This window comes from Papilio machaon, chromosome 15, assembly GCF_912999745.1.
Source record: "Papilio machaon chromosome 15, ilPapMach1.1, whole genome shotgun sequence".
Classification (NCBI taxonomy): domain Eukaryota; kingdom Metazoa; phylum Arthropoda; class Insecta; order Lepidoptera; family Papilionidae; genus Papilio; species Papilio machaon.
In genome coordinates, this window is record NC_060000.1 from 7995001 (window position 1) to 8215472 (window position 220472).

Consider the following 220472-nt stretch of genomic DNA (forward strand, 5'->3'; position numbering starts at 1 on the left):
TTTTTCGTTAGTTGACTATATTGCCAGAGTGGCCACACAAAGCAACATGGACTCGCTTCAAACGCCGGCGGCTTACTGGCTACTACAAAGTGAACGGGCCTCTCGCTCGGATCCGAGGGAGAGGCGCCGCTACTAATAGCTCTGCCCACTCGGATCCGAGTGGTCAGCAGTGAATGTATTAATAAAGAAATATATTTGTCGTTTATCAACACGAGTGGTTTTGGAACATTAATTTGTAAATAGTGTAATTTTGTTTCCTGAAAATAAATTAAAAAAAAAAACGTATTTTAACTTATTGCAGCACAGTAAAAATACATATATTGAAGGCTAAAGGACACCGATATCCAATGCCTTAATAAATTAAAAACGAATACAAACTGTTCTTACCAAAAAAAAATTTTGTAAATATGTTTTTTTATTATTATTTACACTTCTGTTTCCGCTTCCGTTTCCGTTTCCGTTTCTGCTAAAATTTATTTTTGACATCTGTTTCCGTTTCTGGTTCCGGTAAGACACTTCCGTTGCATCACTAATCTCAACATCATGCTACAGCAGAATATTCAACAAGTTGTATAATAGATGGCGCTACTATATACCAAACTGTAAAAATGTTTATCTCACTCATTTTAAGTTTGCTGAAAGTACCTATAGAGGGCAGTGTCGCAACTTGTGCTAAAATGTTTTAAAAAAAATAATAATTCAGCTCAGTGGCTTTGCCTTTGTTGTCACCCACTGACTACTATCGGCTTGTGCATTTAATTAAAGTAAAATTTGGATTGGGAATATGTCTTAATGACTAAGAAATTAAAGAAATAACTGCTCAAAACAATTTATTTATATTTACATGAATTATACCTAATAAAATAAATAACTTAAGATGTACTAAACAAATGTAAGTTTCTTAATGATGTAATGAGAGATAAGATTCATGAGAATTTCTCTTTGGATAAATTTTATCACTACAGTTTTAGCTAATTAACAATTTAAGATAAAATAATAACTAGTGCTCTTGTTAACATGGAAAATAATATTAACTGTTTTAGTTAGTTGTTGTTATAAAATTTTACAGTGACCTTTCAATTATAGTGAAAAACAAAAATCATATTATAACTAAATTATATAGTTTAATGTTTTAGCAAAGAAAATGATCATATTAATATATTAGAAACAATAAAGAAACACATTGTGATCACTTGTGGTACTATTTCAGTTTGTAACACAAAACATTCCGAACAAGTTAAATCAAACTGCATCTAAATGTTGAATCCCATTTTCCTCATACAGGCTTTATGTTCTTCTATTAACGGCCCACAGTTTTCTTCACCATTCTCAATTATGCTGAAAATAGAAGGAATAGTTTTATTCAAGCACATTTTGTTTTGCTAATTCAAGAGTTGACTTGACTTGTTGGCTAACCTTTATAGTTAAAAACATCATGCTTTGCAACATAATAAGAGAGAAATTTAGTCTCGCTTTTTAAGGCAAATTACGGTTGCTATTGAAATTTCATCTTAGAGTTGTAGTTAAACAGTGTATTTGTAATACATAGTGTTGCTTACAAAGACAGTAACATATTTTTGAGATTGTATTTTATACATTATTAAAATGTTAAGTTAGATATTGCGCAATACATCTTAAAAAAACATAACCTTACCAAGCATCTCGCGCTCTCTTCGTTTCGGGGCACGCACAGCATGGTTTTAATTTGGGCTTTTCTGCGTTAGATGGTGCCGCTGCATCTACTGCTTTCGCTTCCACCGCCTTTGCACTTGCGTTTCCCATTATATTGTTTAAATATTAAAGGAAAAACCAATTACAATTTTTCTTTGAAACTGTCAGTTTACATTTGACATTATACCAGACATGTGACACTGACACTGACAAATGCGTTGTAACAGAGTATATTTACTACCTTCGATGTAATATTTTGCGAAAAACAAGTTTCCGAACGAAACAAAGTTAACAAATGGTAAACAAAATGAAAAATAATTTTTACTTCTATAATTCAAAACAATTGTTTGGTAATCGATCTAGTTATTTTTTGATCTGTCTAGGGCACCTAAAGTGCCAAAGTGACCGAATCACATTCATTTCTTTTTTTTTTTCCTTGTAAAATGGTTTGTGCTTGTTTTTAAGTTGTTTTCATACTGCATTTAATAAAAGGAAGGGTGGAAGTGAAAGGAAGTATTGAAAAGAAAATATTTTTTGCGTTTTCTGCACACTTTAATCATACAAACGAAAGTTATAAAAATCATGCAAATGTTATCTTGATCCTTAAAAACTAAAAACTTATGAAATGCATAGGACCTTCAACTCATCCTTGTGATCGTATGCTCAAATACATAGTTTATATTCCATAATCACTGAGAAGCGATATTCTTAACATCTCATAATCAAAATTTAAAAACCGTTCAAAATATAAATCGTGTTCATGATTAAAAAAAATATATATTTAAAAGTTAAATTACTGATTGATGACATCGTAAATGAATTGATACATAATTGTATGGTGCTTTCTGTAGCTGTGATATTAAAATAGAACTGCATCAATTACGTATCAATCACTTACTGACGAATGTAGAACATATTAAAAACGCAGGTGTAAACGACACAACATTCATTTTAAATTAGTATGTTAATATGGTTAAAAATCAAAATGCATATACTAGTAAAAAGAAAAAAAAATGTAAACACGTAATGCACACAGACAGACACATAAAAGGATCATTGTATATGTAAAAAAATGTTTTTTGATTAAAATATTAATGGGGTTCGGTTGAATTGCCTGAGCCGGCGTAGGCGTGTTGCGCCTGCGCACACTCTCCGCTGATTTAATCAAGATGATTTGATTCTAGTCTTAGTTCAATACAAAGTCAAAAATTTATCTCATATGCCGTCCGAATGTCTACAATATTTTGATGAAATGCCGATCATTGGTCACTTTACAATGTCCACGTCTCTTTAAATATCATATTATATCAAATATGAAATCAAAAGTGATGTTCACATTGTTATGAAATAGATAAAAGTTGTAAAAATATAGCGACAAAACTTCAATACGGCTCAATAATCAAATATTAAAAATCGCTAAGGAATCTAATCGCAATAATCAGTAAAAACGGCATCTCCATAATATGCTGGGATACAACCAAAATATAACATATATATTATAATCAAAAAATAAAACATGCTCTAAAATTTATCGAAAATAAAATTAAAAACTTAAAATGAAGAAGAAGGCTCTCAGCCAGTTTTACTTCAACAATTCTACAAGTCTACGTTGAGGATCAAATCGTCGCAACGCTTTCAGCTATCACAAACATTTAAAATACCTAAACTAAAATTATAAAATCTCATAAGAATAAACAAACTTACGACAAAACTGTGACAATGGCGGCCGAGGAGCATTCCATACTCTATAATATTAATACCAAAATAATAATCAGGAAGCGCGCCATTGTCTCACAAATTAAAACCGTAAACAATTTGATCTATTTTATTAAAAAAAAAGGCCAAGATGATCCACTTCTCATACAATTATTAAAGTGCATTTTCAATAAACATTTGTATCAGTCTTTATTAAGAATCATCTCAACATTGGAGATCGCGACGCAACAGGTAACAATTCGTGTCCATTGCAAGTCAGACTTTACTCTCGTTAATTATACGTATTACAATTACACTATCAATTAATACTTGACTTTACAATCGTTGCATTAAAATTGCGTATCAATACATTACATAGGTACATAAATAACGGTCAAGATCATTCTGGAACATTTCCAAAGTTGATTTATAAAAACAGCCAATCAAAAGTTGCGATTTGTTAGAAAGAAATATTTAATTTCATGCCATTTATATGGCAACATTGGATGCGTTTTATAATTTTAAGTCATGGCGTGTGAGTTGATTTTATATTTTGCATCGAAATATATGTTCAATGAATGTTGACCGTTAGCAAGCGATGGTGAAGTTACCACTTGTCTTGTAGCGGCTGCAGGTCGTACTGCGGCGAGTGTACCAGCGCTCGCTCACCACTACCACCACCACCACCACCAGGAGTCGCCCCGCCCTTGAACGTCGCCGCTTGCTTTTGCAGCTCTGACAAAGTTTATAACATCAAATTGAAAAAAAGGGTGCTCTGGTTGAGTAGCACCACATCACTGTATAACTAAATGGTAGAAATCTTGTCTCACCAGCGATGGTCAGCAGCATCTTCCTGCGGGCGCCGAAGGCGGTGACTCCGATCTCGACGAGGTCGGCCTCATTGAGCGATGCGAACGTCGACATGTCCAGCTCGTGCTTCTTGAACAGATCTACGAATGCAATGAATCATAAATTGTATGGAGATAGAAGGTGAAGTTTGTGCAGCTTGTGAGGTCGGCACTGACCTATGTATTTATAAAGTCCGATGTCTCGGAGCAAGTCGTACAGCTGCTGGTAGCGGCACTGCTTGGGTGGTGCGGGCTGCGGGGAGGGCTCGCGAGGTGCTGCAGGCTGCGCGCTCTTCGGAGGGGTCATAATCTCCGCGATGTTGGGCCTCACCAGCTCGGATCTGTTCCAACCCTTCTCAGGCTGATCGTGTACAATAAGGAAAAATATTTATTACGGTGAATGTCTAAAAATATGTAAGCTGGATCATAGCTTTACATTTTCCCCGTGTTAACTTGGAGTATAAAACTACCTTATATTGCCATATGACATGTCCAGTGTAATTTCTCATCAGTTTCAAAGTTTAAATTCAACAAATGTTACCGTAGTGTTGTTTTCGCCGTTGGCGTTGTTGGTGAGGAGTCCGGGCGAGGTCTTGCTGAAGTAGTTGCCGGCCCAGTGTCCAGTCGGCACGCGGTACCCGCCGCCCACTGACTCGCGCATCGCCTGCACACAAACAGTGTGACACAGTCGGGTACATTTATGTGAGAGGTGAAGAACACAGAGAGCATGTCCCACCTTCTCAGCCTCTGCGCGCTTGGCCTGGTAGTCCATGAGGGGGGAGAGCCTGGCCAGCGTCTGCAGCGTCTTCTTCTCGCAGCCCACCGCCCGCCGCGCAGACAGCGGCATGCCAGAGATCAGACTCGCCAGCTCTGCACATACATACAGACACCGTGATCTAGTACCAACTGATACACTACGCTCATATCCTGATGGTACGAGTGAGAGGAGATACCGTTGTGATTGCGGTCGTTGTCTGCGGCGTTTGAGGGCGCGGAGGTGGCGGAGGCGGCGGAGGGCGCAGGGCTGTGGGCGCTGATGGGGGACACCGAGGGCGACGCCACGTTGCTCGCCTCCCCTCCTGCACATACGAAAGTTATTCACAGTTCTGTTTGATATCAGCAATGGTGTCTTGTGGGCGAGTGCAGACCTGATGTGTTATTGACGTCGAGGGAGACGGAGCTGCCGGTGAAGTTGCTCTGGTAGCCGCTGCTCGCCTGCGAGCTGCAGTTCAGCAACTGGTTCAGGGTTATCTGTCAACAACCAGCATGCATTAGTGCTACAAATATACTACGAAGGGTTAAGAATAGGTTAGATCACAGTTCTAGCCTTTAATTTTTTTGAAAACAACACATTAAGAATAGATGTGATGTACTCACTGGCCTGGCGTCCGGCATCTGGTGGTAGGGCTGCAGCATCTGCTGCTGCATGCCGCTCATGTCAGCGCCCGCGCACATTGCTGCAGACAAGTGATACCATTGAAAACTTGAAAACCATATACAAGTGATATAGAGATAGAGAGACTCACAGTTCCAGGAGTTGGGCGAGTTCTTGTAGAGGAGGGGCGAGTTGTTGTGCTGCACAGACTGCACAGACTGCACAGACTGCACGGGCGGCAGGTGCAGCTGCGCGCGGTGCTGCGGAGACACCAGCCAGGGCGGCAGCGCGGGCGGGCTGACGGGCGACAGCGCGCCGCCCAGGGCGCCCATGGGGCTGGCCAGGCCCAGCTCCAGCTGCAGGCCGTAGGGGGAGCACGGGGAGGCGCCCACGGAGAAGGGGTTGTACACCCCGAAGTTGGGGATGGCGCCCGTCGGCATCGGGATGTTGTAAGACTCGGGGATCTCCGCCGTGATGACCGGCTCCTTGCCGCCCAGCAGCTCGCGTCGCGCCTCGTAGATGTCGTCTGGAACACATTCAATACAAATACATTAAACTTACTCCCTATTTTGCAGAAGCGGGTGACGTAAGTTCGCAGCGAGAAGTAAAGGTATGGAGTACGAACTGGCGCAGCGCTCGATGCCCTTGATGATGACGGAGGCGATGCCCTGCTTGGGTTTGTGGCGCACGCTGATGAACACGTTGTGCTTCTGCATGAGCTGGCCGACAGCCTCCTCGTCCAGCCGCGCCCCGCCCTCCGCCGGCATGTCGAAGATCACCACCAGCGGCAGACTGCCCTGCACACGCGACCGACATCACAAGCTGACATTGTAGTTGAATGACTTGACAGGAAGACGGTGTGTACGAGTTAATGTATATGTGATACCACAAGCTGCTGGCGCGCGGCGTAGACGTCCTTCATGTGCCCGGTGATGGTGACGCAGCTCTTGCGCAGCGCGGGGATGTTGGGGTCTGCGGCGTCGGGGAACATTATCTGAGTGCCGGTGCCGCGCATGATCAGCTTCAGCTGCTCCGCGCCGCGCCCCACCACCGCGCCGTGGTGCGCCGGGGAGATCTCCAGGCTCATGTGCACCTGCGTCTGGCTCTGACACACCACACACTTCAGTCACTTGCCCCCAAACTTGTACCAGGAATATATAAGTTGACATAGGCGGGTACTCACGGCGAGGGGCCCGCACATGTAGTTCATGAGAAGGCCGGTGGCCTCCATGGTGGCCTGCACCTCCCATTGCACCCCTTTCACCACCATCATATTGGCGTGCAGCTTGGACCGGTTGCGCACCATCACCTGTATCCGTATTCATGCGTACAAATTGTAAATTGCAGAGAGTATCCATTAAGTACTTAAAAAAATAATTAATAATTTGCTTTCGACTTATACCTTTTTCAATTATCTCAGGCTTACCAAAAGACTTTACTCGGTAGCCTTACATGACCTGTACATGAATCAAAATCAAAAAATCTATTAATTTCAGTAAGACGGGAAGTATTAGGACCTGAACGTTGTACTGTTCCTGCAGCTGCTGCACGTAGGGCGAGGTGACGTCGGGCAGCGGCTGAGCGGCGCCGGCGATGGGCAGCTCGAAGCTGAAGACGAGCGGAGTGAGGGCGCGCACGCGGGCGCGGGCTCGCTCCACGCGCTCCATGTCGCCGGCTATCGACACCTGGTTGCTCTTCTCAGTCGCGCTGGTGCGGTTCGAGTCCGGGAAGTGGATGTGGCAGCCCGTGTCCTCCATCACGCGCTTTATTGTCAGTCCGCCCTGCACAGGCACACGTTGCTCGAACAGTCGTTTGTGAAATTAAGACGACTCATTAGAACGGATTCTTTGTCCGACCGTACGTACGACAGACATATAAGTCTCGAAGTACAGTATTATTTCCATTGACTTTATGGTAACTTGCCGAATACCGACATTCTCACACCCGGAGTTTATCACCTTCGGAAATATACCATCGGCGAGCATCGAGCAGTCGACGCCCGCTGCCCGCATTGTGTATATGCTAAACTTACTGTTATCGTAAACTACTAAGATCAATTAAAATTAATTTAAACTAAAAAAAATGAAGGTACTTGTACGTATAAAATATGACCAAGTGATGTTTAACGTATTAAAAATGTGACATACGAGAGACACTTGTTTATTTGAGTACTAAAACTATTATCTCTGTTTATTACTTTGTGTACAATTGCTCATAAATTTAGCCTTGATCTAAAAAAAATATTATACACTCTCATTGGTACAATTGAGAAAAGTTTTGAGAAAGGACGAAAATAATTAATGAGCTTTTATAAAAAGTATATATAATGTTAAGTAAATAATGTTTACCTTGCCAATGATATGCGAGTGGTCCGTGTAGCTAACGTCAATCTTCATTGTGACCCGGTTGCTCTGGAACAAAATTAAATTATGAATACAAATATTATTTATGACCGTGACAATACTCTACTATTATATAAAAGAAAAAAACCCTTTTCTTAATAATTGCTTTAATAAAGACGCAATCGCTGCGATCTTTGCATATCGGAATGAAAGTGGTACTTCTTCAGTTTAAACGGGATATTAGCGTTACCTTCCTTTAGTTTTCGAAAATTACCTGGCCTGGCACATAACCGAGTCACTGACTACAATACCAACGCATCTGCACAAGCTTGCTGTGAGCTTGCAGCACCATGCTACAGGTATTCTTCGGCGACCAAAATGAGTGTTATGCATATATGCAGCCGCAAGTAAACAATATTCTGAGTAAAATAATTATGTTTTATTCCATTACGTTTTATATAATTGTCTACTCACCCTGGTGTCCAATACTTGCATAATCTTCTCCCGGGCACGTTTCACATCATCAGCTCTTCCGGCAATACGTACATGAGGATCTAATCGCACAGTTTAAAATAATATCTAATGAAATTTAAAAAAAACATAAAAGTAATCTTCTATATTTTATAAAACTAAAACACAATTTTAAATTAAAAAAATAACGTACCGGAATGTAATAAAAAATCCCTAAACCTTTTACATCTAATTTCAAAAATCTTTTGATATAATAATTCATCGCATTGTTCGTTAACAATCATATTGATTTTATTTAATAACTGCATAAACTAATACTTAAGGTAAAAATGACAACACGCATTATGAAAAAAATTTAAAATGAATTGCGACGCCCGCCAGGTTGGCGCCAGCTGTGGCGTGCCGGCTTCGTCGCTCGCTCTATTCGGTGCAGCCCGCCAAAAAATTTAAAATTAAAAAAGGACAAAAACGTTGTTCGTTCGAAAATTTGAAATGACGTTTTATCAATATTTCGGAAATAAGAATAAATTATTTGGTAACTGGTGGTTATCTAAATGTTTTTAATTTAATAATTTTTAAACGGTTTTTATTTAATTTTAATGTGTTTAAAAATATTAACAAGAATAATTTTATTTTTGCACAGAAATGTGATAGTGGCATTTAAGCAAGTTACATTATAAAAAACATTGGATGATTGATAATTTTATTGATTAGAAATAAACTTCGTATTTATTTACATTTAAATGTCATAAAAGTACGAATATAAGAATTTTATTCATATTTTTTCTCTTCAGTATAATTTCAATATTGAATTGTCAACCTACTGTAACTACTAAATACTGATTTGTTGTCAATATTTTAACCCTTTATAACTTTAGACAAAATATTAAAAGAGGATATGGATGGGATACCTTTCTTTGATCGTGCTCCAATTTTTAATCGAGCCGGCCAATTTATTAGAGTGTTTGTTTCGCTCATTATCTGAAACATTAAAATAAATCGTATTTAAGTAGAAAGCTGTCTTGATTAGTTAATAAAACACCTGTTATAGGATAAAATTAGCAAAATTGGATTATACTTACCCGATGAAAAAAAGCTTGAGCTGTTTGTGACTCCTCCAAATTATCTAAAATAAAATAAAAAAATATTAGAAAATAATCTAATACTATCAGTTATTTATTTTATGGTGTAGGATATAATTTAAAATAAGGTAAATATAAGTACCTGCCAGCATTCCTTCCAGTCTACGCCTGTCGACGCGAAATTTTTCTTGATAGACATCTTCTATGTTGCTAATACCGAGTATCACTGCCAATTTTTGTACATCTTCTGCTGATGCGACGGAATTGCTTGTACCACTTTCTGAAACCTATTTTGGCAATACATTGTAAGATTTGTTAGATTGACAAGTTACTTAGGTGTACTAGGCAGCAGTAAAAATGCAGCTTCCTATGTCTGACCTCGTGGGTGCATGTAACCTATCCCAGTTTAGTTTGGTCAGGATTGAAATAATAGTACGTTAAAACAGCTTTAGAAAACACAACTAAGAACTGTTTTAGATAACCCGAGGATGCACAAAAACTATCAATGAATCATATATCAAAAATGGCGGCAAAGCATGATAAACTGTGTAAGTCGTGATGTTGGTTCTAGACGTGTACATGATGAATAACAATTACTTACCTCGCTCATTGCATCTTTGTCCGCATTACTTTTAAAATCAGATAAATGTGTTTTAACGGATAAAAAGTTCGTTGTCGCCATTTTAATTATTTAAATAATTATGTTATATTTTATACACTACGAACAGTTAACAATTAATGAATTTGTCTAATAAGATTCATAATTTTCTTAATTATTTTAAAAAATGTATTAGTTAGGTATTGAAAGTTGATACCCGGTACGTATTGTTACGTATTGCTTGGTCACAGTGAAATTAAATTTTGACAATACAATTTGCTCATAGCTCTGAAGATGAAGGTAGTATTAAATTTTATTACATTACAATGAAATTACTGTTGCAAACCGCGCAAATTAAATCATATAACAGAGTTAAATTCTTTTTCCTATAACAATGAATACAGACACAAATTTATTATTAGTCATTAATTATTTTAATTTGTACAGTAATACAAAATGTTTTTTATTTTATTTCAACAGAAAAAGGGTACTTTTTGTAAGCCAATGAAATCTCAGTATTATATCAAATGTTGCCAAGTAGTACGGATTTGAATTATAATTACAATACGCTAATCTATTTATTATTAATATTAAACTCTACAACAGAAAGATTTTTTGTGACAACATTTTAATCTGTGACAATCTATAACAAAAAAAATAATGTATCGTCGCTGTTTGAATAAAAGTACTTAGGTATTTTGAGCGCTCACCTCAATCTTCAACCACATGAGGTCGCGCTCATCGCTTCAGTCGGGTTTCTGCGCTTGCCGGTGTAGGGTGTGTGCGTTCTTCTCGGCTCGAGAACTTTCGTGTCATATTAGTTTTAAAAAAAGTAAATTTATTAATTTTTATTTTAATTAATAATTTTAATATTTAAATTATCACAAAGTTAGTGTCAATTCCATCGCCAGTGTGTTAGTCATTTAGTGTATTATTTATTACTTTAAGTTTCATACATAAGGTAAGGAATGTAAAGTATTTCATTACAAAAACTTACAAGCATATTATTCACGGAAATCCAATTAGGTACTTTCCGTATTTAAAAAAAAATTACTAAAGGAAACTGTGATTCATCAATGAGCTTGATTTCTAACTTGTAAGAATCAATGATGAATTAGGTTATTGGGGAAAGAATATAATTTTTCTAGTCAATAAAACTGGATTGTAAGTAAATAATGTTATAAAATAGTACCTATATTAAACAATTAATATATGCTATTGCCTAAGTTTTTATGTTTTTTGTATTAAAGTTAATCGGTCGGTTATATCGAAGTATGTAGCATTTTCAGTACATTATGTAATTTAATTTACCACTGTAATTGACGGAGTTAGGTGTTTAGACTTAGGAAGTTAAATTAAAGTAGCACTAGTTACATTAATGAATGTAATCGTTCTCAGTCAAAAGTCGGGCCAAGCCAACAAACAATTTACAATAGATGTGCATTCGTTAACATTAGCATAACGCACGTCACTCGATTACGTTTTGTTTTTAATTATACAATATTGTACTGGCGACTAAGAACAGATATAATTTTAAGAAGTAAAAATTTCTTAGGTTAGGTTTCTATAAGTAGGAACATCAGTGGAACGCGGAGCACGAATTCGCGGGACAGCAATTTATTACAGTTTATTTCTTTGCCATAACGTAACTAATCGTTTAAACCGATTGGCTGTAAAATCGTACAAGCTTGATACCATTTTTTGTGAATATGTGTACATATTATTGGTAGAATTATTATTTATCCAACTGTATAATTTATTTTAAAATTGAATCGAAATTCAAATCTGTGCGTCGATACGCTAGGGTTCGTCAACCCTACGAGGTCACAGTTGTGGTTATGAATTTTGTTAAAAATATACAAATTATGGCAAAATAACTCACTAGAATTAAAGCTAAAATAATGCTAAAACTTGAATTTACAATGATTGGATAAGATATATCTTAGCAAGTATTTTGTTAAGGTTTATTATATCTATCATAAATCATTTCCTTCATTAAGTTCGTAACTCCTAAAACGAAGTAGGTAAGATTTCTAAGGTGGGTGTAATTTCTTACTAGCGATTTGGTAATTTTTCAATAGCGGGCCCGATGTTTGCACAGGCATGGACAAGACAACAGACTTGCCGTATATCTAATAAAATCGATGTTATAACATTGTTTGACGCATTCTATAACCTTGAGGCGACCCACCGAAATAGATTTCGCGAGCTGCGAATTTATTGCGTATCTCATTCGTATGAAAGCTGTGATATGCAAAGAAATTATTTAGCGTGCTTTCAAAAACTGCTGGAAGCATCTGAGTGGAACGCATCGCTAACAGACAAGTCGACGCGCGGTAATTAGGATCCTGTCTAATCTGTCGCCCTTTGTCATCCGACATCTTCATTTTCAAGCTTCATAAATTCAATCATTTCCTAATGTTAACTTTACATAATTTTTTGTATATTTTTGTATATATTAATTGCGTTAGTTTTAGTGAAGTATGATTTGTACTTCAGTTATAGAGTTTACTGCTAGACTGTACTTTCTCTTTGTACGTGGACAAGACAGGTGGTCTTTCGTGATCTTTTGACAGGTGAAGATTTAAATTTCAACAAAGGTCAGAAAAGTGTTAATTAAAATTTCATTAACAATGTAGAGCGTTATTAATAAGGTCTAGTTTTTTTCTTGCATTGAACGTATTCGCTTCACTAGCCAGTGAGTTTGCGCGTGAAGGTTCCGTTATTTGGCGCCGGCGTCGCGTCTCCTCTCGTCTGTCAGATTAACGGTCTACTTAAATTCGCGATGGCCGCCATATCGCCATGCTGCGCTGCGTCGCCATCCATCGACATCGATAAGTAACGATTGACCGCGATACATCAACAGGTAGACTAGTTGCCGGCCTACATTAGTGTAGAAATAATTTTTATTCATCTCTAATTAGGATCAGTCGATCATAGTTTGCGATTCTGATCATATTCTACCAAATATAAAATTACAATAATTACTTATTTTAACTTGATCTTAGACAACATACTCATAGTACTTTTTTTTTCTTTTCAGATTTATAAAAGCATTCCAAAGTCATGGCTAAAACTGAGAAGTCATTTGCAAGAAACTTTACAGGTGAGTGTCAAATGTAATTTTACGCCGAACCACCACAAATGTGTTTCAAATAATGATGTCATTAATGTATCACATAAGCCACATGCGATCCGGCAACCATCTGTTGCCAAGTCGAGCCTATAAAGTTATTGTAAGTTGGCAACATGGTGCGCGTTGTGACGTCACCTGGCCGTTAGCCAACATGCAAATATCTTCGTCTAATCAAACTTCCGGTGCCATGTTTTTTTAATTCGTATTTCTTACGGTTTAATTTGATATCAATTGAAGCAGATACTGAAGTTTACTATTATATACATATAAAACTTATTTTATCATATTATAATGCTTTATGCATTAATTCATTTTTTAAATTTACAATATTTTTTTATTCTTTTTTGCAAAAATGCATCTACTTATTAGATGGTACAGTAATCAAAATATTAACATTTAGCTGTCTTCTGCCATAGAAATTATACCATTAATTATATTTTGTCCTAAATTGTGTCAAGCTTTATTGAATAACGTGACAATTATCCTGCATGGAAATATTACTAATATCTCGTAAGGTGACTGTTGAAGCGTTCCTCTTCAAACATTCACTGTATTTCTAATAATCAGTACTTAATGGTAGATTATCTTTTTAACTCCACATTTTACACACCGTAGGTATCGACACACTCCACCGTAGGTATCGAAATTAATTTTCTATAAAATGTTTCGCGGAAACGATTTCCTCTTCATGGATTAGTATTGATAACAGTAGCAGAATGTGGTGGAAAGGTCACTCCATTGTTTTCATCACATAACATCGTCTTCTTCCGCAGACCGCCGCGGGCTCGGATTCACATCAACAAACGTCTTCTGCTATTGTAGCATTAAAGTTCATGGTCACTTGAACGTTTGTTTGAAATAAAAAATCTAACATCAATACGTCAAAAAGTTTTTAAAATTGAACAGTGACCTCTTTCTTATTTAAAACAAATAATAATTCTAAACTTCGATCGCCATAATTAACGATGTTATAGTTTAAAATGAACCACGACAGATCTGTCACTTTGAATTGAAACTGTTGTCGTCCACTTTTTGGCACGGTTAGTCAATCATGTAATTAATTAACATTTAAACGTTTAAACCACGCCTAATTCGTGCTTTTAATCCATGCAAATAATAAAGTTGGAGTTTCTGTATGTATAATAGAAAAAAAATTCGCGAACATGATGTATTTGCGTTACTTTTAAAGGAATAACAATTTTAAATAATTTTGTCAGTCTGTGCGCAAGTCCTCGTTTTTTCCGGTTGGTCTAAGAAATGGTTGGACTAATTTTTACGGGACTTTTACTGCATTTTTAACTAAAAAGTGACACCACTAAAAAAGACTACCACTTAGTTTGCCACTTGATCTTAAAAAAAATTTAAATCTTTCTTCATCCAAATGGACGTTTGATAATGACTACTAAGTGGATTGGTGTACTAAGCTATGTAAACAGATGGCTTCTCACGACCGGAGCGCAACAGTTCACATTATTTAAGTTATTGCGCTCGCTAGTAGAGAAAGTGCGATAGAAATCACCGCCTCTTATCTACGAGCTGCGTTTAGATATTCTAAGGGTGTAGTAAACGTGCCTATCGACGCTAGAGTGCCTATACTTTTACAGGATAAAGTTGGAAGCAGTTTTTCTAATTTTTTGTGGCAAAATCGTTTTTGTAAATCTTTCAGTAATAACAATTGCAACAAATAAAACAACAAACAATGCAACGTTCAGTTTCTTCAATTAAAAAAAGGTTTTTTAAACTTTCTTTTAATTGCACACTGATTTTTTGCAGGTGATTTTCCTTACCGCAAAATCACAAAAATTAAATATAAAATGCTTAATAAACTTTGCGGAAATGGAAAACGTTCAACGTTTAATTCTATCGTCAGTTTTTAGCAATAAATGGTCACTCTAGTCAAGAGTTTTAATTGTGGAATAATGCATCATGGCGGGCGCCGCGTATTTTTTGCGCAAGAAATTAACTTGAGTGAACTTGGCACCCGACATTCCTTGCCCAGCAAATGTCGCTCCAAGAATTCCTTTAATTGCTATTAAATAAATTTACTTGTAAACTGTCATTTATATAAAGCTTCTGGTTTGTATAACTTTTCTATAGACTATTTCTAAAATAATTCAAATAACGAGATCATTGACCTTATCCAATATTTCCCTGACAATGTTTGGCTTTTTTAAGCACATCTGTTCAATGTTGGAGGACATCTGTCTGCTTCGGCCCAACCATGTCGCACCTAGCAGACAGAGTCCGCAACATAGTGCTAAAGACTCAAAAACCCTATAAAAAAGCACATCTGTTAGTCAACATGTTAATTAAAATGGTCGTAATCCCATAGAAATTTCAAACAGGTTAAGTGTAGTTAAACACTTGTTTTAGTAAATTCCTGAGGTTTCCGATAATCAGCGGTGGTTGTGTCGTAATGTGGTCGAACGAGAATAGGCCCTTCATCAAACTGGCAAACAATACGTCGTTCAGTTAACTGTTAAGTTCCAACGTCGCGGTTAAAGTGCATGCTAACTGGCGGCTGTCCGGCGAGCTGTTAAACGTCTAACGGTAACCTGCCCTATACGACTGTCGAATGACTGCTGCTTAAGTAAATAAATGGACTAATCAATGTGTTTACTTATGATGCAAGATTAGCTGCAGGCGTAAACATGTTTCTGTCAACATTCTCTTATTTAAAATTAGTAAACTGAGTAAACATTTTACTAATTTTTTTTAAGCTTATGTTTGTAATACCTTCTACAGCCATTACGGCTTGACTTCTTCCTAACTCTCTAAGACAATTCTCACCAGTTTACTTTTTTATTCATCACTCTTACACAAATCTGTTATCATTGTTTTTAGTTCAAGTTCTTGTAGTACACTGTTTGTTACCCAAAATATACTCGACTAAAAGCCTATCATTACATAAATATTTATCCTCTCTGATCATCGATAACCATTATTTACTCGTAGTAAGTATCCAACGCGGAAGAACCGTTGCAGCTATTGATCGCAATATAAACACCATTAAGATACATTATATACTTAACACTTATAAATAAACAAGTACAAACGTTTATATGCCAGAGAGATAATCTATGGTTTTTTGCAAAATGGACATAAATAAAATATTTATTTTATATTTTCATCTACAGACAACATTAATCTTCTATGTCTTCAACTGTTATCTTAACATATATTATTTTTATATACGTTTCATTTCACGCTAGTATCCGCTTTTGTATTGTGACAAATGTCTTCACATTAGTTACGAGTTATTTACAAAATTAATGTGGCCATTGTTTAATTGCGGACACGTGACGTTAGAAAAATGCTGCAAATTGCTTTTTATCTAAATACTTGGTTTCGAAATAGATGTAATGTGCATATCTTTGAATAGAAACGTTGTAAAAAATATTTAATGTATATAGGAACGTAATGAATTGAAAATGGATTCTGTTATAAAGTATCGGAACAACTAAAAATTTGTCGTTGCAAAACCATCTCATCCAAAGTAACTTTTATTGAAAGAACAATGGCAGCCGCCTATACATCAAAATAGTTGAGGCTAAATGATAGCGTCTAAGCATGAAAAATATCTTAAAACGATAAGAATTAGTTGCGGAGCAAATACCTGAAAGAATTTCGGCCCGAGGAAGCCGCAAAAAATAGATATTTTGATTTTAGTTTTTCGTTTTTTAAGGTTACGTCATAATGACAGCTTGAGAAAATTCGCAATGAAGGTTGTTATTTAAGTAAATATCTAGTACGTGATTTTATTTTGTATATTAAATCAGAACTGTATCGTTATAAATCAGGCAGATGGTGGTTACGAGTAGTTATGTGGCTGATTTCGAAAAATATAAGAGTACCACTAGCTGTCACGCGGCATGTTGGTACTCTTTGCTACAAGCGCCACACGAACTCAACCGACACAAGGCGGTTTATTTGTGACGTGCGTGACATTTTAAATGTTGCCATAACCATAAAAGCGAATAGTTACAACATAGTGCGTTTTGCATTCCTTTAAAAATGCCTGAAGCCCAAAGAACTATCTTTTTTCACTAAGTTTACACCTAATATAAATAATAAGTATCTATTTGAAAGCAAGTATTGGAATATCATACATAATAATAATTTCTAATTCGTACACTTTGCTAAATATAATTCCGAAAATACGGCATCCTTTAAATGGTGGGAACACTTTAATGGGTGATAATCCAATTAGTCAATATACATTCTTTAAATTATTATAATGTTTCTGTGGCTTCAATAAAAATAGAATTATTTACGTAAATTATTAAAAAAATATGTAAATTAATTGTATCTATATGACATTTCTAGACGCTAATTTTGTTTTCAACTATTTTTCTGCCATTGTTCTTTACTTTAAACAAATTTTCGTCAATACAATGACGATACGTCAGCTTAGGTCTAAAATAACTTCGTGGGTTGCCAGCACTTTGCACTTGTCAAATGTTTATGTGCCCCAATGTGCCATAAATCAATGTCGTTTTCGTTTATACCTAATAAGTTAACAAATCGATATCATAGTTACAACACTGCACAAAAATGTCCGGGATTAGAAACGGGATCAAGGTCTATAAATTTAAATGATAAACAATTTCTGATCGTAAAGCACAAACATAAACTTCTAGAACTTCAATTCTGAGAGATGGTCACACTACTGCATACAGAATCCTCCTGTTTATACAAGAGTTACAAGTATGTGGTGTTAAGATAAGACGGTATTACGAGACACACAAATTGGATTACAGTAATCATAAATGTCGCATTCTTTGCGTTTTAACAGTAAGATTCCACTGACGCACTATCAGTATGAAAAAATATTGTTATCTCATTTTTTTCAAGGGTAATGACAGGGATGACAATGTTTTTGTACAGTTATTTTGATAGTGGGAACTTGCGATAACTTTATCAAATGTAATTCATCTTGTCTGACGTCGCATGTCTAGCCTGCCGTGACGGAATACTTCGCGAGATGACTTTAAATTTAAACTTGTACAAAATCTACAAAATCTGTATGTATTAAATTAATACTGTAGTATGTATTGGTTTTAAGAAATAGTGGATAATCTAATTTATTTAAGTTTTTTTTTTACGTTTTTTTTTATTAAGAAAATTTTACATATTAGTGTAAATATTTGTGTCAGACTTTGATAGTGTTACTTAAATGAATGCCAGTTGATTCACTGCGCAAATTCGCAAACAATTTACAATGTTACTTGCTATCACCAGCCTCGAGGGCTTAATTCTTAAGGAAATTGTCATAACTCCAACTGTATAATTTGTGAACGCAATTTATTTGGGCACTAAGGCCATAGCTATAAAAATTTTAACAGCCTCGTTATTTTTTATATTCTGTAGGTGAATTAACGCATTCTTGTAATGTAACAGTTTTTATTACTTATTATTTTATTTTGTTGCTAATGACTTGCCAGAAGATTACTGTCAATTCCATGTTAAAGATATTCTAGTACGAAACAGTAGGACAATTCGTCTTGAGTTGAACTACTGTTTCTAAGTCAATGTCACAGTGGAACAATTCACCTGCACAAACTTCCGTGTGCAGACCTTGACCGCACCCGCTCCGTTATACGCCGGATATTGTCGGATTTTATTGTATACGGGAAATTAATATGAGAACGCGGTTACACACTTCTATAGATATATATTGTTCATTTAAAATTCACATCAATACATTTTAATAATCATCCATTAAAGAATTAACGAAATACACATATAACGACAATGTAGCGGTTATTTATGTAGCCAAGTAATTGACAAATTTATTTTTAACATCTCAATTAATCGACATTTAATGAATATCTTGGCCAATCGCCAATAACTAATTCCGATTCAATTTCGGATATTCCTGAACGTCTTATGCATAATGCATTACTACTCGAGTAATGCAATGATGACTTTTATTGTAATGTTACAAGGCTCAAGGTACATTGATTGCAATACGCAAAGGAATTTACTGGTACTACAACGGATATGAGATTTCTCTCATACATTGAAGGCGATGCGAACGGTTTCGTTGCTTCTGTGTTCGATGCTCAGTACGCATTTCCACAACCGGCGTTGATTCACGACACGTCTCGTAATTTGTCGGTCGCGTCTTGAATTTTCATCGCGCGTTCTTTGGTTTTCTTTCGTAAAATCTGTGTTGGATTTTTTATATTTTCTGTCACGTGTAGTCTTGATTTAATTGTAATTTCGAAATTATTTCTGTAGGTGGTCTGATAGTTAAGTATTCCGGAACATTGTAACTAATGTAAATTTCGCAACAGTAAACTGTTTTCGTCACTCCTCGTAAACGTGGTTTTAACAATCAATTATTTGTGAGAGAATACTCATGTACTTAATAGTTCTGGTAATTTAATTTGAAACTTGATAAATGATACCAATCTTACTAATATTATAAATGGAAGAGTTTAGGTGGATAAATATTTGTAAGAAGGTATCTCCGGGATGGCTTAATGGATCTTGATGAAATTTGGCACAGATGTAGAACATAGGGTCGAAGAACATATAGGCTTCTTACTAAGTTTTTCGACACGGAGTCGCAGGCGACAGCTATTATTTATATATTAAACATCTTAGTGTAATCTTTAACAAATTTGCAGACAATCAAAGTAATCTCGAAGCAAGGTTAGTTGTCGGATGTGATGATGCCGGCTTGATAAGTAATGCGGCTAATGACCAGTTAAACGTTTATTGTGGCATATTGTCTTAGATTATGTCGTAGTCGCAGAGAGATAACACGACGAGAGCATTGAGCATTGCGGAAATATATTGTTAAGACAGAGGACATTGCGGTACATGACAAAATGACACAACGAAATCATGAAGGTTTAAAGATTAGATTGGGAGAAAACAATCTCGTTTTACTGAAATGTTAAGTAAAATTATTTTATTTTAGTGAGAACACAATTATCTATGTAAAGTGTTTAGGAAGTCCGTTTGGATCAATTGCAATAATAATGGATGAAAGCGAGTTTCATTGCAGAGAATCAGATGCACGAGGATATAAAATATAATTCTATTTCAGAGTTTTGCGCGTTGTTATTGTAGTTGATGCCAAGTTTTTTCAGCGGTGCTGCGCGGCGTGCGCGATCTCCCAAACTATTCTACGAGTATCTGTGAATTAAACTTTCCTCTGTCCTTGGCAGTGCAAGTTTTAAGATTATTTTGTATTTAATTCATTATGTATTATAAATCTTTGCATTTTATAACGCAATTTTATAAAAGATTAGTTGTCGCCTGCGAGTCAGTCCGCGCGGAATTAAAAAAAATCACATCGCGATCCAAACATTCACATTTATAATATTATAGTCAAGATATAAAATTATTCGTTTAAAATGCATTAACAATCTGTTCCATTTAACTGTAACCGACCAGTTTGTAATTTATTCATACAAATTAAAATAAATAACCATTGTGTTTACCAAGTATTATGAATAAACTTTTTCAACATCGTATTCTAAAACCGGCAATGTAGCTTGATATAGTGTATACTAATTTGGCAATCAGCTGTGAACAAAACAACGTGGGAGTGCTGCTATATCCCAGCGTCCTCGTGACATATACAAATCTGTTGATACTCTTGCTCTCCGCAAACCTGTCTCTTGCGTAACGAAAGTCCGTGACTTTATGATAATTTCACGTGTTTTACGCGAAAACGAACCACAACCTTGACTTGTTAAGATATCGTAAACATATAGCTAAGGTGTCGATGAATCAATGCATATTTTAACAAATACCGGTTTTTAATACATTAAAATTGGATTACTTGATTTTTTTTGAATAAATAAATATCTACGCTATAACGAAAATAGACTTTATTAATATTCATAACAGTATAAATTATACCAAACAAAAATGCACCATTATCATAGCTTCAATATTTCAACTAAAAGATTAACCGTTGGTTTCTGAGACCAATATCTCTGTATCAAACATATCGTCATCCTTGTCATTAATCATTGAAAAAGTTGAGACAATATGTTTTAAACGGGGATTTTGATCTTAGAAACTCACGACTAAAAAAATATGTTATAGATAAAAGAAAAGCAGTTGTATTTGTTAATAAAACGTCAAATAAATTGTTATTCGAACAGCAGAGATTTTTTTGATTTAAATAAATCGTTGCAATTATTGTTATGTACCATTGTTATATCGTTAGTACACGGTAACGAGCAAGCCACAACTTGAAATCGCTAAAATAGCGACATCAAAGCTGAAATTAAACGCCTGCAGTAAGTTAGAAGGTTGCAGATATGTTGCCTATCTTTAAGGAACAGGGGAGAATATATACGCAAAAGTATATCCTATCCCCTCCAAAATTCACTTCCCCTTCCCATCATATAAATTGCCAAATTCCGATATCTGACTATAATGATGTTGCAGGATGTCTAACATGCGTGCAAGTGCTGAACATAATGGTGCTGCTTGGCTTTATGCTGAACTACGCGTTGCGCGTCAACTTGACCATCGCCATCGTCGAGATGATCTACGACGAGGCAGACAACCACACCGCCGTCGCCCACCTCACCAACCTCACCGACCACGTCAATGTTACTCAGGTACGTTACAAACACGTCACATCTATAATAGAAGACATTTATTGTAACTATAGCACTGTTGTGAATTCTAGAAATTCAATTGTTAATCGACCAATGTGCATTACATAATAGAAAATTGCGATAATCGTTGAAGTATTGATTAGTAACACAATGTGTCACCAATCTTTTCTTGATATGCTTCCGCATTATATGTAACAAATATACCAATAACTTGTATTTTGAATTGTCATTTGTACATATTTTATGTGAGTTATTAAAAAGTTATTTTTTAACTTAACAGAACAAGTTTCTCAATCATATAATTTTCGTTTAATAATGAAATCCCCATTTCGATAACAAAGATTATAGCAAACGGAGATTCCAATAAATTGATTACATATTACTAATAGTGGTGAGATTCCATCGGAGGGGGCGAGAGGTCAGCCATGTCGATAGCTGATGATAGTTTGGTACAAACTGCAAAGTGCACAGATTGCAATCGTCCGCCGGTGTCTTACACGTGAACGTCAGTAGTCAGTCAGTTGCCAGTGAAATCTGGATTTGGAAAGTTAAATGTAGATCGATGCGGTAGCCTTGTTTATACGTAAAGATTTCTGGAAACTATAGAACATCTGAGAATTATTCTAATCGATTAATTCTTGTTGCGTACTGTTTATTACTCACTACGTATAAATAATTAAAATGTTTTATAAACTTTCGGTTAATTCCCAAGATTAATTGGTTTTTTTTTACAAAGTAAGTTATGATTACATTTATTGACAACAATTTGATCTATGAAATGTAGAATTGTAAGTCGTAGTCTCCTTTCGACCGATTCTCTGCGTATCAATTAACTACATGTTTGAAATAATTGTTCATATGATGATTAATCTGCGCAGTCGGTGGTCAATTAAGACATATTTCTGCGACGTATTTTGTTACACAAATAGCTCGTATCAATTCTTAACGTACCGCTTCTTATCTGTATGATGTAATCGACAATCATTATATGACTTGAATCACTGGTGCTTTTATATATGCGTCGAAAGTTCTCGTGGGCTAAATCTGTTAAAAATATTACTAGTAATAGACCGGGAGGACATTTTTACTTAAAAACTTTAACTTTGGTAAAATGTTGTGCAGCATCCGGAGCATATAGAGCAGACACGCTACCACTGGGATACGAAGCAGAAGAACCACCTCCTGGGCTGCTTTTTCTGGGGCTACGTCCTCACAGAGCTCCCGGGCGGCCGTCTCGCCGAAATCATCGGTGCCAGGTAATCTACCTTCCCTTAACTTATATATATAAAAAACATGATGACGTAGAATTAAGTCGGAAACCTTTGTTTAACTATCTGCACTCCAAAGTTTTACAAAAGGTACTTACCAAAGTTATACTGTAGCCTTACTTAAAATTTAATTATGATTGATGTGTAACCATGCACCAACTAAAAGTCAATTAGTCAATTACGCTTATTTGTTATGGATTGGGGAAGGCAAGATGGCGTCGCCGCAGAAGCTTCCAGAGTCACGCTATTGCATGGATGGGTCGGGGCGAGTCAACGAGCGTGCTGGTCCTTGTGCCTGTAACCAGCTACAATTGACCATCTGCTCTTATGTCATGCTTCAATTTAGATTTTTTGGTGCTATTTACGAAGTTTAAATGACACAATGTGCGTTGTATGTCTTTCGTAATTTATTTTTTACGTGAATCAAAAAAGTTAAGGAATCAAATATTTTTATAAAAACGAATCATTACTTTTGACTAATAACAGAGTACAATGTAATGTTACAATAGATCTCGGGTTAAACCCCGTCAAATTATCATCGTGTTATTCGCTAATAATAATACTTTACGTAGGTATTAACTCGGCTGGAGGTACAAAGCTGGAATTGCGTTATTATTACTTATCTGTTGGCAACTAGTGTGGGCGATGAGAGCAACTGGTTGCTGACTAATATCTGACTAGCTTTGAATCTAGGACGATGCCATCGGGTTCTAAAATACTGGACACGTGGTCGTCGTTTTTTATTATAATTAATTGTAAAGTTTCCTTAATTGAATAGATACGTTATCTCTGTAGCTAACGACAATATAGATGATTGATGATGACTCTGTCTGTCAATGTACGTCCTCGAAAAGTACACACGGTTTTTTAACAGCTTTTAACAGCTTTTAACAGCTTTTAACAGTAAAGTATTATTTATACATGAATATTATTGATGATACATAAATATGAACAAATGCTTAGACATTGACATATTTGCAAAACATTGTGATATAAAGTTGTTATCGACATGGCGACGGCACAGTAATGGCGTGAGTGCTATCATTCGTGAAATGCCGCGCGCCATTTTTTATGTTCTCCGATGCGGGAGCTGATTACCGATACAGATTCCTGACGTACCACTGCCAGCTGCTCGCTCTACATTGTCAACTGAGCTGGAACACTTATTTTAAATTAAAAGCACACCGTTGTTGTACAGAAATAGTAAAATAGAAATTGACTCCAAACAACCACCTGTATTTTTAAATCAAAAGTTTGGTTAGTACCTATTCGAACACTGCAAGTATGTTAGGTTGCCTCTTGTCAATTTCCATAAAAAGACTAACGATAAACGATATGTGTAGGTTCTGGAATACCAAGGAAAGTCTATACTTTAATTAACTAGTTCTAATAAGTATCATTAATTCATGCGTTTCTGCGAACAGGCGAGTGTTTGGATACAGCACACTGCTCGCCAGCGTCCTCACGCTGCTGTCCCCGGCTGCGGCGGCGGCGGGCTTCGGTTGGATCGTGGCGCTGCGGGTGGCCCTGGGCTTCCTGCTCGGCGTCACCTGGCCCGCCATACTACCCATGGCCTCCAAGTGGATCCCGCCCATGGATAGATCTAAATTCATGTCCAATATGATGGGTGAGTAATATACCTACTTTGTAGTAAGCGTAATCTATTTGTAGCGTTCGACATATAATATCGTCATGTCGTCATTACAATGTCGCCAGCGTAGTCTCATTTTTATTAGCTTCATACTTTAGTGACTGACGACCGCGAAACAATTCCATCATCCATTAGACCCAATAAATAAACAATCATGACGTTAGACAGATAATTTAGCGGATAAACAAGACTCAATACGATGATGAGGACGGGTGTTATCTCTCAGTGCGATTGTGGGTGCGACGTGGAGTGGGCTCGTTCGGCTTATTTTTACAATGCTCGTTTTGCCGAACGCCGCGCATCCGATGCAAGATGGCGTCGGAGGCGCGCGCGGGCGCGGCTGCTGACGTCACGGCGATCGCGAACCCTCATTGGCCCGCCTCGCACGACTACGCGCGCTAACCTTGCGCAACGGTTGCCATGCGCGCGCGCCGGCTACCGAGAAACGTGGTTTATTATTTGTTAGTCACCGAATCTGTTACTCGATCGTGGAGTCCAGCTAATGAAATCCATTAATTTATTTACCTTTAGATTTACACGAGCTAAACTTACTGCGCACAATACTCAACTCAATGATTAAATACTTGCATGCTTTTATATCCTAGCGTGATTATTATGGAAAAAGATAAATGTGAATGAAGATATTTCATATTTACAATGAAAGCAGATAGTCACGCTTTTATTAAATATTATAACAACTCAATACCATATTCAGATTCGTATTGGTATTTCAAATATCTTTTCGATTATCAGCTGTTCGATGAAGTCCCTAAACACAATAATCACTGGTATTGTACCTTCCTTACCTAGCCTGATAACTTTAATCAGATCGGTCTCATTTTTAGTTGAGTGTCAATAGTTATTTTGGTTCGGCGGGGAGGACTCTATGGCTCGCCCACGCACAGGGCCGCTATTCCCAAGCTGCTCTTTATTCATATTAATAGGCCACGGTTATTTGAATTTATCACTGCTGATGTTTAAACGAGACGCATTACAGTTAAATATAAATGAGATATATATATTAACTAAATGCTTACATGTTTATTTGTCCCTTCAGTCTAAATTTTTCACCTAGTTATAGCTAGATTCTTGGATTATTAAATTTAATCGACTATTTAGCTTTTTTTTGACAATTACGATGAATTCTTTCTCGTTAATTTCTAAGATTATATTTAAATGGTTTATAATTATAAACTTAAACTTAATTAAGTTTGAGAATATAAGGTATGTCAGATAAGGGGACTTTATGTCGTGCCGTGAAAACATATGCATACATACGTTAGTGTGAAGGACGTATTTAGTACAAAAGTGACGCATGCTTCACTCAAACACATACTGCTCCTAATCCTAACCGTAGAATTCCACTGCCGCCGTGACACTCGTTTTATTACGTATTGTTATCTTTGTTCCTGTCACATGCTGTTAAGCTTATAATTAATTTTTGTTACAATACTGGAATTTTATAGTTTTTACATTCATTATAAATAATTTGCAATTTAAAATTATAATTTATTCAGCTTAATTCAATTAACACTGAAATTATAAAATTATGAATCCCATTCATAATTCTATTTACAAGGTTATACTTATTATGTACTTCGTAAAAGGCGCTTGACAAACTGTCAGATTATATTAATAGAAAATAGATTTATCAAACAATAAAAAACACATTTTAATATTACGTACACATACTTGTTAGCAAAAAGTTAGATGTTTATAAATGATCAATAGATTTCTCAGTCCACAGTCACGTTGCCGTTAATAATTGAACATCGTGCTGATGTCATTATTACAGGTAACATTACACAACACAAAGTAAAAACGTTACGTAACGAACATATTAACCAAACTACTACAACGATAAATAAGCAAAGAGATAAACTTTTATAAAATTATAAATGAAACATATACGGAAATAGACTTCTAGAATTTATAGTAAGGTTCTAGTTTTAGTATTATTCCAGACAGTTTATTCAGATATTAAATAGTCGTATGTGACGGGGAAAAGTCTCTTTACCTAGGATCCTTACATCACCACAAAGTATCTTAATTTATTTTTATTTTTTATACTTAAATTATAAAATGTCCTAGAAAAATATTAGCCTTGAAAATTGTCTTGAAATTTCCAAAATATACAGTTGAATATACGGTTGATTCATTCACGTTGGGATTTTTACAGAAACAAATTAATTCAACCGCGAGAAAACAGCCAGCGAATATATAATCGTTCATTTTAAATTGACGTCTAAACTGCAACTACTGCCACGAACAAGTTTTTTTTTTAAATAAAAATCTCGGAATCGCGACGATACCTTTTCACTAAAGATAAAAATAATAAAATAAAGTGTGACCAGATTAGTTCTAAAGGTAATACCAATAATGGAATAAGAAACAGATTACAAATCTAGATAGGCTGGGCTGGATTTACACAGTATCCTTGATCAGGTTTACTAAGACTAAGTCTAACAACATAAGTGGTATATTGTTTTAATTTTTATTAAAATTGAATAATTGTTATTATGTCTTATCTCTAATATTTAAGTACTGAAAGGAATTGATATTTATCTTGTACAAAGTACGACGTAGTAAAAAGTGATACATCAATGAATTATACCAACAAATTGCTTCCTGCATAAAAACAACGTGAGCGTGTTTTGATATCTTATCATTTGAAAAGCAAATATTTTTTTTAAATTAAATAGTTAGAGTTTTCGAACTAAATTTAGTTTTAAACGGAGGTAGGGAATGCTATAATTTTGCTATAGATTTCAAGGTTACAATATTGTCGCAAGATATAATCACTGTTGTCATTCGATGAACTGTTAAGTCTGGCTCAATTTAATTATAAAAACTTATTCGCTTCTGTGTAATCTGTGCATATTTGTGTCAGCAATAAACCTCATTGTGAATACAACGTCGAGTACGCTAGAGAACAGAGCCTAGCTTTGTATTTTGTTATAACGTCTGCCTGTTAGTACGTCAGCTAGACCTAGACGGAACAGGGGCGCGGCCGACGGTTCTAGTACTTTATACGTGTATAGGTTGTTATTTTGAAGTAGGTGCATAACAAGGAAAATACATTGTAATAATGATGTATAAATTACAGGTAAAATAATTCTGAACAAACAAAGCGGATTTAGTTGAAAGGAATTTTAAGGGTCTGTGGTTTGTTGAATTAATGAGACCTACTAATGTAGTTTGTTTTTATACTTTATCAATTAAGAATCTTCCTATCAACACGTGTTTTCTATTACGCAAGTCATTAATATGTTTAGTGTTACTTTTGTGTCGTGACTCGTGACGAGTCTGCAACACCCACTTTGACACTTCCTTGTTTGATAATGATAAAAAGAATATCACGCGTTGTTAGCGCAAAAAGTAATTAAATTTAATACGAGTGAGTATGACGAAAAAATACCATAGTCGTTTATTTCATAACAAAAACAATAGTTACAGTCGCTATATGCTGTTTTAAAAATATATATTTTGCGACTAAATCAGCTACTAAATCCACATGATAAGTGCAGTAATAATATATTCCATAGTGAAAATAGTGAAAAAAATTCTTTCATAGGAATTTCACGGCATATTGATTTTTCACGGCACTTTGCTTGTTTCTACACTTTAATATAAGAATTAAATTTAATTTATCGTCTATTAGTTAGTCCCATGCACCGCAGTGGGAAATTTATGTACTTTCACTTTCGTCAGCGTAGCGGCTGTCGGTTGTCGGCAACCGGCACGCCGGCGGCGACAGAACTTCGCGCAGGAATTTGACGCCGCGGGAGAATCACTTGAATATCAAGTCTCACCTCTAATATATTCTATTACAACACACATAGTATGTTTAACGTAATCGTGCCAAATGGAACTCCGTAATCTCTGCCTATCCTCTGAGTTACAGGTGTGAGCGTTTATAGGTTTGTATGAAAATTTAAAAAAAAATTGTTATGAATAGCATGCTGCTGGATATCCTGTGTTTACACGGCACAGGTCACAGAGCTGTGAATGTGACACCGGTCTTGTCAACAACTATGTTAGTTAGGAGAACCTGGCCTAATGAATTTGAACAACTTAGATAATAACTATGTTTTATGTTACATGTTAACCATAGTAATAAAAATTATTCTTTGTTGTATTTGCTGCATATTACAAATACATTAAATGTCTGCTTGTCATCCGATATTTGACAAAATAGTTACTATCTTTGCCATTTAATTAGACTATCCTTTTTCTTCAATAATCACAACAAATGACATTTAAGATACTCGTATTATTGAAGGTATTAGGAAGGAAAATCGGCATTCATCGATTAATGTATGAGTGTTAGCAGGATACCTCAACCTTAATGTGACTTTTGCCCTTCTCCTTGCGTCGTCGACCATCTAGGTCTAGGCATTTTCGAGGAAAACGTATGCATGTCATTAAGATTTAATTCGCAAATGTTGCCCTGACCTCCATTGATGGCCTCTGCCCGCCCGGGGTTTTCCGATCGCGACCAGTTCCTTGATTTCTATCATTTGACTGTAATTTTAATACGTTTTTTTCTTCTCATGTATTACCGACAAGGCAAGATTAGTTACCTCTTTAAATAATTTTGTTGTAAAAAATGGATACAGATGATTTTACGATAATTTTATGGTCAATCTCATTTATTAAACTTCATATATTTAACATAATATAAACAAGGCATAATTAAGGCAATTAAATGAGTAATATATTGTTGCAGCATCATCCCTGGGCGCTGCCATCACGATGCCGGTGTGCGGATTCCTCATCGCACACTTTGGCTGGGAGTCTGCTTTCTACTTCACCGGTGAGTAACTCCTAATAACTTTAACCATTGATGTGCTACTTGACAAAATACCACTTTTTTTTAATCAGCTAAAATTATCTCGCAAAAGTCTTTATGTATGACGTAGCATCTGCTAAATGATCTTCTGTCTCATTAAACAATAAAACTTCGCTTACTTGATAAGTGTCATTGAAAGTTTGCATTCCATACGTTCCATACGTCCATCTTGGCAAGTTAATGTTGAAGTGGTGCATTTTTGCGGGCGGCAGGTATAATCGGCGTCATGTGGTCGGTGGCGTGGTTCGCTGTGGTATACGACTCTCCAGCGCAGCATCCTCGCATCTCCGACGCTGAGCGCAACTACCTGCTCAAAGCCCTGCCCCAAGATAACAACACTAAGGGGGTGAGTCAACAATAACATTGATATTGACCTGAAATCCTGACAACAACAACATATTTTATTAAAGCCCATAATTTCATGTGACAATAATTATTACACACAGGAAGTAGCCAGTTGTAGTTTAATTTAATTCCACGAAAGACTGGAGCATGACTTTAAGGTTATTTTATATATTTTATAGTAGATAATAAAATAGTAAAATTGATATAAGAATTTTTAGAATTGGCGGACATAAAACCGCTTTCAGTGTCCCACTGCAGAGTAGACCGGTAAAGGTTTCTCCATTGAAACTGACGTCGTAAAGTTAACTGTGGAGTGGGCGTGGGCGTGGGCGTGGGCGCCAAGGATAAGCCTGTATTAGGAGCCGCTTGCCATTGAACGATGTTAACTTTCTCTGCGAACCAATGAAATGTTTTAAATTAACACATATTGTATATATTTATGGTATAATACAAACGTACTTTCACTAAAATATAGATTATTTCTACTATTGCAAATCATCCAGGCCTTCTTTAGATTTATTGACTTTCTCCATTATATTCATGTTATTTTTCATTATATCTATTATAAATAATTAATGTTTACATCAAGAAGGGCAGTAAATGCAACTCCCTAACGTGGAGATGTCTTCTACACTAACCCAGTGAAAGGGACAGCTACGATGCAATTTGTCCCTCTTACGTCACTACACGTGTCTACAGATCTAAGCTCGGCCGATGTTGACCGTTTAGCCTACATTGACACGTTACCCAATGCTCGTTTGTCAACGATGTTAGCATTACTTCTTAGTGCTCTCTTGTTATTTTATTGTGAAAAATCTGCCGAACCATTCTCTTTTCAAAGCGACTAATTAACCTCCTGTAACTTTATTGTTATTTAAATCAGAAGTGTAGTAAGTATGTGTGGTTGTGCGCAGCACATGCCCGCCCCGTGGCGCGCCATGCTGCGCTCGGCGCCGGTGTGGGCCATCATCATCACACACGGCGCCTCCGTGTTCGGGTACTTCACCGTCGTCAACCAGCTGCCCTCCTACATCGAGAGCATCTTGCACTTCAACATTAAACACGTAAGCATTCACTTTGTACTGAGAAGTTTTTGTGTTATTCTAGATTCTAGATTGTAACCTATATCTGTTCCAAATTTCATCCAGATCCGTTCAACTGTTGTTATATAAAATCTCCATACAATATATACATGTTTTCGCATTTAAAATGTTACTAAAATGATCAGATATTGTCGAGTATCAGAATTTGATAAGTAAAATGCAATCATGTATATTATTGTTATTGATACGATCATCTCTTTCAAATTATAATCTCTTATCGTAACAATGATTGATTTGAATCCAATCATTATTTTTAGATTTCTTCAAGTGATTATTTTTATATCTCAACTTGTCAATCACATTGTTCCTATCATTCTATATCTCCAATAAAAACATTTCTGCTTATATTGACATGTGATGAGATGGAAATCAAACTGAAATATGTAAATTTTTAAAACAATTTTTGCCTATTATCAAGTCTCGATCGGTTGATAACATAACTTATATAGCGTTTATAGCGAAATGTTGAATTAGTTCGTGATGAAAGGAAGTGTAGTTCATAACATCTTGCACTAGATATCTTTGTCATGGGAACGTCATTTTTGATGTATTGTGATGATAGGAAGGTATTTCTTTTTTATATCTATCATCGTTATAGGACCAAAAGAAAAAACCCATTATCTAGCGCATAATTAAAACATATCGTAATACATTAAACCGTTATTACCACACTTATTGGAGAACTGAAGTCAGTTTTCTATTCATTGAAAGTAATAAAACGCTACCGTAGTATTTGTATTGGAACTGTTTAAATATTCATCGTTTAAAAGATTGGGTAGTCTCCTGCATACTAATTCCTTATGATAAGTATAATCACTTTGACAATTCGTTGGTGGAAAATTATAGATTACTAGCTGTCACCCGCGACTCCGTCCGCGCGCAGTTAAAAAGAATATTAAATGGGGGGGGGGTATGAAAAATAGATGTTGGCCAATTCTCAGACCTACTGAATATGCTCACAAAATTTCATGAGAATCGGTCAAGCCGTTTCGGAGGAGTACGGGAACGAAAACTGTGACACGAGAATTTTATATATTAGATAAAAATGTGACGCAATCAAGTGTCACATGGGGGTGTGATCAGTTATGCATCTGTTCGAGCCGCTTTACACGGTGAATTATGGTGTTTTTATAACTGATTAAACTTTTGTAATCTCCATACAAGCAAGATCACAAGTATGGGAAAAAATACACAGCAGTAATTAAATTTCAATTCAAAATTATTAAAAAAAATAAAGCCGTATTATTTGTAAATAGCTATGCTATTAAAAATATAAAGAGCGTCTGTTGTAGGGATTCCATAATTTTTAGGCGAATAGTCGGACAAGACTATAAAACCTGTTTTTTTACTAATAAATTGTAGCTACCGTACTACTTTCAGTTATATGAGCAATGCATAGTAAATCTATGTCAGTAATTTTTATTTATCTATACTTAACTCAAACTGGGTTCAAATAACGGGCGATCAAACAAATCTCATTGTTTTTCGATCAATCAATTGTTAAATTAATTGTACCAATTGTAGACGTGCCTTATCTTAAATTGATAACTTCAAAGTATGTATTTTAAAAGAACAATTAGTTTTATTCAAGTGATATGACTAAGACATTCCCACATAAACATATGTTTTTACACGTGGCAGTTAGTGTTCCGCGCAGCCGATACATTGTAGGTGCATTGATGTTACACGTGTAACATTGTTGTTGTTATTAAATTGACTTTTTCCGTTAAAATAACTCCTAGACAAAATAACTGTGACTCATCTTACTTTGAATATGTTCACGATTTTTTTATTTAGAATACACGTTTATGTCATTAATTAACGGTAACGATATTTATTACACGTGAGCAGCTCATTTTGTTAACAAGTTTAGCTGGTTTCTTAACTTGACTAGACTCTTTATTTATTCAAACAACACTAATCAAAGTTAAGAACCACATTATTATGTAATATTGAATGAATATTTCTCGTTTTCAATGGGATTACACCGTTATTATTATTTACATAAATGTTCCGAATACCGATTTGAACTGGTTCATGAAATGATTTGAATTCGTTTTTAGACATGTTGTGTTTATTTGACATTTAGTATCACACTCAATTTTACCTCAAAGTATTTAATCTGGGAGTTTATTACCTGATAAAAGAACTCTTATGTCAAGCATAATTCACTAAAGTACTGTAAAGGAAATAATTTATTTTTTCTATTAAAATAAAATCATTATTTTTGATCCAAACTGCTTTCTAAAGCAATCAAGTGTAGTGGTTTATATTCTTTTTTTATGCGATTTAATTTAAAAAAAAACGGGTTGTTCTGTGGCATTACATTTAAGACTGTCTGTCGTTGTGTTTTTGATATAATTTCGCTTGACTTCTCCACGAGTTGCAAAGGACAAACAAGCATCACGCAAAGCTCCTGGGCGATTGCATCAGCCGACCAGTGGACAGCCTCAGATAATTTACATATAGATAACATAAATTCCACACCGCAAATATTGCAGTAAAATGGAAACCAATTCCAGGTTCTTAGCTTTAGTGAAATCTATGAAAACTTCTACATTTCAAAGCCTATAAATATATTTTTAAGATACAGTAGTAAGAATCAAGTATCAAGATTACAGCTGGGTACTTAATCAATTAAGCAGAACTTGGCAACAGAAGGACCAAAAAACATCTAAAAAATTTTACATAAATAAAATGAGTAAAATTCAACAGTAGGTACATTATCTGGTAATCGATTTCATTATAAGTTTACGCGACCAAAACTATACTAATAGTTTGCATAATAGCCAAAGGTTCAACACTTTGTCTTATTATTTAAATTACAATTTAAAATGTTCTGCTATGAATGTCATTTGTTGCGGTTTTCATAATGAAACAATAGGATAACTTAATAAAAAAAAGTCGGGACTGTCCTAAACATATATTACGCATGGTGTCTGTAGTTGGAGTTTCGTACTTTTTAAGGCGCTGCAGTTTGGTCACGTGTTTTTGTCTAGTACTTGTACTCGTAAGTTATGCTTTTGCTCAATGTTCATTATATTGTTTAATGAAGATTTTTTTTGTTACAAATAAGAAATATCTACCAAATTTTTGGATCTAAAGAATTACCTTTCGAGTCAAATAACTAGTACATAGTTAATAATATTTGTTTAATTTATAAAAAAAATTATTAAGAAATTTCATTTTACGATCTTTATTAAAACTGTATGTATTGTTTACATGAATAATTGTGAAAGATTTGAATATTTTATATACAACAAAAAAGTAAAAAAGTTGAATGTTCGCTACAATATAAAACCTGTTTCTATTCAGAAGAATCGTACTGACCTTTATTAATTATGTTGTAAAAACAAAACATCAAATACTAGTCGTGTTTTAGTTAACAATAGTTATGCAACTGTTGACAAGTTTATGGAAGAAGATTTAAAAAATAACGCAGCTAAAGTTCTTCTCTTCTGGTTTAAGACTAAACCTTATATACTATATAGGCTATACTTTGAAAATAACTTGATTCTAACTTGTAAAGTTCTTTCTTGTATGTTGCGGTTGTATAAAATGTATAGAGCTGTAATCTCTTACTTAGAAAGTCAGAATAACATGAACTTCCTACTTAGTATTTTTTTTTATTGTTAATTGTAAGAGTTAAACAAAATTTAAGTTTATAATTTGTTTTGGTATTAGTATTTATTAGCAAGAAAGCAACGTATCTGCAATTACAAATATCTATGAGCAGTGTTTGCTTCACTATTTGTGCGAATTCAGGCGGCCGCTTGCTTGGTGGACACAGTATGATATAAAAAAAAGAAAAACCAATTTTGCCTATTGCGGTGATTTTCGTAAAAGTGGAAAAAACTTGTTTCGTTTATCTTAATATATGTATGTTTAATTATAACCGTAGCAAAAAAGAAAAACACTGCTAAGCCTTAAACAAGACTTCTAAATATAACTATGAACCTAGTACTAGAGCTTGGGCTTATAGTACATTTGCCCGCACCGCAAGTCTAATGATAGTTTTTCACGAAGGTACCACAGTGTGGTAGAGCAGTACTGCTATTGTTTAATCTTTAATGCATTGTGAATTCAAACAATGGCAGTACTGTCATTATCCTATTATTCTGGCCCACTGCCGTCGTCGCCGTCGTGTGAAACTATGTATTTAGTATAAGCGTAACTGGACATTCCGGAGCTCGGCGCCCGTCGCCTTACTAATTATAGAATTCAATAAAAACCTACGCTAACCGCAACCTCTTTACGATAGAATAACTCGAGGAAAAATATGCAGTTAGTATTTTAGTTTAAAAATAGCAACATCCTGTATAAGGTCTATGACACTACGTACTGGGACGTTAATTGCATCTTTTAAAGTATATAGTTAAGTCTTAAAATAAAGTGTACTAAGGGAAAATGTTAATCTGTTAATCTTTAACTTATTATAAATGATGTCGGACTTGGGGTGTCGTAAATGGTCCTAATTCACTTGGCAAGATTGTGCTTTTACCATTACCATTTTAATTAATTCTAGACGTATTCTTACTATATTTGTTAGGTACTCGTCTAGGTATTATAAAGTATGTCGAACATATCACATGTAATTACAATAAAATGCAGCAACAACAATTTTCCAATACAGTGCTCTACATCACATCCTCTTTCGCAAACAAATTGTTGTCCTAACAAGAGACGAGCTTCAATAGTCCATAGTTTATGTTACGTTATATACTCGTATGTCACTTAGTGGATTGTCGCATCCTGTTTATGCATATTGGACATTTCCTTCACTTGTGACAAGTCAGAGAAAGAGTTGAGTGGTTGAGCTGGTATTCATTGTACGCATCAGAATGCATGACTGATGTGATTCTTCATTACTACTAGTATATGCTGATTTAACTGTTGGTTTCTGAGATCAAAATCTCCGTTTAAAACAGACTTTAGAGATATCTATTATTATAACTTATTAAAATTAATTTGTTGAAATTGCAAAAAGAAATAGCAGTTATTATTTGTAAATAAAAAAATAAATAATATCAATAACTTCAGGAAACAAAAGTTTTTCATGGTTTGCAGAATATAAAACGGTGAACAATTAGATGTAAAAAGATATTGCTTCTATTTTTAATATTCACAGTTAGATCAACTGAGGTAACCTTGCATTAACATGCAGCAAATTGTTAATCTAATCGTTAAATTAGACAATGTCCCTTTGCCCTACATGGCTTTATGACAAAGGAAAATGACTAGTGTGCATATTTATTACTAAATAAGAGATCAGATATTCGTAATATGGCCAGGTCATTGTCAAATAGATGGATAAATACATCTGACATCAGCAAAGGATGAGTCCTCGTATTACATTTTCTTAGTGAAAAAAAATCTCCTTTGCCTTAGTTAAAAAAAGCCTATTTTTATATAAAAAAAATTGTGATAAAATGATCACAATTTTTTAACGATAGAAAATAATCCTTACGAAAGAAACAGAGATGAAAATAATTAATTAAACAAATAGTTTATTTAAAGAGTATTTGTTACCAATCAAATGTTATAAGTAACATTGAGATGTTGGAAAGGTCGTGTCTATTATTTATAATTCTGGAGAAACGCCAAGTCCATTAGACACGACGCAGGAAGCTCACTGGAACTAAAGTAAATATAAATACAATTTCAAGTTTTCTTGTTAATTATACGTTGATTACATAAATTTTAGCCGTCTGAACAAACTACGAAGCGATAAAATTAAAAGCAATATGTAAAGTAAGTAAATTTTACATTTGGTAGAAGGCAAAGGATGTACTCGCGTCAAATTACATACGTTTATTTGCTAAATATGTTATCGTTTCGCTCGTAACCAAATGTTTTTCGACAATTTAGTTGAAATCGTGTCACAACAGACTAGATTGTTGACATGACATGTTTGGATTTCCTCTTTTGGATAGTGTCTAACATCGTTTCGACATTATTTGCTCCTTCAGTTTCTATATAGAAATGCAAATCCGTTTATACAAGTGATATAATTACACACATACGACACAAAATATATAAAATTCGCTATTTTAAATTTAAAAATAAAAATATGACCTGTTTCCGTTAATATGATATTATGTATGCGACCGTATGCAATGTCGGGGTAGTGACATGCTGTATGTTTCAACACGAGATTAATCAACTTGCCTAAATTTGTACGCGTATCCTTTTCATCCACAAGTGTGAACCACACTTGTAACACGGAGACGACTGGCTTGGGGTGATTCATGATGCTAAACTGTACCGTTGCAGTGAATGTCCTTTGCCAACAAGTACACTGCCTACAAAAAGTACTCATTAAAATTATTAATATAACTGGCCATTGAACAAGAAAGTGCTGCTGCGTTTTTAGTGCAAAAAATTGCTGTAAGCGTAGTTGATATAAATAACTGAACTATAAGAAATAATATAACCATTTTGCTACAATAATACGCAGTTTATCTTACGGAATAAGGAAGCGGCCGGCGGCGTCGCACGCTTTGCGGACATGTCTAATGTTACTGCTAATAATTGTAATTATAGACATTTCCTTATCCGCCTGTAACTACAATTTGCAATGTAGGGGTGACCAACTTTATTTGACCTAAGATCTACTTTTACCGACAAAACCCTGAGACACCGAAACAAGAGTTTACTACCATCCTATGTATAGCGTAAACAAATGTAGACGAAATTACTGTAGGCACTTTTGTAACGCAGCGTACGATAGGGTCTCGATTAGTGATGCAACGGAAGTGTCTTGGCGGAACCAGAAACGGAAACAGATGTCAAAAATAAATTTTAGCAGAAACGGAAACGGAAACGGATGCGGAAACAGAAGTGTAAATAATATGAAAAAAAAACATATTTACAACAAATATTTACATATTAGTGAACTAAACCATTGCCATCCCTAGCGCTCAAGTGCAAAAAATGTGTTTTTTTATTGAAATAATTATAATAACATTATTAATTTATCTATATGTTCAAATATTCCCAGATACTAAATAAAAATTTACCATAAAAAGTTTTGGCTCCCAGCTGTTACTTTTTTTATTTTGTAAACAGTCAATGTGTTAAGTATCAAATACACCAAATCTAGATTAGAAAAAGATATAATTATTAGGCGTCGGTGGCTCGTGGCACTTGACTTGCAATCTGCAGGTCCTGGGTTCGAATCCCGCCATGTACCAATGTGTTTTTCGATTTTCGATTTACATATGTACATATATCCCACTTTCTTACGCTGAAGGAAAACATCGTGATGCTGCACATGTCTGAGAAAAAATTCAATGATATGTGTGAAGTCAACCAGCTCTGGGCCTGTATGGTTGACTATGGCCTAGTCTCTATAGGTAGGCTCTGAGCCCCTCAGTGGGGATGTATAGTGTGCTGATGATAATAATAATGATGATGATATATTACATGGTTATCACTTATTCAAAAGTACATTTAATAACTCTTAACTATGAAATAGTCACATTTTGCCAGTTGTCAAATTTTATATGGACAACAACTAGACAGTTTACTCCAGCAAGAGAAACTGATTGTTTCAAACAGCAGCATAAAATATTACGCGCTTAAATTCACGAAAAAGTACGTAAACAAACAAATGGGACAAGTGCCGAAAGGCCGCGCACGGACTGCGCATTTGGATCTCTCAGCCGTCGTAAAGTTCCGTTTTATCTCCGTTATAAAAGTTGCGGAAACAGAAGCAGAAACGGATGTTGAAAAGCGTGCGGAACTTCCGCACTTGCGGAAACGGAAACAGACATCCGTTGCATCACTAGTCTCGATACTGAGAAGCACAAGCATTCATTTTGCGTGTTCGTTCGTGTAGCCGCCTGTGTAATGACGTGGCGGCAACAGAGCGAGCCCTCGGCGCCAGCCGCAACTCCTGCCACTGACTCACGCTTCACTGCACTCCCCCTTCCCCCCACACGAGGCTGAACGTTATGCGATTATACAGGATAATAGGGGTGTATCTGTAGACAAAAAAAAACTGAGATTGAAGATGGTTTAGCAGCAATTTAATTTTATGAGCCTCTAGCCGTGAGCCATAACGAATAACTCATCACCTTAAATATTTCTGTCTTTAAACATCGTTGTGTAAAAAGTATAGAATATCTTGCAATACTGATTATTTTATTGTAAAAGTGTAGCATATTGAATGATTTGTATTCATGTCACGTAAGAGAACGTTTTATGAGGTCAAGTTAATGACATGTATCGCCAAACAGACCGTCCACGTCCTGATTATTTGCAGTCATTTGTTGTTCAAGTAATGTGTGCACCAAATGTACTCATTTATTTACTTTACGACTATAGTATTTTATAGTATTGGTCGAGAGATTTTGTTCACTACTTCAACCATTACATTTTTGTATTAACAAACCTCAAAATTACGCCAGATAACTTTAAGTCTGCATAAAAAACTTATTGGTTAACATGAAATTAAAGTTGCCACACTTTTGTTTACTATTACTACAAATTGATTTCTCAAGAAATATCGTCCGTTATATTATTCTTTTGGATTAAATATTTAAGAGATCCGGCATTGTATTGGTGATTCGTAGTTTTTTTGTGAAGCCGCTGTGGGGCGTTATCTGTTCAGGAATTCCGCTCAATTAAATATGCTTACAGCGCCGTCTAGATAAGCCTTTGTCATCTTACGTCGAGACGTGAATTTTAAACACTTTTGTACTTCTTATCAATTTAATTCCTATGCAATAGTTTACTGTATTACTTTTTGAACCGGAAAATTGTAACGTATGAATGACTTCTATTATTTGTATTAATTCTTGAATGAATGTATTATTAGATTTGTGTTGTTTTTAATTGTTTGCAGAACGGTCTGCTGTCGTCTCTGCCGTACCTGGGCAAGTACTTGTGCGCGCTGGCGTCCTCTGTGCTGGCGGACTCGCTGCGCCGCTCCGGCCGCCTCTCCACCACGGCCGCAAGGAAACTCTTCACCGGCTTCGCGGTCGGCCTGCCTGGTAACTTATACCTTATCATCTTAGTGATTGATATTGTACACTGGTGGTTAAAAGTATTTTTTTTGTGTAATAATAGTACAAGTTAGATTTATTTTCAAGAAGAATAACACTCTCAGTCTGCTTGATGTTACATTTATCTTTGTTAATATTGAATGTAATGTGTTGTGCAGGTGTGATGATGATAGTGCAAGCGTTCCTGGGTCACGACCGCGTGTGGTCCATCGCCATCTTCACGCTGGCGCTGACCATCAACGGCGCGGTGACCGCCGGTTACCTCGGCAACGGGCTCGACATCGCGCCCAACTTCAGCGGTAAGCACCACCACCAGCAGCACCACTTCTTGGGGAATTTCTGCATTGCTAATGATGTGCTCTTCTTTGTAGGTACCATCTTCGGCATGGCCAACACGCTGTCCTCCTTCGGCGGCTGGCTCTCCACATTCATGGTCGGGGAACTCACACATGAAAATGTAAGTCAATCTCATAGTTAGTTCAGAGTCCCTTAATTGCTCGTGTTTTCAACCGTTTACCTATTTTTCTCACTTATGATATAATGAATTGTTACAGAACACGTACGAGCAATGGCAGATAGTGTTCTACATCCTGGCGGGCACTTATCTGCTGGGTGCGCTCTGCTTCGTCACCCTGGGCTCTGGGGAACTGCAGCCCTGGAACTCCCCCGCACCCGCCTCCGCCGCTACCAAACAGGAGGAGGAGCTCCTCAACGAGCCTCTCCAGCCCCCTCAGCAACTCCACAACAAGGTGTGAACTTGCTGGTGAACGTTATACCTCTTGTTGTTCAAACATTGCTTAGTTAAATTGACTTTAGTGAACTTATCACAATTTTCCGTTAACAAAATGTTAGGTTCGTTCCTATTTATTGTTTTGTAAATGAATATTTGTAGCTTTATACATCATACATCAGGGTTCTTTCCTCATGAAAAGAAAGAAGAAGAAAGTTTTAACATGCATTCTGACAATTACACGGCCATATTGAAAAATGTCAAACTGTTTAACAATGTTATTGTATGTTACAAAACTTTCGTACTTTAGTATTATTTTATGGTTTGAATTTTGAAACAAGTTACATTTCTCTTTTGTCATACAATTTGTGAATTCAACTCCTATTTCTTTTTTTCATTTGAAACCTACACGAATTATTTGTATGTATGAATCAATTCATACAATTATACATACGATCTATTAAAAATATACATTCAATAGTTTTAAATTAATTAAAAAATTGTAAATTTATATTTTTTACACATTTAAATTGTAATATTCGAACTGATTTATTTTTGAATCAGTATTTTATGTAATGTTTACAGAATTTACTAAAATTGTCCTAAAAGGACTATAAAGTAATACTTAGTTTTAGAAAAAGAAAATGTGAAAAAACTAAAAAAAAAGGCTGTAAAATGTGATGTAAGAAAGTAACGTGCCGGCTCGCGCAATGGACACTGATTGTAGCCAGCGATATCGTGAGCTTGGGCCACGATCTTGACGTGAAAAACAAACAAATACATTGACTTTTAACATATTTCCACTAAGCGTTTAAGGCTGTCGATTTATATAGAAATCGCAGTCGCGTCAGTGGAAATTTAATTTAAAATTCAATTGTGGTGTTAGAAAAAGTGCCTTTAACTTAAATAATGCTTTTTAAATGTAAAATATTAAAGGATACGTGATATTGTTGATAATAATCGATTAATTATAACATTTACAAAAAAAAAACTGTCGATTCCAAAAAAATATTACAATTTTCACGTCAATGTTCAAAGAAACCCGACTCAGTTGTTGAAATGATTTTAGTTTGTAAGTGACAAGAGTGGCAGCAGTCGATGTCTCACTGTATGACACCGCGCAGGGTCTAATAAAAAGTTATAAATTAAAAATCTTTATACCTTTTGTGAAACTAAAAAAACTATAGTTTGATATGAGTCGCGGGGGACCAAGTTACAGAGATCGTCTGCCGCCAACTCTCAGTATAATTGATAAGTATTTCTCCATAGATATCTATTATTTATTTTACATACGTCACGTGTTTAGGAAAATTCACAGCCATTCTAATTAACACCAGTGAACGTTGCGGTTGTCCGCCTCCGAACTGATATTTAGCGATAAAATCATTTCCGGACAGTCGTATCACTTGACCATAGACAAGTCTCGTAACTTTACCGTAAGACATAGATAATAAGATTGCGCCATTTCACACTTAGCTTTACTACAACACAATGCATTGTTTTGTTGTGCATTTTGACAGCTGTGATATAAAGAGGTTTGTCTATGGCGAAGCTTAGCTACTCTTTGCCTCGGAACATGCCGTCTCTGTTTGTACTATATGTAATAGAACGAGACGGCTAATGTTTTCGAAAGTTCCCATCATTTTCGCGCTCTTATTTAACACGTTTCGAATTTAAAAATGGCTACCAGAAGTTCCTAAGTGACGTTAGGTATTTCGTAACAGGTATTGTATAAGTTTATATATGAATTTAATAAGCGTCTGTGGAACTTCGAAGTATTTATCTGTTTAGTTAAGTGTACTTTTGTTCGATATTTATTCACGTAAAAGTAACGATACTTTATTATTTACTTATAAGAACTTGTATTATATTATATTTGTATGGATTTTAATGGTTTATGTCCTAAAATTTAAATAAAAAAAAAAATAACAAATATTTACTTACTCATTATGAGAAATATGCACAAATAAATAAAATCTGTAACAATACAAAATAAACGAGCCTTCAGTGTGCAAGTTTTAAAACTCCGTAATAAATTCTCCGAATAGAAGCTTAGAATTTTAGTAAAATTATTCAAATTAATTCTTGTTTGTTTATCAGATTATAATACGATATTTTTTTTAATACAATTTTAACAACATAATATATGTACTTGTTTACACTCGAATATTGAAATGATAGTGACAAGTATGTGTGACCAGTTTTTAGGCATTTTTTAGAACGATGATGTGCATTGTTTTGTGTGTATGTGAGAGCAGGCCATGTGTATGTATGTATGTATGTATGTATGTGCTCCATGTTCTTGTAAACACATCATAAATTAATACGATTTGTTATATTGTCTTTGTGACTGTACTTTGTGAACATTATTATTATTATACATGATTTGTAAAATAAAGTTTTCAAAAATTTTTACGTCCTTTTATTTTGAGTTTGGTAGATAAAAACTAAATAGATATATATATTTGTTGTTTTATTTAAATAAAATAAAGTAAACAGTAGTAAAAATATTGCACTGCCCGGGAATCGAACCCGGGTCGCAAGAATGGGAATCTTGCATGATACCACTACACCAGCAGTGCTTGATCAAGTTAGCTTAACTTAATATCAAATGTTACAGTGATACAATATATCTTTATATATAACTTACTTCCATCCATACTAAAGTAATATTGGAGATTCATTTTTAATGTACGACTTGAACGACGTACAATCCAAAGATTTACTTAATATATATGGTAAAAGTTCGATGAGATATGTTTATGTTAAGCATCATTCACTTAACGTAAGTTTCTGAGACCAAAGTCCCCATTTAAAACATATTATCTGTTTTGTCAAAGATCGGGAAGACGATATGTTTTGTACAGAGATTACGGTCTTGGAAACCAACGGTTTATAAATCTCGAGATTTAGGTACTTTAAATCCATGGTAAATTTACTTTAAAATAATTTTATTTATATTTGTTGAAAAATACTATTTTTGGATCTCAATTAAAAACATTTATTTACATTTACCGTATATTAAAGGAAAGCTTACAATTCAAAATTCTAAATACACAAAGATCACATAACTTTTCGCACTTTTACCAAAGCTAATTGATGTAAGGTTACTCTTAGGACTTGCCGGAGTTAATGTTTTTAATGAGTTATTAAGAAAAAAAATTAATACAACATCATAATAAATTATCAAATACATCAGCAAATTTCATCGTAAAGCTTCGGTCGTGAATACGAACATTCAGGTCAATAGCTTTTGAAGCAACGATCAGAGCTTTGTCATATATTTGCATAGATTCGTAATAATTTAAATATAACATTGCTTCATGCTTCATCTGTGCAATCTGTCGCGATGCCAACAAGATAAAACTAACAAAATGCAAATCATTTTTAGAAGTTTAAAGCAAAGAAACGACTCGTATAATAAATATATGTATTGTTTTAGGCACCTCATGTTGGTTTGTTCATCCCGTTATTATCTAAGTGCAGGGTTTCAGGCGCGCGGACATCACGACGAGCAAATATGCCAACACATAGCGAAAATATTGTTAAATTATAAAAAATTTAATAAAGCTATAGAATGTAGATGAAGTAAAAAATAAATCGAAAAAAAATTAACTTTAACGAAAGGAGTTCTGTGGAGACTGTCCGCGCGCACGTCTAATTGGATGCAATTCCTTTAGGAACTAGTGGTCGTGCGACATTATTTATACAATCTGTGTTACGTAAAGGCATCATATATCAAATCAGTTGATACATACATAGTCATACATCACGGTGTATGTAACAACTGGTTTCAAGTGCGTGTTGCATTGCGCTTGATAACTTACTCTACTTAAGTTTTAAGTTGCTGCATCAGACGGCGGCGGCGGTGAAGCGGTACTTTATATCAATTTCTTATATACTTTCTCTATATACTTACTAATGTATTTGAATGTAAAATAATTAATATAAAATGTTATCTGGTGTATTGGTAAACTGTCAAATTTTATTATATTTAAGATTTATTTAATGTAAATCCACCATTTTTAAAGATAATATTCTTTCTGATCGTGATTTCTGTATTTAAATAATTAACTTGTTATTTATTAATATCACTCTCGTAGGACTGTAGCCATTTGTGCAGAATATCAAGTTGTTATCATTGCTCATGTTGGCTGAAATTAATTTGATAGAGCGAGAGAGACGGAACACAAGGAGCAGGTCTGTCGTCTCGCTCTGACTCATGTGTCCAGAAAATGGCCACTGCATTAAATATATTGTAAAGTGAAGTGATCGTACGACTGAGACGCATCTCAACACGTCAATAAGTTCTTTGAACACAATATTTAATTATATAAAACTAATCAAATCAATTATTTACATCACATCACATCAAAATTGACAAAATTATACACAAATTGACAAACAATCGGAGGTAGAATGATCACAAGTATATTTATGAACTAAATTCAATAATATTAAGTAAATCTGTGCAACAAATGTGTTGTGTTATTTTGTTAAATTAAATGACTAGTTTGTGTGAATTTTCCCAACTTTCGAAAGTTCCGGAAAACATTTCAAGTATGTTGCTCACATTTTTAAAATTCAGTTATGAAAAACACATTGGCTCTTTTATACGTAAAATACATACCGAGAAAATGAATATCATCAAGTAAAGGGATAAAGTAAAACCGTGTCGCGGAGAATCGCAGTGCGCTGTGTGACAGTCTGTCTGTGTGTCCGCTGCGGTACTACGGGATGCGCACCGACTGCAGCACCTTGCTCGCCTGACAACACAACCACACCGCTGCTTACAACACTTTCCTCTGTCGCACGACTTGCACATCGCACATCGCACATCGCACATCGCACATCGCACACAGTACGTACCTCGTACTCGGCCTCGGTGGCGATGAGCCCGGTGACGGCCAGCAGCTGGTACTGCTTGGCGCGCAGGGCGCAGGCCCCGCGCCGCAGCAGCCGCAGCGCCGCGCCGCCCGCCGCGCCGCCCGCCGCCCCGCCCGCCGCCCCGCCGCACACCACCGCGCGCACCTGCACCACACTTCCTATGTAGCCTTTCATACGAATGTCCGACTAGAAGGACCGATTATACTTCTCGTAATAAAACTTGCTATCCTCTGTCGCTACTCACTTGAGCGGGAGAGTGAGACGGATCTAAGACTAGTAAGGTCGCTTTGCCGTCTTTGTGCTTCTCGTATCCTATTATTGTTCTAGAGTGACCTGGAACAAGCGGACGATACATTGTAACGTCGTGAAGTACGAGTGAGTCTGTCGCCAGCTGCAGAGGTCTCGTGACGCACCCTGGTGCTGCAGGTACAGCGGCGGCTTGAAGGCGTCGGGGTCCTCGCTGAAGTAGCGCAGCACCCAGGCGAAGAGCGCGGGGTGGCTGCCGTCGGCGCCCGTCGGCTTGTGGAAGTCGATCAGCTGACACCTGCACACAACCACCACTGGTCTCCGTCACGCCGCCTCATGCGATGCACCTCGCCGTACGAGTCTCGACACTTACTTTATCCTCAGCGAGGAGAGCACGGTGACGACCTCGCAGGCGCCGATCCACTTGCGCGTGTTGTGCAGCTTGCAGCCCAGCTGCTCGGAGCCCTGCGGAGGTAGCGGATGTCAGTGTGGGGCTCCGATGGGGCTCCGGTGCGGCCGGGCCGGTGTCGGCGCGGCGAGTGTACCTGCGTGTCGAAGCCGAGCTGCCAGGCGCGCTCCACCAGCAGCTGCAGGCGCGGGATGGAGGGCGCGCAGTCGCAGCCCCGCGCGCCGCCGCCCGCCCCCGCCCCCGCCCCCGCCAGCAGCCGCGCGTACTGCGCCTGCCGCGCCAGCGACGACAGCAGCATCTGCATGTTCCTGGGCCAGCAAAGTGAGGAAAATGTGTCGCGACACCTTTGGGACACATGGAGACGCAAACAATCGAAGGCCCGGCTCGTTACCTGTAGCCGCAACCCCAGCCGCGGTCGCCGTAGGTGCTGGCGTAGTGGTCCACCGCGCTGCACAGGTACGTCTTGGCGATGCTGGGATTCTGTGCGTTCAGCTGAGCTATCCTCTCCAAAATACCTGGAACATCAACGATACAGGTATGAGACGATAGAAAGAATGGAAAAGAATAATAAAAGATTTGTGTAAGACCGTTGGTCCTGGAGGAGCCGGTGTCGCGGCCGGTGGCGGCGGCGCGGCGCAGGCTCACGCTGCGCTCGTAGTACCCGGCCACGGACAGCGCGCCGCTGTACACCGCGCGCCGCAAGCTGCTCGCCGCACGGGCCGAGTACGCCTCCTCGCCCTCCGCCTCGCACTCCTCCATGCCGTACTGCGCCTGCACATACCAATTATATCAAAATTATTCCTGCCTTTTAGAGAACTTATTCCACATAACTATTTATAAAAGATAAATTAAGATATGTGTTTTAAAAAGATAAATAAAGATTTCTACCCGTAACAGTTGAAATTCATGTTCTTCTCTGTTCTTCTGAGCTTCCCTTTCTGCAGCCGTCATAGTGGAGATTGCAGCATCCTCACCTTTTTCAAAATGCTCTTCAATGTGCTGAATCTGAAAGATTATGAAAGTTTATTTCAATACAATTTTTTTATCTCAGTGTGTAGATAACTCATTTCAATTGTCATGGAATTTACAAAACTATGAAAATTTGCGTTATATAGAAAATAAAGAAACTAACCAGCTCATGTTCAGATAGGGGCAGGGGCTGACAGCAGACGGGGCAGTTGCTAACGGGACTCTCCTCCATCATCACCACATCCTCACATGACGCATTGTCAAGCTGCTCCTACAATACACATTATATCACAAAAGAAGACATAAACAGTGTATTTTATATTAATTTCATCTCTTGTTATATCACTTACAGATTTTTGTGGGCTCAGTATATCTCTATGTTCCACATTAACATGTACTTCCACCTCTGATCCGCTGGCAAACTCCTTTTCACATATTGGACATTGAAATGAGGAAGAGTGTGGCCCTGGGGACATGGCCATCGCGCTCAGAGCTAGAGTGGGGTTGTCCAGTGTTATGGTGGCATTGTTCATCCCCAAAGTTATGTTCTCAGTTATGTTTGCATTAATGTTGGCATTTGAGAGCAGAGAGGGTGACGTCAGATCGAAGTGAGCTCTGTTTATATGTTCCTCAAGTTTCTTTGGACACGTCGATTTGAAATCACATAACAAGCACTGTAATAATGTAATGAACAGTATATTCAGTCAATTTAGTTTGATGTGACAAGTTTAGCAGATTATGACGATCGAATGCATAAAACTTACTTTAATATTGGCCTATTTCAATGAAAAAGCAACAATTATATCTGTCATCCTGTAAATACTAGATGTATAGACTATTTATGTCTTAATACTTACTTCTATTTTCGTTTTTTATGTACGAATACGATATATAGCGATTTCAAATTAATAAGAAAATATATATTAAACAACAAGTACAAGAATTTTGAATTTTGAAAGTCGACCGAAGTTGGTTAGGGACGGGATTTGTCAATGTCAGGCTTGTCTCCTGTCAAACTCCAAAAATACGTTCAAAAACAAGCGATAGTATTTAGTCAGTCAAAATTTTAGGAATGTCTTTTATTGAAAATCCTAAATAATTATAAACTTCTAGCCACTAAACTAATGTTTTGAAAGCAAACACTTGTATGGTCAGTTGTGCGAATAATAAACTTGTACCTGAACCGTAGGACTTGGTGTTGGTGGTATCTTTTTAGGCGTATTAGCTTTGAGCTTCAATGCCAGTTGTGATCTAAGCGGTGATCCTTGACCAGCGCTCGCCATTGACAACTAGAAAAAATAGTTTGACTTCAGAAATGTTGTACATATGAAAGAAAAGTTTTTAAAACTTACCAAATCCAAGAATATAATTCTAGGGAAAAAGTGTTCATACCTTATTTTTATTCGGCGACCCTTCATAATTGTCTATGTTATGACTAGGACTGTTATGCATACCTGTAACGACAAAGTTAAGTAATAGAAAGAACCAAAAACATCTTTATATTTAAAGTCATTTAAGTCATCGGAAAATATTAAGTCATCAAGTGTAAATTACATTAACCTTTAAATGTTATTTAATAAAAGTCAGTAGATATGTACAACTGAAACGAACCCTTCTTGTCGTGACCATTCATAATTTCGCCGTCGCTAGAATTCTCTCTACTGTGATTTTTTTTTGGTATCACCCCATTACTAATGTTAATGGTCTTCATTCCATTACATAGATTAATATTGTTGGGCGAGCGCGAGCAGCTATCGTCGTCTTTCTCGCTCCTGTGGTAGTTCTCCTTGTCGTAGTAGCCGTTGTGGTAGTTGCTGTTCTTTGCGATGGCGCCGTTGTGACAGGGGGCGGCGGACATTTCGGGGCTGTGCCACCCGTTGATGGAGCCCGGCGTGTTGTAGCTGCAGCTATCAGTTGTCGTCATTTTAGAATCTTCATCGAAACTAAAAAAAGATTAATATCTTTCAGAGGAAACATCTCGTCTTTGTAAGATGTTTAGGACAAGTAATGATAATCTATCAGGGGAACGGGCGTTGTAATACTGCTTTATAGTAAAATAGGTTTAGTAATCGTTGCCGATTGTTAACGTCCACATAGATGGTTGAAAATTAAAAATAAGAACTAGTTAAGGACAATGGAATTAAAAGGCTTTGCCAGAGCTAGCTACTTTATAAACGTCTCTCGCTCACCTAGGACTTTGATCATCAATGAAAGCCATGAGTTCCCTCTCGGGCGTGAGGTAGTGCAGATGCACGCGCTGTACGTGGGCCACGAGCTGTGCCTGGGGCACGGAGCAGCCGCAGAAGGGGCAGTCGGGCCGGCCCGCCACGTGCGCCTCCAGCGTGTGCGCCCGCATGCCCTCGTCCGTCAGCCCCTCGGCGCCGCACAGCTCGCACGTGTAAGGGAACGGACTGCTCGACATCCTGATACACAATACTACAAAAAAATTATTTTATCTATAACTACTAATTTTTTATCTGTAAATAAAATTATTTCGGATCTTTTCTTTTCTTTTAAAGTGTTATACTTTATTTTATGCCAGCTATAAATAAACTTATAAACGCAAGTATTTAATAATTTTAATTACGTAATAAAATAAATATAAAACAACAGTAAGTTACAAGTAACGCGGTTGCAGTAAAAACATATAATAACTTAATGAGTAGGATAGAAACGATTCACAACAAATTAGGCTAAAGTGTCAAATCGATAAATTTACCGCAGTTTTGTTTTCAAGGAAAACGTGACATGATCTATGTTATTCTAGAAACTAAATTTATTATTACAGAATTGCTTCTCTGTAGTAAGTATATGAGAGAATTCTAATGGAATTATAATATTATCTTAAGTTATTTAAATACTTCCTAATGAAAAATATGGTTTATAATATGTAAAAGATGTACTCACTTTCCTGTGTTTTATTGTCAATGTTCCGAGGATATTTGATGAATTTGTTTAGCAACACTATCTATACGGTTTGGTACTTGTGTTATAAGTAACTAATAATATCATTTTCTAACATTTAATTTAACTTAAACAGCTAAAGATCACAACTCGAACACGAATCGCCATTCATGAAATATACAGGCAATGTAAAAGAAAAAAAAATTCACGCATGCGGGAAGTTCACTTGAGGTCATGCCCCCTAGCGGATTTTGTAGGACACAAGGAAGTTAGTAAAGCTTGCTAGTAGTACGAAATATCAGATAAATTACGTTTAAAGAAACATTATGTAACATGTTAACATTGTGTTAATTTTAACTAAAAATACATATAATCATATCTTCTGTTTAAATAATCGTAATTAATTAAAAATGTAATCTATTTTACACTAAAATTAAAGGCAATTTTATTCTGTGAAAATAAACATATTTTAGCGAAAGGCAAGTAAGTTTTTTAAAAGTATGTACATTTTGAAGTAAACATTGTGCCATCTATGGAACACTGAGGAAAAGTTGATCGCGGTAACTTTCCTCATTTTCCCTGGCGAAGTTAAGAAACAATAGAGCGCGCTGGTTGTTCAAGTTGCAAATTCTTGACGGTTTGTTCATAACATCTAAACATTCATACAAAAACATAATATTTCTTTTATTACAGTTTCAAGTAGAATAAAGTGTCGATAATTTCATTTGAAATATTTTATGGACTATAGAACAAGTTTTAAACAAAGTATGATTTAAAAATAAGTCTCTTACTCTACGTCGTAGATTGTACAACAAACGGTAGCAGAAAAATAATTTTCAAAATATTGAATCCCTTTTCTTACATCCTCCGAACACGGAAAGGTTTTGTAGGTATGAAAATAAAAATATTTTTAATATTAAACGTCACATTATCTGTAAGAAATGTTTTCATTTGAGAACAATGGCTCCTCCGCTGCGTTATATATGTACATACGAGTATGTATGTCAGGCAGTGGTGTGCCATGGCACTGGCAATGATATTAGATATTAAGACATAGACAAATGACAGGCGGCAACAAGCTGACGGGAAGTGAGTGTGTTACGACTACATTCTGACAGACTATTTGATGATATTATACTTTTAAAATATTACGGTCTGTTATTATTTAATTCTTTTATTTTACATGTCTACAATTTGCTGGGTTTCGAATACATAAGTATTCATATTTCCTTCTTTAACTTGTATTATTTCTTTCATGTGAATTCGTATTTCATTAGTCGTATATGGCGGTAACAATATTGTGTTTTTAAACAGTTTTGTGTAATATTAGAAACAAGGTCAAGTCACGGACAAGGTTACAACAGGACGAAGAAGTTGACTAAAATAAATTGCCCATTTGATACGTGTTGTCGGAGCTATCCTTGAATATTGCAAACCGAGTCATAGCCTAAGCCGCTTGCCTCAAACTGTTCCCTAAGGACTAGTTAACCTGAAGTCACCTCGTGATTTCGTCTCGTGTACTCTGCAAAAATAACATCGTCTCTGGATTTCAGATTGAAATTGTTATTACTTTGTTTCTTTTTGGACTAAGATTTTGTAGCCCAGCGATTAGAGTAACAAGCTGTTCGCTCTGGTCTTAGACTGAATTACAGACGAGATAAAAGATTACATTTTGCGATTATGGTATATCTGTCTTAAGTAACTTATTTTCTCTTTTATTTTATTTTATAATTTGCTAAATGTATCGACAAGTTGTGATTTTGTAATTCCTTTTCGCTGGTCGTTAATAAATGGTTAGTGCGACCGCGAGCACGTATCGTGTCACGTTCTCTCACTAAATTGTCCCGCAAAACGTGATTTAATGGAACCATCGGCCATTGACCATTGCGCAGCGCACTGCGTACTGCACACAAACACTAAATCTTCATTCTCAGTTTTAATATGCAACAGATTCTTGTAATTGTAGTATTGAACTCTATAAATGTAAAGAGTATTAGTAAGAGAAGGAAAAGTTATATATATTTTTGTGTTTTGGTATTTATGTCTATGTAATTGGACGGATTACTATGTACGTTAGCCGATCTGTCTTCTTTTTATGTTCAATAATATAAATAAACAACTAGGTATTTAAATTATAAAAGGTTCTCAAGCTTTGTAGTAAATGTTTGAAAAATGTTTTTATTATGTGTAAGTAAAAATTGTTCCAAAGTTATTTATCGTTGTGAAAATACAGCGCGGCGGCTTTTGTCCTAATTTCCCGCGCTTTTCCAGCTGTCATGAGCGCTAATATACGAGTGTTGCCACTCGGCTTCAGAAACGACGCCGTCGAATATCATTTTATATTTTTTGCTTATTTCAAAAGAACCTTGTATTTTTTAAATATATAATGAGCATTTTTTAAACATTTTAATAAATATCATACAAACATATTGTTGTCTCTGTTTTATCAAACATAATGACAGGGATAACGATATTTATTTTGGTTTCAAAAACCCACGGTACATGTTCTACGGCAATTTTGAACTTTGAGTAACTTTATATATTCTAAAGACATGTGTTGAGTCGTACTTAGTTTAGAACAACTTATGTTTTTATATCTTACGTTATTTACCCAGACAATGTTTAGTATCGTATCTGTGGATGTCGTTTGCCTTTATGTAGCACATGCATATGCAAGACGAGAGATGCACAGCTTCGTTATAGGCTCGCTGGCTTTTAATCAAGGCCGACACACAGCCTGCCATGTGGTGGTGAATGCACTAATGACTTATGTGCCTCATACACGGATGCCAGGTAGCAGATGTGATCTAAGCCTTTCATACAAGCATTTGTGTTCTGAGGTGGTATGGTTGTATTGCACGGCAGGACGTGTTATACGATACGCTCGACGTGTTTGTGATTAGCCTCGTCTGCTACATCTCCTGTGACTGAACACTAGTTTAGGGATTTGGTTTATTTTATCATCACTTAAAATGTACTTATTATTGAGTGTACAAAAATGTTATTTAGTCAGCAAAGCGTATTTTAATAGTGAACTATGTACAATGCATTATGTCATAGAATAAATTATTGAAATGTAAAATGATGTTACAGTAATAAAATGTAAACAAAGTTGTATATTTAATGTTAGGAGCACATTTTATTGGTAATGTTAATACAAAGGTACATTTTGGGCGGCAGTACAGGATGGCACTGTCACATTTACAAGCTGTCATGACAGGTGGAAAAATTTAAATAAGGCAGAGTGAGATGGGTCGGGTCCTATCCCCCTGACCCGGCCCTGTCTGTCCCTCCTCTGCCGCACCGCGCCGAGACACATAAATTACTTTGTAAAAACATTCGCAAGGTATTTTTTTCTACACGTGTTTTAGGAAAATATTACTTTATTTAGTTTTATAATATACATAACATTAGGAAAATTCTCTTCCATTGTGTAGGTACTATTTAAGTCGAATTCTTTCAACAATGCAATTTTCTAACCTTAAATTTATTTAAAAAAATCAAGTGCTTCGTTTAAAATCGCTCTGAATTCGCAGAAAACTTTTGTAGAAAACTCATTAGGTGTATTGATGTAGGTGAATAGAATCGATAATGTACATTCGGTTGTTCAATGGCAAACACGGTAGACGATCAAAGGAAGTGTTGTAAAGCGGCTCCTCACTGTTTGCCTTTGATTAAATTACACCGCGCTGTGCCGAGCCGGTGTTGCTCTCTATAAGTCCATGATTAAATTCAATTCAGTATTTTAACCACAACCCCAAATCCCAGCTGAGACGATATTAACCTACATTGACAAATCACAAAGACTTATCCTTACATAATTATTAAAAACTCCCATGTATATTAAGTTTCTTGGAAATTCATTATAATGTGTGAATTTCTAAAAAGAAAGAAGAATAATCACTAGGATCTTCTTACTTACCGCTCAAGTTAGCCCACATTTATTGCCGGATAGACTTCTTGTCTTGTTTTAGTTCATGGTCATTATTAACATCGCCAGATTAAGACATACGAGTACCTAACATTCAGCCGGGCAGTAACTACATTATAGTGTTAGTATATGAAGACGTTTTGTTTGTTATACCTACACTCATGTCCAAGTGTAATCGTTTCTCACACAAATGATAGCATAACATGTCGACAGCAGATATTTCCTAGTTGTGTATGCTTTGCTACTATAGCTCGTGTGAGGGTGACGTGCAAACACCTCGACTCTGCCTCGTGCTAGTGCGGTGTAGACTGGCAGGCGGACAACATGGCCGTCGCGTGTTGTTCACTGACTTATATGCTAATCCATGTATTGCAAGCTACGGACAATCAACATATTCGTAAACATGAAAGCTTGAAGCTCGTACGTAGCACAGATTTAAACATATATGTTTTTCTTGATATCGATTTTAAATACTTTGTTAAATAACCATTAAACTTCATTATCAAGTTCTGTTTGCATAAAGTTCTTTGTATATATGTCCATCCAGCCTTTTTTTCTAAAAATCTAGCGAAGAGATGAGATCGTGTTTCAACAGCTTACCCTGTTCGAGAAGAATGTGTCACATTGACGTTGTCAGATTAAAACGATCCGTCAGAGTGTGTGAGGGGTGGAGGTAATTCTGGGCGACCCCTTCATGTGGGGGCGAGGCGTGAGTAATATGGTCGAGGGACTGACAAACAGCTGCCAGATGGAACTTTTGCTAATATCATATGCAGGCGCTGGGGCTGTTTTATAATGTCTTAAGATGGTTAGAGAATCACGAAGCTCGCACACACGAAACATACAACGTTTGGCTAGTTTGAACCGATATTTCTCACTTATTTAATGACTTTTTTTTCTAATATTTGCTCTTAAATGATATAAACTCAAAACCCGTACTGAGAGGACAGAGTAACTATGTGATAAAACCACTTGTATGTAAAGTTGCTTCTACTATTCACATTTAAGAACTAATTAATCTTAAAAATGACAAGTCCCAAGGCTTTGTAAACACTACAACCTAATGAAGTTCTATTTTATTAATATTTCACTTTTAGATTATGTTTTCCTGAAAGTCATTTAAACTTACTTTCACAAACTGTGGGCTCGTTAAGTCCTGCTCGTTTGAGTAACGTGATCTGTGACTGGTATTGGCCAAATTTGGCACTCGCTCACACTCAAATCCAATTATAAGCCGTGCCAACTTGTCAAGTTGACACTTATGTAGTACTCGTAGCTCACTAGCCACCTAATGAGTACAAACATTAGTATCGACGTCATTCATACTTAGAATATCAAATTATGCTCCAATTTTGACAAATTATTGCAGAAAACATTTTTGATACTTATTTTACTCTTTAGACATAAAAATCTAATGGTTTAGTTTTACTACCTATATACTTAATGAGAATTTGTGACATTTGTATGGCCGTTATTTCTATTAGGAAATAAATGTGTATTTTTTATAGTTTAATTTCGACGTAACATTGCACTGAAACAAATGTAAAGCTATAAAACAAGCTGTTTTATGAGACATGTAATTGTTTAAATACATTCAACAAAGGCTAATTACATACACGACGTGCGCGGGACTACGTGTCCGCCGCGTGATTAAATGTAAAGCTCTGTATTAACGTGAGCCTTGTGTGAGATACAGCGGGATCACGTGTCATGTCATGACCCTTATGACATGAAAAGTGACAGGACGTAGCCTGCTGTTACCGACTCCTCGTAACAACAGAATACAAACCTAAGTGACATATAATTGAGTAATTCTTCATGTTTTTTTAGAAGTCAAATGCTGAAATCGGAGCGGGCGCCAGCTTATGTTTTTAAATAACGGCACAGCTCACATTGTTATATCCGAATAAATATAATATTAATAATTTGAAAGTATAAATAGATGTTTGTCAAGCGTATGGCGTGTGTTTGCAGTCCTGTCGCTTATATTACTTATATAATAAATGCGAATGTTTAGATGGTTAGATGGTTGTTTGTTTGAAGGTATCTCCAGAACGGCTTAACGGAACTTGATGAAATATGGCGCAGATGTAGACCATAGTCTGGAAGAACACGAAGGCTATTCACTAAGTTTTTTTAATTTCACGCGGACGGAGTCGCGGGTGACAGCTAGTTTATTATAAATGTTATTACGATGTACTAGTATTATTTATCTGTGGTTGTACCTACCTAATAAAATTTTTTGTCAAAAAAACAATTTAAAATCATTGAAAGTTGATAAAACGTAATTGATACTAGAATTGTACAAGTTACAATACTTACTCGTTGTATTACACTTTATAAAATATGTTTTTTACATCGTTCCATCACTCGTTTCTAGAAATAATTTTTAATACCAAACTAAATGTACTTAAGTTAAGTATAACGAGGTTTACCGTGTTCGGGGGATGTTTGCGTGATGCAGATTTTCACGCTTGGTGCCTTACAACAAAGGGATTTTCATAAGTCGCAGAGTATGCGTCGGAAATGTGAGCCGGTGTCTGTGGGCCAGGGGGCAGTAGAGGGTAGGGCAGGGGGGGGGGACGCAGTGTGCATCCACTCACTTGGGATATAACGACTGCAAAACACGACCCAACAACTATGCACTAATTAATTCACATTGGTATGGTATGTACCTATATTAAAAATTGCATAATTTGAAAAAGGCATATGTAGATTTCTATATTTGCAATTTACTTTAAGGCGAAGAGGTTTCGCTTAAATGTGGACAACATTAAAAAATAATAGTAGTGTATTTAACGTTGGTTTTAAATTATATGTTAACAACAGAGGTACAGTACGGAGGTATGGTTACATTAACAGAGGTGATCAGGCTTTGATGCTGAGCTGACAGTCCTGGTACCGGCGCAGCCAGCGACGGCCGTTGTGCGTTTTGTTGAGTGGCACGGTGCAGCCGTAGCCCCCGTTGCCGTTCACCATCATATAGTCAAAGCAGTCCGTCACGCCGTCACCGTTGCAGTCCTGCAAAGTTAACAATCAATAATTACACTATTTGTTAATGAAAAAAAAAAACTACTAACTGTTCTGCTGCGACACTCAAAAGAAGAATATAAACCAAATGACCCTCAATCGTCAAAATCGGTAGACTCGTTTAGACTGCAGAAGGTCTCTATGGAATTGATTTTCTCTTTATAATCCTACCTTTCCATATTTTTGCAGATATCCTTCGATAATTTGCTTGGCGCAGTTGTAACTTCTAGCGCAGTCCTCCCACGCTGGCGGGAAAAAAATTCTTGTTTAATTATACTTGAAATCTAAATTTTTCACATTTAATTAATCAGTAGAAAGAAAAAACACGTCCAGGTTGCATTTGTATGTTATCTTATTACTCAAAGACTAAAATAAAATAGAATGGAAAAATTCAATTTGAATGTTGTGTCACCGAATGAAATGGAGACACATTCGTGGGCAACTTTGCAACTGACCATGGTTCCTCTCGGGATCGTCCTCAGGCAGCGTTACTTTGCCGGCATCAATCCAGTAGACGCGCGAGATATTAAATGGTCCACAGTAGCCGCCGGTGCAGCCGTGCGCGGTGTTACACTCCGTCGATACGTAGCACAGGCAGCGGTAGCATGTCTCCGACAGATTCGAGATGAACACTCCTACCGACCAAGATACTTTGATAGTTTATACACTCCTGGTAAATTGACTTTTCTAGGCTTATATTCAAACTCGTGTTCTAAGTTCTCTCGGAGCACGTGTCAGTAGACGTTATGTAACTCAAAAGTAAACTCAAACACTTTATCTTTGCAGCACGAACTTCAACCGATTGCAAAACTCACTTAGAATATTATTAACTTTGATTAAGAGATAAGCTTTTGAATTAAAATATCATCGAGTCATCGTTGTCACATAGTGCACTGGACTGGGGTGTACAGAAACCTCAAAATGTCTTAGAATCATTCGGATGTATGTACATATGATTTGGAATAAGAGTTATTCTAACTGTATCACATTAATTTTTATTTTAAACTACGGGCGCTTAAATTGCGAGCAAAGCCATGGTTTCTTCAATAAAAAAACACCAAGCGCCAATAGCCTTATGTTTAGGGATACGGACCATGTGATCTCGGATGAGATTCCCACTATTCTACTATTGTCATGACACGACTCTAAACAAGTTTCGAGTTTATTTGGAGTGGTTTTAAGAAAATATTAAGTAATAGAAGAAAAAAATATGCTATAAATTTGCTATAAAAAAAATAATAAAAAATCTTGAACAAGTAGTACCTGAGGAAGCTGTCCAGAGCAGAAGGACCGACAGCACGCACGCCGATGTTACAAGACTTGGTGTTGCCATCATCGTTTCTAAGTTCGTCTTTTTATATGTTCTGCAACAAACGGTATTTATATTTTATATACTTATTTATGAAAAATACTTTATGATGATTGAAATGATGTTTTAGTTTATCAGGTATACAAAATCTACTTCAATCAATAGCATACTGGACATCGGGTCATGTTTTGATTGAAAAAAATCTAGAACTTCAGCTGTGGTAGACTCCAGCTGGCACGAATGGTCAGACTCGACCAGTAAAATACCACAATTTTTATGTTTGTACTATGTTGTTAAGTCACTGGATTAGATTTGATGTAATATTAATTTAACTTAACATGTTCTGAGTAATCCACAGAAGCTTCATATTTCTAAACAAATAATATAAAAGTATGTTTAGGTTAATTAAAACTCCTTGCCTGCAAATAAACTTGTATTATCACAACTTATTGTTTGCAGAATTTTTTGTAGAATTTTTAAAGGACAATGTATTTTGTGAACACTAAAAAACAAAGTAGTTTGGACCAGTTTGTCTCTTTATTGCGAAGCCGCGTCTTGCCTTGATATTTAAAGTACTAATTACATCGAAGCTTATTGCTTACTACATATTTAACTTACTACGAAAAATAATTAAGTTTAGACTAACTATATAACATATAATATAACATAATATAAACAAATCAGCTGATTATTAAGGCAGATACTTTTGTTTCTATAATTGATACATTATGTGCTGATTTGCTTTTGTTCACAAGTATATAACAGGCCTTCATGTAGCTATCTATATACAATTAACTTTAGTAATAATTATATAGGTCCTTTTAGATTTCTTTTCTTTGTTCTTACTATCTTACTCTACCTACTTAAAAAAGTAAAATTACATTATATTTAATTTTTATTTTTTATACAGTTTAAACGGCGTTAATTTTGGCTGGAATTTTAAATTTTGGATATAAATTTGCAAGAATTTTGTATTAAACACTTACACAAATACGTTATTTATCACGAATCTATTCACAAAATCACAGGTTAATAGTGTTTCAGGTTTGTAATAGGATCGCGGTGTCAAACTATATCTGTTATGAGTGTTGTTTAATTCTATTTAAAAACTATTTCAATGAAAGAAGGACACAGCCGCGTGCTGGCTGGTTTGCGCGATCGTTGGCGACTGCCGACATATTGTGAATTATCTCATGATCAGGTTTTTTGCAGCATGAATGTACTTTGTTATACGTATATATAATTATAAGATTCATTACTGAGTGTAATTTCCTCGTATATTTGTGCATTGAAGCATGCGTTAAGCCAAACTAGATTACTGAGCTTACTATGTCGGGCTTGAACCAGTTATGTTAGCATTTATCTGTTACGATATTATTGTGTACGGATGACTTATTTGAACACTGAACCTTTGTATTGTTAAGGAGTTATACATAAAATTGTTTAAGGACAATGATGGACTTTTTTATGAACAACGTATCGGTGAAATGTTAAGTTACTAATTTCTTCTTAATTTACATCAAAACGTCAACGGCAGTCATAAATAAAGTGGTAATGTTCGCAATAAATCCAGCGAGCGACCATTACACCGCCACTCTAATATTCACGGACCTTACAGTGGGGTCCGTTATTACGATAATCTCGCTATATAAATGTCATTTCTCGCTACACAGACCTTAAGACCTTTCCAAAGAATTTAGATTTATATCGCAAAGTTTTCACTTAAAGTCTGTTATTGGAATAGTTACGAGATCTCAGGCGGCATTGGAACAGATAACTTAGTAAATGAGCTCCATGACGAGCAGGACCCGAAACTAGAGCTGATATTTAGTTAAATTTAATGGATCTGGTGCGGCGAGGACGTTATATTACAATGAAGGTTTTTCCCTTATCATTGGATCTTATGAAAAATTATAGAATGACAACTGAATGGAAATCGTTATCATCACCTTCCTAGCTTTATCCCATTCACGTGATGTCTGCGCATAACGTTTAATTTTTTTTTTAGTATGAAATAGGATTTTTACCATAGTTAACACATCTAAGAATAAAATAAAATTATTGTGCTAAATCCCAAATCTGGAAGAGTAACAGTTTCTTAATAAAATGTATGAAAACAGTAAACTTTGTGCTATAGTCTGGAGCTCTCTTGCATCACAATGACAACGGAATATGAAAAAATTTACTTACACAAGTTGCTTTGTAACAAATATGCATACTTTATAAACAAATTAAATAATGCAAATATGTTTTTTGTCGAATTTGACCTTTAATTTGACATTAAGCGTGCCAGACTCTGACCTTGCCTAGCAATTGAAGTTGGTCCTATAAAAATAAAACAAAAAACTTGCTTGTTAACATTTGTTAAAAAAATTTAAGTATACAACATACATATTATATATATATCAATTAATTGAAAGCATTGTCAAAGACGTAAGTAAAATATTATGTCTAAGAAATACTAGGTACCTCATTGTTCGTAATTCTGACATGAGATTGAATGGCTATGTGGGTCATAAAGCGCTTTGTAAGGCACACCTTACAAACTAGCATACATTAATAACTGGACGTTATTCTTTAGAGCTGAACCACACAAAAGTTTTCTTCATCTTCAAGTCTTCAGTTGTGATAAACTAGTACACTGTTTCGATTACTACCCCGCATATAATTATTCATTTGTAATTTGTTTAGCTGGATAGAATTTGATGAATGCGAGGTATTTAATGAAAAAGAGGAGAATACTTTTGATTGATCGTTGTATATAATATTCAGTTAGGAGAGCGTTGGACTGAAGATCTAAAGGTCCCTGGTTCAATCAAAATGTGTTTTTTTATATAAATGGTTAGAAGTGTATTATTAAAAAAGGTCATAAGTCTCGCCGCAAGATACTCGTCAGACGAAACGGATTCTTATGTTAATTTCTTGATTTCTTATATTGCTTTTTATGATTATGAGAGTTATTGTTATTTGTTATTATCATTATCTACATGAGGTTAATTTCTATGTTCAGTATTCGATAGTAAATATAAATACTTAGTTAAAATGTTATAAGATTTTACCAAATTAACGGCTAACTAACTGAAAAACGTCCGTAAGTACTTTATTCCCATTTATTTAAAACCATAACTGATATTTTTAAAATCAAACCTGCAATTAAAAATGTTGAATGCTCTCTACCAATTACATTGCTAGTGATAAGATAGTACAACAAACAACAATAATAAAGTTTGCCGGCGTATCTCTCTCTACATATCACTGAAAATATCCCATATGTGTGTATAAAGAATCAGGAGGGCAATAACTGTTGCGTTTACTAACAGTTATCTTGTTTGTTGCATGAACAACGCGGTTGTTGCCGTAATGACTCTGGAAACGATTTAAAAATACACTGTTTTCCTATTGATGAACTCTATTTATATTGTACAACACTTTGTCAGAGCAGAATTAAATTAAGTTGCTCGCGCTTACCTAAGCTGCCGTCCAGTAAAAGTGCTGTCGAAATCGGTCCAGTCGTTTCTGAGATTACTCGGAACAAACAAGGATTTGTGGTCAGACAGACGTAATATCAAAAATTCGTTTTTCATTATATGTAGAGCAAATACATCGTGTACTATAAATATGTTTCTTTTCGATGTAACATACAGACATTCCAATTTTTACATATTTTTGCTTCGTCCATATATTTACAAGAACTGGTCCATTTCATAAAAATTATAACACTATTAAAAATTATAACAGTGGTAGATCCCGCATCAACAATACTTGTTGGGTGCACGAATGAGTCGGGTCCCACCCTTTTCTTGTAACGAAAGCGTGGGAAGGGAAAGTGGATTTGACGGAGGAGAGGACTCATAGGAAGAGAATATATCCTCTCTCTGTGTGTCCCCTTCTCTGTCGATTAAAGGTAGGCAACGCATCTGCAATTGCGAGCATCATGGGCAGCGACCGCTTCGCTATTCAGGCGGACTCAGGTGACCGCTTGCTCGTTTGCCACCTTATGGTATAAAAACGAGGTAAAAAATAACTTTGTTTTGTATAGTTGGAGTAAGTTGGCACAGCCGAAATAGCTCAGTTGGGAGAGCGTTAGACTGAAGATCTAAAGGTCCCCGGTTCGATCCCGGGTTTCGGCAATTTATTTATATTATTGTATATTTTATATAATTTTTGGATTTGAAAAAATATGAAAGATGTTCTTCTTTCGTTTTAAATAATAATATAATAATAATATTAATGTTTATTTGATTCATATTACAAAGATCCACATTATTTATACTAGGGTTAGTAAAGGCTTAAAAATATATCCGTATCTCTATTCTATATTTGTATGTTGAATAATTTTATTTCAATGTGTGTGACAATATCAATAAAAAAGTCATATTTTGTGAACTTGATGTATAAGCGTTGCTGATAACAAAACAATGCTTTTTAAAATGTCTGTCCACAAACCCGCTATTGTTCCGGGTAATCTTCGAAGCGGCTGGAGCGATGTTGACGGAACTTTTACTTGAAGGTATGCGGACGTAGGTTGGGCCAATTTTTTTAATTCTACGCTGACAAAGTTGCGATCTATAACTACGTTAAAATAAGTCTGTTAAATAAAGTTACTATAAAAAATATTTTCTTTTAAAAGTAAATTTTAGCTTTTCTAATGAATGTTCAAAAATATTGCCGAAACCCGGGATCGAACCAGGGACCTTTAGATCTTCAGTCTAACGCTCTCCCAACTGAGCTATTTCGGCTGCATGATTAAAAGCAAAATTCTTTTAGAATTGCGGTTGACTCAATTTTCATGTGTATGCGCTTTTTCAAATTATTCGTAGCTCTTCGATATATCGGATTTTGATATACAAATACAGCCGTGTTTTGTCGTTGTCTTCTTCAACATTCAAAAATATATGAGTCCATAGAGTTTCGTCTCGATATTATTGACAATGCTGTTTTGTTCGTTTAAATAATAAAATATTACGCCTCATTGTTTGATTGTAATATTAGCAGCATTAAATAAACAGAAGATAACAGTAGGCACTACATTAAGGCGCGTGTCCCGGCGCCGCAGCGCGAGCTTACCACCGAGCAGCGCCCGTGTTCACACCACGTTCACATTGTTGCCCAACAATGCAGATACTTATAATGTTTACTTAATCAACTGAAGAGTTTATTTATAGTAAGTTAACGGGATTTTAATGTTTTTATGCTATTTCAGATATTAATTTTAATCTAAATTAATAAACGTTTTACATCTTAGAATATTTCAGTCGTTTCGTTTTATATCAGTGAATACTGATTAGATTTCCCAGTGTCGTTTTATGCAAAAGCAATTTGTGTTCAACATCAACAATAATACAAAAGAAGAGCATTAGTAGAAGGTATGGAAACAAACAGCGTATTTCTATCGATACAATGAAAGAAAATGCCTACATTTAAATATCTTGGTGGGAACAAACGAGGCAATGTTGGCATTATTTCCAAATATATTGTATCCCGTATCCAATTTACTGAGCAGCAAATTCGGGGAACATTTGCAAGTGATGCGAGCGATAAGTAACATAAAGGAAGGAGATCACAAACCACTTGTTGGAGCTGTGAGCTTCGCGCCACGCAGACACCTCGCATGCATTACCACTTTACATATCTACATTATTAAGTATAATTTACGTTCATATCTTTGCTATTTATTTTGTGCATTGGATTGTAATTTTTTATACTAATATAATATGTAGGTTTTTGTCGTATCTTTTCCTACCTACCATTCTCTTTATTATTTAATCTCTCATTTTCGTAAAATTTCTGATACGCAATACATAATTTGTCCAAACTTCATTAATTCAATGTAGTTAAAAGTTTCTTGCTTTCATCGCAGCTCGGTCATGTTATTGATTCCGTCTGTTTGGAATAGATAAAGTTTATCGGCAGCTAATGGCCCGTACTTTTTGCGATGAGTGTTTGACCGTAAAATAACGTTAAAGCTTCTTTTCACGGCAAATTAACTTTCGTGATACGATCACTATTTATGAGGCTAAGGAACTTTACAACAGAACCACATAAAACTCACGATGTACTTACTATCTCATTGGTATATTATTTCGTGACATTTTTACGTAGATATGTAAATATGTAGGACGTGCCGCTGATATTTTGCGAATTTGCATTTAAAGTGGGGTAAAAACGACTTTCTGATTCGGTACGCAGGCACTTAGCCTGTCAGAAATTCGACGCCATTTATTTTCAACAAGACTTATATAGGATAATTATCGGAAACGTTATTTCAAAGGTTAGTACCGTAGTAGTAGTAGTTATTATTGTAGTTTCTCCGCACAAGTAAAAGACGAAGAAACCGTAAGAGTTAAGAACGATGTTTAAATAGCTGGTAAACAGTTAACAATTACCAATAAAACGTTGATAAGTGCAATACAATGTTTTGTGCGGATCTAATACAGTTTTAATAAAGGTTACACCGTATGTTCCCCGGCTGCTACTCGTATTGTTCTCGTATTAGAGCACTTACATTTCGTAAAGCTACGCCGCGCCTTAACTCTAATAAAAACTTACTGATCTCTACTTAATGCGCGATTTATTTGAAGATACCAAAAGATAACGTATTGACGTAACGTGCTAAAGTTGAGGTATTTTGCCAGACAGATATTTTGCAAAAATAGGACCATTTTAGTAGGTACAACTATTTTCAAGATTCGTTTACGTATCAATGATTAAACAATTTAATTTTTAAATTCTATTAAAAGGAAAAAAGGATTATGAAAACGTAAATTAACCTCTCCGTAAAACTCATTACCTCGTTTAACTACACCGCAGCTATATTTTAGCGCTAGCAATTACCTCTCGTGATCATACAACGAGGGGGTATATTACATAATTACGTTCAAACGGATATAAAAGCTGCAACTGCGCAAACACAATTGAGTTTTTACTAAAACTTCTGGTAACTGTGAGATTTTATATCTAATATTTTAAGACGAAAACTACAAGAGAATCTCCTGTTTAGTTGCAAATGACAAGCAAAATAGCAACGGAGAGTATAGAAATTAAATTGTCGTCAGTGTAAAAATTGGCATTTTTCAGTTAAGCTGTCGCTGCAATAGAAATACTAACGAGATCCCGCGGGAGTGACCGGAGCGCTTGAAGCGCCCGAGCGCCGCAATGGTGAGCAGTACATTTTTTTAAATGTGATGATGAACTTAAATCACTTTGTTTATTTACTACCTTTTGTAGGAAACAATGATATTTAGTAAAACGAAATACTATAGTTTGTTTCGTAATCTTATAATTTTACTACTTAACTGAGTATAATACGTTAGTTTTAATTACCTTCATACTCTGCGATGCAAAAAAGAAACATTTTGTAAGATATTACAACAGTTAATGCCGAAACCCGGGATCGAACCAGGGACCTTTAGATCTTCAGTCTAACGCTCTCCCAACTGAGCTATTTCGGCTGTGATCAACTTACAACTCTACAGAACCTTTTTGTGATATACTTAGTGTTTAAAAAGAAGACGACATTTTTAAATTTACAGTCGAACTCAGAATAACGAGATTCCAAGGGACCACGATATTTTTCTCGCTTATAGTGGTTTCTCTCTAACCCGAGTTTCTCGCTTCTTGAGTTCGTCTGTCAGAACCGGACACTGACTCTCACTTACAGAAGGTTCTTCACTTATCCACGTTCGACTGTAGTTGGCAATACCATAAAGAGTGAACAAATTGTACGGTTAGTGTTGTTATTTTCATTAATATCGATGTGAATTAAGCATTTGCTATACTTTACGATGCACGCAAATATAGCCGAAATAGCTCAGTTGGGAGAGCGTTAGACTGAAGATCTAAAGGTCCCTGGTTCGATCCCGGGTTTCGGCAATTTCATATATTCTTGTATATTGTCATTTACTTTTTTATGTGTTCTTCCATCGTAAACTCATTAACCATTTGATTCGTATTTATAATGAATTTAAATAATGTTTAATAAGTACTCGAGATAAGTGTTGTAAAACAAAATTTACTGTGACAAAGTGCTACTAAAATTTATAAATACAGCCGCAGGATATCCTGTAACATTAGTTAGTTTTGTTTTCACAGTAATTGTTTAGCTTATCCTTATTTAATATAACATATGCCTCGAAGAAAACATTGTTTACAGGAACATATTCACAAAAGGAAAAATTGTATTGAAGGTTCAATAATCCCTCACGTCGTCAATTTTGTCCCCTTTCGTTCAGTTGCCATGGCGACGACCTCATGGCCGACTTACTTAAATCTCAATTTCAGTAGATATGTTGCATCGGCTTAAAAAAGTATTGGCATATATGTTAAAGAAACAGCGAAAAAAGCTATGTCGCTTTTACAAAATGTTACAAATTAAAAAATACTAAAAAGACTTCTCGTACCGGGAATCGAACCCGAGCCTCCTGGCTGAGAGCCAGGTATCCTAGCCACTAGAGCATAACTACCATATTAACAGAGTTTTGTCCATTGGTTACTTTTGAATCCCATAAACTAATAATCTAGCGGTCTTGTTGCATTCTGTTAGTCTGACTTGGGGCTCTTTTTTGTTTATCTTCTGTCTATCTAATTGTCTATGTCCACGAGGCATTATACATATCCTTGCGTCGTGAATATCGCCTTTTTCGCGCTTCGTACACATTACATCAGAGTAACGCATAAAACCTTTCGTGTCGAATAGATGAGGCCATGTACTAGTGATGTAACGAATATTCGCATTCGCATTCGCATTCGCCAATATTCGCATATTTTTCGATATTCGCATTCGCATTCCTATTCGCAAAAAACGATGCGAATATTTAGCGAATGTATTTAACAAACAAAAAGGAAATTATTATATGGTTGCATATGAAATGATAACACAACTGATAAGATTTATATATTTTTATTTAACCATACTTGAATTAAAAAAAAATATTATGGAACAGTCTTGGTAAGCAACTAAATTAGAAACACTTTCTCTTTTGTTCTTGTTAGTCTAATTAAAATATTAACAAAATCACAACTTAACTCCACCACAGAAAAAATAATGAATGTCCATGCCTTACATATATTTTGAAAAAAATCTAATTCTAAATTCAAGTATCTTTTGTGAAAACAGAACTTCAGAGATCCAATCAAATCTAAGTATAATATTAATTTATAACCTTTTTGGCTTTAATTATATATTTTTCCATCCCACTATATATTTTCTAAGAATTAAATATGATAATGAAATATAAACTTAAAAAATCAAATAATGAATACTTGACTATTTGTAAATAAGCTTTTTACAAAAACAAAAAATATTTATTTCTATTTAAAATTGGGTTAAATTTGGGAAATGCAATAACACCAAACTAACCTCAAATCAAAACAATACTTTTCGAATGAACTTTCTGTGACTAACTTCGTTCATTCAACCTGTATCGGCTCGGCTATGTTCAATTTAAACATGGCCGACACGAAATGTCAAACATTTTGCGCGCGCTTTATTTGAAATTTAACATTCGCATTCGCATTCGCATTCGCGAATATTGAAGATGAATATTCGCATTCGCATTCGCATTCGCGAATGTGAAAAATCCAACATTCGTTACATCACTACCATGTACTCAGGAGCTTATGTAAAGTGTGTAGGGATTTCTTTCTAATATTTTCCCGTCGAAAAGTAATTACCAGACGCAGCTGTCGCTTTGATAAAATTACATTTTATTGTCAATTTGGTCGCGAGCCCGGAGCCCGGGAGCCCGCGAGCCCGGAGCCCGCGACGATGTTTTATAATGAGGGCCGTCCCGCGGGACCTCGGCCCCAATAATAAGGAGCTTACAACTTAAACCCGAAAATTATTATTTCCACTGACTTTCATATTTATATCTATACAATGTTGCATTTATTACGATTCACGTTTATTTTCAAATTAGGACCCAGAGTTCATTTCTAAAACGACTTTTAATATTCGCCTTAATTTCTTTTGCTCTGTGTTCGTTTTTGTTCTTTGAGCATTGTTTATTTTTGTACTTTATGGCAAATTGTATTATGATACCAAATAAAATCAAGGATTCCTAAAAAAAATTACAATAATCTATTTAAAATATATTCGAATCCATGCCGAGGGAATTCGCAACACATTTTTGGCACAGCATCATAATAAGAGGTTAATAATTTCAACGGCCTTACAATGCCCGTACCGATGCAATACATCTCCCTAAATTACGTAATGCTTTCATTTTATTGAGGATTAAGGTGGATAAATTACTTGGCCAGTAATACATTTTAATGGGACCCGAGAATAAATTACACCTTTTCTTTATTGACCTCGACAAATTTAGAATTTAATATTAAATTCCATACATATTTTATGGGGACATCTATTGTGTAAATGAAAAAAAAAAATTATTTTTATATAAAATAAGACACAGCAAAAAAAATATGTTCATGGTGTCTCAATGGCGGGAAACGTTTTGCGATGAAAACAGACGCCATTTCCTCAGCAAAATGGTCGCCGGAACGGACACTTTTAGCTTTGATTACAACGTGTTTTAATGTTTTTGTCGCTTTAAAACCGTGCATTTCATAGCTTTTAGAGATATTACACGTTGTATGGTGGAATTAAATACTTTTGTCGTAAACTTTTGTGGTCTTTAACAAATACAAAACAAAGGAATAATTATATTTCTTTAGTGTCTGTCTATTATTATTGAGCCCATAATTACTGACAGTTAAACATTAATGTAATCTAAGCAAGACTGCCAAATAAAAGATCATTTATTTTATTATTTTTTCATATACCACCAGTCTTTATATAATGTAATAAATAACAAACATCAGAACAGGCTTGATGAGAGTCCGCGCGCCGGCGAACCCGTCGCGGACAAAAAACAATTTTTTAGAAAGCTGTTAGTGCCGACCATTTGTTTCAGTCTGTCCGCTTTACTGCCTCATTTCGTTTTTACGCGCATTGCTCCCATTGTCCTCAATGTATGATACCCAGTAATGAAATAACTGAACACCACCAATCTCTAAAAATCTTCAACGTCCATTTCGATAGCGGAATAAGTGATTTTATATTACAACACTCTGAATATTATGTACCGATTTACCTTTAGGTAGACAAAAATTAACTTGATATTTAATATCCAGGCTGGCAACAATAAATTGACCTTTACGGCCTTTTGTCCTCGTGATATTAAAATCCTGGAATGTTGGAAGGTAACACAAGAGATTTTTATTTATTTAGTTATAAACTTACTATTATTATGGAGTAATACTCCGCTTAGTCTAAAGTTTTTATGTGGCTTCTCCACTATAACCTCCCATGCATTGATACCTTCTACTGCAAGTTTTGCGATCGTAACAATAAGAAGTTAAGTCGACATCATTGATTTCAATGCAAAAAAAGTCGCGAATTGACTAAAAGAATTTAAAAAAAAACAATTGTCCCAGACTACCAATAGCTATGCAAGTTTCGTAATTTAAAAGTAACAGAAAATTATCAACAGAGGGCGTGACGTCACGTCAAGAGAATTAGACGTGTAGGTGAAAAAAAGCAAAGTATAGTGATAAGCTTAGCAAGAGCTGGCGCATGCATGTGACGTACACATGATAAATGATAGTTATTAATTACACGGACACTAAGCCTCCCGTATTAGTGATATATTGCATCAGCGTACAGCCTCCGTCTCCACCCCTTGTCACCGGGGCAGGCTGAGCTTGTAGCATAACAGGTTACCTATAACGTGTTTATCAACAAGGACACTTTGGCTGCAACACGTTTGTTATTATAAATGCGAATGTTTGGATAGATGGATGTTTGTTTGAAGGTATCTCCGGAACGGGTCAACGGATCTTGATGAAATTTGGCACAGATTTAGATCGTAATTTGCAAGAACACATAGGATACTTATTATTAAGTTTTTTAATTCCGGGCGGACGGAGTCGTGGGCGACAGCTAGTACTTATATAAATCGAAAATTGTTGCAAATGATGTGAAAAAAACTAAGATCATACGATTTAAAAACATTTCTAGAATATTATTAATTTAGTGAGAATTATCAGAAGAGGAAGCACTAATAAAGTACTTAATAATGTCCTTGTTACCGAATAAGCAAGATAAAATAATAACTTGGAAATGCAAGTAAGTACTAACTTATCCTGTAAAGAATTAAGTTGGAATGCAAAGTAAAGTAGACCAAGACCGAAGTTGCATAGTTAGAGTTACGAAAACTTCTGAATGTCTACGAATAGCGAATATTTTAAATTATACGTTCAAAACAACGATAAGTCTCTGCAGTTTGTTATTCCCGCATCATATAGAAATGCCAAACTTAATTTTATTTTGCTAACTTCGTGGCTAAGCGAAATCGAATGTTGTATATAAAAGTGTAGTCATGTCTTAAAAATGATTAAGTTAACTAAATAATCGTTGGTTTCTGAGACCAAAATACCTGTATATACCATATCGCTGTCTCTTTTTTTGTCAAAGATAATGAGAGGGATTATAGTCTCAGAAACCAACGGTAACTGAGACACTAAAGCACGCGTAGCAGCTATGTAGCACGTAGGTTACGGTTACGTGCATCTAACTAAATCGTTGTTTTTGTCTATTGAATGTTATCCAAACCAATCTAAAGTTCACTTTACTTCTATTTCATATTACTCAGTAATATTTCTGGTGTTTAGTATTGCTCCTTCCGTGTTCTTTTTTTTAACAATATAGCAGAATTCTTTTTTTGGTAAAATAATTTTCATCGTGACCATATTTCTTAAAAAAAACATATTCGTAATAATATTTTTTCGTACTACATGAAAGGATTAAATTGCGTATTGTAGTTAAAGGCAGCTACATACATGTATATCCAGGAACCTGCGGCCGCGACTCCAAATACCTTCCTGACATTCAGACTTGTACACAAATATTATTCGTTTGGTTGTAAACTTTTTTAAGCCTATGTTTAGACTTTTAATGTAAGGGTAATTAAGTAACTGTGTATATTGATAAATTGTCGGTGATTATTAAGTACAGACAATGCAGTTTGTTTGCTTCTTTGTAAATAAAAAACTAGTTAAATGTATCCGTCGCCATATTTATCTGGTATCGTAACCTGTCACAGTTTGTGCCAAAACTTTTACATAAATAACAATAAAAATCATGAGATACCACTGATCCCCCATCACACCCCCCAACATCGGGTAACGGGACACGCAGTTTCCATCAAATTTATACCAAAATAAATCGAGTTCAGATTAAAATTTGATAAATGAGCGACACGAGGCAGAACTCGCACGATATTACATCCGCTCGATATCAATTAAAATATGTAACATAGTTACAATACAATTAAAAAAATTAAATAATCGTACGCGTAAACTGTTATAAAATGTAACACTGTCATAATTACTAAAATGATTATTTGATCAGTTTTATAGCAATTATTTTTACATAAATGAAGTTTTACCAATAGAAAAGCTTTCGAATGCATCGATTCTAAAGAATTTTTGGAATTAAAACTTGTCAATTGAAATGGCGCGGGTCGCGTGGTGTGGGGTGCGAGGTGCGGGTTGCGGGACGCGTGGCGATTACAGCGTTCTCTTCTTTGCATTTGGAGAAAACTTCAATTGCACAGTAATAATGTTTTAAATTATCATCAGCTTACTATACGTCCCCACCGAGGGGCTCGGAGCCTACCCCAAGTTAGGGGTGAATAGGCCATAGTCAACCACGCTGGTCCAGTGCGGGTTGACTTCACACATATCATTGAATTTCTTCTCAGATAGGTGCGGGCAGCATCACGATGTTTTCCTTCAACGTAAGAACGTCGAATAAATGTAGGTACATAACAATGTTTTAAATGATGTCATTTAATTACTCTCATGTTTCTTGAACAAGATACTTCTAATACAACAACAACATTTTATACAACACTTACATTTAGTGTGTCACGAAAACAAAAAGTTTTTTTTAAAAGGTAAAATACTTTATCTTTTTGCTTGCTTTTTCTGGATAGATAATATTGTACAGTATTCGTATAAAAAGTATAATTACTAGTTTGAATGAGATGTTTCCTTTGACGAAAGCAATTTAAATGTGTTCTTTTGTAGGAGCAACTAATTATACTGCAAGTGCAGTTGTACTGGATTTTTTTCACAAAAAATATTAGAAAAAATAAAATAAAAGTTTATGTATACATTTCTGTACACATTCAGATAACTAGCATTATTTTGATTCATAAAATGTATTTTTTGCTTTTATTATTTTTTTAATAAATAATTATCAAATAAATAATAATAAAATGTCTGGTATGTATGTATGTATGCGTGTTGTAATTTCGGAATAATAAGTAATGGAATTTTTGGAAGGCTCTATTCATTTTTATTGGAATACTAAACAGACTTTATGGTGCGAGGGTCAACGTGGTTGCATACTGTCACGTCCCAAACAGCGCTAAATGTGACGTCTGAAAACTGAACTGCGAACAGTATTCTTCAATAAAACAACAAACATTAACAAAATCCATTCAAAATTTTACAAAAAAAAACATCTGAATTGTTTCTATGACACAGTATGTAGGTTAAAAAAAAATGTAGAAAATTAAATATAAATGATTATGCCTAGTTGATGTTACTAACTAATATCTTACTAATATTTTAAATGAAATGTTTAGATGCATGGATGGATGTTTGTTTGAAGGATCTTCTGAACGGTTGAACGGATTTTGATGAAATTTGGCACAGATGTAGAACATAGTTTGGAAGAACACATAGGCTACTTATAAAGTTTTTTTTAATACCGCGCGGAAAGAGTCGCGGTCGACAGATAGTCCTGATGTAAGTCACAGCTCCAATATTAATGAAATGTCTCAACAAACACGACGTTAATTATAGGAATAAGTTGAGTGCTGCCATTTGCAGTTTGTGACACATTTGACGGTAGTAGATCAAAGCGCGCTGCCCGATCGATATATCACGCCATCTGACGGAACTTTGATACAACTCATCTATATTTGTTATTTATTGTCTGTTCTTTGACTGTTACAGTAACTTGCATAATTATTAAAAATAAATTGTAAAGAAAATAGTAGTATACAAGAGTCCTATGTAAAATGTGAACCATTGTGAACATATGGTAGTCATCATTATTTCTGAACTGTTGATGAGTCGAGATGATGAGCACACAAAATCAAAGGCCGCCACGAAATACTGAAAATAAAAACATTAAACTTATGAAAAGTGCTATTAATCTTTTAGTTTCAAACCAATTCGAGTTTCATAACCATTTTTTAAACGCTCTTTTCAAAGCCATAGTTCTTAAAATAATTAATATCTACTTAATTAAATGAATAATAACATTTAATATATTTTAGATATTTATATGATAAAGTTGAAAGAGTTTTACTGGAATTTATATATAATTTGAAAAGAGAGGGATTAATTAAGATTGTCAGAAATAATTATGAAATGCTTTGATAAAATTAATTCAATTAGAATTGTGTCTGAGAGATTACAACCCTTTGTCTCGGAACTTATCAATCTTAATGTAGCATATTTAATTGTAAGTTTTGTTAACAAACCGACTTCTCAACTATTAGCTAAGTTTTTACTATGTTGTAGTGGTATGTCATAAGTACATATATCTCAAATATAATTCATTAAAAGTAACTTGATAACCAGTTACATAACAGTATTCCCTTTAAAATAAGTTGAAGTTGATTTTTTCGTTCATTAAGTTACAATCAAGTACAAATTAAAGTTGTGAGCGCAAGCACTGCTGGTGTAGTGGTATCATGCAAGATTCCCATTCTTGCGACCCGGGTTCGATTCCCGGGCAGTGCAATCTCTTTTTTTAACTGTATCTATTTCATCAACTTTTTTAAGTGATGTCATAAAGTTTAAAATAGTTTTAAAAAAACATCTTATACTTTACTTGACATAGACCAAATTTATAAATATACATATATAAATTGTAGCAAATAATAGCATATAATATAAGCTAGGTATATAATATAAATGTTAACTTTAACTGCCTTTTCATTGCTACTCCATATAATAAAAGGAAACCTTTTACATTATAGTTTCAAGTACCCAATTTATTTAGAGAAAGATTTTCTGCTACATTCTCTACGACTTGAACTGTGACGCCAAATTTATGGCGGAACGTTTTAAGACATTAGCTAATCTTTATATAAACTACTAGACGTAAGAAAACTTTCTCATAAAATGTATTCAGTAAAATAAACGTGAAAAGCGAAACAACTTTATGTACATTCAAGCAAAATGGAGGCAATTTATAAATACTTTTATTTGTTTCATAAAAACTTTGAAGGAATATTTTTAAGTATTCCGTCAGAAGAGTCATTCGCATCATGTTGCACAACAATAATCACAACTCTACAACTTTCATGATATAAAAATACAACCTTTTAATACAACTGATAGATAGATCAAAGATATTTCTAAGAAATTAGCTACAATTAAGAACTTACAATATAAAATAATATCTGAATAATCAAATCATTGTCTAGAATTTCTGAAAGTTACTCAAGATTATATTGAACAAAATTATAATTTATCATTGAATTCCTAAATAAGGTTCTCGTTAGTTTTGAGGTTTCATTCTAAAGGGAATCCCTTTAAAGCAAATTAATTATGTCTCAAGAACACGGATCAATTTCCAAACTCAAGTGAATCATTCAATTTGATATCGATAATGTTTCAAAGGGCGTCTAATCTAAAGTTGTATTGGTGAGGGAGGTGAGGGGCTATCTGCTACTGAAACTTAAGCCCCTTGTTAAAGTTCAGTGTTCCATCAATTCGGCAACGGCCAGAGAACTGCGCCGTTCATGAGGAAACAGTAGTATCGCTTTTGAACTAACCTACGCTGCGGTTAGTCTTCTGTAATGTATTTTGCCAGTAAAGAATTTTCAGTGCCGCAAAGTAAATATCTATATCAAAGTGTTCATTTACTTGAAATGTGTGAAAGACAGCTCCTTTGTTTATATTTAGTAGAAGATATCAACACTAAATACTGTTATTTGGTTGTCTTCTGTCTGTCTGTCTTCGTCTTCATTAATTGAACACAATTAATGAAGACGAAGACAGAAGACAACCTTTCTTTATCTAATTAACATAAATAGTGTACAATCGTTTCTGTTTTATTGCTGGATTAATTTATTTGTAAAAGCGGTCGAAATGTAATCCAGATGAAGTAATAGTCCAATAAATAACTTGAGATCTCTAGAACTGCGCTTTGCTCTGAGTATAAATAGTAATAAATTTGGTTTTGCAGAAGACATTTTGGACAATATTAAGGCGGGTCAAAACAACTCTGCTATAAATTTAAGTTTAAAGCCGTTCGGGCCATTTAAGTGTAGCGGTCTTAAAATTTATAAAAGAAAATGTTTATTTGCCCCCAGATGTGTTAATAAAAATTTCCTCCAAAGGCAATTAAACTGGTATACCTAAGAATGTAATTAAGTAATTTTATATTAATTATTTGGACGATTTTTATGATTGAAATATTAATAAAAGTAATATTTCATAGTTGGCAGGGACTTCTTCAAGTAACTGCTTAGAGCTATTTTCAATGGACACTATTTTTGTCGCTTTTATTCGAAAACTAAATTCAATGGACGGTTTCCGCGGTGAAGCAGGTTGTCAGCGAGCAGTTTCAATTTAAAGCGGCAATTTCTTATTTAGAGCTTATAAAGTCAAAACATCTTTTGAACATTCGACATTAGAAATAAAAACAGTGAAGCTGAAATTCATTAAAATGGGGAGAGAGCTGGGGTTGCATCGGGGGTGGAGGTCGCTTCCTCTTTCATGACCAAGCTGGGACGCGGTTGTTTACCCTCTTTTCAGTCGGAGAACTTTAAACTACTGCTGCCTTTTGATATAAGAAATTAATAGTTCGAGAGAGATATTGGATACGGATAAGTTTCGATGAGATATTCAAAAGTTTTACGCGGTACGTAAGGTAGCGAGTTTTTATTTAAAAGTAGTAAAGGTACTTAGTAACATTTGTATTTGATTTGTATAACAAATATTAAACTTCCTTATCAGTGTCGAGGGCTTTTAATTGTATTCCCTGTAAAAGACCCGCTCGTTACATCAACTTAACTTTAGCCGAAATTACATCGCCGAGAAAGTGGTTGTCATGGGAACACTTAAAACATTCCTGTTTACTTTCTAACCGGAGATAGAAAAAACATTCCATGTGAACCTGCTAACGTTTGTCAAATTAAACAAAAACTTCTTGTCTCGCATAAAAACAACCGAGGGATTCTTTCAAAAGATAAGAGCGGACTATTAACGTGTCTACTTTACACGCGGCTCGTCTGTTAGCTGGTGGCTGGGCTCAAGTCCCGGGAGACAAAAACAGGTAGGCGGCTAGCGGACCGACCTGTCTGTCTGTACAAACAAGTCGAGACATGATCCAAATACCATCATATAATACATGTTATAAACTGTTATTGTAGATATGTCATTAGTCCGGTGATTCATGAAATTAATCGAAAATGCCGCGTTTAACTGAGCGGTGTTATAAATAGGTACATACCTACTTAGTTACTGGGCAATTCTCATAACATGAACTCGTTATGTGTTTGTTTTTCTTAATTCTCTTGTAACTTGTGAGGACAATTAACTAATTAAAAGTAACAAAACATTAACGGACTTACACATAACAGAGGATATTTTTAGCAAAGGATTCTTTTTGTTGATATTACTTAATTTTTTTTTTTACATTATAGATAAACTCTCCAAATTAAAGAAAGAGTTTTTCATAATTTCATTCATTTATTGTTACTTAGATGCCACTTTGCTATGATGTGGCATTTTGTGTTGCGTTTCTCATAAGTTCCGGCACTGCAATAACGCGGAACTATTATAAATAACGTAAGTAACAGGGAAATGTCCCGTTTGTTACGAGATAACTCGCAATCCGCTTTGTGTTGTGATACAATAATAATACAATCAATTTCTCATTCCCACGGGACGGCGCAAGAGTCGTGACATTTTTTCTACTCCTCAACACAACAATTTATATGTCGTCTTTGTTTAACGACCACAAATTAGTGAGACAAAAACGTCAACTGCATTCCTCGGATGCACTATTGTTGGAGTCGGCACTTTTATCTCCCAACTGAATGTAGGAATTTCACGGTTCAATCATCTTAAACGGCGAAACATTCCCGTCCCGTTCGCTCTTGAGTGTACGGTCGCCGGCTGTCCCGCTCGTACGCAAGTCCTAGACGAGGCGTTGATATCGACGCAGCCTTATCACTGGCCGATGGCCGGACGACTATTACCGTTATTGCGTGAGTGATAAAGATATATTTAGTGTGTGTTCTTCTCGTTTGCGTACCTGAATGGTCGTAGCGTAGAATTCGAGAATGAAGTAGCTCGCATTCACCATCACCACTCGCCCTCGCACTCGCCTCTCTCGAGCGAGTCAGTATCGTGCCGGAGCTCGAGAAGTGTAGACGTTTTGTTCGAGTGATCCGCGCGCCAACGGCTGCGTGTTCCGATTTCGGAATATTTCGGTGTTAAAATTACACATTTTGTTTTTTCTCGTGCAAGTTATAAATATGTGTTTGTGATTAATATTTGTGGCCGGTTCATTGCCTCCCCGGGGACGTGAGGCGATCACTTCGAGGTTTGTACTATTATTTTAATAATTAGCTACGAAGAACGGACACGAGTGATTTCCTTTCGCTATGCAATGCAACTTAAACCTGTTTTTCGTCCGGTCCGGCGTGGGAAGGAATTCGGATCGCAATAATGCAAAGAATGCTGTGAGCGTGCGGCGTCCTGCCTTCTGCCTCCTGCCGCCTGGCGAGACTAGCCCGCGTGCCCGGCTCCGGCCGTTGCCTCGGTCGCACTCGCAGCGCTGGATCTAGGGCTCGCACAACAAAAGCCGGTTGTTGCCGGTCTACTTTCTTTTATGTTCCGTCCGCCGATCCGTATTCCGTATTAACTACAGAAGAAACATCGCTATTCTTTTTCCTAAATGTAATAGAGGTACCTACCTACCCACCCACGCAATATCTCTTTTTAACAAAACTAGCGGCGTCTATCTAGACCACAACATTAAATTATGTTCAATTTAAAGTTTACGTAAAGAGGCATCATGTCTTGTAAAGTTATGAAGGCGTTCCCAGAAGCCGCTTTGCGAATGTTATCTCGAAAGCCGACGCCGAAGTTATCACCCTTTGTTTTTCATCGAGGTCATTGAACTTAACTAATAACCTTACACATTATTAAATTATTTAATTTTCTTGGAGTGACAAATTATATTTTTGAGAACATTCCTTGACTTGAGATTTTTGTTGAAATTTAGTTATAAAGTTGGGGCAAATTTAAAACCAAAATACAAAAACCAAACAATTTTTTCTGAAGTGCGTACATTTTTTCAACATTGATTCACAAATCTCTTTATTGATTTCTCAAAAGAGATGTGCCTACCTGTTTCCGATCCTTAAGTACCTATTGCCCGGTTCCGTTGAAAAGATCCTCTGTGAAGCCACTCATAATCATTACACGGCGATTCTTTAACCTGTCACCTGTCACCTGTCACGTAGGTTAACACTTATCACAGTGCTCACTGACCTCATACCTGTCACATTAATCTTCGTTACGTGTTAAATGTACCGCACACTGCACATGTGACAAGTTATGAAAATAATATGAAGAAATCCTCTAATATCGTACATAAATATGAAATTTAGTAAGTACTATTGGTTTTATAGAGCTTGGAAGATCTGGTCTGAATCATTAGAATAAGACAATGTAGACACAATAAGATATTAGCTATTTGGAACTTTTAGTAATATCTTAAATTGTTTGAGGACTTTCTTAATGTAAGTTTATACTTAACTTGTGTATTAATATGAAATTATTTGTATACAAACATAGTCAAGTAACTTTTGAATAATGAGTTTTGTTTGTGTAATGTTTTGAATTTGAATCTGTTCAGTTGTTTCTGCAATTACAATTTTAACATAGAAAATATGTTTATTATAATTTAAAGATGTTTAAAAAAACAATTTGGAACATCGTTTATTTTTATCGTAGTTACAAAAGGGCTTTTAGCTTATTTTGTATTCGCTCGTTTGTATATTTAGTTTTCATCAGAAGGCTACATCCTGTATACATTAGTAGACGCATCGCTGTAGCAAAGCCGAGCGTACTTTTTACAGTTCGTTCACATCTCATTGTTTATACGATGAATATTTCTGAACTATTTGTGCCGTTTATTGGGTGCTCACCGAGTTATATCTTAAGGTGATTAGTTTGTAAATTATAATAGAAACAATGAAAAACATTATCCAGTACCTGGTACCTGGGAATGGTCTCTTTGGTGAGAATATACAGGATGCTGGCAATGGTAATAAAATAACACTGAAGGCAAGCCTCTCATGCGTCAATTTCATTAATATTTTTCGCGTGTATTTGGAACGCAAGGAACATAGTAGGAACTTAGTTAACTCACAATGTTGTACGGAGTAACATATCTACAATATCATCATAAATATTGTGGAGATCAAAGTTAAAATAAAAAAATTAATATACAATTTCTAGCTTTCTTCGAATAAACGATAAATTTTCCACGTACTTTTTATTTTCGCTACTTCAAAAGAAACCATACGTGTTTATTTCGTATTTATTTTTTTATGTTCTTCATATTTAAATCGACTTACAACATGAGTACTTACAGATAGGGTATTTAAAAGACTTTTTTCTGGTTAAAACTTTTGCCATCAAGAAATGGTTCTGCTTATTCTACAAAGGTTATCTGTGTAGGTTATGTGAGTAGTTAATTTTTCAAAATATAAGTTAAAAATGTTTTACACGTGCAAAAGGTAACGAGTAATAAATAGTACCGTTATTTGTGTCCCGCACCGCGTGTGGGTAACGAGCAGAGACAGTACACAACGCGTGCGCGTGCACGTCATTTTACTGTGAAATATATCGCCTCTTCTCCGCTATTACAGATAATAAATCCTGACAACACTTTTATAATTTTGTAAAAAAAAATTAACGAGCGTTTAAAATTTTCGTACAGTTTTATTTTAATCTCGCTACTATTAGCTCTAAATCTGGAATACAATATCTATCTTAAACCTGCACAAATTTAGCTGAGTTAATGCATTTACCAATAACAGTTGTCTTAAAAAAACAAAAACAATCTTGTGACTAAAAAATTCATTGTCAAATTTTGCATTCCGTGCCAGTAATATCTACGAAGAGTCCACATAATTTGTCCAATTAGGTAATTTCCTCGAACTGAAGTCACTTTACGACCGGCAGCCGTGAGCAGGAAGGAGAAGGTCGCAAGGCGAGGCTTAAGTTTTTAATGAGATAAGCGGTGTTATGGTCTAAGTGAAAAAATGTTGAAAAATTACCTTTATATTTATAAGTCATTGTAAATATGGTAAATGTGGTACACATCATGTAGAACACATAGGCTACTTATAAAGTAATTTTTAATGCCGTGCGGACGGAGTCGCGGGCTACAGCTAGTATTTTAAAAACTAATAGTTGGTAGGAGACGTGGTGGAATCTTAGGCAATATCGGATGTTTATTTATTACCAAAATTCCGCAATATATAGTAACAGTGAAGTTTGCCTTATGAGACAGTACGCTACTAAGTTGTGGAGGCGGGGGACATTAGTTTGAAGTTGTTGTGCGACATGTTGCCGCAGTTGTTGTAGACATCGGCCCTGACAATTCCAATACTACTGCTGTCACACTTTCTTACATTACTTTTTGTCACGCCACTTTAGCGGCAGCTGCGCCTTATTGCTCCAAACATTACCGTGAAATTAAATAATATCAAGGTGAATAAAGTATGGAACAAATAGATGAGAGAAGATGTTTGTAAGCTTTAAATGTAAAACGTCTCAATAGGTAACTGAGTGAGTTATGTGTTCGCATTACGAGCTGCTATATTTCGAAGTAATTTAGATAAGATAAGTCGCCGCCGCGCGCCGAAGTCTACGAGCTACGTTCCAAGCAAATATTTGTTCTGCGACTGCGAAACTTATCGTTTGATAAAGTTTTAATTGATAAACAGCATTAACAACTCCTCAAATCGTATCTCTCCTCTACCTTTACATTTAAGTGTGCCATTCAAATAAATTTTATCTACCTGGATGATGGAAATTTTAATGCAAAATATTTTAAACTTTATATTTATTAATTAAAAATTTAAATGACTTGATTGTAAAAGAAACCGTGTCTATATTTTACAACATTACGTAATTGTAAATATATTTTTCATAATCATTCATATTAGAGTTAAAAATGACTTCACGCAGATGCAGTCCATAATCTTAATAATCGTAATAATCTGTGCTAATGACGTAACAGTGAGTCAGAATGACGTTTGTACTATATTTGTACTATGTATGATATGCTCGATCCTTATCAGAACTTCGCAAAGGAATATTTAAAAAGACAAATATATTGTTCATCGCGAAATAAACTGAAACGTATTTCGTTGTATACGTGGAGCTCTATTCCTATTGGGATAAGCGCATGCATTTCTTCGGAGCAAATATTTGCTCGGCCGCTATCGGCGTCGTATCGCCAACCAAATGTTGGCTCACAGCGCTAATGTATGCTCTTGCACAGTGCGATGGAATGCTGAGCATGCTCAATGTTTACTCAACCAGCTACCTACTACGATTTGAGCTCTCGTCGGAGAAAGATTGACTTTTATAACTTATCTAACGTAAATATATTGTACCAGAATGAAAGCACGAGTTAAAATCATAATTAATCTTGAGATAACTACATATATTATCTGTATCTATGTTGGTCAATGAAAAAAGATTAAATAACTTACATTTGTTTGCAAATTCCATTTTTATTCAAAATACTGTCAAAGGTATTTGAACTTTATCGTATGCAATGTTTTTAGAACTCCGATGATTTAAACGAAACTCAATTTATCTCAATCTACTTAATCTCAACTCAAAATTGACTTGAGTTGTAGCGAGTTCCCTCGAGGACAAACAAAACGCACAACGTGAGACACGCTGCACCGCACCGTAAGGAGGATAGAATAAACACGCCGCCGTGTGTAGTACAGAGTGTTTGCTGGGGGGTGAGCCCACTGCGCCGAGAGCTGCACAGCGACCATACAGCCTGATTGATTTATGACCGCCCAGTACAAAGTTGCTGCTCGGACTACTTTCATTTTGAAATCTTAAAATACACAACAATACGTTTAGTTAATTTATTAGTTTGTATTTTGAATCGTTTTATTGTGCTACGTTTTCATTGAACATTTAAATGAGATATGTATACTCTAACTCTTGACAATGTCTCTCTTTTCACAATCTCTTGACAATTTATTACGAACAAATTACAAAAAGTAAGCAGTATACTTAGCCGTCAAATAATGTTGTATGCTCAAATATATACACATATTCCCATGAATGATTTTATTGGTACAACAATGTTCTTGTTCAATTTAATTGTTCATTGCCTACATTAACTAGGCCGAGGGCAGTGTGACAAGTCCGAAAGACGAATAAATTTAAATCGGGACTGACATCATTTAGTTGGCCTTCGCGACAAATAAAATGTAAGGAGCAGTTGTTGGTGATGTTTTGCTAGGGATTTGTATGGCGCCCAGCGACCGGCGACTGTTTGAACTTAGAAGAGAATTGTGGCGTTTCGCAATTGATTTAATTGTTTTACACACTTCAGACACAGACTTGCTCGACCTCAGCCTAAATTTAAAACTTCAAAATAAAATGAAAAAACGAGTAAATGACTCATTCAGTACCGTGACTAACCAGCAGCATAATACAATCGGTATATTCTGCAATAGTAACAGTTGATATAAAATCTGGTTTCGCCTCAGGTACAGTAGAAGTAACAGTCCGCACAGACTGGTTGTACCTCCAGGGAGCGCTGTCGTGTCGTCACACAACCTCAGTGACTAACCACTGAAATTAAAATGCAGCGAATAAAATATGATATATGTCGTTTCAAATATTTTAAATTATTCTTTAAATTAGAGGAAACTAATTAAGGGTCAATATTTTATTAAATTAAAAACGTTGTTTTACAAAATTAACTTTATTTAAGCGAATTAATGTTGCGATAATTATATCGAATACTAATAAGCTTAAACGTACTTAATTCTCCTTACAACAACAAAAAAAAACTTGTTTGATACTCGCGTCCGTTTCTCAGGCAACTTTATAAGGCGCAAGTGCGGTGATAGATACGAAGCAGTAATTAAAAATAAAACTAAGGCGAGGTACCTGTATTACTTAATATACATTTAAGGAGACTCCCATAAATGTATAAAACTGGGCTAGTTAAGGATCATTATAATTAAAATAAGTCTCAGGACCCTAATAGAGAACACGAGGTCCTTTTTTAGGCAAAATGATTTCCTCAAAACGTGGGAAAGATCCTGTATGATATACTGCTTTGTGTAAGTGTCTAAATCTACCTGTATAATAGATTGTAAATATTATAAATATCTAAATTAACAATGAAACAAACTAATATACTTAATATAATGAGTTCATATTCATTCGCTTGTACAAATGTACAAGCGCCGGCCGCCGGTGAGAGCAGACATTCAGTTGCGGGATTAATAATTTAATTTATCCCACATCAAACGTATTATGTACACAATGTCTATGCTATTGTGGCTTTTAATTCATTTATATTTGATGTTGAGTTAGCAATGCTGGTATGTTATTTAATTTCCCAATTGATAAATAATAATAATAACAAATTTTTAAAAATATCAATAGCAAAATAAGAAGCCATTGCCAAATAGAAAGTAGAAAAGGAAAATTCATGTGTATTTAGAAATGTTATTTACTCAGATATTTACATATTAGACCATGTAAGAGGTATGCAATTGACCATACAATGTACAAGGTGCAGTATTCGACCGCTATCAATGCAAACACATCAATGTACCTCCTCCCCTCACGCCGCGCCGTCCCGTTGCTCGGTATCCGCTTTAATTATCGTAATGAATGCCTATTGCATTGCCCATCGAAGTGTTACTGTGAAGATATCGTTCATATTGATGGAACATGCGGCATACAAACTGTTTTTCTACTAACTAATTAAGCGATGTGGAAGAAATTAGACACAATTATCTTAAATTAGATGTAACTTAAAATTGCGCTATCAAATCAACTGAAGTTGAATTATTCATTTAGACAACATGAACCGCCATTCATATTAAAATAGGTAACTATGAACTTCACATATAAACATTTATCTTGACTTAGTGATCGCGAACCTCGCTCCGACTTCACTCAGATCCCGAGATTAACTCAACTACGCAACATACGCGGTCTATTTATAATAACTGCTTAGTATAGTCAGGATGTTATATTTCTTATATATGTCTATATTTAACCATAGCCTTTTAGTCAAGTTTACTTCGAGAATTTAAATGATTTCTGGTAAGAAATATTGATCTATTTAATATAAATACCTTAAATTACATACAGTTACTGTTATAAGACAGAAAGCAATAACATTAATAAAATATTTGATATAATACAGAGAGAAAACAGTTGAGTTATTTTCTCGAATATTCGATGTTGACAATGTAATAGTTGTAACTGCGTTGTACAATTACTATGAGGTGTTTCCAATGTGTAACAATGTGTAACAATGTGTAACAATGTGTAACAATGTGATACGCGGAGTGTTTGTGATGTTTACTGTTACAACAATGATTAGTGCTAGCAAAAATAATCACAGTACAGCTAGTTCTTAGTACACAAGATAAAACGGTAATTGCAACGCTTCTACGTTTTACTGCTTATCTTATTAATTTATATATTTATATTTTATATAACAATGTTAATTATTTTCTACTTCAATGACTTTATACTCGTGTGAGTATATTTCAATATCAAGGTCTCAGTACACATGGTTTTATTGAAACAAGTTTTGTTTGAACAAACAAGTTTATAATTTCTCGCGCAACCACAACTTGTAGAACCACTGCCACAGATTTATTCAGGATTGGTTAGTGACACTTTTTTTTGATAAAGTAGCCTTAACATTGTGCAAAAGTTTAAATAAAATTGGTACGATGTATTAATATTATAAATAACCAATGCAAAACTCACACAAAGTATAGACTTGGTTCGCTTGACATAAAGATTATGTAACCGTCCTCATAATGACAGCCACAAACATACATTGAAGCTATTCCGGACGTGTGCGGCTCTAAAAACTATATGACATACAGCATTTACTACGCCGCTCACATATACATAGCTGCACGTTGTGCGCGTACACTCACGTACAAAATATCTTACTTATCTTCTATTACGTATTATTTCATTATATGCGTTTATAAATGTGACTATTTGAAATATACAAAGAAAATATAAAAGTGTTCACGAAAGATAAAATTTCTTAAATTTTGAAAATTGTGTTGCATTTAGTATATGTGAATGAACCAGATTAAAATACACATGACAGAATTTCCCTTCTATATTTTTATATTTTTTGACTTTTTAGGCAAGGTTTGCGGATTAAAAAACATCACTAAATTTATTTAACTCTATACATTTTTAGACTTATTTGCTTATTTACAAAAGTTGAATTCCTTTGGTACGCGAGTGTACGCAGGCTACACAGTACACTTGCTATCTGGTGGTAGCGACATAGTAAAGCATACAAATTGTTAGTTAAAGTGTGTGCGAGCGCCGACATAGCACTCATTGTACTTCGATCAAACGATACCGGAAATGTTCCCAGTACTTTAGTATTGTTATTTTGTTGTTATCGATGATAGTTCGTAACACAGCTAAATATAAAATGTTATTTATACCTTTATCTTAACTATGTACTTGTTTATATAAAACTAGCAGTTGCCCGCGTCTTCGTCTTCGTGGGATTAAATAAAATCTAGTAACAAATGTAGCCTCCGGGGATAGTGTAGCTTCTCAACAATAAAACGATTTTTCAAATCGATTTAGTAGTTTCGGATCCTATTCAATGTAAGCAAAAATCAAATCTTTCCTTTTTATAATAAAAAAAACATAAGATTTTCGATGCTTATACTTACTGTTTCACTTAGTCGTTAAATATCTGGGGTCATTCACAACTCTGAGTGAGCAGTTAGTCTCTTCGTTTGACAGTTTAAGAAAGGTGCAGGGTTCAAAAGAAAGCGTTGACATTATCAACTGCGCAAATCTTTATGTCTTTACATTTTGTTGACATTTAACATAGAATGCAGCTGCCGACGACACGACGCGACGGTTGGTTTCCAACACAACATTACCTTCCCCCTCACTTTTGAAGCCAAGAATGCATGTCGACCGCTTTTTGTGAAATGTTAAATGTAAAAAATAATTTACGTATTTAACGGTCGTCGTTGTACGTTGTAATTGTAAAGTATTTAAAACTTTTTTAATTATACAATTGCCACTTAACCGTATAGAAAATGTATGTCCAACGCCAAGTTATCTAAAATATCGCTGTGATAAGATGGGCGACAATTTTTGTATTGAGAAGTTATTCAATATCAAAGTTAAATTTTTAAACTGTAGTTTGTCGATATTAAACAATTTTGGATTCAAGCAAAAGGGAAATTAATGAGCCGGCGAAGAGATTGCGAAGTGAAGCTATGCCGAGTGGTGCCGAGTGGTGCCGAGTGGTGCCGAGTGGGCTGCGATGCTTCGGCTGCCAATTAACTAAATTAACAGTCCAATGTTTAAGACAACGGCGCCTGTTCATGACTTTGCCAACAAAATTATTCCGCTTTAGCCTGTTTGAACTCGCTTTAGGTAACATTACTTATTCGAGCATTTCATTTAAGTTTATCGCTTCAATAAAAGAAAAATGTTTAACAATATACATAACTATAGATTTTTATTTATTCTCTTCCTCCTGAATTACTGATATCATATTGTTTTTATGCGTAGTTCAGATTTGAATAATTTTTATATTTTCGTAACTTTAAACTAATTTGTGAACTCTAAGGTCGAATGCAGAGAGTAGCTTTAAACTGAATACAATTCAATAGCTTTTTCACGTAACTATTGAAAATCTACAGCAAAACATATACATATATATACGAACAAGTAGTGATACAGCAGCGCACAGCGAGCGGTCGCTCGGCAAAGTTTCTAGCTAGTTGTATTTTGTTTTTGTATCGGAAACACACTAACGAAGGCTGTTGCGAGTCTCTCTAGCATTTCAAAAGTTTTTTTTTTACTTTTTCGCTGTGGTTATCTCTGCGCCTCAACGTTTGTACGTCAGAGGTCGCTATTGCCGTTTTATTGTTATGTTTTACTATATTTATAAAACTTATTTATTTATTTACATTTTACTATACTATTTACTAGAAAGTACACATATAATGAAGATTTAACTAATTATTCAGTCTCAAATTATTTGAATAAGTCTCAGCTTAGACAACACCTCGCTGAGGACAAACTAGTTACAAACGTATCTCTTTTGTAGTCCTTACACAGCTCATACATTTTATCTACAAATTTATTTGTGTAATGAAACAACATTACAAGTTCATATTTAGATGGCAATTAAATTACGAATAAATCTTCTTGGGACATGTGGTGGACATCTTTAGAGGTTATTTCAGGGTGATTGTGGGCGAGTATTATGTACATATGCAGGTAATATTAACATATTGACAAGGGCAGTTTCTGTAAATCTTATCTGTTTTTTTTTACCTTAAATAATATAATAAAAAATTCAAATGTATACAAACAAACACTTGAGAGCTTTTTGTTTTACATATTTTACAAGATCTTAAATTAGTTTTAGGTATCCTGGCTTTTAGCGTCATTCGACTGTACGATAACGGGTCGAGAGTCTTAGCGAAACAAAGGAAAACTGGAAAATGCTTTAAATATCTAATAGAGTCTGCTTTCTGCGATGAGGAGGGCTGAAGTGGCCACGCTGCATGCTGCTAACTGCACGCTGTATGCTGCACGTTGCATGTACCTTGCAACTTATTCCATGTTTATTTACTTAACGTAGATGACTTTGCCTGTTGCAAACACGACACCAAAAATTAAGCTTGTATGCCGCTTCAGGTTTGCTGCAATTTAAGTGAACACGCGATCGCCCGGTGGTAGGAGGTGCCTGATTAATAATTCATTATCGTCGGTTCGAATCCCTCGTGAAATATATTTTGACGGAATATTTTCTACCTCGGTGGTGTAAAGAGACTTGTATTTTTTGAATACAGTGTGTTAGACCGCTAGTCGGTTCACCCAAATATTCGTGTTTAAAGTATAAAGACTATATTCGTAATTTCTCGACCCCGATGACCTTCTCAATATAATTATCACGTACTTATCGCTTTAGTTGCTCCAGTCTCTGGATGTTCCAAAGAAAAAGCAATTTAACTTAAGCAATAAAAGTTACATGTAATGTTTGTCCGTCGGAAAATTTTCACTTGAGACAGCGCAGACGACCTTGTGCTGGTGATAGACAATTACTTGTTTTCAGAAACAATTATATTAACTTGCTCTTTAATTGTACGATATATATATTCTTCAGTAATTTCTTAGACGTTAATAAAAAAAAAAGAATACGAAACTCACGATAAATATGTGTACATTCATTAAATAAGTGTGTGTTTTTTATGTTCTATGTCATTAATATTATTCTGCGCTGGTGTTTACCTTGGCTTTACCCTGGGGCACCGTTTGTTTTTGTCAACTTGGGTGTCACCAGTTGTTGTGTGTCTTGTTGTGTATCAGTTATTTGGTGTCATCAGAATTAGCATAAATTTTATGTATAATAATTTATTATATTTGGCGAAAGGCAGGCGGCCGGCCGTAAAAAAATTTGCTAAAACTTGAAGGTTTGTAAAACCTTGTGTGTCGACACTACGTGAGTGAGAAAAGGCCAGGGAAATTATGATGAATAATTTGTCATACGGATTTAAAAATATGATATAACGAAATCCGATACTTGTAACGTTATATTGTTATTTGGAGATTGTACAAGTGCACTTAAACGTGTAGGTGACAAAGTGCGTGTACATTGTTACTGTCACAGGCTACAGTTTACAAGACGCGATATTTATTTCATAATACCTCTGCCACTTCTGATGCATCGTTCCAGCACAGCCTCGCGCAGGCAACGACGCGCGGTCAACGTGGGGGCGCGGAGGCGGTTGTTTATTGCCGATACCCCGCACACCTACGCTGTATGCTGTTGTTTGTGAAGCAACCTTCGTGTTGCTTTGTTACCATCTGTTAATATCTTTTGTATTCTAGTAAAATTGTTCTGTAAAAACGTGTATAAAAATACATATTGCTATTCCATTTTTGTAATAGGAAACATCTTCTTCATCTGTATCGTAAGTTATTATCTAAAAAGCTATCTTTTTAATTTGTTAAATCAATCTTCAAGATGGCGGACACAGTACAAATGAATTCTCAGTCAATTATGTCTTTGTTAGTAATTGAATTTTAAATGACAAAGCGCTTGTAACTTAGCCGTAACTTAGCGCTCAATTAGTTGCAAAGTGAAATTTCTCGTCAGACTCTGAAACTTTTACATCTAACAGACTATTCTTTGTTTCCGGCGAACTTTCTTGCTTCAATAAAAGCTCATAGTGCTTTCATAGTTAAATGCTCGTTAGAACTAAGCGTCGTTAACATTGAACACATTTCAACCATCTCGTTTCTAGTTCTTTTTGGAAGTGGTTGTTTTTTTTAGAAACCTTTCCCGTTTTTAAAACGAGTCGAGTTGATGTCACGGGTAGATTCACTAATTACTATTCATGAAATGTTTTAACTTTTCTTAGTATTTACAAGAACTTAGGGTACATTTCTAGATATTAATAGATGTACGTAAATGCTACAGAATCTGTAATAGACACAGATTACCCAATTAATGGCTAATATACTAATTAATGTCATATCTACTTGATCTGATCTAACTCATAATATGTTCTGGTCTTTTTAATTTTTTTATAGTTGAATTACAAAGCAAAAACTTATGATTATTCATTAGCAGCAATAATTTACGCAAAAGTAACTCGGTAAAAAGCACCAACTCAGTCCGCCTATTTAGGCGTGCTTACCTTATTTGTATCAGTAAATGCTCAGTTCAGCAAAAACTGATATTAGGTATAACGCTGTAACTGTCGGGATAGTCATTACTTCATTAGTTCTATGCGACTTAAATTGATAATTTAGTATAGTTTGTGACAAATGGATTAAATAAGAGAGCGCACAAATTGGATCACATATTAATGACGTCATCCGTGGTACCATGTTTATTTAAACAAAAACGAGGGTCTACTAATTCAGTTTGTAATGATCACCGCAAATGAGGCATGTGCGTATGTTTAAATACACCATTACTGGAAACGACTTCTGTAATTTTATATAATCACAATAATTAAAGTTGTCTGTCTGTGAGAATAAAACTCGCTGAATAATAATTACACCTCTTAAAGATAATGTACATTTTTGACAATGCTCGTGACTTTGAAATTACCTTGCAAGTTTTTTGTTCAAAGATTTTTGTTGTCATACTGTTGTGACTATTTTGCTTATAGGAACTGGTTGGAGTACAAAAGTGTCTTTTCACTATTTTAAACCAATCTCTAACGACTTCGAGAGTGGCAAATTTGGGTTTAAAAAATCCTGAACATCACCTGTTTTAAAGAACACCATAAAATACGACACGTATTAACATTGAATTATGTTCTCCTGTAACAATAATACGTGAACAAAAGAATTATTGATATTTTTATGTTGTGGGAAGTAATATTGTATGTACTGAGATACAATAGATTTATTATATTTATATTTTACATGTCTCTTTTATTCAGTGTCATTGTTTGTATGTGTAAATTCCATTTTAAGTTGATGTCATCGTTCACGTCAATAAATAAAATTTCGTAATATTAAATACATTGAAAAATGAAGACCATTATAACTTAGTAAGTCTAATTTAAAAGAATTTCTAACTTGATATATTAAATGAGGCCGAAGACTAAAGCCGTTGCTCAAAGTTTTATATTAAAATTCAATTTGTTTACTTTCAGGGGTGAACCAACAAAGTATGTTTAACTTTTTACTTATTAGCAGAAGTATAACAATTCCAAGTCAAAAGTTAAAAATGATTTAATGTATGTAGAGGAGAGGTTCACTTCCTCCAATTTACGTCCGGAACATTTGTAAGAAGATAAATGTCCCAAAGAAAAGTGATCGTAGTAAAAGTTTATTCGACTTTCGAGAAATGTATTATTGTTAGCACATGAAATATAACGCAAATTACGAATCTTGTGAAAGATATCAATTTCACATGTTATAGACATTAATCGAAGTAATAAAAAATGTTTTGTTTTTAAAATGATATATTTCTTTTTCTTTTAGGTGTTGCGCTTGATAATTTTGAAGACAGCAGCAAATTCTGAAAACTAAATACAGGTATGTTGTCTAAACTAAACTATTTATATTTTGACGAGTTCTAACAGTAAATTTTATTTTTTCTTAAGACTTTTGATTTCTTGAAAAATACAGAATTATTTGTTTGGAGAAAAACTAACAACAATCAAGAGTCCCCGCGTGGTAACAACTGCTTTGAGAGTGTATCCCGGTCTAAAGTTGTACAGCCAATTAAAAGTTAGGTGGCGTTGCGAGCGCCAGTGCTGCCCTCCCCGCTTCACACACAGGCGTGCGGACGTTGTCGGTACTACAAACTCTGCTCAAGTTATCATAATTCCCCGCTAGAGGTTATGTAGAACTTTTGGGATTTTATATAACCTTATTTACAATATTAGAAAGACTAGGATCAATTGTTATTTATATTTTAACTTATATTAATAGGTGCTTAGACGTGTGAATTGCAAAGTTTTGTAATTTAAAATACTTTTTAGCCGACTTCAAAAAGAAGGAGGTTATCAATTCGACTGTATTTTTTTTTTTTTTTTTTTTATGTGTGTTACCGCGAAACTCCGCCCCTGGTGGTCCGATTTTGATGAAAAATATTTTAATCGAAAGGAAGTGCTTGCAGGTGGGTCCCATTTTTTTGTTTTTTTTTTAAATAACTAGAAGACTAGTAGATTTTGAATATAGCTTCAAAATTTGTTGCGAACATTAGGGACATTTTTGCTTTCAGCGCTTACGTAGGCTAAACTATAAGACCTACATAAAAATGATGTATGGCGAATTGTAGCTCTTTAAATGTGCTAAATAAAAGTCCGCGATAGCATATATCTATCTTTTATAGTTTTCTCACAATAACCATTTTTTTCTTCAAAAACATCAATTAAATTCATGCCCTATTTCCGACGCTATTATTCGAGTTCAGTATTAACCCTTATGTAAATAAACATGTTCATTATCAAGAGAATTTAATGTAGATTATATTTGCAATTGAAACTATATCATTCTGTCTAATAGTTTAGGAGATATCGTAAGAATAAAATTACGCGGAAACGAAAAATGCTACACGAAAAGCACAATTTTGCTTTCTGGGCTTACGTAGGTCAAACTATATGACTTACATAAAAATGATGTATGGAGTAATTATAGATCCTTAAATTTGCTAAATAAAAAAGTCTTCGGTGGCATATATCTATCATCTATGGATGTCTCACAAAAACCATGTTATTGTGAACAAACTTCGATTAAAATGCACACGGAAAACAGCGTCGTAAGCTTACGGCGCTATTATATTATATTCGATATGAATCCTTATCCAAATAAATATGTTTGATGGCTAGAGTATTAAATGCAGATTACATTAGCCTTTAAACTATGTAATTCTGATCAATAGTTTGGGAGATATTAAATAATTAAAAACTACGCGCATTCGAAAAATGCTAGTGCGGCGCGCGGCTGGACAAAATTAAAGGCACGCTACGATGTATTAGTTCGGTAATTTTCAATTTGTATACCGATTTTGATAATTATTTCATTGTTTAAAGGATAAGTGGTTATCTGCTGCATTCTAAATTAGTTTTTGAATTGAAGTACACACATATCAAGTAGGAAAGTCCTTTTCTTTATTTGTCTTATTTATGTCTTTATATGTATTAAGGAAATTTGTAATTGAACTTCAAATTCACTAAAAATTATGAAATAAAACAAAAATTTTAAGAAAAAAAAATAGCCGACTTCAAAAAAAAACAATCTCAAACAAAATGCACTCAAAAGTAACCTAAAAAAACAATTTCAAACAAAATGTATTCAAAAGTAACATAAAAAAACAATTTCAAACAAAATGCACTCAAAAGTAACCTAAAAAAACCAATTTCAAACAAAATGCACTCAAAAGTAACATAAAAAAACAATTTCAAACAAAATGCACTAAAAAGAAACAAAATAATGTCATGAAAACTCTCTAAACTCTAGTAGTTAGAAGTAGGGGCTCAGTTTTCCGCAACTCCACGATAAGCGCGTATTTTGCGTGTCTCTAAACTCTAAAGAAAGTTCTCTTCTTTCTTGTAACATGTCTATATTGTATAATTATTGTTATTTTGGAGTCGGTTTCGGCCTAAGTAGGGACATAAACGTAAGTATGTCTAATACATCTCAAATATAAAATGTCACCTATTTACTTCGGCCGACACCGACTGCGAAATAACAATAATTATACAATATAGACATGTTACAAGAAAGAAGAGAACTTTCTTTAGAGTTTAGAGACACGCAAAATACGCGCTTATCGTGGAGTTGCGGAAAACTGAGCCCCTACTTCTAACTACTAGAGTTTAGAGAGTTTTCATGACATTATTTTGTTTCTTTTTAGTGCATTTTGTTTGAAATTGTTTTTTTATGTTACTTTTGAGTGCATTTTGTTTGAAATTGGTTTTTTTAGGTTACTTTTGAGTGCATTTTGTTTGAAATTGTTTTTTTATGTTACTTTTGAATACATTTTGTTTGAAATTGTTTTTTTAGGTTACTTTTGAGTGCATTTTGTTTGAGATTGTTTTTTTTTGAAGTCGGCTATTTTTTTTTCTTAAAATTTTTGTTTTATTTCATAATTTTTAGTGAATTTGAAGTTCAATTACAAATTTCCTTAATACATATAAAGACATAAATAAGACAAATAAAGAAAAGGACTTTCCTACTTGATATGTGTGTACTTCAATTCAAAAACTAATTTAGAATGCAGCAGATAACCACTTATCCTTTAAACAATGAAATAATTATCAAAATCGGTATACAAATTGAAAATTACCGAACTAATACATCGTAGCGTGCCTTTAATTTTGTCCAGCCGCGCGCCGCACTAGCATTTTTCGAATGCGCGTAGTTTTTATTGAATAAATTTTCAATAGTTTGTGCACCGATAACTACAAAATATGAACCATGGTGACCACGTTCTATAGTCATTTATTTGGGTCTGCGAATTATATTCCAGGGCATGGAAAGTTAAGCCCAGTTAATATAATTCCATTAATATAAAATCAATAAAAATAATTCCATCGACTAAATTTCTTGGAAAAGCGGACCAACGTTCAATTAAGTTATAAACAAACGCAATTAAAATATCTAATTGAATTAATAAACATCAGAACCGTGAACCGAACGAGTTCATTCCGAGCTTCCCTTTCTTAGTAATTTCATTAAAATATTGAAAAACAATAATTTTCATTTTAGCTTTACAGCAGTTCGATATCACCTCAATTTCATTTCTGTTTATAATAAAGTTTTCAATTCAATAACTTTTATTTCTTTAAAATTACTACTTTATTTAATTTTTTTTTCTACAATCATATATCGTTATTGATAAGTAATTTGTGTGATGTTTAGTTGTATGATGTATGTTTCTATATATTTATGCAGCGATTTGATGATGAAATAACCTTTATCGTAGCAGAAGTAAGTTAAGTTGTCTGAGGTCAGCATTACCATAGAGCGCGCTGCAGACGGCAGGAGGCAACCTCCTTTGTGCATAACACAAAAGAAGCTGAAAATCTTCGACATTTTTAATTCAGTCGCCGCTCGCTTCAGAATTGGATTTCTGATTGCTAAATGCTTTCACAACCCTCTGTTCTGTTCTGTTTCAACTTTAATTTTACTTTAATATAAATAAATTAGAGAATTTATAACTATAACGCTGAACAAAACTATCTCTACTATCTTATTTTATGGCTCTAGTTAAATTAATTTCACCGTCAAACTTGAACATAAAGGTACATATACAAGTAGACGATCACAATGTAAGACCTTAACACAGCTAGATTAGATCATAACTAGTTCATAAATTCTCTGTTCAGTTTTGTATTAATATTTTTCTATTTGTAAGAAATCCCATCCCTATTGTAAGTGATACTGATACAATTTTCTCAGTAACATAATGCCTTTGCCTATTTGTTTTGTAGGACGAGGTGTCATTGTATATGACACTGTTGGTGTCAAGGTGTCATGTTACATTTGCCCAGTGCCAGCATCGCGCGTCTAATTAATGTTATGTTATGTGTATATATTATATTCAAGGTGTATCAGTACAAAGCTTCAGAGATACTGAAACCTATTGTACTAAAATAAGTAACTGGATAGTACAGTATTTATGTTACTCGTGTTATAAATGCGAATGTTTGGATGGATGGATGAATGCTTTTAGAAGGTATCTCCATAACGGATCTCGATGAAATTTGGCATAGATGTTTAACACAGTCTAGAAGAATACATAGGCTTAGAAGGTTATTTTTATATCCGCGCGGACGGATTCGCGGTCAAAAACTAGTTTAATCATAAAAATGCCAATAGTCAGGCATGTTGTATCTGCGACATAAAAATAAATACCGTTGTTTTAAAAATAAAACTACAAGCTATGTATGGCCTGCATGCCTGGAATATTTGTTATATGCAAGCAATATGAAGTAAACAGAAGAAAGGCAGTAGCGCACGCCAGGGATCGCTCGGATGCGACCGTGCGCCGGGAAGTCGGGAAATGGGTCGGCGAAGAGAAAGCCGCAAGTCGGAAGTAGTTGACAAACGGCGAGATCGATCCTCGCAAATATACTATTTTCTACTGATATTACTTGTTTTGACGGTGTCTTTTGTTTTGTCGTTTCTCTTTTAATTTTTAAATATGTTCTTGATATGAATATCAACTTCAATTTCATTTTTAAAAGTTTCTTTGGAGGAATTTCTATGTATAAATTAATGGTGTCTGATGTCTGATATGATATCGAGGTCGTTAGCGCATCATTTACAAAATAAACCACAATTATTTCAGAAACAACAACAGAAAATATCCACGTTCAATTTATCTCATATAACGTAAGTACGCTTCAGTAAAACTTTTTCATTTGTTTACCTCTACAACTTTTAGATGTGGCAATTGATTAACTTTGTCTCAGAACAAAACACCGCCGCCGCCGCCGCCGCCGCCGCCGCCGCCGCCGCCGCCGCCGCCGCCGGTGACATCTGTTGATTTATTGCATTAATATCTGTTCTGTATGTTTATTTAATGTAAACGTCAACATAAATATATCATACCTGAGACATATTTACATAACTATTTATATGATGATATAAATAACGTTGTTTTACTACAATACTAGTTTTCGCCCGTAACTCCGTCCGCGCGGAATTAAAAAAAATAGTTTTAAGTAGCCTTTGTGTTCTTCAAGGTTATGTTCTATATCTATGCAGAATTTCATCAAGATCCGTTTAGACGTTCCGGAGATACCTTCCAACAAACATCCATCCATCTAAACATTCGTATTTACATTATTAGTTAGTTAGCTGATATATCTTTCAATAAAAAAGTTATGTTTTTAATTTGCTAATACATAGATATTTCTTAATAGGTAAATGAACCTCGTCTCGCGCCATTTGCATCTGAGATCCACACGAGCGAATTAATTTAGTTTCATTAGTTAGAAAGGCTTTCGATGTTGTTTGCGGAAGTGCGCCTCTATTCGGTAAGCACTTGTTGTTATTGCCTCGTGTAGGTACATATTTTGTGCATCAGTTATATATATCGTAAGGAAATGAACTACACGGATGAAATTATCTTCAAAGAAATAAACATAGGCACTCGTATCCCAGACATATGGGGTTCAAATTGTAAGTTGTATTGACCAAAAAGTAGAACCAGAAACCATTATTGTTTTTCTGTATGTTCACGGTGATTTAGTAAGTCAGATCACATTTAGACATTTTAACTTCAAAGGCTTTCGCTTTCTAATTATATAAGTGGAGTTTTTTTTTACATAATGTAAAATAAATGTACATTGAGTGACTTTAGTAATATAATGTTGATATAACGAGGCCGGCAGACGCATTAGCATACCAAATGCGCTCAAATTGTGCGTAAAACGTTATTACGGGGACGTAACACGACATGATTGCACAGAGGCGCGCGGATCTCGGCTTTTTCTATTGTATGCATATAATATTTTGGTAAGTATTATGTTTATGTATAATAACAAGAGCGTCGTTGGCGCAGAAGTTAAGCGCTTGACCAGACCGGACTGTAATCTAAAACTTCCAGGTTTGATCCCCGCCGTGTACCAATGTGTTATTCAATTTTCAAATTTTATATGTTACATTAATTAATCCGACGTTCTTACGGAGTTGGAAAACAATACAACTAATCTGCGAAGAAATTCAAAGATATGTGTGAAGTCGCACTCGGTCAGCGTGGTTGACTCGTCACCCCTAACTTAGGGTAGGCTCCGATCCCCTCAGTGAGGACAAGTAAGAGCTTATGACGATTTATACTGTAATACGTGCATAATATGCATGTTGTTACTGTGACATATTTCCAATACTTTTATTGTATACTAAATAATTGCGAAAGTTCGTATGTGTATGATTAAAAATGCCAGAAATATGTGTGGAATCTAAAATGACGCTTACGAATACATCACTATAGAATAAGAGATATGGTTCTTTACCGTCACAGTTCCACTGTTGCAGGTTTTGTCCACTCTTTTAATATTGTTGCAGAACGTCCTTCGCAATTAACTAGTAGATTTGTATCAATTCTCTGGGGCAATATATTGTAGGGTAGACGGAAGGGGGCGGGGGCGGGCAGCGAATGAAGCGATTTATACACGCAATTTGTACATATTGCTACTTCTACCAAAGATTCCAAATTAAAACTTTACTTTTTATTAAAAGTATTTCTCATCCCAGACGAGATTATAAAAAGTTCGCTTTTCCTTTTCAAAATATTTCTACAAAAAAAAACATGGAACATATTTAAAGGTTTACACGATACAGTATTCTGGTCATGTTTATCGGATGTGATATTGCAGATAAATACCTTCATAAAGCTATCAATACGTCGCTTAGCTTATATTAGAGGCCTCCAATACGTTTACACCGAGACAAAGGAAAACAAAAGTAGGTCGTGTGACAGCGCCCCGCCGCCCCCGCTACCGCCACCGCCGCGCCCAACACCGGTAACTGTGGACGACCTAACAATATGGCAACAAGTGTATGAAAAATATTACACCAAAGCCATATTTACACATATAAGTTAGAAAAAATAAAACCTTTGTTCGTCACAAAAACTTTAAAAACTTTATGATGTATATTCTGGTTAAACTAAATTCACTCCACTTTCTATACCTTCAATCAACATATATGAAGTTTAGTTATGCAAAACTACTGCTTACTAGCGTCTAGACCAAATCCAAATTAGATTTTATTTCTTTTCGTTTTATTTTATAAAACGTGCAGCAAAAAAATCTTCTCGTACACAATGATAGAAAAAGAAAATCGTAAGTTAATAGAAGAAAGAAATATTTCGTTTGATGTGCTCCGCCGAACTTGAATACGATGATTTAATGTCACTTAGGGGACTGTCACTTTCCTTGGCGCTGTCTCGTCCCCCGCACTCCGTACCCTTCACTCCGCACCACCTACCCTTCCCCAGCCGACGACGTATCTATCAACTAACTTTCTTTGTATGGAAACTTTTTTCTTTCGTTTGTTATAAATAAGTCTCTATTTATCAAAATGTTCGTAAATCCGGTAAAACGACTTCTTTACACATCTGAAGTACTTAATATGTTTATCTTTATAAAAAAATGCAACAATATTATTTCGATTACACGTGACGTAGACTAACTTTATTGATATAACGTGACGAGGCATATGAAGTGTGTACTTAGATCTTTTGTGACAAAACTTTTATATTTTTCCTTGTTGAATGTCATCAGCGAAGCCGCACGTCACAAGTCACGTCCTAGGCATTTAACCTTTCCACGAGGAACATTTTTGGTGACTTCGTTTTAAAACTTCATATTTAAACAGCAAAGTGCTCAGAAAATTTTCCGGGAACGTGTAAAATACAAGTTGTTTCAGAAACTTACCAAGTTTCGAACTTCGAATTACTAATAGGTAATTTTCGGTAGCCGCTTTGCGTAGAATTTTGTAACGAAGGAATTTGTGAAGTGTACATTCACAAATTCCTTCGCTCATACTGAAGTTTTACTAGAATAAAATATCTATAAACTTACTAAAACTTTAATTTTGGGAATGACTAATTTTAAACGATTGGATTCATTATAGTTTCCGACTTACTGGAAAACAAATTCAGTTATAGTTTTCATACTTCGGAGCTATTGTATGAGAATTAAATGCTGAATTATGCGGAGCTATTATATGCTGAGAAGTATTATATTATCTGTGCACATACGAAGTTTATTTTAACAGGATCTCGTATTGGATCCTATTTACTTGTACTAAAAATAAATTCTCATTGTTTGGACATCAAGACACATTGCCCTCATCTCATAAATTGAACGTATTCTTGAACGTATCTATTGAACATAACATTTAATTTGTTAAAAAGAATTGAATATGTACAAAAAATTAATCTTATAAAAAGTACAGAGCAGCAATACTTTTATTATTTGTTCTGTAAGTAAAAGCTTCGACAAGTAAAATTCAATACATGTAAAATAAACAATCTCAGAAAATTGGCTTTATCTTCGGCGCTCAGGCGAAATTCATAGATCTGGTCGTTGCTTGAGAAATTGCTTCTCGAGCGAAATGTATCGACAGAGGGCGCTTGCGTCGGCGTCGCGACGACCTCGCTCAGGACATCATCCATCAAGTTTTTACGTAAAGGTAAAAATATATTTTGGTACATGTTGTTGTTAGATTACGTTTTATAAACTTATATATAACAAGAATTCTTCCATTCGTTTAAAGACATTGTTTATTTCGTTGGTGTAACTAGAATAAAAAAACTGATGGATGGATGTTTGTTCAAAGGTATCTCCAGTACGACTGAACGGATCTGGATGAAATTTGACATGGATATAGAACATAGTTTGGAAAAACACATAGCCTACTAATACATTTTTTTTAATTCCGCGCAGACGGAGTTGCAGGCGATAGCTATTAATGACATAATCTAAACCATTATCGGTAAGATAAATAGTAGTTTTTGCTTTATAAAGGTCGGACGAGTAAATAATTTTGTGTTCTTTAAATAAAATCATTGTACTCGTATATACCGCAGTTACCAAAGCGAAATAAGAAAATAAGAATTCTCGCGCCCACACCGAACATATATACGTTCTATATTTCTTGTAGTCGATCAGAATATATCTACCTTCATATACCTACTAGCTGTCGCCCGTGACTCCATCCACGCAGCATTAAAAAAAACTTAATAAGTAGCCTATGTGTTCTTTCAGACTATGTTCTACATCTGTGCCAAATTACATCAAGATCGGTTCAGCCGTTCCGAAGATACCTTCAAACAAACATCCATCCATCAATCCATCCATCCAAACATTTGCATTTATAATATTAGTTAGAGTAAGATTGTAGATACAGTGTGTCATAATTTATAACATATCGATCTGATTGGTAATTACGTCTGTCATATTTATGTCACACAAATCAAAGCTGCACCCTTATTTGCACAGCAGTACAATGACAGAACTGTGCTTTACTGTCGTTAACTTACACTCAATGTATCCCACGCTGTATGCTATAGAGAGACCGATTGTTGTCCGACTGTGCGGCTATAACTTTCTCCGTAAGTATGGCGCAGTTTGGTGCGGATGTGAAACAGGAATTGTACCGTAAGACGAGCTCTGGATAAAAAGCGATGGTTTTTACTCTACATTCTCTACAACACTAATTGCATACCGTTGAAGTACTTACTCTATGTATTTATGTTCCAGTTTGTACTAGGTATTTCCGCTTTGTTATGTGTTTGCGAGTCATTGATGTGATCACAATATACATAGATGACACAGCAGAAAATATCTGGATTTTTTTATATCATAAGAAAATATCTGGTTAGTATTTCTATTTCACAAATGAATTATAGGTACTGATAAGAGTTTAGTTCTTACCACCGGCACCAACTGCCGCTGGATTGAAGTGAGGCCAATTCACGACAGTTTTCTTGGAATGTTTTAAATATTAGGTGTTTATCATTATAAGATCTATCTAATTTTACTTACAATAATTGTATCAATGAATATTTGAATAAATAATAAGTAAAAGTACAGCGTGGATATGTTATCTAGTGAACGAGGCTGCGGCTGCGGAGGTAATGAGTCGTGACACAATGCAAACATGATTAGTGCTCTATGTATGCAGCAAATTGGTTAGCACACAATTATGTATGCTTAACGACCCTGCAGTTAGCTAATGACAAACGCAAAACTATTAAGATAAGATATATTTAATATTATAAGCATATTGTTTGTGCTCTGTTCACACTACCTACGTAATATCTTACAATGTACTCGTATTGTTCTAAATTCAACTCACAACTTACAAAATAAATCTGCAGTTTTCAACAGCGACAACTTCTTGACAATCATACTGTAGGGAATACTTTATACTTTATTAAATGAGATCTGCAAATTTATAATATTTTTTTTATTTAATTTCACCGAAACGGCGGCCATTATATGCCTAAGATAAATTTGCATCAATTAGATCGTTAGTAATTGGAACAGCAATTACAGACGCAGCGAGAAATCTAAATTGTCAAATAGGAGGGGGGGGGGGGTCTCGCAGCTTTAAATGCTTATTGATGTAATTATAGGACCAACTTAACGATACTAGAGCTTTATGCGACATTTTTCGAATACGAACAACTTCATTATGGAAATTAAATCGTCGAGCTTTTTTTTATTGGTACGGGCTTATCACGTACCAATATTAGAATTAACTAATGTTCTCTACCTTCCTCGTAATCATATAAAATTTGAATTAAACGGAACTTAAGCAACAAATCAATAAGTAATTGGACAGTATAGGGATAAGGTAAGCTTTATGAATCGGAAGGCATGACATTAAAGTGATAGCGACTGCTCTCTTTTACTACAGCTTTTATTGGCACTTTATCGTGCGATGTCGTCGCCGGCAATAGTTCCGACAGTTAAATGAATTGCTGACACTAATAACAATTCCCTCAAATGTTACACAATATCACTGTAAACTACCGAACTGTGAGTACTATTAAAATATTGCAAGAAGGCCATTCCTAACAGAAACAATATTAACAATGAGAAAAATATAAAAAGCTAAAAGTAGTCTGGTGATTTACAAAGGCGTGTCGATCTTCGTCTAACTTTATGCTTTCATTCCTTTTATTTTTACTCAAGATATTAACATATTTTTCTCGCCGAGTTGGAAAGGGTTTTTCCATTATAATTCAGGTTAAGTAGCGCGGTTAACTCTTATTTCAAAAAATAATAACTTCCCTCGTAATGTAGGAGCACACTTTATACCTCTAATTTTATAAAAAAATGAATGAAATATATTACAAAAGAAAATGCTTAGAATATTGCGGTATTTCTTTTTTGTTTTATAAGAGAAATAGCTTTCGTGTAGTAATTATGAATTTATACTTAAATGTGCTTATTAACGATTTATTCCCTAATTGTCTTTGTATGAGTAAGTCCTAAGTGTTGATTTTTTACTGACTGTATTTGAAGTAAAAAAAAAATATACCGAAAAATATTCAACTTGCATATTAACAATATATTTCTATCGCTGTTAATGCTATTTTAAAAATGGATAAAGGAATTACAATTTTCTTCAAGAATATGTAAACGTTAAAATGCAATGCAACGTCTTTGCATCAGTAATGAGGCTAAGTGAAATCCGTAGTTACAGGAAGCCAACTTGTGCGGTGTGCGACCACTTACTGCAACTACCTCAAGCGCTATGCAATTTGTTGAATAAAAATACTTTGCAAACTTATTATTACTAGCTAGTACATGCAAACAATGTCTACTTACTATTTATGGTGTGAATTTAGTAGAATCGATTCATTACTTTATCTTTTCAGCTTCTATATTGTCGTTGAAGTATCATGTCATGGCAAAAGATATCTTAACGAGCTGCTGCCTTCACATTCTTTTCATTGATATTGCATTGGCTTGTTGACACGGATAGATCTCTTGAGCGGAAAAGTCCCTCCCCTCCCTCGGCATTTGGCCAATTAGTGTTGTGGCGGCCTCGAATTCAAGAGTGCAAAAGCACTTATTTACACTCTAACTTTTATACAAAAATGTTTGACACCCCTGGCGCCAAATCTTGCTTCCGCGAAAGCTCAGCCGTCAGGTACATAAGCTCTAGTTACCGGAGCCCGCGCTCAGATAGTGATCCGTGATAAAGACAAAATGATTTATTTCCTCCGCACGAAGCTCTCACGGAACCCGCACGGAGCCAGCGCTTCGCTGTCAGGCGACGCTGAGCTTTGTTCAGAAAAATACGTATTTAAATGAACTAGTACACCGGTATTCACTTGCGCTATGCGCTTCTTTATAGTCTACATTCTTTATCTTTTAAATCTACAAGACCCCATTTTAAATGGTAGACATTTTCTTTTTAATATTGTTGCATTCATTTTATTGTGGTGGGTTATAGGATATATACAAAGGAAAAACAAATATAAATTAAATTAAATACAATAGTGTTTGTATGTAAATATATTATCTGGCTAACTATTCAAACTAAAGCATTTAACAAATAATACAAAGAAGATGCTCAGTTGTAATACTGTATCTAACAAAAGGCGAAGTTTATCAGATCTCGTGTTTAATTAAAGAGTTTAAGTCTGTGAGCGGTCGCGGGATCCTGCTTCGCGCTCGCAGCGCAATCCGGCGAAAATGTTCTCTTCAAATATTATCAACGCTAAGACTTCACATCGCTTGATGAAAATATTAAACTTATAATACATTACTATTAATTACAAACGTAATAAGTAGCAGTATAGACAATGAATTCTCCCAATTTATGAGAATGTGCTACACTGCAAGCGATGCGATGGTACCCAGTGGCTGCTGCGATAATGTCTCATGTCACACATTGTAATCGCTGCGCTCCAGATTGTTCTACAGACATGTAAAGAATGCGAGCGCATCGTCAAAGTTTGTGAATAGACTGTTTTAAAAAATGAGCGCATTTAATATATGTCACGTATGATACGTCACAGTAAAACGTGCATATCTACTTCAATATATTTTTCATGGCCCAAACAGATAATTTATTATATTATAAAACATACCTTAATACTAAGGTCCCAATTCGCTTTGTTGTCTTAAGAAAAGTTTTTTATTCAAATAGAAAGCGGGTACAAAGGAGTCGGTGTCGAGGCTTCTGACCTAACGAAGATGCAGCTGTAACTGCGAACGCTGTGAACTGCTTCGAAAAGGAACTTTTACGAGGGCCCTACTGCTGCCACTATTCCGCCACACTAGGACCTCTTTTTCTCACGGTTGCAATTAGAGTATTCAAAATACCACTTATTTTCATTACTTATAACTTTCTGTAGCTGTGCGTCATTATATTAAGGTAGCTAAGAGCTATTTTAATTTGAAAATTAACAAGTTCTTAACAGACTAATTTTATTAGCGAACCATTGAAATAGGAAAAGCGACCTCCGCCGCGCGCAACTCGAGAACCCTGGGACGAGCTCGCATCTCTACACGCCGCATTAAGCACTCGTTTAACTGATAACTTAGCAAGTAATTAATGACCGCTAGGTATCGCTCATACGACGCTCTGTCATACAAAATAAAGCTACAACACATTTTCCTACCCTTTTGAAACTTTTTAAGACTTAAAACGTAGAAAATAATTGCTGCATTATCAATAATCACAACAAAATAAAGGCTAATTAGTCTTAACTATAACGTATCTCCCAACGCCTTGGAACATTCTTTATATCTTCAGATGCATTCAACCGAACACATGAACGTAACTTCGAAGTCGTCTCGTTGTCGCAACATTGCACAGCGCCGCCAACACACAAAATTTATGAATCGGAAGTCGGATGTAAGCGGCATTGTTTCTCGCTTAGCTTCATTTTATTATCACTTTTATTGTAGCTATACATCATATACATCTCCTCGAGCCTATCGCGGCTTCACTGAACTGACTTAGCTTTTACGATACACACTTACGTATATGCGCCAAACCTTTATTTAGTTACGTACTGAGGCTTTGTTTAACGAGCCTGTTCGACATTTCGCTCCCGAGGGATATCGAGTTATTGTTCCCATGAAAATATATTAAACATAAAAGTGTATCAGATTATATAAAGTACACAATTTTGTATAATTGTGTTGTTCTTCATAAAGATTACGTTAACTTTAATGCAATTAAATCTATTATAGCTTTTAATTTCCAATAATCGTTATATTAAAATGTGGTAATTTTCTACGCTTTTCATGTTACTCTACAAATTCATCAATGGAAACATATAAATTTCTGTACAAAGATATTTCAATGATTCGGAACTCACAGACATTGTGCGATATCTCCGCCTCAAGGATTGTGGTCATTGCAATAGTTGTAACACTCAGCTCAGTGTTACTCGTATACGTGTTACATTCTGTGAGCTGGCGCTACTTACAATGTTCCAAGTCTTACTGAACTGTAATTCTGTTCCTTACATATATATATGGATCTGTTTTAATTTTATATAACACATGCTTCGTATCGTATTTAATTGGTATTAAGCTGTAATATTACTGATATCAAACTATGATGATATATTATTAAATTAAAAAAAAAAGTCAATATGAAAAAACCAATGCAACAACATATTTTGCATGTTAATACACTGTCAGAAAAATTATCACTCGCATGTATAAACATACATTTCATTGAAGTCAAAATCATATTTGAAAACATAAAAGTCGAGAGAATATAAACATTCAGTTCATCTTCCATTATTAATATTACTCTATAAGATATCAGACAACATTATAAGTAAATTGATTCTCTCAGAGCGTAGACTGGATTATGTACAATGTGGGAGTTGAGAGAAAAATGAAAATAAAATATGTTTTTATATGACAACACATTTTGATACAATTCTTTGTCATTGAAACTTGAAACTAGTGAAGGTAAGCATTCGATAAGATATATGTATTGTAATAATGAAGGCTGTATTAACTTAATTCCGTTATATTACATAGAGATAGTAGATTTAGGTAAAAAGATTAAGAACATAATAATTTGCTTTGCTTATAACAAAAATACTATTTTTATCTGTCTGCAAGCCCGAGTTTGTTCAGGGTTTTTTTTTTTAAATTCTACAATGAAGAGGTCGCGGACATAATAATAACGAGTCGGTGGATTCAATAAACATCGAAATCTCGCAAGTAAACAAGTAATATAAGTCTCTATATTAAATCAGTGTCCAGACACGATGCTTTGACAAACATCTTTATTTTATTAAACAAGAAGCCGACAAACTGCTTAACTTGTGACCAGCCTATAAAACGAACCCTCTTCTATTTACTGCGTGTCCCTAAACAAAAATTTCATAAAACACAAAGTTGAATCTGCCAATACTTTTATGTTAAAATTTAACTAATATTCTACCAACATTCAAAATGCTTTTATCAACTAGAAGCTTTTCCTAATGATTAATTGTCATCCCATTATATTCCGGTGATTACTTTTTAATTATGTAGAAGGAATGTCTAATTCAATCGCTGAATATTGGATTTTGTTTCTTCTTCTAGTCTCAGAAGGTACTGTCTCTCAGCGAGTGTTACGTGAATAATTATTATTTGTCATTGACCTGATGCGAGCTGATGATTCACCCTTTAAACGGTACTGAAGCTAAGCTATCAGGCTATTGACGCTCAAGCATTTAGAGGTAACAAGGTACAGCTTTAGAGAGATAAAAATCAAAACGACATGCAATGCGATTGAAGCTCGGTCTTTGTGAGCTTTTAGCTGGAAGCCTGAGCTGATTCGATCGTCGCATTTTATCGACGTCGCGGCTGGAATGCATAATACATACGATTTGACATGTTCAGAGATCCCATTGCTTGCCTTTGAGAACGCTTATCCAGTGTACAAAATTTGCTAAATATAAATTTTGTTAGAAAGAGGACAATTTTCAAACGGTATCGTATAATTCAACATAATCCACTCGGTCGTACTATATTGTATTGAAGACATGGTTTTTATTTTAATGGTATTTTGACAATTAAATTATTTAAACTTTAGTGCGATACATTTAAAAAATAATTAAGAATGGCTTAACTCACGTTTAAGTAGAAATAATTTTGTTTACGTACATCATTGCTCGAATAATAAGCAGTTCACGTTAGGTCAAAGTTTATGAGTTTTGAAGTTGATACACGTAAAGAAAACGTGAAAGCATAAAGCTATTGACGTGTTATGTACGAGTGTGGCTCAACTGCAAAATATCGGTTCACATGTCGTGGAGCAAATTGTGTTCCGTTGGAACACTTCCAACGCTTTATATAACCAATAAATATTACATATATGGTCAATAGTTGAGATACGAGTACATTACACTAAATATTTATCTATAAGAGATTGTACTAAAATTTGTTTGACATGAAATTAACGTTATTTATCGAAAGGGCTGCATTTTATGAAATATATAAAGAACTATTGTTAATTCAAAGAAGGTATTAACATCCGTGAAAATTGCCAAAGTTCATTTTAAGTCAGTTCATCACGTCGTCATTGGAGAGAGACTCGCTGCGCCGCTAGCGCCGCCCCGAGGACCAAGGTACATACAACGTGTCACAGAGACGTGGTTTTATTAACTATCACGTTAACTCTTATAAACTTTATATCTTACGGTAAAAAAAAAACTATAGAGTTGATATTTATTAAAAATAATCACTGAGTGTTGTTAGTGAAAAAAAAAATGTAACGGCTACAATGGTACGAAAAGAGATGGTATTGTTTCAGCCCACATTTTATATCAAATTACGTAGCGAAGCACTAAGTATGTAATGATAATTAATATTATTAAATTAATTGACGGCTGATAAATATCACCCTGTTATATACACTCTAATGGGAAAATGAGATGCAGATATTTCTCCTGAGAATTGAATCTCAATGCACGTTGCTTATAATTGGATAGCAATCCAAGATACGATAACCATAAAAGTATCTGATTCTTATTTCAATTACAGCTTTTCATCTCTTGATTTATGCGGGGGTATTAAAAAGTTGGTCCATACAATTCGGTTTCTTTACAAAACAGCGGAGCTCTCGAGACCAAAATTTTGGCAATAAATCTCACACGGAATTACTTTGCGCGATGAAAATAGGCTCCGTTAAATATTTCGCGAGCATTATTATTCGTGTTCAACGGCGATCTGCCGACAGGAGAAGAGACGAGGAGTAGCCGAGGCGCAGTAAACTTTGTGACTTGTTTCAATTGCGTTGGATAAATGTTCCGTCGGAAAATTGTATGACCGTCATCAGTAGTATTCATTGTTAGAATACACAGAGGATAATAATATTATACCCTTGGAGTTATTATGAATTATTACTGAAAATGTAGTAAATTGCGGAACTGTTTGTTGCGACTTCATTGTATCATTTGCAAATCACAATACTTATATTAACTGTTTGCTATTTTAATACGAAGAACAAAGAGTAAAATTGCTACAGCGTGTATTTCGTTTCATATATTGTATAACTATTTAATCTGTGTGCATTATAATTGCCTCTACAATATGTTTGTACAATCAAACAAATTCGCTTGCAATTTATTCAATACTGAACCCAATTTTCGCTTGATTTCGTTTTAAATTAATTAAAAAAAAATTGAATGCCGTTTACATACAACAGAAAAATTAATAGCTTAACAGTATATTAATGCTGCCTAAAATCATTTGTATAGCTTTTATTTAGTATTATTCGAAAACGTTCAAAGTTCACTCAACAATGGATACCTTGCTTGCCACCGTTTTCCTAGCAAATGTAAATCAGTGCACAGTTTGTATTTCCATCTATGAAGCATTATTGAGAACAATAACTTACTATAACGAGTGATATACATTTGCAAATAAAACTCTAGTTCACATATAAATGTAAATTAGAACATTTGAATGTAATTTCAATTTCCCTTTGTTCCAGGTACATATCTCCGTGATGGTGCAGTGAACTGCAGGCGTTTGTATTGTTTAGCAATACACATTATAATATTCTCAACCAAATAATTCTTGATCCAGTTGTTGTTTCAATTTGAATATTTATTGAGAAGTTAATCAAGCAACTTATCTTTTAAAGTGCAAAAGTTTCACGCATCGCAAGAACTACAGTTGTAAGTTCAAATCTGCCATTTTGTATATTTTGTTTGTTATGGACTTGTCGGTCCTGCTTATTTAAGGGAATACTTATATAAATTAAATGAAAAACTAAAATATTTTAAGAGAGTTACTTCGATTAATAGAATCCACTTTCCATGTTAGTGACGTCGCTCGCCGCTCCCCGCTTTTGTAAGTCAAGAGTAGGAACGTTGTTAGTTAAGACTTTGTTAAACTTTGATTGAAAATAAAGTTTTGTTTGTACAGTAACTGTTTCTGATAATAGCGCTACCATTCGACTATTGAATTAACGCCTAATGAAGTTAAGTGGAAACATTCTGTGAGGGCGGCGGCGGCGGCGGCGGGGCGTACGGGTCAGTAGCAGTTTAGGGCAAGTTCGTCTGCAAGTTTGAAATTATATCGAGTATCGGGGTCGGCGGCGGAGAGCGGCTATCGGATGCCCCGCGGCTTGCAATTTAGTTATACCTAAACATTAACCGAATTTGTTGTGGTTATTATTGTTTAGCTTAATAAGATGTTATTATGTGTATTACGTCACTTTTTATTATTTCTTAGGTTAAAACTTTTGCCCGCATGCATCATCAAATTCACATCAAAATCTGTCCAGTCATTACAACAGAAATTTAAAAAATAACGCAAATACGTATTGTTTGCAAAATATGATTTCCTTTTTCGATATTACATACAGACACTCCGTATTTAGTAATGAAATAGATTAATTGAGACATAATTTTAACATTATTAAATGTGGATTAGGAATTTACTTGTACTAGCTATAAATGTTATTACTATATAATGATTCTTTGTTGTATACAATAAGAAGAGATATTTCACGTAATTTGATCTTGACTCACTCAACTTTTATTAATAGCCATATTATTTCAATCTTGAATAGAAGCAATGAAAGTAATTGAACAGTGGCTCGTATCTCAAGTCCCATTCGCTCGCTCATTCGGACAAAAAGGTTCAGAGGAAATTGCTATTTGTGAGGTATGCATTGTAACTACTGCTCTGTCGATCATCAATTATAGGACGTTACTCCAATCACTTTCTCCGCTGACAAAATGTGTACTTATTGCCAACGTCATAAGGTTCTCAATGGTGTGTACTTCTTGCCGTATCAATGATGGTTCGGTCCGCAGCTATATACGGCTTAAGGACCGTGAAAGCATTATGGCGGCTGTAATTGCTTGTAGACATCGGCTTGCGATACTTACTCTGTGAGGCTCCCTTACACGTCGCTCAGTAGGTTGCTGCGTATCTCTATGTTACAGAAATAAATAAAATAAATTACATTAAACCGAGCTTCATACAGAGACGAGTATTAAGATGTTACCATTTTTTATTTATCTCGTTATCAATATCTGTTTTAAAACTGATCCATACACAGAAAGTGTATCTGTCTATGCCAAAAATAATTTTATTTCGATTACTTTATAAGCTATAAATACATTGAATATCTCCGCGTCTCTTTCGGAAACACTTCAAGTAATATTTTCCACGATCAAATGTCACCGATGATGGGAAAAAACACTCGAAACACTTCAAATGGAAATGATAAAAAAAGGTCTTCTGAGTACATACAAGAAGTTTAAATATTTGCCTGCTGAGAAAGTTATAGAAACCTGCATACATAATAAACATATACTAAGTATAAAGGTCCATTTACACGGTGCAAGTTTCTTGTCTGTTGCGAACAATTAAATTGAAGTTATAAATAACTACATACATGTGGTTACATTTGTAAAAAGTAGTTTATGTGTGAAATTTATTGTATTCAATTATTACTTTGTTACGTACAAGAAAGCAGTGTCGTTTAAATAGGCATTAACAATAAAACCAAAAACGAAAAAAATTAATACGACAACTTTTATAAATACATTAGCGAAGATTGAACGGAACACGAAAATTATTTCATTACATAATTTTACAAAGTTTTAAAATGAATGGTTTAGAACATTGTAATTGTCGTTGCAATTTATTAAATAAACAACAATTAACAACATCAAGTTGTGCTGAAACATTAAATAGTTGCAGTTGAAATGCCGCGCCAATAAATTTGTGGCGAAACGGAAAAGTTGTAGGTAATATGAACGAGTAGCGCACCACACAACAAATGAAATGGCGACGGCTGCAAAAGTTTGCGCTTTAAATGTAGTTTATGGTCATAGCTGAGTTGAATTAAAACACTAAATAGTCAAATAAATTACGTGGACATATTAATTTAGCTTTGTGTTGTCTACAATATAACTTTAAATTAATTACTCTGCATATAGTTAATAACCACATGAGTATTGAGGTATTTGTATGGTGAAGTGTGTGATGCTAACTTTATCCTAATTCGAGCTTTGTTATTGAACAGCCATCAAATTAAGCTTCGCTAACAAAGTTGAGTAAACATTGTGAGGCCGCGCCGAGACACGTCAAGTTTCAGATACTTACAAAGTGCCTCAACATCCCGAACATTGAATATCTTTTATTCAATTCTTGATGGAAATTTAATAGCGACCGAAACTTTTCTTATTAATTATAATAACAAAAATCGAATGATCTTTTAATCCGTTTAAAATACTTTTAAGGTAAATCTTATCCTTACTAATCTATCTATCTATCTATATATATATAAAAGAAAGTCTTGTTAGTTACACTATTTATAACTCAAGAACGGCTGAATCGATTTGACTGAAAATTGGTGGGCAGGTAGCTTAGAACCAGGAAACGGACATTTTCTATTTTTTTATTCCGCGCGGACGGAGTCGCGGGTAAAAGCTAGTTCATAATAAAGGTGCAAATGTGTGATTATTGTGGATTCTATTCTTTCATTAATCTGATTTTTTTCTTCAAAAAAAATTCAAGAAAATATAGTCATTGGCATTAATCATGTCATATTACTTCTTGTATTAGTAATATTGTGAGCGTCCTCTTTACATAAAATATGATACATACTGAGCAGCGATCGATACATTAGACCAGGTCGCATTACGATGCGACCTGGTCTAATGTATCGATCGCTGCTCAGTATGTGTACGCACAAACAATATGTACAACTTTAATGTGCCCCTCCGTAAGTTCAGACATATACATATATAGTCAGATGGCTCGTGAATATTCAAGGCGATAGAAAAAGTAATGCTGAAATAAAATGTTTGCTATTAAAAATTATAAAAAAAAGCTGAAATTTAACGCGTAAAACATTCACAAGTTATACGCTAATGTAATTAAACTTAAAATGATAACGTTTATGTTGTTTAAGTAATATGAAGTGCTTTTGTTCATATTTCACACAAATGAATACGTCCGCTCCACAAATAACAGCCTGAGCGTGAATTTTAATGACTGAAGTGCTGACGGTATTTGTTAAGCTTCTTAGGTAATATTTGAAAACTCAACAACTCTCCAAATACACACAAGTTTAATGTTTCTTAATAGCAGCCTCTGTACGATGTAAAATTTTGCCAAGTATTTGTGCTTTAATATAGTGTTGTACAGCTCGTTTATGTATTTTAAAATCGCCTCTTATATAAAGTAATTATAGTAATACTTTCGGTATTAATTGATCTTTGATACTGTCTGCACAGAGAAGTGAACATCAATACGCTTCATGTTAAATCCTTCAAGGTACCCTTGGAACATCTGACGGCTTCGATAATGTCATAGGTTACCAGTTCAGTGAACATTAGCGTCCAGATCTGCGTCCATTCGCCGCTCGCTTTTTGTCCCACGGCTCTCGTGTTCGGTGCTCTGTTCTTATCCGATCACAACATAATCTGTGCACTAGCCGCAAGAAAGATGGAGCACTTCCTCTGACTAAAGTTGCACCGACACAAAACTGAAAGCGCATTAGTTAGCGTTCAGTCGAGTGAACTTTACAATGATCTTAATACTTGATACATAATTCAGATGAGATTATTATGTAGGATGTAGTTAGAGAAACGTTTAACTTAATTTTATGACAAATAAACAAAGTGTCACTTGTTATTATATTAATATTAGATACATACAAACAAACATGCTCAGTGAAAGTACACTCCAGCTTTTTGTAAAAACTCTACAGCCGTACATAAGTAACCTTTTTTATTCTATAAATTAAGAAATTATAACTGAATCTAAATTCTGTTGAATCGTACCCACGTGTACTTTTTAATTTCTCTGTACGTCCTGTTGTAATATCGCCTCCGCTACCTTGAGCCTCGCGCTACATTCAACATTATAAAATTCGCATAAACTATTACAAGATTTTCCAGAGATTGATATATAAGAATGAAATATATTTGAAGACTAGACCTGTTCATCTAAGGTGTGTGTTGAGGCGAAGCAAAATTTTCAAAATACGAGTCCCTTTATACTAGCCGACCTCAAACTACATACGAGTATATGCATCACAGCAGACACATAAAATAAACTAAAATAAAATAATAAAAAAAAAAAAACAAAATTATATACTTTTGTATCTTTAAAAAGAAAGCTTACTTAAAGAGAGCTTTTAAAACGTTTAAAACTATTCTAGAGTAAGTCAGCGACATCTATTGAATAACTTTATAATATAATTTGCAGAAGAGTCCGCGACAAAGCCGCACCAATTTGTCCGTAAGATAGAATTTTTAAATAAATTCAGCGAGCGTCCTTTTTATTTCTCTTTAGGGACAGTATAAAAATTTAGTTCTAAAGTAATAAAGTCTTTTTTTTGTAAAGTGGAATAGAAATAGCGAAAAGGTTAACTCTAAGAGGTGACTTTGCTATTCATTTACTAAAAATTGTGAATTATTTATTGATATAACGACATTAAGATTATTTTTAACAAGGATATCCGAAAAACAAATTAAAACGAAATTATCAAACTTATTTTATTAGTGATTCAAATGCTTCAAATTTTGTTTTAATCTTATAAAAAAAGTTATAAAATAAACTGTTTTTTTAGAGTGAAAAAAATCGAATTTGTGATAGTATTTTCCAGTGGGTTCACTCCACGGGTCCTTTAACTCCTCCAACAGGCAAACACATGAAAATTGGAATTACCATAAAATCCTCTTTACGTCAATTTGAATTTAAATTCCGACAGTGTATTACAGAAACGGTCCATGTTTATGGGTGTTGGGGACATTTTGCGAGTACAACCTTTTGCAAATTTTGTTAAAAATCCTTTACAATAAGCGGGATCGTGTTTATTTGGGTGAGATTAGCAGAGCATGGTGCTGGGGCACACGGCACACGTGTGTTCCTGTGTGTTAACAACCTTCATTACTGACTTATTGGAACTGGGCTAATCCATGAGAACAATAAAATACGCAGATTATTTGTAATTTCATCGCACACGCTCCTAAATATTATAATATTAGTTCCATTAGCTTTATTTGAACAAAAATATTCACATAGAACAGTAACAATGCTTTACATTTAGAGTAGTTTTTATTTAATAGAATTGCGTTAAGCACTGAGTTCAGATTTCTGAACGTCAAACACTTACATTAGTAATGTTCTGATAAAAAATCAATGAAACGAACATTGTTTGTATTCGTAACTCGGCCGCTACAAGTTCTGTGACCCGTCCCCGGATCATTTAACTCGAACCCATTCGTTTTCAAAACTTGATCAGAAACTTTTTTAATATTGAAGTTTACTGGCAGCCCCCCCCCCTCCCACGTCCCACATACCCATATATAATAACAATACATCACAAATTAGCCGAAGTAATAGTCACATATTCAGTTTTTTTTTTCATTTACTGGGCTGAGATACAAAGTAACATCATACAAAACATATTATTACCCTGCCGAGCCGAGGTTTCCATCGGCGGCGTGTTACAGCTCTAATCTGCCCGCAGTACCTCCTGCGTGCCTCCTGCCTCCCCTCCCCCCTCCGCGACCCCTACACTCATATCAAACGTGAACGCCGTGCGACTACAAAGTGATCACAGTTTTATATTTTTTCAGATTAGATTCACACATTTATAGGAACTATTCCATTACTTAAGTGTTCCCATTCCCGGCGCTCGCCTTCCGCACTTTACAAGTACAGGATTACCTAAAGAAAACGTTTAGCTATAATAATTGGCAAACGCTTGCGTCTTCGGAACTTTAATTACAATATAAATAAGTAATATAAACACGATCGGTAAATTAAATATCGACAAATTAGTCTAAATTTAATGAACGTATAAAACAGGACAAATGATTAACATAAAACAATAACTAAATTATGTATACTTATTTACAAAAAATAAAGCTACAAAAACTTTACATCCTACGTCGTCCTATATCCGATGACAAAAATTTCTTTTCAAAATTGTACGTTGCAAAAAATTTAAAAGTTCAAGTTGAATCCGAAGCCGAGCCGCAGCCGCCGCTGGCCGTCGAGGAGTACGCTACCCACCAGCCTCAGAACGCGCTCCTCCTCCTGCGCATCACGCAAGCACACTTCCTTCTGCACCGTGAACCCGCCGCAGCGTTGGCTGTCCACGAAGATCTTCAGCTCGCAACCCTCGTAAGCCTTGTGCAGGGCCAGCGTGGCCGTGAGCGGCGCAGCGGCTCGGCCCTCACACAGCACACCCGCCAGCTGTAGGTCTGCCGCCAGCCGCTTGTACAGACATACCTGGAATCCAAGCTTGGTGACTGTCGAGGACACACAGTAGGTGGGGCCGCGGTATCGCGCGCTCAGTGACAGCTCCGGCAACGCGGGGCACGCGAGCGGCTTGAAGCTGAGCTCTGTGCCCACGCTGAGCTCGGGCCGCAGCTGGTACATCCACTGCGTCACCGTGCGCAGCGTGTTCGGCTCCATGTCGTTCATCTTGAACATGAAGGAGGTGATCGAGCGTTCACCCTCACGCTCCAGCTCTACCTCGGTCTCGGAAGCCACTAAGTCGCGGATTCTGGAAGTGAGGCGCAATGTGCAAGCGCCGTCCATGCGCTCCGTGTACGTGGCGGTGGCGGATCCACTCGCGTCCACCACCAACCCGTCACCGACAAACTTGGGCTCCGACTCCTTGTTGAGGTATCGTTTGTAGCTCTGATACGTCTCCCGCGTCTTGCCGTAGTTGTACTCTTGCAGCAGCTTCACCTTGTCTAGTACCTGCCGCAGTACGACCAACCTGGCGCCGACGAAACATTTGGGGAAGACGCTCTTGGCCTCTGCGTGTACCTCGCTCAGCCGCGTCTGGTTCGTCTTCGCGGGCTCGAGTACGATAATGTCTTTCCTCTTGGGCAGCAGCCGCTGCAGGCTGGACACGAAATTGCTCACCTCCGCCTTGATAGTGTCCTCGCTAAAGTCCATCGTGAGATGTAAAGTTTTGTTATTTGTGATTGTGGATGTACGGAGCGGAGCGGACGTCAGCGAGCTGTCACATGTTATTTTTAACGTCGCCAACTGTCTGTCGCGCCTTACCGGCCTTACCTTATCGGCCAGCCGCAGTCTTACACAGACTAAACATCATTTTAGCTCTACATATTATTTTATGCAATAATAAAATTATATTACTAATAGTTTATTAAAAATGTCAATAGAAATTAGACGATGACATCGCAGTTATATTTTTAAGAAATATTACTTTAATGTTAGTTCTGACAAGGTGTCGATGACATGGGACTTAAAATTTTAACGGCATCAGCGCATGTCCCAATTCCATGCAAAGAAGCCGCCTCGTTGAATGTTTGTTTGTTGTACGACAGAGCGGCACGTCGCGGTGGGGCGCTGCTGTCGCTGGTAAACAATCGCGATACACTCCGGGGACAGCACTCCGCTACGTTGCAATCATATTAGAGTAAACCTATCTAAATCCCCTCTCCACCTCCCCTTAGTCGTATGCATCGCCTCACTCATTGTACGCGATGAAATTTTAATTGTAATGAACTCTGAACATTTTTGAATCGTTGTTCAATTGTTAAAACACTATTTGTTCAAATTATAACTATAGGTAGAAAACATAGTCGTGCCAGAATTAAATATATATCTATTAGGACTTACAATACAGAAAATCGGTCAGATATTGCACATTTAATTTTGGAATTCTCACATTTAGATAGTTAAACCTTTTATCGTTATTCTCTTTTCACTGCTAGCGTAAGTGCAAGTTGCCAGTCGCAGCGACGTGAACGTAATATTCATTTCAAGAGCTTTTAAAGGAATCTCTACAGAACTTGAAATAAGACCTAAAGAGTCTCGTAATGGCAGTACACCCATTTACAGCGAAGATTTTTTTTAAATAAATTGAATTCCTTTTACTTTAATAATGTCCGTCGGAGGCGGAGGCGGAGGCTAGGCGGCGACGAAAAGAATTCGCGTCCTTAAAGAAAATGTCAGTACTAAGAAGACCAGTAGAAAGCTGCACACTTTCTGAAAAATAAAACCTTAAAGACCGTACGCCTATTAAGAATATTTATGTGTTTAATACAATTGTATAAGATTGTTCATTAACAACTGGTGTCAGTGATGCGGCAGTGTGTCACCATCATCGAATTTTCTTCTTTAGTAGAAAAGGAAAAGTAATCCTCTAATCGTTCTCAAACAACTGCAAATAAGACCATTTTTTATTTTTTAGTAAATTTTACTTTAAACAAATATGGTGATCGATTTTCAGAAAATTCCCGTAATCGTCTGACAGGATTCGAATACCGACTTCAAAACTATCATTACTTGTGGGAGTTTATTAAAATTGTTCAACTTGTCTACAGATCAGAAGACAGCTGGATTGGGGCGTAGGGCGTAGGACGCGATGTGGTCCGGCAAGAAGGGCAGCGAGGGCGGGGACGCGGGTACGCCTCCCGCGCAGGAGGAGGTCAAGCTGGTGCTGGTGGGCGATTCGCAGTGCGGCAAGACTGCGCTCGTGCAGCGCCTTGTCTCCGACACCTTCCTCGAGGTCAGCCGATCTACTACCAATTTTACTCCGAGGCAACCGCCAGAATCTTACGATCCAGTCACCCATATTTACCTCACAAATAGTGCGTTACAGTTGCCGAAAGGGGTCAGAGTACTTATTCTAGCACAATATAAATCATCTTCCGCTATTTTAATTCCAAACCAAAGTATACCGACCGCGACGTGTGGCGAACTCGACAGAATACGGTCGCGAAAGACCCACGTCGCGTCCACCACGTGTGGTCTCGACTATTATTAAATCTCTCGGTTGTTTTGGTGTACACATGTAGCGTAACTCGTATACGGATATCATCATCATCATCATCATCATCATCAGCTCACTGTATGTCCCAACCGAGGGGCTCGGAGCCTACCCTAATTTTAGGGGTGATTAGGCCATAGTCAACCACGCTGGCCAAGTGCGGGTTGGTTGACTTCACACATATCATTGAATTTCTTCTCAGATATGTGCAGGTTGCATCACGATGTTTTCCTTCACCGTAAGATATACGTATACGGATATACTCCGCATTAAATTTCGATGATCGTCTAATTAGCTCTCAAGTTATGAAAAAGTAAGACTTTCAAAGATATTCCCAATCAATAACATTGTTTTAAAATTGTAATTTGAACAATTTCCAAAAAATGACAACGGGATAGCGTAGCCAAACGTCTGCGCAAATGTACCGCGTGAATGTGTTAAGAGGCACATCATCATCTCTGTTCCCGCTAACACGATGTACACTCGAGCGATTATGTGCCTAAATGTAGTTTTCATCAAACACCGACAGCGAGCTTTTACATCACTTAACCTGCTTACATGTAACCAAAGTTGAGTGCATTCGGCTTACAGTTCAGGTTAGTCTCCATGTCAACGCGTGACGACAGCGTCGTGTACACAGACCTCGAAATTAACTGGGACACGTGTCTGAAAGTTTTTTATTTATTATTTAATTAATGCTCACTCACATTGTAAGTAAATATGGAGTAAGTGAGATAGAGCATTGAGCCAACATTGTTTCAGATCAGATTGTTCGGCTCATGTTAGCCTCGTTTTTCTTTCTCCGCGCTCAGTTTTTTGTCTCCATTTCGTTTGTATTCAAACTTCTGTGTTTACACTTTGTTGTACATTTTGTTGTAAATTGCAAACTTTCTGCATGCGCTCCAAATTTAAAAGCTTGTTTTATTTTTTGTGTCGTTATAATATTTAAACCGCAACTTTTAATTGCATTCGTTGCTTATTGCACTGTTTTCCAAAAAAAAAATATAAAGTTGTTTAATTTAGACCCCTAAATTAATATTTAGTAAGTTGTTATAACGTTGTTTATAAATACGCAATTTTCTATATGACACAATAGTAGTGGAATAGTTTGTGTGAGTCACATGAAATATCATTGCGAAACCAGTTTGTAGTAAGAGTAGTGAGGCGATACATCTTGTGAATGTAACAAGAAGCCGGTATATGGCAGGCTACAGGCTACAGACGTCTACAGGGCAGTGCAATTACAACCTTCTCACACGGGCCAAGGCGCGGGCGAAGAGCTATAGGTCGAACGGTTAATGACATTTGTCATAAATTAAATCCCTTGTTAATTTCATTGGTGGAATAATTTAATAAGAACATTATGAATAAATGAATAAATATCAAATTTAATTTCATACGTACGAAAATTAATTTTTAAACTAAATAACATTTCAAGTTAAACATCTGTTATTTGTAATTGAGAACGTATCAAAATAATATGATTAACTGGTTAAATAAAATTAATTACTGTAATTTGTACAAAGTTATAAGAATTTATTACTCGGCTTTTTCCTTTGAATTAAAATGAACTGTTGTTTCATTAAAAGTAGCACTTTGTCGTACCGAATATAAAAATACATTTTTATTCAGTTCCGACAATGTGTAAAACTGTAGGAGTTAAATTTTGAATTTGGAAATAGTGAAAAAAAAAAGCGTTTCCGCTTCAGCGTATAGATTGCGCCGTAGTTTATGGTTGATTTATTAACAGTGACAATAATACGCAATAATAGAGCAGTTTGCTAATGCTTGCTATTGTTGCCGTCAAGGTAACTGTGTGCGTGTTGTTAGTACGAGTGTTAGTGCAGGTGAGAGGGGACTGAGCTTACCAACAGTTACAGTTCTTAGATACATCTGAAACCGATATTGCAGCGTTCCCAGTTAAATAATATGTGTAATTGATGTTGCTTGTTTATTTTTTACATACGTAGCAGTATAATTGAAGTATGTCTTCGCATATTGTTCCAGGCGTACACGCCGACCGGCTTCGAGAAGTATGCGTACACGTGCACGGTAGCCGATTGCAGAGTCAGCTTCTCTGTGTGGGACACCTCAGGTAACAACCAACGCCTCCGCCAACAATCACATCTTAACATAATCAAGTTAGAGATTTTGGAAGAAATATTTAAAGTTGTAATAAACCTGACCTAACTGGAGAAATCATCCACGAATAAATACGCTAGTAGATATAGGTGTAGTAGTAGTAGTGTAGTGTAGGTAGTAGAGTAGATATAGCTAGTACATCTCAGTGGTATAAGAAGTTTATTTGTACCTATTTTGCACGTAATTAATACAAGCAGTATAAGATATCACACTATAACCTGGCGGCAACTCTACACCAAAGCTGCATCGGCGTTGGTCTGCGGTCGCGGAACTTACTCCCATCACTATTAATAGTGCACTGTACAAAGTGGACACTTTGACTTTTGTAATGATTTTATAATTTGCAAATTTTCAAGGGGCCCATAGATTCTTAGGGCCCTCATAATAACAGCAAAGTAGCCTAAAGACTAATGTGTAAGTGATTTATCTGCACACAGGAACAACGGCGTACGACACGGTGCGGCCGCTGGCGTACCAAGATGCCAAAGTGTTCATGCTGTGCTTCAACATCGCAGAGCCCGACTCCCTGCACAACGCCGCCGCCAAGGTGCGCCACACGGAAATAACTATGCGCTTGTAGTTTACTTACTACTTCGACTACTTAGAAAAAATGCAGAAATCTCCTATATTTATGATGTCTCCAATGAGGGTCTCGGAGCCTACAAAAGTTAGAGTGTGTAGGCCATTAGTCAACCGCGCGGGTCCAGTGCGGTATTTTTGAATTTCTTCTCAGATATTTATAGATTACATGACAATGTTTTCCTTCAGCGTAACAACGTCAGATCAATGTACAAAAGACATTAGTGCATGGCGGGGATCGAACCTGGATATAAAGATTTCGGTCAGATCCGGTAAAGCTTAACAACTGCGCCACCAACGATATATGTTTTTGCCATCAGTGGTATCGCGAGGTGCGCACACATGGCGGGTGCACGCCCGGTGCTGGGGGCGCGGCGGGCGCGGGGAGTGCGCCGGTGTTGCTGTGCGGCTGTAAGGCGGACCTGCGTCACGACAAGGAGACGCTCACCGTACTCTCCAAGCTCCGCACGCGCCCCGTCACCAGCGAGGAGGTAGGACTTCACTAGCTTCTAGCCAGCGATAGGCTTCACAAAGCGTCGTGGTCTATATAAAACTTTGCCAATGATCAATATGGTGGTACTATAGATGTTTAAATTATAAAATGTGTCAGGCGCTGGCGGTGGCGCGGCAGCTCGGCGCGACGACATACGTGGAGACGTCGTCGCGCGCGTCCGGCAAAGGCGTGCGCGACGCCTTCGAGGTGGCCGCTCTCGCCGCGCTCGGCAAGCTCAACAAGCAGCAGGTACACACACGCAGACATGATGCACTCGTCTGAGTAGTCGCACAGTCAGCCGTAATGTCTAGTAAGCAATAAATTTACTTGATGTAACTGTAATTTGTGATTGTTGTGGTTTGTGCAGAAGCAAGTGGGCCGCAGCAAGAGCAAGCGCGACCTGAAGGCCGAGCTGAAGGGACGCGCGCGCAGCTGCTGCGTCATGTGATCCGCGGCCGGCCACCCCGCGAGGTGGCCGCACGACCTGTAGCTCACACACAACACATCTCGCACAACACTCTCGATGTCCCGCGGGGACGTCTCCCCGATCTGTCGACAGTTGCACGAGTACTAAAGTAACACTTTAAGATACATAAATCGAAAAAAGCTCAAATTTGGTGATGATGATGTTTTAAATATCTGAAAACTTTATACTTAATAAGTTATTTGAAGCATTTGGACGCTATAGTGTTATTGAAAGTGGAACAAAGTTCGTTTTGACTAGCGCGACTAGGACACGGCGCGATGACGTGTCGTCGACAAAGAATACGAGTATTGCAGCGTGGTCGAGTGCGCGCGCTAGTCTGTGATACACTTTATATATATAGGAACTTCGCAGAAGGAAGCAGAATCGATTGGAGTGGGAGGTTCTGAGATGAGAGACACAACACACAGACACACGGAACGGTTTCTAGATGTTAATATGGTATTTACAGTGTATACTTTATTGTAAAGACAATTTACATTGCGTAGAAAGATATGTGTTTTCATATACAATAAGTAATTTTTTCTATTGATGTCGCGTTGCGAGAATACAATATAATATTATGTACTGTGAAATTTTTAAAATTGCAAATTTGTCACATTTGTTTTGGTAGGACCAAGTTAGTTTTGTAAATAAGAGGGCGGGGGTTGGAGAGGGAGGACTTGTGATAGCAATACGTAATGTATCGTATTATAAGTGAATGCACAATGACGGACAATACTACATACATACATACATACATACATATGTAACTAAGGAGGTCCACTGGCGGACAGCCACGTCCACGTGCCGGCTGTTGCTGTAGTTTTGTACGTTTCATAACGCTCGGTGTCGCTTGCATTGTTTGCTAGCTCGATGTTTAATATATAACTATCTAATTGTACATTTTATATAAAAAAACTTCTTTAGATATAAAAATGTCATTTCGGCAATCGTTCTTTTGATGATTGTACAATGTAATGGATCCCGTCGATCTCTCCTCACTGTACAATAACGATGGCGCAGTATGGCTCTGAAATATATAAGAATTTTATACGAAGTGAAAACAATTCATTACAGTCCAAAGTCAACGATAATAACCAAATATTTGTTAATTTCAATCGAACTTTAGAAGAAAACATAAAATGTGAACAGCGCGGCGTCACCTCGCTGCAGTCACCAGTTATATAATTGTGACATATTTATAATGTAAGTTGTGCAGAATATTAATGTTTGCAATATGAAGTCTAATATTACGAGCAAAAGTGCATTGTGTTTGTTTTACAAATTGATTCTTATTTAGTTGTACGCCTTTTGTACATACGTACAACAGTGAGTCTCCACTTCGGAAACACCTCGACAAAATACTGTTCTTTTTCAAATAACATGAAAAGAGGAGAGTAATATTTGCGTACAAGTATTGCGGCAGTGGGAACCCACTGTTAAACGTCAACAATCCGTCGTGAAGACAACGTTATGGTTCTAATTGTGTGTTAATAAATTAATGAAAAATTATTTAACAAATTAATAGTTAATATTTATATTATTTATTATACTTTTGATTTTGTATCGAACAAGTCGATATCAAGCTTTAAATTCAATGTTAGCTTTAATTATGAAGTAAACGTCATTGTTGTATTTAAATATTTTAAAACAATTACAACAATATTTGTTATGTTTAAGAAAACTAATGCAATGTCAAAAGTTAAAACTTAAAAAAAAATTTTTCAACGTCATTTTAAATAACATACGAGTTGTTTTTATAAAGCAAAAATTTTGTGATTTTTGTCAAAATTATTGCTATGCTAAATTCACCAAACCCACCGAAATGACACGCGATTACACGTTGCATTAGTTTTTGTTTTCTTTAAATTTTGTCCACGAAATTCCTAAACATTTATTTAATAAGAAAGTGTACATATCATTGTTTGGTTTTCATTACAATATTTTCTTTTCATGTCAAACTAATCTCGCTTTTATTTTAGGTTTATTTACAATTTTATTTTATTCATTTAAAATGAATACACACAAACTTATTTATAATAATATTTGTTTTAATTTTTAAAATAAAAGTGAGATTAGTTTAAATTTCCTGTGTTTTAAATTGCTGGAGGATACGAAACTGTGTGAAGTATTTAATATTGTCTTATTTTTTGTGGATTTGTTTTAGCGGAGCCCTGATCTAAACATGTTCCTTTTACCCTAGGCAGTTATTTAGGTCATTTTAAATGTTGTTTCTAGACTAAGAAATATAGCGTTCGATGTTTTTTTTATTGCTGTTTTATTTTATCATACTGTTTGTTAGAAGAAAGAATAAAATAGATGTTTGTCTAATTCAGATTCATGTGATGTTCTCTAGTAACACTGTTAATGATTTATGTTTCTTACAAACAATGACAGTTGAGTTAAAGATGCAAACATTATTTATTATCTTTCATCGTCCCCGCCGCGTGCTCTTCGTCCACCACTTTACTTAACGACCCCACGACTCGATAACATCTCTCACTCTGTATAACATTTTAAATAGAAAATATTATCCATGCATACTATAAAGGAATTCTAGCTTTTGTACGGACTAAAAACCACATATCTCTTTTCAAGCATACGACGAGTTTACATGGCGCAGCGTAGCGCTTGCCGTAGCGTAGAGCGTAGCGCTTGACTAGAGCGGAGCGTAGCACAGATGAGGCTTCAATTTCTCGAGATTAGGTTTTTACAAAACATGACTGCGGCTATCTCTGGGATATTGTACTCTTGTGTTTGTGACGTAACCATTGCATAAAAAAATTTGCTAAGTAATGCATGTTATAACATTATAACTAAAATAAATTATTTTTATTACTGTTCCGGTCAAATTAGATCAAATTATGTTAGTGAAGCTATATTAATTTGCATAGAGCATGAAAATTGGTAGAAATGTTCGTAACAACATTATAGGAAACCTGAAAAGTCTCCATTCATCCCCTGATTGAAAATAAAATCAACCGAATACTTAATTATATACTTAATATCTTTTTTATTTCAACTATAAGCTGATTATTTCTGTAACCATATAACTGTACAGTGAATCTTTATGTTTGTTTTTGTTCTTTCTTTTGTAAAAGCTCTAAGCCTTTTTGAATAACCGTTTGTTGCAAATCCTGCAGCTTGGATATTTTAACAAACAATTTTTATATAGTTTTTAGTGCTACGCTTTTATATTTTACATTTTCTATATAATATATGAATAGATAGAATTTAAGCTCGTCTTCTCATTTTAATGTTCGAAGACGTAACAATATACAATTGGTTTCAATCATCATAAAAACCTACTCTCATAGATATGTCTTAAATACAACTTTTACATGCTGATACTTTCATAATTATTGATAAAAATCCATATTAAAATCTTAGTGTATATAAACCATTTATAATGTAATCATTACAAATAGTTTTATTGAATCAAACACAGAAAAAGATCTATTTATTACTATAATTACAGATCTGTATATCGAGCCGCACATACAGCTCTGTACAAATAACTACAACTCGTCAAACTATCTCCCATTCGGTTTGTGTTTATTTTTAAAATAGGATTGGTTCGCATCGTTGTGTTTACCAAACTCTACAGTTCATGCGCTATGAAAGGCCGAGTTCACCTGAAAGCTTGCCGCTGTTTTTATGTAAACAATGAATTATTTTATGAAATGAAATTTTGATCAAATTGATTCAGCGTTAAAGTTCATGTTTATTGGAAAATATAATATTTCGTTCAATCCATTTCTACCATAGATAATATTAACAGTAACAGTAGCTGAATCATTTAAGCATGCCACCACATGCTTTAATGATCTTATGCTGGTTGTAGACCTGCTAAATTATTTTATCTGTATGATCATAAATAAGTGGTAAGTCATTTGTTACTTTATAACAAATCCATGATGAAACAGAAATCAATGTGCAGATGTATTGATGCTCAGGTGTGTTACACCATAAGATGTGTTATTATACAAGGTTTGTCAAACAAAAACGACGACTAGTGGCGCGACAGTGTTGCGGAAACTCGCCAAATTTCAAATACAAATAAATTAAGAAAGAGAGTGAGAGGAAATTCAATATTAAATTGATATTGTCAACGAAAGTCTCCGCCCGCAACTGGGTCAGATCGTTAATATTTCAATTAATTTAACTTTCCTGTTAATAAATTACAAACTCAATTCGATGAGAATACCATAAACATTTCAAAGTAATTGTATTTCAAAAAATATAGCTTTGTTTTTTCAATTAACTTTAATTGTTTTTAAAGCAATTAATACTGAAATGGTACGAATTTGATTAAAAAACTGCCAACAGTAGGTGGCGAATTACGTTATAGCTAGGCGATATTATGGATTTAGGATAATCAGAGACATGCTGCAACGTCATCAAGTCCGAGCGGAACTAACCAATCCTGCGTCAGCATTGCCGCTTCCGTAGCTATTGACTGCATTGCTGTATTTTATTAATATAGGCTAGATTAGTGAAGGATGGAAAACCGTTTTTCTATTAGGCTCAAATAAAGTTGCAGGAAACAATGGTAACCAGTACACGGCTTTATCTGCAGTTGCAGTATAATAATCCTGCAACGCAATTTGCTAAGTGCTATAATTTGTATAAATTGTACATATTATTGCGGCCTAAAAGACTGCAACAAGAGAACTACAGTACAGTTAGGCTAATTAGAAGATAAATAGAAATTAATATTACACTTTTTAACAAAATGAGAACAGAGTAATATATTAGTAAGCGCTTTAGACAAATCAGGTACAATATGTACTGTATGTACTCGTCGAGTACGCGTTGTTTTTTTTGTATCGAATGCGCTTTGGACCATTGAAGATCAATAATTACAATTTGTACTGTTTGCTGTTTGCACAACTCAACTATTGTAGAAGTAAGCGGATACCTACGTGAAGTTTGTGAAGTTGTTGCTTGTTGTCTTGATATAGAATTTAACTTTAGTTCACCTCGCTAGAGAAAAATTCACTGCGTTGTACGTATCACGAACAACTTTTATATTGAAAAGTATTTTAGTAGTACTGCAATTCTAGTTTTTATAAATATGATCGATAGTCGATGGACGCAGGAATATCTGACGTCTTTTATAAATGACGGGTCTAAAGACGCAAACAGCCCTTTATAAACTTTACATGTTACCATTTCCTTACCGAATTATTTTGCAACTTTAGAATAATTGCGTGTGGCGGTCGAGATAAGATAATCCTGTATAATAAATTGTGGTCTGTTACTCGCTTTATCGAGGAACGAGCCTTCAGAAACTGCCGCGAAACGGTAGCAAATAACTGTACTTCTAACTTGTAGCTTATTTCATTAGTTAGGTACAAAATAGCGAGGTAAATAAATGCGAATATCTGCTTCATCATATTTGTTCAACTATGATAAAAGTTTTTTTATAACAAAAAAAAATTAGAGATCGAACTCCTGCTGCTCCTGACGCGGTGCTGTTCACATAACTTTAAATATTACACAATTTTGTAAAGATAGACAAATACATATATATATTTTAAAAAAACTTTATACAGTGACGCTCGTCACGTACCGGTATGAAGAGTTCAACAAGTATTAGCTTTTATATGAATTCGCTGTCAGAATGTATCATAAGAGTCTTATTTTGGTCCAAATCAATAATTAACTCATTTAAGTATTATCATTTTGTATACTTTACTGGGCCAAAAGTATATGCATTGAAGTGTCATCTTTGATACAAGTTAAATGCGCGGGCAATTTCTGTGCTGCCTGCATTCTATACTCTGCACTCAAGTTTTGATTACATCGGCTAAATTAAAAACACCGTGGTTGTATCAAATTTTCAATTAACCGCGCCGATTGCCTGCGCTCATCGCCATTTTTGCAGGAATGGGGGCGCTTTAATGTCTGCCCACGCCTAGGCTGTCAGATTGGAATTTTGCCTTCCTACTGCAATTTTTAAATATGGGAACTAGGATGAAGGGAAACTAGCATCTCACTGCTTTAATTTTAAAATAACAAAATACAACAATCTGCTATCATCTCGCACAGTATCCGGACGCAGGATTTTTGTGTTAGGCAAGCCGCCCTGTCTCAGTAACACGCAGGCAACATCCGCGGATGGGTTTTGTGATCGTAGTCCTTGCCATTGTTTCGTCCAATCTGAGCAATGTTGTTTAGTTCCCGTACCTCTTATACCGACTGGCGAGATGGAACCCATGTCAAACACCATTGCTGTACCCGTGTGCCGTCGGTTTCCCTCGCGCCTGCTGGGCGGTATGATGGGCTCCTTGTCTGGTATCATAGGTATTATCGCCGGGGACCGCGCCAACTTCAGCGGCACCACTTTCTGAGTAACGATCTCTATCGGAACTGCGCACTTTATTTCTGTCGTTTGTAATTGCACTGGAAAAATTAGACGCTGATGAGATCACTTAATTTAACGCGAGCTCACAAAGGAAAAGTTTGTCACTGTTTTTTTATAACTTCTCTATGTCAACTTAATATACATTTTAAGTTTATTACAAGCGATGACTCCCTGCTCGGTTATGTTAAATCGTCACCGCCAATCAATCGTCGCTGTCGCAGACATCAAGAGTTGTTGACTTACAAATCGTGTGTATAACTGAACGACAATAGTAATTTTAGGATTGATCTTGTATAGAATTAGTATCAAGAACTTACACAACATTGCAAATATCCAGGCAGGAGAGGTGTGCATAATGTATTTATGTACCTGCAAACAAACTGCAATTCACGTCTCACCGCACTGCTGCGAACCGTGAACCCAAGCCGGCCACGCGCTATGACATATCTTATCGTACGAACATAATTAAATCAGACATAGTTACACGTCTTTCAAGAAAATGGCAAGTTTATTGCTTGCCGTACTTACTTAAAATACACTGTAATAAAAACTTTTTAAATGAAAAGTGTCACAATGTTACACGTCGACTTTTTTCATTAATTCTTCAATTCCACAGTAACAGGTCAACATAAACTCGAGAGGAGTTTTTAATTAACCGAATTCTCAGGCGTCCCTCGATACAAACCCTCGCTGCCTTGATCTAACCTTTTAAAATTTAACCTGTAGATGGTTTGATTTTTTTTTGATTAAAGGAAAAAATTACAGCTCTCACCTAGACTTAGAACTTACAGATTTTCACAATTCAAAAAACTATTGAATACTACTAGAATATTGTCACATGTTATTATATTAAACGTCAACAACAAAGTAGTAGTAGCAACTGATCATACAACATCCCCTCCCCCTCCCCGGGACACTCCCCGCGCCCTCAGTCCACACGAATATTAGCAAAAAAAACTAGCAACTAGCTTGAGGTAGCACCTCACTTATATTTTCAATTGACATCTGCGTAAAGTTTACCTTACATAATATATACATATATATATAGGTACATATATGTACCTTGATACCACCACGACATGACATCGCTTACACATTATCTTTGAGAGTAAAAGTTTATCTTATTAGAATTATAATCTCGTTGGTTTTAGTTGTTTTAGTTGATTTTAAGAGTTTATTATAAAATTATCGAATAAACAGTGGTGAGTAGAAATTGTAACGTCATTCTAAAATAAAATAGGTTTCCGAACTTTGGTTTTTAAAATAAATAAACAATTACAAATACAAGAAATCTTGCAACCCTGACAATTTGACTAGCAATATTAACGATAGTTTGCGCTCGTGTTAGTCCTCTTTGTCCGGCCAGAAGGAGTCCCCATTGGCCGTGACTGTGCCGGAGCAGCGCAGCAGCCGCTGCAGTACCGGCACTCGGTACAGGTAGAGCGCCAGCACGGCCCCCGCGCCCGCGCCCGCCCAGTACACCGCCGCGTGCTCCGCCAGCGAGTGTCCCGCGCACCCCGCCTTCAGCGACGTCGCCAGCACCGGATTGAAATAGCCCCCCGAGTAGTCAAAGGCTGACAACACAAACACAGCCTATTATTAAATTTTACCACAGACCAATTTATAAGATTACACGAATAGAATAGCAGTATTCTTTAGTATATGCTCGTTCACTGTGAGTACCGCGTCATATCAATGTGGGCACAGCTAGAAGCGCTACCGGAGACGAGGGTTATTGACTGATTATAACTACGCAATGAGGACGAGGCAGAAAGTACAAGAGCATGCGATGTCGTTGCGCGCGTGAGAGATATTATTAGCGATACATTCGGTGAGCACCACATCGATGTACCTTTTCCTAATTGTACTTTGCAAAGGAGGGAGACGCTGAGGTCGGCGTCGGGCGCGGTGTCTTCGTAGCGGTACTCGAGCACCGCGTCCCGAGCCACCACGCCTGCAACACGCCAGCGCGCTCACCACTCACGCTCACCCCCACATAACTCAAACTCATAATATGGTACTCAGACGATGTTGTTTCTTCGTCCACAGAATAATACCGTGTGCAAAATGAAGACCACGACCCTGACAGCAAATTAACAGCTTCATGTTGTGTTGTAATAAAATGTATCAGCGATATAAATAAAATTATCGCCTGATTTACTCTTTAGTACCATAGAATTAAAATATTTTTTATCAAAATCGGACCACCAGGGGCGGAGCATCGCGGTAACACACATAAAAGTAAAGTACAGTCGAATTGATAATCTCCTTCTTTTTGAAGTCGGCTAAAATAATTGTTTCAAGTAATCGGTGAGCAAAAAGGCAATATAGTGAAGATCTGATGAACCTGGTGAAAAGATTAACGAGGTGGGTGCGATGGAAACATGTTAAGAAGCGTGAAAGCAGGAGAAGCGTTGGAAATACAGTAGTTTATATGAACAAGGGTAACTTGGTTAATTTCCACAAATATTAAATAACGATTTAATAGAAAAAGTAAGTAGTGTATTAAGGAAAGTGTATAGTTTTAGAGAAATGGCAGTTTAGTTACCAGCGACGACGAGTGATGTGCCGATGAAGGCGTCGATGGCGGTGGCGAAGCGCGGGCTGAGGTCCGCCAGCGCACGCGAGGTGAGCCGGCACAGGCACGTCGCCGCGCCCTCCACCACTGCGCCGTACAGCGCCGGCACCTGCAACATGCAGCCTCATAATTGTATATTTTAGTACATAGATGTTATTAGTTTCATATTTTAATCTTAATAAAGTGTGCCCTAACGGACTCTGAACTTGCATCTATAAAAAAATGCAGCCTTGTCTGGAAAGGACGACAATTATATGGCACCAATTTTAGTAAATCGGATTATTTCAAAATACCGATCTTAATATTCTGGTGCAACTTGTTAATAGGTTTTTTGTGGATTTAGATAATTTACGTACCCAGTCATCAAAACTTTAGACAAAACAATCACAATTTTATTCACACCATTCTATTAACAAATTCATATCTTTTTGTTAGAAGTCTCATTCACAAATCATAGCTTTTACTGTTTTTAACTATGAGTGATGTTATTTCTAATTTATTTGTGACCTGCAAGTCAGCGGTGCACTCCTGGTAGGCGCGGTCCTTATGCGTGTCGGAAATTTCCAGCGCCCAGTACATCTGCACGTACTTGAACACCAGCAACCCGCCCCCCAGCTCCGCCCACGTCTTCAGCAATGCCGCGCGGATATCGCACTTTCCTGTAATACGTTAATATAAATTGTAACTTCTTAACAAGTTTAACAAAATCTTTTAGCAAGAAAGTCGAGTTTGAACTGTGCTACTATGAGTGTGTGACCTTCGATGACGTCCTCTAGATGCGTGTAGGGGCAGGCGGTGGCCTCGCCCCAGCTCAGCGCCCACCAGCACGTCAGTACGAACAGGAACACCGCATACGTTGCTACACCAAAGTTGTCCGCCACTGCACACAATATACACAGCATTCAACAAACACAACAAAAAAATAAGCTATGGCAAGATCTCTAAGTGAATGATACATCCCACATTTAAATAAATCCAATATGGCCGGCCCGGGACTCCAGCTTTTAAATAAGATATAAGACTTGTTTGATTTAATTCCAAAAAATGTTTATTTCTGATAATACTAATTTCTTTAATAAAATTTAATGAATGTCACTGATCTGGTTCACAAGCATTCAGTGAGCAGTGAATGACTCAGATCTGATCAGATTACAATCTCGGCTTCTTGTGATTTCGTCAATTGATTGTTGGATCGACGCAAGTCCCGGAAGCCATCAACACATGTGTAAGTACATTATATTGATATGATAAATCAGCTGTATTGTTATTCAGTTTACATTGTTACTAACAATTTTGCTTACCAATGATTAGTTCGAAGCAACATCCGCAGAGCTCGGCGGCGGCGATGGCCTCCTCGAGCAGCAGCCGCAGAAAGGCATCTTTTACAAGGCGGCGGGCGGCAGATCGGGCGGCGTGCGCCAGCAGCGACGTCAGCACGATGAACAGTGCCGACACTACCAGAGGCGCGAACGTCTCTCGGTTGATCTGCGCACGACAACTGCACTCAACTACCGCTGTACATATCGCTTCATCTCTAAGGGATGCCCTTAGTGTAAATTTCTATTCCAACACAGATTAGGTGGGTATCATGCGAGGTGTTACATGACATCATAACGTGGTCACATGCCATGCAGAGTGTGACGGCTTCTTCTGTGCTGTGCGACCTCCTCACATAACATGCGCATCTGTTGTGCGTGTTAACTACGGTCATGCTTTTTTACTAGCCTTTTTTCGTTACTTTTTAAACACTGAAAAACGTGCTACTCACCCGACTGCTTTTGAGTCAAAAGCGATTTATTCAGTTTATGGAATAAATAAATAGAGAAGCGTCGCTTTTCCTTTTCGAGTGATTTCCCGCCGAGCAACGTGCATAACTCGAGTGACCAATAAGAGTGCATTATGATTATGACTTACACATAACTCATAACTAATCCGTGCCAAACATTAGCTGACGCTTGTTAGAAGGAACTAAATTATTTATTTGAATAAACTCTCTTTCTTCAGGACATCTTTGACAACTCTTCAAATTTATCCCTTATCACTTAGGTAATGAATGTACAAAAACATTTAAAGAAAAAAAAGTGTCTTGTTCGTCCAGATTACATCAGAGTTACGTTAGCTGAGGAATTGCATCAGAGTCTACTTTGTCATTTATACAGCAACAGCTGACCGCAAGCAAAATCATTTACGTAACGTGATTCAAGCGATCTTTGATCGAGCGCGACGCCGCTGCGACCCAGACCTTTAGGAGAGGCGCATCGCGGCCGGACTGCGGTGCAGCGGGACATAACCGCTCCCGCTCCCAGGCCAACGTATTAATAACAAAGCTTACCTTTATCACTACTTTGAGGAAGACGCCCAAGACGTCTACAGAGAACTTCATTTTGGCTTCTCCACAAAACAAATCACTCAGATCACTTCACAAACTGCAAACAAACAATCCACAATTAGTCAGGTGTAGAATTACACAATTCCAAACTCATCCGCCAATTGTTAGTTTATTTATATCTCCGTTAACATTGTAGATATTCTATCAAAATCTTACCATGCTAGCCGCTAGGTATGAGCGGGAAATTCGAAAACTGCCAATTCGTTTGAGATGCGGTCGGAAAATTCGTTGATATAATATAATATGTGGGAGTTCTGGATGAGCAGGAGCGCGGGGCGGGCGAGGCGTACGGTCGCGCGCGCATCTCGCGCGAGGTCGGGCTTAATTTAGCCGCCGGCGCAGTGCAGCACTACGAGCCGCCGCGCCCGACCTGCTGTTATATAGCGAGCAAATTATTTGTGAGGACTCGACCAATGTGGCCAACACGTGCGTGCGCTTACTACACACCACTTGCTAAAAAATATGCACGAAACGTTGTCGCTAAATATGTCCACTGCATGGGGTAACATAGACTAAATGTACCAAGTAAACAACAAATTCTATATTTTTTAAGATTCTTCTCAAAGATTCTTCTTCTTTTTAAGTTTTCTATGAAAGGTCCGTGAAGGCTTAATTAATAGACGATGACACGACGATGAAACAGAAAATGCATAATAGAGCTGGCGGGAAAATTAGTTCCCATCACGTAACGTGACATTGACATCGAAAGGGTTTTCTAGTTCCTCGTTATTCTATGGTAGTTGGTACCAGCAGCTGTGCGGCTATGCGTGTGGCAGACTAATGTTACATCCACTCTTGTAGACTGCACATGAGTACTGCCCGCCAAGTAGCATGTAAACATATAAATACATGTAACGTGCCACGTAAACATGTATATTGCTCGTTGTAGTGTTTTTACTGAGTAAAACGTGCCGCGCTATAAGACGTATTTGCTTTGTCCACATTAACACGAAGCATTTTTTCTGCACGACTATCAATACAAATATTTTAAATTTTAATCGCTTTTGACATAACAAGACTAATGACCGATAAACGGAATCAAATTAGTTACAACCCAATGCTTTTAGTCCTCATTGTTCATAACATTAAGCTTGTAGTTATGGAGTGAACAATGCATTGGACTGTTTCCTTTAACACGTTAGCTGCGAGGCCATTTTGGCGGAACTTTCAGCCAGTGCGTTTGAGGTCTGTTCGTGGCAAAGTTGAACTTTTTTCCAGTGCTATTGAGGCCTCTCCTGCCTCACAAAATTATGTTTTCGAAAAACATTTTTAAAAAGTCCAAATTAGACGATATTTGCTTGAAACTTCACTCTTATGAACTTAAATATGTGCATAATATGAATCTAGCTTCGCCTGGAGTTAGGACGTTTCGTTAATGAATAAAGTAAAATTAAAAATTTGTCATCGGTTCTGCCTCAAATCGCACTGAAAGGAAGGTCAATTAATGCCTCGACTAGTGATGGGATTAAAAGAGAGTTGTAGTTACGATAAATGTTTATTGAGTATTAATCACTGAAAATGTTTTTCATTAAAACATGGTAAACAAAAAGATTTGTCACACTGGACACAAAAAGTCACAATTTTTTTAGTTTTCTTAGCAGCTTGCGTGCCATTCAATGTCAATCTTAATTTTTCGTAGCATCCTACGCAGCGCTTTCTTTGACCACCTCTTTGGAACAAATTATCAGCACATCTGCCGATAGGAAATCTTGAAATAAAATATATATTTTAGATCTCTTGTGTGTGTGTGTGTGTTTGTGTGTGTGTGTGCGTGGCTTTGTCTGTGCGTGTACTTATCCGTTCATCGATTTTAGGCATATATGGTACAAATTATGCCCTAGCGCGTAGTTATTTTACTATACCTGAAAGGAAAGGAAATTTCCTTTTTTTTTAATTTGAGTTTTGTTGTTTATTTTGGATTTCGTAAGTGTTTTTGCGTTTACTTCTTTTTTTTTACTCACAAGTGTTGAAAAACATCGTATGAGGGAGCATGATGATTGTTGGTTGCTCGGTTTTCTTGTAGAGGTCGCCTTTGAACAATGCCACCTCGCACGCAATAATTAACTTTGCTACCTAGTAGCATAACATACTAATATATGTCTTGTTTCTTGGTCTCAGCGAATAATCAGCAAAAACATTCAACGTTCTCTGTACAAAAACGATGATCAGCACACAATGGTAAAAATTGCCACTATGGACTAAACTTCGAATGGAACTGTGACTTGCTTAAAATAACAGTGAAGAATAATCCACAACTGAGCACATATTTTAAGGCAACACCCCTGTGCAAAACAAAATAATGATGATAATTGAGTATTGTTAGTGGTGAATGTGCGTGCGTGCGTGCGTGCGAATGTTATATTAAGTATAAGACGTATTAAGTTAGAATTAGTTAATAGTAGCTTGGCTATTAGTGTTGTGTTTCTGGCTCGTAAATACATTCTGTGTCCGATTTATGCACTTTTGGTTCCTCATAGACACAGGCCACCCCCTTAAAATTCAAAGTTGCAGTAATTTAGATTTGTATGGTATAAGTAAAATTTTTACCGAGGTCAACATAGTTTCTCATAACTCCAATAAACATTTTCAAATAAGTCAGATGAGTACTTCATCTGACTTATTTGGTATTATTGGTTTAAAACGTTAAGGATTTTAAAATAAAGTTCTACGCTCAATCTTTAATAAATCCTGCCAAAACGTCCTCGAAACTCGAAACGTTATCGAAACTTTCCACAACACTAAGCTAGGATGCGCGGCGCCCGCGCCGCCCGCGCTTCGTGCAGTGCGGCCATGAGGCCTACAAATTTTGAGATAGATTGGACCTCAATCCGCACTAGGCGTAATTAATTTCTTTTCAGTGCGTTTGGGGCCTGTAGGACCTCATTTTTATCTAATTACGCCATTGGGCTAGATATCGCAAGAGAAACATTTCTATATATTTGACTTTGTCGTACTCATAGAAATACTGATCTAGTAGCCTCCCGCACAGAGCGAAACAACCCGATTTTGACTGCCGCACCAGCGAGAAGTCACGCTTTGGGCCTGTTCTGCCTCAATCCGCAGTTAACGTGTTAAATTTAAATATTTTACCAAGTAGTAACGATGTAGTAGACAATCTAGTATTTCTAAGCAACCCTACTTTAAATACAGAGGCAATAATTATTCCTGCAGCTTACATTCGATTTGTTATTCCAGATTGAGTCCCTAAAATTGGCGAATTGAAATTGGAGTGATCGTCGTCACTTCACCAGAGCTCTTCTTTGCAGTAGTCGTGTAGTTAACCTAACTTGAATAATTTAAAGCTGCCCCTTTTTTTGTTTTAAAAGAAAATATTAATAATAAGGCGTCGAATTATAATAAAGTTAGCGGTCTGTGACTTCATGACGGTGATAATACCTTCGTGACAATTGTCCACTCGTGATTTAGTTAAACATGATGTCTTTTTATAAAAGAAGGGAGTAAAGAAGCGGCGGGAACACCGAAGCGACCACCGACGCCCGTAGACATTCGGTACACCAGAGGGACTGCAGATGCGTGGCCGGCCTTATAGAAAGATGTATAAGGATTCAAATTTTTATTTTTATTGTTAAGTTTCTGTTGAAGTTGGATGAGATGTTCGAGTTGTTTTTTGAGCGCTTGCGGGGAGAGCGATACCGGGTCCGACTTGAAAGCGCCGGGGCCCACTTCCACGGCCGGTCGCGCTAGGCTTCGCCGGGTTCCTTCCCAAGGATATCTGGATTCTTCTCTCAGCAGCTAAGACATGGTCAAACAATCGTGATAAAACCGTCTCTATTAAAGTAACTAATTCGTCAGTATTGCCGACGAACTTACACAAACAATAAGCGTTTTACAAAAACCATTCACCTCGATGACTCCGTCGCTATCGCTGAAGCCCCTGTTCATGGCCTTCTGCTTCTCGATGACATCTTCAGAGAACACGTCGAACACCGCCGTCAAGGAGCCTAAAGCCGCGCCTTCCGCGACCATCGCCAGCACTGTCAGCGCCCACAGCGCCCCCAGCGCCCTCACCGCGCGCCCTGCACCGACCACCAAGAGTAACGCGTAATGCCGATCGCAAGTGACCATTGTCGTATCGGGAAAATAGTGATAAATCATAAAATGACAATTACCAAGAAACATAGCGAATGTCTTTATAAGATGGTAAATAAAGCCTTTCGCAAACAATATTATCAGAATACTGTAGTTTAATTATGACTAAAATTCAATCAAAGGCGTGTAACAGTTCTCGTTAAGTCATCTTTTCAATTTTTAATTTCAATTTATCTCCGTCGGTTTAAACAGTTTATTTACACACCGTGAAATTGTACATTACTGTAAAGCCTTGCAATTGTACACATATCAAGTCTTATAACATCTTTTATTATTAAGTTAGAACGTAAGTATCGAGTGGCGATAATTGTGATGAGCTAAATTAAATGACTTCTGAGGGCCTAGCACGGAAATTTGCGTCTCGAACCTTAGTACCGAAATCGAAAAAATATGTATGACAAATTTTTCCAAAACTTTCTCACTAACATTCGTGCTAGGCCGTCTGCTTTTGTAGTAACTAGCAACGTAGCGAGTGAGCGCAACCAAACTAACAAAAAATAAATAAATTTTATGGTAATTTCGGAAAAATAATTTAATTAGATAAAATTAGCATTTACTTCAACGCAGACACAGAGCTAATGCAGGTGTCTTAGTTCCTCGGGTTTATTATCATATTTGTTTGTTTCAAAGTTAGTAACGTTTACATAGTACTCGCAGTACATCAATTTCGTCAACATCAGACATCCATACTCTTCTCGTAATGAACAGCACTCGATTTTTTTACTATACATTTAAATTTGTTCAACCTTCCAATACTTTCGTCGGAGTCAATTTCAATTCGCAATTTTAATATAGTATCTGATTGCGCCATTATTAAAAATTGAAAAAGTCAGCGACCGTGAACGATTTTCTCTCTGAAGAGTCGACATAATTACGCTTCATTTAAAATATTAAACGTAATGTTTAACCAAATACTTCGATATTTTTTTTAAGAAATTTTAATCGATCTGCGATAGCTTTGTAGTTACACATGGTCGGTTTAAATTGCATACCATTCTGTGTAAAACGGGCAAGATACAATATACGAGGAATAGTCTACTTACTCTGGTCGTAGTCATTGCCGTTAACTACAAGAAGCTTTAATAGGAAGCTTTAACCACCCTTAGTATTTCTGCCCGCACCTACATGAATGAATCCTCGAGCTGATTGTATGGTGCCCCGTGTGACGGGTCTATTACTTTAGAGTACTTACACAGAGCCACATCGCGCCGGGAATTCGATTACCGAACTGTCAGGCGGAGTGGATTGGCAGCAGCATTGGGGAACCGAGTTCCTGGACCCTCAGCCGAGCATCCGTAGTCTATGCCATCTCACTCCAACGCAGACAGCAGCTAGATTCACCTCTCTGGGCAAATGAATTCTTATATTAATTGTTTACAATGAAAAAACTGATTGATAAGTATAAAGATTTATCCGCGTGCAATGTTATGAAGAATCAATAAACAATTTATTAATTTGACTAGCTGTGCCCGCGACTTCGTCCGCGTGAAATTCTGTCTTCGGATAGATTTTTTTTAGGCTAATTATTTTACTTAACCGACGTGCTATGATTTGATGTATGGATGTAGAAGAACATAGAGAGAGGTGTGCCAGGACCGCGCCAAATATCTAGTCCTGGGTCTCTACCTACCCTTCTAGGTTACTGGCATGAATTTTGTTGTTGTTGTGGTATTTTACTTAAACTTATAAAAAATTACAACAAAACATATTCAACTTACAAAATATTCACATAAAATCGTATATTCCCATACAAACTTTCATCCCCTATTCCCTTTTGTAATATTGCATCCTTGAGGGTAAATCTTTTACAAACTTCAAATGTCAATTTATTTATATCAAATTAGCAGCCTTGAAAAAAAGTTTCAAGGTTCTATCTGTAAAAATAACGATAATTCCATACAAAATTTCACCCCCACTTTCAAACCGCGTTAAAATGTAGCCTACGTCATTCCACAGGCTCTAGACTAAATATTGGTAAGGGTTACAGCAAAGCATATTAAACAAAACATTCACCAAAACCGAACATATTGCCAATCAAAATTTCATCCCCTATTGTTATTTAGCACCCTTGGGGATAAAATTTTTACAAAAATTTAATTTCATATTTATTTTTATCAAATTAGCAGCCTTGAAAATAAGTTTCAACCTTCTACCTGTAAAAATGACAATAATTCCATACAAACTTTCACCCCCACTTTCAACCCCTTACAACCCCTTTTTCGCGTTAAAATGTAGCCTATGTCCATCCTCAGGCTCTATACTATCTGTGTACAAAATTTCATTTAAATCGCTTTAGTAGTTTTTGCGTGAAAGCGAGACAGACAGACAGACAGAGTTACTTTCGCATTTATAATATTAGTAAGGATTATATATTAAAGAAAAATTTAGTAGAATGTACTAAGACAGAGTAAGTATAGTAATGAACCTTTGTAATAACTTAAAATTAATAGTTACAGTAGTAGTACTCAGTTAATAAGAAGTAGAGTCGAATGCTGTCCATAACTGTCATCGAAATTATCGTATTTCTGTGAATCTTTGTTAAAACAAATACTAAACAAGACAATCGTCTATTGTTACTACAATCAAAGAAAGTATTTAAAGGAACATCAAGCGCAAATAACGATAAAGTAAAACCATAAAAGCTTTTCCATGTTCTTGTTATTGAATACGTTTTCATAACCTAGCTTTTACTTAAATGCGATCTATTAAAAACCTATTAATTTAAAATAGAGTTAGAATTAGATGAAGAATTTCTACGCTACCTTTTTCGTAACTTTGATCATTATTTCTGCTTTTTTGGTTACGTTTTTTGGTGTGGATAAAATTGATCTGATTTTTTAATAAAACTAACTGTTAAGGTTTTTCTTATAACTTATTATTAAGCTAATATTTTTAACAGTTATATCACTGAACATCTTCTAATCATTAATGATTTTTTTCACTGTAGTATAATGTCGTTTCTAACAATCTTAAGCTCTATAGCACCACATGCGTTTAAAACTACACCATGAATAAAATCATTACAAATGTAACATGTTATGGACAATGACGTACATAAAAAAGAATTTTTACGTTTTCATGTGTTTACTTGTTATACCAGAATGTAGTACATTGGACATGTTAGTGCAAGATAACAAACTGATGCACGATGCATCCTTAGCGAGATGTATTGCCGAGATAGCGAACACAGATACGTTTCGAAAACCAACAATTGCTATCATAAATCAGAATGAAAGTCGTTACGAAGATACTCATGTTGAAGAATCTGCTAAAATATTAGCTGAGGAAAATGTACTGCAATTGGTGCTTACACAATCTGAAAACTCTAATGCTATAAAGAATCATGAAAATTTATTGATACTTATTTTCACTGACATTAAAAAAATATCATCTTTTGTAAACGAAACCGTTAATCAAGAAATGAAATATTTAGTAGTTGTTAATGAAATATTTGAAGAAAAATCCTTTGAACAATTAAATAAGATTGCTTATAAACTTCAACATCACGACGTTACTTTCATAGTAAAAGATTTGTTTAACATAACATACACATTTTTGACAACTGTTCCAAAAATTAATAGAAACACATGCAATTACGATGATGAAGCAAAGCTAACACCGATAAACACGTGTCTTAAAGGTAAATTGGTAAAAGAAACTATTTTTCCTGATAAAAAAATTAAGAATTTAGAAAAGTGTCCGTTTAATGTGGGCATGGCAAAATCGTACCCTTACTCATCTATAGACAACACAGAAACTCTACAAAATCTACAGCCGATTAACGAATCCCAGATCCGGGGCTCCGATTTAGAAATTATCAAAATAATTTCTCATTACCTCAACGCCTCTCTAAACTTATACTACATTTATAGCGTAGACGATAATTCTTACAAAAATCTTGAATATGTTCCCCTCCTTCTGAACGGCACCTTCGACGCTTGCGCCGGGGGTCTGTACAGGATATACGGAGATTTGGTTTCCTACTCAGGGATTTACAACCGACAGGTAGTGGTCTGGGTGTACGCCGTCCAGAGAGACCCCGTGTCCTGGCAGACCCTCATCACTAAAATAAGCGGTTTTTACATTTTTATTCTATTTTATTTTTGCTACTGCTTCATCTGGATAACGTTCTGCAATGTCGATCACGTCACTGTATCTTGTCGAAACACCTTTCTAAATGGCTGGGGCGCATTGATGGGCACATCATCCTTACAAGATTCGACTACTTTCAAGCAAAGACTTTTAAGCGTTTCCTATTTAATACTCTGTCTCCATCTATCGGCTTATATTGGTGTCCAATTGTATTCATTTTTTACGATTCGCGAACCTCCCGCGATGCTTAAAACTAATGATCAAATTATGGAATCTGGTCGAACGGCTTTTCTAATAATGGATTCAAAATTTTTTGTGGAAGACGAAAAGTATTTGGCTTTTGCGAATAAATCAGAAAACTGTGCACACTTTAAAGACTGCGAAGAGAAGACGATGGTTCACAGCGGCCTGACCGTCATTCCCGAGGCATACTTCTACTCGCTTCAAGCCGCCACCGCCGTGGACCACGAGGCGCGGGTGCTTAGAACGGCAGAAAATATTGTCACTATGTATCATGAAATGATAGTTAGAAAAAATAGTCCGTTTTCTGATAAATTTGAGAAAATTGTTCAAAGGCTTTTTGAAGCTGGAATTTGTGATCGTCTGTATCTGGAGGCAATCGGTTTGTTAATCGAGGCTAAGGCACAGAGCGCGAACTCTAACATTATGGTCAATAGTTACACATGCGAATCTGGATGCGCAATAACAGTTTCGCAAATAGCAGGAGCAATCTATGTTTGGTCTTTAGGCTGTCTTTTATCTTTTTTTGTATTTGTGCTAGAAGTAGCAGTAAACAAAAAAAAACCCTAATGGTCTCAGGTAAGAATCCAATTATGTGTACTGCTGCACAAAAATATTAAAATATAAGGTAACACCAATTATATGGTTTTATTTTATCCCAAAGAGTATGTAACTACTTCGTAGTGAGAGTCGGGACTTAGAACAATTTTCATTTCCTCAATTTGTGCGGCAAATACTTGTCGGAATATAAATGTTTTATTTAAATTTTCTGACGCACGAAAAAAAAACATGGATACCAATATAAAGAGCTCTATAGTGAAGTGCACTGATCATCGATATCTGGATATCGATATCGATAAAATACGCGGTGGTTAGGGTGATCCTTCTTACAATATTAAATAATAATAATATTTAAAACAAATTTACATTTAGGCTCAAAGTTAAAACATTTTTAATTATAAAATTATTGTTTAATGACATTGAACCTAAATGAGCAAAAGCAAAAACCGCATATCTCGCATTTCAGAAATAGTTTTCTAGTTGGCATTTCATATAAAATTATTAAGACCTAAAGTTGAAAATACAATTTCAATTAAAACTAAAAATTATAAATTTTTAAATAATTTAGTTAAGTTAGGACTTCAAGTCAAATATGTCAGTTGTGATAAAAAAAGAACGCGTTATGATGGAATGAGAAGGGTTGGCAGCCATGAAAACGCCGCCAAACTCATACAAAATAATTTTGTTCGAAGTTTCGCTAGCCTGTTTTATCCCGATAAAACGTTCAGATCTTGCGCAATATTTTAGTTTTATTTATTTGCATTTACAGGTTACGAGTCCGTTATTTAATTCCAGGCACAAAGTCGAGTTCTAGTAAAAACTAAAATCCTAAATATTTAATAGATGTCTACTACACTTAATAAAAACTTTTAGATTGATTCACCAGCGTCCGTTATCTGCGAAAATATAAACTTTTCTATGCTCTTTGGATATGACATAAAACGCCAACTATAGTGTGTCTATTTAAGAATGATTAGTTTGGCAAGTGACGCCTGTGAAGTTATCGAATTAATTTTGTATGAGAATTAACGAATGGACGGCATAGTGTCGACCATACGCACATAACCAACAACCGTGAACTGTCGAGCATCGGTCTTATAATAAAATTAATCGAACATATAAGTACTATAATTTAGATGTTTTAATACTTTTTGAACAGTTATTTGGCTAATTATCACACAATTAACTAAAAACATTACATATATGTATTTATTTTTCGACGCCTCAATTTTGGTTTTAATGTTTTATTTCTTTATGTGGTTTTGATTTTGAATAAAAAAGTAGGAATAGAAAGACACGATTTTATTTATTTTGTAATTCAAAAACATAAATCACGAAATTTTCGACTACAAGTTATATGTAATATAATCAAAAGAAAATCTAAAAATTCATAACCGATTTTATTCAACATCACAAGTGAATAGTCAAATGATTTGTCAAACTAAAAATCCTTAAATAGACACACTATACTCTATGTATCTGTGATCTCTTTTTATGCTCTTTGGCCTTTTGTACTTGTCATTGTCATTTTTTACTTCATTTCTATTTATTTGAACTTTGTTAACAGTTTTAATATCTGATATTTTTGTAATTTTTCAGTTAAATAAAAAAATGTCAATATTTCAAGGATTTCCGGCATTACCTCCACCCGAAGACACCCCTTTGTGTGTTATTAATGAAGTGTATTGTTGTGCTAATAGCCGGTACGGAAATATATCGACGTTTACAAACGCGGTAAATTCATATTTCAATTTTTAATAAAAAAATATTATGTTTATAGTATTATAATATAGGCGTTGTTTGTTGTATGTTTGTTTTCAGACTAAAAACCACCCTAAAATAAATGTCACAAGAGACATCCAGCATCACAAGGTTTCAGACGAAAACATATCCCTTTATGTCGATGTCGAAGACAAGCTTTTGAAGAAAATCACAAGCGTTTGGTATAAACAAGGGTTTTTAGACGCCCTGAGTTTAGCCGCCGATCAGAATATTAATCGCGAATGCCCTTTAATAGCGGTCACCGCATCCTATGTTTTAAAAGTAGCCAATCTTTTTACTGCATTTAGATATTTCATACAACCCCATTTAAAAGATATAGGACCAAAAATCGTATCAAAATACTCGCGGTCCCGTAATTGGAATTCTGCACCTATTAAGTGTTTGGACTGGCATCCGCACACAACCAAGATAGCTGTAGCCACTGCGGATGACAATGTGCGAGTGTACAGCGCGGACGTGGCTTTCGTGTCTGCGCTGAAATGTAAGGCGCAGGGGCACGTGTCTTCTCTCAGCTGGCGGCCGTATTCCGCCTCGGAGATAGCGGTTGGATGTGAGCAAGGAGTCATCGTCTGGACCGTTGACCCTAACTCCATGTTCACTAAACCATCTTCAAGCAATGCTATTGTTTTAAAAAGGTATATTTGATAAGTTTTGATTAAGTAATTTTTTTTTTAATAATGAATATAGCAGTATAGCAACTATAAGTATCAAGATAGCAATATACTCATGATGTCACAATTAGTGTTGTTATATTTCCTTTTTTAGGTAAAATATGTTATGTAATAGAAAAATTAAGCAGTAGAAACTACCAAAACATTAATATAGAAACATATTATTATCTCAGTTTTTTTATAGAAAATCTTATGTTGATAGTAACACTAAGTTGTATGACATTATAGGTAGTGGAAACCCATTATCAATAAGATGTGATTTCAGCTGGGGCCACAGCCCGGTGACAGACGTCAGCTGGTGCCCAAGCGGTGCGCTACTGGCCAGCTGTAGTGCTGCAGACCCCGCACTGCTGCTGTGGGATGTTGCACTGGGCACAGCGGTGCCGCTGCGTCGCGTGGCCGGTGGCGGCCTCGTCTTCGCGCGCTGGTCGCTGGACGGCACCAGGCTCTTTGCCGCTACCTCCTCTATTGTATTTAGGTAAATGTGGACAACAATTTGTATTGTGCATTTCACTAGCTCAAATGAACAAATGATTTCTGAACCTCTTATTTTCATGGTATTTGAAAGTAACCGATTTCTACTCAATTTTTAGTCCCATTTGTCAGCTGTCTTTAAAGTGTTGCTTTCTTTTATCGCCGAGTTAACATAACTAGTTAAAAGTTTAAGAGTGACAATTAAGTTTTTTGGACAATCAGTGGATCATCTAGGGCTGTGTTAAAGTGGTTAATTTAACCATGTACATTGTGTGTTGCGAGCAGGGTGTGGGACACTGAGGCGTGGCGCCCAGAGAGGTGGGTGGCGCGCGGCGGGCGAGTGGTGGCCGCCTGCTGGGGGCCCAATAACGTCATGCTGTTCGCCGCCAAGGGCGAACCGGTCATCTACGCCCTCACCGACACGCCTCTCCTCAACGGTCACTATATATTTAATCTATGTCATACTTAACAAAAATCTTTTTCATTTGCCACAACTTCCATACCACTTCATACAATATATTTAACACACAATTTGAGCACTAGTGTGATTAGGTTAAGACTAAGTTTGTGTGCGTTGTGTCGGAGCGCAGGTGGGGCGGGTCTGGGCGCGGGCGGGGCGGCGCGGGCGCAGGCCGTGCTGGACGTGAGCAAGGCGGCGCTGGGCGGCGCGGGGAGCGGTGCCGCGGGCGAGGCGGCGGGCGGGCCCGTGCTGGACATGTGCTGGTGCCCGCGCGGCCGCTACCTCGCTCTCGCCTTCGAGGAGACGCATCTCGTCGCCGTCTTCGCCACCACGCAGCTCCACACGCAGCTCAAGATCACGCCCTGGTATGCGGACTTTCTCTTTTTCCTTAATTTCCTTTGTCGAAAGTGTAAAGAATCGAAATTGTTGTGTCAATAAGTGAGACGTCGGAGGCCCAAATTGAGGGAAGGATGTTTCGAAAAAGTGAAAACACATCGTATCCTTTAATAAAGTTAAAGGTGATGCGTCACCACCATGTGTGTGTGTGATGTTCCAGCTGCCTGGTGCGCGGTGTGGGCGAGGAGACGCCGACGACGCTGGCGTTCCAGCGCGACTTCGCCGAGGGCGCCTGCCTCACCGTGGCCTGGTCCAGCGGCCGCCTGCAGCACTTCCCCGTCCTCTGTAGCCCCTAGCCTTCCCGGACCCGACCTCCTCGCCTCGCCCCACCTCATCACGCGACTCGCGTACTCCATATTTTTGAATTGAAAAACAATTTTACTGACTAATTTTTGTATTGCTATTTTCACTATAAAATGTCGTCGTTCTCGTCACGTTTAACGATTTCATATCGTAATTTTTTGTGTCAAATGTTGAATATTTCATTTGTATCGGCGCTTCTGATAAACCGAAACTAGTGTAATCCTGTGACGGCGGCGGAGCGGTGCGGCGCGGGGAGGGGCGCGGGGCGGGGCGCGAGGCGGGGAGCGGGGCGGGGCGCGGGGCGGAGCGCGGGGCGGAGCGCGGGGCGGGGCGCGGGGTGCGGCGCGGGGTGCGAGCCGGCCGCTCCTCCAGCTGCAGCTGGACGCGCACGTAGACTCCGCGGCGCGCGGGGCCAGCTCGCCGCACCGAGTACCGCCCGTTGCAGGTGGCGAAAGCGGAGCAGATGGTCAGCTCGGCCTCGCGCGCCAGCCGGTCCAGTTCCACTCTCATGTCGTCCTCCAGATCCTTTAAAATTCTCTCCTTCAGCTCCGTGTCTATGGGCGCCATCTCGACTCGTACGATTTCATTCGTGTGCATTTTAACGTTCTCCGTTATGTGTTTTATCAGATCTTTCAAGTCCGCCTCGTCCAGGCCGCGCTTCCTCCCCTCCTCTGCGACCAGGCTTCGTATTTTCTTGGCGAATATTTTGCAGACCTCGACCTCCGCCTCGCGGTTTATCTCCCGCAGCGTGGAGAGGATGCCGCGAGGACCCGCCGCCGGGTCGATGTTCACGTCGATCTTGTACATCTCGAGGTAGTCCCGCAGCACCCGGGAGCTGCTCTCGTTCACCGCCTTGAACAGCCGCACCAGGAACCGCCGCAGCTCGCCCGAGCAGATCCGCGTCGCCGCCACGCAGGTCGCGTTGCCGGCGAGCGCGCGACTGCGCCCCGGCGCCGCGCCCCCCTCACCCCCCGCACCCCCCGCGCCCGCCGCACCCGCCGGCCTCGTCCTCTCGCACCTGACGCCGTACCTCTCGGCGAGAGTGTCGCCATCTCGCAGCACGTCGGCGAAGAAGGTCGGCAACTTGTCCATGAGCGAGCCGACGATCTCGTCCAGCCGCTGTCGGGGAGCGGAGTCGTTGCCTCGAAATAGGTCGGAATATTTTTCCCGTATCTTCTGCCACTCGAGCCTCCATGCGGCCGGGCGCGAGGCCGCGTCCTCGGCGCGGGGCTCCGGCGGCGGCGGGCCTTCGCCCCGCGCTCCGCCCCGCGCGCCGCCCCGCGCTCCGCCCCGCGCGCCGCCCCGCGCTCCGCCCCGCGCTTCGCCCCGCGCTCCGCCCCGCACTGCGCAGCGCCCCGCGACCATGTTCGCTATCATTTCATCGATCGTCTGTATAATGAGATGGAGGGTGTCGTTGGAGACTGTCTCCCGCAGCAGTGCGCGGTGAATGCGCCTCCTCAGCCGCCTGTACCTCCTCACTCCCTCCCCGGGCGGGGGCGGGGGCGGGGGCGGGGGCGGGCGCTGGCGCAGCGCGACCAGCTCGGGCGGAGGCTGCAGGATGTCGGTGTCGCCCTCCGCCTCCGCCTCAACCTCCGCCTCCGCGTACTCGTCGTCCTGCAGGAACGGCATCAGCTCCTTCACCTTGACGTCTACAAAGGCGCGAATGATATTTTTGTCGCAAATCCTCGTGTTCGGTTGTTTGGGCGTGGGCGTGGGCGTGGGCGTGGGCCGGGCGGTGGAGGAGGTGGAGGGGGCCGCCGAGCCCAGCCCCAGGTTCAGGATGTTCTTCAAGAACATTGTGATGAGGGAGACGTCAGAGGCGGTGTCGCCCCCGACCTCGTCCACCAGCACGGTGGTAGACGCGGCCGCCGGACTCGCACATCTCATCACTGAAACGTTACATTTTGTGATATTAAAATACAATATACAAATAGCTAGCAAATGCATAGCTCAATATAAAGTCAGGTGAAGGCGAACAATCACAATGTGGACAATAATATAATGAAATTCGTTTTGAAACTAAGTTCATGTAACACCGGGAACATAATAGTTGTGAAGGAAAACAGATCGAATCAGTATCCAGAGTACAGTGAGTGTTATCTCCTGACTCAGGACATCTGCGAGGTGGTTCCTCGTGACGTTTGAACATGTGACAACATGAAGTCCGCCATTTTGTGTATAAAAGTTTTAATTTTGTTTCCAGCGATACATATTTTCTGTTTAAGTATTTTATTGTAATAACATTTGTACATGTCTTGTTTCTTGTTAATATTTAAGAGAAGAAGCTAGAAAATGAGGAAAATGTATAGCTCACATCACAAAAGCTATAATAATTAATTTCCTATTTTTATACTAGTAAACAGATTTATTAAAAGTCGATTTGAAAATTGTATATAATTCCGTAAAATAAAAAAAGATTGGAACACCTGACAGCTTGTTTATATTCTTTACTTCGTTCCGTTAGTCGGGTAAGTAAATAAATCAATTACCCTTCTGTTGACGTTCTTCGGCTGATAAAAAATACGAGTAACTGCTGGTTAATTTCTCAAACTAAAATAAATCTTTTATATATAACGCATTGGGCATTGGATATGTATGTGGGGTGAAACAGTTCAAGTATCGAGGGTCAGGATCTACGACAATGCTCAACGTAATGGAAAACGCCATGCTCTGAGAATGCGCACGCGCCGCCGCCCCGCCACTGACACCAATAACCAAGCACAATCAAACTAACTTTGCATATTATACCTTCACACGAGATCAAGAGAAGAAGGAACATTTCCATGTGTCACAATATTCTCAGTATTGTATCACATTGTTGGTGCACTGTTTTTAATTCAAACAAAATTCTATTGATATTATAATTTATCGGCAAACGTAAACATTTTATCGAGTTTCAATACATTTGTGTTACGATAACAGTTTATTGTTCTCTTTGCGCTGATATTGTAACAATGTATTGAGGCGGTGCTCGCTGCGACTGCGGAGTAGTCATCTCTCCACACTAATCTTGTCCCTCGCTGGTACAAATGGTATGAAATATTCGTAGCAAGGTAACAGGGCGTCGACATGACTACGAGTACGCTGCCTCGTACTGCCTCGCACGTGAATTCTTGTTTGTCTTATTTCATATCCTTTTTTAATACATTTGTTACGATAGTAAAGTAGAAAGTTACCGTCAATAAGTGAAGGATGTTTATTTTTTTCTTTATTGAAATAAAAACAAAATTTTCAAAAGCAACATGATTTTTATTAACAATATAATTTGATCGACAAACATAAAATAGAGATATGTAAAAAAATTAAAGTAATTCGTACAAATAGCTAAATTGCACAAGTAAGCTTAAACACTAATATTGCAACAAATATATCACCTTGCACTAATACGATACCAATACGATTCACATTTTCCTTACTTTCAAATATAATACGTTTCCGCCAAGACAGTAATAGTGCCGCGCCTGCACCGCGCCTGCACCGCGTCTGCACCGCGCCTGCACCGCGTCTGCAGCCCGCAGACGACGCGGCGCCGCTCAGTCGAAGTGCGTTAAAATAAAATATACATACAAACGTTCCCTAAGCAAAATTAAACCTAAAAAAAAAGAATTCTCTTTGTATAAATAGCCTCCAAGTGAAGTCCAAACACTTACAATAATTTATATACGTTCGTTACTTCTTAATTACAAACATTCATATCTTAATAAAAGAAAAAAAACATAATTATCGTTTATTAAATATTGACTACCTATCGAATCGCTTTTACACGAATTGGTCCCTTACAAATCCTCACGGGGCTCGTGTCGTGTCGTGATCATGTCGCCCTCTCCGCGCCTCCACAACTGTCACCTCTTTACTTCTTCAAAATTTACATTATAAAGATAAGATGCAGTTATTTATACTTGATATTAAGTAGAACTAACGAGAATCAATTTCCCCCACGAGAAGTGACCGACATGAATATACAACGCAATTTATGCTATGCCGTAGATCTACAATAAACACTAGCAAAGTCTTTTGTCTGAAAGTGTGTCCGAGCCTAGTCATGCACGCGTCGGACACGCGTCAGGTGCGGTCTGTCTACTCGAGCAGGTTGAGCTTGCTGTTGGTCTTGCGTAGCTGCGCGCGCCACGGGATGATCTTGGCGCTGTCCTCCTCCTCGGCGTGCTTGCCGTTCGTCATCGAATGTCCTGCAATAACATAGGGAATACATTGATGACCAGTGCAACATGTGCTGAGATATCTACAGTCCCGCACTGTGCCACACTACTGCGTACCGTTGTAGTGGTCCGTGCACATCTTCGCCTCGGAGGGCGCGCGCGGCGGGTGCGCGGGCGCAGGCGCCGGCGCGGGCGTGTCGTAGCACAGCGTGATGTTGTCGATGGAGAGGGCGCGCTGGCCGGCGGCGGGCGCGGGGTATGCGCGCCACTCGCCGCCCTCGCGCTCCGACACCCGCGGCGTGTACAGCGACTCCCTGCAACAAGATACAATTTATTGCCACAATTAAACATTAGCGTCGCCGTAGCAACCGTCGCTGAGGTGTGCGCCGTCGCCAAGCCAATAATTTTTTCTTATCTTAGAAATACTCTGTCAATGTACACCATGAAAAATTACTTTTGTAAGAAAGACTGGGTTTAATAATCCTGTTAAGGTAAGCCGATTACGGAAATTAATAGAACTAAATACGTACCTGAGGCGGTTCTCGGCGTCCTCGCGGCGCTGCAGCAGCTGTCTCTTCCAAGCGGGCACGGCGGCCGCGCGCCGGCGCTCCGCCTCACCCGCCAGCTCGCGCTCGAGGTCGCGCCGCGCGCGCTCCGCCGCCCGCCGAGCCAACATCTGCCGCTTCCACGCCGGGATCAGATTGCCGGCGGCGTCGCGCTCCGGCACCTGCGCACAGCCCTGCTCGACACGCGCCCACCCACAACACACGCTTACAACGCGGTCGGCCCGCGCGACACCCGCGCGACACCCGCGCGCGCACCGCGCACACGGCGCGGCGCGGGCGACGCGACGTCTCTTACTACTCGTAAAACTAACTCTTATAAATGCACTTTTAACTTTACAACGAGGTGTTTTCTCTTTAATAATTCATATCGTACAGTGATCACTTTGAAGGTTTATTGTAGCGCAATGAGATTGTGTTCCGATCAAATAAATATTGAAGCTATTTCTCTTCTACTAATAATTCGCATAGAGCTGAAATTTGAAAAAATTGTAGGAGTGTTCGGAACACCATTATATGTGAACCCTGAAAAGTCCCCATCGATTCCGTATTTGGATATTAGTTATTCAAGGTCAAAGATAAAAGAACGTTTTTCGGCGAAAATGTATGTTTTTTCAAGAAATTACTTCAGGTCGTCTGAAAAGTCAGCAAACATTTGCCACCGCGCTCTGCTCTTCTTTCATATCATACCATTTAAGTAATAACCTCCTCTCCGTCATTAACCTGAAGTCGAGCGAGCAATCTCTCGGCGAACTGACTTAACAATACTTGTCAATGTTGTAAGTATAAATAAGACAGTATAAAATCGCAAAAACAAAGATATTATTTTATGTCTACAACGGATCGGATTAGAACTAGTACACCGTAAAAAAACACCCAACTCTATGCCTGACCTACTATTGCTTGCTTCTTCGTCGAGTGTAAATAACTAATAGCAACAACAATAATTGCCAATTAACGAATAAATAGTTTTTACCAAGTTAACCGGTCAATTATTATTCGTTAGCAACAATTTCCGCACAAGCACTAACTAGACAGAGATCATGTAACTGTCGGCTCGCGATTCTTTCTACGTTCGAATGATTTTGCTGTGTTTTTTCTATTTATACGTACATAGAAGCGAGATGTACCGTTGTGGCCGGCGGTGGGCTGTGGACGCTGCATCACCTGTCCTGCGATGTCTAGTCTCAGGCAACAGACGTGGACCCGTAACCGTAAATTATTATAACTTTGGTAGATATAAAAGTATTTCATTAAAGGTTTTACAGAATAAACAGCCTTATTCTATCGGAGTACCTTTAAGAACTCTAACTCTATTGTAGCTGTAAAAGAAGTTTTGTAGAGTTAAGTTTATCAGTATTTCACGCTTTCCGACTATTTCATTTGTTGCTTTGTATTTTATTGTTATTTTATGTACAAAGTAGAAAAAAACAACTATCATAAAATATCATATGGCCCATTCCAGGGAAGAAATTGAACCATACGAAGGCGGTCGCCGTGGCGGGCCGTGGCGGGCAGTAGCGGGCGGTGGCCGCAGCCAGTGTAGCTAGTGTAATCAGTCATCAATAATCTGATATTCCTTGACCTGACCCACACCGTGATGGTCTCTCACAATTTCTCTACTCGTATATACGAGTATTACAGTTAGTACACGAGCAAGCGCGGTACTATGGCGACCCGCGAGACGGCATAGCACACATAACACGTTTAGTGCCCTACCCACTTCATTTTCGTACATAAAATTCTTAGCGACATTAAACGTATTGGATGTTCCGTTTAATTTAAACTTTAAAAACACAAACTTAACTTTATTTATTTTTATTAAAGAGAAACCGGATTAATATATTTCATTTTTCTACCGCGCCTCATTTACATACTTATATGAGTTGTAGAATGGATATTCTTATCGTCTTTATGGAAAACGCTGTATTTTTACGAAGACTGTGTAAGTGAAGTGAGCAGCATTATTACAGCTGTCCATATGTATCTGCAGTGTTGGGACGTGTGAGGCGGCCGGAGCATAGCGGAGAAAGCGTGACAACTGATGTACGCCGCGCTGCCGCCGCCGCCGCAACGCGCTCTCAAAATAAACTAAAACTCATTCGGATCGTTAGCTAATTAATATAACGCGTTAAAACCACTTTCTTTTGAGCTCCGGCAATAAACGGCTATTACTTGCACAACGCGAGGCAGTACAGCGCGGTGCAGCCAACGTTGACTATTCTCGATATGAAAATCAACCTAAGTCAATACAAAATATGAGTTCATTTATTTATCTACATGTTATTCTCTGACTACCATAACGCACAGTCCTAACTACTAGACCAGCAATAGCCATTCATTTGTATTATTAGGTATAGGCGAGCAATAAGAAGGGATTTTTCTAAAGGTCAAAAGCAATGAATGAAATTTAGCGTGGAGAAATATTTTAAGGGCAGACAGCTAGTCACTGCGTACAGCGAGAACATTTTAGTTGGCGGAGCCGCTGCACGACATCACTTTACATAGAACGCGCCGAGACTTTCTCCACGTTGTCGATCATCCGCCGAACCTAATAATCAATGTCGCATCATTTTTGTTAATGTAAAGTATTTTAAATCCGCTAAAAATTGATCTTCATTTGGCGAGAGATCCATTTTTGTACTTCATCCGAACAAAGAAATTAACGTAATCGGATCGATCTACAACAACGAAACAATTACTATCTGTTATCGCGGGGCGGGAGTGTATTGAAGAAGGCGGGTGCACGAGGCAAACCACCCCGCGGCGTGAATAAACCTACTGTACCCACCCAACAAACCTTCAAAATATTACAATACGAATCCCAATAACGTTAAACAATGCATAGTACTAATGAACAGATTTTGATCTGTTATTCTAAAGTTTGCGGTAGTCGTACGTGATACGTAAAAATAGAAAATGTAACCTATTGTGTGGCCGTTACAACAATATTTGTATAGTGCGGCAGTTTAGTTACCTGGTCGACGAAGTTGTCCGCCGTGAAGCGCTTGGTGAACTCGGCGAAGGTCTCGTGGTCCTGCAGGCTTTCGCGGCGCGCGCGCTCCACGCGCAGCTTACGGATGCCCGTGATGTCCCTCGACATCTTCAGCTCCTCGATGAGGTCCGTCTTAGCGCTCCGGAAGTCCGCCGCGCTGGGCAGGCATTGCAGGCTGAGAGAGCGCGCGGGCGCCGGCGCCGACAGCGTCTTGCTAGCGGGCGCGCGCAACCGCACTGCGCACAGCTCGGCACTGCTGATGGCAGCCAGCGGCTGGTGCGCAGGCGGCGGTTGAGGCAGCGCAGGCGCGATGGGTGGCGCGGGGGGCGCAGGGGGCGCGGGCGGCGGGGGGGTCCCCTCCGCCGCGCCCTCGTCGCACTTACAGGGTGCCGTGATGGTGCGCAGGTACTCAGAGGGCTTGATAAGGCGATCGGGCGCCGCGTGTGGAAAGGCGGGCGGCACGAAGGGCAGCGCTGGCTGCTTGTTGACGAGGTTGGGTGCGCGCGACCTGTCGCCGTCTGCCGCCGGGCCTGCGGAGCCGCGCCGCGCTGCAACAACCGCTGAAGTTAGCGGGGAGTGAAAGTGCGACCCTCCGCCGAGGTCGCGCAAAAGACTCCTTAACTGTTTTAGTTCCGACGCATTCATATATATTCCGATACACTAATATCAATTATAATATCTATGATTTGATAACTGGATGCATCAGCAACACGCGCGAGCGGCGACTAGTGGCGGTGCGAGCTCCCCGCCCCGCGCCGCCCCGCGCCGCCCCGCGCCGCCCCGCGCCACCGCAATACAAGCAAAAACTAGCCTCGTTGAGTGCAAGCAGCGAGCAGCGGACAGAGCAGAGCAGAGCACGACATACTCCGTCATAACGGAACTATATTAATTGCTTGACGGAATGCTCTGTTATTGTGTAAACTTAAGACATTATATGTTTGTTCATGTGATAGTTTAAGGTTTTGTTATTTGTACATTGTGACCTCCTGGAACATAGAAAGCTGCAACCAGTAAAGTGGCATACGATTAGTAGTGTTCTCCGAAATGTTGCAGTTAGTGGTTCTTATTATTATTGTAATAATGAACACCGACCACATCGGTCTGTATATGCTACACTATACTACTATAAATCAAGTTTGATCGAAAAATCGCAGCGTTGCACCGACAGGTAATGTAGGGCGAGGCGCAGCGTGAGGGGCGCGAGGGGCGCGAGGGGCGCGAGGGGCGAGGGGCACTTGTGAAACGATCCGCTCCAGTAAATGATTACATTCAAATTCAGAGATTTCTTTGCCTTGCGAACTTTTAATTCATTACGCGCCTGTAGCAGACACACGCGACGTCACTTACATTTACGTCATTCAGGCTAAAAACATAACACTAGCGAAACGACAAATTTTCTTGTCTAGTACTACTGTTGGCAGCGCCTCTCGCACAGTTAACGGAACGAACACGACAAGAACGCCGCTCGCCATTATTTTGCGACGACTAGTATTATTGATCGTATCATAAACTCGACATATATGTATACGTATAAGTTCACTCACTGCATATAACACATGTACAGGCCGTAACAAAAACGTCAATTTTCTTGTAAATAAACGTACAGTTTGACATTAAATTGACTTTGATTTGGATCGTCATAATCAGTCCATCTGGTCCAGTGAAGGTTGGTTGACTTCGAACATGTCTTTGATTTCTTCGCAGATATGTGCTGCTTGCATCACGATTTTTTCTTCACCGTAAAAACTTCGGATAAATTTACATACTTATGTAAGTCGAAGATCGAAAAACACATCGGTATATAGCGGTACCAGGACCTGCAGATGGCTACCGGCGCTTGATTTGGATCGTTGTGGCAAATCATTTATCAAGCTGACAACGCTTAACCGTGAGCAGACTATGTTCCGTTTGTCAGACTATGTCTCAGAGAGTTACAGGGGTTACGCTTCGCATCGGTTCCGGTCCGCTTCCGCAGCTGCGTGGTGCAGGCAATGAGCAAGAGATTAATCGACAACATATAATATAGTAATCAATGTTAAGTTGACGTGATGTAATTAATCAATTTGCACTGTACGAGAATGAGGTCAAGATTTGCGATAATTGCAGCTTTTGTTGTGAAACAATCGCGAGTGTCGAGTGACGATATCCAACCAGCAGAGTTGTGCTGAGCGACGACGATTCGGTGCAAAGATCAGCAATTTTTTAACCTTGAAGAATGAGTTTTCAATTAAGAGTCTGAAGCAGATCCGAACCGAATAATTTAAAATTAAAAGAACAATATAGAAATATCACTAGGTTCAGGAAAGTTTGGTGCAGCGGTATGGTAGTACGACTTAAGCGAACAATGAACTTGTGCTGACAACCGTCTGCCTCACGCTAGCACTCGTACCGGCAAAAGCACTGGCACTGGTACTGGCACTGGCACCGGCACTGGCACTGGCACTGGCACTGGCACTGGCACTGATACTCGCACTCGCACTTGCACTCGGCTGATATCAACATAGGAAGCCACATTGCTTAATGTTTGCTGTTCTCTAACGAGGGCATAGTCTGCGCACAAGATATTTGAGTCAGTGTCAAAACATTGAACTGCAGTAAACTGTGTTTTACTGCCACGTTTCAAGATTTAGAAATAAACCGAATGAGATGAGTGAGTGAGATGTAGTATAAATGTACTTAGAATTTTTTAAAACAATGACAAATAATATAGTTAGGTAGGTATTTCTATTTAGTTACTGATAATTGTTACTACTAGTAGAAACTAATAAAAGGCGGCTTTTATTAAAGGACACATCTGAAATATTTGCTTATTAGCTACCGCTTTTTAATGCAACAATAAGGATCATCATTTTTATTTAATATATTTAAACGAATGCACTTTTTTTAAAACCCCCTCAATAAATTGCATTCTATCATTTCCTTCTGTAAAGAATGCCGAAGGCATAATAAAATACACTAATTTAGGCATAATATATGTATATCAGGTACTGTTTCATTATACGAATAGGCAAATATTTTGCTGTGAATGCGGAAATTGGTGACAATTTTTATACGAGCAAATTTTAAAATCGCGAGTAACGCAAACGCAAATAAGGAGTAATCTTACTGTACGTTACTGGCCTCAGTGCGTCAATAAATGTAATCATTTATTTCGGCTAGCAGCTAAAAGGATATAAGAAACATGAAGAGTAAATGATGAAGAACGAAGAAAATAATACTTACAATATCGTTCTGTGTATTCCTGGAATTTACTTATTAGTTTGTAGGAAACACACGAAAACAACACAAAACATTGAGCTGCGACGTCGCCGCCTGCCCCGATCAAAACGTCCCTACCATGCACTAACACCAGGAGACAGCGCACACCATGCACCCGATTACCGCACCGAGCACAGAGACCACACAGCGGCAGCGAAAGGTTCACTATTGCGATGCAAGCGGCGGACGGCCGTCGCACTCTAATTCCTGATGCCGTCTGTCAGATTAATCGCCGCTTTCCTTTCATCTCCGTCCGCCCCCTCGCCGCCACCCACTCCTCGCAACCCCCCCCCCCCCCTTAACCACACCGCCGCTCGACTTGACAATTTCATTATTTTTTTATGAGAAAGTGCGATGACAACGAATGTGCTGAACAAGATTATGATTCGATGACTCCTGATTGCGGGTTCTTTCTGTGGAAATTTCTTGAACCACAATAAATATCCTTGATTTATATTGATCAAAATTTATAAGAATTTGGTTAGGGACGCAAATACATTTTGCCCGCGCTTGGAGACAGTACAGCAGCCGCTTGCGGAGCTGCAGTAGTCATAACATCCACGCAAAGGCACATCAAACCTTACCACACGTCATGTACTCTCAGACACCGATGATGCGATGAAAGATCGCGCTCGTGTACGCGCGCTCATATTTATTTTAGTCAAAGTAAGTGTCTAGTTGGAAACTTATCTAACGCGACACACAATCTTCTTTAGCGGTTACTTTATATTATTTCACAAACGGCGACCGAAAGGAATTCAATACTTAAACTGTAAACATTATCACAAGACGACATGTTTGTAAATATCAACTTCAAGTTTGTAAAAATCAATTTTCCATAGTTTTGAGGAGAATCATAATATAATATTTATCATTTCATGTTGATAGAATGTGCGGCCGCGAACGTTTGTAAACAGTTGTAACACTAACGTTGTAGTAGGAAACAACTTCAAAGACAATGATGATTTCGAGAAGCAGGCTGTTTGTGTGCAAGTGGTATAGAACTAGCACTGGCATAATAATAATACCGAGTCGGCTAATTCACTAATTGACGGCAATAATCTGATCTACTTTCTATTTTCTTTGCTGAGTAATATTTCATTTGAGCAATATGAGTCGGCCGCCGCAGCGCGCCTCTCCGCACCGCACTGTCAGTCACAAGCCATGTGCCTGTGCTTGTATGTGTCCGTACACAAGACACAATCAGCACAGACTACCTACTCGTTGTTGTGGCCGAGGCACACGCATCGCGTTCAACACTCTGCCACACAAATCTCCTATTTTGATGCAAACTGCCGACACATTCGAGAAGTACATCTTATCTTATCGCGACCTTTACTATAGTCAATTAATATATATGTATAATGTTAAATATGTATTACGTACTCGTAAGTAGTTTGGTTTATTGGTTGATACTCGTAGATACAGGTCACTGCGGGGCTCATCGTCTATCATTTACAAAACGGTTTTTACTTCAGCTTCGTCAACAAATGGAAAGTGGATAAAAATGTAGTCACTTGCGCAGCAACTCCTCTATTGTACATGCGGCGAGGTTTTTGTAAATGTTCGCTTTAATCAGAACGAGACTAACGGCCGCCGGAGTTGCGGTAGAAAGTAAAAAAATATAATGATGTACTGACCAGGTGTTAAACTGATTTTGAAATTAATTTCACAAATTTAGAGATCTTTCACGTCGCGCATCCTAATTGTGCGCCGGCGGCTGTTCAATGCTCGCACAAAAATTACACTAAATTGCAACTAATATAATAAATTATGATAATTTCTATTTTTTACTTACGACAGGTTTATGCGCGTGTAATAAACACACTCACATATTAAGACATCCATTTTAATGCTGTACGATTATCTGCGGAAAGTTTATGTCGGCCTGGCTCCAGTCTCGAGACACGAGTGACTGTGAGCGCGATCTAAACGTTGCGCTTTCTGCCTTTTCTATGACTTTTACGATAAACTTAATATTTATGTTCATTCTTCTAACTCTATTCATTTTGTAATGGTTTCTTTTATTGATGATGTTACTCAATGTGAATTAGCATTTTAATAAAGAACAATTCTACAAAAACAATAATGAGATTTCAAGAATTCTAAGAAAAAAAAATCCTCATAAGCGGATAGACTCTTGTCTATAATTACTTTATACCATTCTGCAATTAAAAAGTCTAGATCGGCAAATAGCACATCGTATAGTGAACTGACGCCGTTTGCTTTATATCCTGTGATTGTGTTAGCATCTAATGTCTCTCTGTTAACACTGGCCTAACCACCGACACTCACGTGCATCTCAAGTTTCTCATTCTCTCTCATCAAACAAATTTAAGAGCATATATTGTAAAGTAACTTGAGAGATCAAGAGAAGGTAGTGCTAGTGGAGAGAAGAAATACTTACCGAGTCTGTTTCTGAGCTCGGAGGGTCTGAGGGCGGGTTCTTCCAGCACGGCGGGGGGCGGCGCGGGCGGCGCGGGCGGGGGCGGCGGCGGCGGCGGCGCCTCGTCCCCCGACCCGCCCCCCGAGCTGCCCCCCGAGCTGACGCCGGAGGAGGCGGAGCAAAGGGCCGGGGGTACGGCGGGCGCGGCGGGCGCTGTGGGTTCCTCCGACACCGAGCCGCGCCGACTGCCCGCAGCCGATGAAATACGGCTCGCCTACTCCAAACACACACACACACACACATACTGATTACTATCGCCTTAAACATCACAGAACATCATAGGAAATGATAATGAAGCGATGCTCACGAAGTTGTGCGCCTTGTGCGTGAGCGCCGCGAGCTTGGCGGCGAGCGCGGACTTGTGGGCGTCGCCGGGGCCGGGCGGGGGCGGGGCTGCGGGCGCGGGGGGGCACACCTCCTCGTACCCTTTGTAAGAGCTAGAGAAACACATTCAATTGCACTTATCTTTAATTGCCATTCATGGTGCGACAAGCTCATCTGGGCCGTAACAGACGCGCTGATATCGCCGTTAGTTATACGAGTATCAGAAAATATGTGAAACCTATTGTATATTTTGTGTATAGATGTACATCCTATGTCAGCCCCGGATGGGGGAATGACTCCGGACATACAGCACGACTCGCACGGGGAAATAAAACCACCTATTGCTGGTTAACAAAAAGAGATTTATTTGATTTATATTTCGCCTTATATTTTTTCTTAGATGTCTGAACAAACATTACCATTTGTGTACGTATGTGTGTGTGTGTTACCTACGCGCCAGTCTTCTAGATTTCCTGCGTGCAGTGTTTTTTTTTTGCACATATCTCACATGCCCTACATATTCTTCTCATTGTTGTGCAATCTTCTTGTTTTACGCACAGGCTCTGCTCTAGCCATGGTCGTTGATACTAGCAATGGAAATGACGCAAAGGAAAACAAGACAAGAGAGCAAAAGTAGAACAAATATCTTGTGATACCCCCGGGGTCGAGGGGGTGCGGAGGCGCGGGGGCGCGGGGGCGCGGACTCACCTGTCGTCGGCGCAGTCCGCGGCGGCGAGGGCGGCGAGGGTTGCGCGGTCGGGACGTGCGGCGCTGGCAGGTCGGCTGTGGCTGCCCGAGTCTCGGGACCTGCTCCTGGCGCAACACACAACCAAACTAAACCTCGGGATACCACGCCGGTGCCGAGCAAGGGGAATTCGCTCTGATTATAATTTTGTGTTATGTCCGGCTGGCGTACTATTTTTCTAGAATTATGATGGACCATTCACTATACCCAAAACCCTTTATCCCCATAATGATAATAATAAGTTGTTGTGCCACTGCCCCGGCGAGTCCCTCAGACATGTCGGTTGTTCTCGCCTTGCTAACTCCGAGTACTTGCTCAGACACTACCTAGTAGCCAGGATAATCCATCAACAACTTGCTCTGAAGTATGGTCTGATCGCTTCGGAGGTGCCGTACTACAAATACACACCGGAGCCAGGGATCGATCTATTATCACGGACAGGACTATTGTAGCCAATAAGCCTGATATCGTGATAATAGATCGATCTGCGAGACGTACGATAATTGTTGACGTAAGTATTCCCCATGACTGTAATCTCGTGAAGGCAGAGACAGACAACATGTCAAAATATTTGGATCTCGCGCACGAGATTACAGCCATGTGGCATATGGAGTCAACAATTATCGTACCGATGGTGCTATCCGTGAACGGATTAATTGCGAAGAGCCTCGATCACCACCTAGAGAGGCCAGGCACAGAAGGCGGTACTCCTGAGCACGGCACGCATTGTGAGGAGGTTTCTGTCTCTGGAGGCCTAACCGCCGGTAGCTTGGGCCCAAGGCTCCGCTGCCGACGTATCTAGATTTTTTATATTTTTTTAATATTGTTTTAGTTTATATTAAGAAAAATATATAAAATTAGACAATAAATAAATATGTGGAATAATTATTATAATAATAAACTTTAATTGCCATTGAAATTAACAAAATTTTAAAACACAATGATTTACAATATTCAGTGATTGCAAAAGGGTGTGGCTCAGCTTCGCCAACACCGGTTAGGGTGTCCCCATTTTTTTATTTCATAAATATATCAATAAAAGTCGGTCGAATGTTGGAAGACTACTACCGAGAGGCACGTTCCGGGATTCCGGAACAGCGGGGGACTGGTGACATGGCACTCTACATATGGTTATAGATAGCAACTGCAAATAGCAAAGATGTTTGTAGCGGTTTGTGCGGCTTGTGCGGTGTATGTAGTGTGTGCGGCTTGTGCGGTGTATGCGGTGTGTGCGGCTTGTGCGGTGTATGTAGTGTGTGCGGTGTATGTAGTGTGTGCGGCTTGTGCGGTGTATGCGGTGTATGCGGTGTGTGCGGCTTGTGCGGTGTATGTAGTGTGTGCGGTGTATGCGGTGTATGCGGTGTGTGCGGCTTGTGCGGTGTATGTAGTGTGTGCGGTGTGTGCGGTGAGTGCGACGTGCTGGCGAGCCCGACCTGCGGCGGCGCTCTCGCGGTGGGCACACGTCCTCGTAGTGGTGATCGCGCCGGGTCGTCTCCGCGCCGCTGTCGCTGTCAGACTGCCCGCCGCCACACCCACCGCCATGCACTTCCGCTTTCACTGCAAAGGCTCATATTTTAAACACCAGCAACAATTACACGGACACCTATAATTATAAGAATGCTATTTATTTCCTACAAATATAGCATTACAAGGAGGTTGACCCCACAATATGAGATTTAATTATATGTATAATAGCGCATAGTGGACAACTACATCCCGGAGAGATCTAGACCTTGACGTTGTAAGTGAGATTTTTTACTGACCGGTCACGGTGGGCGCCTCCTGCCCTTCGGCTGGCGCGCGCGGGCCCGGCGAGCGTGCGTGAAAGAGGTCCCGCACACGCTGGTACAGCGCCCCTCCTGCCGCCTCACCCCCGACCCCGGCCCCGGCCCCGGCCCCGGCGTGCAAGAACCAGCCCCCGCCCCCGCCACCGACTCCGCGAGGAGCTGCCTCCGCGTCCGACGTCGAGCCGGCTGGCGTCACCACGTCATGTGAGTAAGCATTATAAAGGTGGACGCGATGCTAACGTCCTCGGTCAAATAAAAAAAAGTTGATCTGTCTACTATTTATACGTACTATATTACGTACTCTACTTTTGTCTGTTTATAATGGAAGTGCGAGGAAGGCAGAGTGCTCGTCAGACCTGAGCTGTCGTCCCCGGAGGAGGCGCGATGGCCGGCGCCGGCGCGCGCCCGCTGCATGGGGTTGATGTAGAGTCCGTCCGCGGGCGAGCCAGTCGGGCTACCGGGCGAGCCGGACCCGCCCGAGCTGGCGGGCGTTGCGGTCCCGCCAGGCCCGTGCAGATAAAATGGCGACCGGTGCCCGTCGCCGTTCACGCAATTCGTCAGAGCGCACTGGAAATAGTTAAAGTTATTATTTTTTAATTAGAAGACAATAATTGATCCAAAAATGTGTAGTAATCGTAATATCAAAAATGCGACAACGAAGGCTTGTTAGACTTGACCAACAAGGCATGGCTTTTTATTTTACAAATAAAATAAAAACTTAAAGTTAGTGTGACAATTTTAAGCGAAACTTACTCTGGCGTCCCCGGGGGAACAGGCGCAGGCGTGCGGCGCCCCGTGCCCGGCTCTGGCGCCCCCCGCGCCCGCCGCGCCCGCCGCGCCCGCCGCCACCAGCACATTCAAGCACTGCCAAACAACCAATAAGAAATTAAATTTCTCGCTGAGCGGTGCCGGTGTGCGAGACACGAGCGGATCTCCGCACTCCCCCGCATTGTTTTCTGAGAGTATTTATGCAATGAGTTTTATTTTGTTCGGTACACGCTTTGTGTTACATGAACTTACATTATAGTTATATATTTATTGTGGTGCGCAAGGTCATGCTTATCATTATCAGCTCACTATACGACCCCACTGACGGGCTCGAAGATATCCTAAGTTAGGGGTGACTAGGTCATAGTCAACCACGCTGGCCCAGTGCGGATTGGTTGACTTCACATATATCTTTGAATTTCTTCTCAGATATGTGCAGGTTGCATCACTATGTTTTCCTTCATCATTAGAACGTCAAATACGAATCCAGGACCTGCAGATTGCAAGTCAAGTGCTTAACCCCTGAGCCACCGACGCTCATACATTAGCTCCGAACTACCATGTAAAAGACATGAGAACAACTCATGTTGGGAGTACGCGTAGAAGTAAAATATTTTTCACTCAAATGATTTATTTTATGAAGTACACTTCTTTAACTTTTTTCTTGTGCGACTTTTTTGAGAGTAGACTAGCAATTAGAAAGTTCTTCAAACACTTGAGCCACGCGTTCGTAATACATAATTTACGCACCGTGTCCTTTGTTAGAATTCACGGAGGTGTAACAGGTAAGTAATTATCTGTGCAAAGTGATGAGATCTGCCCGAGGGCACCGCTCGGCGCCGTCGAGCGAGATCTGTGTTGGAGATGGGGGGAGGGGGTTGGGGCAGTACTCACTTCGAGGTGGTGGTTATCGGCGGCGTCGTTGATGGGGCTCTTGCCGTGGCGGTCGAGGTGCAGGCGCGCGCCGTGCCGCAGCAGCCAGCGCACGGTGGCGAGGTGGCCGCGCGACGCCGCGAAGTGCAGCGGCGTGGCACCGTCGCCGTCGCGCGCATTCGGATCCACTCCGCGCTCCGCTATCTGCACATCATATGCACGCTTTACACAACACCATCGCACTACCCACTTATTAACATTATATTGTATCATTGTACTTAAAGAATACGCTGCGCCGGTTTCTATTGGAGCGGTTCAATCAAAACACTGGCTTAATATAAAGCATTCGATGAGTTCGCGCAGAAACTGCCTCAGCTACGATTTCTACCGAGATTCCGGTTGAAATCGTAGCTGATTTTAACTGTTGATGTTGCCGCCCGCCCACCAATATGAATAAATCCAAGGCAATTACAAAGTGACGGATAATATATTTTGTTTCGACTGGTGGAGTGCGATACAGTATGAATAACTCCAAGATGGCCACCACAAAAAAATACCGAACCCTTCCCAAAATGGGTACCAAAGGAAAGGATTTAAAAAAGGTCTCTTTAAAAAACGCATCACAATCTAATTCAATAATTAACTAAAAACTTGACAATGAATTAGTAAAAGAAGGAATTCATTAAAAAATGTTTTTACAATAGTCGATTTCTTAACCAAATTGAAAGATGCTGAAGATCCCGAACACATTTCAAGTTCACGGTAATCGGGCCACTAGCGCTACAATGACCTACAAGGAGTATTTTATTACGTATCAATACCTACGTATACAAACCGCAAAACAAAGTGAAATTTACCTTCTTCTGTATAAAGATGATTATGTTACATAGTTAAAATATTCACTTTCTACAATCGCTCTACAAATACTACAACTGTACTTTAGGATTGCGATCATCTGAGCGATGTATGTGTGTGTGTGTATGTGTGTGTATGTTTGTGTGTATGTAGAGAGCACTTGATGTAAGTTTAATCTTCTAATAGCTTTTAGTGTGTGTATTACACGAGAAACGCCGCGTGTCGCCTCTACCCTCACAAATATTACTGAAATACTGGAAACTGTAACATAGTATTGTGCATTTAATTGAGCATACGTGTTTCCGCAATTATTAAACGTTACTAAAACAACATAATCATTTGGATTTCATTGCATTATTCAATAATTCAAATGTATTGTATGTGATTATTGAAATTTGGGAAACTTCCACTGTTACGTGTTATCTAAAGCTACTTGACTTGATAGAATCTACAAGCAGGTAATTTAACGCAAACTTGTTTTAAATTAACTTAATGACATGGAGTTGTTTTAAGACAAGTTTCCGGTCGTAAACTTTCCTCCGAATACGAGATCATGCTTATATACGTAATAGTATAAATATTCGAATACATAGAAAAATACGAGTATAACGAGTAACGAGTCAGTGGGGTACATGTTGATGTGTGATGAGGATCGTGTCCCGCGTACTGCGCATCTTGCGTCAGCGGCGTGTTATGCAAGTCTACTGTCAGTGCGTAGGAGAAAATATCTCTTATTAAAGTTCAATAACTTTTACTATACATTTGCCAGCGAGAAAACTAGGCGCGGCGCAAGTAAAGCTGCCGACACACGGCACGAGCGAAGCGGCGCGAACTACAGCGGTAGCTCACTACTTCAGTAGTGAGGCGGGGAGGCGATGAGGCAGTGAAGCAGTGCGGACGAGGCTTACCATCCACTTTAGGCAGTCAAGGCAGCCTGTCTGCGCGGCGGCGTGCACGGGCAGCATTCCATCGCGAGCGCGTGCGTCCAGGCGGCCACCCGCCTCCAGTACGAGGTACTGTAGCACAGCCAGGTGCCCCTCCTGCGCCGCCAAGTACACCGGCGTCACGTCGTTGTCCATCGCCGTGTTGGCGCTGCAACACAACATGGAACGTACATTTACTTCTTGCCGACAGGAACTGAAGACAAAACTTTTCCTTCCTACATTCGGGCACATATAATTTTTATATATAATTTATATCTATTATAACCTGAAAAGTTGTGTTTATTCATTTGATTACATGATTTTCAAACATGACGGCAACATTTTCTATAGGTTCAAGTAGCACCGAACGCAATTAAACAAGACGGGCCCATTGATAATGACGTTCCTTATTGTGTAATATAAGTTGAGGTCAAATAAAGGTCGTCGACATCACTGCTTCATAAAATGACGTTGACACTAATTCTGTTCATATTCATAAATCTTAAATTTAAATGTTTTTGGACAAAAGAGAAAGGAAATTAGACAATTTTTACAAAAATAGTTTTACAAAACTTGTTATATTGATCGTTTATTGACCGGCAAATATTTAATAAGGAATTTGTATTTTAAAGTTAGAAATAATTTAGATAAAACAAGCACAGAGCTGAATTAGAAACCAACATAATAATTATACTAGAAATTTATTATTATTTTATTCGTGAAAATAAACCAATGAATATTGAACAATTAACACAACAGGGGAGGAGATGAGTCGAAAAAAAGGAAATGTCTCCCTGCCCGACAATTGCTCCGATTCACTCCCTTCCTTATGAGGAAAGGCGGAGAAGAAGAAGAGAAGACTTCAGTCATTAGAAGATCTGAATTTAAGGTAAAGAATACAAAAGGACTGTACGAGTATCAGAGAGAGACGAAAACAATTATAATATTCAGATGTAAAGACTTGTAGGATGTGGTCGAGGCAATATGGTGCGCGAGTCGTTGGCCGCTGTGGTTACACAATCGCAGCGGCAGCTGAGCCGCGCGACTTGTCTCGAATGCATCGTGCGGGGGGCGAGCGGGGAGTGTGCGGGGGGCGAGCGGGGCGTGTGCGGGGGGCGAGCGGGGCGTGTGCGGGGGGCGAGCGGGGCGTGTGCGGGGGGCGAGCGGGGCGTGTGCGGGGGGCGAGCGGGGCGTGTGCGGGGGGCGAGCGGGGGGCGGTCGCTCTCACGTTTCACTTTTATTTTCTCGAATGGTTTTCACTATCGCGCGGGCGCGGCGACCTGTAGCGGCTGTGACCTCACAACTAACGGTCTCAAGGTGAACCAACAAACTTGCTTCCATTGAATACATCTATAGTAACTTAATTATCCTACAATGTACAATGCTATACATTTCCTTCATATAGAGCTTGTTTCCTATGTTCATCGATAGTTGAATGTGTGATCGCTCCACTATTTTTATATAATCGCTTATCTCAATTACATTTTTCCATAAAAGAACCCTCTCCCAGACGAAACCCCGCCTCCGCCATACATACAAATATCAAGTGGATTTTTCTACTTGCTTTGTAGATCTTGAAGCGTTATCGATCACAGTGTTGACAAATGTGCGCAATGCGTCAAGTAACTTACAGCATTTTTAATTAATTTCCTTAAGCTTAAAGTAGATGCAATGATGTCTTCAAGTAGGCTAATGCGAGCTTACGAAATATAAGTGCAATAATAGACGGCTCCGGTCTCTCTATAACAAAGCGTATACAGTGTTTTAATTCCAAAAGTCTTTTATTGTGGAGAAGAATGGTTGTTGTTCTTCGAGCAATACACTTTCGTAATCGGAAGTTAATGTAACGAAAGTTGTAAACTAGGTCGAGTCGTGGTGGATATTTTATAACACACGTAATATATAATTATTATAAGCAAATAAAAAGCCACTTTCTGGGCTCAGTCGTTGTTACTCAAACATATCGTATACGATGAGATATTCATTAAGTACATAATATTATTAAGGGGGGGGGGCCAAAATAACGTACCGATCTCTTAAAAATTCTTGCACTGCGTCCACAGTGTGCTCACAAATTAAATACTAACTAAAATGCCAAAGATACAAAAAAATAATAATTGTGAGTTAAGCTCTAGAGACCAAGGACTAAGGGTCAGGGAGTGATCCTCTTAGTAAAGCTTTGTCAAAGCTAAAAAACAGTGTTTCCCTGCACCGTACCCGCCGACCGGCAACACCCACCACACTCTGCGACCGCAGTCCATGTGTCCCTTCAATAGACTTCAACGAGCAACATTCAACGATTCGAGTGACTTATTAAGCATTATGTTTCCGTGTTAACACAAGCCGCTTCCCACGACTATGTCCGCGTTTCATGCCAGGTAAAAAATCTAAAACAAACTTCCAACGTCCACTTTACAGAATTTTTGAATTTTTAAAAATACCCAAGTCATAACAAAACAAGACAAACATTTTTACAGTAAAATAAGAATTTAATGACGAAACGTTACCGCCCGGTGCCGGCGCAGGATGCAACTTTAACTTTCTGGTATCTCTTATTCTTCTTACTCTTCTTGGCGAACAGTTTTGTTGTGCCGCGCGTGCACCGCTCCATGTTGCTCAGGGTCATCGTGGAAAGTCACTCAAAACATTCGAAACCGAAATTAAAAACTAACTTTCACATAGAACCACACGACTGAACGGAAACATAAGATGGGATGGGATGCAAGAAATGACGAACACATTTTGCTTAACAAAAGGAGAGTCATTGTACGAGGACGGTCGATTTGAAAAAACCTAGTACACACTGATTGTGACCACAAAAATCGATTATCAAAAATAGTAATCAGTCACAAGTGAAGCGCGCGGAACTGCCTCTCGCCTCCGGAGCACTGCGCGTGCGTCGAGAGACGATGGCGGGCGAAGCGGGGAGGGAATGTCCCCCGACGGCGAACACGGCGCGGCGTGCGACGCCGGCTTGTTGGTCACTAAATTACAATCTCTATTCAATTCGTTTTCTTTTCTAATAGTTTAATATTTTAAGTACATACTTATATTTATAATAAGCTAGTGTTGCAGCAGGAGGCGCAGTACGTCGCAGTCGCTCACAAGGGTAAGTTCTAAATTGTAATTAAGAGTTTCAACTTCAGCTGTCGTTACAATAATTTCGAAATTCCAAAAACAAAACAAATTAATTCGAAAAAGAAGAAAGGTAAATCCCATGTCACGTGCCGGCGGCAAATCCTAATAATTTGATAATACCTCACAACAAATCTTTTGTCTCTGAACAACACCAACGTCATCATTACATTTTTAGGAGATTATATAAATGTTAAACAATATATACATACGTATTTACGGCTGTTATATTCACACATAATTGTTCCGAGCTATTAATGATCTAGTGGTGGCAATAATTTCCTACGTACACCTAATTTATGTTTAAAGTACAAAACTGATAACAAATAAAGAATCAGCACAAATAATTATATCAACTTCTTTGTAATTCTCGATAAGATGTTACAACCAGAGTGAGTACAGAGCGAGGCGAGGCGAGGCGAGGCGGGGCTCAGAGAAAACATCGCAACAATTACACGTTGCTTTTCTTTGCGTATTTTCCCATCGTTTCTATCCGACACTAGATGGCACTGAAAGAAATCCGCCTATTGTAAGATAATGAATTACGACAAAAAAATAAGAAAACACGATCGATTTTTATTTTCACCAATCAGATCAAATATCTTAACAAAATTGCAAAACTTTTTTTGTTTTGACTTCAATGTTTAAAAAACTAACACTTGACTGCGATTAAATTATTCAAACTTTCGTGAGACATTATCACTAACTTATATAGAAACGGTTAAAACACTCATGTATACATATATATCTGGTGTCGTCACCGACTAGTTTCGAGCCCTTCGGGGGCCCTTCATTAGGGTGAGTGGGACTGGTATTATTTCGCGGACGCGGCCCGTCTCTCATGAACGTCCATAGTAAATAGTAATAGTCGATGGTAATGTTGAAGACACTCTCTTCATAACTGGACGGAAATAGTTTCTACCGTAAATTCTTTATATCCCATGTCCACAGGACATTGCAAACTTTATATATAATTTTTACAATTTAAATTGATCTTCAATTATAATATTATATTATCTGTAATCATGATGAATACAAAATTACTGCCAATGATCTTGTTACCATCTTCCTACCGTCTTCGAACCAATACGTGATAATGTATGCAGAAAGTGGAGTGCAAAGCAGCGCACGATGTGCTGCCATTTAGATCGGAACGCGCAACAAAACAATACCGCAACTGACGCTACTTATCTAACGTTAATTAATCTCTAACAGCTCGATAGTGAGCACCGCCTCCGCCGACAATTTACTACGATCTCCTCAGCAACGGGTATCTGCACAAACCCCGTTACAAGAAAATATTATTACAGATATATTTTACCTGCTAAGATGCATTCATGCACAATTGATGCAATAAGTTAAAGAATAAAGTTAGGGTTAGTGTGCAGCGACAGCGGTCCTTCAAATGTGCCGATCTATCTCGGCTCATATGTGTTTCTCTTGAAAACGGGAAAGTTATTATATTGCGATGACATACTTTAGACGAGCGGTGCAACAGTACGACAGCAGAATGTAATGGCACGTAATTACTCTGTGGCAAGCGGCAAACGGCGGAATGCGGCCGCGCGGCCACGGAGCTGCCGTAGCTCACGCTTCTTCTAGTGGTGGCGTCATTTGAACATTATTATTACAATTTCTCTTCAAGTGACAGAGACGCAGCGACTACTACTGCTGCTGCTGGCGACGGCCACCTTCTAATCATGCTTGATAAAAAGAACTTTCGAGAACTGGCTGTAAATCCAGCTAATTTAAATGTTGACATGAGACCGATAAGGATAACATTTTTATAAAAGTTATATTTACGTGTAGTAAATTTAAAATTAGGTTAAAGAACTCTGGAGCGCTTTCAGCACTGGCCTACCTGAGGGCGCTCGCCGCAGCCGCCGCCGCCGAGACGGTCTTGCAATGCTTCAGGCGGGCGGAGAAGGCGCGCAGAGGACGCTCACGTCGCGGACAAGTCGCCATCTTGCTTATATTATTTTTTTTAAAACATTACACGTGTTTTTTGTTCGTATTTCTATGAATATTAATATCACTTCACTCGCACAACAGAATACAGTACTGAATACAGAAACTATTCGATGCCAAACGAAACTTTTGCTCTAAACAAATAAATTAAATAAATAAGTAATGATGAATATAAGGATGTTATGTCAGTCGGTATTATCTGATCGCATCGCATCTGTCTGACAAGTAAAGTACAACTTTGAAGCACTTACAGCAAAGTCCCTCTAAAACTACTAATGTAAAATTATGTACGTCATGAATTAGAACATATTATGAAGATACTCTATTCAAACTTTTTTTTATAAGAGAAGGGGGAAAACGAGCAGCGGGAACACCAAGGTGTTCATCGACGCCCATTGACATCTGCAATACCAGAGGATTCACAGATGCGTTGCCGGCCTTTGAGATGGTGTTACGTAACTTCCTACTCTATTAAAACTTAAAACATTATAAGATAACTGATATAAAAAATGAACGCAAGAACAACAAAATGCGACTTATATTCTAAACATGTAAAACGTAAGATGTGGCAGGGGTTAAAATAACTCAACTAAAAGCTTGTCGATCGTCGGCGCGAGGCTGCTGGTGCGGCTGACACTGCGCGCTCCGGCACTCGCGGCTATTCGCCGCCGCACGCGCTAAGCACTGAGCCGAGTGCTCCACCTTCGTGCCGGCGCCGGCACCTGCGCCCGACCGCTCGTGATTAAACTCGTGGCCGTAATCATAAGAGGAGCGGACGTAGTTCTATCTTATTGGATCGTATAAACTGTACTCTAATTATAATCTTTCTGCTTTAACATTTCAAAGTGTAATGTGCTACTCGTACTTAGGTATCTCGGCGCTGAATGTATACATTGACGCGTCTGATGCTTGCTCGGCTGCCATGATAGCAATACATGCGCAGTGCAACATTAATATTTTATACGTTAGGTTGATCGAGGTAATCGTCCGCTGTCGCCGGCCGCTGTGGGCTACGTCTGCGACCTACATGTCCAACATTTGAATAATCATGTTGTTAATGCTCTGTTAACATTATTTTCCCGGAAGCTTTCAACAAATTCCTTAATCCTCACATCTAATTTAAGAGAAAATACTCTTCATAATTTACATACAACATAAGTATTGAATAGAAAAGAGATTCAAGAATATCATCATGAAACAGTCGCTGATGTTACCATTAGGCAATTTAAATTGATTTTATAATTTTTAACTTTGCAAATTTATGAAAAGAAAGACACTTGTTTAGATGAGTTAAAGTTTCGTTAATAATTACACAGTTTGTTACATATTATTGTGTGCGAGGTGCGCAGGCGCAATCTGCTCCAGCGACCAGATCACGCGAGCGATCAGAGATTAGAGTATGTAAGTAAATTTGCGCCAGCGACGCGAATGCGATGTAGGCATACTCGAGCGCAGCTTGCCGCCACTCGCAATTAATTCCGTAACGCTTTCACCGCGCGCATGTGCCTGCGACTGCGCCCCCAGTACCTAATACTATTCACATTAATGTTTAAAAATTAAAAAAAAAACATACTATCGGAATCCAATATTTTCCCCCAGACTAAAGTTGTAATGAATAATCGCAATAATCAAAATAGTCGCATCGACCTAACAAGGTTATTACGAATCGAATGGTGTAACTTCGTTGTGGAGAATTTATATTATTTTTTTTTTTTGTAAAAGAGCTATTTATTCATAAAATAGTTATTAAAAATATAAATTTTCTATTTATGTCTTCACAACTCGATAACCAAAAGGATTGGCTTTGACATGCGTTTTGTTACAATTACAGTCCTCAAGAGGCGAGCGGCGAAGACAGCAAAAAATAACAGACAGCAATATAATATCTTTCTGAGCAAGCCGCGGCCACCACCACCACCGCTCTACTGCGCGCGCTAATGGCGCGTGTCGGAAATTAAGTACTTAACGCAACTGTTATCAAATGCAGAATACATATTATGTTCAATCACTTGAAGAAACTGATAATTTTTATTAACAACTAAAATATATCTGTGAATGTTCTCTGACAGCATGAAACGTGCAGCAGGTGAAGGCGCAGACTCACTTGACGTCCGGCGTGGTGGTGGCCAGCAGGCGCACGCAGTCGAGGCAGCCGCGCGCCGCTGCGTAGTGCAGCGCCAGCGCGCCGCCCGGCATGCCTCCCGAGCTCGCGCCGCGCCCGACGCACCCAGCCCGCAGCCCGCTCCTGCAAAACAACACAGCATGTCATACTATTACCATACATACTATTATGCACCGAGACTATTTTTGCTGCTATTACATTTAAAATATAAAAAAAGATCTAGTCTCTCTCGCGTTCTACGAATTCAAACTCTACTTTCAATTGAAACACTGTTATAAACTCTAATTTACCTTCTTAAATCATTATGATATCATTTGTGGGTAATAATCAATTCGAAAGCCAACAACAATGTGGGGCCCAAAAATAGCAAATTTTCCTGAGGTTTAATTTAGAAATCATAACATTTAATTGAAATTCAAGAACTTTGGACATCCTCGAACAAAAGACATCAACGCGTTAGCGAGACGCCATTTAAAAGCGAGCGACGCTGATCTGCACTAACGTGACCCCCCTCGCCTTAGCGATATATTCTAGTTGCTGCTACTGTTGGCCAACAGATGGCGGTAAAACCAATACAATATTCAACTTCAATTAAAATACGTAATCCTTAAGATGTAATTACTATGTACTGAAAATTATTACCTTTTTGTGTTATACCTATCATATATCTTAAACAAAAACAAAGGCTTATTGAAACCACGTTATTTATTAATTAGTCGTGTTTTAGAAACAAATAAGGCAAACCTCAGCGAGCCGAGTACGCTATAACCTTTGCGGACCATTTGTTACCCAAATAGGACCCTTTATTGCTGTAATTGCTCGTTTGGTAAAAAATATAAAAAAGTATACTATAAATAATAATAAATGTGATTAATTGTAACTCAAATATTTTTCAAGATACCAAGTTACTGAGATGAGAGGACACGCCGAGAACTTTAACACAGCGGCATATATATTTATTGAACATATGTCGCACATGAGCTCTGTACACTCGTGTCTCTCACGGCGCGACATACGGCAACATAACGCACAACAGTAATTGACACGGCGCCTTCCGGCCGCGCTCATGCGTTGTGTCAATCGGGGTCCGCATCGGCATTGTCTCCGGGCGCAGTGTTACGGTCAACAGTCGCAGCGGTGAGTCAGCCGCTCCGCTGGACATTCCCACCTCATTATTCTAATTTTTGGCGAGATACTATTATCGTGAACTCACTCTCACAGTAGTTTTGCGACTTTGTTGTAATCGAAAAACAAGCAGATAGTTTTCATTAGTTTTTCATGATTTATGCTACAAATGTTTTAAATATCCACAGACAGGTTGGCGTAAACTTTCGAGAGATCCTGATCCAACTAAATACGATTCGGAAAGAAAACGTCAAGTTTCCTTCAATACAGGAACATAATGTTACTTATAATACAGTAAAACATAATACATATTACGAGATAATATAGGAAGAATATAATATGGGATGGAAAAGACGTTCAGCAAAATAAATTGAAATTTAAGTTACACCGACAAGGTCGTATTAAATCGCTTTAATTTTATTTTATTTATGTACTGCATTATTACTTTAATAGCAACAACAAATAAATTTTGTGAAGCGATACTTTAAAAATGTCTTATTTAGCCGTTTTTCTGAGATACAAACCTAAAATTGCCAGCGCGCAAAGCGACGTTCAGCATATCGACGTCCTGCGCGTTGTCGTGGCACAGCGCGATCGTGGCGTTGCGCGCCTCAAGCACGTCGCCCCGCGTCCGGCCTGCACTGTCCCGGGACCGCGACCCGAAGCTGGCGGTGTCCGGGGTGGCCCGCGGGAATCGTCGCGCCGGCACGCCCGCGCACTGCGCCGCCGCCGTTTTACGCAACCGACTTTTCACGTAGCGGCGCATGCGTAGGGACAGCATGACGCGAATCCTGATGTGCCGCTTGATGTTGCCATCGCAGCGCATCTGTTCCTTCAACCTCCTGCTCCCCCCGCCACGTGGCGCGTCCTTGCCCCGCCTAGATAACGGTGCGAGTTCGTGCGGGCTCGCGAAGTAATCGATGTTGTTATTCTTCCACGCCTTGCTGAGCGACCAGTTCTCACCGCACGACGAGCTTCTACCCGAATGTTGTATGGGCTTTTCGTAAACGTCCTCCTCAAAGGCCAGCATGTGGCGCGATATGAGGAAGTTGTCGATGTTTCTTTTCATCGTACTATCACCGGAGCTCGAAGTCGTCGTCAGGAAGTGGACGTTCGATACGAGAGCGTCTGAGGCCATAGTCTTTTTATCACATTTGAGTGTCGGCGGCTGCGGGCGCTTATGTTTCCGCCTAGCCATGGCCACGACTCGCCTTCTCAGAGCGGCCATGTTGGTGAGCTCGGTGCTGAGGAAGGGCCCCCTGCGCTTGTCCGACATGTCGGGCGTCATGTCGGGCGACCAGGCGCCGTGCTCTGCGCAGCTGCACAACTCTCTCAGCAGGCGCCCGATTGTGTTACAATCGTCTTTTGACCGTCCTTTAGGCATTTTTCCATATTTCCAGCAGAACTTTTTTTTCAAAAAACTTTTCATTAAATTTTAATACTAGCAAATATATATATAATACAGGTTTCGTCGATTATATTTAACAAAGCCGCATATCAAATCCGTAAAATTTCACAAAATGCTCATTTGGCGCGTGCTTTAGTATTCCCCTAATCGCGGTCACAACTACTACACTTTGCATTAGTTTTTTTTTATGTATGTGTTTGGTCGAGGAGTTGCTGCAAGCCGATGCCGGTAGGTTACCGAACTCACAACCTAACACGAAGTACAACAACGTTAGTCTACTCTGGTTTGCTCTGCTCTGTGCCATCAACTTTCAATATCTTAATGTTTTGCTCTGAATACTAGAATATTTGAAATTATTTCGTTTTATGCTTCTAAACATTGTGTTTAACTACATATACCATTAAGTATGTTGCGTCAAGATATAGTAGATAGTTACAGTAAACTTTCGTAAAAACAATGGTAAGCACGTAACAGATTTTTTTGAGTTTGTATTGAATAATACCGGTAAGTCACGGTAAGCATGTTTAGCGACGCGACGATTATAAATGAAAGAGTTAGCGTGACGTCACGACATTATAATTGCGGGCAAAAAGGCTTCCGCAATGAGAGCAGGCGTACGATGTCGCGCGGGCCTCTCCCCGCCCCAGCTGCACAGCCCGGGAGCGTCCTGTGAGTAGTAGTAGATAACTGACACTGACACGCCGCTGAGATCGTGTCTTCACCAACCAACTAACTCGTCGTCAAGTACAGGAAGAACAGCCAAGTGTAAAGAAAAACACTTTCTATTTCAGCGCGATACCGCGAGTTTCTGCGGCGCTGATGACGTACTATTGACAGCCGTAACACATTAGTACTGTTAGGGATTTCTTAACAATATTATGGATCCTATGAAGATCACTATTAGTGGTAACTTTGTTTTGGACGTTTGGGACTGAAGCAGCGAGACCGCGGAGCGTCTGATGGAAAGTCAATAATTATGTTCACGCGTTCAATGTCGCGATTATTCAACTTTTTTCTAATGTAATTTCTACCAGACACAGACGAGCCAATGATTTCTCAACAGTTATCCACCATTGTTACTTGTTAAATAATCAATATTTCCTAAATATGTAAGTACAATATATAAAAATTATACAAACACATTATTCATATCGACGCGTTCTTCTAGCTGATGATATGATACTTACGATATGCCTAGATTATTTAATATTATAATTTACAATTCAAAGCGTATTGGTACTACAGGAAAAGAAATAGAATAATCACTGCGTTATTACAACAATTATCGCACACAACACTCAAACATAAATTTGGTTTTGTTTACGCAATCCACAGCGCAGCGGTCACTCTCTCGTCCTCTCGCCTCACCACTAATATATGCAATTCACTTTCCTACAAACTCGTTTTTATAATGAATACCGGCTCCGTGCCGCGGTAAATGTTAATTATTAAACATAAAACATAACAAGTCGCTGCAAAGACAGTAATTGTTTTTTAAGAGTTCGGAAAGTCGCGGGCAATTTAGTGAGAGTAAAACGTAAGGCAGATGTTGCGCGCGCGCCGCGACTGCCGACTGCTGCGAGCGCTGTCCGCCCCGCGCCTACGTCACTACTGGCTGACTGATGACTGTAACCGCCGCCCGCCTGTCTCCACTGCACTGACGGCAACCCTCCGCCCGGCACTCGGCGCCTGAACAATGTGCCCCCGACACCCTCCGGCGTCCGGTAATTCCATTGGTTACAATCAAGAATGTTATTTTGTACATATGAAAATGAACGTTCCCATATTGCTTATTCAAGACTTGTGCCGCCAGTGGGGGAAAACTGGAGGTGATATTATAAAACAAGGATGGGTAATGTCGTTAATGTACGTGTGAAGATCTACAATGAAAATTCTTCGGGTTGGATTGGAACGCGGGATTTATTATACGCGTAACATTAAGAAAAAGACGGCAATAGTTAACATTCAGTGATATCGTGAAGCATTACGTGCAAATATAAGAAAGTGCGCGTCAAAGTGACAGCAGGGGCGAGGACGCGACGGTGGCGCTCAGCGACGGCGGGCAGCAGACAGCAGGCGACGCTTACAGATCAGAGATAACGAACATCGTTTCACACCCGTCGCTGCCACGAACAACAACCACCGTCACGATTCACTGAATTATTAACATGTTTTTACTTTTTAATGAATAACTTCGGTGATTTCTTCTGGGAATGTCGTCGCGGCTAGTTACTAATAGTTACAATCAGACTGTGTACTTCAATAAAAAGGTCTTCTATATAAAATAAACCTATTTTCCTGGAATATTAATTTGGATTAATTGGTGTTATTTATCCACGAGATCGCGGTCGAATAAATTTTGAACAAGATAAATATGTACGTATAAATACATTTTATATGTAAGTAAAAACTAGGAGTTAGAAAAAACAATACTAACAGTCCGCCAGAGCGGTGCGGCCACGAGAGCGGCGCCCCCTTCCGCCGCAACCTGGCCGCCAGCCAGAGCAGGCCCAGTGCCAGCAACAGGTGCCACATGCCGCACCGACAGTCGCAGGCGACACACGCACACTCTCGCGCACTCGTCAAATGTTCATTCCGGCTGGTATTTGCCAGAGCTGTTTACGCGTTTAGCAATACGGTGTCCGCGCCAGGATGGAGTTAATGCGTGCATGTGAAAGAACACAGCGCGCGCGAGTAAGATGCGTGGTGGCACGCCTCGCCTGCCTTGATGTGTGCTCTCGCGCATCACCGCTATCTAGCGCCGCAAGCCGCGTGCCTCGTGCACAACACAAGATGCAACACTCACGACTAACGTCAGATAATTGTACAGATGAAATTCGAAATCCTAAAACACATTGGTCCATAGCGAGGATCGAAAACGGACTTGTAGATCACAAATCCGTGCCTAACTACTGCACCGTCGACGACTTTTTTTTTTTTTAAGAATAATTAAGTAGGTGTATGCATAGGTAACATGGTAACATTTTGTTTATGAAATAAAAGTGATTGTATTCATTTTCATTTTGGTTATTCAGTGTTGCTCTCAAATAACGTCGCAACGCAACTGTTGTGTCAGCAGAAACATTATCAATCACTGCTACTGCCGGGTTAATATTAAATCTATTTACTTGTATGAGTTTAGGCATTGAAGCGAACTTGGTTCAAAAACATGAAACGTTTATTCATCAGAGCAATTAATAGTTCAAACTATAAAATAAGTATTGGACTATATGGATGTTAGCCGGACATCGTGGGTATACATGAACGATGACGATGGGGCTGGCCCATATGTGTATATATGTTAAGAGTCGCTCAATCGGGCAATGGAGAGAACTATGCACTGTGTTTCTCTAAAGGATGATTTTCAGAACTTAAACTTTGGAACTTTTAATCGAGTCGCAAATTAATATTGTTCGTCCCTAATACGTTACGGTGCGGAGTCAATGAGACTTAACGTTATAACTACACTCATGTATTTAACATTAACATGAAACTACCACCATCTATCGACCGCACGACGCTTCACGCCAGCGCCGCGACACGCAGTCGGCCACGCACCACCACCTCACGTCACTGAGTGCCGACTGTAGCCAAATTTCCACAAGGTGGCGCCACACACCATATATATGTATATATTTTAAATATAGTGCAGCTTTCAAAAATACTATGTTGTGAATATTTAATTCTAATTATGTATGTACGTCCAAAAGACGTCAATGAATTATAAAAAGAATAAAAAACCATCTCAAACAAAATGCACTAAAAAGAAACAAAATAATGACATGAAAACTTCTTTCTTTCTTTCTTCTCTCTTTCAAAAACCCTCTAAACTCTAAAGAAAGTTCTCTTCTTTCTTGTAACATGTCTATATTGTATAATTATTGTTATTTCGCAGTCGGTGTCGGCCGAAGTAAATATAATATTATACATTTTATATTTGAGATGTATGAGACATACTTACGTTTATGTCCCTACTTAGGCCGAAACCGACTCCAAAATAACAATAATTATACAATATAGACATGTTACAAGAAAGAAGAGAACTTTCTTTAGAGTTTAGAGGGTTTTTGAAAGAGAGAAGAAAGAAAGAAAGAAGTTTTCATGTCATTATTTTGTTTCTTTTTAGTGCATTTTGTTTGAGATGGTTTTTTATGGTACTTTTGAATGCATTTTGTTTGAAATTGTTTTTTTATGTTACTTTTGAGTGCATTTTGTTTGAGATTGTTTTTTATGGTACTTTTGAATGCATTTTGTTTGAAATTGTTTTTTTATGTTACTTTTGAGTACATTTTGTTTGAGATTGTTTTTTTTGAAGTCGGCTATTTTTTTTTCTTAAAATTTTTGTTTTATTTCACAATTTTTAGTGAATTTGAAGTTCAATTACAAATTTCCTTAATACGTATGAGGAAAGAAATAAAGAAAAGGACTTTCCTATTTAATATGTGTGTGTTTTCCTATTTAATTACTTCAATTCAAAAACTAATTTAGAATGCAGCAGATAACCACTTATCCTTTAAACAGTGAAATAATTATCAAAATCGGTATACAAATTGAAAATTAACGAACTAATACATCGTAGCGTGCCTTTAATTTAGTCCAGCCGCGCGCCGCCGTAGAATTTTTCGAATGCGCGTAGTTTTTAATAATTTAATATCTTCCAAACTATTGATCAGAATTACATAGTTTAAAGGCTAATGTAATCTGCATTTAATACTCTAGCCATCAAACATATTTATTTGGATAAGGATTCATATCGAATATAATATAATAGCGCCGTAAGCTTACGACGCTGTTTTTCGTGTGCATTTTAATCGAAGTTTGTTCACAATAACATGGTTTTTGTGAGACATCCATAGATGATAGATATATGCCACCTGAGACTTTTATTTAGCAAATTTAAGGATCTATAATTACTCCATACATTATTTTAATGTAGGTCATAAAGTTTGACCTACGTAAGCCCAGAAAGCAAATTTGTGCTATTCATTGTAACGCGATGTAGCATTTTTCGTTTCCGCGTAATTTTATTCTTACGATATCTCCTAAACTATAAGACAGAATGATATAGTTTTAATTGCAAATATAATCTACATTAAATTCTCTTGATAATGAACATGTTTATTTACATAAGGGTTAATACTGAACTTGAATAATAGCGTCGGAAATAGGGCATGAATTTAATTAATGTTTCGTAAAGAAAAAAATGGTTATTGTGAGAAAACTATAAAAGATAGATATATGCTATCGCGGACTTTTATTTAGCACATTTAAAGAGCTACAATTCGCCATACATCATTTTGATGTAGGTCTTATAGTTTAGCCTACGTAAGCGCTGAAAGCAAAAATGTCCCTAATTTTCGCAACAAATTTTGAAGCTATATTCAAAATCTATTAGTCTTCTAGTTATTTAAAAAAAAAAAACAAAAAAATGGGACCCACCTGCAAGCACTTCCTTTCGATTAAAATAATTTATATCAAAATCGGACCACCAGGGACGGAGATTCGCGGTAACACACATAAAAAAAAATAAAAAAAATTCAGTCGAATTGATAACCTCCTTCTTTTTGAAGTCGGCTAAAAATGATCTTGAAAGAAACAAAATAATAACGTATTCTTGTGTCTATTATATTATATTGTATTGTATTATTATACTCGCACTATAAAACATTGTTGTATTTAGAATCATTGTTAGGTTAGTTAGTAGGTAAGAGTCTTGTTGTAATCTTTTATATTATTATAATACAATATTGTAAAAGAGGAAGCGAGCACGTGATTATTATGCTCCAACAGTGTAGTGACCGCCGCTTTTGTTGCTGTTATTTTGCCACTTGGCGCCCGTCTTCTGTGAGGTAGAGGCATTGCGCCCATCAGACTTTAGCAAAACAACAAAATACACACTTATGTATGATGATTTAGTAAAGCATAATTGTAGTACAAAACAATATACTAGTTCATTAATAATAAGGTTTTTATAACTCTTGAATTTTTAGTTTTGAGCTTTTAATAAGATTTTTAATTTTTGATATCGTTGGTGAAACTTGAATATCGTCTATTCAATATGTGTAGGTCGAAACAGAAGAGTTTTTTACTTTTAAACTATACACAGTATGTCCGCCCCCTTATACGATTAGGGATTATCAATACATGCGTCGCTACCAGTCGCAAAACGTGCCCGCGCCGGCGACAGACCACTCATGACCACTCCATGCTCCTATGATTTCTATGTAACCTGTATGCAACTCCAATGCAATTATTGAGTACCGTAAATGCGTAAAGAGCTGAAGTAAAAAGTCCGGTCGTACGGCACGCTCCAGTTGCCCGCGCTGCGCTCTCGCCTCGTGGCTCGCTCCGCAGCCCCTTTTTAGTTAATGAAATAATTATATGAAATGGTATTTTTAATTTAGACAGTAGTAGTAGTGTCGACAGTTTTCGTAAAAAATGTTTTAATGCTCAAGCATATGTTAGTTTTTTACACTTTATTTTTTTTTACTTCATACAGCTTTAATTATAATAAAGTTTATATTTCTATCTCATTATTCAGTAAATAGGCAAATACTTTATTAAGTATAGTTGAAAAAGTGTCAGTTCTCGATGTTGTTGTTGATGTAATGAAAAAACAAAAGACGGTTCTATTCGATACATTTTATCTTAAATATTTCACGGCGGCGCCAAAATGTGCCAGTGCTATTTAATACGCTGGTGGCGCCATCTATTACACTGAACTGCGCTTAAACACTTGATAAAATGTTTATGAAGCCAAAATAGAAGCATCAGCTGTCAAATAAAAACAGAACCATCGAATTTAGTTCACATGAAGCAAAAAACAAAAATAAATCGTAGCAACATAATATAGTTGTAAACCGCACTAAAGAAACAAAAAACATGCCGTATCTCACTGATGTCAGCTAACAATAAAATAAAATGTAGGTCCAAAAAATATAATGTGAATCAGTACCTAGTATCTTATAAAATCTTATGCTAAAATGAGGTACAACGGCGGTGGCGGCGAGCGCCTCGGTCGCGCCGCCTTGAGTAAGTAGTATGCACAATTACATGTTGGAATAACCCAACCTTAATTTAAAAAAAAATCCTACTGAAAGTGGGTCAAATGGATGAAATAGCGCCTTCTATGGGCTGCATTTGCAAACTAGGTACACAACTCCCTGTGACACTACGGGGAAGAAGATAAATCTAATGACAAGTCACTCGTCAAAATCAGCTCAGTCGTCTACACTATCATAAAGGAATTACATACAAACCCAAATACATAAAAACAAACTCACATACGACCGAAAAAAAACAAGTATTTTTACCAGAATGACAAGAGAGAGTCTGGTAAAAAAGAAAGATCAGAAATGTTGTGTTTTCACTGGTCATTTCAAAATCCTCACAATTATTTAGATACTAAAATGTATGTATAAATATTCAAACATTTCTTCACGCAGTAATTTTGCAGTAATTACTCTACTCTAATATGTTTAACTACGTCGCTTGGCCGCCAAAGCTTCGGCAAAACCTTTCACCGTATTACACTAGACATGCTCAATGTTGAAACCCCATTATGGCGCATTTTAAACTACCAAAGGCAATAAATAAATAAGTCAGACATAATTATTAATAATCTATGAGAAAAAGATTGTCTTTCCAATCTGGTTTATTTGTAAATAAATCAATTTGTTCATGACGAATGTAGAATGTACGACACCTTGAAGAGTGAAGACATCAAAATATGAAGTAAGCAAGTCATTAGCCTGATACAAGCTAATATATCCTTTCACGTAAGTAATACTAGTTGTAGGAAATAGTAGATAGTGAAAACATTTGGTCTGATACTTTGTTATCACACGAATGCTCAGAGCACACACACGATACGTTGGCGTTGCGTCGCATTGGCTCGGGCATCAAACTTTTTGTAAATACATAATATGAAATTATTTTACGAATTCCTAGGTAACAGAACCGTAGACAAAACGTAAAACGCCGGTCGCGGACGCATAAATAATGTTGTATGTGAACGCATAAAAAATTTGTGGTAAAGTTAATTATAACTTTCGGCACTCATATCTTTGCTGTGTTTTTGATCTCATCGACTGAGACTCATTGAAAAATTTTGTACTCTCAGGGTCGACAGCCATTAATTTCCCGCCTATAGTCGTGCTCCTCGTGTCCGAGTGTCGCGACTATCGCCATCCACAACTTTTCAGAACTTGTGTAGAAGTGATTTGATGAATTAAACATTAATGTAAGAATTAATGGACGTGCACCAACAGCAACAGCAACAGCAACAGTGAACAACAATCCTAACATCACGTATATTAAACAACATTACAAGTACTTACTGCAGTTTGATTTCTGATTATAAAAAAGCTACCTTGGATATCTAAGTAAAAATGTATCAAGAGCCATTTTTTTTTTTGACCGAAAGTGCGTCGGGTAATAAATCAAATTTAATTTGGATTTGCACTTGTATTAAAAAAATCAGGCAAAAAGAACACGGTTCATAAGTTACTTACCGGTATTGTAATAAAAATCCGTTAGAAAACAACACTTATTCACATCACCAGAAAATCATCTCACCGACATTATTACAACTTATCTCGGGGATTAAACTACTGAAAAATAAATAAAAGCCTGCGACGTACACGTGCAGCGGGCAAAGCTTAGCGTGCAGCGTGACGTTCGGCGCGGCGTGCTAATCGCGGCGTGACAAGTGGCGCGTGCGGGCTCCGGCGCGCGAGTGCCCGCTGCCCGCGTCGCGTGCGCGCTCTGCTCGTGCGTCGTGTATTACGTAGCTCCAGTACGAGTTATTACCGTAATATTTTTTTTTTTTATATGTTTGGTGGCGATCACGGCACATCACATTTTGTAGTTAAAGCGAGTTAACAAATAACACTAATAAAAACTGAACATTGCACTTTGCAAAGGAAGGTGTTAACGTCGCCTTCGAATTAACTGACGCTTTACTGTGACTCCGAACATAAACTGGTATTCACCGAGCACCGCTAGACCAACGGCTGATGGCTGCATGCGGGTTTGTTGAAGTTCGTACGCATAAGAAATACATAAGAAATGGATAAGTAATGTGTTCATTATGTCATTCGTATTCGGCATTACAGGCCTCGTCTGACGACAATCGTCAATCAGTATCGTCGAAGTTCATCATTATTATAATCGTAGATCGTAGGTCGTAATCGTAGATAACGAATCTGCTAAATTTTTTATAGTGTTTGTGTGAGTAATATTGTAATTATATATAAAAAAAAATTAATGTAACACTTTTACAATATGTGTATCTAAATATATAAATAAATACATCTTACCTATCTCTACTTACTATCTGATAATGACAAACTGTATTATTCTATAAAAATGTACGAGAAATTTCCATTAAGAAAGTGTCGACTTAAGACTACACCAACTCTGTTATTACTAGAAATCGTAGTAGTCAACAAAATAATGTCTCCAGACGAGTTTTTCTAAACATTGCGCGCTAGTCGCCGCGGATACTTGTTGTGTACCGCGAGTCGCCTCCACCACGTCACGGCCATCAGCGAGCTTGTGCGATGGGAAAGTGGCCGCGCCTTCCGCCGCGTAAATAACTATAGTTAAGGTGTGTACAGACTGGTGAAATGAAACATGAAATGTATCATGGAATTTTTTTTTTTATGTAAACATTGTTAAAATGTATCATGAAAGGTACACGTCTACGGTAACACACTACGTAACAATTTCTTAAAGTTAGGACGCGGTAAGCGGGAAATGTGCATTCACGCGCACCCTACGGGTATTACAAGCCGTTCGATTTGTTACGTGTGGATTTTGAACGAAAACAAAGGGGCGAGTAGTGTGCGCGGGTTCCCTTCGGTAATCCACACATGAACACAAAAAACACACACCCCCGGCAGTTCATGTGAAGTTCATCTGGTATTGCCGAAGTCTGTGATCGCCTAGATCTTTCAGCTGCACATTTGCCTCCTTCTTTAAAAAGAAAAACAAAATGAAAACACAAGAGGATACTGCAGCGGAATGGCAAAAACAGACGAACCTGGGAGGTTTTAGTAACTGCGCAGCAGTACTAAGTTAGGACGCGCTACAACGTGGTCAACTCTTGCAACGAACATGCAATGAAAGGCATAATGTTACGTTTCATCATTGTATAAACGCATAAATAAACTGCTAACACTACTGAATAGTAGCTCTACAAAAACTTGTATTTGGTTATTTTTCGGTCTTATTTTTGGGCGTAACCATCCTCAAAACACTAACATCAGAGACGCAATTCGACCGCAATATTCTTGTGAACACCACACCAACATTTCGAAATTTTTAAACGGAATTGGGTTAAAGTTCATGACTCGATAACAACCAAAAGAAGCGGTAAGATGTATCAACATGCTAAAGGTGAAACATGGTAGAGATATTACTATTACACATTCGTAGTTAATGGTCAAAACCAGTAGTTGTTCAGGAAAAAGAAATTTTTGGATAAGGAAATGCGCGGTGAAAGGAAATGTGATGTGACACCTCAATGGCTAGGTGCAATACGTCACATACTGTGTCACGGCAGTGCTCTGCGTCTGTCAGCAGACGGCTCGGAAGCGTGCGCACTCTATCGCTGCTCCGACCGCCGCTACGCTGACACACTGCAACTGCGTCGCGTCGTTAACCTCGATGCAATGTTTTGGAAACGATTCATAACAAGAGATGCATTGACAAGCCGCAAACTTAAAAACAAACACAACACAATGGTTATTGTTCATTGAAGTAGGAATTCGTAAAACATCCACAGCGACGATTCATGACAATGGAAACTTGGAGAACTTGCTTCTTCGCGCGTCGCCTCATTTTGTATTTATAAAAACTATATTTAGATTATACATAGAGCATGTTTTCTTAAGTGCATGAACGAAATGTTTAGTAAAAACAACATGTGCTTATGATTGTTGTATGACTACGTTTAGAATAATACGATATCCGAACTGTCCCGTACAAAACGTTACCCACTCTACAAGTATTAAGTATACATACAGGTAGTGTGCTGACACTCCCAAAGGAAAAGTAACTTATTGTGATGGTTATTTATTACTATAACATTGACAAGATCTTCGACGAGATTGAAAAAGTCAAACCTGACGACAGATATTTAGAGCACATCGTCACATTTGTTTTCACGTCGCTATAATTATGGATTTTGAAACGAAGACCAACGTAGAGTTCGCTTCGTAATAGTGTAGTAATAAGTACAAGCCTGTTGTCTCAACTATACTGATGTACGAATGCGAAATCTTTTTCTTATTTTTTTAGCGGGTTATGAAATGTTGTAGGCACGTAACAGTGAATTCATAATAAGAGAAAGTATATATCAAACAATTTCATTACAATATTCCTAAATTATCCACAAATAAGCATGTTCTATAACATTGTAGTGACAACGTGACTTTGTTACTCGGACACACCTTTTTTTTTACTAGAAAGTTAAATTCGACTGAAATTTTAAAAAAGATGTAATTATAATAGATTATTTTCTGTGTCGTCCGATCGGCACGTGGTCCTAGCTTTTAACCCGAGCCCAGAATATTTAATGTTCTCATAAATAACTCAATATCAAAACAAAGTCCTCACATCGACTTGTTTAATACTAGGCTTGCTGACATTGTAAGCGATTTAAGCAGCAAATTCTTTGGTTGTCCGGTTCGCTAGCCGCTTGTTTTTTTTACCTTTCCTGTTTACTTTTAATTTGTTCAACTTTTTTTGAATTATTTTATACTTCCCTATTCTTTATCAATTGTTCTTATTCTCTTCGCGATTTTGATACTATCATTTTTACTGTCTATTTGCGAAGACTATAAATACATAGTTTTCCAGTTAAATAAAAAAAATCGAAAATTTTCTGTCATAAGATGAATATTCACGCACAAACTCGAATATCGGAACAAAAATCAATCATGCTTTAGCAATCGCCTGAATATTTTTTAGTAGGTAGGTAGGTAGGTAGGTAGGTAGGTAGGTAGGTAGGTAGGTAGGTAGGTAGGTAGGTAGGTGGGTTTTTTTTTTTTTTTTTTTTTTTTTTTTTTTTTTTTTTTTTTTGATTTTCCACCCGAGAGTACACCCTCCCGGGTGGGAGTATATTGTCATGTTCCACAAAATTTTATACATGGTCTTACACATTAAATTATATAAAACATTGTTCGCGTGGTCCAGACAGCAGTCTTCCTTAGCGATTTGATACTATTGTCTGACTGCTGCCTGGACACAGTGCTCATAATAAAGACTAACTTAAAATTAAACCTAAAGCTAGACTATTATAGAAAAATTTTATACAACAAAATAAAACATATAAATGGATATGACATATGTGTAAATGTAATGAACAAGAAGGGTCAATTTGAGTCTTAAGGGTTGGGATTGTTGAATGCTTTTAAATGGTCAACTATATATGTGATGAATTTAGTGAAAGAATCAAGGGCAGATTTCTTAGACAGGAGTTCGGGCAGGGAGTATGGAGACACCTTGAGGCACCTACAAAGGAGCTTGTGGTCTAATCTATAATTTTGAAAGCGTGGGCAGTCCTTAATTAAGTGATCAAAAGTTTGTGCAGTGGTATCATCACAGGGGCACGCTTCGTTATCTGCGATTTTGAATCTGTAGAGGTATGACTTGTGAAAGCCGTGCCCTGTGAGATACTGCGTGAATTGAAAAGATGTCTTAGCAGCAGACCATAGATTGTCAACGCTGTCTAAAGTGGGGAGCAAAGAACGTGTGTGACTCCCTTGAGGCGCGCTCTGGTATCTCCTCTCCCAAGACTGACGATGACGAAGACGTATTTGTTGCTTGATGTGTGAAAGGGGGAAGTAGGCATAATCGGGGCTTCTATGTAATGTGGCTGCTGAGTTGGCTAAGGAGTCTGCGGTTTCGTTGCCAGTTATACCAATGTGGCTTTTGACCCATAAAATTTTGATTTCCCCTATATCTCTGTGTGAGTGTATAATGTAATGAATTTTAGTGACTAGTGGATGGGTGTTACTCCTATTGTGAATGGCCTGTATGGATGAGAGAGAGTCGGAAAAGATATATGTGCTTGTGAATTTTTTATTGCGTGCCCAGTTGCATGCTTCTGCGATGGCAAAAAGCTCTGCTTGGAAAACTGTGCAAGTGTGGTGGAGTTTGTATTTTTTGGGTGTGGATCTATTGGTATGTGGGTCCCAGCATACAAATGCTGCACCTACCGCCCCGTCCTCTTGTTTGCTGCCGTCAGTGTAAATTTGACAGGCGTGTGGGGGGCAAATTTGGACGATTTCCTCCTGGTTGCTTAGTTTACTGATTTCAGTATTTATTCTGAGTGCAGGGTGAAGAAGCTTGCCTGGTGGGGTAGGACGTTCTAAGGGGATATTGTTGGGTATGATGGGGGATGCACCTGTGAGTCGGGTGGTTTCTATAGCATGTTGTTCTAAAATTTTTAGGTCAAAAGGAGTGAACTGAGCGAGCGCTAGCGCTGCGGTTGTGGAGACAGTGCGGAATGCCTTGATCGCTTTAATTGCAAAGCCTCGTTGTAATCTCTGTAGGTCATTTTTTATATATAGTTTATGGGCAATGTGTCCCCAAATACCCGCCGCGTAAGTGATTATAGGTGTTATTACTTGATTGTGGATGGTCCTGATGTTCTCTGGATGTGCGCCCCAAGTGGGTCTTGTGTAAAGGCAAAGTTTATTGAAAATTCGACTCGCTTTATTTATAATGAAATGCACATGGCTGGTAAACGTCAAATTCTCGTCTATTATTAAGCCTAAATATTTAATTTCTTTATCAAAAATGAGGTTGTGATTGTCTATTTTAATAATGGCTCTTTTACATCTGGGTGTGAATGAAATTACTTTAGTTTTAGATGGGCCGAACTCCAGTTTAACGCTCCTTCCCCATTTAACTATTGTGTCTAAGGCGCTGTTTGTATGGTGTTCTATCTCTTCGACGTTTTTTGCGGTAATCGTGAGGAAGACGTCATCAGCAAACGCCTGTATATGACATCCTGGGGGGAGGGGTAGATCGAGAAGTTCATCTAGGATTATATTCCAAAGGATGGGTCCACAGGTTGAGCCTTGGACGCATCCCTTGGTCATGCTTTTGGTGACTCGTGCTCCAGCATGCTCCATAGTGACTTTACGATTCTGTGTGTAACTTTGGATGAGTTCAAAAATGTTTCTAGGGCAGTTAAGTAATCTGAGACGATGAAAGAGTGCCGGCCACCAGGCATTGTCAAACGCTGCTTTAATATCTAGAGAGACCGCTATTACAAGACGTTTCTCTGATTTGGCAGTTTTAATTATATCCAATGCGCTGTGTATGGCTGATATTGTGTTGGTCTGCTCTTTAAATCCGAATTGTCTCGTGTTGAGTTTATCATTTTTGTAAGCTATGTATGTGACTCGTTTGATGAATAATTTTTCAAGAAGTTTTCCGAAAACAGGGAGGAGCCCGATAGGTCTGAATGAAGTTAGTTGGGTGTTGTCTGGTTTACCATGTTTGGGGACGATTTTGACGTAAGCCTCCTTCCACTGCCTAGGGAAATGTCGAGCTTCGAGGCATTTATTAAAAATATCCGTGATGAGTTGGGGATAGTCAGACGCGAATTGGTAGCAGATGTCAGCAGTCAGTCCGTCTAGTCCTGGTGCTTTTTTGGGGTCCATCTGTTTTAGATACTCAAGCATTTCCTCCTTGGAAAATGGGATGTCGTCAGGGGTATTGGGGCTGTCTTTTTCGTGAGAACGGAGATTGTGGTGGGAGGGTTCTGTGTCTGGGCCATCATCTGGGTAGAAGTGATGCAGTAATGCCGTCGCAGTCTCGTGAGCATCCTTAGTGAAGGTGTTGCCTATTTTAAGTGTGGTGGGGGGGCGACGCGGAGCGGTGTCCTTAAGAAGACGATTAGTGAGAGACCATACGTTCTCTTTGTTCTGGAGTTGGCAAAATTCTCTGAAGTTTTTAGTACTTTCGGAGCGCAGATTTCGTGAATACTGGTACTTAAGAAGTTGTTGTTGAGCCGCCAAGTCTGCGATGGGTTGATTTAGGGATTTAGCTCGATGGATCTGGTGGTGTAGTTGTATAATGGATCTTTTCTGCTCCTCTAAGGACGGTGACCACCATGGGGGCTTTGTTTTACCCTGGCCTTTTCCCTTGACAGGCATGGAGTCAGTACAAGCAGAGCGTATAATGTTAGTGACATCATCAATAAGTGACTCTAACTGTTCAGAACTAAGAGCCGAGATGTCGCGATCCAGGATGTCAGTGTTGGTCATGCGGAGGTGAATGGAGTCTTTAAATAGGGGCCAGTTAGCTTTACTGCTGTTGAATAAGAATGTAGAATTGTTGGTAGTTCCAACGGTTCTGTTACATAAATCAAGTGAAAAGTCTATTGCATTGTGTTGGGAGGAGGGGCAAGCCTCTAGGTTGACTTGCCAGCCAAGAATGTGGTCATAAATAGAGGCTGAGGAGAGGGTAAGGTCAATAATAGATGAGCGATATCTATCATGTGTCACTGTTTCAAAGGTTGGTGTTTTTCCCCGATTGCAGACAACCATGTCATTTCCGTTGGCTATCTCAATAATTTCGTGACCCCTAGCATTTGTCCGTGCACTTCCCCAGGTGGAGTGCCAACCATTAAAGTCCCCCCCTACTATACGATGTGATTTGTCCTTGGCCTTGAGAAAGTCATCTAAACGCTCTAGTGTGTTATATTGATCGGTATCAGGTTCAACGTAGACCGAGGCGAAGTAAACACTACGATGTCCCAGGCATATATGGACAACGCTCAAGTTGGGAGATGAGTGTTCGCTATCACCCATTACGTCGCCTAACAGTGGTTTGGTAAATATGCAGGCCTTGACATTGTTGTTGCTAGAACCTGGAAACTGGAAGATGTTTAAACCGCGTATAGGTTGGACTTCCCTGCCAGTACCTAGGTATGGTTCAGAGATAAGCGCGATTTGGTGATTACTAGCCATAAAGTACACAAGGAATTCGTGTGTGCTGTTGCGAGATCTGTCTAAGTTACACTGTATAATTTTTATGTTTTTTTTTTTTTTTTTTTTTTTTTTTTTTTTTTTTTTTTTTTTTTTTTTATTTTTATGGTAGGTAGGTAGGTAGGTAGGTAGGTAGGTAGGTAGGTAGGTAGGTAGGTAGGTAGGTAGGTAGGTAGGTAGGTAGGTAGGTAGGTAGGTAGGTAGGTAGGTAGGTAGGTAGGTAGGTAGGTAGGTAGGTAGGTAGGTAGGTAGGTAGGTAGGTAGGTAGGTAGGTAGGTAGGTAGGTAGGTAGGTAGGTAGGTAGGTAGGTAGGTAGGTTAGGTTAGGTTAGGTTAGGTTAGGTTAGGTTCCACGGACCTGCTCGGTTGTCCGAGTGGGCGGAGAGGTGAACTCCGACGTGGCGCGTCCCCGGGTGGTGGATAGGGGAACGCCCCGGCCTTCTGCCGGGGTAGGGCTTCGGCCCCGCGAACCAAACACTGGTAGGTTAGCTAGGGTAAGCTAGGTTAAGTAGGTTAAGTAGGTTAGGCTGCGGGTCCCTTGTGGGCCCGCAGAAAAGAGGGCGGCGCTCGCCACAAGGCGAGCGTCTATTAGGTTAAGTTAGGTTAGGCGGGCCCCATGCGAGCCCGCACATTAGGTTAGGCTGCGGGCCCCTTGTGAGCCCGCAGAAAAGAGGGCGGCGCTCGCCGTAAGGCGAGCGTCTATTAGATTAATTAGTTATGTAAGTTAGGTTAGGGTGCGGGCCCACTTGTGGGTCCGTACAAGAGAGGGCGGCGTCTCGCCGCAAGGCGAGCGCCTTTTAGGGTTAGTTTAGAGTAGGCTAGGTTAAGTTAGTTAAGGTAGGTTAGGGTGCGGGCCCACTTGTGGGTCCGTACATGAGAGGGCGGCGAACCCGAGCTGAGTAACTGCCCTTTTCAGGGCAGCGAAAGGTGAGGGTGAGCCTTGAGTGTGGTGGGTGGCGCGGCCCACTAGGGTCGCGGCCGTCGGTCGGGACGTGGGAGCACGACCTCGGTAGCACTCTGCTTGCAGAGCTGTTATGCGATGGCGTGTGATCCTGCGTCCCATCGCGTAATCCCGGTGGCCATCACCGGGACCGCGGGCCCCTGTCTTGATCAAGACGGGGGCCAAGAGGTGGGTCTCTATAAACCCTGGCGGCACCAGCGGGGGAGGCGGGGATTCCGAACCTGCATTGCACGGTGTCGTCTTGAGGAGCGCCTAAGGGCGCAGCGCCCCTTTGGGGGCGCAGAGAGGGCCCACCCGGGGGCGGTCAGTGGGGCGTCGCGGTGGCAAGCTCACGCGATCCCGTGGCGCCCCACAGTATGGCCATGAGGGAACAAGGAGGTTTAGTGGGTATGCTCCCATTCGGGGAGAGAATCTCACATAACTCGCGTGTCTTCCCCGAGGCACGGAGTATGCATTAAGCATTCCTCCTTGTATAAAAAAAAAAAAAAAAAAAAAAAAAAAGGTTAGGTTAGGTTAGGTTAGGTTAGGTTAGGTTAGGTTAGGTTAGGTTAGGTTAGGTTAGGTTTTGAGGGCCTCCGCGATATAACGCCAGATGAAGAGCAGCGCAGGCTCCGCGCGGACAATGCTCGCCTTTCAAGGGAGCTGGATATTGTCCGCAATGAGCTGCGTGCCTTCAAGCAGGCGTACGTCGAGTCGCAGCGGAAGTCCGCTGCAGCCCCGAAAGAGGCCACAGGGCCACAGCAGCCCAACTTTGAGGAGGTGCTAAGATACGCTATGGAGGAAATGAAGGGGCAACTCCTGCAGTCGGTAGGCGGGATGATCAATGCCCGCCTACAAGACCTGGAGATGCGCCTTCCTCCGGAGCCCGTCATGAGGCCCCCCCTGCGTGCCGACCAACGGCAGCCGCCGCCGCCCCGTCACAAGTCCCGGTCGGGGCTCGTGGAGGGCGCCATGGAGGTGGATGGGGAAGCCCAGCCATCCCCGGCGCCCACACCTAGGGCGGTAAAGAAGGCGCCGAAGAAGGGCGCTGCAAAGCGGCCGACTGCCCCCCCGCCACCTCCTCCCTCCAAGGGAAAACAGGGGGCAGGACAGGCAGACGCGACCCCTCCCCCCCCAACCGCTGGAACAAGTGGAGAGGGGGAAGCCCAGACGGGGACTGTGGGCAACTCCTGGTCCGAGGTTGTCCGGCGGAAGAAGAGGGGAAATGCCGCTGTCGCTGCTTATTCCCCCCCCTCAGCCGGAACAACCCGGCAGATCGCCCCGGCCCCACCAAAGGCCGTTAAAATCGTGGCCCCAAAAACCGCGGCCATAGTGGTGACCCTCAAGAAAGGGGCCACCATGACCAATGCGGAAGGGGCCACGACTGACGCGAAGTACACCGAGGTCCTGGCAAAGGCCAGGTCCTCCATATCCCTGAGGGAATTCGGTTTGGAGTCGGTCAAGATCCGAACGAGCATGACCGGCTCCAAACTGATGGAGGTCGGGGGGACCTCCCCCGAGGAAACTGCTGACCGCCTCGCCGCCGCCCTGGTGGAGGCAGTAGGCAGCTGGGCGGACATCACCCGCCCAACCAAAATGGCCGTCCTCAGGATCACCGGTCTGGATGACACGGTGACCACTGAGGAAGTGGCGGCCCAACTGGCATCGGTCGGCGGGTGTCCCCCCACCTCCATGAAAGTAGGTAATATCAGGCCGAGTTTCTGGGGCGGAGGCTCCGCCCTGGTCAAGTGCCCAGCGACTGCCGCTAAGGCAGTCGTGAAGGCGGGACGAGTGGCCATCGGATGGACGATGGCCACCGTCAAAGCAGTGGAGGCCCAGCCATTGCGATGCTATAAATGCATGATGCTGGGCCACACTCGCGCTCTATGCCCAGCGGAGGCAGAGAACGGGCGTCTCTGCTTCCGCTGCGGCAGTGAAGGGCACAAGTCGGCAGAGTGCGAGGCCCCCTGCAAATGCACCGTGTGTGCAACGACGGGGCGCCCACACTCACATGTGATGGGGGGTGCCAAGTGCACACCCCCGTCGGTGAAGGGCAAAGCCCCGTCGTCGAGCAGAGTGCCTCGCACTCAGCCCCAACCGCACGGCAGCCGTATGGCTGAGGAGGAAGAAATGCAGGTATCTTAATGCCAAGACACCTGCATTTCGACCTACTACAGACGAACACCAACCACTCTGCCAGGGCACAGGACTTGCTCATGCAGTGCCTGGCAGAGTGGAGAATTGCTGTTGCGGTCGTGGCTGAACCCTACTTTGTCCCCCCCCAACCCAGTTGGTTCGGGGACACAGAGGGATCAGTCGCCATTGTGGCGCCGCCTTCGAGCCCGCAACCCCTCTCCCTCAGGGAGCGAGGAGCGGGCTACGTGGCGGTGAACTGGGGAGAAGTAGTACTCATAGGAGTCTACTTCTCCCCAAACAGGAACCTCCGGCAATTCGAGAGGTTCCTGGATGGCCTGGAGCCGGTTGTGCAGAGAGCATCACCGGCCCAGGTCATCGTGATGGGGGACCTCAACGCTAAGTGCGCAGCGTGGGGGTCCTCCATCACTGACCTGAAAGGGGCGCTTCTCCGGGACTGGGCCGTCATGATCGGCTTAGTTCCGGAGAACCAAGGCAACGCCAACACGTGCGTGCGCCGACAAGGGGGATCAGTCGTGGACGTCACGTTCGCGACCCCCGGCATCGGTGCACGCATATCGTGTTGGCGTGTCCTTGAGGAGGTGGAGACCCTGTCCGATCATCTGTACATCCGGTTCAGGGTCTCCACCGCGCCCCAGGGGTCACAGGCCCGGACGGCGGCGGCAGGACGGCGAGGCGCCCAGGGCTTCCCAAAGTGGCAGCTCTCGCGCCTCGACCCTGACCTGGCGGAAGAAGCCGCCATCGTCCGGGCATGGGCGGAGGAACCCCCCCAAACGGTGGGGGTCGACGAGAGGGCGGTGAGATTTCGCCGTGATCTGACCGCCGTCTGCAACGCCGGAATGCCCAGGGCGCGACGTGGCTTCGCGCCCCGGGAAGGCGTGTACTGGTGGACGCAGGACCTAGCCGCCCTGCGCTCCGCCAGTAACGCCGCCCGACGGGCATTCACCCGGTGCCGCAGACGGCGGAACAGAACAGAGGAGGAGCTGGAACGCCTTCACACCGAGCTGAGCTCGGCAAAGAAGGCGTTCTCCAGCGCGATCAAGGCCGCCAAGGACTCTGCCTATGCGGAGTTCTTGGCGACCCTAAACGCAGATCCGTGGGGGCGCCCATACCGGATGGTGCGGGCGAAGCTGAAGGTGGCGCCTCCCACGGAAACGATGGAGCCGGCGGTCCTTAGCGCGGTGGTCGAAGGGCTGTTCCCGGATAGCCCTTCTTTTGTACCACCGCGCATGACAAGAGACATGCCGGCGGACATCGAGACGCTGAACCGGCCTGACGCTCTCGCCCCACCTCCGATAACGACGGAGGAAATGGCCAGGGCGGCGGGCCGGCTCAGGGGGACCCGCAAGGCCCCGGGGCCAGACGGAGTGCCTGGCAAGGTTTTGCACATTGCGCTGGAACACCTCGGGGAACGCCTCCGCAGACTGTTTAACGACTGTCTAGCGGAGGGGCGTTTCCCCGGGGTGTGGAAGGAGGGGCGGCTGGTGTTGCTGAGGAAGGAGGGTCACCCCGTCGACTCTCCTTCCGGCCACCGGCCGCTCGTGATGCTGGATGAGGCTGGGAAGCTACTCGAAAGAGTATTGGCTTCCCGAATCATCCAGCATCTGGAGACGGAAGGGCCGCAGCTCTCCGAGAACCAGTTCGGGTTCCGGTCCGGGCGATCCACTCTGGACGCCCTGACCGCCCTGAAAAGGTTCTCGGAGGATGCGGCCGAGAGGGGACAGGGGGCGATGGCGGTGTCACTCGACATCGCCAACGCCTTCGGCTCCCTCCCCTTCGGAGTTATAGAGGAGGCACTTCGGTACCACGAACTGCCCCTCTATCTCCGGAGGATTGTGGGACACTACCTGCGAGAGCGGGTAGTGTCCTACATGGGGAGGGAGGGAAGAGAGGAGCGGCGGATGGCCTCCGGTGTTCCTCAGGGGTCCGTCCTAGGACCCCTGCTTTGGAACATCGGCTTTGACTGGGCCATCCGCGGGGAGGTGCTGCCCCGGATGGCTGTCATTTGCTACGCGGATGACACGATGATAGCCGTCCGGGACACCACCTGGAGGAAAGTCAAGAGGAGGGCGGAAGCCGGGGCCACCCTGTTGGTCCGGAGGATCGAGGCGCTCGGACTCCGCGTGGCACTCCACAAAACCGAGGCCCTCTGCTTCAAAGGGCCGAGGTGGAGAGTGCCCGCAGGAGCGACCCTCCGGATCAACGGGGACGAGGTCGAGGTTAAGGCCCGGATCAAGTATCTTGGCCTTATCCTCGATGGGGGTTGGCGTTTCGGAGATCACTTTCGGACGCTAACCCCCCGACTCGTCGGCGCGGCTTCCGCCCTCGCCAGGCTCCTCCCGAACCTGAGAGGTCCGGGCGTGCAGGTGAGACGACTGTACGCCATGGTCGTTCGCAGTATGGCCCTGTACGGCGCGCCGATATGGGCAGAAGCCCTTGACGCGCCAAACAGGGCCCTCCTCCGCAGGCCGCAGCGCATCGTTGCGGTGCGCGCATGCATGGCCTACCGCACGGTTGGCCATGCAGCGGCCTGCGCTTTGGCCGGCACTCCCCCGTGGGAGATAGAAGCAGGTGTGCTGGCCGAAGCGTACCGGGAGCGGGCCGAGCAGAGAGCTCGGGGCGAAGCCCCGGCTCCAGAGGAGCTCGCCCGGTCCCGGGCGGAGAGAAAGCGAGCGACCATAGAGCTGTGGGCTGCTGGCCTAGCGGACGCCGAATACGGCGCCCGCACCATAGAGGCCATACGCCCACGGCTCTCGGACTGGTGCGGGAGGCGCCACGGCGCAATCACATATAGACTTTCGCAGATGCTGACAGGCCACGGGTGCTTCGGGCGATACCTTCACCGAATACGAAGAGAGGAAAGGATGTCGTGCCACGAGTGCGGCGCTGATGAGGACACCGCGCAACACACCCTTCAGGTATGTACAGCGTGGTCCGAAGAGCGCCGCACTCTGGTAGCGGCGATTGGTGATGACCTCTCACTCCCAGGCGTAATTCGCGCCATGCTGGGCAGTGAGGGGTCATGGGAGGCGGTTTCCTCCTTCTGCGAAATAGTAATTTCGCAGAAGGAGGAAAGGGAGCGAGAGCGCGAGGATAATCCCCTCGCGCCCCCGCTCAGACGCAGGAGAGTGGGGAGAAGGAGGCGGGGTTTCGCCGCCGTACTTCTCCCCACAAACCATGCGTGAGAGGGAGGCCCCTTCAGGGCGATAACGCAGGCGGGGTCACGGAAGAAAGCAAAAGCGTTCCCGTGGCGCCCGCCATAATGCGTTAGAGGGCAGTCAGGTTTTAGTGGGTATTCTGGTCACCTTCTGTGGCCGGCGAGTCCCACACTCCCTACGCCATTGCACAGCCCGGCGTAGGCGTGCGTAAACGCATTTCCTGACTATAAAAAAAAAAAAAAAAAAAAAAAAAAAAAAAAAGGTTAGGTTAGGTTAGGTTAGGTTAGGTTAGGTTAGGTTCCAGGTTCGTATCCTGGTCACGGCAGTGTAATACACTGTTACGGCGGGACCTATTTTTCCCGAGGAGCTCTCCCGCGCCCGGGAGGCGAGGAGAAGGACGACCGTGGAGCTGTGGGCGAGAGGCCTAGCGCACGCCAAATATGGCGTGCGCACCATAGAGGCCATACGCCCGCAGCTCCCGGAGTGGTGTGGGAGGAGCCACGGCTCCCTCACCTTCCGACTGACACAGGTGCTGTCCGGGCATGGTTGCTTCGGACGGTACCTGTGTCGGATCGGAAGGGAGGTGACGATGCGCTGCCACGGGTGCGGCGCCAGCGAGGATACGGCGCAGCACACACTCGAAGTGTGCTGCGCCTGGAGAGAAGAGCGCCGCACCCTGGTGGCGGCGATAGGCGGCGACCTCTCACTTCCCGGCGTCGTACGCGCCATGTTGGGAAGTGAGAGGTCTTGGAACGCGGTCTCCTCCTTCTGCGAATTAGTCATGTCGCAGAAGGAGGAGAGGGAGCGGGAGCGCGAAGGGGATCCCCTAGCGCCCCCGCTCCGGCAGAGAAGAGTGGGGAGAAGGAGGCGGCAATTCGCTGCTGCCCTTCTCCCCACGCCTTAGAATTTTTTGAGGGCCGTAAAGGCGAAACGCAGGCGGGGTCACGGAAGTAAGCTAACGCGTTTCCCGTGGCCCCGCCGTAACGCGTGAGAGGGCAGTCTGGTTTTAGTGGGTATTCCGGTCGCCTTCTGCGGCCGGCGAGTCCCACACTCCCCTACGCCATTGCACAGCCCGGCGTAGGGGGTGCGTAAACGCATTTCCAGACTATAAAAAAAAAAAAAAAAAAAAAAAAAAAAAAAGGTTAGGTTAGGTTCCACGCCGAGCGCTGACCCCCCGGCTTGTGGGCGCGGCCTCAGCCCTAGCGAGGCTCCTCCCCAACCTCAGCGGTCCGGGTGTACATGCGAGGATGCTGTACACCACGGTCGTCAAGAGTATGGCCCTGTACGGTGCACCGATATGGGCTCGCGCCCTTAATGCACCGAACAGGGCCCTCCTCCGCAGGCCGCAACGCATTGTTGCGGCGCGTGCGTGCCGGGCCTACCGAACGGTAGGCCACGCGGCGGCCTGCGTTTTGGCCGGCACCCCTCCGTGGGAGATCGAGGCGGGAGTGCTGGCCGAAGCCTACTGGGCGCGGGCTAGACAAAGAGCTCGGGGCGAAGCCCCGGTTCCCGAGGAGCTCTCCCGCGCCCGGGAGGCGAGGAGAAGGACGACCGTGGAGCTGTGGGCGAGAGGCCTAGCGCACGCCAAATATGGCGTGCGCACCATAGAGGCCATACGCCCGCAGCTCCCGGAGTGGTGTGGGAGGAGCCACGGCTCCCTCACCTTCCGACTGACACAGGTGCTGTCCGGGCATGGTTGTTTTGGACGGTACCTGTGTCGGATCGGAAGGGAGGTGACGATGCGCTGCCACGAGTGCGGCGCCAGCGAGGATACGGCGCAGCACACACTCGAAGTGTGCTGCGCCTGGAATGATGAGCGCCGCACTCTGGTGGCGGCGATAGGCGGCGACCTCTCACTTCCCGGCGTCGTCCGCGCCATGTTGGGAAGTGAGAGGTCTTGGAACGCGGTCTCCTCCTTCTGTGAACTGGTCATGTCGCAGAAGGAGGAGAGGGAGCGGGAGCGCGAAGGGGATCCCCTAGCGCCCCCGCTCCGGCAGAGAAGAGTGGGGAGAAGGAGGCGGCAATTCGCCGCTTCTGCCCTTCTCCCCACGCCTTAAATTTTGAGGGCCCGTAGCGGCCAAACGCAGGCGGGGTCACGGAAGTAAGCTAACGCGTTTCCCGTGGCCCCGCCGTAACGCGTGAGAGGGCAGTCTGGTTTTAGTGGGTATTCCGGTCGCCTTGTCTTTATCTTCTGCGGCCGGCGAGTCCCACACTCCCCTACGCCATTGCACAGCCCGGCGTAGGGGGTGCGTAAATGCATTTCCAGACTATAAAAAAAAAAAAAAAAAAAAAAAAAAAAAAGGTTAGGTTCCACGGACCTGCTCGGTTGTCCGAGTGGGCGGAGAGGTGAACTCCGACGTGGCGCGTCCCCGGGTGGTGGATAGGGGAACGCCCCGGCCTTCTGCCGGGGTAGGGCTTCGGCCCCGCGAACCAAACACTGGTAGGTTAGTTAGGGTAAGCTAGGTTAAGTAGGTTAGTTAGGTTAGGCTGCGGGCTCCCTGTGAGCCCGCAGATCAAGAGGGCGGCGTCTCGCCGCAGGGCGAGCGCCTATTAGGTTAGTTAGGTTAGCTAGGATTAGTTAGTTAGGGCTAGGTTAAGTAGATTAGGGTGAGGGGTTGGGGTTAGGTTAGGTTAGGTTAGGTTAGGTTAGGTTAGGTTAGGTTAGGTTAGGTTAGGTTAGGTTAGGTTAGGTTAGGTTAGGTTAGGTTAGGTTAGGTTAGGTTAGGTTAGGTTCCACGGACCTGCTCGGTTGTCCGAGTGGGCGGAGAGGTGAACTCCGACGTGGCGCGTCCCCGGGTGGTGGATAGGGGAACGCCCCGGCCTTCTGCCGGGGTAGGGCTTCGGCCCCGCGAACCAAACACTGGTAGGTTAGCTAGGGTAAGCTAGGTTAAGTAGGTTAAGTAGGTTAGGCTGCGGGTCCCTTGTGGGCCCGCAGAAAAGAGGGCGGCGCTCGCCACAAGGCGAGCGTCTATTAGGTTAAGTTAGGTTAGGCGGGCCCCATGCGAGCCCGCACATTAGGTTAGGCTGCGGGCCCCTTGTGAGCCCGCAGAAAAGAGGGCGGCGCTCGCCGTAAGGCGAGCGTCTATTAGATTAATTAGTTATGTAAGTTAGGTTAGGGTGCGGGCCCACTTGTGGGTCCGTACAAGAGAGGGCGGCGTCTCGCCGCAAGGCGAGCGCCTTTTAGGGTTAGTTTAGAGTAGGCTAGGTTAAGTTAGTTAAGGTAGGTTAGGGTGCGGGCCCACTTGTGGGTCCGTACATGAGAGGGCGGCGAACCCGAGCTGAGTAACTGCCCTTTTCAGGGCAGCGAAAGGTGAGGGTGAGCCTTGAGTGTGGTGGGTGGCGCGGCCCACTAGGGTCGCGGCCGTCGGTCGGGACGTGGGAGCACGACCTCGGTAGCACTCTGCTTGCAGAGCTGTTATGCGATGGCGTGTGATCCTGCGTCCCATCGCGTAATCCCGGTGGCCATCACCGGGACCGCGGGCCCCTGTCTTGATCAAGACGGGGGCCAAGAGGTGGGTCTCTATAAACCCTGGCGGCACCAGCGGGGGAGGCGGGGATTCCGAACCTGCATTGCACGGTGTCGTCTTGAGGAGCGCCTAAGGGCGCAGAGAGGGCCCCTCCCGGGGCGGTCAGTGGGGCGTCGCGGTGGCAAGCTCACGCGATCCCGTGGCGCCCCACAGTATGGCCATGAGGGAACAAGGAGGTTTAGTGGGTATGCTCCCATTCGGGGAGAGAATCTCACATAACTCGCGTGTCTTCCCCGAGGCACGGAGTATGCATTAAGCATTCCTCCTTGTATAAAAAAAAAAAAAAAAAAAAAAAGGTTAGGTTAGGTTAGGTTAGGTTAGGTTAGGTTAGGTTAGGTTAGGTTAGGTTAGGTTAGGTTAGGTTAGGTTAGGTTAGGTTAGGTTAGGTTAGGTTAGGTTAGGTTAGGTTAGGTTAGGTTAGGTTAGGTTAGGTTAGGTTAGGTTAGGTTAGGTTAGGTTAGGTTAGGTTAGGTTAGGTTAGGTTAGGTTAGGTTAGGTTAGGTTAGGTTAGGTTAGGTTAGGTTAGGTTAGGTTAGGTTAGGTTAGGTTAGGTTAGGTTAGGTTAGGTTAGGTTAGGTTAGGTTAGGTTTTTTTTTTTTTTTTTTTTTTTTTTTTTTTTTTTTTTTTTTTTGCCTCTACCTCTAACATGATGGTCAGAGTCTATATTCACTATTCTCATTCATTCCAGTTCTCTCTTTTATTCTGCTCGCACTTTTATTCTGCATACTATATTCTTTCTTTCATTCATCCACTTTTATTCCTGTTCGGGTGGGGTTCCCGATCTAGTCTATTCTATCTATGTTCTACTTATTTATTTATTTGTTCTGATTGCAGGTAATAAAACACAGCTTCTTAAATCTTTATTCATCAACCAGTTAAATACTTAATTTCTAACTTAATTTGCTAACAACTTATTTACAGGATCTTTTAAGTCTTATTTTTCTACTTTACTATTGGATACCCAGTCTATATAATCTTATTTTACTAATCATGTTTATTTTATTTACAGGTGCAGTGTGTGTAACACTCCGGATTTCCTAAAAGGTAAGGCAATTATTTTTTAACTTTGTTTTATCTTATACTACTAACAACATTTTACTCTTTTTACAGGATTCTATTAAACAGGTAAGTATACTTATTATTAAAGGTCTTATTCTACTTTATCTTATCTTACTGCTATTTCTTTTCTCTATACTTCTATGCTTATAAATAATATATATAATAATATTATTGCAAGCATCATTAATACGCTTATATTTTATTTCTTATTTACAACTTTTCCACTTAATCGCTTTGCAGTACTCAAAAATCTCCTTTTTATATTTTCAGCTGTTATTGCCCCGCGAATATAGTCATTATATTGGTTTGCAATACTGTCTCCATTTCCCATTTTCTCGCTTTTGAATTTTGTCTGTGGGCAGTAATTTGTGCTGTTTACTGTTGCCTTATATTTAACTATATTTAAATATTTGGCAAAACTACCGCTACCCTGCCCACTTTTTATTTGTGTTCTATTAGTTATTATTTTTGCTGTTGTTTTTGTCCTGTTCTCAGCCGGTAAATTTGCCTTAGTTTTTCCATTTTTCAGGTTGTTCCGGGAGATTTTGACGGTGTTTTGGGTGCCCTGGGCGTCTTTAACAGTAGGCGACGGTTGAACGCGCAATCGTGTCCCACTTTTTCCGGATTGGACAATTGCGGTCGAAACTATTATGGTTGGTTTCCGTGAGTTTTGCCTTATGGCAGTTTTGACACTTGGGTGGTATCCCTGCTATTATGTCCGCGCAGTCTGATCGCAGGTGTGGACCTCCGCAGTGACTGCACAGGTCTGTCGTGTCCGTGCAGAAGCGCCTGCTATGTCCGAAGCCCAGACACCGAGTGCACTGAATTAATGGTGTTTGATCCTCCACTTTAATACGCTGAAGGTCAATGTGGGCATATCCTTTCTCCACCGCTTTTTGCCAAGTCAGTGGCGACACCGCTACCACGATATGGCTTGTGTGTGGATTCCTAGTTTTCCTTCTATATTTAATTTCGATCCTGTTTTCCTCTTCATCGAGGGAGCCAAAAATACCCCGATTTTGATTTCTCAGTGCTTTCTGTATGTCTTCGTCCGTGTTGATGTTTAGGACGTCTCTGAGGAGCAGCATCGGGTCTTTGTTTTTGACCTCCTCGACGCTGAGATCTTTGGCTGTGGTTTTGAGTCTCTCCTTCATCTTCTCCCTTTCCTCTTTAGATCGGAATCCCATTATAATTTTCCTATCTTTTGCCTTTCTAATCCTTTCCACTCTCACCCAACCTTCCTTTGCGTCTGCTGTCTTCCGAACCTTTTCTAGCACCTCTTCCCCCGTGTCCATTTCGTTATTAGAAGTGACAACTATGGAATGTAGCGTCACTTTCTTTGGTGTTTCCTGTGTATTTTTCTTCCCATTTTTTGTGATGTTGGCGTATGTATCTGTTTGTGTAGCCAGTTTCTCGCTGAGTTCCGTGATTTTCTTATTATTTTCCAATAATAGCCTTGAATTCTCCTCTAGTTTACTTAGAAGTTCTTCGTCAATTTTGCGGGGGGCTATTTGGTTTATTGTGCTTTGGTCGGTTTGTAGTGTGTTTGGGGTTTCACATTGAGTGGAGCCCTTTTTGAGTTCCATGTCAAGCTCTTTGACTATATTGTAGAGACGTTTTAGTGACTCTTTGAATACCGTTTTAATTTCAGTTTTTAAGTTTCTGGAGTTGTTCAAGTGGAGAAGGGCTTTATTATGGCAAGCCCTTGCTTCGGCAACACGACTTTGGTTTCCCTCCTTGGGTGGGGTGTCCAGCACTATTTGTGTGATTTTTTCCGAATCCGGTTTCTCACCCTGTGGAGATGCTGATGTCGGTTTTTCATCTTGCGTTTGTCTTTGCGCAGTGCTGGCCGCCTCCCATTCACCGATGCTACGTCTCACACTTGTTGCTGTGGCTGGTCTTGACATGTTCGCAGTGGGTTTGGTTGGGGTTCTTATTCCAAACATGTGGAGGCAGAGTTGTCAATCAATAATACGTAATCCAAAAAGGTTTGTAAAAGTTGTATATATAGAGTGTATAAAGTATGATTACTTGTCAAGGGCTAACTAATTTCAGTGTACAATAAAATTTCACTAAAATTAATTTTATTTGTGTCTTACAGTAACTCTACTATTTGTAGAGCTTGTCTCTACATTCACTTTTCTGATAGAGCTAACCAAGCTCTTTGTACTTGTTTTTATGTTACTAAGGTTTAAAGTTTTTGTTTTCAAAAAAACAACTCAAGTCCGATGCTACTTAATGTCTATTTGATAGTCTCAATGTAAAGCTCTCCAGGAGCCCTTTACAATGATACCAAACACCGATTACTTACGATGAATGTAGCCGGAGTTATAATTATCTTAACTTATAGTTTAAAAGTAGTTAAACCCAAGACTTTACAATTTTACTTAAACTAATTCTAAAACTAAATAAATATATTACAATTGTTTAGTATTGTTGCTCAAATCTCAAACAATAGAGCAATAATAAACGGGCGCGGCGAAAACAATAGAACAATAGGCGGTCGAGTTAACGTTCATGCCATTGAATACTAAACAAATAAGTCGATTTATGACAATGTCCAAGTTAAACAAATAATAAATCTATTTGTTTGGTCATAAATCTTCTCGACGCTAATTACAATTGAACGTCGGTCTCCCTATTGTTATCGGATGTAAACAAAATCTTCTTTCAATAGCTTAATTAACACTGTTTGAAAGTCTTTTAAAAGTTAATTTACAAATAATTTATAAATGATTTAAAAGTAATTTATATGTTTCAATCGTTTACACAATGAACCAAACGTTACAAAATGAAATAACTAAAAGTAAATGAAATGTTTCAAACGTTAATTAATGAAATCAAACGAATTTAAACTAAACCAAGCGAAATTAAATTAAACCAAACGAGACAAAACGAAACAAAATTTTTTTAAAATGCTTTGCTTAGTTTCGCTTACAACAATAATACAAACGAATTTAAATTAAACAAGACAAATTTTTATGAAATGTTTCGTTTCGTTTGGTAATATTAAATCCAAACGAATCCAAACGAATCGAAACGAAACAATTTTTTATAAGTTTTCACTTTTACAATTTTTATTCTTATATGTTATATATATGCTCTATTCACTCATTAATAACCATCTATAAATTTATTTATTATTTTACGATTTTTGTTTACATCATTGTTTACGTTTTTCTGAATTTTCAAAATTCGAAATAAATTAGAAAGAAAATTTTAACGGGTCAAAAAACCCCGTCAATCTTATTTTTTACAAGTGCTTTTTTAACCTACTTACAATTTTTGTCAAAAAATTCAAAAATAAAAAAGTTATTTTTCGAATTAAATTACGTAAACATTTGGTCCACTTTTTATAAATTTGGGTGTATCTTAATAAATACTGGTCAGAAAAATCTGAGTGTGGTGTCTTTTTATTCGTTATTAAATGCCGGATTTAACCATTATTTAAAAAATATACCTAAAAGATTTAAATCCGGAGTTATGAATTTTTTAAAATGTCATAAAATTTTCACTTTTTCAGTTCCTTATAACTTTTCACTGTATTGTCCAATTTCAGATCTTGAAACGGCGTCAGATTCCTCTCTTCGTCAGCTTTCGATTGGTGTATGTTGTCACGCTCCAGCTGCCCCGGATCAATGACCTCGTGGCCACGTGGTACTTGTTTTTTTGGCTTTTTGACCCGGTTATCCGGGTCAGAAAAATCCAAAAACTATCCAGGCTCCTAGATGTCGACGAGCACTACAGTTTGACACCAAAAAACCGGTATGTCGTCGATTTACTTTAGCCAACGTTAATTTTTGAAGTTTAAAATGTTGAGATTTTTCACTTTTTTATGTTTAATTTCCAAACGGGTTGTCCAAAATTCACAATTTACACACCGTTGTAATCCCTGCACAATTCTGCGTACTTTGGTATGCAGCACTCCCACTGTTGGAATACTTTTCCCACTCTCACGAATTTTTAAACTTTTCTTAGGTGCGGAGCGACGCGGAACGACTCGGGAGCGGTGTCGTCGGTACGGCGGCTGGCGCGCAACTGGGTTAGGTTAGGTTAGGTTAGGTTAGGTTAGGTTAGGTTAGGTTAGGTTAGGTTAGGTTAGGTTAGGTTAGGTTAGGTTAGGTTAGGTTAGGTTAGGTTAGGTTAGGTTAGGTTAGGTTAGGTTAGGTTAGGTTAGGTTAGGTTAGGTTAGGTTAGGTTAGGTTAGGTTAGGTTAGGTTAGGTTAGGTTAGGTTAGGTTAGGTTAGGTTAGGTTAGGTTAGGTTAGGTTAGGTTAGGTTAGGTTAGGTTAGGTTAGGTTAGGTTAGGTTAGGTTAGGTTAGGTTAGGTTAGGTTAGGTTAGGTTAGGTTAGGTTAGGTTAGGTTAGGTTAGGTTAGGTTAGGTTAGGTTAGGTTAGGTTAGGTTAGGTTAGGTTAGGTTAGGTTAGGTTAGGTTAGGTTAGGTTAGGTTAGGTTAGGTTAGGTTAGGTTAGGTTAGGTTAGGTTAGGTTAGGTTAGGTTAGGTTAGGTTAGGTTAGGTTAGGTTAGGTTAGGTTAGGTTAGGTTCCACGGACCTGCTCGGTTGTCCGAGTGGGCGGAGAGGTGAACTCCGACGTGGCGCGTCCCCGGGTGGTGGATAGGGGAACGCCCCGGCCTTCTGCCGGGGTAGGGCTTCGGCCCCGCGAACCAAACACTGGTAGGTTAGTTAGGGTAAGCTAGGTTAAGTAGGTTACTTAGGTTAGGCTGCGGGCTCCCTGTGAGCCCGCAGATCAAGAGGGCGGCGTCTCGCCGCAGGGCGAGCGCCTATTAGGTTAGTTAGGTTAGCTAGGATTAGTTAGTTAGGGCTAGGTTAAGTAGATTAGGGTGAGGGGTTGGGGTTGGTGGCTGGGCCCGCCACCTCGCTCTGCCTGGATTACATACTTAAGTATGGGGCGACCGGGGTCGCCGGCTCACCACACCGGCCGCAGCCCCCCAGCGGGCCCACTTGTGGGCTCGCAAACGAGGGCGGCGTCTCGCCGCAAGGCGAGCGCCTTTTTGTCCGGGACGGCGCGACCACTAGGACCCGACCTCTTTGGTCGAGGGTCGCGGCCGCCGGACTTAGGTTAGCTTAGAGTAGGCTAGGTTTAAGGTAGTTAAGTTAGCTAAGTTAGGTTAGGGTGCGGGCCCGCTTGTGGGTCCGCATATGAGAGGGCGGCGAACCCAAACCGAGTAACTGCCCTTTTCAGGGCAGCGAAAAGGGAGGGCAAGCCTAATGTGGAGGGTGGCGCGACCCATTAGGGGCGTGGCCGCCGGTCGGGACGTGGGAGCACGACCTCGGTAACACTCTGTTATACGATGGCGTGTGATCCTGCGTCCCCACGCGTAATCCCGGTGGCTCAACATCTTCACTGGGACCGCGGGCCCCTGTCTTGATCAAGACGGGGGCCAAGAGGTGGGTCTCTATAAACCCTGGCGGCACCAGCGGGGGAGGCGGGGATTCCGAACCTGCATTGCACGGTGTCGTCTTAAGGAGCGCCTAAGGGCGCAGCACCCCTTCGGGGGTGCAGAGAGGGCCCTTCCCGGGGCGGTCAGTGGGGCGTCGCGGTGGCAAGCTCACGCGATCCCGTGGCGCCCCACACTATGGCCATGAGGGAACAAGGAGGTTTAGTGGGTATGCTCCCATTCGGGGAGAGAATCTCACATAACTCGCGTGTCTTCCCCGAGGCACGGAGTATGCATTAAGCATTCCTCCTTGTATAAAAAAAAAAAAAAAAAAAGGTTAGGTTAGGTTAGGTTAGGTTAGGTTAGGTTAGGTTAGGTTAGGTTAGGTTAGGTTAGGTTAGGTTAGGTTAGGTTAGGTTAGGTTAGGTTCACCAGGAATGAAAATCCTGATCCCGTCGAGGACATACCACCAGTCACCCCTGGCGAGTTTGGGGCTGCGGTCCACCGGCTACGTGCCAAAAGAACGGCTCCGGGGCCCGATGGCATACCGGGCCGTGCTTGGGTACTAGCCGCGGAAATATACGAGGAAAGAGTTATCGAGCTGATGGGTGATTGTCTTGCACAAGGACGTTTCCCTCTGCTCTGGAAGAACGGCTCCCTGGTTCTCCTTAAAAAAGAGGGCCGGCCAGTCGATTCCCCTGCAGCGTACCGGCCAATAATTCTACTTGACGAAGTGGCGAAGTTGTTTGAGCGGATCATCGCCAACCGCCTCGTCAAGCACATGGCGACAGTCGGCCCGGACCTGGATGACAAGCAATTTGGCTTCAGGCCGGGCAGGTCTACCGTCCATGCCATCATGCGGGTTAAGAAGATAGCGGAGGAAGCAATTGCCCAGGGCGAGGTCGTTCTTGCGGTGTCCATCGACATCGCAAACGCCTTTAACACCATGCCCTGGAGCTGTATCATAGAGGCCCTCCGCTACCATCAAGTGCCGGAGTATTTGTGTCGAATTGTGGCCGACTATCTATCATCTAGGTCGGTCTCGTTCAGAAGTCGGGACGAGTGGTGTCGTCATGAAGTCACATGTGGCGTTCCGCAGGGCTCAGTCCTCGGTCCCCTCCTTTGGAATGTGGGCTACGACTGGGTGCTGCGGGGCGCTAATATCCGAGGCGTAGACGTCACCTGCTACGCAGACGACACCCTGATAACGGCGCGGGGACGAACGCACCGAGAATGCGCGATCCTCGCGACAGCTGGAGTAGCCCAAGTGGTGGGAAGAATACGTGCTCTGGGCCTTGAGGTGGCCCTGCATAAATCCGAGGCCCTTTATTTTCATGGACCTCGGAACAGGCCTCCTCCGGGAGCCCACATTATTGTCGGTGGCGTGAACATTGGCGTCGAGCCCGAAATGAAGTATCTGGGCCTCACGCTAGACGGACAGTGGACATTTGAGGGCCACTTCCGAAAACTGGGACCCAAGCTGATGCGTACGGCCGCCGCTCTTGGCAGATTACTGCCCAACATCGGCGGACCCAAATCTGCCTGCCGGCGCCTATTCATGGGCGTCGTCAGGTCGATGGCGTTATATGGCGCACCCGTCTGGAGCGGCGCCCTAAACAACCGGACGATTGACATTCTTCATCGGCCACAAAGAACTTTGGCCATAAGGATAATACGTGGTTACCGCACCGTATCCTACGACGCGGCTTGCGCCCTGGCGGGTTCCCTGCCGTGGGTGCTAGAGGCGGAGGTGCTCGCGGCAGTCCACGAATGGCGCGAGCGGAAAACTAGGACTGACGGATCTCCGCCCTTAAGGGTTGAGGTCGAAACTCTTAGAAAGGAAAGACGAGAAGTGGCAGTGGCCAAATGGCAACGCCGCCTCCGCCAGACGCGGGCTGGTGCCAGGACAATTGAGGCAATCTGTCCAGCTCTCGTGGCGTGGCTGAGGAGGAAACACGGGGTGGTCACTTTCCGGCTGGCGCAGGTGCTGTCGGGGCATGGCTGCTTCGGCAGTTACCTGCGCCGGATCGGGAGGGAGCCGTCTGCAGTGTGCCACCATTGTGACGATTGCCCCGAGGACACTGCCCAGCACACGCTGGCGGAGTGCCCAGCATGGACACAACAGAGACGAGACCTCGTGGCCGTAGTGGGCAATGATCTCTCACTGCCGGCCACAATAACATCGATGGTGGAATCGGACGAGGCCTGGAAGGCCGTCCAAGAATTTTGCGAGGTTGTGATGAACATCAAGGAGGAGGCGGAGAGGGCACGGGAGGCGGCTAGTCAAGACGCCATCCGCAGCCGCCGCACGGGAGGGAGAAGACGGGCATTCGCCCGGAATATCCCACCCTGACAGAACTCGGGTGGCGAGCTAGGGGACGCTCGCCACTCAGGAAGAGTAGACGAGGGCGCGACGGTTTCCCGCGCGAACAGCTGAGGTCGAAGGACGAGGAGGCGTAAAGCCAATCACTGCCGGGGGCGTGTGAAGAATACTTTATAGTGTACCCATGCCCCGGTGAAAGGTGACACGAGGAAACCAGTGGAGTTTAGTTGGTATGCTCCCGCTTCTCGGGAGAGAGCCCAACATAACCACCAAGCCATCCCCAGGCGCGGTGTGTATGCGGGAACGCATTCTCCACTTAAAAAAAAAAAAAAAAAAAAGGTTAGGTTAGGTTAGGTTAGGTTAGGTTAGGTTAGGTTAGGTTAGGTTAGGTTAGGTTAGGTTAGGTTAGGTTAGGTTAGGTTAGGTTAGGTTAGGTTAGGTTAGGTTAGGTTAGGTTAGGTTAGGTTAGGTTAGGTTAGGTTAGGTTAGGTTAGGTTAGGTTAGGTTAGGTTAGGTTAGGTTAGGTTAGGTTAGGTTAGGTTAGGTTAGGTTAGGTTAGGTTAGGTTAGGTTAGGTTAGGTTAGGTTAGGTTAGGTTAGGTTAGGTTAGGTTAGGTTAGGTTAGGTTAGGTTAGGTTAGGTTAGGTTAGGTTAGGTTAGGTTAGGTTAGGTTAGGTTAGGTTAGGTTAGGTTAGGTTAGGTTAGGTTAGGTTAGGTTAGGTTAGGTTAGGTTAGGTTAGGTTAGGTTAGGTTAGGTTAGGTTAGGTTAGGTTAGGTTAGGTTAGGTTAGGTTAGGTTAGGTTAGGTTAGGTTAGGTTAGGTTAGGTTAGGTTAGGTTAGGTTAGGTTAGGTTAGGTTAGGTTAGGTTAGGTTAGGTTAGGTTAGGTTAGGTTAGGTTAGGTTAGGTTAGGTTAGGTTAGGTTAGGTTAGGTTAGGTTAGGTTAGGTTAGGTTAGGTTAGGTTAGGTTAGGTTAGGTTAGGTTAGGTTAGGTTAGGTTAGGTTAGGTTAGGTTAGGTTAGGTTAGGTTAGGTTAGGTTAGGTTAGGTTAGGTTAGGTTAGGTTAGGTTAGGTTAGGTTAGGTTAGGTTAGGTTAGGTTAGGTTAGGTTAGGTTAGGTTAGGTTAGGTTAGGTTAGGTTAGGTTAGGTTAGGTTAGGTTAGGTTAGGTTAGGTTAGGTTAGGTTAGGTTAGGTTAGGTTAGGTTAGGTTAGGTTAGGTTAGGTTAGGTTAGGTTAGGTTAGGTTAGGTTAGGTTAGGTTAGGTTAGGTTAGGTTAGGTTAGGTTAGGTAGGTTAGGTTAGGTTAGGTTAGGTTAGGTTAGGTTAGGTTAGGTTAGGTTAGGTTAGGTTAGGTTAGGTTAGGTTAGGTTAGGTTAGGTTAGGTTAGGTTAGGTTAGGTTAGGTTAGGTTAGGTTAGGTTAGGTTAGGTTAGGTTAGGTTAGGTTAGGTTAGGTTAGGTTAGGTTAGGTTAGGTTAGGTTAGGTTAGGTTAGGTTAGGTTAGGTTAGGTTAGGTTAGGTTAGGTTAGGTTAGGTTAGGTTAGGTTAGGTTAGGTTAGGTTAGGTTAGGTTAGGTTAGGTTAGGTTAGGTTAGGTTAGGTTAGGTTAGGTTAGGTTAGGTTAGGTTAGGTTAGGTTAGGTTAGGTTAGGTTAGGTTAGGTTAGGTTAGGTTAGGTTAGGTTAGGTTAGGTTAGGTTAGGTTAGGTTAGGTTAGGTTAGGTTAGGTTAGGTTAGGTTAGGTTAGGTTAGGTTAGGTTAGGTTAGGTTAGGTTAGGTTAGGTTAGGTTAGGTTAGGTTAGGTTAGGTTAGGTTAGGTTAGGTTAGGTTAGGTTAGGTTAGGTTAGGTTAGGTTAGGTTAGGTTAGGTTAGGTTAGGTTAGGTTAGGTTAGGTTAGGTTAGGTTAGGTTAGGTTAGGTTAGGTTAGGTTAGGTTAGGTTAGGTTAGGTTAGGTTAGGTTAGGTTAGGTTAGGTTAGGTTAGGTTAGGTTAGGTTAGGTTAGGTTAGGTTAGGTTAGGTTAGGTTAGGTTAGGTTAGGTTAGGTTAGGTTAGGTTAGGTTAGGTTAGGTTAGGTTAGGTTAGGTTAGGTTAGGTTAGGATAGGTTAGGTTAGGTTAGGTTAGGTTAGGTTAGGTTAGGTTAGGTTAGGTTAGGTTAGGTTAGGTTAGGTTAGGTTAGGTTAGGTTAGGTTAGGTTAGGTTAGGTTAGGTTAGGTTAGGTTAGGTTAGGTTAGGTTAGGTTAGGTTAGGTTAGGTTAGGTTAGGTTAGGTTAGGTTAGGTTAGGTTAGGTTAGGTTAGGTTAGGTAGGTTAGGTTAGGTTAGGTTAGGTTAGGTTAGGTTAGGTTAGGTTAGGTTAGGTTAGGTTAGGTTAGGTTAGGTTAGGTTAGGTTAGGTTAGGTTAGGTTAGGTTAGGTTAGGTTAGGTTAGGTTAGGTTAGGTTAGGTTAGGTTAGGTTAGGTTAGGTTAGGTTAGGTTAGGTTAGGTTAGGTTAGGTTAGGTTAGGTTAGGTTAGGTTAGGTTAGGTTAGGTTAGGTTAGGTTAGGTTAGGTTAGGTTAGGTTAGGTTAGGTTAGGTTAGGTTAGGTTAGGTTAGGTTAGGTTAGGTTAGGTTAGGTTAGGTTAGGTTAGGTTAGGTTAGGTTAGGTTAGGTTAGGTTAGGTTAGGTTAGGTTAGGTTAGGTTAGGTTAGGTTAGGTTAGGTTAGGTTAGGTTAGGTTAGGTTAGGTTAGGTTAGGTTAGGTTAGGTTAGGTTAGGTTAGGTTAGGTTAGGTTAGGTTAGGTTAGGTTAGGTTAGGTTAGGTTAGGTTAGGTTAGGTTAGGTTAGGTTAGGTTAGGTTAGGTTAGGTTAGGTTAGGTTAGGTTAGGTTAGGTTAGGTTAGGTTAGGTTAGGTTAGGTTAGGTTAGGTTAGGTTAGGTTAGGTTAGGTTAGGTTAGGTTAGGTTAGGTTAGGTTAGGTTAGGTTAGGTTAGGTTAGGTTAGGTTAGGTTAGGTTAGGTTAGGTTAGGTTAGGTTAGGTTAGGTTAGGTTAGGTTAGGTTAGGTTAGGTTAGGTTAGGTTAGGTTAGGTTAGGTTAGGTTAGGTTAGGTTAGGTTAGGTTAGGTTAGGTTAGGTTAGGTTAGGTTAGGTTAGGTTAGGTTAGGTTAGGTTAGGTTAGGTTAGGTTAGGTTAGGTTAGGTTAGGTTAGGTTAGGTTAGGTTAGGTTAGGTTAGGTTAGGTTAGGTTAGGTTAGGTTAGGTTAGGTTAGGTTAGGTTAGGTTAGGTTAGGTTAGGTTAGGTTAGGTTAGGTTAGGTTAGGTTAGGTTAGGTTAGGTTAGGTTAGGTTAGGTTAGGTTAGGTTAGGTTAGGTTAGGTTAGGTTAGGTTAGGTTAGGTTAGGTTAGGTTAGGTTAGGTTAGGTTAGGTTAGGTTAGGTTAGGTTAGGTTAGGTTAGGTTAGGTTAGGTTAGGTTAGGTTAGGTTAGGTTAGGTTAGGTTAGGTTAGGTTAGGTTAGGTTAGGTTAGGTTAGGTTAGGTTAGGTTAGGTTAGGTTAGGTTAGGTTAGGTTAGGTTAGGTTAGGTTAGGTTAGGTTAGGTTAGGTTAGGTTAGGTTAGGTTAGGTTAGGTTAGGTTAGGTTAGGTTAGGTTAGGTTAGGTTAGGTTAGGTTAGGTTAGGTTAGGTTAGGTTAGGTTAGGTTAGGTTAGGTTAGGTTAGGTTAGGTTAGGTTAGGTTAGGTTAGGTTAGGTTAGGTTAGGTTAGGTTAGGTTAGGTTAGGTTAGGTTAGGTTAGGTTAGGTTAGGTTAGGTTAGGTTAGGTTAGGTTAGGTTAGGTTAGGTTAGGTTAGGTTAGGTTAGGTTAGGTTAGGTTAGGTTAGGTTAGGTTAGGTTAGGTTAGGTTAGGTTAGGTTAGGTTAGGTTAGGTTAGGTTAGGTTAGGTTAGGTTAGGTTAGGTTAGGTTAGGTTAGGTTAGGTTAGGTTAGGTTAGGTTAGGTTAGGTTAGGTTAGGTTAGGTTAGGTTAGGTTAGGTTAGGTTAGGTTAGGTTAGGTTAGGTTAGGTTAGGTTAGGTTAGGTTAGGTTAGGTTAGGTTAGGTTAGGTTAGGTTAGGTTAGGTTAGGTTAGGTTAGGTTAGGTTAGGTTAGGTTAGGTTAGGTTAGGTTAGGTTAGGTTAGGTTAGGTTAGGTTAGGTTAGGTTAGGTTAGGTTAGGTTAGGTTAGGTTAGGTTAGGTTAGGTTAGGTTAGGTTAGGTTAGGTTAGGTTAGGTTAGGTTAGGTTAGGTTAGGTTAGGTTAGGTTAGGTTAGGTTAGGTTAGGTTAGGTTAGGTTAGGTTAGGTTAGGTTAGGTTAGGTTAGGTTAGGTTAGGTTAGGTTAGGTTAGGTTAGGTTAGGTTAGGTTAGGTTAGGTTAGGTTAGGTTAGGTTAGGTTAGGTTAGGTTAGGTTAGGTTAGGTTAGGTTAGGTTAGGTTAGGTTAGGTTAGGTTAGGTTAGGTTAGGTTAGGTTAGGTTAGGTTAGGTTAGGTTAGGTTAGGTTAGGTTAGGTTAGGTTAGGTTAGGTTAGGTTAGGTTAGGTTAGGTTAGGTTAGGTTAGGTTAGGTTAGGTTAGGTTAGGTTAGGTTAGGTTAGGTTAGGTTAGGTTAGGTTAGGTTAGGTTAGGTTAGGTTAGGTTAGGTTAGGTTAGGTTAGGTTAGGTTAGGTTAGGTTAGGTTAGGTTAGGTTAGGTTAGGTTAGGTTAGGTTAGGTTAGGTTAGGTTAGGTTAGGTTAGGTTAGGTTAGGTTAGGTTAGGTTAGGTTAGGTTAGGTTAGGTTAGGTTAGGTTAGGTTAGGTTAGGTTAGGTTAGGTTAGGTTAGGTTAGGTTAGGTTAGGTTAGGTTAGGTTAGGTTAGGTTAGGTTAGGTTAGGTTAGGTTAGGTTAGGTTAGGTTAGGTTAGGTTAGGTTAGGTTAGGTTAGGTTAGGTTAGGTTAGGTTAGGTTAGGTTAGGTTAGGTTAGGTTAGGTTAGGTTAGGTTAGGTTAGGTTAGGTTAGGTTAGGTTAGGTTAGGTTAGGTTAGGTTAGGTTAGGTTAGGTTAGGTTAGGTTAGGTTAGGTTAGGTTAGGTTAGGTTAGGTTAGGTTAGGTTAGGTTAGGTTAGGTTAGGTTAGGTTAGGTTAGGTTAGGTTAGGTTAGGTTAGGTTAGGTTAGGTTAGGTTAGGTTAGGTTAGGTTAGGTTAGGTTAGGTTAGGTTAGGTTAGGTTAGGTTAGGTTAGGTTAGGTTAGGTTAGGTTAGGTTAGGTTAGGTTAGGTTAGGTTAGGTTAGGTTAGGTTAGGTTAGGTTAGGTTAGGTTAGGTTAGGTTAGGTTAGGTTAGGTTAGGTTAGGTTAGGTTAGGTTAGGTTAGGTTAGGTTAGGTTAGGTTAGGTTAGGTTAGGTTAGGTTAGGTTAGGTTAGGTTAGGTTAGGTTAGGTTAGGTTAGGTTAGGTTAGGTTAGGTTAGGTTAGGTTAGGTTAGGTTAGGTTAGGTTAGGTTAGGTTAGGTTAGGTTAGGTTAGGTTAGGTTAGGTTAGGTTAGGTTAGGTTAGGTTAGGTTAGGTTAGGTTAGGTTAGGTTAGGTTAGGTTAGGTTAGGTTAGGTTAGGTTAGGTTAGGTTAGGTTAGGTTAGGTTAGGTTAGGTTAGGTTAGGTTAGGTTAGGTTAGGTTAGGTTAGGTTAGGTTAGGTTAGGTTAGGTTAGGTTAGGTTAGGTTAGGTTAGGTTAGGTTAGGTTAGGTTAGGTTAGGTTAGGTTAGGTTAGGTTAGGTTAGGTTAGGTTAGGTTAGGTTAGGTTAGGTTAGGTTAGGTTAGGTTAGGTTAGGTTAGGTTAGGTTAGGTTAGGTTAGGTTAGGTTAGGTTAGGTTAGGTTAGGTTAGGTTAGGTTAGGTTAGGTTAGGTTAGGTTAGGTTAGGTTAGGTTAGGTTAGGTTAGGTTAGGTTAGGTTAGGTTAGGTTAGGTTAGGTTAGGTTAGGTTAGGTTAGGTTAGGTTAGGTTAGGTTAGGTTAGGTTAGGTTAGGTTAGGTTAGGTTAGGTTAGGTTAGGTTAGGTTAGGTTAGGTTAGGTTAGGTTAGGTTAGGTTAGGTTAGGTTAGGTTAGGTTAGGTTAGGTTAGGTTAGGTTAGGTTAGGTTAGGTTAGGTTAGGTTAGGTTAGGTTAGGTTAGGTTAGGTTAGGTTAGGTTAGGTTAGGTTAGGTTAGGTTAGGTTAGGTTAGGTTAGGTTAGGTTAGGTTAGGTTAGGTTAGGTTAGGTTAGGTTAGGTTAGGTTAGGTTAGGTTAGGTGAGGTTAGGTTAGGTTAGGTTAGGTTAGGTTAGGTTAGGTTAGGTTAGGTTAGGTTAGGTTAGGTTAGGTTAGGTTAGGTTAGGTTAGGTTAGGTTAGGTTAGGTTAGGTTAGGTTAGGTTAGGTTAGGTTAGGTTAGGTTAGGTTAGGTTAGGTTAGGTTAGGTTAGGTTAGGTTAGGTTAGGTTAGGTTAGGTTAGGTTAGGTTAGGTTAGGTTAGGTTAGGTTAGGTTAGGTTAGGTTAGGTTAGGTTAGGTTAGGTTAGGTTAGGTTAGGTTAGGTTAGGTTAGGTTAGGTTAGGTTAGGTTAGGTTAGGTTAGGTTAGGTTAGGTTAGGTTAGGTTAGGTTAGGTTAGGTTAGGTTAGGTTAGGTTAGGTTAGGTTAGGTTAGGTTAGGTTAGGTTAGGTTAGGTTAGGTTAGGTTAGGTTAGGTTAGGTTAGGTTAGGTTAGGTTAGGTTAGGTTAGGTTAGGTTAGGTTAGGTTAGGTTAGGTTAGGTTAGGTTAGGTTAGGTTAGGTTAGGTTAGGTTAGGTTAGGTTAGGTTAGGTTAGGTTAGGTTAGGTTAGGTTAGGTTAGGTTAGGTTAGGTTAGGTTAGGTTAGGTTAGGTTAGGTTAGGTTAGGTTAGGTTAGGTTAGGTTAGGTTAGGTTAGGTTAGGTTAGGTTAGGTTAGGTTAGGTTAGGTTAGGTTAGGTTAGGTTAGGTTAGGTTAGGTTAGGTTAGGTTAGGTTAGGTTAGGTTAGGTTAGGTTAGGTTAGGTTAGGTTAGGTTAGGTTAGGTTAGGTTAGGTTAGGTTAGGTTAGGTTAGGTTAGGTTAGGTTAGGTTAGGTTAGGTTAGGTTAGGTTAGGTTAGGTTAGGTTAGGTTAGGTTAGGTTAGGTTAGGTTAGGTTAGGTTAGGTTAGGTTAGGTTAGGTTAGGTTAGGTTAGGTTAGGTTAGGTTAGGTTAGGTTAGGTTAGGTTAGGTTAGGTTAGGTTAGGTTAGGTTAGGTTAGGTTAGGTTAGGTTAGGTTAGGTTAGGTTAGGTTAGGTTAGGTTAGGTTAGGTTAGGTTAGGTTAGGTTAGGTTAGGTTAGGTTAGGTTAGGTTAGGTTAGGTTAGGTTAGGTTAGGTTAGGTTAGGTTAGGTTAGGTTAGGTTAGGTTAGGTTAGGTTAGGTTAGGTTAGGTTAGGTTAGGTTAGGTTAGGTTAGGTTAGGTTAGGTTAGGTTAGGTTAGGTTAGGTTAGGTTAGGTTAGGTTAGGTTAGGTTAGGTTAGGTTAGGTTAGGTTAGGTTAGGTTAGGTTAGGTTAGGTTAGGTTAGGTTAGGTTAGGTTAGGTTAGGTTAGGTTAGGTTAGGTTAGGTTAGGTTAGGTTAGGTTAGGTTAGGTTAGGTTAGGTTAGGTTAGGTTAGGTTAGGTTAGGTTAGGTTAGGTTAGGTTAGGTTAGGTTAGGTTAGGTTAGGTTAGGTTAGGTTAGGTTAGGTTAGGTTAGGTTAGGTTAGGTTAGGTTAGGTTAGGTTAGGTTAGGTTAGGTTAGGTTAGGTTAGGTTAGGTTAGGTTAGGTTAGGTTAGGTTAGGTTAGGTTAGGTTAGGTTAGGTTAGGTTAGGTTAGGTTAGGTTAGGTTAGGTTAGGTTAGGTTAGGTTAGGTTAGGTTAGGTTAGGTTAGGTTAGGTTAGGTTAGGTTAGGTTAGGTTAGGTTAGGTTAGGTTAGGTTAGGTTAGGTTAGGTTAGGTTAGGTTAGGTTAGGTTAGGTTAGGTTAGGTTAGGTTAGGTTAGGTTAGGTTAGGTTAGGTTAGGTTAGGTTAGGTTAGGTTAGGTTAGGTTAGGTTAGGTTAGGTTAGGTTAGGTTAGGTTAGGTTAGGTTAGGTTAGGTTAGGTTAGGTTAGGTTAGGTTAGGTTAGGTTAGGTTAGGTTAGGTTAGGTTAGGTTAGGTTAGGTTAGGTTAGGTTAGGTTAGGTTAGGTTAGGTTAGGTTAGGTTAGGTTAGGTTAGGTTAGGTTAGGTTAGGTTAGGTTAGGTTAGGTTAGGTTAGGTTAGGTTAGGTTAGGTTAGGTTAGGTTAGGTTAGGTTAGGTTAGGTTAGGTTAGGTTAGGTTAGGTTAGGTTAGGTTAGGTTAGGTTAGGTTAGGTTAGGTTAGGTTAGGTTAGGTTAGGTTAGGTTAGGTTAGGTTAGGTTAGGTTAGGTTAGGTTAGGTTAGGTTAGGTTAGGTTAGGTTAGGTTAGGTTAGGTTAGGTTAGGTTAGGTTAGGTTAGGTTAGGTTAGGTTAGGTTAGGTTAGGTTAGGTTAGGTTAGGTTAGGTTAGGTTAGGTTAGGTTAGGTTAGGTTAGGTTAGGTTAGGTTAGGTTAGGTTAGGTTAGGTTAGGTTAGGTTAGGTTAGGTTAGGTTAGGTTAGGTTAGGTTAGGTTAGGTTAGGTTAGGTTAGGTTAGGTTAGGTTAGGTTAGGTTAGGTTAGGTTAGGTTAGGTTAGGTTAGGTTAGGTTAGGTTAGGTTAGGTTAGGTTAGGTTAGGTTAGGTTAGGTTAGGTTAGGTTAGGTTGGTTAGGTTAGGTTAGGTTAGGTTAGGTTAGGTTAGGTTAGGTTAGGTTAGGTTAGGTTAGGTTAGGTTAGGTTAGGTTAGGTTAGGTTAGGTTAGGTTAGGTTAGGTTAGGTTAGGTTAGGTTAGGTTAGGTTAGGTTAGGTTAGGTTAGGTTAGGTTAGGTTAGGTTAGGTTAGGTTAGGTTAGGTTAGGTTAGGTTAGGTTAGGTTAGGTTAGGTTAGGTTAGGTTAGGTTAGGTTAGGTTAGGTTAGGTTAGGTTAGGTTAGGTTAGGTTAGGTTAGGTTAGGTTAGGTTAGGTTAGGTTAGGTTAGGTTAGGTTAGGTTAGGTTAGGTTAGGTTAGGTTAGGTTAGGTTAGGTTAGGTTAGGTTAGGTTAGGTTAGGTTAGGTTAGGTTAGGTTAGGTTAGGTTAGGTTAGGTTAGGTTAGGTTAGGTTAGGTTAGGTTAGGTTAGGTTAGGTTAGGTTAGGTTAGGTTAGGTTAGGTTAGGTTAGGTTAGGTTAGGTTAGGTTAGG

General features: G+C 39.1%; 12 protein-coding genes and 6 non-coding genes across 22 annotated transcripts; 7 read left to right on the forward strand and 11 right to left on the reverse strand.

Moving 5' to 3' along the window:
• Nucleotides 1-3973: 3973 nt before the first annotated feature.
• LOC106713123 (protein bicaudal C homolog 1-B) lies at nucleotides 3974-9383 on the reverse strand. Its single transcript, XM_045681390.1, has 16 exons — nucleotides 9314-9383; nucleotides 8406-8485; nucleotides 7938-8000; nucleotides 7107-7370; nucleotides 6773-6898; nucleotides 6476-6694; nucleotides 6215-6386; nucleotides 5741-6115; nucleotides 5592-5671; nucleotides 5363-5465; nucleotides 5213-5293; nucleotides 4951-5090; nucleotides 4756-4878; nucleotides 4392-4575; nucleotides 4197-4316; nucleotides 3974-4101 (listed from the first exon to the last, which is right to left on the reverse strand). Exons 1-16 carry the CDS (start codon nucleotides 9378-9380, stop codon nucleotides 3974-3976), a joined length of 2325 nt encoding a protein of 774 aa, XP_045537346.1. The 5' UTR covers nucleotides 9381-9383.
• Nucleotides 9384-10945: 1562 nt separating this feature from the next.
• Nucleotides 10946-41045, forward strand: LOC106713254 (sialin). The gene is made up of 12 exons (XM_014506012.2): nucleotides 10946-11043; nucleotides 13126-13188; nucleotides 21637-21812; nucleotides 22935-23068; nucleotides 24505-24707; nucleotides 29461-29547; nucleotides 29796-29929; nucleotides 30843-30992; nucleotides 39880-40027; nucleotides 40198-40338; nucleotides 40411-40496; nucleotides 40594-41045. The coding sequence occupies exons 2-12, from the start codon at nucleotides 13149-13151 to the stop codon at nucleotides 40792-40794; spliced, it is 1500 nt and encodes a 499-aa protein (XP_014361498.2). The 5' UTR covers nucleotides 10946-11043; nucleotides 13126-13148; the 3' UTR covers nucleotides 40795-41045.
• Nucleotides 41046-43280: 2235 nt separating this feature from the next.
• On the reverse strand, nucleotides 43281-43351 carry Trnag-ccc. The gene has a single exon. It is a non-coding gene; the product is annotated as a tRNA-Gly (tRNA).
• A 1833-nt stretch (nucleotides 43352-45184) lies between these two features.
• LOC106713153 (zinc finger-containing ubiquitin peptidase 1-like) lies at nucleotides 45185-50352 on the reverse strand. The gene is made up of 16 exons (XM_014505863.2): nucleotides 50188-50352; nucleotides 49470-49716; nucleotides 48892-49223; nucleotides 48673-48734; nucleotides 48459-48569; nucleotides 47631-47954; nucleotides 47444-47551; nucleotides 47200-47316; nucleotides 46899-47082; nucleotides 46703-46826; nucleotides 46448-46619; nucleotides 46276-46367; nucleotides 46070-46200; nucleotides 45901-45989; nucleotides 45639-45800; nucleotides 45185-45535 (listed from the first exon to the last, which is right to left on the reverse strand). Exons 2-16 carry the CDS (start codon nucleotides 49700-49702, stop codon nucleotides 45500-45502), a joined length of 2277 nt encoding a protein of 758 aa, XP_014361349.2. The 5' UTR covers nucleotides 49703-49716; nucleotides 50188-50352; the 3' UTR covers nucleotides 45185-45499.
• A 6535-nt stretch (nucleotides 50353-56887) lies between these two features.
• Nucleotides 56888-59617, reverse strand: LOC106713202 (lysozyme 2). The gene is made up of 5 exons (XM_014505921.2): nucleotides 59441-59617; nucleotides 58409-58509; nucleotides 57601-57780; nucleotides 57317-57390; nucleotides 56888-57136 (listed from the first exon to the last, which is right to left on the reverse strand). The coding sequence occupies exons 2-5, from the start codon at nucleotides 58479-58481 to the stop codon at nucleotides 56984-56986; spliced, it is 480 nt and encodes a 159-aa protein (XP_014361407.2). The 5' UTR covers nucleotides 58482-58509; nucleotides 59441-59617; the 3' UTR covers nucleotides 56888-56983.
• Nucleotides 59618-62511: 2894 nt separating this feature from the next.
• On the forward strand, nucleotides 62512-62584 carry Trnaf-gaa. Its single transcript has one exon. It is a non-coding gene; the product is annotated as a tRNA-Phe (tRNA).
• Nucleotides 62585-63120: 536 nt separating this feature from the next.
• Nucleotides 63121-63193, reverse strand: Trnaf-gaa. Its single transcript has one exon. It is a non-coding gene; the product is annotated as a tRNA-Phe (tRNA).
• Nucleotides 63194-65832: 2639 nt separating this feature from the next.
• On the reverse strand, nucleotides 65833-65905 carry Trnaf-gaa. The gene has a single exon. It is a non-coding gene; the product is annotated as a tRNA-Phe (tRNA).
• A 348-nt stretch (nucleotides 65906-66253) lies between these two features.
• Nucleotides 66254-66326, forward strand: Trnaf-gaa. Its single transcript has one exon. It is a non-coding gene; the product is annotated as a tRNA-Phe (tRNA).
• A 7882-nt stretch (nucleotides 66327-74208) lies between these two features.
• Nucleotides 74209-74279, forward strand: Trnag-ccc. The gene has a single exon. It is a non-coding gene; the product is annotated as a tRNA-Gly (tRNA).
• Nucleotides 74280-77791: 3512 nt separating this feature from the next.
• On the forward strand, nucleotides 77792-124264 carry LOC106713242 (GTP-binding protein RHO1). Of its 4 annotated transcripts, XM_014505983.2 has the most exons (8): nucleotides 77792-78099; nucleotides 91830-91883; nucleotides 118642-118826; nucleotides 121095-121182; nucleotides 121667-121776; nucleotides 122129-122299; nucleotides 122419-122550; nucleotides 122669-124264. In XM_014505983.2, exons 3-8 carry the CDS (start codon nucleotides 118683-118685, stop codon nucleotides 122747-122749), a joined length of 726 nt encoding a protein of 241 aa, XP_014361469.2. In that variant the 5' UTR covers nucleotides 77792-78099; nucleotides 91830-91883; nucleotides 118642-118682; the 3' UTR covers nucleotides 122750-124264. The 4 variants fall into 4 exon arrangements, with proteins under 4 accessions (XP_014361469.2, XP_014361470.2, XP_014361472.2 ...); XM_014505984.2 differs by lacking the exon at nucleotides 91830-91883; XM_014505986.2 differs by lacking the exons at nucleotides 77792-78099; nucleotides 91830-91883 and adding an exon at nucleotides 109800-109827.
• Nucleotides 116216-117336, reverse strand: LOC106713240 (mitochondrial import receptor subunit TOM40 homolog). The gene has a single exon (XM_014505981.2). It carries the CDS (start codon nucleotides 117242-117244, stop codon nucleotides 116279-116281), a length of 966 nt encoding a protein of 321 aa, XP_014361467.2. The 5' UTR covers nucleotides 117245-117336; the 3' UTR covers nucleotides 116216-116278.
• Nucleotides 124265-130197: 5933 nt separating the features above from the next.
• LOC106713239 (aquaporin-11) lies at nucleotides 130198-134544 on the reverse strand. 2 transcript variants are annotated; one of them, XM_014505979.2, is made up of 8 exons: nucleotides 134261-134544; nucleotides 134048-134141; nucleotides 133017-133200; nucleotides 132473-132595; nucleotides 132223-132374; nucleotides 131686-131824; nucleotides 130990-131091; nucleotides 130198-130711 (listed from the first exon to the last, which is right to left on the reverse strand). In XM_014505979.2, the coding sequence occupies exons 2-8, from the start codon at nucleotides 134096-134098 to the stop codon at nucleotides 130482-130484; spliced, it is 981 nt and encodes a 326-aa protein (XP_014361465.2). In that variant the 5' UTR covers nucleotides 134099-134141; nucleotides 134261-134544; the 3' UTR covers nucleotides 130198-130481. The 2 variants fall into 2 exon arrangements, with proteins under 2 accessions (XP_014361465.2, XP_014361466.2); XM_014505980.2 differs by lacking the exon at nucleotides 130990-131091 and having other exon boundaries at nucleotides 130202-130711; nucleotides 134261-134540.
• A 2986-nt stretch (nucleotides 134545-137530) lies between these two features.
• LOC106713125 lies at nucleotides 137531-138251 on the reverse strand. The gene is made up of 2 exons (XM_014505835.2): nucleotides 137969-138251; nucleotides 137531-137857 (listed from the first exon to the last, which is right to left on the reverse strand). The coding sequence occupies exons 1-2, from the start codon at nucleotides 138242-138244 to the stop codon at nucleotides 137531-137533; spliced, it is 603 nt and encodes a 200-aa protein (XP_014361321.2). The 5' UTR covers nucleotides 138245-138251.
• Nucleotides 138252-141259: 3008 nt separating this feature from the next.
• LOC123721743 lies at nucleotides 141260-143116 on the forward strand. Its single transcript, XM_045681392.1, has 2 exons — nucleotides 141260-141264; nucleotides 141796-143116. The coding sequence occupies exons 1-2, from the start codon at nucleotides 141260-141262 to the stop codon at nucleotides 143114-143116; spliced, it is 1326 nt and encodes a 441-aa protein (XP_045537348.1).
• Nucleotides 143117-144662: 1546 nt separating this feature from the next.
• Nucleotides 144663-147427, forward strand: LOC106713219 (aladin). Its single transcript, XM_014505945.2, has 6 exons — nucleotides 144663-144841; nucleotides 144929-145524; nucleotides 145826-146038; nucleotides 146320-146471; nucleotides 146625-146859; nucleotides 147051-147427. Exons 1-6 carry the CDS (start codon nucleotides 144719-144721, stop codon nucleotides 147184-147186), a joined length of 1455 nt encoding a protein of 484 aa, XP_014361431.2. The 5' UTR covers nucleotides 144663-144718; the 3' UTR covers nucleotides 147187-147427.
• LOC106713218 lies at nucleotides 147269-149515 on the reverse strand. The gene has a single exon (XM_014505944.2). The coding sequence runs from the start codon at nucleotides 149138-149140 to the stop codon at nucleotides 147269-147271; it is 1872 nt and encodes a 623-aa protein (XP_014361430.2). The 5' UTR covers nucleotides 149141-149515.
• A 1172-nt stretch (nucleotides 149516-150687) lies between these two features.
• On the reverse strand, nucleotides 150688-176688 carry LOC106713126 (espin). Its single transcript, XM_045681342.1, has 15 exons — nucleotides 175762-176688; nucleotides 174095-174235; nucleotides 166873-167056; nucleotides 165131-165313; nucleotides 164222-164332; nucleotides 163825-164035; nucleotides 163445-163654; nucleotides 163115-163238; nucleotides 161645-161749; nucleotides 160920-161049; nucleotides 160574-160826; nucleotides 154891-155456; nucleotides 151881-152089; nucleotides 151468-151664; nucleotides 150688-151380 (listed from the first exon to the last, which is right to left on the reverse strand). The coding sequence occupies exons 1-15, from the start codon at nucleotides 176619-176621 to the stop codon at nucleotides 151271-151273; spliced, it is 3594 nt and encodes a 1197-aa protein (XP_045537298.1). The 5' UTR covers nucleotides 176622-176688; the 3' UTR covers nucleotides 150688-151270.
• Nucleotides 176689-220472: the final 43784 nt, after the last annotated feature.

Bases quoted from the DNA above. Each gene is read 5' to 3' on its own strand.
- LOC106713126 (XM_045681342.1), bottom strand. From the start codon at position 176,621: ATGCCTAAAGGACGGTCAAAAGACGATTGTAACACAATCGGGCGCCTG. The intron at 164,333-165,130 runs GTGAGTACTGCC...GTTGTTTGGCAG, and splicing joins CCGATAACCACCACCTCGAA to TGCTTGAATGTGCTGGTGGC. The intron at 160,827-160,919 runs GTGAGCATCGCT...TGTTTGGAGTAG, and splicing joins CGCACAAGGCGCACAACTTC to GCGAGCCGTATTTCATCGGC.
- LOC106713218 (XM_014505944.2), bottom strand. From the start codon at position 149,140: ATGCATTTGCTAGCTATTTGTATATTGTATTTTAATATCACAAAATGT.
- LOC106713125 (XM_014505835.2), bottom strand. From the start codon at position 138,244: ATGTTTCTTGGTAATTGTCATTTTATGATTTATCACTATTTTCCCGAT. The intron at 137,858-137,968 runs GTGAATGGTTTT...ACCATGTCTTAG, and splicing joins ATAGCGACGGAGTCATCGAG to CTGCTGAGAGAAGAATCCAG.
- LOC106713153 (XM_014505863.2), bottom strand. From the start codon at position 49,702: ATGTCGAGCAGTCCGTTCCCTTACACGTGCGAGCTGTGCGGCGCCGAG. The intron at 48,735-48,891 runs GTTCGTTTCAGT...TTGTCGTTACAG, and splicing joins GAATGGTCACGACAAGAAGG to GTATGCATAACAGTCCTAGT. The intron at 47,955-48,458 runs GTACAAGTTTAT...ACATTATTACAG, and splicing joins CACCAAGTCCTACGGTTCAG to TGCTTGTTATGTGATTTCAA.
- LOC106713202 (XM_014505921.2), bottom strand. From the start codon at position 58,481: ATGATGGCAACACCAAGTCTTGTAACATCGGCGTGCGTGCTGTCGGTC. The intron at 57,781-58,408 runs GTACTACTTGTT...CTTGGTCGGTAG, and splicing joins GCTCTGGACAGCTTCCTCAG to GAGTGTTCATCTCGAATCTG. The intron at 57,391-57,600 runs GTCAGTTGCAAA...TTTTCCCGCCAG, and splicing joins CGATCCCGAGAGGAACCATG to CGTGGGAGGACTGCGCTAGA.
- LOC106713123 (XM_045681390.1), bottom strand. From the start codon at position 9,380: ATGAGCGAAACAAACACTCTAATAAATTGGCCGGCTCGATTAAAAATT. The intron at 6,899-7,106 runs GTCCTAATACTT...ATACGGATACAG, and splicing joins AGGAACAGTACAACGTTCAG to GTGATGGTGCGCAACCGGTC. The intron at 6,116-6,214 runs GTTCGTACTCCA...AATGTGTTCCAG, and splicing joins GGGCATCGAGCGCTGCGCCA to ACGACATCTACGAGGCGCGA.
- LOC106713254 (XM_014506012.2), top strand. From the start codon at position 13,149: ATGGCTAAAACTGAGAAGTCATTTGCAAGAAACTTTACAG. The intron at 13,189-21,636 runs GTGAGTGTCAAA...ATGATGTTGCAG, and splicing joins ATTTGCAAGAAACTTTACAG to GATGTCTAACATGCGTGCAA. The intron at 40,497-40,593 runs GTAAGTCAATCT...GAATTGTTACAG, and splicing joins GGGAACTCACACATGAAAAT to AACACGTACGAGCAATGGCA.
- LOC106713242 (XM_014505983.2), top strand. From the start codon at position 118,683: ATGTGGTCCGGCAAGAAGGGCAGCGAGGGCGGGGACGCGGGTACGCCT. The intron at 122,300-122,418 runs GTAGGACTTCAC...AAAATGTGTCAG, and splicing joins GCCCCGTCACCAGCGAGGAG to GCGCTGGCGGTGGCGCGGCA. The intron at 122,551-122,668 runs GTACACACACGC...TGGTTTGTGCAG, and splicing joins GCAAGCTCAACAAGCAGCAG to AAGCAAGTGGGCCGCAGCAA.
- LOC106713240 (XM_014505981.2), bottom strand. From the start codon at position 117,244: ATGGACTTTAGCGAGGACACTATCAAGGCGGAGGTGAGCAATTTCGTG.
- LOC106713219 (XM_014505945.2), top strand. From the start codon at position 144,719: ATGTCAATATTTCAAGGATTTCCGGCATTACCTCCACCCGAAGACACC. The intron at 144,842-144,928 runs GTAAATTCATAT...GTTTGTTTTCAG, and splicing joins TATCGACGTTTACAAACGCG to ACTAAAAACCACCCTAAAAT. The intron at 146,039-146,319 runs GTAAATGTGGAC...TGTTGCGAGCAG, and splicing joins ACCTCCTCTATTGTATTTAG to GGTGTGGGACACTGAGGCGT.
- LOC106713239 (XM_014505979.2), bottom strand. From the start codon at position 134,098: ATGAAGTTCTCTGTAGACGTCTTGGGCGTCTTCCTCAAAGTAGTGATA. The intron at 132,596-133,016 runs GTAAGCAAAATT...TATTGTGTGCAG, and splicing joins TTGCTTCGAACTAATCATTG to TGGCGGACAACTTTGGTGTA. The intron at 130,712-130,989 runs GTACATCGATGT...TTGTGTTGTCAG, and splicing joins CAAAGTACAATTAGGAAAAG to CCTTTGACTACTCGGGGGGC.